Source organism: Carcharhinus amblyrhynchos, chromosome 30 (assembly GCF_965287045.1).
Source record: "Carcharhinus amblyrhynchos chromosome 30, sCarAmb.v2.hapA, whole genome shotgun sequence".
Taxonomy (NCBI): Eukaryota; Metazoa; Chordata; class Chondrichthyes; order Carcharhiniformes; family Carcharhinidae; genus Carcharhinus; species Carcharhinus amblyrhynchos.
Genome location: NC_137353.1, coordinates 21918510 through 22166006, shown reverse-complemented (window position 1 = coordinate 22166006; position 247497 = coordinate 21918510). Strand labels below are relative to the sequence as shown.

The 247497-nt window shown below is 41.4% G+C and overlaps 5 protein-coding genes and 1 long non-coding RNA gene across 16 annotated transcripts; 2 read left to right on the top strand and 4 right to left on the bottom strand.

Annotated features, from left to right (window-relative positions):
• Positions 1-5890: 5890 nt before the first annotated feature.
• On the bottom strand, positions 5891-96834 carry spen (spen family transcriptional repressor). The gene is made up of 15 exons (XM_080215380.1): positions 96530-96834; positions 75374-75694; positions 72019-72492; positions 37154-37314; positions 34736-34936; positions 33643-33794; positions 29590-29715; positions 27794-27907; positions 26291-26404; positions 25654-25758; positions 14511-23171; positions 9604-10029; positions 8802-8996; positions 8489-8647; positions 5891-7673 (listed from the first exon to the last, which is right to left on the bottom strand). Exons 1-15 carry the CDS (start codon positions 96610-96612, stop codon positions 7542-7544), a joined length of 11424 nt encoding a protein of 3807 aa, XP_080071506.1. The 5' UTR covers positions 96613-96834; the 3' UTR covers positions 5891-7541.
• Positions 82210-93758, top strand: LOC145360245 (uncharacterized). 2 transcript variants are annotated; one of them, XR_013889677.1, is made up of 3 exons: positions 82210-82979; positions 83576-83634; positions 93659-93758. It is a non-coding gene; the product is annotated as an uncharacterized LOC145360245 (long non-coding RNA). The 2 variants fall into 2 exon arrangements; XR_013889678.1 differs by lacking the exon at positions 93659-93758 and adding an exon at positions 87496-92786.
• A 315-nt stretch (positions 96835-97149) lies between the features above and the next one.
• On the top strand, positions 97150-140972 carry bcl2l16 (BCL2 like 16). 5 transcript variants are annotated; one of them, XM_080215457.1, is made up of 4 exons: positions 97159-98975; positions 121063-121133; positions 136807-137348; positions 139929-140972. In XM_080215457.1, exons 3-4 carry the CDS (start codon positions 136908-136910, stop codon positions 140058-140060), a joined length of 573 nt encoding a protein of 190 aa, XP_080071583.1. In that variant the 5' UTR covers positions 97159-98975; positions 121063-121133; positions 136807-136907; the 3' UTR covers positions 140061-140972. The 5 variants fall into 5 exon arrangements, 3 of the variants coding, with proteins under 3 accessions (XP_080071583.1, XP_080071584.1, XP_080071582.1); XR_013889682.1 differs by lacking the exons at positions 121063-121133; positions 136807-137348 and adding an exon at positions 139095-139248 and having other exon boundaries at positions 97150-98975; positions 139929-140043; XM_080215458.1 differs by lacking the exons at positions 97159-98975; positions 121063-121133 and adding an exon at positions 134467-136588.
• Positions 107131-161790, bottom strand: LOC145360300 (transmembrane protein 82-like). 4 transcript variants are annotated; one of them, XM_080215452.1, is made up of 8 exons: positions 144957-145065; positions 126375-126622; positions 124954-125132; positions 124262-124376; positions 122805-122974; positions 121506-121684; positions 119485-119605; positions 107131-110638 (listed from the first exon to the last, which is right to left on the bottom strand). In XM_080215452.1, exons 2-8 carry the CDS (start codon positions 126607-126609, stop codon positions 110528-110530), a joined length of 1110 nt encoding a protein of 369 aa, XP_080071578.1. In that variant the 5' UTR covers positions 126610-126622; positions 144957-145065; the 3' UTR covers positions 107131-110527. The 4 variants fall into 4 exon arrangements, with proteins under 4 accessions (XP_080071578.1, XP_080071576.1, XP_080071580.1 ...); XM_080215450.1 differs by lacking the exon at positions 144957-145065 and adding an exon at positions 129767-131568; XM_080215454.1 differs by lacking the exons at positions 107131-110638; positions 119485-119605; positions 121506-121684; ... (1 more) ...; positions 124262-124376; positions 124954-125132 and adding exons at positions 147984-148392; positions 149775-149952; positions 155134-155206; positions 155291-155459; positions 161709-161790 and having other exon boundaries at positions 126409-126622; positions 144957-145144.
• On the bottom strand, positions 159880-187603 carry LOC145360301 (solute carrier family 25 member 35-like). Its single transcript, XM_080215455.1, has 5 exons — positions 187082-187603; positions 172288-172353; positions 167636-167788; positions 164472-164606; positions 159880-162042 (listed from the first exon to the last, which is right to left on the bottom strand). Exons 1-5 carry the CDS (start codon positions 187484-187486, stop codon positions 161860-161862), a joined length of 942 nt encoding a protein of 313 aa, XP_080071581.1. The 5' UTR covers positions 187487-187603; the 3' UTR covers positions 159880-161859.
• A 1500-nt stretch (positions 187604-189103) lies between these two features.
• plekhm2 (pleckstrin homology domain containing, family M (with RUN domain) member 2) lies at positions 189104-245187 on the bottom strand. Of its 3 annotated transcripts, XM_080215492.1 has the most exons (21): positions 244983-245179; positions 232344-232450; positions 229482-229591; positions 228794-228893; positions 227436-227523; positions 226083-226269; positions 221436-221474; positions 219873-219932; positions 216981-217215; positions 215176-216027; positions 212012-212081; positions 210164-210254; positions 208927-208991; positions 208030-208118; positions 206958-207090; positions 203939-204129; positions 202642-202707; positions 200961-201120; positions 199203-199382; positions 196791-196901; positions 189104-196192 (listed from the first exon to the last, which is right to left on the bottom strand). In XM_080215492.1, the coding sequence occupies exons 1-21, from the start codon at positions 245040-245042 to the stop codon at positions 196055-196057; spliced, it is 3132 nt and encodes a 1043-aa protein (XP_080071618.1). In that variant the 5' UTR covers positions 245043-245179; the 3' UTR covers positions 189104-196054. The 3 variants fall into 3 exon arrangements, with proteins under 3 accessions (XP_080071618.1, XP_080071619.1, XP_080071620.1); XM_080215493.1 differs by lacking the exon at positions 221436-221474 and having other exon boundaries at positions 244983-245187; XM_080215494.1 differs by lacking the exons at positions 219873-219932; positions 221436-221474 and having other exon boundaries at positions 244983-245187.
• Between the last annotated feature and the right edge of the window lie 2310 nt (positions 245188-247497).

Sequence of the window (247497 nt, the reverse complement as noted above, 5' to 3'; positions counted from 1 at the left end):
GGGGTTAAACTATCACAGCCTCAAGAAAATAATGATGAGTTTTGCTGCCAATATCATGTAAGAATATGGGTAAAACAGCTAATGTTTATAATGGAGTCTTTTACAGTTTATCAATTTTTAAAATATCAGGTCTAATCATAAATATATTGCAGTTACAAAAACAGTGGTAAGTTGTAGGAGGTTTAGATGGAAAAATATAGTGACAACATCCTGATATATAGCAGTAGAGTAAACCAGCAACTGTTTATCAGATCTGCTTACAATTTATCTGATTTCAATTATTTCCCTATTATTTACCCCCAGATGTTCTCTCTTCCTTATGGAAGTGTTAATATGATTGGGTGCAGTTCCAGATACAGACAGTCCTCCAGCTTATTGCTCCAGTGGCCAATCTTCATCAAGTCTAATGAGTCTAGTGAGTGTTGAGAGGCTAGTTAACAATAGTGGGCATCAGTTGAACAGCAATAAGCTAGCACAGCACTATTCATGGATCGGCTCATCAGGGGGAGAGAGGGTGCCATTGTCAATGGGGTGCAAGAGACATCCACCCCCTCTAGACTGGCTAACTCTGAGGGTCAGGAACAAGAGGGGGCTGCTGAGAGGAGGAAGGAGGGTGGGGACCGGATGCCTCAGCCTCTCAATCTGCATAACAGGTTTGAGGTTCTTGCTTCCAGTCTGGACGAGAACGAGGGAGGTGAGCAAACTGCACACAGTACAGTGATGCAGATGCAGGATATAGGCAAAGAGAAGGTGATAAGGAATGTAGTCGTAATTGGGGATAGTGGGGTTAAGGGTATTGACACTGTCCTGTGTCACAATGACAAAGTGCACAGAAGGGTGTGTTGTCTGCCTGGTGCTCGGGTCCAGGATGTCACATCCGGGCTGCAGAGGAACCTGGAGTGGGAGGGTGAGAATCCGATCGTTGTAGTACATGTGGGTGCCAACGATGTAGGCAAAATGCAAACTGAGGATCTGGGGAGGGAGTATGAAAAGCTGGGAATGGAATTAAAAAGTAGAACCGACAAGATGGTTATCTCTGGATTACTTCTTGAACCGTGTGCAGATGGGCATAGGGTTGATAAGATTAAGGAAGTGAATGGGTGGCTCAGGGATTGGTGTGGGAGGAATGAATTTGAATTTATGGGGCATTGGCATCAGTATTGGGGTAGGTGGGACCTGTTCGGGTGGGATGGGGTTGGTCTGAACCGTGCTGGGACCAGAGTCCTGGCGAATCGTGTAAATAGGACTGTAGGTAGGGCTTTAAACTAATTGGGAGGGGGGGGGGGGGGGGGGGGGGTGGGGAGGGTGCGAGGGTAGGTGGCATTACGGGGTCTAAAGTTAAGGAGAGGGTACAGGTAAGGGAAGAGGCCGAGGATGTCCCAATAATAAAAGGGAGTAGGGGGCATGAGTATGGTTGGTGGCGGTCTGGCAAATAGGGTCCAGGTGAAGGCTGGGATGAAGGCACTTTATCTAAATGCACGAAGCATTCGGAATAAAGTGGATGAGCTGGTGGTGCAGATCAGCACAAATGGATATGATCTGGTGGCCATTACAGAGACATGGCTGCAAGGTGACAGGGAGCTGAATGTCCAGGGGTATCAAGTGTTTAGGAAGGATAGGCGAGAGGAAAGGGGGGGGGGGGGGCGTAGCTCTGCTGATTAAGGATAGCATCAGGGTCGTAGCAAGGGATGATATAGGAACCAAAGAGCAGAAAGTGGAATCGTTGTGGGTGGAGATTAGGAACAGCAAAGGGAGAAAGACGCTGGTGGGTGTCGTCTATAGGCCCCCAAATAATGATCTGGAGGTGGGGCGGGCTGTTAACACGCAAATAAGTGCAGCGTGCAGGAATGGAATGGTGATAATTATGGGGGATTTCAATCTACATATTGATTGGTCGACCCATGTTGGACGCGGTGGGCTCGAGGAGGAGTTCTTGGAATGCTGCCGGGATAGTTTCCTTGAACAGTGTGTGTTGGAGCCGACAAGGGAGCGAGCTATCTTGGATCTGGTGTTATGTAACGAGGCGGGTAGAATTAGGGACCTTGTGAAGGATCCTCTTGGCGAGAGTGATCATTGTATGGTGGAGTTTCTGGTGCAGATGGAGGAGGACAAAGTGGGTTCCCGGACACGCGTCCTTTGTTTGAACAGAGGGGAGTACGGTAGGATGAGAGAAGAATTGGCAAATGTTGACTGGGGGAGCGCGTTGGAAGGTAGGTCTGCTGAGGAGCAGTGGAGGATCTTTAAGGAGATCTTTCTTGGTGCTCAGCAGAAATTTATTCCGATGGTTAAAAAGGACCATAGGAGGAGAGGTAATAAGCCGTGGATAACAAAGGAGGTGAAGGAAAGTGTTAAATTAAAAGCGGAGGCGTTTAGAGTAGCTAATAGTGGGCGAGACGAGGATTGGGAGAGGTTTAAATGTCAACAAAGATTGACAAAGAAGTTGATAAAGAAGGGTAGGATAAACTATGAAGCTGGGCTAGCGCTTAATATAAAAAAGGATAGCAAGAGTTTTTATAAATATATAAAAAGAGGCTGGCTAGGGTGAACGTTGGACCCTTAGAGGATGAGAGGGGGGACTTAGTGGTAGGGGATGGGGAAATGGCTGAGGCCTTGAATAACTTTTTTGTTTCGGTCTTCACGGAGGAGGACGTGAATAATTTGCCGGGTGTTAGCGATGGAAAGATGGTAGGAGTGGAGGGTCTCAATGACATTATTGTTACTAGAGAGGTGCTCAACAGACTGGAGGGGCTGATTGTGGACAAGTCCCCAGGACCGGATGGAATGCATCCAACGGTTCTGAAAGAAATGGCAGAGGTGATAGTGGATGCCTTGGTGGTTATTTTCCAAACGTCGCTGGATTCCAGGGAAGTGCCGGAAGATTGAAAAACAGCTAATGTTATGCCGTTGTTTAAGAAGGGTGGCAGGCAAAAGGCAGGGAATTATAGGCCGGTTAGTTTAACGTCTGTTGTAGGAAAAATGTTAGAATCCGTCATCAAGGAGGAAATAGCAAGGCATCTTGAGGGGAATTGCTTGATAGAGCAGACGCAGCACGGTTTCGTTAAGGGGAAGTCGTGTCTGACGAATTTATTGGCGTTCTATGAGGATGTGTCTAGGGCGGTGGATAGAGGAGAGCCGGTGGATGTGGTCTTTCTTGATTTTCAGAAGGCGTTTGACAAGGTACCTCACAAGAGGTTATTGCAGAAGGGGACATGGAGTTGGGGGTAGGGTGTTAGCGTGGATAGAGGATTGGCTGTCTAATAGGAGGCAGAGACTGGGGGTCAATGGGTGCTATTCGGATTGGCAGTTGGTGACTAGTGGAGTGCCCCAGGGGTCAGTGCTGGGGCCTCAGCTATTTACCATTTATATAGATGATCTGGAGGAGGGAACCGAGTGTAGGGTGTCGAAATTTGCTGATGACACCAAGATTGGTGGAACAGCAAATTGCGCGGAAGGTGTGGAGAGTCTGCAGAAGGATCTAGATAGGCTGGGCGAATGGGCCAGGAACTGGCAAATGGAATTTAATGTTGGCAAGTGCGAGGTGGTCCACTTTGGTAGGAATAATAGTAGGAAGGACTATTACTTATGTGGCGAAAAACTGCAGCAGGCGATGGTGCAGAGGGACCTTGGGGTCCTTGTGCATGAGTTGCAAAAACCCAGCCTGCAGGTGGTCAGGAAGGCTAATGGGATGCTGGCCTTCATAGCGAGGGGGATTGAATATAAAAGTAGGGAGGTCTTGCTGCAGCTGTATAGGGCACTGGTGAGGCCGCAGCTGGAGTACTGTGTGCAGTTTTGGTTGCCGCACTTACGCAAGGATATTTTGGCCTTGGAGGGAGTGCAGAGGAGGTTTACTAGGCTGATGCCGGAGTTGAGGGGGTTGAGCTATGAGGAGAGGCTGAATAAACTAGGCTTGTACTCGTTAGAGTTTAGAAGAATGAGGGGAGATCTCATTGAGACATATAAGATGATGAATGAGATGGATAGGATAGAGGTGGAGAGACTCTTCCCGCTCAGAAAGGACAGTAGGACTAGGGAGCATAGCCTCAAGATAAAGGGGGGGCGGTTTAGAATGGAGTTGAGGAGGAACTTCTTCACTCAAAGGGTGGTGAATCTCTGGAATTCTCTGCCCGTTGAAGTGGTGGAGGCTGCCTCGCTAAATATTTTTAAGACGCGGGTTGATGAGTTTTTGATAAGCGAGGGGATTAAGGGTTATGGGGAGAGGGCGGGAATGTGGAACTGAGCCACAACAGATCAGCCATGATCTTATTGAATGGCAGGGCAGGCTCGAAGGGCTAGATGGCCTACTCCTGCTCCTATTTCTTATGTTCTCTCTGCTACCTTTTCCAAAGACGTGTGAGCTCTGATAATGAATGGCATTGGTCTGTAAGGGCTGGCATAGCTAAGTCTTACACAACATCTCCACATTGGCACACATGCTTCCAGCAGGAGTAACTGAATAATAATGTCGCAGGAACCCTGGATGATTACCTTCTTCCAAACACAAAGCAACTGAAGTCCTTACAATCGTCTTTCTTGAGGTCAACTCAGCACAGACCAGAAACTGAACATGGATCTCTTCCTGGACTCAAGAAATAAATCCACTGAACTATGAGGGAGGAAACTCTCCAACTTGTGTCTTGCTTTAAAAGTATCCCGATCTGATCCTCAATTGTATGATACCCATCAAAACTTTAACGGAATCTGCTGACGGTCATGGCTCCAGAACATGCTTTTATCTTGCAGAGACCACATGATCTGATCTTGACATTCATTTATAAATTTAAAACACTCTTGTTTATGGCTGTTCCTGGTATTTGCCTGATAAAAATATAATGCAGTACAAAATGTCCTGATGTTACTGGAGTGTAACATAAGATCTGCTGTACCAGGTTTGCAAAGATGCATCTCCAAACACCAAGTGTAAATTATTCAAGCACAACAGGTTTTTTTCCCGACAATTTGTTTTCTGAACAAAGGTAACCAAGTATTTCTGAAGCAGCTGTGATGACTCATCCCAGTAATATTACTAGAAATACCGAATTCTTTTGATTAGAAAGGTAAACAGAGACTTGATCTTTCTTGACAGCTGAACCCTTTCAAGTTTGAACAATGATTTTTATGACAATTATAAAAATAATAAAGCAGAATTAGAAAAATGCATAAAGCACCTTAATTTGCATAATTATCTAAATTAGATTTTAACATTCTGATTATATTCCATTTTAGGTTTTGGTGACTTCAAAACTTCTAATTAATCATTAGTTTTGTAAAACTAGTAAACTCAAATTCCTGGTTTAGGATAATTACATTCATAGAATCATAGAATTACTACTGTGCAAAAGGAGGCCATTTTGCCCATCAAGTCTGCACCAACTCTCTGACAGAGTATCTAACCAAGGACATACCTCCCCCCACCCCACACATTCACTACAGCTAAACTATTCAGCCTACACATCTTGGGACACTGAGGGGCAATTTAGCATGGCCAATTCACCTAAACTACACATCTTTGGACTATGGGAGGAAACTGGAGCACCCGGAGGAAACCCACACAGGCACAGGGAGAACGCGCAAACTCCACACAGACCCAAGGTGGGAACTGAACCTAGTGCTAACCACTGTGCATTTGACTAATACACACATGCACCAAATTTTGAATTAGTAAAATAAATTAAAGGATTAGTGTCCTCCTAGCATGTGCACAATATAAATTACTCAAACTTTTCAACAATTAACTGAAGCTCCACTATTTTCTATTTCTATCAATTAAAAAAAACCCTGTTGAATTGCAAAATCATGTTAAAGATGTAATTGTGCAGTTACTGATAACTTTATATAATAAAGATAGCACACTGCCAGGACAGTTCAAATGAGATGTCTCCACCCCGTCGCCTGATATAAAAACGAACATGAATTATCGGTTTCCTTCCTTACGCATCCAATTAGACGGAAAGGGAAGGTTTAAAACACACATTGAGCAAGTTGGTATTACTTTCTCCTCTAGCTGCTCCCAGTGCATTAACAGTATAATTATATAAGCACATCATAACATACAGCCAGTGTCAGAATTAACACATTCATTATTACAGTTACTCCCTGAAATCACTTTAGAGGAATCTATGGTCATAAGATAATTCCAGAAGGTGCAGTTACCACAGTTGTGTGGAGTATGCAGGCTAACGCAAGTGATGTTAGGGAGACAAGTCTGCTAGACACCTTAACCTGGGTGCTCTACTCATCAAAAAGGTAGTTATATCTTTATAGGTCACCTGAAAAAGTTGGCTGTCCAGGCTCTAGACTTTGCCAGCTGGCAGGCTATTTACATACTCAGTACAGAGAGAATGCTGCCATAAATTCTATAATGTGCTAAGATTTTTATTCTGTGTATCAAAATTATAAGTGCCTTCAACATTACCATGAAAGAATTGTTTTGAGTTTTACAAATATTTACAGCACTGTGTAACACGGTTCAAGTCTGGGGGTTTGGGGTTTCCTTTCTTTTTTACACAAGTTAATCAGATCAGACCAAAGCACAGAATTCCAAAAGTACTATGTACAAACGCCATTAAAAAGTACAAGGAGACTGCTTGCTGCCGGTAGGTAGTTACAGCATTCATGGCTGGCTCAGATGGCGCAGCCCCTGTTTTCTTGGGAGTACCAGTCCCCTTGCATCCCCGTCCTATTAGGAGTAGGGGGGCTTGTTTACTGAGTACCAGTTTTTGCTGCGTATTGGAGACCATTTTTCACCACATTGGCTTAAATCAGACTCGGATCGCTCCAAACAACAAAGGATTAAAAAAACAAAGGAAGGACTGTGGAAAGAATTTATAAATTAATCAGACCGAACAGATGTCCTGACAAGCATAAAATACTCTCACATCTTGAAGGGCAGCGTTAGGGAGTAGTGAAGCGCACTTAAGAATGAATGAAAGTACAAAGTCCGCATATGAAAATAAGATTTCTCTGAAAATGCATTTTGGCACAGGTAAAATTGTATGTTTTTTTCATCTCAGTAAAGTTTGAATTCATGGTTCCAAGGATTCAGCATTTCCCACCAGCTTTATTTCCCTTTTCAGCTTAAACTGTTCATCCCTCTTCTCTCAGCAATCAGCCCATTTGATTCCTTCTCGAAGGAGATTTACAAAAGGAAAGAGTTGATCATTACAACTGATGGTGGGGTTGAAAAGCATCCCAACTCTGGCCCTGCTGATACAGGTAGGGATTCTGAGGTCCTGCCTTCAAGTCCATCAGAGGGGATCCAGGATGCTACCATGATAAGATCCATAGCAATCTACTGCCATACAGTCACCAAGTCACTAATATAGTGCAATGGTAATCCCAATTCACATAAACAGGAATCGCCGAGAGTGCAGGATTACATAGAGGGGTTTCCATTCTGCCACTGGAACACACCAGTTCGCCCAGGGCTGGAAACATTGTAAACACGTAGCTGCCCATTGTCCAAATCGGGCCCTGCTTGGAAGAAGATTGGCAGTTGGCAGTGTAACGGAGTCCAAGATTAAAAAGGAGAGCAAACCAAATGCTCACACTGAAGCAATGACAATCATTAGATGAGGGGAGATGTTGGAGATGCTGGCGAGCAAATCTGGGGCTAGACGGGACAGATGACTTTCAGAGAATTCACAGGGTGGGAATATCTGAAGAACATAAGCAGGCTGCAAAGAGATAAAACACAAGATCAGTGGGTGCAGCCTTCAAAACATAAAAATATTGACAGGTTTTCTGTAGAATACTAACACAAAAGATTTCACTTTCAACGTAGCAAAATAATTCCCAACAAATTTAAAACTATGTTTAATTTTGAAGATCACAAAACTGGCTTACTAACAAACATTTCATTTTAATTTCTTGAGGGGGTGCAAACAACAGCCTTATTCAAGCACTCATATGCTGGAAATATCAAAAAAATGAAACCCTTTCCTTTGATCCAACAACATGTACAATTTCTACAATAACCAGAGATTCCTCGTCTGAAATTCAGTTAACTGGAAAAATCATACTATGAGCAGAGGGGCTTACAGTTGAAACTGGTTAAGAGAAGGTGGCAGATGTTAAAAGAAAAAATACAAAACTGCTTAATTTTGGTGAGGGAAGGAAGAGACTAGAGTGACCTTTCTTTTGCTATGGAATGCCTCTGCCTGAAGCACACATTATTGTTTACAACATCTCCATGCAAAATGGAAATATCTGGTTCCTACAGTCCACTGAAATGGTTTACATTCCTGTGCTGCTGCTTGGCTGCATTCCATATTTCTCTTCACTTGCTGGGGACATCAGGGTTTTTCCAGTTGCTGCAGTAAAGCTAATTCAAATTGATAACATTGATACAGTATATAAATCGAGGTCAGAGGCGAATAATCAGTCACTCCCGTATGGATAATAAGACCTACACCCCAACCTGCATTAATCCCTTGTTTTAACCTCATGGTGAGCAAAAATCATGCATCCAAATTTCTGATTAATCATATACCTGATTTGAGCCAGGATTTGGAACGTTGATGATTCCAGCAGCTTGTTTGAGTTGTAGATAGCTAATAAAACCAGCCTTCAACGACTCTGTCTGACTTACTACATCTTCCTGATCACGTCCACATGGTAATGCCAACAATAAGCAGTAATCAGTTTCCACCTAGAAAACAAAAAGAAATGTCAGGTAGCCTTTACAATAGTTACTTTCTATCCTGCTTCTGCCCAAATTAAAGTCACAATGTTTAAGACAGTGTTTTAAAAAGATAAATCGTTCACTGCCCTTCAGCAGCTCTAACCCTTGCAAAGTCACTTACCGTCATTCTGCGTGCCACACCTTCCAGCTGTGTTGCCTCCAGCCGCATGCGCTGAGCAATTCTGAGTGGAGGCCCGCCCTCAGGTGCTGGAAGTGACCGATGGGCAAGCACGTTGTTGCCAGACACAAAATGTAGTTGTACTGCAGCTGTGTCATTCTTCAGAGCTAGCAGCCCCTGCCACACAATCGGGTACTTCTAAAGGGATAAACAGTTTAAAAGTAAATCACACTTAATATCCTTTAATCCTGTAGCATTTCTGTGCTATCCATACAGATCCTCCAAAGTTGTGATGTATTTCCAGAATTGATGTGAAAGCCCATGAATATGAAGGGCACTTGGTAAACTGTTCTATGCAGATAGCGCAAGCGAGGAAAAGCAGTAAAACGAGAGCAAATAGTTAAGGGGATTCCCTTCAGCTACATACAACAGATTCACCTGGTAAGAACCTACCTCAATGTTTCATAGAAATATTATGTTAAAACCAGCTTATTTCTTTAATTCAGTTACAAGTTAGAGGAGTAAAAAAGTTTAAGAAAACATAGAAAGTAAAAAAAAACTAGCTGAAATCAAGTGGAGCAAATGAGAAGTGAAGGGATCATAAAAATAAAGCCTGATGATAAAAGTGGATAGGGGAATAGTTACGACCAACTTGAAACAGAGACACTTTTCACTTTTAAGCAACTCTAAATTTAACATTCTACAAATTTTTTGAAAACCTTGAGTTGATATAATTTAAACTTCTCTTTTATGTTGATGAATTTGAGCTAGTCTTTTTAACTAATGCAATGAAGTTGACGCTTACTGTTAGAAGCTGCACCATGTCCACAGGTCTCTGTGAACCTGACTGTGGCTGTGGTTCCTGCTTTCCAGTGGTTTGAGGATCTGCCCTGGACATCACAGGTGGTGGGGCCGCTCCTGGTGTTGAGGATTGTGTGGAGATAAAAGATGTTTGTTTTGGAGTTGGGGGTTGGTGTGGTGAGGATAGTTCATGTTTGATTGGCATAGACACTCCAGTTGGAGAAGGATAAGAAGTTGGATTAGCTTCCGGTTGTACCCTCTCTCTTTGGAGATGCTGCAGGTGAGGTGAGTGCAGTTCCATCTGCCCTGGTAGTCTGGTGATAGATACATGATGAGGATGCTCAGGAGCTGCAGGTCCCTTAGTATCCTGGGATATTTGTGGAGTTTTACTTCTCTGGCTGGGGTGCACATGTTCCCCTTCTGAAATACCCTATTAAATAAAAGACAATTTACAAATATAGCATTGAAAATATTCTTACACCCACCCCCACGAGTTTTATAGAATATATATATGTTAAGTTTATGATTAGGACCTTCAAATCAATCAGAAAGACGTTCTTAACAAAACTAGTCGGAATTTCCCTAATTCATCAACAATCTATGATTTGTCTTTTCAGATTTAATTGTTTTTAATGCACTATGTTAAGAGGTAGCTTTGATCCCACAGATTTTGGAGCATTTGAGTCAGAGCATTTGACAGGAATAATGTAATAATTCCACACAGTGTGTTGAAAAACTAGAATCAGATCCTTAATTGATAATTTCACAAACAAAATTCCTTCAGAATAGACTGACATAAATAGACGGTTCTCCAGTCTGCTCTGATGGAGGAAAACATTTCCACTGCTTCACGTGATGACATGGTTTAATGGGATAGAGATACAGCAGGGAAAATTTTGGAAGAACAAAATGCAGATTGCAAGATCATCAAGGCTTTGAAAAGCCATTGCAGGTTCAGGCTACCTTCCTGCATAATCATTCTTACATATCTATTAGGTGGAATATAAAACATAAAAGCTCCATTCCAAGAGAATGTGTCTCAGCCTTTGCAGGAGTCATAAGAGACTAGTAATTTTAACTATTTTAAGTATTTTTGTTTGAAGGCAAATTTTGTTTGTGTTGAGGATAAAGCTTCAATGAAAGTAGGTTGACAATGCTTCCATCAGTTTTAAATGTAAATCAGCATAGATAAAATAACAAATATCTAGTTCCTCCCCACAAGAATCATATGGTTGCAACTTGGCACGTATGAAGAGAGATAGGGCAATGAGCTACATTCAGTGACAAAAGTTAATGATGAGGAACAGCATAAAAAGTAGAAAGAACATGCGGGTGATGAGGGAAGTTCTAACTTTCTCAGTTATTAGCAGGGATATATATGTAATAGGATTTGTCCCATTTAGCCTAAGAGCCAATGTTTGTGAAAGTTCTCCAGCTGGGAATGTCTTACTTCAAGTCAAATTTGGAGTGCGGACACAATTCCAAATCTGTGCAAGGCACCCTCCAATGAAAAAAATTTCTGCAGTGAAGACAAAAATAGAGGCTCGGACTTCGAACTGGAGCAAAAGTAATAAAGCACTCCAGTAAGCAAATGTGCCAATAAACATGCTGAAAGTGATGATAACATTCAACCATTCAAAAACTCAAAAAATCAGTTAATTCTAGAATCATAAAACACCGACACTGCAGAAGGAGGCCATTTGGTCCATCAAGCCTGAACTGACAACAATCACACTCTGGCCCTATCTCTGTAACCCCATTTTTACCATGTTAATCCCCCTCACGTTAAGGGGCAATTTAGCATGACCAATCAACCCAACATCTTTGGACTGTGGGAGGAAACCAGAGCACCTGGAGGAAATCCATGCAGACACAGAGAGGACATGCAAACTTCAGAGCCAACTGAAGCCGGAATTGAACCCAGCTCCCTGCAGCTGTGCCACAACTGTTCAGTTGTCTCACTTCAACACAATGATAGAATGTGACAAATTGCAACTTTTTTTTCTTTGGGTTCAGGGACAGAATTCAAAAACAGGATCTTCACAGTATCAGCCAAAAATGCCTGGCAGTGGCAGAAATTTTAAAGATAAGAGAGAAACATAAATGGAAACAAATTAGTCATCAAAACTACCTTCGAATCAATAACTTACATCAACACAACTCCTCTGGTGGTGAGTAACCACAAAATGCTTAATTTCCCTACAATGCGACATTACGCAACATGGATTTTCAGTGCTGCCAGCACTTAAGTGCTAGCTTTGGCTTACTGGCAGCTCGTGACTCAGTCAAAAGGTCATGAGTTCAAGATCCATCCCCTGAGATTTGAGCACCTACTCCAGGCTCACAATTTGGAAAGCTACTGACTGCCGCATAGGCCATCTTTTTGATGAGGTATTAAACTGAAGCCCTGTACACCGTCTCAAGCGAATGCAAATTTTGCCAAGATTCAGTTCAAGGAACAGCAAGGATCATCTCCCTGGTGTCTTGGTCAATATTTATTCCTCAATCAACATCACTAAAACAGATTGTCCAATCATTATCTCATTGCTGTTTGACAAAGCTACTGAGCAAAAATTAGCCTCTACATGTCCAACAATTGTGGCTGCACTTGAAGAGTGCATCATTGGCTGCAAAGCACTTTGAGACCTCTGGTGCTTGTGAAAAGTGCTATATAAGTGAAAATCTGTTTTTCTGAATGGATAAGACAATATGAAAGGGCAGAAGGTGGGGAGGGCAGGTGGGGGGAAGAGAGAAAGAGAGACATTTGCCAAAATACATTCAGGAGAATGTTCTACCAGTACATTTCTAACTAACAAGAAAGGACGCATCATTACGCCTGTCTGGGGAATGTGCAGGGTAAAGTGGATAATGTGTTGGTTGGGGAACATTTAGGGAACAGTGATCATCGAATAAAGGTAACTATGAAAAAGGCACTGAACCTTAGGATGGAGATGAGGGCATTAGAAAGTATGCGGAAAAAATATAAGAGAGCGGTTTCAGAAATGAGGGGAGTTTAGCTATATAAATAGATTGGAGAAGCTGGGGTTGTTCTCCTTAGAGAACAGGCCATGAAGAGACAATTTGATAGAGGTGCTCAAAACTAGCAGCCAGACAGAACCTCTGTTAGCTGAAGAGTCGAGAACCAGTGATAGTGGTTTAGGATGCAAAAGCACCAACAGTGAAAAGAGGACAAACTTTTTCATGCAGTGCCTGGAATGCGTTTAGAACCACTGAATCCTACAGTGCAAAAGAGGCCATTCAGCCCATCGAGTCTGCACCAACTCTGAAAGAGCATCTTACCCAGGCCCTCACAGCCTGGCGTATCCTCATAACCTCTGAAATTTAGCATGGCCAATCTACCTAACTGCACATCTTTGGAGACTGGTGGAGACAGAATCAATTCTGGTTTTCAAAAGGTAATTAAATAATTATTTGAAACACCTAATTGTCCATGAAGAAGTGAGAAGGGAATGGACTAGCTGAGTTGCTCAAGAAAACCAGTATGGATACGCAGGCCAAAGAGCCTCCCCCTGTGCTGTATCCATTCTATGCTTCTACATAATTAGGGTTGCAGTAACGGATGAGGGGAGGAAGATGCAGAGAGACAGACATGATGAGTATGTACAGTCTTGGTGATAGATCATCTATGTAAGCTCAACACAGGGTCAAATAGATTGCTAATAATCTGATTCAATCTCAAACAGTAGCTTGGGAATTGGGTGGAATCAGTAGCAGGGGCTGAAGACAATAGTTTCGGTGTTCCCATTATTAATTGGAGGAATTTCTCCTCATCCAGTTCTAGATATCAGACAAATAGCATGATAAATCAGAGGCAATTGTGGAGTCAAAAGAGATAGTGTTCAGGTAGAACTGCATGTCATAATATATGTAAAACATTGTGTTTTGAAAAGATTTTGCCAAGGGGCAGATGAGAAATAAGATGGCCAAGCAGAGATTCTGACTGGGGGCAAAGAGGTACAACTGGGAAGTGAAGAATGGAATAAAAAGTAATGAAATCATGTTAAATTATTTTAAATTTCTGGCAGATCCTAGCTGGGGTACCATGTCCAATACTAGACATCAAACTTTAGAGAGGATATCAAGGCTTACTGAGCGAGCGCAGAGGATTTACTAGAATGGTATAATAGGTGAGGGATTTCAGTTATGTGGAAGACTAAAGTAGCTGGAATTGTATTCCTTTGGGCAGAAAAGGTTATGAGAATATTTAATAAAGACATTCAAAGTCATGAAGGGGCTTGATATGGTAAACAAACTTTCAGGAAGGCTGGTAACTGTAAACAGTTTCAGAAGGGTTGGTAACAAGGGAGGCAAGATGTAATATAATTGGTAAAAGAACCAGAGGTGAAATGAGGAAAAGTTATTTGAAGTAGCAAGTTAACAATGATTTAGAATGTAATGTATGAAAGGGGCAATGGAAGCATATTCAGTCTTTCCAATACCCTTTTCAGACATTAGTTTGGATCATCTTAACTATTCAAAGAGGGGAAATTGCAGTACCGTGTATCCAAAGCAGAGGACTGGGACTAATTCGTTCAGAGAACTGACATAGGCAAAATGAGCCAAATGGCCCCATTTGTGTTTGACAATTCTAAAATTCTGTTGAAGTAAACTAGGCACAGGAACTTGCTTCCTAAAAACTCAAAAATTGCAGTGGCAAAGTCCCAAAAGTTGGCTGATTTTATGACTTGTCAACATGAAATAAGGACCACCAGGAAAACTGATGAATGTAGACATTTTAAGCATAATTGTTACTCTTTATGGACTTATTTCAGAAGCTGTATTGTATTCTGTCACTCACTTCCCTCTCTAAATAAAAATAACTTCAAAATAATAATGTTTCATGAAGAAAGATTGGGCGGATAGGGAGGGTAAAAAAATTGCTCCAATTACCTGAGGAGTCATGCTGCGTGATGGTAGGTTAATTCCTCCAAACTGTGGATGACCAAGGTGAGTAGGGTGGAAGTTCCGCAGTTCTTGATACACACGTGGATAGTCATGGAAGGAGCTAGGGACTTGGTGCATAAGTTGAACACCATGGGAGACCATTACAGACTGAGACATAGGCATTCCAGGGGGAACATTGATCAGTCGGGCTTCATTGTGAGGTGATTTTGCCATTTTCACTTCTGATGTTTTAGGGGCTTCTTTTGCTGGCTGAGGGGTTTTACTAGCAGGAGGAGTTTTAACAGATCCATCAGGAGTCCTGGCTTGCCTGGCCTCATTATGGACATCACCTACAGCTGTCATAGGTGGGTACATCATTCGAACGTCACGTAGCAGCATCTCCTGGGGCACGTTGTATTGGTCCAGTCGCAAACCTCCAGGGTGGATTCGGTAGTCTGGCTGCATTACAAGGACATCAGGCTGTAAGGGACCTGATCCTCTTCTAAGTCCATGATAATGGAGTAATTCTTCATCAGGTTGATGCTGATTGGACATCTGAGGCATACACAAATCCCTGATAACCGTTGACTGTGGTGTGCTCGATCGCTGCGAACGAAGTTCCATCTGAGGTTGCAACACAGCTCTAGGGGAGGGATGGTGAGTATCAGGCCTTATGCCATATGGAATACCTGGTACTGAAGGAGCATTCATTCTTACTTCACCCTGAGAAAGATGCCCTAAGGAGACCACCTGAGTCTGTGTCACGCTGTGAGGAGGCATAATGACTGACTGCTCTGGTAAATGGACACTGGGAACGAACTGTGTCATAGTGAGACCAGCATTCAGAACCATGTTAGCATTCATTGGCTGGGAAGCAGTTGAGGTGCTACTCGGCTGGCATACTTTGGGAAAGGGAGAAGGAGAGTGAACAGATGTGCGTGGAGAATGGGGCTCCTGTTTAATGGAAACTGGCAGACTTCGCTCTGTTGGGGTGCCACGTCCAGAACTGATGTGGTTAGTGTCTGATTGCATTTTACTTGGCATAGCAGCATGGTGAGAGCTGATTCCAGGGCTCAGGGTTGACTGCTGTGTTACTTTAACAGCTTCAATTTTGGGAACAACTGGCTCGCCACCTTTTTTGTTAGTAGACACGATGTTCGGCAGAAGATTGTAGACAATCTTAACTGCTCCTGGCTGAGAGGCAGTTAGTGTACCAGAATGAATAGCAGATTCAGATTTTTCAAGGATTTGATGCTCCTGTTTAACACTTGAAATCACAGGTGACGTGTTATAAGTCTGAGAACCACCATGTCCTGCAAGTATGCTTGAGGAATGAGTTCCAATCACATTGCTGTAACCTGATGGAGTTTGTGAACCCTTTGTCACAGGTTGTGATTGTGAAACTGGCTCTGGTTTGGCTTGTGACTTCGACACAGACTGTTGAAATTCTATATCCACTGCACTAGCTGGTGGAATCTGGCTGATTGGAGCAGTTATTCTTTGAGGGCCTTCTGTTTTCTGGCCCGAGTAACTCAATACCACAACCCCTTCAGAGGTATTTACTCTCAGACGTGGACTTGATCCCTGGTTTAATGCGATATTATCCACCGGCCGAGACTCATCCCCAATAAATGCCACTGTCCCAAGCTTGTACCTGCTATTTTCAGTCAAGTTTGATCTATATTTCTGTTTGGTCAGTGACACAGTTGGGAGATTAGGTGACTGAGATGGAAGGTTGGCAGGGCCTCGGCTGTTTGCTGTTACTTTTGTAATTTCCTCTTGGTCTGAGCTTGGTGGCATTCTGCTTATGACAGAAGTGACTTTGGGTGAGATCAAAGAACTTGCAGGTTTATCTTTCTCATTAAACGTGCACATTTCTGCCATTTGTTGCCCTCCAGTATTGCTAGGTGGAACTGCAGGCTTCTCATCCAAGACCAACTTGTTAACTTCACCTGAAGGGAAGGCTTCTTCTGTCCGAACTGAAGTCAGTGGCTCATTTATAGCTGTAGTAACAAATGTGGTAGGAACACCTGTGGCTGACACATATTTTGGCTCCATGAGAATTTTTCTCAATGTACTGGAGTTGGTGTCAAGGTCAGAAGCTTTGGTATCTGGGGGAGGAGCAGCAGGAGGGGGTGTGGAACAAGCACGAGATGCCTCATGCCTTGGCATCCAGTCTGGCATAGCCCCAGAACTGATATGTGTAGTTCCCAACACAGGTGCAGGTGTTACTGAAATCTTTGCAGTAGTAGTGGTGGGGAAAGCATTACTAGCTATTCGCGACATGCTTTGTTTTGGTTGAGCTTCAGGTGCATACTCACCCGAGTGTTGCTTTAGTTTAAAATATGGAGGACTTTTGTTATCTTCGTTACATGCTGAAGAATGCAGTGAATCCTGTGGTGAGATAGCTTCAGTTGTTGGATCCTTTTCTGATTCAGGGGCTTTCATACCACCTGGTTTACCCTCTTCTAATCTAGTCAAGTTGTCTGTATCACTCTTGGAAACACAAACAGGTTCCACCGCTGATTTTTTTGTACATTTTTCTAAAACAGTTTCTGCTGTAACACTGTTTTGTTTTATGTCAGTAGAAACAGGCACCAGTTCAGGCTCAGAGCTGTTGCCATCTGCTAGTTCCATCCTTCTGCTAGTGCTCCCTCGCCTATTACGCCTTGTTATTCTTAGTTTTGAACGGCCTCTACGACTTGAAGCCCTTGGGACTTCAGCGGGTTCTGGCAATGGAGGGCTCTCAGTTTTCTGGGAGGTATTTCCAGACTGCTGAAGACACACATCAGCATCCTTTGCCTCAACCACTGTAGTCAATAAAGTAGATCTGGAAACCGAACTAACTGAAACTGCTGACTGACTGTCCACAGCTAGAGTTTTAGAAGCCAAACTGTTAGAGGACAGAGCTGGAGAAACAATGTCTGTTGAGATGAGATTTTCAGAAACCATGCTTTCTGTTGATATTGGAACTTTAGAAATCACACTCTCAGCTGAGACAGGAGCTTTAGATATCACACTCTCCACTGAGACAGGGGCTTTAGATATCACGCTCTCCACTGAGACAGGAGCTTTAGATATTACACTTTCAATAGAGATAGGGGCTTTAGATATTACACTTTCCATTGTGACAGAAGCTTTAGAAATCATGCTCTCCAATGGGACTGGAACTTTAGATATCACGCTATCTGTTGAGGCAGAGTTTACTGGTGCAGAGATTTCAGAAACTATGTTGTTTGTTGAGGTAGAAACTTTAGAAATCATGTTGTCTGTTGAGGTGACTGCTTCAGAAACCACGGTTTCCACTGAAGAGGGAACTTCTGTAACCATACTCTCTGCTGAAACAGGAGATTTAGAAATTGAGCGCCCTGAAGCAGGGGCTTTAGAAACCAAACGACCTGAAGCTGAGATCTTTGCTACCAAGCGGTTCGAAGGTGGAGCCTTTGGCAACAAGCGGCCTGAGGCACCAACATCTGGGGTGGTCTCCAAAATATTAACAATTGCCTGATCAGTTTCAGGCTGCAAAGGGTCAGGGGGTGTAGGAAGGACTATTTGATCTTCAGGAAGACCAGCCACAGTTTGTTCAGGAGGGTATCGTGGAGCTGATGGGAAGCTATCTGGTTCTGCTGATTCATCTGCAATGATGGAATCAATAGCTGCTGCAAGCTCAGTTTCACTAGCCTGATGGGCAGGCTTTTCGACTTCCTCCTCTGGTCGAACGTCTGGCTCATCTGTAGTCTCTTTGTAAGGATGTACAGTTGGGATTTCTGTTAATTTAGCAATGTTCTCCACTGCTCTTTCAAGTTCTATCTGTTTAGCACGTTGTACAGCTTCCGGTGAACACTCAGGTTTTGCTATTTCTTTTTCTGGTGATTTGGGAGGTTCTGAAAATGGATCACCTGCTTCTTCTTTAATGAGCTTGGGCGACTGACTGTCATTTTTCAGAGAGTCTTTCTTTGTTGCCCCAGTCGCCTCTCCATCACCAGACTGAAGAACACCTTTTACTTCTTCAGAACTAAGCCTTATTTCCAAATTCCGTAGACACATTTTGTCATCACTTGCCTTTGCATTCCTCCCTCTGCCACATTTTGACTTTGGTCCTTTCTCTGAAGATTTTTTCTCTATTATCTCACCTGGACTGTTAGTTGGAGGACACTTCTCTGATGTACCATCATTTCGGTCAGGCTTTTGGTCACTTGCTATTTCATTTCCCTCGGGCAAGGTTTTGATGACATTCTCACTTGTTGAACTTTGCTCAACTGAGGGTTCTGCAATATCATCCGCATGTTCAGCACAAACTTCAGCAGTTCTTGGTTCTGTTTTTACTCCTTTCTTTCCTATATGGCTTTGAGCAGTTGATGAATGACTCAGTGCAGCCTTCTGTGATCGAGGTGACTTCCAGCCTTCAACAGGCTTTGTGCTTTCAGTGCTGTCTTTAGTTTCTGTTTCCTCCATGTCTTGTTTCACCTGGTCGGTTTTAAAGCATGGCACCTCTTCGCCAGGTCTACGACGGGCCTTTGGAGGTCTTCCTCGTCGTGGTGGGGTTTGTACATTAGGTGATTCCTGGATTTCTTTTTCGGCCCTTTTCCTCGTTGAACGCAATGTATCTGTTGAGTCTTTCATTAGGGATGGGCCATCATCAACAGTAGCATAAACTGAACGCACATTTCTGCGTCTTGTTCTACCTAAAGGAAGACTTGGCTCTGAGGTTTCTGACTCAGGAGCAGAACTTGGAGACTTTGCTGTGTTTTTCGAGACCTTTTCTACATCTAATTTCTGTTCCTGAAGTTTCTGAGTGTCACCACGAGGTGAAGATGACCGTTTAAGCTTTTCACGGTCTATCCTCTCACTTTTTCTTGTGACCGGCTTTTCTATAATGGTTGTGACTGCTTGAAGGGGAGTTTTTGTTCTTTTACTTTTGGAAGTCTTTTTCTCTTTTAAAACTACAGAAGGTTCAGTATCTATTTCATTGTCAGAAATCTGTGGGTGGATTTCTGAATGCTCTTCTTTCTGGTTGATATCCAGTTCAGCACTGACAGGAGGATTCTTGTCATCTTTGTGCTCCTCTGATACCACCTCTTTTGGGACAGTTTTGGAGGAGACTGCATTGATTTCTAGTACTTCTGGTTCTGCATGTGTGCGGATTTCTTGGGGATCAGCTCCCCCTGGAGTTGGTGGCTTGGTGTCCAGGTAAGAAGGATGCTCTCTAACCTTTGATTCCTGCTCAGTAGCCACTAGATCCAAAATAACATTTGCATCTAACTGCTTGTTTACAGCAGGTTCCATTTCTTCACAGGGGCTCACATTAACAATGACAGGTTTTGGTGCGACAGCCACAGGGGCAGATTCTGTACGATTCTCCCCCGAGCTGGAAATGCCACTTTCTACTACCAACGCATCATTTGCTGCTTTATTCTGAACGGTTTCTTGCTGTTCAGGAGGTACTGCCTGGAAATTTGTGGTCGGTGGTGGCGGCGGCGGGACTATAGTCCTCAAAAGAGGCAACGTACTCTTCAAATCTGGTTCTTTCAATTCAGATACAGGCTCTGGTGTTTTAGGTTGAACTTCTTTTTCAACTTCCCGTCGCTCAAGTTCCTTTGGTTTCTGATCCTTTTCTTTTTCCTTCTGTTGCATACGTGTCAATTCAATGAACCGACTGTGAAACAAGACCACAGGTTCCTGTATGAAATCTAGGGTGTTACTGGAACCATCTAGAGATCCCTGCCTTCCAAACAGTCTACCAGAAATAACATCCAGATCATCTTCCTTCCTTTCAAGGTGCTGTAGGCGTTTTGAATCCTGCTCAAAAATTGAGCTATGCAGAAAGCGAGAAGCAAATAGTTCCTGTCTCTCCTGTTCATCTTCCTTATGGTCTTCTTTCTTTTCATCTATCTTGCCTTCAGAATCTGTTCTAATTTTTTTCTTTTTCATATACCAAGAAGGGATTGGCCGTGGTGCTGATTCAACTTTTTCCTTATCTTTGTCTTTCCTAAAACTGGCAAACCTAGAATCCCGATCTAGGAATGACCAATTTTCTTCTCGGGATGAAGAGAGAGACTTTGCCCTTTCAAGCAAAGCCTTGGTGTCAGGGGTAATTGTCTTGTCAAGTGCAAATGAATAGAATTTATTCCTTTCTAGCGAGCTGGAAAGCTTTAAATCTGATAACCTATCTTCCCTATTTCGCAGACATAAAGGTAATCTAGAACTGTCAAAAGATGTTGAAGCTTTAGGCGAATGAGATTTGTGTTCGTTATCTTCATCAGAATCAGACGGCACCTCACCCGGTTCTAACTCACGCACAGAACGCTTCCGAATGCCATCTCGTTTTATAATGCTACTGGGAAAACTAACATCAGCCTTACTAGCATCTAGTTTTAGACGAGTTTCCCAACGTGGTGTCTCTTGGTCAGAACTCTGAGACGTTATTTTAAATCTAGCCAAGTCCAATATTTGTTCTCGTCTACTTGACTCATAAGAATTGCATTTTAAAGGCTCTTCTCTGACCGGAACTTGAAAGGTGGAGTCTAGTTTTGGAGAATCTTTAGGTTCTTTGGGTATCAATGTCTGATGTGGGGAGTCATTGTTATCATCCTCATCCTGATATGACAGAATATGCCGAAATCCAGGGGAAAGGACAGTTTTCTCAGAATCTTCACTCAGTTGTCGAGAACTTCTGTAATTTCTTTCTCGTTTCATGCTAATTTCAAAATCAAACTGATCAGTTTTTCTCCGTTTAACTGGAGGGGAATCATCCGTGACATCCTGAGGTGGCTTCCCTACTTCATGGACCAAACTTCTTCTCTCAAATTCATCTGCATTTTCTTTCCTGGGGCTGTTATATTTTTCTGATTTTGCCATTTCCATTTCCTGTTGCTGTTTAAGCCTACGGTTCTGTTCCATCTGTTTCCTATAACTTTGAGTGTAATCAATATCAATCCCAACTTTCTCATCTGAATCAGTGGTTTGTAATTTTTCATGGGCAGACTTGTGATCATTTGTGTCCTCAGAGGTACCACTGTACTTTCGCTTCCGTTCCTCTCTTTTAATCTCTCCTTCCCCTGGCATCTCATCGAGGTGCGGGGGCAATGGCTGCACAACTCCCTTATTCGGAGGCTTTGCTGTAATCAGCTTTTTCAATCCAGTTTCTTGCATTTCCACTGGTTCTTCAGAAGGCTCGCTTAATCTGCACTGTGCTTCTATGCTGGGCCGCAAGCCAATCCCTACAGAAATACTGGCAGACTCCTGTCCTTCTCTGGGGCTGAATGCTGAAGTTAGTTTTTCTTGCTTGACTTTTCTGTGCTCCTTTTTGAGTAATTCTTTCCGTGCAGGCCTTCGGTCCAAATCTCCTTCTTTACCCACCATAGGCAATTCTCTCCAAGCAGCCTGCTCAGGTTGCTTTCTTAACCCAAGACGCAGTTCCTCTTCCTCCTGACTGCCTCGTTTAACCTCTAACTTCTGCCTGTCTGTTCTTAAAGTTGGATCTGCGAAACGTCTCTTCCTAGCTTCCAGTTTGTCGATATCCAATGCATTGGGTATTTCAGGACACGGTTCTGGTTTGAGATTCTTTTTATGCTTGATTTTCACTTCCTTATCTACAACCTCTATTTGGCTGGCAAGCGGTTTCTCTTTTGGCACCTTTGGCCTGGTAGGTTCCAATTTTGACAGCTCCATTTTTGTCTGGTCGAGTCTAGTTAACTGTACTTTATTCTGTTCTGTAGGCGGAGATTTGACAGCGTCATTCTCTGGCTTTCCCCTTGCTTTCTCTACAACCAAGGGCTCAATCATTTTTGCCTCTCTTTCCTTTACACGAGTTAACACCACACAAGGAATTAAATCCAAACGATTCTTTGAAGCTCCTTCTTTCTCTGCTTTTTCTTTCCCTTGTTTTATTTTATTCTTTAGTCCATCAGGGTTTAGATCCCTGTCTACTTCATGGTCTGTTTCAGAAGACAAGGAACTTGGAGATGGAGGTTTTACCTTCCGTATTTTCAGCTTCTCAATTTTCTCTTTCTTGTCAAGTTTCTCCACTTCAGATTTTTCAAATTTTTTTGTTCTTTCCAGTTTCTCTACTTTATCTTTTCTTTGGGTCCGTTTGTCAGCTCTTTCAGGTTCGAACAGCCGCTCTTTCTCCTTTTCATTTTTGTCATAACGGTCTGCTCGTATTTTGTCAGGTTTATCTGCTTTATCATATCGTGGTGGTGACAGTGAACTGCAGCTACCACTACGGTCTGAGGATCGACTGTATATCCTGCGTTCAGAGTCCATGCTGTCACTCTGATGCCTCTCAGACTGTGCTGGTGATGCACTGCAACTCTGAGCTCTTCTTGAGTGTGTTGGACTTTGGCTTCGTTCACAAGTTCGCCTTTCATGATCTCGTTCTCTATCAGATTCGTAACGTTCTCTTTCTCGTTCCCTTTCTCGCTGTCTGTAACTGTACTCCCTTATGTCCTGTTCATACGGATCTCTATAGTCTCTATATTCCCGTGGATCTTCATAATAGCGAGGATCATAATAATCACCTTGGTAAGGATCCCACTCAGCATAAAAATCTCTACTTCTTGCCCGGTAGTCCCTACGAGGGTCTTCAGGAAATACAGCAGCTGGTCCTCTAACTGCATCAAAGTAAGCACGATCTGCAGTGTACTCATGATATGATCCTCTCCGATCCTCCCTGTTAATGAAAGAAATACACATTAATTGAAATGTAATTGTTGCCCCTAACAAATCAATGGCTGTACAAAATTAACTGAATGTGGGAAGGGGATTCATTCAACTTTCTGAAATAGCTCAAGGAGAATTCCACTGCCTGGGCTTTCTGTGATCCTTGGTCTGTTAGCTAACCGCAACTAAAGTATAGCAGATGTTGAATCCATTTAGTAGTTTATGAGAGGGGAATGTGTCAGTTTTCCTACTCCTGGATCCCAAACATAAAATGCTTGGGTGCAGATGATGACTAAGGCAAGACTCTGGCTCATAACGTGATGTCTCATTTTCTACCAGATTGATAAATCTTGCAGCACTATAAATAGCTGACCACTTATTGAATGCCACTTGCCGGTAAACTACTTGCAGGGAAATTTGTGTCTAGTCAGGATTCCAGGGTGGGCTGCGGAGTCAAGAAGACTTGTGTGACTACGTAAATAAAAGTTTGTCAAGTTAAGAGGCTTTCTTCTGCAGGGCTGGATATAACAAATTTAAAATGGCATTGGAACTCCGAAGATAATTTGCTGAGATGTTGTTAATCCTTGCTTTAATCACTATTCTGTTCCGAAATTAGAACATTTAACATAATGTTGTTTGTATGCTTGTAAATTTTTACTGCAAAAACGTATAGAGGATGCACTTTAGATTCCTCAAGTGGAAAACAAATCAATTTTATTAAAAATGAACCGGCTTCCTTTAGTCTTTGAATGGTATATATTCTTCAGCCATGACAGGGATCAAAAGTAGCTTGACTGGTTCTGGTGACTGACATCTTTCCGAGTGTCATCACTTAGTGCTTTGCATAGGTGAATCACGGGCAATGTTTACTGAGATCAATGGCTCAATGTACAAACTGCTTGTAACCTGTCTTTCTTTTGCTTTTCCTGATTCTTAATTTTGCCTTGAAAAACATGAGATACACAGTCAAGTTGCCAATTTAGGGGCTTGGTTTGGGAACTCAAGACAAATATGGCAGGCAGAAGTGATATGTTCCACAATAGGCATTTTATATCCAAATTATGCTAGTCAACAATGTTGAATGAACAGTGCATCTCACGATTTATTTAAACTTTGACAGAGGTTGGTGTTGATATACTGTCCCAATGTGTGCTTTTAATGATGTAGGCAATACGTATTATGAGTTGCTGCTGATAGACATACCAAATAATAGCCCAGTTAGAAGATGACCAGGGCTGACAGTTAAAATTACAATTTTCTACCTCAATCCCCTGAAGTTTGTTTTGTTTGTGCTCATTTGCTTTGCTGACTCCTATAGCCCCCTGGAGAGCTGGTAGTTGTTACCATATAATTTGAAAAGACTACTGCTTGTAGCTAAATCTGTAAACTGGCATCAATTTGATTTTTTTTCTGTTTGGAAAGGACAGCAGTGCTTCACTGATATTTATGCTCGAGGACCAGTAAGTTCCCCATTCCAGGGTAAACATCTGAAATGGAAGAAAACAAGAACTCATTGGCTCTGAAAATAGAATATACTTGCAAACTATATTTTAAAAACTAGAAGTACTAATCTAAGCTTAAGAATAAATTGCTTTAGTTGAGAAAATGTGAAGTGTTTTAAAGCTGGCCTATTGGGGTTTTATAATGACAAGGAGACAACGTGGAACAACTACCTGGCCACATCAAAATATCTTGCATGCATGACAAGTACGAGATTTTCCTAGAACCAACTAAGAAAGCCGTGGCTTAATGACAAACACCTAAATCAGTACAACCATAACAGCCTATGCCACACTGACCATCTTGTAGTCAGTCAACATCTAACCTTGGAAATCAAGTAACACTCCAAAGACCCTCACTCAGACTTGCTGACTGAGGAAAGGAATGATTCATCTACAAAGCAAACTGATCACCTTGCCACGTATTGCTTTAACTTATAAAGTGTGTAATTTTTGAGACTGAACTATTTTTACACTGCTCTGGCTTAAAATTTGAGTCCTGTAAGTTTCTTCACAGTTTCTGTCCTGACAGAAGACGACTCTTGGATTGACAAATACATTAGGATATTCATCAGGTCACTGGAGTCACAGTTTGTCTTAAAAACTAATCTGACCGTAACTGCATATGTCAAGTATGGCTGTAGAAGTTTAAAATGATATTGGTGTATGAGTGAGCGCAGTCAGAAATCCAGCTGAAAAAGGCTTAGTTTTACATAATGCTATTAGGCAAAAGAAATAATTTAGTATGCAGAAAACATTTCCTTTCCTCACAGTATTGTACTTAACTTAAAAATCACAATTGCTTATATATTTGCCAAAGTTAATTGGCATTGCTGGATTAAATGGTTGTGACAAGTTGTCTAAACATTGTTGAAGTAAAAACCTTAAGCATAATAGATGCATTAAATGCACGGTCTATGAAAAACTGACACTTTGGCACTATAGTTATCATTTGAGAAGCCTTTGTCTTTAAAAAAAAACCTTTTCACTTGCCTTCTCTCAGCAAAGATTTCATATAAATCTCTGATATCCTGCCCAGAGACTTCCATAGAACGATAAAATGCCAACTGACTCTCGCGATTTGCAAAATCCACCTAAAAGGGAGAAGTCTCATTGTTAGATATTTAAAGCTGAGGCAATGCTTATTAAATAAGGGAAAGTCATACAATAACAACTGGATATTTGATTGCAAAGTTGAACTGGCAGCAAATGGTGATTTTTTTAAACATGCTTCTGATCCTTGTAAGGCATTAAACTGTTTTTCCAGTTTGTGTGCCAACCACAATACCACTTTGAACTGCAGAAGGCCAACAAATACCGCTTTTTAACATTGCAAAATATTAATTTTAACTTCCTGGGTTTTTTCTCCAGATTTTAACCTTCCAATCCCCTCCAATACTTGGTACTATTTCATGCTCTGGTTTTACACAGAATGTATCTTGTCTTTTATCACGTGTAATGCCATGAGATTGGGGAAGGGTGGGAGGGGACTATGCCTGAGAAGATAGGGAACACTGCTATGTTTATGTACCTGCGCAGAAAGAGAGTGAAAAAAGAAAGGATATAGAAGAGTGAAGAGAACAAGAAGTGCACTGTTAGTATCCCCATGAACTCTCTCATACTAACCTTTATTCTATTTCCTCCAATCTTCCTGCCCTTGGTCTCCTGCACCGCTGTTTGTGCGCATTCAATTTCATCGTACAACACCAGAGCCATTCCTTTCTGACGATCCAACACAATCTGTCCCAGGAGGTAAAGAAAGAAGTCAGCTAGTTCCCTGAATAGGAATGGCAAGTAACTGATAGATATACAGCAGAACCCCTCCAGAGCATTGTCTTGGGGATCCATACAAATGTGTTATCAGGAGAAGGGACAAGTTACTGAAATGGAGTTTGATATAATTTGTCTGTAAGCAAGAGAGACATAAATAGAGTGTTCTATCAGAGGTATCATCAATAGAGATGACAGTGAAGGATGTACAATAAAAACGCATGCTTTACACAGCTTGGTGCATCAGTGAGGACCCTGTAACAAAATCTGTCATTAGAGAGGAAACGTATCAGAGAGTGATATAGTAAATGGCAGGTCGATAGAAGAGTCATAGATATAGAGAATGCTATGTTGTGCAATTGGTCTTTTCGGACCGTTGAGCAGTTGAAGTGAAAAATAAATTTCTGAATCATGTGCTAGTTATTCACTTCTATATCATTTTTATGAACTATTTAGAATCATTAGGTGATTATTGTTGTTTCAACAGTCAATTTTAAAACTTGCAATGCTGATAGCCAAGACCATGGCCCTCTGGCATCACCCAACACAAATTACAGCGTGAACAGTGGCTCTTTATTGCCAACATTAAAGTTCAGCATTCAGTTCCACATACCCACTTCAAACTATGAAAGGGATGGATGACAAGCAGCTCCACGCTGCACAAGTTCATTTTCCTAGGAGGACCTAGATTACTTTTTGGTAAAACCAACAGAATTGTTGGAAATAGATAATCAGTCAGTCAGCATCTGAAAGAGAAAAGACAGCTCAATGCTTCATTGGGAGCCTTCATAAAAATTGAGCTCAGAGAAAGGATCTGCACTGAACTGCTGCATTTCCAATGTCTTCTGTTTTCATTTCAGATTCTGAGTATTTGTACTGTTCTTTTTTGAAATGCGGAGGGTAAAAACACTATGAAATATACTGTTCTGATGGTGACATCACCGAGGCTGACAGATGAATCCATTTTCAGCAATCTAATGTTTAAACTGCCTTAGGAAACAAATATAATCTGATAATGGAATTGACGTATTTCGAAGAAGAACTGTAAACTCATTCAAAGAGATCATATTCAAGTCCTACGATTAAAATGCCATTTTTCATGGTAGGTTCCTCGTATGTAAAGTTGAAAACTAATCAAATCAGTATATTCACAACTATGTATTAGATGCCATTTTGTCTCATCAGAACATGAAATGTATTGGAGTATTTTGGAGAGGAAAATTGAAATCATAATTTTCTCAAAACCCTATTAATTATTGGATTTGCAAAGGTAAATTGGAAAAATTATGAAAAATTATTTTGCTGCCAGCTGTTAATAAGTTGTGAAATGTAAGTGAATGTGTGCAACAAGACACTTACTTTGAGCACAGGTCCATAACGACAGAAATGTCTGGATAAGTATTGTTCAGTAATGTTTGAAGACAGACCATCCAGCCATACACAGTTAGTTGGCATGCTCTTTCCAAAGCCCAGCTGAAGAAAGAGAGAGAGAGAGAGAGAGAATAGGTGTATTTTAACTGTAATAAAACTCACTGACCTGAATACAATAGGGCTAAGTAGTATTAAAGATTTTCACAAATGTTAAAAATCTAATTAACTGACATCCCCAAAATTTACAACTACTACTACTAGTCTTCACTGTAATATAGAATTATATGAATTTTTTCAAAGGAGATAATTGGTATAGAAACATGATGCAGCTCTATAAATAATTTAAATTGTTCTGTGAACATCTTATTCATTTCACTTCATTTCAGGTATCTTTGGATCATTCATTATTTAAGAGCTGAAACAGAGCCCAGCCTTTCAACGTTCTTCTGGAACTGGTCTTTAGGAAGTGCACAAGTTGATTGGGAAAACATTCCAAATTTCACTCATTCCATTTGGAAGTGCCTTTTTCCTATCCATCAGAGCTGGATTAATTGCTCACAAAACATTGACACAAACCCATATTCAATAACTCCAGGACAAAATGTCCTGAAACACTAACATACAACAGTCTGATCTGAAAACATTTTTACATTTGTATAAATGACCAATACAGTTCCAACAGGATAAGCAGCAGACATTTATACAAATACAACAATGCTAAGGGGATCACTCAAACTGTTTTTGTAATCAATTCTACTTCAAAAATTACATGGTTACTGTTGTTAATTAAATAGTAATTGAAAAATCAATGATTTTTGGTCTATGCCTATCATATGCATTTGGTCAGACTGAAAGTTTGATGACGTTTTTATTAAGCAGGTCCTCTGTATAGATTCCATACTAGCAGAATTACAGACTGACTTATAGTCTGTATAAGATAATTCCTTACATTTTCTTGCAATTTTCTCCATACCCAGATTCACTAGTTAAATAATTGCAAAATGTACAATTGATGAAATTTTAGTTTTCAATTCTAGCTACAAAAATGCAAGAAAGGTCACTGAATCATGTTGCAGAACGTGGATTCTTACTCTATGATTCTCCACATAGTGAGTTTCCAATTTCAGTCAATTAAGTACCAGTTAAGGAAAAAAGCAATTTTCCAAATGGAAGTGAGGAACTGAAGCATGAATTTAGTGGGATCACTCTAGCACATTACAAATTATGTAGGTGTTAAAATCGGTGATGTCCAGAAGAAATTCATTTGTCAAGGTTGTTACATTAGCTGCAGGATGACATGTGGGTGAAAAATAATTTGCAGGGAAGGGGAAAGTAGAACAGACCAATACTACAATCTACATCAATGAATTTTCCATCGGGGAGACCAGTTTCAGGTAACAATTGCACTTGGGCTTCTCCCAGAGCTCAGTTCAACTTTGCATGTCTCAACCCCATCTGAGAGAAGAACAGTGATGCTTGCCTTCACACACTGCTCAATCACAGCCCAGGTTGGACGACCAAAAGTGGCACTGATTACATCCACAGAAACATCTCTGCAGGTTGGACATTCTACCTAACATGCCAAGGAGAACAATATTAAACTTGGAGGGAGGAAAGAGAGAAGTAACTCAAGAAAACAGAGGGGAATATTACAAAAGTAAAGTTACAACAAAAAACAGTATACAAGAAATTGTTCAACAGAAAATTCTTACTAATATTTCACTGTGAATTCCTGATAAGTGAATATTCCTGATAAGCAAATGACTGTATTTCTCCTTCCTGACCTTGAGCCGATTATTTCCTAAGTACTCTCCGTCCATTTTCTTGATGGCTTTGCAGACACTTGCAATGTCACAGTACTGTAGGAAGGCGTATTGAGGAACCCCATTTACCTTCTTGATGTCAATATCCTGTCATTTCAAATAAAAAAAATAGCATGGACTTTTTGACTGTGCCTCATCACAAAAAACACATTCTTGCCGAATTTCAAAGACTTCTGTTGTAATTGTTTTCTTCTTTTTGCTTTCCCCATTAAAATAGGGGAGTGAATGTAACATTTAAATTTTAGTTCAAAGTTTTTTTTAAATATGTGAACGTGAAATCCACTGTCATTTGCATTTGGGTCTGAGGCAGCACAGAGAAGAAAATGAGACTGTTACTTGAGGAAATGCAGTACTACATCTGAATCACAAGCAGGAATCATGTCCACAATTTTCGAGACTTCTGCCTGGACAGTATAGTTACTATTGCCAAAATCTTGCTACCATTTATGCCAGAAGGATCTTACAATCCCGCTGATGGTGCACCCCGCTGCGGATTTCCCAGCGGCAAGGGTTGCATTTAACAGGAAATCCTGTCAACGACAGCAGGTGCACAAGGTCCTGCCACGAGGGGGAGTAAAATCCCATCCTCTGTTTTGTTCATTTGAGCAAGAATCAGCCTCATTACTCCTCATGGATGGTGGTGCATTAACTTACGTCAAAAACATAGCACCAATTAGGCATCCGTTTCAAACTACTTTACTTTGATAAAATACTGAGGATGCTGGAATCTGAAAGAAAAACAGAAAATGCTGGAAAATCTCAGGAGGCCTGGCAGCATCTGTGGGGAGAGAATAGAGCAAGAGCTCTGACGAATGGTCATTTAGACTTGAAACGTTGGCTCTATTCTCTCCCCACAAATGCTGTCAGACCTGCTGAGATTTTCCAGCATTTTCTGTTTTTACTTCAACTCTTTGACGCATTTGGCACTTTATGCTATCATTTCGAAATAGAACATTTTACATACTGTGCAATTATGCTTCAAGTTTTAATGCAGCAAACTGTACCAAGTCGGCTGTCATTAGTAATAAAAATAGAAACTTCTGGGAAAACGAGACAGGTCTGGAAGCACCTGAGAGTTAATGTTTCCAGTCCAATATGATTTCTTCAGAACTAGAGAGGTAGAAATGTGATAGGTTTTATGCTGTTGAAAAAGGGAGAGAATCAGATGCAACCAAAGGGAAGGTCAGAGATGGGTTAGAAGGTGAGAGAGATTAACTTCCAAAGATGTCATGGAACAAAAAGTAAAGGGAGTTGTTGTGCTTCATTAAAGAAATAAAGCATAGTTCTGGAATAGACATTAATAGCAGAATAAAGGTCAACTCAGTCTGAAAGCAAAAACAAGATACAAAGTGGGACTTGGCAAAAACAAAATTCAAAATAGAGGATAGGGATCATGGTCTGAAGTTGTCTAGCTCAATGTTGCATCCAGAAGGTTGTAAAGTGCCCTATGGAAGATGAGGTGCTGTTCCTCCAGCTTGTGTTGAGCTTCACTGGACACTCTAGTAGGCTGAAGCAGGAGCATGAGAGCAAGATGAATTGAAATAGCAGGTAACTGGAAGATTGGAGTCATGCTTGCCGACTTGAGTGGAGGCATTCAAAGAATAGTCATCCAGTCTGCATTTGGTCTCCCTAATGTAAATGAGACCACACTGTGAGCAGCAAACAGCACAGACTAAATTAAAAGAAGTACAAGTAAATTGCTGCTTCAGCTGAAAGTGTGTCTGGGGCTTTAGACAATGAGGAGTGAGGAGGTAGAGGGGCAGACATTACACCTCCTGCATGGAACGTGGTGCCTTGGGAAGGTTTGAGGTGTTGCTGGTAGCAGAATATGAACCATGGAGGGAGCAGTCCCTTTGAGGAAGGGAAGATGTATTTGATGGTAGCATCATACTGGAGATAGCAGGAAAAGCAAAAGCTAATCCTTTGAATACAAGGATTGTTGGGGGGAGGTTGGGTGTGGGTTAATGAGGACAAAAGGAACACAGTGTGGTTCTGGGACAGAGGGGATGTGGTGAGGACAGAAGTATGGGAAATGGGTCAGACACAGTTGAGGGCGCTATCAACCATAGTTGGGGAGAAAGGCATGTTGGAAGTGCCATTATGAACTGTAGCATCATCAAAACGGATGCAACAGAGATGGAGAAACTAGGAGAATGGATGAAGTCCTTACAGGAAGCAGGGTGTGAGTAAGTGTAGTCCAGCTAGTTGTGGGCGTTGGTGAGTTTGTAATGAATCTCAAAGGTTGTCTATCTCCAGAAATGAAAAGTGAGAAGTCAAGGAAGGGAATAGAAGTGTTGGCAATATACCATTTGAACATGAAAGAAGGGTGAAAAGAAATAAAACTGATTACTTTTCTAGTTCCAAGGCAGGCAGCACCATGATTCCAGAAAAAGAGTTGTAGGACTGAAATGAGCAATGTTTCACATACACCACAAAAAGACAAGACATAAATAGGGCTTAATCAGGTTTCCAAAGCCACATCTTTTATTCAAAGGAAATGAGATAAGTTAAACGAGAAATTGTTCAGTGAGAGAACAATGCAAGGCAGGTGGAGTAGAGTGGTGGTAGATGGGGACTGTTCGGGCCTCTGCTCAAGGAAGAAGCAGACAGCCCTCAGCCCATCCTGCTGGGAGATGGCGATGTAGAGAAATTGGACATTCATAGGGAAGAGGTGGCAGTTAGGGCCAGGAAACTGTAAATAATGTTGAAACGATATCCGGTATCAGAAGAATCACAAATGGAGATAAAAAGAGAATTGACAAGGGGAGAAAAAATAGTTTATTCTATTAGTGTCACAAGTTGGCTTATATTAACACTTAATGAAGTTACTGTGAAAATCTCCTAGTCACCCCACTCTGGCACCTGATCGGGTACACTGTAGGAGAATTTAGCATGGCCAATGCACCTAACCATCACATCTTTCAGACTGTGGAAGGAAACCAGAGCACCCAGTGGAAACCCATGCAAACACAGGGAGAACGTGCAGACTCTGCACAGACAGCGACCCAAGCAAGAAATCGAACCCAGGTCCGTGGTGCTGTGAGGCAGTAGTGTTAACCACTGTGCCACCCTAGAATCAAGAGTAGAATCAAGAAGAGAACAACAGGATCAAGATGGGAAGAAATTGATTCACTAGAGTAGATATAGTCTAAAACAATGGACCTGTCTGGACAGTCCTGTTTGTTGATTTTGGAAAAGAGGTAGAAGTGCGCTATTCAAGATTGGGAGACTATAAGGTACAAAGTTGTGGATGGAAGATCTCCAGAGGAGATGAGGTCTATGACAGCCCTGGTGGCTTGATGTGCAGTAGTGGAGTCATGGTCCAGGGCAAGGACAAGTTAGGAAGGTGGTCATTAGTATTTGACAGAATCCATTTTGTGTGAAAAGATAAAACAAAATTAACACAGTCTCTTCAAAACCTCTGCTGCCCATATGCTTTCCTTTACCAAATCCTATTCCATCCATCTGCCTGCTCCTCACTCACCTGTATTGATTCCTGGACCCTTGGTGGCTAAATCCCTTCACTGTCCCAACTGTTTGTTTTACCCTCCAGATCCTATTAACAAAATCAGGCTGCTTGAGGAATCCTCAAGAATGCCCTGGAATATTGCTGACCTGCTTAGCTCAGGTATCTGGAGTCTGCCAGAGTTGACTGAGTTTCATTCTCCCATTGTCAAGCACATCATCTTGACCTGGTGATCACTTTTACCCACCCCCAGGATGATCATTAGGTAATTGGAATGAAGACGAATACAAAATAAACAACAAACGTAGGTTATTCACCCAAGAGACAAAGATATGAAATACAGGTCAGATGTACAATGGCATATTTTACACAAGGCCTCATGCTGCAAAAATTCTGAAAGATAATCAAGTTGAAGGATAACTAAAATGTGGATAATGGATGCCTTAAAAAACATACAGCTTTAAATAAATTACACTTCTAGTTGAATGGTTTCAAAAATGATGAAATCCTGTCACCTCAATAATTACCAATCCAAGCAGCGTACATACCACAATTTCTCCAAAGCGTTCAAAGATGTTTCGAAGATCTCCATAGGTTGTGGTTTTCTCTAGATTCCCAATAAATAATGTTCTTGTAGCCTTGGGATGAAACTCATCTATTCGGTCATCCAGTGGTCGAAATTCATTCTCGCTTTCCGTTTCTGCAAGGGGTCCCAAACAAAAAAAATTCGAAAACATATTATGTCACCAGAACACTACTCTGCTTATTTTTCAAATTATCTTCAATTTGACTATATGTTAAATACATACTTAAAAGATTACTTCAGTGTGGTCATGCAGTCTGCTGCTAACTTTCTCCAGTCCTCAATCATTTCAGCAACAAAGGTGTCATTCACTAGATAATACTTTGCCGTACATTTATTGAATAGACTAACCAACTCGAATTTTATAGTAGATTTTACAAAGTAAAATAAAGTTAAGATTCACAGAAGTCATCCAAATCACTGGTGCTTGTAATATAAACTGTGGGTCACTTGTAGGCTTGTCACCTTCGTCTGTGATTCATGGCAGATCACAGTTGTTTTGCATGTATCTGAAGCACCATTAACATCCTCCCATGCCATGAAATGTTGCTGAAGCATAGACTCAAGAGCTACTTCCTATACTTTTTATGTGAAGTATGAGCAAGTAAGGAAATGCATAAGGGAAATGAAAATCTTTCAGAAATATGGATACGACAGTTTAATAGAACATTATTTCTATATTTCTTCAACCCATCCAGTTTAAATAATAATTTTCTTATTAAGCCAGGATTGAAACCAAGAGCACAATATGTAGGGAAACATGAACACACATCCATATCCCATCATCCTGAGGTGCTTCAGAGAATGATCCTTCTGCAAGATGCTCCCATGGGCTGCAACAATGGCAATCTTGAGTAACAATAACCTTAAGTCAATGTACTTCTCATCTCTTCAGCAAGATAGTAGACAATGTACAAATGTTTTGTAAATCCAAAAACATTTTGAGGATATAATTAATTTAAAACAGATATTCCTTATTTTCACCAAGCCTTTGCAATGATTTGGACTGCAGTACCACATCTTTACACAAACTGTGCCGCTGCTCAGTAAACACATACCTGGGCCTGTCCACGCAGTAACTTCAATCTGCATACCAAAAAATAACTTCCCCTTTGATGCATTCATAGCCTTCTCTTGGTCTTCCTGTTGTCGAAAGAATACAAGACCATAGCGTTCTTCAGATGCTCCATGGATTTGCACAGATGTTACTTTCCCATACTTCTTAAATTCATGGAAAAGACCATCTTTAAGGCTTGTGTCTAAAAGAAAAATTGAAAGGTTTCAGTGAAAAGTATTCATGTGATGCAAGATATTTGTTTTCAATTTCATGAATAATCAACAAACGATTTCCAATTTCAAGCACACTCTTCTGAAATGGGATAGAAGACTCTTCGCTTTCAGGGATTGTCAGCCGAGAACTACCAAAATCTGAGAGAAGGGTGAGCATTGTCTGCTGCCTGCAACAATGTCCAATGACCATCTATGTGAAAATAATTGGAAGGGAAGCTGGACGGAATGTCCAAGAGAGAATTTAATTTGTACATGTGACCAATAATTATAACTGCTTAGCTTTCCTTAATTTCAAGCCAGATCTCTTCTATTCTCTTCAATAAGTGTTATTAAAAGTTGGAAGAGTTAATACAAATACAAAGCGTTTAAGTGTAGTGAGGATCCAGACCTCCAAAAAGAATTATGGCTAACTGTGAGATTGTAAAAGGTGTTGTTCCTGGATTAAACAAACCAGACAGCCCCGATTAGAGCTCCTGTTGAAAAGTAGTAAAGATCAACTTTGAGCTCTCATCCTAACTTCTATACATAGCTATTAACCCAAATATTTACAATTTAAATTCATTCAGAAAATATTTATATCGCTGATGAATGCATGTCTTAGGTTTCTCACTGCGTGACATTTTTCTTAAATTAATTGTGAATTAAAAGTGTTCAGCTAAACAGTCACTGTCTTAGGGATAAAATTCTGAGCTTTCAGCATTTACAGAAAAATCAAGTCTAACCATTATATAAAGTTTGAGCAATTTTTGAGTTTAAATTTGCAAGCTTCACACTTTTCAGATTTGTAAAATTGATAGTGCTATTGAAATGCATGTAAACAGGAAACAAAAAGTAAACAAATAACAATTATTGTTTTAAGTGTACTATATCTGAAACATTTCCTGCTAATTTTTTCCTCTCCATGCCTCAAGGTATTTATTCCTCACTGGGGTACAAGGCTATGGGTGATCTCTAGCACTTCTGCGAATAGCCATTTCCTAAGTGCACCTCAGAAAGCAAGTGCTGGCAAGCCTATCAATAATGGGGTCATCACCTGTTTCCACACTCACCCAATATTCATACACGTATTTCCAATAAAGGTATTAGACAAGAATCAGGACCAGGAAATACTGTCCTTTTCCCCTTGCCTAACATAGTGATTCTGGGATGGACTGTAGATCACCTGTGGCCACCAGGATAAGATCAGCTAACCATACACAGAGAGGAATTAAAATTGTGACTGTGACCTCTGTAATTCGTCTATTCGTTGATTGCCAGACCATTATAGGCAGTGTGTTCCTGCCTAATGTATTCATAATGCCACATCCCAACATACTGTTCTGGTGTCGCTTCTAATTTTCCATTGTTATGCCTGTAACAATCAAGAGAAAAAATTGATGTATGGATTGGGAAATTTCTTTTAACCAATCACTACACATCTTGGGACACTAAGGGGCCAATCCATGTAATTTGCACCTCTTTGGACTGTGGGAGTAAACTGAATCACCTGGAGGAAACCGATACAAACACAGGGAGAACATACAAACGCCACACGGTCACCCCAGACTGGAATTGAACCCAGGTCCCTGGCACTGTGAGGCAGCAGTGCTAACCACTGTGCTCACTAACCTTTGATTTTTTTTTCCATTCGTGTTTGTCACCAGGCACATTAGATAAGTTGAATATGCTTTTATTCACAGTGGTTTCCACATATAAATTGCAAAAATCTCTTTTTCTTCTTCCCCTTACCATTTCAATCAAATGTAGGTAGCTTTACTTTTTTCTCAAGAAATGATATCCAAATCAGTAGATTTTTCAATTTTCACATAAAGGATTGAAGAAGTCACACTGAATATAAATAGCAGAGAAGCTGCCATTTGGTAATTTAAATGGGATTAAAACGACAGGTTTAAAAACTGAAATCAATTTCTGTCCTGAAATTAAAATGCCGTTAATATCATGCAATGAACATTATATATATGCTAAACACTGCATAAATGATTTCTAAATTTAACTTTCCAGCATTCCCTAAAATCGAACTTCTATTATTGAAAAGAGAAATATTTGATGTTACACGCCAAGCAATCTTATTATTTTTTCAAATTTGTTGGATGTGTTCCAGAAACTGAGTGCCACGTCTATTTGAACATATCTGAAAGAAACCAATTTCCAACAGATCAGATCTCTTAAATTGTGCATTTACTCACCAGTAGAGCGGACTGGCAAATTTTGGACTTTGATTCCATAGCTCTTACGTGGTTCATCCTTTTCTACAGGTGTTGGGAGTTGGACTGGTGGTGCAGGGACTGCAGCGGACTGCACGGATCTTGCTGGAGATTCATCACTGGAACTGCTGCTAGAATCACTACTGCAAAAAAACAAAGGCCACTGGTTAGAAGATTGAATCAACTAACTGTACCCCTTGATATAGAGTCATAAATACAAATCATGGAACTCCTTTTTAGTACAATGAGGATAACGAAGCCATGTGCTGTACGAAAACAGTATACGTGAGAATATTTCTACCATGGGTCTGAAATAAAGAATATTAAACTCTTAGTTTTCTTACAATCCCAAACTTGGTGCTATGACGAGGCCTAACACTTTCCTGGAGGCAATTAAAAACTAATTTATAGCCTCTTATAGTCACATTTTGAGTAGCGTCAACAATGTTCTACAAGTAGGTTGCCTACCAACTCAAATACAAATTATGTCTAATGCAAGGAGACAACAGATGGGGTAAAATACACTATGTAACATTATCACATACATATATGCATATTACACATGTATATGTGTATTACTATCTTGAAACATAAGTCCCATACTCAAAGGTTCACCTTTAAAATAGGGGTTGCAATAATTTTTCAAACTATAATACTTGACTACAACAGACCAATAAATTTACCTGTAAAACAAAGCTTGTTGGTTTCCACATCAATATTATTCAACCACTGGAATGGCTTTTCACATTTAATACTCTCATAGTATGTCTTCAAAAGCATGCAACCTTTGTGTTTAAGGAGCGCAAAAATATACTGTGGCATCCTTATGAATTCCCTTTGTGCAAATCATCTTTGCACTTAAGCACAACACACTGATTATACGAATCAATTGCAACATGATGATTCCAGCATTGGGACTTCATAATTTATTCAGATTAATAATTCTTATAACCTCGGTGACCAGCTAACATTCTTTTCTTTAAACTGCACTTGGAATGGATGATAAGAAATGCTAACCAACATAGTCAAAAATAGTTTAGAAGCTATAAGCCAGTAAATTTAACTTTCCAAGTGTGGGAAATCCACCAAATGTTGAGAAGCACAGGAATGTAAATATGCAACTTTCGACTTACACTGTCCGTGTACAGCTTGAGGGCACAGGATAAAAATAAACAAACTACAAACATATTGAAGTATCTGACAGCTGAAACTGACTAACACAATATCAACAGCTTTTGTAAGTAGTCAGTTTCTTCAAAAAGATGGACAAATATCTGATTGTTGCAAAGGTTGGAGACAGAGACAAGTAGGCTGAGATAATATTCTACAATCACAACTGTTAAAATGACAATTTGTAGGAAGATAGGGGTTGAATCATACATGTTAAGGATAGCAGAGCAGGGTTGAATAGCAAAGATGTGTGATTGGATGTATATTATGGGGATTTCGTTATCTTTCAGGTTCAGGCGATACACATCTTTCACTCAGAATACTATCAATGAAGTAGAATTTACTTTGATTATGAAAAGGACAAGCCCATAGGTGCCAAAGAGCTTTTTGCTTAATTTTCTTGTTTTTCATATACTACATTTAGCATTGTTTTAAAACTGTAACATTAATTAGGGATGGAGAAGAACTAATTAATTAGGCTAGAGGAAAAATAAAGTCCAACAGGCAGCTGAATATACTCAACTAAAATAAGGTCATTGAAGGACTGCATCAATGACGCTGTGTTGATGTTATTTCTCCTTCCAGGGTGCTTCCCAATGTCAAAAATACTACTCTTCAAACAAAAAATATCAGAATCACGCACACCAAATGAAAACTACTGTAGACATGTTGGGCACAATTTTACCAGCTTGCTGCACCTGTCGATTGGCATGACGAGCTGGAAAATGGTGCAAGAGGCCAAAATTCCTATTTGCATCATTGGCAAGAACCATTTTGTGGCCAGAAGAGGTGCAAAGCTCAGTAGCATCAGATTGCCTGGATTTCCATCTCATCATGGAGTTCGGCACAGCTGCTTCCCCACTCTCCAGTGTATTATGTAGTGCAAATCACTACTGGTCTCAGGCAACACAGCCACACCAGGGGGATTGGAAGACACTGAAGTCCCTGGATGGTCGAGGCATGGATGAGCAATGCCCAAAGGGCACAGTGGCAGCATCCATTTGGAAAACTAACAGTGCCAGTTGGACACTAGATGTGCCAGGGGCAGTGCTAAATTTCTGGGGCCTCCACGAAGGCAGACTGGAGGGTTACAATGGGGGAGGTCTCCTAGTTCACGGGCTGATCAGACCACCCTAGCGCAGTGGTGCCTCAGCGCTCTGAAGCCCGTTTCACCAGTGTGTTTATGTCTCCCCTCCCCCAATACCAGCGCAAACCTCCCAGCTGCCAAATGACTGAATGCCAGAAGACTGTGATCTGGAGCGTGCCACGAAGACCGGCATAAAGGACTCCTGTTTTATTACTGTAATGTCACTTTAGAATTTTTGGGGAAAATTCCACCTATCATCTTTGAGTCTCAAACATTTTAACATTCATTTTAGCCCTCACTTTATGTATATTAATTTTCATCCCAAAAGAATTTTTGGGAGATAATTTTGGGATTAAGTTATATTAAGCAAAAGTTGATTCAGTGCTTTTCTCAAGTAATTACTACAGCCATATGGAGTAATACTTAATCCTAGAATTTCCTCCCTAAAATGCTGTGGATGTACATATGCCACATGGCCTGCATCAGTTCAATTAGAGATGGGCAATGAAAATGAAGGCATAAATAGAAAAGCCTTGGTCCTGTGAAAGGATAGAACAAATTATCTAGCATGATAAATAACATTTTTTTCAAATGTTAATTATTGACTGGAATCTGCACAAATGGGCCAGAATTCTCCAATCTTGCTTGCAGCTGGGACGTGCTGGTCCCGCGGCAGTGAATGAAGATTTGGCTGAGCACCAAATTCTCCACTCTTACTAGCAGTGGTAGCAGGGTGTCCAACATTGGAGAATTCTGGCTATGATGTTTAACGAGTCAACTACTGGAAAGCTATGAAGGTTACTGGAGACAAAAATATGCTGCTTAAAAATAGCTTTGGAGAGATTAGAAGATTTTCAATGTACTAGCAAGCAAGAAACAGAAACTAAAAGTCAACCACATTGCTGCCTGTGGAACATAAGCAAGGAAATCATGAAGTACATTCCTTGTAAACATGGGTCTGGCAATATTTACAACAGAATAACACACAGTCTTAACAGTTGAACTTATCAAACGGAAATCATATTCTTGTTCAGTGGAAGCAAAATTATGTTTTTTTGTTTTACTTCCACTTCAATTCCATTCACAAAAGTCCTTCCTGGTGTGGTCATGTATTGTAATGCCATATTATACATGCAATACAAAACATCAGATATTGGCAGAACAAATAAAATTTCTAAATTCTGGAAATCTGAAACAAAAATAAAAATACTGGAAATACAGTAGTCAGTCAGCATTTGTAACAAGATGACAGGTTGGTTCAGTTTCAATTCTGATGCTTAATATTTAATATAAAATTATTAAGTATGTTCTTTTTATGAATGCCGGCAGACCTATGCATTTCCAGCACTGTGTTTCAGACATAGACAATCTTATGTCTTTTATTATCGATTGTGTAGTACTAATTTTGGAAAATTTTGACTCAAGTAATATGGCTGTTTTAACCTATATTTAATGTAAATACAGACAACTTTTCCTTTGATGAAATTTTGACTGAATTATTGGTCAGAATTTTCTAGAATCGTGATGTCCTCAATAGTGCTACTTGGCCAGTATCAATTACATTAAATTTATTCCAAAGGAACAAGTTTCTCACGTATCCAAAATTAAAAAAATCAAGCCACTCTACTATGAATTCTTAATGATCTATCTACTATCCATGCATGAACTTTGACAAAAACAAAATCAAAAATAATGTGCTCCATTCAGTTCCACTGTGCCTTCCCCGGTCTCGCTGAGTGACATCCTAGAGTCTAGCTTCCAGCAATGCTGTCATATTATACCCACTGCAGCAGCAAGGTCCAGTTATATCAGGTTGCTGATACCTTAAACCAGCTGGAAGATTAATTCCCAATAAGAGCCATTAATGTCAACGGGCAACTGTTTTTGTTGCCGAGAACACAGTGTAGTCAGAAATTTTGGGAGATTTCTACCAAGCAGCTATTCCATAATGCGCTTGAATGCCAATAGCTAGAAATCATTCTGGCACACCTTGCTTTAAGAGTATTTATTGCAGTACTCATTTGTTTACAAGCTTTCAGAATCCATTTTCTTCATCCCCCAGGTTGATCAGACCAATATTATGCTAATTTGCTAAGAAAATGAATGACCTACATTATTCTAATAAAATATCATGTAACCTCCAAAAATTCACAATATTCATTCCCGTTGAAAGAAAAACATTATAATATGTAGCGTGTCCATTTACAACACTTATTAACTGCAGCTGCTGATATAAGCCCATATTTCACAGTATGTGTTCACAACAGAACAATGTAAAAACTCACCCTGCCAAGCAGAAACTCTCACTTTAGTAGTTATGAAATATATAGCACAAACCCCTTATTAAAAATAATCCATATATCAAACCCCATCAAAAGCATAAATATACCTCCATGATGATCATAAAGCACTTCTGCACTAAGTATTTAAATTTAACTGGCTGCACAAAACCCAAACATGATATATTTTCTGTTTTTACTTTAGGATAGCTTCAAAACCAGACAGGGGAATGGAACACAAGGTTGCTTTCACATTTCATATACATGAAGCTGCAAAACCTGTATATATGATGAAGCTAAAGAGGCAAAAACTCATTTCAAAACACGTCTAAAGTGGTTTTCCAACAATAAATATAGGCTGGAGAAAGGCTCCCTCTCATTTTAACCAAAGCAATTTCATGAGTAACCCAATTAGATATGCACAATCTGTTTTTAGACTGAAATAGATGTAAAATCAAATTAGGAGTACTCAGCAGGAAGTGAGGCATTCTCTGCGCCCTAATGACAACCAAAAGGTTCAAAGCAAATGGCCGTAGTAAGAGAAGTCAGTTGGTGGCCGCATGTTGAACTCTGCTGATTCAGGAATCTGGCATATCAGATCTGCAGTCTGGGATCAAGCTGCCCTTTTGAAAACCTCACACTTTAGAGTATCTCTGTAGCTGAATCAGGGAATTGATTTAGTTCTTGAATCAGCACTAAATGGAATGACAAATTACTTCTGCAGTGCAACCAACCACAGCTACACTGAATTCAGATAAACACACACCTCACACAAAACACTGAACTTCCCATTCATTTCCAATAAACAAAAAGCAGAACGCTGATACAAGTAGAAATGTTCTTGGCAAATTAGTTATATATTTATCAGTGCTGTAGCATCACACTGAATGTTCAACCTCTTTTGTGACTCACAACAGCTCACCACTTAGCACTTGCGATGAGAATGTTCTCTTAAAATCATAATGAGAACGAGAATAAATTACTCTAAAACATATTTGGCTACGGACAAATACCAACATTTCATTTTTCATTCTTTCCAAAAATACATTTATAAAAATAATTGAAGCTCCGAGTTTTCTACAAGACAGCTATCTAAATGTGGCAAGCAAACAGCCAGGTCAATGTATCCATCGAGACATCAACTTTTAAAATTAGTGGTGACTGAAACTAGATATATATATAGGCAGAGATAAATTTATTAATTCAATTTTAAAATAAAGCACTGACAAGTCTTGAATAACTTCTGCTCCTTATAGGACCAGTATTGCTCACCTTTATTAAATCCAGCTACTTCATTTTGGTATTTACTAAGAAATATGACAACAAGTTACCCTTCACAACAAGGCAGGTTAAGCCTTCACAGAAATCAATTTCCCTACTGTTAATTACATTTACAATCCGTCCCCCCAACAGGAACCCACATTTTTCTGCAAACACACAAATGCCAAAATGTGAGAGTGGGAGATGAGATTAAAGAAAAAATGGAAAGTGTGACAACAGGGTTATTTTGCTTCAGTATTCACCAAAGAAATGCACTGACTGGCCATACATTGGAAGATTAGATTAGAATTATATAACTGCATTTAAAACAAAATGGAGAATTATTAAATAAATTAATTGATCTCATGAACTAAAGGGTTACTTTAGTAAAGGGAAGTAAAGGGTTACATGCTACTACAAGGACCAATTGAGATGAATAGTTCAGACGCATTTAAGGAGAAGGAAATAAAGAGTTATAGAGATGCACAAGCAAGGATAAGTGGAGGCTTGAGTGGAACGTAAATGCCAACATGGACTGGTTGGGTTGAATGGTCCATTTCTGTGCTGAATGTTCTTTCTAATAATTCATTCCTCCCACGTTCCCACAGCATTATAAACGTTACATTCTTATAAGCTTGGATTTTTGTCTGAATAAAGGATTTCAACTTTGCCGTCATTTTTGAATAAGCATTAGATCCTGAAGAATAATCCCTCTGCTTTTACTGTATGCAAACAGGAAAAATCTGTAGCTCTCACCGGGAAAGTCAATTACATCCCGGTAGTGAGCACAAACTCTCTTAGGAAATCAGAGATTGACATTTGACCTAATCTAACGTTACTGTGGTCACAAAGTACACATTCTAATGTACGTGAACAGAATATAGAACGTTTTACTGCAACTTGTTTACACAGTGACCAGGGAAGATAAGATGCCAAGTCAGAGGATTCCACAACAGGAGCAAAACTGGGCTTTTTTTTAAATTGCCCACTGATTTATTTAAAACTTGGTTTAAGCATAAGGTTCATATACATCACGCCTTCAGGAATTCCAGTTTCAAGGCGACACAAGAGATAGTGACACAGATCTAGTGCAGCTCAATAATAGCTATTTATGGGCAAAATGTATCATTCCACAATGTGTTGCAATGGTTTAGTTTCAATAGTTTGACCTGATCCCCTCAAATAACTCACTGATACGGTCTGAAAATAGCTGAGGTCGAAACATTGATTTTTTTGGTGCTCCACTAGCACACCTCATCTTCTTTAATCCATGCTAATACATTACTTCTATTCAGTGAGTTCTAATCTTGGCAACAGCCTATTGGGAGGTGCCTTATTAAATGCCTGAAAATTAAAATATGCATCCAGTGATTCCAACTTAGCTATTCAGCAAGCTACTCCCTGAAAAAGTTCTAATAGATTTGCCAAGCATGACTTTCTTAGAAGTCTTATTGACTCTGCCTAATCATGACCTGATATTCAAAGTGCTGAAAGATTCCAATATTTCTCCTCCAACTGTTGTCCTGATAAGTGACCTATAAGTTCTCTGTTTGCTCTCTTTCTCCCTCCTTTCCTGAATAGCAGGGTTACATTGGTTACCTTCTGAACAATGGGGGTAGTTTTCGAATCCAAGGAATTGTGGAAGATTAAAACTAATGCATCCACTATCTAAAGCCACTTCTTTCAAAACCTTAGGAGACAGAGCAGAGGTTCCAAGGGGTTTGTTGGATTTTAGTCCCATTAATTTCTCCAGCACTTTTTCTTTATTGTATTAATGACTAAGTTCTTCATTCACATTGGACCCTTGGTTCCTCACAGTTTCTGGTATGTTCTACTGTGAAGATAAATTTAAAATGCTTGTTTAACATCTGTCATTTGCCTATTCTCATTATATAATTTCTCCTATCTCTGCTTCTTTTGCTAAACTTGTCATTTTTATAAACTTCTAAGTAAAAGTTCTTACAATGTGTTTTGATACTTCCTGCTAGTTTGCTCTCACACTCTTTTCTACTTTTTAATCACCTTCTCAATCATCTTTTGCTTTTTTTAAAATCCTCTCAATCCTCATAGTAAACTTTTTGACATCATAAGCCTCTATTTTTAATCTTGCACTATCCTTAACATCTCTAGTTAACCACTGATGTGACATTTTTACAATGCAATTTTTATTCCTCAAATAAACAAATATTCACAATGAATTATTTCTTTAAATGTATGTTATTGCCTTCTACCATCAACCCAGTCTTTCATCTAATTGCTGTAGAGAGTGTGCAGGGAAGATTTACCAGGCTGATTCCTGGGCTGGCAGATCTGTCGTATAAAGGAGAGAGTAAGTCAGTTAGGATTGTATTCATTGGAATTAAGAGTGAGGGGAGATCTCATAGAAACTTACAAAATTCTAACAGGATTAGACATGGTAGATTCAGAAAGAACACTGCCAATAATGGGGGTGTCCAGAATTATCGATCATAGTTTTGAGGATAAGGGGCAAACCTTTTAGGACTCAGGTGAGAACTCTCTTCATCCAAAGAGTGGTGAATTTATGGAATTCACTACCACAAAAAGTGGCAGAGGCTAAAATGTTGTGTGATTTCAAGAAATTGGATATAGCTCTTGGAGCTAAAGGGATCAAAGAATATCGGGGGAGGCGGAATCAGGATACTGACTATGATCAGCTGTGATCATAACGAATGGCAGAGTGGGTTCAAAGGGTCGAATGTCCTGTTCCTGCTTCTCTTTTGTATGTTTCAATGTTAATCATATCACTCTCAAACTTGATATGAAATTTTAACATATGATCAGATTTCCCCAACAGAAAGTTTACTATAAGACTACAAATTAACAGTATTTCATTACATAATACTAAATATAAAATAAACCACTCCCTAATTGGTTCCTCAGCATTTGTTCAAAGATCTCAAATGCATTCCGTCAACTGACCCTCCAAGTAACTTTTGCCAATTTGGTTTGCCTGAGTCTACATGAAGATGAAAGTCCCTAGTTGATGATTCAAAGGGCAGCTTTTCCCATTTTGCAAATTCTATGAGGTTCCACCACTTTGCATTTGTCCCAGAGTAATTCAGATATATTAACATGCAAATTTGGTAAAGCAGGGGATCAAGAATAACGAACTTCAAAACCAACTGCCTGTAAACATGGTCAAAACAAATATTTTATATTTATTGCATATATATTTCTATGAAATATATGAATTGAAAATTAATTTTAAAGGTACGCTGTTCCAGGATACAAAAAATACACTAGGCAGAATTTTGCTGTCACCAGCTGGCGTGATTGCAAGAGGGGCAGCCACAATATTCTCTGGGCGACCTTCCCACCGGTCCCTGACCTGACTGCAATTTTACAGGGGACAGACAAAGTCTAAGGTGGTCCACCCACGTGCACTACAATTGAGGCCCTTAATTAACCAATAAAATAAACCAGCAGCTCCCTGAGGCAGGGCAAAAGGGCATGAGGCAAAGACTGAGGTGCTTCCTGATTGAAGTGTACAAGATTACGAGGGACATGGACAGAGTGGAAAAGCAGCAGCTGTTCCCCTTAGTTGAAGGGTCAGACACAAGGGGGCATAGATTCTAAGTGAGGGGGCAGAAGGTTTAAGGGGAATGTGAGAGAAAACTTTTTTATCCAGAGGATGATGACAGTCTGGAATGCACTGTCTGGAAGGGTGGTAGAATTGGGTTGCCTCACATCCTTTAGAAAGCTTTTGGATGAGCACTTGGCACATCATAACATTCAAGTTATGGGCCAAGTGCTGACTGATGGGATTTCAGGTGTTTCTAATGTGCTGGTGCCAACTCGATGGGCTGAAGGGCCTCTTCTGCACTGTATGGTTCTATGATTACGAATAAAGGGCATGTAAACAACAAGCACTGATTGGGGAGGGAGGATGCAAAGGTGTCCTATGAATCCTCTTCAACACTTGTGGTAGAGCAGCCCTTATAATTATTGAGAGATACACAAAAGGGAGAGCAAGAGAAAGAGTGAGCGAGAGAGACAAGTCAAAGAGAGAAGGAGCCTGAATATTAACCCTCCCTTCCCCAGAAACAAAGTTGGCACGAAGCTGACCACTCAGCCCACCCTACAGGCGGCCTAAAAAAATGACCGAGCGAGACTTCTGCCCAATCCGATTGCAAGAATGTCTTTAGATTAGGAAGGCAAAGTCAAGATGACATTTTTCAGGGTATTACCATCACAACTGACATATACTAAGTTGTGCCTTGAAGTTCGCAGCCTTGTGAAGGCTGCCTGAAGTATCATTTTTTTTTTGAAAAATCAGACTCATAATATCACACATGAATATCACTCCATAATTTTTCTAATGTTCATCATTTTAATTCTCAACACTTTCCCTTCCTAGAACCATGGTACGGTGTCCCTTGCCTTCACCTGCCACTCCACCAGCCCACTGCATTCGAAGGTCCATCCTTTGTTATCTCCAATAGTGCAACAAGCCCATGCTTCCATTTTCAGCATTCCAAAATAACCATTCCTTACCTGATACCCTGTTCCGCCAGTCCTCATTTATGACGAATATACCCTTCCTTCCCACAACACCTTCCCAGTATAATTGCAGAAGATACAACAGCTGTCCTTTCACCTCTCCTTTCCCACTGTCCAGGGTCTCAAACGACTCCTTCCAGGTTAAACAGCAATTTATTTGGATTTTTTTCCATTTATTGTACTGTATTCCATTTCTCATGAAGTAGTCTCTTTGCTAGACAAGTTGAGTGATCATTTTGTAGGACAATCCTGTTCTGTTCACAAGCATGACCATGACCATGACCATGGGCCTGTCATTTTAGTTTTTTGCTCCAATCTGACCTCAATGGAAAAATCAAGAAACAGTGAATCATCTTTCAGTTAGGCTGTTTACAGCCGTCCGGGCTCAACAACCAGTTCAACAATTTCAGACAATTCAACTGTTGTCCCCATTTTCTCAGACAGCAATTTCTGGCAATGTTTCCAGTATTCCCATTCACATCTCCTTTATGGCCATCTTCTGTTTCTATCTTTGTCCCTTTTGCCTTGCACCATCATTTCTGTTGTTATTTAATCACTCCTACTCCAAAGATGTGTGGGTTAGGTTGATTGACCATGCTAAATTGTCCCTTGGTGTTGGGGGAACCAGCAGAGTAAATACATTAAGTCACAGGGATAGGGCCTGGATGGGATTGATGGGTCAAGTAGCCTCCTTCTGCACTGTAGGCTTTCTACTGATTTCTACAATTCTACCTTCCACCATTTCACAGGCCTTCCCTCTTGTTTGATCTACCCTTCCCTCCCTTTTCTTGCTTTTATATTTGGTTCAAACCTATGTCATTTTGTCAGTTCTGGTGATAAGTCAGTGAACTGAAATGTTAGCTTTATTTCCCTTCCCACAGATGCAGCTTGACTTGAATAATTCCAGGATTTTGTTTTTTTTCCCAGAAGTCAAGAAATTTCACCAGACAGTGAATTATGCACATATAATCAATCTTCCAATAAAGTTTGATTTCAGTGAATACCAATTTCAGTCCAATAAGTACAAATTTACATTTATAAAGTGCTTTTCACAAGCTCAAGATGTTCCAAAGCACGTGATAACCAATTAACCACATTTGAAATATAGTCACATGCACACATATATTTTATATAGTCACACTACACATATATATAAAATATTGTGTTTGATGCCTGTACAATCAAGCAAGTTGGAGAAACAGGGAAGAGTCCAATAACAAATTTTAGACATTCCACTTTGAAACTGAGATGGTTTTGATAATTTCACAACCAATCCCCTCAATAAGTACAGATCTACTTCTGTAAAAATGTTAGGGCTGGTTTTATTCTGTGGATCTTTAAGTGACTGTTTATGGGACCACAAATATTTAATAAAATTTCTCAAGTGTGCTTACAGGCTAGAAACTTATCTTCTGAGCAGAATATTTTTGTGTTTTTGCATATTGAGTGTTTGGCTGCATTGTTTTACAATATGCTATAGAAATATTCACTTATTTGCTTTTTGAAATGACAATAATGGCTCAAAACCTCAGTCACAATCAGACCTACCATACAAAACATTAGACATCACAATTATATTAATTCCTCTGCCAGTCTGTCAATTAAAGACTACCAATTCATCAACAGAACAGCTTCTCTGTTTTGTGAATTAAATTTTTAGTTCACTTCATTTTCCCAAGCATTTATCTAAACAATTAACATATACATTCCCGTATTCTACATGATTTTGGGGTCTACACAAATCCACTTTTTGTTGATACAATGCCAACTTTTAATTCTGTACTCTCAATTGACCCTCCAACTGGCAGCCATGCGTGGTTTGTGTAAAATCTAATTTGGATGATTATACATTAAGATTTTGATCTGTATTCCATAGCCTCTATTCACAAACAAAGCACTATCTTCACAGGAGGAAGAGGTACATTATGCATACAGACCTGAAAATAGTACTGAGTCATGAAATAATGAACACAGGGTCAGTGTTACAAAGACTGTACTCAGAAACCTCAGTGGGAATTGAACTCGGTATAACAAGGGCAAACAGCTGATGCAACACTGGGCAGGATTCTCAAAAATAAACTACAAGTTATTAGATTTCATTCTTTATTAATTGGTGTATTTAATACTTTTAAAAGAACTATGGAATTGACATTTCTACCAAACTAATATTAGCAACATAGTCACCCTTACAGATATGCAAAATGCCACAAAGGATTAACCCAAAAAATGTTTTAATTGGAAAAGGCATAAGCTGATAAGCACCTGATATTAGTTGTGCCTATTGAGTCAGTTACGTAAGTCAACCACGTCCCACACTAACTGAGGACAGCTACAAAAACACTGCAAATCGGATTTACTCCCTTAACCGGAGAAACACTGAAAGGAACTCCCGTATACTAGCTATTATTAGCACAGTTTAACACAACTGTTCATGCAGCTGAACATGTTTGGAAAGACACTGACCTGTATTATAAGCTGCACTCATTTTCTGCACCACAATATTTAAACAGAATCTAAGTGGTGGCATGTCTATAATGCTCAGCAAAAAGCATTGTTTAATCTAGTGTATTTAGAAAGAAAAAGCTATTTTGTAAAATTAACTTCCAATTGAATTAACGATTCTCAGTTTATTCTCATATGTATTATGCACACATTGTAAAACATTTTACAAATACACTAAAATCAGTCTTCCTCCATTCAACACTATAATTGAGAGATCAAGCCTCTAAAAAAATTAATTAACATAGGGTAGGTGAAATCCAAGGGGCTGAATGGCCTCCTTTTGCACTCTATGAATTTATTTGTTCTTTTCCATATAGATTTGTAAGTCCAGGGGTACAACTATCTTTAGTGTCATACATATAACATTAATAATTTGTGGATCTTTCAAAAGACAGTTCCGGCAGATTATTTTCATTAAGTAACAGTCCATAAAACTGAATTTGCTCAAAATTCTACTTGTCCAAAATAAAAGAAAGAAATGGTGGGGTTGACCCTGAAGACGCCCATTAAACATCAAAGCAATGAACGGTAAGATTTTGTGCACTAAAATTTAGTATTTCTACATTCTGTAGTGCCTTTCATGACCTCGGGATGTCTCAAGACTGTTTTAGAAGCAATGAAGTACTTTCGAAGTATAGTCATCATTGCAACAATATAGTCAGGTGTAACATTCACAGAACAAACATTTATCAGAAGTAACTTCAGAAAGCTTTGCATCAAATTATATTCGAGCTGAAGAGTGCAAATAAAAGACCAGGTAATGGTGCATGCTGTAAGATGTGCAGTTCCAGCAAAGTTTGGCCTATTGCATTCAAATTTTAATCTATGACCTCCTGGATGACGCATTTTGCCCAAACAGTGCAAGCCTAAAAATTGACTGTGCAATTTGTTCAAAGAAGTTTGTCTAGATTGCCCAAACTGATAGTTCTTCACATCCTCACAGTGAGCACAAATTGTGCTTTGGAATGTACCTAAAAATAACTGACCCTGAGTACAGACAGATACAAACAAATGCATTTATTTGTCAAACTGTCCCTTAAATGAGAGAAAGAAATAGAAAGCTAATTGGGTTGACCAACAGCTTCTGTGTATATTCAGTACAATAATTTGATATTGTCTGAAATGACTTCTGACACTATACTTATTTGAGAAAAATTCTTGGAAGTCATTATATCTACTTTTGAATAAAAATCCTGTGACTCATAAGTACAGTAAACATTCCTAAACTATGTCAAGAACAGATTTACTACACCAACGCACATAGCTGCAGGTGTCCCTGAAGGAAGGTTTGAATATAGCATTACATAACCAGCACCAAAAGCAAATCCCAAGCTAGATGGCGCACCTAGATTAGGGACTACTACTACCTCTTTTACTAGGGAAGATGTAGTTGATCTAATTTATTTGAAAAATGTTGACAGTAATAACTTTAGACCTCAACAACAAAACTTGCATTTATATAGCACCTTTAACAACGTTCCAAGGTGCATCCACTAATGTGTTTATCAAAATTTTTACACAGAGCCATAGGAGGAGATAATAGGATAAATGTCCAAAACCTTGGTCAAAATGAGACATTTCTACAACTGCAATAAATGATGCAAATTAGCTGGAAGATTTTAGTCCTGAGGTACATTAGAACATAAGAAATAGGAGCAGGAGTAGGCCATCTAGCCCTTTGAGCCTGCCCCGCCTTTCAATAAGGTCATGGCTGATCTGAAGTGGATCATTCCACTTTCCTGCTCTCTCCCCATAACCCTTAATTCCCTTGTCTGTCAAAAACCTATCTACCCGTGACTTAATTATATTTAGCGAGGTAGCCTCCACTACTTCAACGGGCAGAGGATTCCAGAGATTCACCACCCTTTGAGTGAAGAAGTTCCTCCTCAACTCCCCCCTCTCCTCCCCACCCTGCTTATCTTGAGGCTGTGCCCTCTAGTCCTGCTATCCTTTTCAAGCGGGAAGAATCTCTCTACTTCTACCCTATCCATCCCCTTCATTATCTTACACGTCTCTATAAGATCCCCCCTCATCCTTCTAAACTCCGAGTAAAGGCCCAGTCTATTTAGTCTCTCTTCATAGTCCAATCCCCTCATCTCCGGTATCAGCCTAGTGAACCTCCTCTGCACTCCCTCCAAGGCCAAAATATCCTTGCGCAAGTGCGGCGACCAAAACTGCACAGAGTACTCCAGCTGCGGCCTCACCAGTGCCCTGTACAGTTGCAGCAAGACCTCCCTGCTTTTATATTCTATCCCCCTCGCTATAAAGGCCAGCATCCCATTCGCCTTCCTGATCACCTGCTGCACCTGCAGACTGGGTTTTTGCGACTCATGCACAAGGACCCCCAGGTCCCTCTGCACTGTAGCATGCTGCAGCTTTTCGCCCTTTAAATAGTAATCCCTCCTACTATTATTTCTGCCAAAGTGGATAACCTCACACTTGCTAACATTGTACTCCATCTGCCAGGTCCACGACCACTCGCTCAGCCTATCCAGATCCCTCTGCAGACTTTCCACACCCTCCACACAATTTGCTTTTCCATTCATCTTCGTGTCATCAGCAAATTTCGTCACCCTACACTCAGCCCCCTCCTCCAGATCATCTACATAAATGGTCAATAGCTGAGGCCCCAACACCGATCCCTGCAGCACTCCACTAGTCACCAACCGCCAAACAGAATAGCACCCACTGATACCAACTCTCTGCCTCCTATTAGACAACCAATCCTCTATCCACGCTAACATCTTACCCCCAACTCCATGCACCCTAACCTTCTGAAGCAACCTTTTGTGAGGCACCTTATCAAACGCCTTTTGAAAATCTAGAAACACCACATCCACGGGCTCCCCTCTGTCCACCGCACTCGTCACATCCTCAGGAATCCAATAAATTTGTCAAACACGACTTCCCCTTAACGAATCCATGCTGCGTCTACTCTATCAAACCATTCCTCTCCAGGTGCCTCGCTATTTCTTCTTTGATGACAGATTCAAGCATTTTTCCAACTACAGATGTTAAACTATAATTACAGATGTTGGCCTATAATTCCCTGCCTTTTGTCTGCTACCTTTTTTAAACAGCAGAGTAACATTAGCCGTTTTCCAATCTTCCAGCACTTCCCTGGAATCCAGCGAATTTTGGTAAATAATCACTAAGGCATCCACTATCACTTCTGCCATTTCCTTCAGAACCCTGGGATGCATTCCATCCGGTCCTGGGGACTTGTCCACCATCAGTCCTATTAGTCTATCTAGGTACCCAGACAATTATAATTTTGAAACAAAACAAAAATGCAATTTTATTAGCTGGATTGTTTGGGGTGTGGTTATGTCTGGAGAAATCCCCCGTCAAACACTATGTAAGTCAGGGCTTACGTAAAACGGAGAACTTCACATTTGAGATGATGTGCACTTATCTCGTAGAAATTAATTTCTCAACTGAAGTGAAAATTCTGAATCACTATAAAATTACACCAAAAACACAGCATCAGATCATGTACCTGAATAAGCTGCAAATTTGCAAAATGAGCTCTCTATTCTTCCTATTTTCCTTTGTTCCATCTTCTTGGAGTTTAGACTTCAGCACATTCAAAAACTTCTCTACAACTTCTCTGAGGCCTCTTTGTTCCATATCTTTACCCGATGTTCCTGTTAACATGACTAAAATTGTGGTTCTTACTACCCTTAACTTAACCTTGACACTATTTATCATTTTATCTTTGTCTACATCTCTCCTCTGCAGCAGCCTCATTGACACTGTTTTCTACTGGTCTCACTCAGACCAGTGCTACAACACATCATTCATTAGTTTCTCTCATCCGTACATATATGATCGCTGCTGGTGTACTATCAGACTCCACTGTTTACCCTTTTCATTATTTACATGCATGCCTTCATGACATCATTCAAAATATTGGGATTGAGTTCTATTTATAGATGGATGGCACCCATTTTACCCTCTTATCTCCCTTGATTTCATGGCTGCTGCTGAAATTTCCAACTGAATGTCTGACATTACTATTTCTTATGTTCTTATGTTCTTATTAAGGACGTTTCTTGAATAAAAGTTGTGATTCTAGTCACCCTAGAAATGGTGCAAAAATGAAAGTATTGTGTTTTTTTTGTAGAGACCCACCACAAATCTTGATCAATTATTGAACAAGCATGAAAATAGAGCAGCAAATGAATTTTAGAGCAGCAAATGAATTAAACTTTAGTATTTTGGTTCTTAAAATTGGCGGTCTTTTCTCCTCTTATGGCATGTGTGGTGTCAGCAGGAGGCAGTGCGCTGCTCGTGGGTGGCAGGATCTTGTGGTTAATGGGGTTTCCAACTGAATGCACCCCTTGCTGCCAGACAACTCACAGTGGGGTATGCCATTGGCAGGACCGCAAGATCCCACCAATGTAAATGGCAGCAAGATTTTGGCGAATGTTTAAGTAAAGATCTTTCTTAGTAATCCACTTGTACACAATATACTTTCTGCAGCGAATCTAGTAAGCAACAACTCTATAAAATAGACACCTTCACACGTATAATTGGATTCATAAGAGCCTGTGATTCCCATATTTCATGTGTCTGATTTGAGAATGAGGCAGTTCCAAAAGTGTTTGCGGCAGCTTCAGATTCAAGTTATGTGATTATGTCCATATTTTGGTGAAAATTGGAAATATTGATTGAAGGCTTATTTAACTATTAAATGTTGCCTTTTCAGGATCCATAGAAAAATGATAGTTAAAACGTATTAAGCTGGTAACAAAAAGGAGATGAACAGAAATAAAGTGGAGTGATATGATTTGGAAAAGTGGGATACAGCCCTGGAGTAGAGATGCAAAAGGTGAGGGGTATGGCTGTATTAAAAAGTGAGGTTCTTGGGTGTCATAGGAAGCAAAATTTTGGGGTTTCTGGAAGTAATAGGACTTGTGTAATGGTGATGGCTTACCGGCATTGCCAAGGAGCGGTTGGTGGCCGTCTTTTTGACAAACAAGATGACGTCAGAGGCTCAGCTCAAATAATAAGAGGTTGTGAGCAGTCTTTGTTCAGCCTGAAATAATGGTTGAGCAGAAAGACATTGGTGACATGACCACAGAATTTTCCCAGTGTTCAGGGTACTTAGGCTCAACAAGACTGGCTACCAGACTCAGTTTGACAGGATAAAGTGTAAGCATTGAGGAAGTTGGTGGAAATGCAGTGTTTGATGAGGTCAGGTTATAAGTGTATGTTAACCCTCAAGGCTTTGGACGATGTCAACAAGGAGGAGGATACATAGAAAATAGAAACAGGATTAAGCCAGTCAGCTCTTCGGAGCCTGCTCCACCATTCATTTTGGTCATCAAATTCAATATCCTGATCCCACTTTCCCCTCATACCTCTTGATCCCTTTAGCCCCAATAGCTTTATCTAATTCCTTCTTGAAATCATACAATGTTTTGGCCTCAACTATTTTCTGTGGTAGTGAATTCAACAGTTCACCACTCTCTTGGTGAAGAAATTGCTCCTCAGCTCAGCCCTAAAAGGTTTACCCCCATCCTCAAATTATGACCCCAGATAAAGAAGGGTCAAGAATTAATTTTTGGGAGATTCATGAGTTAATGGCCTAAATTGGAAAGAGAAACCATTGCTGCAAATATCCTGGCTACAAATGAATAGACAAGGGTGGCAACAATCAAGGGAGATGCCATGGAGCTGGGCGAGGTAAGTGAGACGTTGGTAGCACAATTCATATATCTTACCAACTTTCAAAAACACTCTATTACAACATTTTTGAATTGAACAATTCTATAGTCGCCCTCAGATAATGTCATTCTTCATATGCAATTATAGTCAAGTATTGGGATAAAACAAGCCTAGATATAATAATGGTACAAGTGAGGGTTTGAATGGATGAATGGATTGATGTGGGCAATAACAAATTTGAAAGTAGGCAGTCTTGGCGATAGCCTCCTTCACTCTCCACTCCCATCTATTTCCTATAATCATGCTCTAAGCTTTCAAAATTCAATATGCTTTCTTTAAATAAAACTAAAATGATATAAATTCATATTTATAGATTTCTCTCTCCTGTCTCATCTCAAATTTGTCACAGGTGGAAACCATTAATATAAGAAAACACAGGAGAAGTAATTAGCAGGCTTCAAAATTCTTCATTTTACATTAAATTAGCATTACTTGAGGAGAAACTGACTTTCTTCTCATCTTTTTTCCGGTCTCTGATCATTTCCTTCACTCTGCCCTTTGCCATGACCAAAAGGCATACAATGAATTTTATCCCAGTACCACTTTTGGAATTGGTCCATGAGTTAATCTTCAAGTAATTATGAAAAACGTGTGAGCGAAAACAATTAAAAACTCTAAAGACAAAAAAAAATCCACTAGTACAGCTGGCTAACAATGGAGATACACTGCACATGCTGAAGGCTTCAAAATTATACTTCAGCTCACAGCTCTGAGGCTGAATCCTTAAGGCAAAGTCTTCATTGAAGTCCTTAGAGGGCACAAAGGACAACTGAATGGAGAAAGTTTGTTGTGTTATTGTGAAATTAGTATTTTTTACTGTTTTAAAAAATTGGATGTCAAAAATTTAAATTACAGAGGGGAAGAAATGGCTGTTGAAAAGATATTCTACAAATCATCATCAAGTCATGGCCAGACTGTGCGGCACAGTAGTCAAACTGAGCAATCAAGATGATGAGTTTACATAGGCAATTTCCATTACACATGAGCATGGGAATTTATAATGGAAAAATTAGTGACAACAGAACTGACCCACATAAATAGTGCATGCAGACAAAATATTTTAATATACTGTAAAAATGAGTAAATGTTTATGAACAAAAGAAAATGGCAGAGTTTTCTTGTTATTGTACAAATTTACTTCAAGTTGCCACAAAGTATTTTTCTTAAGCTAACTAAAGAAAGCAAGCGAGGTAATTTTCACAAACGTGTAGAAATTTTCAGTTATTATTTCTTTCTGAACTTTTTCAGTTCTAATACTTGTACAACTGAACACAGCTTCTAAACATACTGACAACTTGTTGTCAACAAAACGAAAGAGATTGTCATCGACTTCAGGAAGCCTAGAGGAGGACATGCCACTGTCTATATCAATGGGAATGAAGTAGAAAGGGTCGAGAGCTTCAGGTTTTTAGATGTCCAGATCATCAACAACTTGTCCTGGTCCCCCATGCTGACACTATAGTTACAAAAGCCCGCCAACCCTGCTACCTTCTCAGGAGATTAAGGAAATTTAGCTGGAAATCACGACTCTCACCAACTTTTACAGATGCACCAGAGAAAGCACAGCTTGGTATGATTCCTGCTCTGCCCAAGACTGCAAGGAACTACAAAAGGTCCTGAATGTAGCCCAATCCATCATACAAACCAGCCTCCCATCCATTGACTCTGTCTACACTTCTTGTTGCCTCAGCAAAGCAGCCAACATAACTAAGGGCCTCATGCACTCCAGGCATTCTCTCTTTCACCTTCTTCCATCGGGAAAAAGATACAAAGTCTGAGGTCACGTACCAACCGACTCAAGAACCGCTTCTTCTCTGCTGCTGTCAGACTTTTGAATGGACCTACCTTGCATTAAGTTGATTTTTCTCTACCCCCTAGCTATGACTGTGTCACTACATTCTGCACTCTCTCTTTTCCTTCTCTATGAATGGTATGTTTTTTGTGTATAGTGCGCAAGAAACAATACTTTTCACTGTATGCTAATACATGTAATAATAATAATAAATCAAATCAAAAACTTTTCATTATATCTAACGTGGACTGTTTTTCCTTACTGGTGTAGAAGAAAGAATATTCAAAGTGTTCTGGAAGATCATGATGGGGAGTGGGATAATGTGGTCAGAAGATGAAAGGATAGCAGCTGAAGGCGGCATGGGAGTTGGGTTTTCTATGTTGCAAGAGCAAGTTCAAATAATAACAAAAAATACATACGATAAAGGAAAAAGACAACTTGTATTTGCAAAGCACATACAACATAATGAGATATCACAAGGCACTTCACAGCAGTGTTATGAAACAAGATTTGATATCGAGCCACAAAGAAATTTAAGGGCATTTGGCCAAAAGCTTGGTCAAAGAAGTGGCGCTTAAGGTGTGTCTTTAAAAAAGGCAAGATTGGAAGGGTACTGGAGAGTTTGAGGGAAGTAATTCCAGAGCTTAGGAACAAGGCAGCTGAAAGCATGAACATCAGTGGAGTGATTAAAGTCAAGGACACTCAAGTGAGCAGAACTAGATGTGCAAAGATATTTTGGAGAGTTGTGGGGCTGGAGGAGATTATATAGATAGGGAGGAGCAGGCAATGGTAGGATGTGAAGACAAGAATGAAAAATTTAAAATTGGGACATTGCTTAACCGAGTGCCAGTGTTGATCAACTAGTACAGAAGCAATTGTAAATGGGATTTTGTGTGATTAAGGATATGGGCAGCAGATTTTGGACGATGTCAAGCTTATGGAGGGCAGAACGTGGGAGGCAAACTAGAAATGCAAGACAAAGAAAACAAAATGAAGAGAAACGTGACAATGCTATACAGACGTTATGAAAGCAAAACCTATGAAAATGAATGAATGGGGTATATATATTATTAATGGCTAAATCATTGACTTTGTAGTTGACTTTAAAATTGCTAACACACTGAACACTTCCAGCCTTGTTGAATGCAAGGTTAATATGATCCTGGAAGGTAGGTAGTAGGGAGTTAACAGAGCCCTTCTGCAAGTTATGCAATTACTTTAAATGGCTCTGTAAAGCATTTTTCAGGGAATCAAATTAATGCCATACCAAAACACTGCATCTTCGCAATATGCATGTCTGTGTATGGAGGCTGAGAACAAGAACAGGCAGGAGACTTTTCACAGCATTGTAAAAGTTCCTGTAGATCTAACGGTTTAACTATCAAGGCTAAATGACTTATTTTGCAAAAGTGCAGTAGTGGGTTAAAAATGCAGCAACTTGCACAAAGGAAAAAATAATTCAATTCGATTGTACAATAGGGACTCACAGTTGACCTTTTCAGGTGCTTATCTATGGAAGAGGGTAACAAAGGAAGCTCCCTAATAAAAATACAATTTAATTAATGGATTTAAACATAATTAATTCTACAGAAATGTATCAGTAAATACTGGTACATTTATAGGGGTGGCACGGTAGCACATGGGCAGCATGGTAGCACAGTGGTTAGCACTGCTGCTTCACAGCTCCAGGGTCCTGGGTTCGATTCCCGGCTCGGGTCACTGTCTGTGTGGAGTTTGCACGTTCTCCTCACGTCTGCGTGGATTTCGTCCGGGTGCTCCGGTTTCCTCCCACAATCCAAAGATGTGCGGGTTAGGTTGACTGGCCATGCTAAAATTGCCCCTTAGTGTCCTGGGTGGGATTGTGGTCAGTGCAGACTTGATGGGCCGAAGGGCCTCTTTCTGCACTGTAGTGTTCTATGATATTCCATATTGTTTGATACATCACCAAAAGCCACAAACTCTGATCTTAAAACTGTATAAATTATACTCAGTAAGTACCTAACATGGTATACGTGAAACCCTTTTGAACCAAACATAAAGAAAATGCAAAAATAATTCAAAATTCAAAAATAACAAGCAAGGTTTTTCCAAGTTGCAACATGCACAGCTGTTGGAAATCCCTCATAAAAGGTATTTAATCTCTGAAGTCATTTCCAGAGCACTCAGCCACTCTTCCGCACGTCTGCTCGACTTCTTTGGGGCGGCAGTAACATCTGCAAGTTAATTGACAGGCACTTCGCAGTCCACTGGCTGAGAATGTAACCCCTCCTCCTTCTTGGTTAACCACAGACTCATGCCAGTCACATGCCTCCCCCCCCCCAGTCCCCGCACCACAAGGACTCCACCAGAGAAGGAAGTGAAGCTCATATTACCACTGTAACATGGCCAGTTGCCAAGTCAAACTGGATATTTCCAGTTCAAACTAGCCCTGAGAAGCCAAACAAGCAGTTCTAGCCGTTGCTATATTCAGATGCAAGCTTTTCAACCCATACACATGGAACAGTTTGCCAAAATAAGCCTTCTTATGGTGGTATCCAGTTACACAACGTTACTATTATGTTTCTTAATTGGTGGAAATCCACTTTCACGCACATAAACTTAAGAATAATAATTAAAAATATTACAGCATTCTGGTTTACAGTCCACTTCCCCGAAGTACAGCTCTTCGCTGACAGACTAATCGCAGAAATCAATCATTTCCATTTGTCTGTAGTTCACCAGTCAACTCTGTATTTCTTGCCTTTTGTTTCAGAATTTCCATTCATAAACATTAAATCAAAACTACACTTTCAGCATGTCGATGAACCTGGAGAAACAATAAAACTATGCTGAAGCTATTTCCTGTGATCTGCAACAAACAGCCTTATTTTGCACAAAATTCATGTGACACAACAGCATTCTGACAATGATCCACATGGGCTTTTATGTGCAATGTTTACCATGTTTAACTAAATCTCCAGGCATTTAAGCATATTTAATCTGACAACCAGCTGGGCTCTCTTTATCATGCAGTATTCACTTACCAACATAGGATAACAAGTATGGATTCAGGTAAATTATTCCAAAAGGGGCAAAGCACTTAAGATGCTGTGATTGTGTTTTCCACATTTGTGTGCTTGAATTCAGAGGCACCTTTATCAGACATATCAATCCACCAGCCACATGAGCTGGCTGACCAACCAGCCGGTGAATAAAATGACACCGAGCTGACCAACCTACACCATACAATCTCTAGGGTTCTCCTAAAACATTTTCAGTCAAAAAGCTTTCCAATGATAAAATTCTCTTTAAATTGGATATATCTTCCATCTTGATTTTTACGGGTCAAAAACTACTAAACCCTCTCCATGTGCTTAGTTATCTTGGTAATTGCTGTAATTTTGTGTCATTTCCAACTGGAATGCTTTAGTTTTAAAATATGGAAATTAATTTAGAACAACACAAAAACTGCATCTCAGCCTCTTGGTGAACTCCAGAACTGATACGTGCATGATATCATCTGATTTAATTTCTGTAGACAATTTTGGAATATTGAATATTTTCAAATTCTTAAATCTGATTCAAATTCATCAAGAAAATAACTTATTCGCGATTCTCTATGGTGTCCTTTTATAGTGGTTAAAAAAAAACACTCATTAATATAACATTAAGGAAATCAATCACTACTTTTTTCATCCTACAGCTTTTTCGTCAACTGGCCAGATTAGCCACACAACTACGTTCATATACAATGGAAACATAACACTGTACTTTTTTCCTGTTTCCTGCTTTATGTCCACGTTATGCAACCTCTTCCCAGTATTCTTGAGAAGGTGAGAGGGCATGGGATCCGAGGGCCTTTGGCCTTGTGGATCAAGAACTGGCTTGCCTGCAGAAGGCAGAGAGTGGTTGTGGATGGGTCTTTTTCTGAATGGAGGTCAGTCACCAGTGGAGTGTCCCAGGGATCTGTTCTAGGACCCTTGCTGTTTGTCATTTTCATAAATGACCTGGATGAGGAAGTGGAAGGATGGGTAAGTAAGTTCGCTGATGACACGAAGGTCGGTGGTGTTGTGGATGGTCTGGAAGGATGGCAAAAGTTGCAGCAGGACATAAATAGGATGCAGGACTGGGCGGAGAAGTGGCAGATGGACTTCAACGCAGATAAATGCGTAGTCGTCCATTTTGGCAGAACCAACGGGATGAACAAGTACACTATCAAGGGCAGGAGTCTTGGTAGTGTTGAGGAGCAGAAGGATCTTGGGGTCCGGGTCCACAGGACTCTTAAATCGGCCTCGCAGATGGAAGAGGTGGTCAAGAAGGCGTATGGTGTACTGGCCTTCATAAATCGAGGGATTGAGTTTAGGAGTCGGGAGGTAATGCTGCAACTTTATAAGACCCTTGTCAGGCCTCATTTGGAGTACTGTGCGCAGTTCTGGTCGCCTCACTATAGGAAAGACGTAGAAGCTATTGAAAGGGTACAGAGGAGATTTACAAGGATGTTGCCTGGACTGGGAGGCATGCCTTATGAAGTTAGGTTGAGGGAACTGGGTCTCTTTTCCCTGGAGAGACGTAGGTTGAGAGGCGACCTGATAGAGGTTTATAAAATGTTGAGAGGAATAGATAGGGTGGATTCTCAGAGGCTATTTCCCCGGGTTGAAATGGTCGCTACTAGAGGACACAGGTTTAAGGTGCGGGGAGGAAAGTACAGAAGTGATGTTAGGGGTAAGTTTTTCACTCAGAGGGTGGTGAGTGAATGGAATCGGCTGCCGTCAGTGGTGGTAGAGGCGAACTCGCTGGGGTCTTTTAAAAGACTTCTGGATGAGTATATGGGGTTTTATGGGATTGGGGGTTATAGATAGGTGTTGATGTGATCAGCGCAACTCGTGGGCCGAAGGGCCTGTTTGTGCTGTAGTGTTCTATGTTCTATTAATCACAGGATAATTTTCATTGGTTGAAAATTGAAGCAAACAGAAAGTATGCATTATCAATGCAAGTTTGTCTTTAAAAAACAAAAGGAATTTTACTGAGGGGGTGGTGGTGGCATTGGGGTGGTGCACACTGAAAAATATTCCAGATTTCTTGCATCATGAGAACAGTTTTGCTCAGACATAAAGGTCAACTTATGTCTATTCAACTGTATATTTTAAAGAATGTTTTTTTAAACTAAGTTGAAAGCAGACATCTATAAATCTATAATTAGTTACATACAGTACAACTTCATCAACCAACTCTTTCTTCAGCACGAGGTATCATCACCCAAGGACTAAAACTCATCTTTTAACATTTAATTGAGATGGTGTCAAATGAAAAAAGGGGGAAGGACTATATTAATTGCTGAAATGTATTATCATTGGCTCAGGTCAAGACCATTTAAAGGACAAGTACAAAATATTTCCATGTAGAAAATCTGTACTATCATAGAAACTTTGCTATAGAATGAAGTTCTTCAGCACATGTGCTAGCTCCAATGTTACAGCCATCTACAATTCTCCCATTTCCTTTCTTTATCCTCATGTTCTGTAACAGTTTTCTTCTACAGCTTGCTTCTATAAGTGCAAATTACTTATTAAAGGGGGTAACGAAGAAGAACGGTCTTAATCAAGGTGCTATTTCACAGATGAGGCATTAGATTGAGGCCCAATTTCCTGTGTTCAGATGGATTCGTAGCATTATTGCAAAATATCTTCAAATATTCTGGCCAATGTTCACCACTTAAACACCAGCTAAAGAGATGAATTGGATTTTGACCTCAACTGTTGTGTGCAAACTGACTGTTACAATATCCTGCAGGAATTAGAAAAGGACTGCTAATTGATTGTACAGGAAGCTCTACAAGTGATCTTTTATTAGCCTCATTTTTCCATGGTGCCAATATCTTTTAAAGATGCATAAATCTAAATTAAATAAACCATAAATTCAAATTACAAATAGAAGATGGCTACTCAAACACACTACACTAGGAACTTTCTCAAATGTTTCACACTTTAGCTGTATCAATATTATACTTGTGATTAAGTTCCTGGGAGGGTGGTATCCAGCAGCTGGCTCCCATTATGTTTGCTATGAAATTATTTTCCATAGTCAGTGGCAGATCCAGAATTTGTACTACAATAGAAATAGACAGGCAAACTTAGTTAACAAATAAAGATGAAACCTTGTTCTCTCATCTTTAAAAAAGTAAAGATATACTTTCCCTATCAGTTATTAAGAAAACTGCTCTAATCTTTTTTAAAATTTTAATAATTTTTTAAAAATTGTTTTACGGCATACAGGTATTATTGGCAAGGTCAGTACCCCCCTATTTGCCCTCGAACTGAGGGGCTTGCTAATCCATTTCAGAAGGACAGGAGTCAACCCATTGCTGTAGGCCAGACCAGGTTAAGGATGTCAGATTTCCTTCCCAAAAGGGTATTAGTGAACCAGCTTGGTTTTTACAATCAATGACAGTTATGGTCATCATTACTAATGACTAACATATTAATTCCAGATTTATTAACTGAATTTAAATTCTACCAGTTGCCATGGTGGGGTTTGAACGAGATCTCCACAGCATTAGCCTGGACATATGGATTACCAGTCCAATGACTTTATCAGTGCATCACCATCTTCCCACTTTCCTGTCAATTAACCCAAACTTTCAATTAGTCTTTTCAATCATTAATTGTTGAACATGTTACACTCAGTCAAAGTCATGGCAGTTCTGACTCAGACATGCTTTTTTTTTAAAAAAGGGAATAAATTCAGACTTGAAGACTGGTAGAAGCACCTTCTGCATACCTACCATTTCTAATATTCAACAATACACAATGATCAAAGGATATTTTGGCCTTGGAGGGAGTGCAGAGGAGGTTTACTAGGCTGATACCAGAGTTGAGGGGGTTGAGCTATGAGGAGAGGCTGAATAAACTAGGCTTGTACTCGTTAGAGTTTAGAAGAATGAGGGGAGATCTCATTGAGACATATAAGATGATGAATGGGATGGACAGGATAGAGGTGGAGAGAGGGGAGGGGGAGAGAGGGGAGGGGGAGGGGGAGGGGAGGGGAGGGGAGGGGAGGGGAGGGGAGGGGAGGGGGAGGGGGAGGGGAGGGGAGGGGGAGGGGAGGGGAGGGGGAGAGGAGGGGAGGGGAGGGGGAGGGGAGGGGAGGGGAGGGGAGGGGGAGGGGGAGGGGAGGGGAGGGGAGGGGGAGGGGAGGGGAGGGGAGGGGGTTTAGAACGGAGTTGAGGAGGAACTTCTTCACTCAAAGGGTGGTGAATCTCTGGAATTCTCTGCCCGTTGAAGTGGTGGAGGCTGCCTCACTAAATATTTTTAAGACGCGGGTTGATGGGTTTTTGATAAGCGAGGGGATTAAGGGTTATGGGGAGAGGGCGGGAAAGTGGAACTGAGCCACGACAGATCAGCCATGATCTTATTGAATAGCGGGGCAGGCTCGAAGGGCTGGATGGCCTGCTCCTGCTCCTATTTCTTATGTTCTTATGTTCTTATAACCATTATAGAAAACTACTGCAATAAAACAAAGATCTAGGAACTTACAACATCAATAATAACATTTTTGTCAACAAAAAAACATGTTCAAGAAAGGTGACGGATAAATGGAATAAGTACAATTACTCTCAGCTGTAGACTCAGCTTTAGAATCCATGACAGGATAAAATTATCTAAAACTCAAGATTAGTTTAGAAATGCATAGCTTAAATCAAGCAAGCTGACACAGATTTGTTAAAGGCATATTGTATTTGACAGATTTTATTGTTGTCGGAAGAGGTGCTGGGCGAGAATGCAGAATTTGTAGTGTGCATGCATGTTCAGAAAACACTTGATATATGTCCCAGGTTTGTTTTAAAAAAAAATCGAGGTAACAAGAAAATTAGTGTAGAGAGAATTTGCTAATGGTCAGGAAACAAAGGGCAAGGACTATAGGGGTACAGTCTAGATTAGAGATGAGTTTGGACATGACACTGAAATTTGCAGATGATACTGAAGAATGGAACTTGACAAACAGCAAGGACTGAACTATAGTTCAAGAAGCATCAAAATCTTAGAACACCCTCTCTAATAGCACTATAGTATACCTTATATCACGTGGACCAAAGCAGCTTGCCATCACCTTCTCAAGAGCAATTAGGCATGGACAATAAACCCTGGCCTAGGGAGCAATGCCCACATCCCACGAATCAATAGAAAAAATACCAGCATAGATGGATGCAATTTCAGGAAGTAGAGAAGTAAGAGGTAATATATTTTGAGAGAGAAAGCATGCAGTCACTATGAGAACTGAATGGAACAGGCGCACTTCAAGATTCAAATGCACCATGAAAATACAAGGTAAGCAAAACCATCTAAAAAGCCAAATAATTTTGGATTTTATGAACATTGGCAGGGCATAAGAGTTGTACAGTGATGATAAATTTACACTTGGAATGTTTAGATCACAAGTCAAAAACACGAAAGCTTTGGTCATTCCATTACAGAAGAAAGAACATTAAAGTCATTGTGAGTATAAAGCATGCATTCATCAGAATTATGAGGTAATGAGAAACTATAGTTCTGAGAAGAGATTCAAGATAGTGCAACTATTTCCGCTGGAGTAGAGAATGCAAAGAGGCAGTTCAATAGAAGGTTTTAAAAGTATGGATAGTTTTGGTAGGATCAATTCCTTCCTCTGGTTGGGAAGTCAGTGACGAGGGTTTATCAGTTTTACATTGTCACTAGTTTGTTGCCAATCACTACCAGTGGTTTTCAGGCTATAAAGAAAAGTACAATCCCAAGGCACTGCAATGGGAAGAACTAGTATAATGTAATCGAAACATGAAGCTACTTCAATTAAAAGACAGTATCTATGGGAAAGGACTGGACTATTCGCACAGAAGGTATCCAAACTTCAGTGAATCGTCAGGGACTTGAGGAGACCCAATTTCCTCTTACCACAAATTCACAAGTCTAAATCTTTCACACAACAAATGCAAGCAATTTCTATCAAGCACCTATAAATCTCCAAAGGCTATTTTTAATGCAAAGAAAATGGAGCTAGAAATCCAAAGTGCCACTGTTTAACTCAATTATTGTTCACCGATGACTCAAAATAAGAAATAGGCAAAAAAACGTAAATTAGACAAGCAAAAACAGAAAACAAATGCATTCAAACCTGAACTACACCTGAGTGGTATTGGAAGTACTGTCAATAAGTTTGCAGATGTCACCAAGATTATGCAGTAGTCAGGACAGTAGAGGCATGCAATCAAATAAAGATTTAACTGCACCAGCAGAGCAGACCTGACAGTGGCAAACTACAGTTAATCAAGATAAACATAGTGGCGTGTTGGTAGGGCCAAAACTGATTACATGCATCATTTGCCGAGACCAATAATGAAAGAGATTGAGATGGAGTGTTTAGTCATGATGTCATTACTGAATCTTGGACAGCTTTAATGGATTAACTGTTTTTTTTCCCCACCCTGTCAACTTTGCATGTTCAAAAGACTGGATTTTATGGGAAAGCAGTGGTCCCGTTCACCTGCTGAAAGGGTTGCTTGGGGTGCCAGTCAACTGGTGACATGGGGTATAAAATTCTATCTATAAGTTCTACCATCCTCTCACAGTTATACTATAGGAATCAGAGTGTTATATTTTCCGCTGTCCCAATTTCAGATTCAATAATTTAAAATCTTATGAAGGATTCTGATATATTGCTGCAGCACATATCAAATGCTTCTTTGAAGTTTAATAATCAGCTTCAATTTTTGCTTCCCAAGCCACTTTTCAGTTGCAGAAGAATTTCAGTTTGAAACTGAAAACGTAGAATATAAAAAATAAGTTTATTATTTCTCCAGTTTTATTTAAAAGTTTGGCAGTTAACTGTATGCACGCAATTCTTACTTCCTATTATTTTGTACCTAAACCATAAACTCTGCACAATTCTGGAATTTCTATAAATTTAACATTTGGATTGTTGGGCTAAGTAATGAGTTGTAGAGTGTCATATCTTAGACTGAAATAAGGTAACCTGCTCATTTTGTAGTTCAATTATGCCCAATCTATCTTGCTTCATATATTTAACATCAACCAACAATTTCCCTTATTTCAAATCAGAATTGAATGGTTAAAGTGCATGAAGTATTTAGACTACTTACTTACTTGCAGATCACTATTTTTTGAAAGACTTTCACAACATGTGTAAAAACACAATCCAGAAGAACTTGAAGGTTGCTTGATCCTGAATCTCCAAAGTTACTAATCTTTATATTTTTACAGCCTCAAAAGATGATTTTTTGGTAATTATATTAGATAACAGATTTACAGTGTATTTTTCTAAATTTAATTAGTTTCTAATTTCTAATCTTCTTTGGGTGCAACTCTGCATATACCAGTTGGTCTCCAGTACCTTACCCAAGTAGGCCAGTCTTTACATGCCAGTTTTAACAAGTGTTAAGAATATATTATCTTACTTATTTACTTATTTATTTATTTTATTGAGCACAACAGCTAATGTTCAGCGACAATCCACACCCACACTTACAGCAGAAGTCATAAGGAATATGTAAACTATTCTGGCAAGGATTAGCTAATTCCTCACAGACCAGAAATCAAACCTGGGACTTCCTGATCTGGATGGCTTGTCAATTTGCCATTTTAACCAGCTACATTATTGGAAGAATACCAAAATTCATTGTTCTGCCCTAAAATATTAAAGTATAATTACTTTAACAATGGGATCTACCATCAGCAAAACACTGAAATACAAAAATAGCTGTTCAATCATTAGATTTGGGTATTAAGTCCAAGTCATTAAATAATTTAGGACTATTTGTATCCTTGAATGATTTATTGATCTCTTGGGCAGGTATATATGACTTAATTAACAACACCATATAACTGTTTTTCATATTGGCCAACTTAAAAGCAGGTACTATGACTCACACCCTAGCAATAACCAAGAAGAAACAAAGCACACAGGCAGCTTTGGGCCTCACTCACATTTCCTGCCAATTCCTCAGTGTGGGTGCTCAGTAATCAGCTTTGCCAATCTTTCAAATACAAAAGACAGAAACTTCTGAACATCAGATCCTGCTTTCCACTGATGTTGAACAGGGGCTACATCCATCAATAGTACTGATTCAAATTAAATGTACACTAATAACATAAATTTATCTTATAATATTAATAATGCTAAATGGGCCTTGTTCTTTGGCACTGACATGACAATTAAAACTATGGGAATTACAGTTGTAATTTTGCACAGGGCTTTAGCTCAGAATTGTTTTTAACCTCTATTTAGAAAAAGGTCAGGATAAAGGAAACTCCCACTGTTAACTGGTTTCTGAAACTGAAAACTGACAGGAGGCCAAATACAGACTGCAGTGTAATAAAGGCCATAAGTGGTTACCTCATTAAAGTAGTTCACTTTGTTTGAAAGGGAACATTTATTTGTTCTGCTTTCTATAGTTTGGTTATGTATTTACAAGGACTTTTGGCCTCTGTACTTCACAGTACAAGAACGTTCTCCTTGAATGTAGCAATCTATTTGTGATCCAATCAAAAGCCACTTAAAATCGAGTCAGGTCCTTGTAACAATTAAGAATATTTCATTTTACAAAAACAATAAAATATCTAGAGTTGTTGACAAAAACAAGTGTCAAAACAGCAACTTGTTATGAATATTACGCATGGGCAGGGGAGGAAGGCTGGGCTTTGAAAGTAATAACACATCACAATTTTGACAGAGGAAATGAGGCAAGATGTCTGGTTTTTAACCGAATACCTGGTTGACAAATGATTCCACATTGGTGTGCTTTTAGACACTTGGGTATTCCCCACCTAAACCCGGCTGCCCATGTATCTTTAAGACCTCTCTTGAAATCCTTCTGTTTGACCAAACTTTACTTCTACCTCCTTCTTTGGCTCAACACTGATTTATTCCTTCTGCATCTGTGCATAAGGAATAAATATATATTTTTTCTTCATTAACAGTAGCCATTTAAATAATACTTATTGTTCAATAAAATTCCACTGTGCTAATAAAAACTGCATCTGCCTCCTCAAGGGAGGTGGTGGTCTAGTGGTATAATCATTGGACTAGTAATCCAAAATCTGAGGGTAATGTTTTGGAAATCTAGGCTTGAATCCCACCATGGCAGATGGTGAAACCTAAATTCAATAAAAATATGGAATTAAAATGTCCATTGTCAATTGTCATCAAAAACTCATCTGGTTTACTAATGTTCTTTAGGAGTTGAAATCGGCCATCCTTGCCTGATCTGACCTATATGATACTCCAAATCCACAGCTATGTGGTTGACTCTTAACCACCTCCTCAAGGGCCATTAGGGATGAGCAATAAATGCTGGCCCACCCAGCGATACCCACATCCTATAAGAATTTAAAAATCCAGAGTTATGGGTTGCTAAAGACAAATGGCAGTACACCAATAGACATATTAAAAATGAGTACAAGTACATAACAATTTAATCCTTTTTACCCTGCAAAACCAGAAAATCAACACTGCCCCACTTATGCCTCTATTCAGTATAAATGTTACCAGCTCATAGAAAGAACTGTGGCTTCATTCACATAAATTATATATGCTAGAGACTCACACCTGTTTTTTCCTGCTGTGAAACTCTTGCTTTGCAATTTGAGGATCAAGAAGGGCAGGAGGAATTAACTGCACTCATCCACCTCTGAATCAATCAACGGTAGTATGGTAAACAGTGTTATCCAAAAATGTATTACACCCAGAGTATCTTTTAGTAAACTCACACATCATTAACAGCAATACACCTAATTAGGATACAAATTTAGATGATGTTGTATATTTTAAGAATATTGTGCAATGCCTTAACAATGATAGGGATTTACTCAGGAAATATTATCGCATATTCCAATTCTGTTTATGAAAGGTAACAGCCTTTGTCAGATCTTTCCAGATAAACAGCCCTGGCATTGTAATTTACACTGCAGCAATGTTTCACGAGCGGAGGTGGTTTTGAATCCTGAACCTCTAGTGAACTTACTTAGATATGAAGTTGATTAAAGAGTTAGCCAATAACAGTAACTCAGCATATTCAAATCCAATTCCAGGACTGATGATAGTTATCATGCACACAATGGCATCACCAACAAAATCTATAGGTTATACATTATAACTTACTTTTGGGCATTTGAAGATCAGTCAAAAACATGCACTATAAAGTTCAATGCTTGCATAATAAAGTAAGATTTTTCTATTTCACAACTCAAAGGAATCAGGGCCATTTTGTGTTTCTATTTTTAGGTTTACAAAAGGAATGACAAATTGACGACTACCATAAAATTCCTGTGAATTCAGAGCAGAGAAAGTATATTTGCACAAAACGTATCAACCCAGCTACTGACCTACATAAAACACTGAAACACAGGCTACTTATTCAGATCATATATCATATAGCTACATTTCCTTAAAAAATCACTTGGAAGGCAGTGTCAAGTGGTAAAAATACGTGCAAACGGTCACTGACAAAATATGTACACTTTGCAAACAATATTACAAATATGAAAATTTAATTGGAATAGAATACAGAACTATTTTAAAAACAGTATCTTTTCATTGAAAATTTTATTATAAACTTTGAAAGTATTGTTTACTTTGTGCTCTTAGGACCTCCCACAAACAGGCTGTTTCTGTATAGTTTACTTCTTATTGTGAATCAACAAGTTGCTGCCATGTATGCACTGATGATAGTTTGTTGAAAGTGGCTTTACACCTCAATGGTAATGTATGAGAATGCAACGTTGCTGTCCTGTCACTATCTGTATATCTTGCATAGTTTAAGTAAGTAATTTCACAAGATTACACGCACAAGACATGGAATGCCACACATTACCTTCATTCCTGAAGCAAATGGGAACACTAACCTTTGTAAATTAAATAATGCCCAAGTTATTTTTCTAAACTGATCACCACCTTAGTCGAGCGCTCAACCCGAACTGAATATCATTCATCTGTCGTAAGGGCCCACATTCAAGTGTTGCCAAACTCATTGGTATCAAAATGTCACGGAAGAGGAAAAGCTTATGTAATAATCTTACCACCTCAAATTGCTCTTCGCCAGTAATTCACCCTAGTCTTGTATATAAAATGATCCTCCAGATGCAATCCACTTTCAGAAGAGCAACTGTACTGCTAGGTGTTTTCCACAGTTCAGTTGTCAGTGCATGAAAATGTTCCTTATTATTGCACTTTACTGAAATCCCATTGAGAGCAATACATTCATTACTTTTGTATCACACAGGAACATCATAAGTTTTGTTAAAGCAGGCTTTGATGCTTTTTTCCCCCATTATTTAATTACACAATTTTCAGAATCTCAGGAAAAAAAGACTAAAACAAAAATTTGACAGCATAAAGAACAGGCAATAACAATCAGTGTTGATTTACTGACTTGTACAGTTCACCTTTTCCGATGACTGGTAAAAACAATATCCACATGATTCCCTTTGCTCTGATGTCATATGGTGGGAACTACTTGGTTATGCTCCTCTCCACCTACCTGTCACTGCTGGTACTACTGCTGCTGCTGACTGAATCACTGCTTGATGACCTACTCCGAGACCCACTGCCACTGGGAGAACGGCGTGACCTTGATGCTTGACTAGATCGCTGCGGTGACTGGTTTCCTGACCGTGAGGAATGTGGGGATCGACTCCTGCTGTGCTGATAATTTTTTTCCTGTCGTCTCCCTCTTACTTCCCGAGTAATATCTTCCCTGTAGAGGTCTCGGTGCACTACACTTGATATTGCAAACTGTTCCCTCCCTCTTTGTTCATAACGTGGATCATGAGCTTCAAATCGAGTTGGACTTCGACTTCTTGACCCATAATAAACTCCATGTTGTATAGTTCGATCTCGGGGATCTCTATAGTAATCCTGTTCATAATGTCTGGGGCGATCAAACCCTGTTGCTGTACGATCGTGGTGTCCATAGGCACTGTGATCATAAGTACGCTCCCTGTTATCAGAAGCCCTGTGTTTTGTTTGGGGATGGGGAGGAGGAGGAAAAAATAAGAATCTGTCAAGCATCAGCAAGATAGCAAAAAATTCCCCAACTTGCCCCTAGTAAGCTCTGGGAAAATAAGCATTTGAATTTTAACTAGAGAGCATATAGAAACAATAGAGAAATTAGCAATAGCAATGTATTCAGTATCGATCTAAAATAGTTGAATCAGGTTTCCCTTTAACTTTAATTTTTTAAATTAATCATCTGTAGAGTTTGTGTTTTCCAATTCCCAGGCACTGATACACAAGTAATACATATATTACACATAAAGAGGTTTTGATATTTTCACATTAAGAATTCTCCCACTGTCTGTTCCCTCTGCTCAATCAATTACTTTAAATCACTCTGTTGATCATTTTAAAACTATACAGGAAGTCCTTACATTTTCAAATATTGTGCCATACACCAAATCAATCCATAGGGGCGCTGACCATCAAATCTCAAATGACAAAGATAGACATTTTGTAGCCAGTGTTTAACCAGAAAACTCACGTTTGGAAGAAAGCAGGAATTAAGCAGCAGCAGTGCTGATTATCTACAGATGATGGTGATTCCATTTTTGAATATTCAAACTGGCTGAACCTCAGTCATCACTTTAACTACTAGACAGCAATTGCTGAAAGGTGAACCCCCATGCCCAAATTTCCCAGGTCACCAATGCAGAACACAAAGCTGTAGCAAAAATATGCAACACTGCTGGTTTCTTGCCATGGGCTTAAGTCCAAAAGACAACAAAAAGCTAGCTTGATTCACTTTTCACATTTGTTCAAGAAGGTACTTTTCAAAAAATCAACTGCTTTCTTCCAATGTCCATCCTTTACAATTAAACATTTACTTCCTCACTTTCAAATGGAGTGATACTTTTTAATTTTTTTAGCTAGTTATACTTCCCAATTTTCAGGCACTAAAGATATAGAAAAGATCATTAAAAGATTTCCTGATTCATTAATTTGCTAAATATTTTGCTTCAGTAACAATGTATTAAAGAAATGTGGTTACTTTAATTTCTGAATTCTGCACTGTGTTCTTATTAAATTACTTCATTTTCATTCTGGCCATTTTTGTCCCTATTCATTCTACATGTCTCCCACATAAGTTATTAAAATGTTAATTTTTTAAACATTCTACAGATTCAGGAAACACTGAGCAGCAAAGCACTAAACTATGCAAGTCAACTTGATTTAATTTTATAAGCTACAGTTACAGAACTGAGCTTACAACATACTGTGGAATCATTTTACACTGACCTTTCAGCAATCAGAAGAAGCAAGCTGATTCCAAAGCGTTACTGCATCAGCTGACATACAAAATATACAAACTTCTAATTCAAGAAAGACACAGAGACAGGCAGAGGAGCTAATAGAGCTGTAAGTCAGTGAGATTCTACTGGCTAAGGTGCTGTTTGAGTTTCTAGCAGTGCTAATGACTACTGGAGTTAGTGGAAAGGAAGGGTTGACTGGGTTAGGAGAGGGGCTAAGATATACATGGCAGGACATACCAACCTTTTTAGACTGCAGTAAACACGACCTAAATCCCAATTAAATCTAGGGAGAGAAAAGTGTACAAACATTCCCAATTTGGTCCCCTCTTAAAGGGGTAATCCAACTTCGGATAGTGCTAGTGCCGCAATGATTTGGGGATTGTATCAAGAAAACTGAACGCCCAAGAAAGATAAACTTCCATTGCCAGTGTTAAGTGCATTCGCCTGTAAACAGATAGCTCCCAAAGTTAAAAGTGACTCCCAAACCCCAAGACCTTTCTGAGATGGCGAAGTTCAATTTGATGTGTGTCAGTAGAGAGATGTATCCCAATTCTTGAGACGATATTAAGCAACTATACCCGTCACTCCCAGGGCACAGCGCTTTCTTTCTTCTAGTAGAAGGCATTTATTATCCATTTTCTAGCAGTCAGTAGCCATTCAGTTCTCATGAAATCTTTTCACATTTGGTCTGAAAATTAAAACGTGACGCATCCACTAAGTTTTCCCTTGTTTGATAGTCCATTGGTACAATAAGGTAGAATCAAGAAGTGTGTCAAACACAAACCAGGTAATCCATTCTGCCATACAACTACTTAAAGGTGCATATAATCCCATGTTGAAGAGATAATGACCTCTATTCCATTATACGGGGAAAATGGCATTCCAACTGTTTTAAAAGTTTCTAATATTTTATCTTTAGCCCATAAATATCCAAAAGATCCAATCAGGGAGAAACAAAATAAACAGTACAGATTTGTAGACCCATGATAACTGTATGTGTTACGTCCTCATTCTTCAGCTTTCCTTGCATGTATTCCTGTTGAAAATCATTGGCTGTAAGATCCTTCCAGGAAATGGTAAATCACAAGAGTACTCTATCTTCATAGAAATATTTCATATCCAAAGAATGTGCATCGATACTTTATGTTTAAACCAAAGCCAAATATAATATTGCAGAAAGTCTTCAATGCACTTCAGTATTGCCTCAAAATGTAGGTATTCCTCAGGTTAGTTGCATCAGACAGTAATATTATAGCCACTCGATCGAAGGGATACATCCAGAGGGAACTGCTTGCAATCCAGGGAGAAAAGGGAAGCTTATTACGAGGGTTAACTCCATATTAACTGACAGAAACCTTCCATCAAACTAACCAAAATTTATCCCAGGAGTAGTCATCCAGCCAGCTGCAGGATAGATCCACTGCGAATCGGCCAGAGCTGCTACTGGTTTCAATTTTCTTCCATATCCAACAACGGCACGAATGAACAGATTTCCTCAATAAATCCATCTGGGGAACCTATACATGAGTTGCTGCTTTTCACCACACTATTTATCAAAACCCTGCCTAGAGAAACCTTGGAACTTACCCATCAAGTCTCCGTTCATAACGTCCTTCCCGTCCATGTAGTGATGGTGGTGGTCCATATGTTGGCCCCCCACCACCTCCCCTGAACCCTGAAACCTCTCTAGTACGAGTTCCTATAGGAACGGTATCATCTAATCCCCGAGCAGCACTGGGAATAGTGCCAGGCTCATTGTAATCCGTTCGCAGATCCCTGTCTCCCATTTTGTTGACAGAATTGTGCGCTTTCTGCGCACTTTTGATGTCCACAAAATCCACAAAGGCTGCCACTCCACCTTCTGAGCCCCTTTTGGGAAGAATTTTGACACTTTCCACACGGCCATATCTGAAAGCAAAAGAAAAGAAAATTAGCATAACCAGCTTAAATTTAAATAAGTTGCATTTAACTGTTCAAGGATACAACCATATATAAATATGCACTGCATAAACTTGCCAGCACATGATACAATTGAGGGCTTGTAAAGTAATCTGCAACTTCATACTGTATCATTTTTATCATTTTGTTTTTCTGCACTTGAAAGAAATGTGTTTGCAGTTTTATAGTGCATTCTATACTGTCAAGCTTTCAAATGAAAATACATAGTGCATTTCACTCACGACAAGTCCCAATAAAGCAAACATCATTTTTGTAGTTTTGAGTGTACTGGAGGAGATGGGGCAGTTGAAGCTGGTCTTAACATCAAGTTCTTGAATACACAACAAAACTGTATGTCTGATAACCAGAATCTAGGCCATTGTACTGAAGTGTAATAGAGTTGCATTTAAAAACATCCACCATTTCCGATCAAGCCACTATAAACTTTTGATTAACCCTTGTTAAATTAAATTAATCTAGTATGGATTCTTCAGCAGCCAAAAGTAGGCCTGAGGCAGAAAATAGATCTCTCAGAGTACACAAGCAATGGTCAGATATGATAACCAACATTCGCTGAAGTGCATTACAGATTCTATTCATCACTTTACTTACTTTTCCTGTTCTAGTTTTGTTAAACTAATTTGTCAATTCACTTACTGAATTTATGCTAAAAATAAATGATTCTAAACAAAGTGATCAAAAACCAGAAAACCTCAATCTACATTACTAAGTCATAAATGTAATTGTCCATCATATCTCTATATCTACAGACATTTCGAATTCTCTTCCTTTTCCTGCCAGCTTTCAATACTCATATTTCTTGCAAATGTCAGCCATGGGTCAGTGATAGCATACTCACTTGGGGGAGAAGGATTAGGGTTAGACGAATACAAAATTGAGGCTGATGCTCCAGTGCAGTACTGAAGGAGCATTGCCAAAGCTGCCATCTTTTAGATGAGACCTAAACCAAAGGCCCACCTGTCTTCTCAGGTGATATAACAGCAGGTAAGTTCCCCTGGTGTCCTGTTCAACATGTATCCCTCAACCAATACCATTAGATTATCTGGTCCTTGCTGAGCGCAACCTGACTGCCATGTTTCTTATATTACAACAGTGGCTATACAGTCAACAAACTACTTTTGAAGTAAAGTGTGGCATGTCCTGTGGTTGTGAAAGGTGCAAGTCTTTTACTGTTTGGATCCTGATTTCTCTGATGCTTAATTCACAGCACAGCAGAGCTTGATCCTACTCTCATCTGATAACAGATTATTTTCACTCTGTATGCCAGTGCCGCTGATTCTCTAAATATAGGGTCTTATATAACCCGTAACTGCCCAAAGTAAATTTGCTGGGATTGGCTCTGCAGTATCTGGCAAGTTAATTTTAAAATTGGGGTTGGCTGCACTGCATCTGCATGCTTAGAGTCAAGGGCAATGCCATATACCAATAAACTAAGGACAGCTATACATACTTTTAGTAGGAAACATAGAATCCATTACAGTGCAGGAGGCAGTAATTCAGCCCATTAAGCCTGCACCAACGCTCTGACAGGAGTATTTTACCTAGGTCCTCTCCCCTGCCCTATTCCCATAACCCCACACATTTACCACTGCTAATCCAACTAGCTTACACATCTTGGGACAGTAAGGGGCAATGTTATCATGGCCAATCCACATAACAAGCACACCTTTGGACTGTGGGAGGAAACTGGAGCACCTGGAAGAAACCCATGCAGTCACGTGGAGAATGTGTAAACTCCACACTGTCACCCAATGCCAGAATTGAACCTGGGTCCCCGATGCTGTGAGGCAGCATTGCTAACCACTGTGCCACTATTATACAATTAACAGAAACAAAAACAAAAGCAAATTTTGCCATCCAAAACCAGATAATTATACCCTAACCGCTCCCTATTGGCTGAGTTTCTTTTTAATTATTTTCTGAAATTTGAACCTCGTTGGCAAGGCCAGAATTTGTGTTACAACCTCAATTGCCCCTGAGAAGATGGTGATAAGATACCTTAAATCGCTGCAGTCCATGCAATGTAGATACACCTACAGAGCTGTTAGGATTCTGACTCAGCAACAGTGAGAAAGAGTTCTAAGTCAGGATGGTGTGTGGCTTGAAGGGGAACTTACAAGTGGTGGTGCTCCCATTCTTCTTGCCCTTCTAAGTGGTTAAAATCACGGTTTGGAAGGTGCTGTTAAAAGAGCATTGTTGAGTTGCTGCAGTGCACCTGGTTGATATTACACATTGCTGCAACTGTGTTGGTGGGAGGGAGTGAATGCTAAGGTGGTAGGGCAGTTTTGGTAAAATAAACTGTCTTTTCCTGGATGAAGTTGAGCTTCTTGAGTACTGTTGAAGCCAAACTCATTCAGGCAAGTGGTGAATATTGTATCATATTCATGATTCGTGCCTTGCTGGTGATGGGCAGGCTTTAGGGAGTCAAGAGATTTGTTACTCACTGTTGAATTTCAAGCCTCTGGCCTGCTCTTGTAGTCACAGTACTTATATGGTTACAAGAGCAAATCAAAAGTTTCTGATAAATGATAACAACCATAGAAAGCTGATGGTTGGAGATCCAGTGATAGCAGTGCCAGCAAATGTTGTGGGGAGATGATCATTGCCTGGCAGTCGTGTGAGGCAAATCTTGTATTACTGCTGCAGGAACATTCTACTTTCTACTGGGAGTTGGGCAATAAATTCCCTCCCCTTAAAATTGACGTATACATTTGCCACACCTCTGTTCCCAGTTAACATGTTGCAAAAAGAGCAGAAATGGTAAGGTTTTAAAGGTGCCAGGTTTAGTACAGAAATTGCCATGCTGTAAATGTTAGCCTTATTTTGTACATTTACATTTAGCTTCTGGTTGATAGCAGTTAGGAGATTAAATTAGTGATATGGAATATCACAGAATACTACAGTGCAGAAGAGGCCCTTCAGCCTATTGAGTCTGCACCGGCACAGGCCCTAACCTGCCCACCTAATCCCACCTGCCAGCACTTGCCCATAGCCTTGAATGTAATGACATGTACTCATCCAGGTACGTTTTTAAGGATGTGAGACATCCCACCTTCACCAAACTTCCAGGCTGTGCATTCCAGACCATCATCACTCTCTGGGTAAAAGTTTTTCCTCAAAATCCTCCTAAACCTCGCACCCTTCACTTTTAACTGACCCTTCAACTAAGGGGAACAGCTGCTCCCTAACCACGCTGTCTCAATCTTGAGCACCTCAATCAGTCATCCCCTCAGTCTTCTCTGCTCCAGAGAAAACAACCCAAGTCTATCCCAACCTGTCCACCCCAATGTACTGGTGAATTTCCTCTGCACCTCTCAGTGCGATCACATCATTCCTATAATGTGGCGACCACAACTACACACAGTACATAAGAACATAAGAAATAGGAGCAGGAGTAGGCCATCTAGCCCTTCGAGCCTGCCCCGCCATTCAATAAGATCATGGCTGATCTGTCGTGGCTCAGTTCCACATTCCCGCCCTCTCCCCATAACCCTTAATCCCCTTGCCTATCAAAAACCCATCAACCCGCGTCTTAAAAATATTTAGCGAGGCAGCCTCCACCACTTCAACGGGCAGAGAATTCCAGAGATTCACCACCCTTTGAGTGAAGTTCCTCCTCAACTCTGTTCTAAACCGCCCCCCCTTTATCTTGAGGCTGTGCCCCCTAGTCCTACTATCCTTCCTGAGCAGGAAGAGTCTCTCCACCTCTATCCTATCCATCCCATCCATCATCTTGTACGTCTCAATGAGATCTCCCCTCATTCTTCTAAACTCTAACGAGTACAAGCCTAGTTTATTCAGCCTCTCCTCATAGCTCAACCCCCTCAACTCCGGCATCAGCCTAGTACTCCAGCTGTGGCCTCATCAAAGTTCTATACAACTCCATTGTGACCTTTTTTCTTTTGTAATCTATACCCCGATTGATAAAGGCGAGTATGCCACATGCCTTTTTCACCACCCTTTTTAACTGCCTTTCCGCCTTCAGAGATCTATGGACAAACACGTCAAGGTCTCTTGTTCTTCAGGACTTCCCAGTATCAAATCGTTCATAGTATACTTCCTTGCCAAATTACTCCTTCCAAAGTGTATCACCTCACTTTTCAGAGTTATGTTCCATCTGCCACTTATCCATCCATTTGACCATCTCGTCTATATCTTCCTGTAACCCAAGACACTCAACCTCACTGTTAACAACCTGGCCAATCTTTGTGTCATTGGCAAACTCAATGATTTTACCCTCCTCCCCAAACATAGATGACTGTCATTTATATAAATGACGAACAATAGGGGGCCTAGCATGGAGCCTTCTGGTATGCCGCTGGTCACTGTCCCTCAGTCACTAAAGCAGCCATCTGTCTTCACCCTCTGTCTCTTACCACTAAGCCAATTATGAATCCACCTTATGAGATTACTCTGTATCCCAATTGCATTTGCCTTCTTACTAAGTCTCCCATGTGGGACTTTGCTGAGATCCACATAAACTACATCCATTGCACTATCCTCATCTACATACTTGGTTGCATGCTCAAAATATTCAGTCAAATATGTTAGGCATGACCTCCCTTTGACAATGCCATGCTGACTGTCCCTGATCAACTCTTGCTCTCCAAATGGAGATAGATTCTCTCCTTCAGAATCTTCTCCAGTAGTTTCCCAATCACTGACACAAGACTCACTGGTCTGTAGTTCTCTGGCTTGTCTCTACATCTCCCCGATGGCCAGAAAGGAATTAAAAATTTGGGTCTGAACCCCTGCAATTTCCTCCCTCACCTCCCACAACAGCCTGGGACACAATTCATCCAGGCCTGGGGATATATCCACTTTTAAGCCTGCCAATAGCTCCAATATCTTGTCACACTGTAAGGCAATTTGCTCTAGAACCCCACAGTTTCAATGTTTTTGCATCAACTACTTCCTGTGGTAATTAATTCCACAGGCTCATCACTCTTTGGGTGAAGAAATGTATCCTCACTTCCATTCTAAATGGTCTACCCTGAATCCTCAGACTGTGACCCCTGGTTCTGGACTCCCCCACCACCGGGAACATCATCCCTGCATCTACCCTGTCTAGTCCTGTTAGAATTTTATGCGTCTCTATGAGATTATATGTCTCATTCGTCTGAACTCCAGCAAAAACAATCCTAACCTAGACAATTTCTCATACATCAGTCGCACCATCCCCTGAATCAGCCCAGTAAACCTTCGCTGCGCTCCCTCGAGAGCAAGAACATCCTTCCTCAGAAAGGGGGACCAAAACTGCTCGCAATACTCTAGGTGTGGCCTCACCAAAGCTCTGTTTAATTGCAACAACGTATCCCTGCTCCTGTACTCGAGACCTCTCACAGTGAGGCCAACATACCATTTGCCTTCTTTACTGCCTGCTGCACCTGCAAACTTACCTTCAGTGTCTAAGGCACAAGAACACCCAGGAGGAAACAGAGGCAGACATGGGGAGAACGTGCAAACTCTACAGTCACCCGAGGCCAGAACTGAACCCAGGTCACTAGTGCTGTGAGGCAGCAGTGCTAACCACTGTGCTGCCCCCTGACTTATCTTAGGATTTTCCCTATTTTTACCAGCTAGAGTTTTCTCATATCCCCTCTTTGTACTCCGAATTGACTTCTTAAACTCCATCTTGCACTTTCTGTACTCTACTAATGCCTTTGTAGACTTACTCCTCTTATACTTGTTAAAAGCGTCTCTTTTCCTTCTCATTGTATCCTGAATGTCTCTGGTCACCCATGATTCTCTCAGTTTGTTACGCTTTCCTATTACCCTATAGGGAACATGTTGGATCTGTACCCTCCCCATTACATCTTGAACACCCCCCCCCTTGTAGATTTCCCCCACAAGTAACTCGTTCCTGTCTACGTTGGCCAGATCCTGCCTTATTTTGTTAAGATCTACTCTTTCCCTAATCCAATACCTTTTCCTGCAACTTGTCTATTTCTTTGTCTGTAACAAATTTGAATTGAATCATGTTGCGGTCATCATCACCAAAATGCTCCTCACCAACACATCAATTATCTGTCCAGCTTCATTCCCCAGAATTAGGTCCAGCACTGCACTTGTTGGATCCTCTACATATTAACTGAAAAATTTTTCCTGTATATATTTTACTCCATCTAAGCCCTTTACATGACAAGAAACTAAAGGTTAATTGTTGCAAAAGATTGTAACATCACCATGAAGCAATCCAGAATCTTACTGCAATTGGAAATTGTAGTTTGGTGTTGTGGCTTTAAATTTTCAAAATATGTATTTAAAACACCTCAATTTATAAACAGTAGGTATTTTACTGGACACCAAATTCCAGAAATGTGTTTGAAGTTTCCCTACTCCCCAAAGCAAAACTGCCACATACTGTACACTAGAGTTTAGCACACACTTCCTTTAAACGTCAGTTATTTCCTGTCTCCCCCAGAAATACTCTCGATCCTCCCACTTCGGGTGAGCAACGCCATGGAAGAACAGAAAGACATATGCATGTTTTATTAGGGACGCTTTTGCAATTACGTTGTGAAATATTATTTCAAATTTCATCTATAATGCATGGTTGCAACGTGGCAGTATAACGAAGAGGGGACAACATTTATCAGCTTCATTAATGTCGCTGACCGTGAAAACCGCAAGGAATGTTATCCTTTCACAAACATTTCAGCGAACGCTGCTATCTGATTTATTTCTTATTTGAATCTACATTAAACACAAACGTTTACAGGGCCGTGTACACTTTGGAAGATCAAGGCCTTTTTAAGGACTTTTGCGCAAATGCCGAAGGGATCAACTTAACGTGTTCTCCCTTAATGACGAGCTGAAATGGCCACATGGACACACCTTGTGGCTGCCTTCCAAGCTCTCTAGTTGCTGCAATCTCGCAGCCGACTGGCGGTGCAATGCTGTAAAATGGCGGGACACATCACAGGGATCGAATAGACCCATGTAATGGCGGGAGACACAGAAAAAACAGGCTTCAAATAATGTTAACCGAGTAAATCAATAATAACAAAAATACGATCTGCGGAATTTATAATTATTGCACAATTCCGTGTTAACGTGTAATTTCCCGAAATTTTTTTTTGTTAATGCTGCACGATTTTCATTATTTCAAGGACATTAGCCCTGGTAAGGTTTTCATTGGACGCAGTCATCAATTAATTTACCTTTGAGAAATCGGGCAGCTTGAGCAGCAATATCATGTGATCTACTGGGAGTGTAGCAGGATTTCAATGCGGTATGTCCTAATTTGTAGATTTTTGTCTACGTAAATATCAATCAAAATGGTTCTTCCCATTTCTGAAAATAGACAAGTATCTAGGTTTCCTACCGCTAACCGATACGAATGTTTTGCACAACTCAGTCTTCAAATGCGATTCTACTTAATTAATTTGCAGTGTAATTAGCATGGCGTTCGCACGTCGATGGAGCCGCCTTATTTCTTCTGGGCAAGTCTCTTGAGAGAACTGAATGTCATATTTTTACACAATATACGTACACCGCAGAGCTAAAACAATTCTGGACAGCTTTTCATTTCTAAAAACACTAACCCAAAACCTTTTTTAACCAATCTAGTAGCCCAAACAGTTGACGGTTTGTTTTTTTTGCAACAGTAAAAGATCGAAAGGAACCCCTGCCCGACGTATGAGAGAATTTTATTGTACTCGGGCTGGCATCAGCTACTGACACCACCAATCAATTGGGGGGGGGGGGTGCTCTCAATGGCCTAAACGTTGCAATTTAATGTGAAATATGTGTGTATATATCAAATATATACATGGAGGATTCTACTTCAAAACAGTAAACACAATATTTCTTTTAAATACAATACAGAATGGAGACTACTGCGATTATCCACCGCAATTTACGAGCACAGCCAGTGAAGCGACTAGGTACGGCTCCACTATGGTCATATCTGTAACTCAATCACTGCTCAATACAGCGTATTATTTTCACGACCCCAATGTTTTCTTCCTTAAAACAGGAAAGCCTGATAATATTTTACTTCAAAACAGAAACCAGAATAATCTAATCTAGTTTCAAAAAAATACAATTATAATTTGTGCATTCAGAAAATGTTTCGAAGGTCTGTGAACACATTCTTTGTTCAAATTATCGGTTTTGACAGCGAGATTGGGTCAAAAAATGTAGTGTTAAACAGTTTCAGTACTAAACGGTTTAAATGAAAAACATGTTCATTAAACAATCGGCAAACAGCGATACTCACATGAATAAACACATACATTTCTACTAACATATAGTAATAGCACCAGAGGTCTGCAGACTTTGCATAGATTGCTGCAAAAAGAATGACAGCAGCACATTCAGTCACGGTTAAGTACTATGAACTGAATATTATCTGTGAAACATGTCTCAAAGTTAGTCCCTGAAAACATAATGGCAAACATTTGAAGTCACTAAAATGTGCCTAAAGTTCATCCCACGGCCAAAAAAAAATACAACAATTCCAATGAACTATCAGACAACTTAGCTTGTCAGGTGATAGAAGCATAATGCAACCATCACTCAAAGATGGAACAGGAAAAAATCCAGGAGACAAAAGTATAATAGCACAGGTTCCAAAAGGGGAAGGCATGCTTGATTAATCTTACTGATTTATTTGAAGGAATAACAGAAAAAGTAGACAAGGGTAATGCGGGGATTTAATATACATGGACATTGAAGTGCCTTTGGCAAGCGATAGGATGCGAATCAAGGAACAAGTGACAGAATGGATAGCAAACTGTCTACAAAACAGAAACTAGAGAACAAAAATTTACAGTAGTTACTGAGACTGGTGAGAAATGGGAAGTGATGATCCAAAAAAAAGAACAATCCTCATGGTCATCAATAATTTAGCGCATAGCATTTACAAAGCTACATCAACTACCATCTTTCAAAAGTGGGATGGGTGAGTCACATGCATTGCAGTCATCTTAATTACATCTTATACTGCTCAACATTGCAAGGCTAATCAAAAGATAGATCAATGAAACTTGCATCAAGATCCCAACTTCAATGTCAAGACGTAGTTTGTTTCAATGTCAAGTTTGTTTCAACTTCAATGTCAAGACAGATTTCCAATGTTTGTTTTGTTCTTTACAAACCAATTTCTTGTAATGATTTGTTACCTACATATTTATAATACATTAAATAACATTTCCGGTCAACTTTTCCTAACATGATATTCATAAATACTTCATTTGGCTGTGAAGGGCTTCAAGAACACTGAAGTGATGAAAGGAACCATATAAATATATTATATTTTTCCTTATTAATATGTGCATAATAATATGTAATGAAAACTGTCCATAAAATTATTACTTCCCAATTAGACCCTCACACCAGTGGTGGCACTATATATATTAAAATAATTAGTGATCTCAAGATTCTAAAAATACTGCACCAGTAGGTGGGGCTGTCAACATAACATAATTGAACATATCAATATCAATGTGAACTGGCCTAAGATTACATAATAGCCCAAATGTGCATAAGACGCAAATATTCTCTGCTCAATCATCAAAGGATTTGGCTCCACATGGAATATAAGAAGCATCTTCTACGTTCCCAAGATTATCTGGTCAGAAGCAAAAAGCAGAACTTTAAAAGAAGAACAAAAAGAAATGACAAAGTCTGCAGCCACAGAGAAAATGTCAAACTGGAATCAAGTGTCTTTCTTTTTGTCCTTTAGGGACAAGTTGACTGTTGAGGCGGGAATCAGAATGGAAATTAAAAATGGAAAGATTTCAAAGTAAAGTAAACTCTTGAGTATGAAAGACACCTCAGCAAAAGATATACAGAAACTGCAGGGAAAAAGCTGAACAGCCATGGTCATGTGATGTGTGCTGAGCACTAGAGACTGATTCTCCCCCCCACCTTACTAAGCAAGACAATTGACCTTCTGCATTCCCCCACGCCCAGCTAATTATTGGACTGCCCGCTTACACTGATAGTGAACTCACTCCTCACCCACTTGAGATTTTTTTTTGTCTGGCCTTATTTATTTTGCCTGACTTGCTATTCACCAATATCCCTGTTCATCTGACTGATGCCTTTTAACTTTCAAATTATATTTTGTCTTTTCTCCCTTTTGAACATTACCACTTTCCTAAAGTGGTTCAATGCCAAGTTAAACTCAAACTTGTTCAAATTACTAACATCCCTGAAACAGCACCAAAATGAAGAAAAAATACAGCACAAACAACATTATTACTCCAAATACTTTTAACTAAAAAATTCTCTTCCCCTTTCTACCAAAAATATTTGCAGCTTTCCTTACTCATCTTAAAACAGAGACAGCCAGGGCATTTTAAGCGTCATTCAAAAATGAACACTCTCCTGGTTCACTTCCGCCCCAAGTGCCGCTAGCAACCAAATCTCTCCCCTAAAGAGATGATAAACTACAGTGGTGTTGTCATGCAGAACATTTTACCAGTTCCATTAAATTTACAGAAACTATTCTATTTTCTTCCATTACTGAAAATGCTGACAATGTCAATTATATATTTCTGGAACCCTTTATTACCTTCCCCATAGTGGATATTCTTTCTGTACAAACTCAAGACATTTGAGTGTTAGCTTCATATTCATTCAGTAACTATAATGTACAATCCTGTTTAACAGCATTCACGTACAAGTACCAGGAGCTAGTTAATGGTTAGAAATCAAACAGGAACTGATCTTGCCAATCTGAGTCAGGCCACAGAGACCAATTGTAGCACCAGAAATAAAATCTGTTGAGTTCCCTCAGTTGTCAACGGAACCATCAGGAACAATTTCGCATTTTTAAGTGGCCTAAGGGTAGTGAAAACTTACATAATCAGTGTGTCAGAGCAAATAAATATAACAAAATGAGTAGGACAAGGGGTTACTTGCATTATTTTTAATAAGTTTATCAATACTATCTAGAAACACAGATTCCTTTGGTATTATGGTAAATGTATCAGAGTATATACTGACTGTTTGGTTGTTTTAGAATGTGAATCCAATGTTATAATGCCATAAGTGGTCAGTTGAATAAATTTCAGAATCTTAGAATGTTTCATATAATACATCTATTTCACTCCCTTCATCAACCCTCTGTTAGATCAAATAAATCAAATTAGGTCACTTAGATATAACTTCACAGTAACAAATCCACTGCCTTTATTAACCCTTGCTTTTTGTTAATTTTGTGGAAGCTACTGAATTGTAAAATTAATCAGAGAAATTCAGATTGAGAACAAACAAATAACTGAGATTTCAGCTTTTTTCTGGTTGTGATTTAACATAATTTGTAATGCATTTATTCATGGCAAAGTGAGTTGATCTAAATATACTGAAACATACTCTAAATGCCCAGTTAGAGTTATGTTCACACGATACATTATATTCAGATGGTTACATTCAGAGGCATCTTTATTGCTTTTTAATGTAATACAGGCATGCTGATAAGTGAAAGAATGCAAATCTACTAAAGTTATCTAGTTAAGATATCAGCAAGATAAAGTTACCCAATACTAACCAAGAACACCATGAACATTGGTCAATCTACAAAATACTGTTTTTAAAAGTTGCAGGTTGAGTTTTCCCAGAAACTGTGTTTTATATAATCTTCTCAAAGTTGAATGGTCCAAAAAGGCTAAATACCATTTGTACGGTAATCTGCTTGCTAGATTTTGAGATTTAATATTGCAATGTCAAAAGCATCTCAGAATAATAGATTCCAACCTGAAACAAATTTTTATAGTTTGTTTACTGTTTCTCCACAGATACCATCAGACCCGTTGAGACCTTGTAGCATTATCTGTTTAAATTTCAAATTTCCAGCAAAGTATTCTGCCTCAACTGCAGAAAACTGCCAATTTATCAACAACACAAGATCAACATGAATGCAATGGGAAAAGGTGGCAATGGACGAATACTGTTCATGAGGGAGGGAGGGATGTCTTCTGATGCAGTGGGTAGCATCCTTCCTCTGAGCCAGAGGGTTTTGCATCCCACTTCAGGACTTGATTGTTGATGAAGGTGTATTCACAATTCAGCCAAACAGGTTGACTACCAACCTATAAATCTTTCCAACGCAGGCCTACGACAGATATAAGTGCAGGAGATATTCCTGGTCAGCCAAGTGATGTAAAGACATTTGGAGCCGCTACCATCAAGATCCATGTAAAAGTGCATGTTTCCACAACAACGCTAAACTCCATTAGTAATTTATAACACAGCACCATAATACAGACAATTGCGATGACAAGTGGCAAGTAATGTTAAATGCCACCTAATGACCATTTTCCAATGAGATTTCTACCCCGTCTTGAGATTCAGTGGCATTATGATCCCCAAATCTACCACCAGCCAAGGGTCACCATTAACCATGAACTTAACTAGACAACCATGTAATCCTACAACTACAAGAGCTGCTCAGAGGATAGGTAAAATGTATGGAGCACACGCCAAGAGTGTTATTTTCCAGTATCTGAACCAGTGCAGCTGCAACAGCGGTCAAGATACTCAACATTATCCTGGACAAAGTAGCCTACTTAATTGACAGGCCATCCATCCACTACCTTCAATATTTAGAAGATATGACAAACTGTATTCCCCACAGATGATCAAATATATTAATAACTTGAATGAAAGCATGGACGATTGTATATCACATTTTGAAAATGACCAAAATAAGAGCCACAGTAAGTTATATAGATGGCAGCAGGAAATGACAATATCAGAACCAAACTGAGTGAGCAAAACTATAGCAGATGGAATTTAATATGGAGAACTCCTTCACTTTGGATCTGAGAAAGACAAGTTAGAGTATTTTTTTAATTATGACTGACCAGCCGTGGAAGGACAATGGGGCTTGGAAATCCCAGTACATGAATCATGAAAAGCTAGTACACACGTACAAAAGGCTATCAAAAGGCCAACAGAATGTCGGCCTTTTATTTCCTAGGAGGTGGAATTCAAAAGTGAGGACATGATGCTTCACTTGTACAGACTACAAGTCCATTTGAAGTACTTAGTTTTGGCCTACACACCTCAGGAAAAATATTTGCCGTTTGAGAGATATGACACAACATCTTATATTAATATAATGCCACAAAATAAAACATCCCATGGCATTTCACAGGAGCATTACCTAACAAAACTTGACACTGACCCCACAAGATTATTACAGAAGACGACCGAAAGCTTGCTGAAAGAGGTTAGGGTTCAAGTAACATTGTAAAGAAAGGAAGAGTGGTAAAATGACAGAGAGCTTTAGGATCTCGATTGCGGAAGGCAAGGTCCTCAACAGTACGCAATTAATGCACAAGTGACCAGACTAGAGGGCAAGAGATTTGAGGATGATAGGCACAGAGTCACCAAAATGATTCCAGTGATCTAAGGATTAAATTATTGCAACAGGTTCCTAAAGCTGCAGCATATTCTTCTGAATTTAGAATCAGGCAGAACAATCGAGTTGAGATGTTTAAGCGATAAAGTAATTTGACAGGGCAGACACAGAGAAATCATCTGAACATTAGTTGAATGAATCAGAATTGTTACAGCACAGAAAGAGATCATTTGGCTCATCCTGGCCATGGCAGCCCTGTGCGAGAGTAACCCAGCCAATCCCCCTTCCCCTGCATTCTCCCCATACATTTTCTCCTCAGGTGGTTATTCAGTTCCCCTTTGAAAGCCTTACTGAATTTGCCTCTCAGGCAGTACATTCCAGATCCTAACTACACAGTGCATAAAATATGTTTCTTTATATTTTTTATATAATCCATTTAAAAATGCAACATTATCTGCATTATGCTGAGTATTTGATTAGGTAGTTAAACAGACAAATCAGAAGATAAATAATCACCATTAGGCTAAACATAGGGGGCTCTCAATTACCTGAGAGACTGGAAGAGAAAAAAAACCTTTTTACTCATGTCCTGCTGTTGTGCCAAATGCTTTTGAATCAAGTTCCCAGACAATTTAGTAACCACAGGAACCATAATAATTCAAACATATACATAGACAAGTAGAGCACAACCAGTTTACCACAATAAAATCAGCAGAAAACTAAACTTTTGTCAGCTGGGAATTGCGCAGTAGTTAAAATACCAAACATTTGCTGGAGATATACGATTATCTTTTTTAAGAACATGTGAAATTCTGTTATTTACACTGTGCAGCCATTAGCAACTTAGATCCAATATCCATAAGACTCATGCTATTTAAAACAATAGCTGCCATCTGAGTTAATCTTCATGAAACAAATTAAATCCATAAATTCAAAACAAATGCACTACTATTCCATAACTACACTTCTGTCAACTTTCAACATTGTAAAATGTTACTTTTCGTATCTGCATGACAGTGAAAATACTTAGCAAGTACAAACTAGATGCATTTATTCAATAGGCAGACCCAACATCAAAACACATTCATGACTACATTGTTCAGTCTGTCATCGGATAACTATTGTATCCAACATCACGATTATTTATATGCTCTATAAAAGGGCCCAAGAAAAACAATGTTTTAGAAAAACAATGGTGTTTCAGTTACAAAGAGCAAGGTTTCATTTGTTCAGGTAAAATTCATAACAATTCTTGTTCTTGCCCTATTTATAATCTAACTATATGCCTAATAGAAGAAAACATCAGACTTGTAACGTTCAAAGGACACATGAAAAATTATTAATAATTTTCCATTGTACAAAGCAGTCAATTGTCTATTTTAAGTGTAGGTTTAAAACCAGCAGTTTCTCATCATTGTTGATAGTTATTCAACAACAATATACTAATTATAAATAAGCTGAAAGCTTGCAAGAACCATCTGTGAGGAGGAATATGATTTGTATCAAATTGCACTCTGACCTCTTGCAGGTCTCCAATTTTAATTGCTCCATCGCTAACAGCCGAGCTTTTATCTGCCTGGGCCCCAGATGTTAGATATCTTTTAACTCTCCTTCCCCCTTTAAAACACTTAAAACATTTCTATTTACCCAGTTGTTTGGTCACATGTCCTAATATCTTGTTATGCGGCCTGGTATTAAATTTTGTTTGATAATGCTCATGTGAAACATTTCTTGACTTTAAAGTACTCAGTCCAACTTGTTGCATTTCACCCTGCACCTCATTGCACTGGGATACTGGATGTGTCAATGATAACCAGGCTCTTTGCCATTAATGTAACTGAATGTGTCTTCATATTCTGAGATGCCTAACATGTTGACAGATGTGTCCAAAATTTGTCCTAAAAGTCAGAGCACAAGAAAATGATCATTCAATCTACAAAATCTTCAATTAGTAAATATGCTGCCCAACATGAAGCTTGGCCAAAAATTCCATGGTTGCCACTGATCTTAATACATCTGAACTGGGTGGACAGCGTGCAGGAAAGAAGGTGAAACTGGCAGGATTCCCTATTCTGATTGGGGTGGCATGGTGACTCAGTGGCTAGCACTGCTGCCTCACAGTACCAGGGACCTGGGTTTGATTCCCAGCTTGGGTCACTGTCTGTGTGGAGTTTGCATGTTCTCCCCGTGTGCTCCCGTTTCCTCCCACAGTCTGAAAGACATGCTGGTAAGGCGCATTGACCCAAACAGGTGCCAGAATATGGTGACTAGGGGAATTTCACAGTAACCTCATTGCAGTGTTAATGTAAGCCTTACTTGTGACTTTTACTACATATTCCACCCTTGAAAATAAAATACACATGGACATCACATAAGGAAGGGTAGAATTTGACTAAGTTACAATGTCTTCCAAGGTAATATAGCCTGCCAAAGTTTAAAGTCCAGACTCAAAAATGAAGAATGACCAATTACGCTGAGATAACTAAATCCATCTCTGTAAAGAGAGGAATATATAAATTAAAGAGGTAAACTTTCTAATCAATATTTTGAGCATTAAATCCTCAATTGTACAATATAAATCAAAAATGGAATTTTGTCTAATCCGTTGTGGATTAGGGAGAACCGTTTTAGTCATAAAAATTATAATGTACATAAAATTATCAGAATCCTGCTCTTTGACGATTAGAACACAATAAATGCTTGCAACATCCCTTTCATTCTTACTATTTAGGAAAGATACTACAGAACCAACTTTATTAAAAAATCCTTAAACACTTTCACCTAATAATGTAGATAGTTCCCTCTGTGCCTTTGGTGTCTCCGGGATGCAGGGAAATGCTTCACAGCCAATGAATTACAACTTAAATATACCTGTCATTGTAAAGTAGGCCAGCAAATCTGAGCACAGCAATGACAGAGGCAACTCCATAAACGACCAGTTAATCTATTTGATAATACTGATCAGGACATTGAGTGAGAATGTTGTGCTTTTCTTTTCCAAAAATTAGAAAACTTATATCAATCTAAGTAGGCAGGCCAGCCTTCAAATTAATATATCAAAATGTATCAGCAATCTTCCCTCTAACACACCTGAGGTGACAACCCAAGTTTCAAATTTCCAGCGATATTTTGCTTTAATTATATTACCCAAGTTACTGTCTCAGGGTTTTCCATTGGGGGTTGAATCCATTGACCTTCTGACTCAAGCATCAGCACTAAACACTGATACAGGTGTTTCAACACCAAAAATTCCTTACAATGTAAATAATTAAAGTTTTTAAATGTCTGCATTTTTTTAATGACAGAATAGATTATTTGAATACAAGTACAGTGGTACTCTTGCATTCTGCTGGGAGATATTTCCCATGTATGTGAAACCAGCAACTCTGAGCAGCTGGCACCTTTATTGTCTGTTATGCCAATAAACCTCAACTGGTTGGTTGGAGCCAGCACATTTGGACAAAAGGGTCAGCGTTCATTATTCATTTTTTTTCACTGTTAGCCGTGCAATACCAAAGCCAAATTTATCATTTCACTACCCTATGAATAGTTGCCTTGATTGTAGCATTATTGAAATATGCAAAGGATTTGAAATACATATAAATCGACAGCGGATGCCAAATTAATTTTTATTGGCTCACATCTGGTGACCAAATGTTGCTAACAATCACTCTGAAGAAGTTAATGGCTGCTATCACCGAGATGGAAAATGTCCAATTTGAATCTGGCTTCAACTTCAGTTGGGGTGTTGCTGTGTAGATGATGCAATTTAAAAGACAAAAATGCAATTACATTATTATGAAACTACTTCCACAATCTCTGTGTGAGTCTATTACTAGGTGCAATTGTTCCACTTATACAACTGGATCTCAGAAAGGCTGTCCCAATTGTAATTTCCTTTTACCAGAATATGCAACTACCTTGTGGCAGTGGCAAGGGGAAAGGAAGATGAAGATTTAAATGCTTTTGCAGCAGAGGGTATAAGAAAAATATGACAGCTGCATTCCCAATATAGTTTGCATCTATCTGCTGCTGATTGGATCTCATGAAGCTAAGACCTGGTCTTCTTTTCTGGTCCAATTTAATTTTCCCATGTCAGTACAAAGCTGGGAAAACAATTTAATTTTCCCATATCAATATTAACAGTCAGAATGGACAGGCAGTTTATGTATTAAGAGTAAGTTTCTTTCTTAGATGGGGAAAAAAACAATTGTATCAAAAATCGAAAATAGTAGTTTTGTATGTGAAAAAAGGTGGGCTATCCAGTATCACCTATTTATTACACAATATATTTTGCCGTGAAAATAACCAAAATTCAAACGCTGACCATGAAGTGATTTCTTCTACAGTCAATTAGCACCATTTTACTGTATAGTTTGAAATTCCTCTCCTTAGACTGATAGTGCAATTGAGTCATGTTTAACTATTTTCATTTAAACGGGCTTACTTCAATAAAATACAGACCACAAGGAAGGCACGCCCTACCCACAGCCTCTGACTACTGTTGTTTTCATGCACAAAAATGACAGTACATGGGCAAGAAAAGTTAAGTAATTTTAAATGTCTATGTCATACTTCTTCCTTTTTCCTTACAGAAGGAACCCGACTCTTGCTACTGAAACATCTAGTTACAATGTCCTAATTCTGGACAATGTATAAAGTGCACTCAACAAAAGAATAAGGCATTGACTGGGTTCAAGGTATACCAATGACTTCCTCTCAACCCTCCCTCAATGTTACAAAATAAAACACAATGAAAAACATAAATAATCTGAATATTGTCGCACCAGATGAATTAGCCACGAGGTTTGTTTCACAATCTATTAAATTTATTTGGACTTTTAAAACAATGTTCCAGATCATTTCTATCTGAAACCTAATGCACCCTCCCCTTTGCGTTTCTGTCTCATTCTCTGGTGGGGGAGGGGTGGGAACTGGCTTATTTGCATTTCAAACTGGTATAACAGAAATACAGTCCTCCTCTATGATTAAATATAGCAATAGACACTAGGTTCTGCCAACCACAAATCACTCTCGATAATTCTTGCAAACCACCGTGGCAATTATAATAGATTAAAATATTTTAATAATGCAGTTTTTTACTAAATAGTCACAACCCAGTTTAAGAAAATGGTGCAACGTATTTTCCTTCCTCAGAGTTGTAACTAAATCTTTCCATTAATTTCTGGCTGAATTACAAAAAATAATCGTACAGTATTTCCAGACATGCTCTTGTTTTCCTTTGTAAATTGGATAAATTTACCAAAGTATTGCTAAATTTATTATACATGTGTTTAAATATTAGCATATTGATACCATGTAAATTACTGGGCAATACAAATAGAAGCAATTTAGAAAATATTGTCATAAAGGGTGCATATTGATCATCAGAAAAGGATGCTTGCAAGTGGATCACAACACAAGTTTTTCCTTCTGAACTAGCACAGCATTGGTATAAATGCATGATTTATACAGGACTTTCACCAAAAATAAACGAGATCTTACTTCAGACGCTGACAACTTAAAAGCTTTTTTTTTACAAATCACCAAGCAACAGTAACTAGGCAACTCCAGCACTCAACCTAAAAGATAGGAGACTTTCACTAAAAGCCTTTATCTAAACATGGAAGACTGCCCAAAATATACTCACTCAATCTCCACATTACCACTTGTATTAAATTGGACAAAATAGTACGACTTAAATCAATTGCAAAAGTTTTGAAGGGGTGTTACAAATACATTTGTTCCTTTTACAATGCTTTATTAAATTCTTTACAGCATAAAATATCCAAAATGTAAGGATTTTGACATGGTGGCATAATTTTAGACACAAGACAGAAACTTTACTGTAATCCCTCGATTAAGTCAATTGTGTTTAGGTCTTCTGGTCTCTTCCTTTGATTTTTAACTAACGTATAACATTCAAAACCAGATATATTTAATATTGCGAAAGAAATCAAAGTCAAATTCTAATACGTCTGGGAATTCAAAGATCTGCTTGTGCTTGCCCTAAGGAATAAGTCATGAGTTCTCCCCAGTATTTAAAAGTATCTCAAAGATCGGGCTTCAAGAATTACGATAAATCTTTCGTCAGTTGTGGTTGCCTTTATATTTAAAAATGCAAGATGAAACATAAAATATAAAATATTTAAGTCTATTTCAAAATAACATTGAGCAGTATTTTGCAATCACAGGAATCTGCAGGACACAATACTCGTTTAAGCTTTGAGAATTACGAGAAATGGTAAATCAGGTTTTGTTACACATCCTTTGACGGGTAGGTACAAGTGCATGCTTCAAATGCCAAACGTGAGGCTTGATGCTGAGAACGAGTCCGCCATTTTACTCACGCTGAGCACCACACGCTACGCTCAGTATCCCGATTTTATCATTTCCTTTTTGCATCAATACCTCGTTTAAAAAAAACTTTCACCTTCCATTATAGACATTTTGCAAACTCGGTAACTTCCTTTCACCGTTTAATTTATGCTTTATACAGTAAACTGGTTACATTTTTTCAAATATTACCCGCTGACTACACGATGCTTTTAATTGCACCTCGGATCGCTGCTTCCTGTCTGGGATATAAATAAACTTGAGCAAAATTCAGCAGCAATATCTGAAAATCAGAATCTCTCCGAGAAACTGAAGTATTGTAAAGCTATGATATATCAAGTTGTTTCCTTCCATTAATTGGTTCAAATGATACGTTGCATAAATTGCCTTGCTAATTTTAAGTATTTCTTGTGCCTGTCTTTTTTTCCTCTGCTGTACAAGGCCAAGCAGTGTCTGATCGCAGAGGAGCGCCAGTTTGGACCTTTGCTATCAGTGAATGTGTTGTGTTCCCCTCCCCCAGCTCTGTTTCCCACAGACAGCCCCTGTCCTCCATTACAGCTCCCATGTGTCTTAAAACAGTCAGATCTTCACATCTTTCTCTCTCCTGGGGCTGCAGCCACCAATATTTACAACATTAGCACGAAACAGTTGTGAACTTTACGTTTTTATTGGGAGGGGGGAAGAATGTAAAATATGATAGGTTTAAAAACAGAGAGGATTCCCACAATCAAATTTAGCTAAGTCACGGGCAAGAACAAAAATTGGAAATAATATGTTGTTTCATTTCCTTTTTGTTTTTATAAAGTCAACGATCTTCCTGAACGATTGGAAAACTGTCGAGTGGCATGAGAAAGGACATTTGAGCAGATCGACCCGAGATGGTAGCAATGCCACATAACAATAGGAATACTGTAAAGGCAGCTAGTGACCCCTTTTACGGAGTGAGGGATGTGAACTCCACCAGCAGCTTATGTGTGTGTATGTATGCGATCTCACTCACAGCTGCAGCAAGAAGCCAACACTTTCTCCGGTTTCAGTTTACCCTGAAGGGCCTCGAGGCCGGGCCCACAATAATACGCTCACCGAGAGAGTGTTTACCACACACACACACGGCGCGGTCCACAACTTACCGTTTAAAATGCTCGATAATCTTGTCTTCGCGCACATTTTCCGGCAAATTCCCCACCCAGAGGTGCCTGGTTTCTCGTACCATCCTTAGCGAGTCATAGGGCTCCCTTTTCGGTGTGAGTAAAAGTCCGGTTTTTATTCTGCGGTGACGGCGGTGGCTCCTGTCGGCCCCGGGGTTAATCCTTGAGGTAAAATCCCACCATTAGGCTAACGCACACTCTCTCTCTCTCTCTCGCGCCGCCCGACCTGACGCGGTTTTTTTTTCCTCGAGACGCTAACAGTTCGTCCCCCAGACCCGAAATTGAATGGCACCGCGCACGCGCGGGATCCGTCGCCGCGGGCGCGCAAGCGCCACGAAAACCCCCGGGTCGCCTGGGCTCGCCGCCACAACACGCACGCGCGGAGGAATCCTCGCCCTCTTCCCCTCCCCCTCGCTTCTCAGCCGAAAGGAAGAATACCAAACTGCGCCTGCGTGACACCCGATGAGCCTTTTTTTCCCATCCCCGGGCGCATCGTGTGATCTACGCATGCGCGGAAAATGCGGCACGCACAAAGGTCCGGGAGCCGCGGGTGGGAGGAGAAACCACGCGTGCGCAGAAAGTGGCCGGGAGTGTTTTCTGCGCAATCGCGCGGAGTTGGTATTTAGCTTACTACAGTGACTGGAAGGAAAGTTCTGGAAAAGCTGCTGTCGGTGCAGGAGCACGATGAATAGAAAGGAATCTGAGAAAGCGCAATTCCAGGGATTTCCACTCTTTATTTAAAGAATAGCTCTGTTTAACTTGTCTATAAGTGCCTCCTTCGACTAATACTAAATTTTGGATATTATGAACGATATGGGAAGATTTTAGATGGCTTGAGCGCCGAAATGACCGATATGAGGAAATACAACTTTCAAAAAACTTGTTGCCAATAACTTTTTCTTGTCAGAAAGCGGCTGTGTGTTCGTTCAGAATGGGGTTTTCTTGCAGGAATATCGTCACTCCACCATTCTCAGTCCTCTTTGTCCCTGTCTCTGCTCCCCTCCCCCTCTCCTTTTCCACTCGGGCGCCATTTTAAGGTGATGGAAAGTTCTGGAGAGTCCGCCATTTTGTGGCAAGCAGCAATCTGCCCAAACAGGGAGTGCTGCGCACATACACTGCTGGAATACCAGAGATCTAGACTACCTTGTGGCTTAAAATAGTGGAATAACAAGCAATTAATAGCCCATCGGGTCTTAAAAATCTGGTTTCTCTTGGAAGATGCTATTTCGTGTAATAATAGCGTTAAATAAAAACTGGCTTTACGTGCAACCTATACAGATCAACTGATACAAGTTCGCTTTAAAATAGTAGGATATTATAAATTTATAACAGATTGGAGAGAAGGAAAGAATTCTCTGGGGAAAGAGCAACAGTTTGGTTAGTGCTGCCACCACACAGTAAGTGTTTCAGAAAGGAGAGAAATATAATTTTATTAAATCTTGCATTAAAGTATCTACGTCACCTTTCAAACATAACATCTGCAATCAAAAGTACCCACTTAGCCTGGTGGATCACATGTTTCTCACGTTCTTGTTGTAAATTTAAGTCCTTAATACACAAAGGATTCCAGAAATTTATGTAAAAATCGTATGGCTCGGTGTTTCTGGTGAGCAGCTCTGTACTTGGACGGGGGCCATGTTTTTCTTAAGTGTTGACTGAAACTGCAAATTATGGTTTAATCCAGTTGATATATCCGTCGAAAGTGGTGAATGTGATGCAATAACCAAATTTTGGTAATTGCAGAAAGAGTAGTATTTCAACAGACCCATTTTTAGAATTTTGTATTCAGTATAAAATGTACTTTGGTATGCTGACAATTATCAACAAACCTCAAAAAAAAACCCTTGATCAAATAGGTAATCTTTAACAAGGTTTACTATTCATCTATTAATGGTTTATAACAGGAGGGTATCAAGCTCCGTTTTTGAGGTTGTGAAATCTAGGGGCCAACACCCATGGTGCAGAACGATTGCGAAGACATGCAAAAAGTGGATGACTTTTTAGCTTGGCTTTTTAAATGCCTGTAATTACGCTATGAGTTATGAAAGCAACACACTCGTGATATGGATATGTTCTCAAGGTTGTTCTTTGTTTTTTTGGTATCCACCCAGTATGTTTATTCACTGATTACATAAAGACTGCACTGGTAACTAGGGTAATTCTGCATCCTGATTAGTGCGGAAGTGTGCATATAAAATCCCGATTCTTAGAATTTCTAATTTTTCAGCTTAACGGATAATGAATTATTCTTGACCTGCTATAAATGGAGGATCGTGATCTAATTGTTCAACATCGTACCCCATGGCCACAAAAATAATCATGCGTATTTTCAGACAACATGAAGAACACTGCTGAGAAACAGGGTTGACATGATCCCTTTTAAACTGCTTTTGCTCCTCAGCATTATCCATAGTAGCGCTGTTTGGAGGTGAGAAGGGGGAAATGTTTTCATTTGCCGTGGTGCATATCTTGAGAGCTGAGGCAATAATTGCTTTTGTTAAGCCTATTTTCTTAAACTGTTTGCCTTATAAGGCCTTTCAGTGAACAAAATGGCAATGCAAAATTGAGAATGACATTCTGGAATTTCCTGTTATGTGGCCTAGCTCTTTGCATTTTGAAGTATTTATGTCTGTAGTGATAGCTTGTAAAACCTATGAAGCACACATCGTCAATTTTGCACTTGTTTAGACGATATTTCTGTTGTACCTTATCCACCCTTTGTGTATGTATTTTACTTTGCACACTTCTGGCAGAATATTCTGCTGGAGTATCTTTCACAAGCCCCCAAAACAAATAGTTTATAGAATCTTTCAAAGAAAAGTGTATACGTATAATCTCTTAGATTGTAGGTTTGCGATTACTCCATTCGTACACAAATGCAGTTTAGCCTCGTAGTGCACTCCGCTGTACACTAGGTAATGCCATTGATCCAGTTAAGTGTTTCCCAGCAACTTGTGTTGTGGAAACTGCGTAGTCATCACTGGCTTTCAGTTTGCACTTCGCTACAGTTATTTGCAATACATAAACATTTGGTTACTATACAAAGCTCAGTGCATATGGGTGCATTAGCTTGACCAGCATTCATTGCCAATTTCCAGTTGCCCTTGAATTGAGCAGTTAGGCTATTTCAACAGGTATTTCAGATTGGGTGCAGAGTTCAGTTAAAAGCAACACTACTCATATACAAACAAATACACACCCATTTTTGAAAGTACTTTGCACTTGGTTCAAGTGGAAAATGCAAGACGAAGCAAAAATGGTATCAAGTAGCCTACTGAAAATTATTCATTCCTTATTCTGAGATTCACTTGATAATTGTGACACCCTGAAGTTGTCTCATTACCTTGAACCACTGTCCAGGGCTCCTGAGATCATGCTGTTTTCTGCGTGAAATTATTAAAATCATTGCTACAGGAACCTATTACAAAGTGAGACAATATCATTCTTCAGAAATGGGAATAATGTCAAAGATAAATATATATTTTGTCCTAAGTAGCATTATGCTGATTAAATAACTTAAGGTTTTCAGCCAAATGTCATTCTTGAAAATGCCAGTTGAGAGCAGAAACAAGGAGTGGTAAGACTGACTCTCAGAATCCCAAATGGAGAGAATTATGTTCAAACTTAGTTTATGATTCAAAAGAGTTGAGGAGAGTCCAATTTGAAAAACATGCTTGATACTTGGAACCAGGTGCAAGAGACATTGAAACAAGACTGGGTGCAGTCAACTGTCCCATTGTCTTGGCAGGCTAACTTGGCTTGGTGGATTATCGGTTGAGAATGATTTTAAAGAAACATGCTACTTTTAGGTTCATTTTGCAACAGTACTAAAAATGTTATGGAAATATTGTGTGCTGCTGTTGTAAAAGCAGTTAACCTATCAGAAACAACATGTAGCACTGCGCAGACTCTAACTGGGTTTCTGCCTATCAATCATTTTGCATATTTGTATATTGATCTGGTATTCTGCTTAGGTTTCAGCCAACTTCTACAGGATTTTAAGTTTATTCAATAGGAAGGCTAAATACAGTAGGATGGATTCCCTGGTTAAATGGATTTTTTTATCCCTCCTAGGTCTGTTTTATTATGCTAGGGTGGGAATTATTTTGATTTTTACCACATTCGGAGGGCATATGCAATTGCTGTTACTCATTTGTGAAAATGAACATCTTAGGAAATTATACTGCTTCTGAATTTTGTACTATTTGTTTCTTTCCTTAAAGCAGTGACTTGCTACAGTGCTGATGAACTGCTAACACTTTTTCCAATTGCGAATCTGGCCTTTTTTTTGATTGTCCATGTTGTTCAGGCTTGGAGTGCATTTATTTGAATTTGATGCGTTGAATTTCTTATGGGTAGTTGGTTAGCAAACAGTTACTTAGGCTATTTTTTCCATGACACTCGACTGCTGAGGCTAATTATAATAGCTCAGCTGCCCAACTTTCTGAACCATTTTTACTTTGTCTTGCATTTTCTACTTGAACCAAGTGCCAAAGTACTTTCAAAAATGGGTGTGTTTGTATATGAGTAGTATTGCTTTTAACTGAACTCTGCACCCAATCTGAAATACCTGCTGAAATGGCCTAATTGCTCAATTAAAAGGCAATTGGGGGGTGATAGAGGGGGCCGTCCATCCTGACTGCCCCTCTACTGCAGCTACGTTTGCGGCCAGGTGTCCCTGGAGAAGGAGCATGCGGTGTCCACGGGCACAGTTGATGCCTTCTGTGCCTGTTGGGCACCGTAGGAACTGGGGTGCATTATTGACCCTAATGATCACATTTTAATTCGATGTTTTTAAGTTTCCTTTGTACTTTGTTTTTGTTCGGGCTGTTCCCCTTCCTTTTGGGAAGCTGCCCCTTATACTTTGTCCTAATTTAGTTTGAGTTTGTTTATTTGGTTTGATCTTGAAAGAGGTCAAGGTTAATTGGGGGTGGGCGATGAATGCTGGCCAACTAATGCCACCCACATCCCCTGAACGAAATTTTAAAAAAAACTTTGGAAGGTTCTTTTGGTCAAAAAGACAAGATAGAAATTAAGCTAAACGCAGAATTCCTGTAAGGTTATCCTGTGTACTCTTGGGATCCTCTTCAAAACATGAACAGTTTTTGGAACCATCTATACTTTGGAGTGTTTGTTCATGTGAATATGTCATGCTTAAAGACTTGAAAGTGGTAACTTCATTGGGAATTCCATCAGATTGTTTTGATGGACAATAACTCGAAGAGAATTTCACAACTGTTGGACATGTCAACCCGTAACAGCCAATACTTCTGAAGTGTAGTTACTGTTGTAGGAAACACAGCAGGTAGTGTGTGCAGCAAACTTCCACAAACAGTAATGCAATTTTTTTTAAAAAATCTGTTTTTCTGATGTTGAATGCATGGATTAAAGCTGGCTAGGGATAATTCCCCTGCTCTTCAAAATAGATATGATGTGGCGATGATGGCGTTGGACTGGGGTAAGCACAGTAAGAAGTCTTTCAACACCAGGTTAAAGTCCAACAGGTTTATTTGGTAGTACTAACTTTCGGAGCTAAGTCACCTGATGAAGGAGCAGCACTCCAAAGTTAGTGCTACCAATTTAACCTGGTGTTGTGAGCCACCTTACTTCAAAATAGTGCCATGGGATCTCTCTAACCCCACTTGAGGGGGCAGATAGATGGCTTCTGTCCCCTTGCACAGAAGAAGGCACCTCTGACAGTGCTAGCCTTCGTGCCCAAAACCTGGAGTGAAACTTGAACCATGAACCTTTTAAAGATTGTTTATTAGTATCACAAATAGGTAGGCTTACGTTAATATTGCAATAAAGTTACTGTGAAAATCTGCTAGTCACCATCTTCCAGTACCTTTTTGGGTACACTGAGGGAGAGTTTAGCACAGCCAATGCACCTAACCAGCATGTCTGTTGGACTGTGGGAGGTTACCAAGCACCCAGAGGAAACCCACGCAGATGGGCAGAGCATGCTAATGCTGCACATACAGTGACCCAAGCTGAGAATTGAACCTGGGTCCCTGGCACTGTAGAACAGCAGCGCTAACCACTGTGCTGCTTTTGATAAGAGTTGAGTGTTTTCCAGTTGACAATGCTGAGTTGTTTACGGTTTTGTTTGCTTTAAAATTTCAAAGCACAGAATTGTTACAGTGCAGGAGGCCATTTGGTGCACTATGTCTGCACTGGCTTTCCGAATGAGCAATTCACCTAGTATGGTTCACTGCCTCCACTGTAACCAAGCACTGTATAAAAATGTTTTATTATTTTTTATTAATTACTTTAAACTTGTACCCTCTTGTTCTTGATCCTTTAGATTGGGAAACTATTCCCACTCATTTTGTCCAAACCCTCGTGATTTTGAATATCTCTAACAAATGTCCTGAACCTTCTCCAATCTGTCACTCCTCTAATCTGTCTTCATAATAAAGTTCTTCATATTTGGAACTGTTCTCATGAATCATTTCTGCACTATCTAATACCTTCACATTCCATCCTAAAGTGTAGAGCCCAGAACTGGATGCAGTACTTGAAGTCAAACTAGTGACTTATGCAAATTCATGCAGCCTAGCATGCGTTGCCACATTTAAGGCCCTGAGTGGGGAAGAATTTTGGGTATTTCATAATTGTTCAATAGTACACTGAATTTTTTCTGTATTTGGTGGAATCATTACCATCAATCAGTGTTACACAGATGATGAATGCGATACCGTCTGAGGTTGTTGGTTTGCTTTGCTGATGTGTTGTAGTGAAGCTTTGTATGAAGAAACTTCAAAGTATGTAAAAGATCTGTGATTTGTTTGAAACTAATGAGTAACATTTGCATTATTGTGCCATTACTTCCATTTAAGATGCATCACTTTGGCTGTGTGATTCATATGGTGTCATGATACAAATGTGCATATGAATTAGGCGTGTGCCACTCGGCCCCTCAAGCCTGCTTCACCATTAAATAGGGTTATGGCTGATCTGTTTGTAATCTCAACTCCACATTCTCACTCACCTCTAACTTTTCACTCCCTTGTTTGTCAAAAATCTCTAGCTTTGAAAATATTCTGCTTCCATTGAATTTTGAGAATGTGTTCTAAAGACTCATGACCCTCAGAGAAAACATTCAACTCTTGAATGGGAGATAAATTTTAGTTTTAAACAGTGAGCCCTAGTAGATTCGCCCACAGGAGGAAACATTCTTTCCACGTACTGATCTTTAACCAGTTGCTGATATTGCATGTGGTTTGATTGAGTTTCTTAGTGTATATTGTGCAGATTTGATTTTTTTTAGTGTGCTTTAGTCAGTGGACCATGTCTGTGTCTCGTGTCTTAGGTTGCACTCCCTGTTTGTTTTCCTGAAGAACCTTTTATTAATGTTTTGTTTGCACTTTGGTCCCACACTCCCGATCTACGGACACCCGGTGTAGAGAGGGATGGTCAGGATGGCAACTTCCTCGTGAACTTGCTCCTGGGCCTGGTGAAGCGTGCCATTTACGGGTCTAGGCAGGTGATCAAGGGGGGCTGTCCATCCTGACTGTCTGCCCTTCTACTGTGGCAACGTTCGCGGCCAGGTGTCCCTGGAGAGGCAGCATGCGGTGTCCACAAGCGCAGTTGATGCCTTCTGCATCCGTTGGTCACCGCAGCGGCTGGGGTGCATTATTGACCCTAGTAATCACATTTTAACTTGATGTTTTCAAGTTTCCTTTGCACTTTGATTTTGTTCGGGCTGTTCCCCTTCCTTTTGGGGAGCTGCCCCCTTTTACTTTGTCCTGATTTAACTTGAGTTTGTTTATTTGGTTTGACCTTTTAAAAGAGGCTAATCATCCATTTAACTGTGGAAATAATCTTTATCAAGTATAATTCTGTTGCTAACATCCACACACCTTTGCCTTCCAGCAAGTCGTGTAGATTTTTTAACTACCTCCCAGGAGCCCCAAAACCAATTGAAGCAAAATCCAGTCTAACCAAATTTAAAAACAGCTGACTCACGTAAACTTTGAGAATTGGACTTGATGCCTTCTATCTCACAATACTTGAAGAATAAACTTAGATATGGCTTGTGTGTGTAATCATTTGCTGTATTTTGTTTGTATATACATGTAAGTTGTTACAGAACTTCATGTAAGAAATCAGTAATTTCAGCATTGTGCAGCATGCAGCTTGTTTAACAAGCATGCCTTTCTATTTTGGTGACTAGAATGGTGGATGTTGAATGAAAGAAAATGGGGAACACAGCAACTTGTTTGCACAGATTAGTGAAAACTGGCATTACAAATCTCTCTTCCCCCCCCCCCCCCCCTCTTATTTGGTCTCAATGTTGTGATGTAGTTTGACAGCTTTCACAATATTGTGAATGTCGGAGCATTTGGCAGTTAGGATTTCTGGGAAATATTCAGGACAGCTGACTAATGTTTTTTCTTTGTCCCAAGTAAACCATTGCCTTCCGTGCCCGTTGGGCACTGCAGAAGCTGGGTGCATTATCGACCCTAATAATCACATTATAATTGGATGTTTCAAGTTTCCTTTGTACTTTGATTTTGTTTGGGCTATTCCCTCTCCTTTTGGGGAGCTGCCCCTTTTTACTTTGTCCTGATTTAACTTGTTTGTTTATTTGGTTTGACCTTGAGGCCACCCCTTAACTTCTTTGACATAGACCAGGAATTGAAGTTTGATAATTCTGGGCTGTACGATTTATTGTTGTGCTGTTTTTGACTATTTCACTGAGTTACACAGTATATATCCTAAATGGAAATGAGACAACCAGTGTTTTCAAAAACACTTGTAGTATCAAATAACATGATTGACTTTGTAATCTAACACATTATGTTGGGTTTCTGTTTCTAATCCAAATTTCTGCCAGCTCTTAAAACATATGTCATAAGTGTATAGTTCGAGGAGGGTCTGTAGCATCAGATATACTCATTCATTGGGAAATTGAGATGACAGTTGTGCAGATGCATAACTTTAAATTGATATGTAACATCAAAAACCTTAGAATACTGTATAGTTAAAGGAATAGTGTGGCTCTTTGAATTTGTAACCACAGGCTTGGGGGAGTGGAGAAAGAGAAAACAAAATGTAAGATATACAGACTGCTGAATATATTTTCCTACTGTTTGAAAGAGCTATCCAATTAGTTACACTCATGTTCTTTCTCCATAGTCCTGAAAGTGGTTCTCCCTCAAGTATTTAAGTTGCTTCATACCTTGTAGCTGCATTCCTCATCTTTCCTCTTGTCCCTTTGGCCAATTACTTTAAATTTGTATCGTTCTTCCCAACCCCTTTGTCATTGGGAATGGTGTTCTTGCTGTATTGGTTTCCTTCATGATTTTGGATACTTATTTATATTTTCCCTTAATCATGTTTGCTCTTAAGGAAGCCAATCCCAGTTTATTCAGTACCTCTTTGTACCATTTTAATAAATATCTGGACTTTCTCCAGACCTTGACATCCTTTTTAAACTGTGGTGCCCATAATTGACCATAATACTCTAGATGCTTACTCTAGCTGTAATCCGCAATGATGCTGCTGGTTCATGTTACTTCTGTTTACTCTCGAATGATCACTTAATATTTTGTGGTGGTACAAGACAAGGAACAAATATTAAGTTGCACACACTCCTTAACAATAGAGCAGTACAATTCGCAATGGGTGGAAATTCATACAACTGTTAGGAACAGATGGGCGTCAATTTTGAACAGATCTGCTTTCACCTCTCACCGTCCATCCACAAAACAAGATATTTTTGATTTTCGTTTTAAGTGGAAGTGTGTTGTCCTTAACCCTTAAGTTTTGGCCTTAAGTGATCTTAACCCTTAAGTGATCCAGTCTTCAGTTATCCCCGCAGCAAATTCGAGACAAGAAGGCTGGTTTAGACCCATAGTAGGAAGGGGTTTCGCAATACCTGCATTCATGAAATAAAAAAGGGACGAGGGAAAGTTCAGGGCAACGACTACAACAAAAAATATAATTTCACGTAATCTCAGTAATGAAGAATCATGCAGTGGTTTTGGCAGAATTCCTGGTTTTGGTCCTACGAACTTGGTTGCAGGTTGAGTCGGTTGAAGATGCAGCAAGTATATCATGGAAATTGATATACTCCATATGTTATGAGATGCCGGTCAAAAGGCAGGAGGCTAGCCTGGTATCTAGTTCTGCTTAGAGGTTAAACTGCAACTGAAGCTAAAGTTCAAAAGCTGTATAATGAAAGGAATTCAAACAATTCAAGTCTTGGTCATGTGCCAAGGTGATTTTGATTTGAACCCTTATTGAAACCTGTTGTGTTTTAAGCAGGTAACTGTCCAACCATTATTGCGATATTGGAGGGGAGTCACCACTGCTTTTGTGCTTAACTGGTGGACGCAGACGTCTCACCTGCTAATCCATTGTGTTGGCTGGAATGTTTATACAATGCGAGGAGTGTTACATTCCAGAGGTTTGATGTGTTCTCCTTTGTCCATATTTAAACTGCTCAGGAACACACATATATGTCCAGAATTACTATTGTTTGTGGTGACCATTTGCCATTTTGTCAGTCCAGCTATTGGTGCATAAAAGGAACAATTTTATTAAGTAGCCAAACTGATAGAGATATATGTATTCATCCCAGTCTCGTGGATGGCACACAGCGTTTATGAGCTGTGCAGCTCAGGTTGACTAGCAGCAATTTAACCAGTAGCAAAACTGGGAAGAAGGGACCTACGCTGCTAAAGTGATAAACTCCATGCTGTAAACCACTATGACATCTGCTACGGGTATTTCGTCCACAGTCGGAACGGGAGGCGGTGGAAGTTGCAACACTAGGTCAAAAAAGTAGACTCTATGGACAGTAAATTGAGTTTTTTTTCCCCCTCTCGTTGTAAGGATTCGAGTTCTCCAGGTCCCACGTGGAAATCTTTGATTTCTGCTGTACCCTTCTTCCCTTCCTGCCACATACACACACGCACACACAAAAGAACAGCATCACCGTCTGCCTGCTGGGGACTTGTCACGAACCATTCAGCTCCAAATGCCCTCACTTAGTTTTTATGTAACCCAAATTCTTTGGTTCTAATAGAATCCCTATAGTGCAGAAGGAGGCCATTCGACCCATTGAGGCTGCACCGAGAACAATCCCAACCCAGGGCTACACACTTAGCCCGCTAATCCCTCTAACCTACACATTCCGGGACACACGAAGGGGCAAGTTAGCATGACTAGTCCACCTAACCCACACATTTTTGAACTGTGGGAGGAAACCAGAGCACCCAGAGGAAACCCACACAGACACGAGGAGAATATGCAAACTCCACACAGACAGTGACCCAAGCTGGGAACCGAACCTGAGTCCCTAGTGCTGTGTAGCAGTAGTGCTAACTACTGTGCCAATGTTCTGCCCAAATGTATTTATTGCCCATTCCTAGTTTCATGAGGACAGTAGAGAGTCAACCACATTGTGGTGGCTCTGGAATCACATGTAGGTAACGACCAAGTAAGGATGACAGATTTCCTTCCCTAAAGGGCATTAATGAATGAGATGGATTTTTCTGACAATTGACAATGATTTCATGGTCATCAGAAGATTCTTAATTCCATTTTTAAAAATTTAAATTCCACCATCTGCTGTGGCGGGATTTGAACCCAGGCCCCTAGAACATTGGCTCAGTTTCTGGATCAATAGTCTAGCAATAATACTACTATGCCAGTGCCTGCTTGCAAGGAATTTTCTGTCCTTCATGTTGCTGTTTCTTGAATTCTCATTGTACAATATTGATTTTTTTTTAAAAAAAACTATTTCTAATTATGTGTAGTGCATTCCCTTGTCTTACTTTTGCATATACCAATCAGCGTATGATGCTTCCATAGTGCATCAGCTTTTCTATCATACTTCTAGTTTTCCACCACTTTTTGCGTTGAAGTAACTTGAAGTGACTCTCAATGAAGAACAGAGCGAGATGGAAGTCAGTAAAGAAAAAAGTTGATTATTTAAGAGTTTGATGATTTAATGGAAAAAATAAATTGCTCCATATAGCTAATATAATTGGCCACAACACTGCTTGATTAGGGGGAATGTAAATTTAATCAAGATATTTGCTACTGATAGCTGTCAAGCCAGCTGTGGTACACTATGGCTCAATGTAGTGTCAATATTCCATAATGTGGGCTGAGAGGCAGAAGTTTCTTCAGTTTTGAACAGTGAAAATGTGAGCATTCATAAATCTGGTTGTGATGTCAGTGTTTCAAAATTATACATTCCAAGAGACTTGGTTTCTGGAAGAGTAGGAAAGTTTTAGATTTGATTACCAGTCTGAGAGTTAACAGAATTTTGTTATAGTGATGCCTGTGTCACAGCTTTGCTGAAATTCAAATATTTACAGTGTATACCATTGATTCCCAGTTTTGAGTGGGTGTTCTATTCTGAAAAAATACAGTGGGAAATTAAAACACATTTGCATCAAAAGTGGCATCTGCTAATGAAATAAACTGCAGATCATGGAACAGAGTAAAAGTGAAAGTAGACAGGAAGATCATAGTCTTCTTTCATTTTAACCAGAAACCTGGGTAAAATGTCTTTGCAAAGAAAACTTCAAAGTAGGCCTTGTTACCCTTGATCCTCTGGAAAATAATTTTTAAGTGCTGCTTTAATAGTTAAAATGACCTCAAACTGTAAAGGGACCATTTAAACCCCAAAAAGGTTCATTTTGAAGGTTGTGTCATTTGTAGAAGTCTGCAAATAATAGAGAAGGAATTATGTTCTTGAGTGTTGCTGATGGTGTAAATTCATCACTGGCATGTAAAACAAATGGGGATGGGTGGGGGGAAGAAACTTAGGAGTCTGTTGTACAACCTAAAACATTTGTGCCATGATCCCATAAAAGGAAATAGCTTTTGCAGAAAGTAACTGGAATAGACAAGGCAAGGGCCATAATAGAGATTTGAAGCTTAGTAGAATCACTAGATCGTTCCCTAAATGCTTTCATTATTACAATTTGGGACTTGAGTGAAAATATTTTCCTACTCATCCATATTTATAATAGGCACTAAACCAATGACATTGTGCTGGTCTATTCAATTTCACTGCATGCATAGGATGCAATTGTATTGGTTAACGCACAACCATGGAAAACTTAGCAGCACAATATCACTACAGAAAGAATGCAGTTCTAGTGACGGCATTACTACAACTCTGAGAAGTGTGTTTAACTGATGCCAAGGTGACACATTGCACTGGTTTTTTTGGCCACTGCTGCTGCTTCCAAGGTGACCACTGTCTCCACAAAACCAATACCATGAAAGCGAACACCAAAGATCAACATTTAAAGCAGCTTTAAATAGACCATCCTTTGCATTGGAGCAAGGTGAGGTGATGTCATAGAAACAATGAATCACACACAGTCTGGTCTACCGCAGATTCTCCATTTTGTTTCTCTTGCTAAGGATTCATTTTATTTTTAAAGAAAGGCTTTTTTCCAACAAAAACATGAGAACTGGTAACAATTCTCCAATGGTTATAGAAGGAACAGAATAGACACTAAGCTAAATCTGAACTAAGTCGTTTTGGCAGTTAATTTCTTAACACTTCATCTTCTGACGTGATATGGTCGCACAGGCAGTAGTTGCTTTCGGTATCCTACCAAGTAACCACTCTTCATATGTAAGCCAAGACAGTGAGTGGAAGTCAGCTTGACATTACAAATCAAACATGCTAATGGTCTCACTGATGTCAAAATGTCTGCATTTCAGTAGAAATCAAAGTTCAGGAAACCCTGGTTAATTTTAACACTAATTTCATTAGATGTGAGATCATTGTTCAGCAGGAATAAAGCCTGTAACCTTCTGATTTGCACTGAGGGAAGTTTCTACTGTAAACCCTTGAGGAATAATCTTTCAGAGGTTCAGGATTTGTATGTAGTCTGTTAGAAATCTTCATAACTGGGCCAGGATAAATTTGCAACATTAGAGAGAAATTACACAGTGGTTCACAAACTGAAATAATATCAGCTGTGTTCAGATCTAGAAATTTCAAGTAGTGGAGCTGGTACTCTGCATGTGGCAAGCCTTACAAAGGATCTGCTTGTTCAGAGGGAAGCACCCTTCTTCGGTTGGGTCAGGAGATAAAAGAATTCCACATTTCTGTAAGATAAGACAATGCAGAACACTTAATTCAGAAGATGAGCATACAAGACATTTCAGAATATTAATTTGATCATAATGTCAACTTCAGCAACCAGCCTCCTAATCTGATACATCCTAACACTAGTGATAGGGAGAATTAGGTAGATAGGACATTGGCCTTTTGCCTCCTGGGACCTTGGGTGGGAGGTCTTTCGGGTCCTCCGGGGACCTCGGTTCACATCCAAGCCAGACTACTACGACAGAAGTCTCAGTTTTTGGTTATAAAGACCTTATGTGAAATAAACGAGTAATTTCAGTCCCGTTCCTACAGCACAATTGTCCCTAAATTAGCATTAATTGACTATCAATCATGCTAGGGACAGACTAGAACATAAGAACATAAGAAATAGGAGCAGGAGTAGGCCATCTAGCCCTTCGAGCCTGCTCCGCCATTCAATAAGATCATGGCAATATTATACCTGACCTGGGAATGCTTAATGCTAGCATTAGATGCCTGAACCATATCATTTCTCAGAACTAAGATCCTTCACTTTGAGTGCAAAGCAAAGTGGACAATACCCATTCCATCCAATTTGAAACATACCTTCTCTAACATTGCCCTTTAACCTCTAATCTAATCATGCTGCTTCAATAAAACACCTCCATATTTTAATGGTATTGTGTATCACCTTGCAATGCACCTTATTGCTAATGATAGGATATTAATTTTATTAATTTCACAAAGACAAGATACATATCAGTTATTGTATAATAGTTCACACACAAAATAGTGCAGACAACACTCCAAATATTACAGCTTGTGCACACTTCACACCTTATATCCTCCTGATAGTAGTTTGCTGTCAGTCATGCAGTTTCCACACTTCATATCCATCTGCTATTATAATAGCATTATATTTGGAATAATGGATTTAAATATAGCATTGCCTTTGAGTGGCAAAACCCAGAATAAAGAAAAAGCAGTATGTACCAATTTTTGTTACTTGGAAGATGTACAATCAGCAAGCTGTCCAGGAAGCAAGCAGCAAAGAACCTGTAGTTTGCAAAGCCACATGCATGATAACCTGGATTAAGTAATTGGTAGTGCTTGATATGCATTATAGTATTTTACTAATGACAAAATGATTAGCATATTTGAAGTTATTCCGCTTGGATCTTTCTCCATTCTTAAGGTAGATGGCCATCATTGCTGACGAGAAAGCTATGTGGCTGAGACCGCAGTTTCTAGTATTTGGAGGTTAGGTCCATAAGCATATACTTGCAAATCAAAGATTTAGTATCTGTTATGATTGGGCTTCAGAGAAGGAAGCAGATGCTCCTGTTGCTCTAAACTTCCAAACCATTTTTCAGTTAGTATGTGTGTATCCTTACTACTGTTGGGAATATGGTGGCTCTACATTTTTATTTTAATGCTGTTCAGGAAGAATTCTTAGCACTTGCTGTCTGTCAAGCAGGGGCCAAACTTGTTGATTGTCCAATGAATAATTAATGACTTCTTGGAGGTACAGTTAAAGGAAAGTGCTAACATATCTGATAGAGCTGTGAACATTTGGAACCTAGAGGCCATTTGGCCCAGTCCTTTACTTGAGCTAAAACTAACTTCACCATCTCACTTTCTTCCAAAGCTATGCATTTTCATCTGCCTCAGATCTTACCCAAATTTTCTTTAAAAGTCTCTACCTTAACTATTTCTTGTGCTAGAGCCTTCTGTGCTTTAGTATCGTGCTATGTAAACAAATTTTTAACTTCTGTCCTTGCTCCCTTAGCGACAATTTTAAATTGATGACTCTCAGTGTGAACTCCTCAACCAGCAATATGGTCTTTCAGTAATCTCATAAAGAGCACATTAATTTGCTTTTTCGCCTTCTCTACTCCAGTGTAAGTAATTCTAATATCTTGAGTTTCTCACCCGTGATGTCAACCTGTTGAATCTAAACTGCACACTCACCGCTTTAATGTCCTTTCTCCAATAGGGCAGCTGAAGACACACAAAGTAGCCTCACAGGCCTAACCAATATAGCGTGCAAATTTATCATGACTTCTTTACTCTTGCACTCTGTGCCTAATTATAAAACTCAAATGCTGTTTCTAGTTGCATTTGTACTTTCAGGGAATTATGTATTTGAACTGGTAGATCGCTTTGCTCATCAATGTAAGTATTTTTCCATTGTGTGTACAATCCCATCACAAAATTTATTACTTCATGCATAATTAAATTATATCTTCCATGAAATGTCAATTCTCTAGCCTATCAATGTCCTCCTCAGCAACTGCTAATCCACCTATATTTGTAGTATAAATAAATTTAAATTACGGCCATGATTCTCCCATCGCGACCTGCAACTTTTCTGTCAGGTCAGGGTGGGAGGCGCGCGTCTCCGGCCTCGAACAGGGATTTGCGCATGCACCAGCAATGACGGTCAGACCATGCTGGAAATTGGTAAGAAGGCAGGTAAGTCACTTACATTTTTTAACATCTTTAAATGTTATTAGATCATTATCGGGACCTGAACCTCCCACGCCACCTGGAGTACTTCATTCTAGAAATTAACTGAGTCAGGCAGGGTTCAGACTAGCTCCCCACATTCGGGCAACTAGTGGGAGACCCTGCCGGAATGAGGGGGACCCTGAGGGGTTTGGGTGGTATAGGGATGGTGCCTGGCAGTGCCCTGGCATTACCCAAGAGGCACCTTGGCATTGCCCACTGGGCATTGGGTAGGGCCTATTATGGACGGGACCTAAGGGCGATTGGTGGGGGTCCTGCTGCCACTCTGCAGACAGGATTGGTCTGGTATGGAAGAAGGTATCTGATCTTGGGTGGGGGGGGAGGGAAATTGCCACTGCTGGGGGGGTTGGGCTGTGCATCGGGTCGCTTTGGGACGGGGAGGGTCAGGGCTGGCCCAGGAATTGCTGTGGGGGCCACGATCAGGCCGTGGTGGGAGCTGGAGAGGTAGCACTGCTGTGGTCCCAGGCTGGCCAGCAATTGAGCGCACAGTTTCAGAATTGTCAAACTTCAGTGCAAGTAGGCCCTACACCCCCTGGGATTTTAATGAGCTTCACTACTGGGACCTCTGCAGTGCACAGGGTGTGGAGATTCAGGTAAGAAGCTGAACAGAGAAAACAGTCAGGATTTAGAATGGTTTTCCTGCCAGTTTAGCATTTTTGGGAGTATTGCCCCATATTTCCAATATCCAAATTCAAATAATCTCTTTATATCAATATAAATCAAATATTAAAAAAAAATCTATATACCAAAAACAAAAATAGATCAATCATTGGCCTTAAGCTATGTTATTTCCGATCGATGTCATTTGCTTTATCTCTGAACCAATTTTATCCATCCTACTCTGATTCTCTTTGTACCATATGCTTGATCTTTTTTCCATCAAGCCTCCAGGTGACATTTTAGCAAACATCCTCTACAGATACTGTATTGCTCTTATCTATCCAGTTACCTAATCAAAATGTTAATAGTCATTTGGTAGTCCAGCACTTTCTGAAATATTAATGCATTTGAAAAACGCAACTACTACTGGAGGACTTGAACCAAGGCATTCATCTGGCAGCTCTAGAAATTAACTGAGTCAGATAGACATGCAGCATCCTAGATATTGTTTATGGTTGAACAACCAGCCTTGCCTAACCTAACTCATTGTTGGAACATGGAATGGCATGGTAGGGCTGCATCCTTGCTACTCAAATCCAAATAATCCTATGAAAGAATAGCTTAATGGATAAAATGGCTCCAAGAAAATGAGCAACATATTGTTAATGTGCCTGGCAGCTGGTTAAACTCCAACGCCATTCCTTCACACATTTGGAGATTCCTAAATCATGACTTTTAAAAAAAATTCACATTTAGGTTTCATAGATTAAGAGGTAGCTGATGTTTCTCTACATACAGTGTGTTTGTGTTCAACATGAAAAACTAAACTGTGTATGGATTTCTCGGTAGTTTTATTTGGAGAATCTTACGATAATAAATCAGAAATTCCTGTCAAAATAAAAAGCTGGGTATTGGTCATGGTGACTGGATTGTTGCAGAAACTTAGCTGGTCCATGAATCTCCTTTAGAAAATGAATCTGCTCTTCTTATCTGGTCTGGCCCATGTGTCTAAACACCCAGAGCAACATCGTTAACTCTCAACTGCCCTCTGAAATGGGCTAGCAAGCCATTCAGTTGTACCAAAAAGCTACACCTTATCTAGGGGAATTAGGGGCAGTAAATGCCAGTCTGGTTGGCAAAGCCCACATCCCTTGAGCGAATTTAAAAACTTGAGGATGATGGCACAATATTGTTTATGCAGAAATTGTACAGCAACTTAAGATGGGAGCATATGCTCTGTTCAGTGCTGTGTAGCTCTGTCAAAAGCTTTGCAAAGACATTGTTTTGCCTCACCAATTAGCTGTATTGAATGTTGTGAAATTGCATGATTGCTGTATTTGCATGGTCAATGCAAACTAGAATTACCACAAAGTTGTCTCATTATAAACACAAGTACCTTACTGACAACACAATAGTGGTTAATAACTACCAGTTAATCTCTGGCATTGAAAATTAATCATTCTTCAGACATTAATGGCTGAACATTTTCACATTTTGAAAATGTTTACACTTTGGTCTTGCTTACTCTTTCCAATATTTCCCCCTCTTCTTTTGCACAAGACTTGATGTTGAATTTACACACTCATTTCTTTTTCTGTTCCTTCTCTGTTTCTTTCTTAGTCCTTCAACCTATTTAGGGTATACATGGTTTGTTGTCCTGTTCCTCTTTCTGTGCTGTTAGCATGCACTTTCAATCATTCACAATACAAAGATTAAAAATCCTAAATGTGCATAAACATGTCGAACAGTGGACACCTTTTAGATGCACTGGATAGCAAAATCTGAGTGAATGGCCAAATGGAACTTGCTATCATGCAGCATATCGGTCAAAGTTAGAGCAAAAAACAGCAATTTACAAATTAATGTTATATTAATTCTGTTACATTAATGGAATGAAATGTGGTTGGCTATTTGTGTTTCCCTTCTAAGAAATGCCTTCCTGCTTTCACTTGAAATGCTAGTTCTTGAAAGATGGTTAATTCATAAGCAGAGTCATCCAAAAAAAGTATACAGTGTTAGAACTATCTAAAGTTTTACCTCCAACTGTGACAATCGTATACCCGTGTTGTTTACTAATACAAAGAGTTTAAATGGATTGGTTGGATATAAAAGTCGGCTCTCCCGTTACATGGTTGCATGAACACTACTCTCATTTCATGAATGCTCATTAAAACTGCTGATTGCCAAAATCTCGTCAGGCCTTCCAATCTTGTATCCCGCAAATGGGCGAAATCATGTCAGCATCAAATTTTTTTGAAGAAGGGTGACATGCACAAGGTGGATCTTAAGTCACTTGAGACCTTGAGGTGAGTGCAAGGTACATATCCTACTTGCTGTAGCATATTGCCACTTCTATAATGCTGAATGCCACTCTGCTGGGGCAGACTAATTTGTGCCCTCCATCAGCACCAGCTCAGCATGGAACTGGGACAGCATTGTGCTGCCGGACTCATAGACTCTGCATTCCCAACAGTCCAAAAGTTTGATGGGATGAGTGCACTGATGAAGACAAGGGGCCAATGTGGAAGGAGGCCTGAGCAATGTCAGGGGGTGGGGTTGGTGAGAAGCAGGTAGATGTGCAAGGAGATGGATGTAGATGACTAACAATGGAAGACAAAAATGAAGACCAAGGGGAGGGAAGCTGGATCCTGACAAGGCTGTGTGTAATGCTCACAAACAAGGGGGTCAAATGGATGTTACAGAAAGAGTTTGCACAATAACTCCAGATGGGGTGGATGTAGGTCCATGTGAAGCATAGGCATCTCACAGGTGATGGGATGATCTCCGGGGGAAGGATGGTTGAATCAAGGTGCAGATTTCTTCTTGAGACTGCTAGCCTTTTGTCTCTGGATTCTGGACATCCTGCATGGTCCTGTGAGGACCGGTGGGCTGGAGAGGATGATACGAATGTGCTGGACTGGCATTTACTTATGATACGCAGACCTCCAAACCTGCTAGCTGACAGCTAGGTGATTTGGAGGGGAACAGGCAGAAGTAATGACCTTCCAAGCACAGAATCTGGTTTGGGATCCTGCCATCCTGATCAGTGGGAAAAACACCACCAGAACCACCCACCACCGTACTTAGTCTCTTTGATTCTGCCCAACTTTCTGTCTCAGATGAAAAAAAAGCAATGACGATTGGCACCCAAATGAAATATGAGGTATTCAAGTTGGTATTACAAATAGCTAAGTCAGATCCTGCCTTCAACTGACATCCATCTTCCAACAGGACGTTCTAGAATATGATTGGGAACAGAAATGTGTTTTTTCCCTTCCAAAACTCCTGAGGCCTGATGTATAGCCCTAACAGTGTATTATCCAATTCTGCAGACTGGTGATGGAACCTGGGACTTTCCTGGTCTGTATGACTCATTGCCATGTGTGCTGTGTTTATTCTCTGAGCTCTTGCAATTTTTGCACTTTGAGCCCTACATGTTTAGCTGATACTGCACCTCCTCATGTGATACTGACTTCAATCCAAGGGTGGCTGTGCACTCATTTGAATTGATTAATCACTGCAGATTGAGCAAAGACTACTAATGCATAACAATTACACAAGCAAGGTTTAGCAGTGCATAAATACTGCAAGTGAGTTGGCAACCACCAGTTTTTTTTAAATAAACCTGTATTTATGTGGAACTTTCTCACAGTTAATTGTGAAAATGAGATTTTTCAATAGTTTGAAATGCATTTACTATTGTTTTATAGGCAAATGCAACAGCCAAAGTTCCTGACACGAGTTGATTGACCAACAGCAAATTTGTTTTTGGCGGTGTTGTTGAGAGAGGAATTTTAGTCAGGACTTTGTGTCCCTCTTCAAATCGTATTAGTGATAAAGTCCCTTTGAACAGGCAGTTACAAGCATACTAAGTAGAAGTAGGCCACTTGTGCCCTCGAGTTTGCAATGCCATTCAATAAGATCATTACTAATCTGACTGTAACTGCAACCCCTGTTCTCACTACCCCTGCTAACCTTTCATCCTTATTAATCAAGAATCTCCCAGCTCTGCCTTTGAATTATTCAAAGACTCTGCTTCCACTGACTTTGGAGGAAGAGATTTCTAGAGTGACAACACAGAGAGAAAAGAAATCCTCGTCTTAAATGAGCAACTGCTTATTTTTAAACAGTGACCCCTAGTTCTAGATTCTCCAACAAGAGGAAACATCATCTCCACATCCGCCATATCAATACTCCTCAGGATCATAAAGGTTTTGGTCAAGTCACCGCTTTTAAACTCTCGGGGGATGCAAATTTAACCCCCCCAACGTTTCCTCATAAGACAACCTGCCCATTCCTGCTATTGGTCTAGTAAACCTTTTCTGAACTGCTTCTAATGCATTTACCTCTTTGCTTAAGTAAGAAAACCATGTACACGTGGAATGGTTCATCTGAAAAATATCATTTCCACCAAGACAGCATCCACATGGACATCAGCCTAGATTACAATAATGAATTTGCTGCATGAGTTCTGCAGAATGTCTGCTGAAAATTTGTAACAAGAGCCTACAAATGGTATAAGTACAGTTTGCATTATTTTTGCAAGGCTTCTGAAGCTCCTGTACCAAAGTTGTAGTGGATGAACAGGAGAATCCCTACAAAATGAATCCTGTACTTGCCTAAATTCTAATATGGCTCAAACACACAACTTCCTGATTTGAAGGTGACAGCCAAGCTAACATTTTTAATTTTTATGTCCTCCTCTTCTAACAGCAAGTCTTTACTTGGCCCTTCCTGTTAGCCAACCCCTGTCCCATACTCTGCACGTTTATTTCTATATTGCAGTTGAGGCAGTTTTACTCTGTGACGTTGACACAAAGATTGCACCACCCCAACATTGGGGAGATAAAATTGTACTAAATCCTCTTCTTTAACAGCACATAAATATGAATTATGAACAACATGGATTTAAAAAAAATCCAGTGTGTCTCACAATACAGACAGCCAGAAAATTTGACCAGTCAGAATTATTGCTGTCCTTGGCTAGTAAATTTGAAGAGACAAAAGACAGCATCATAAAGATCATTTCCTCCAGGGTTGTACCAGTGACTGTGAAACTATAGAGAGGGCTTTAAGCTATTCAGCTTGGCCTGATCCAGTCTTCGTTTAATCATGTTGCAAGTATCACTGGAGAGTGACCAGAGTGGGGACTGATGTTTTCCTTTCTAAGTGTTATAGTGCTTCCAACCACAGCTTCAGCTGAGACTAACTGAGAAGATGATGAATGGGATGGAGGTGGAGAGGCTCTTCCCGCTCAGAAAGGACAGTAGGACTAGAGGGCACAGCCTCAAGATAAGGGGGAGGGCAGTTTAGAACAGAGTTGAGGGGGAACTTCTTCACTCAAAGGGTGGTGAACCTCTGGAATTCTCTGCCCGTTGAAGTGGTGGAGGCTGCCTTGCTAAATATATTTGAGACGCTGGTAGATAGGTTTTTGATAGGCAAGGGGATTAAGGGTTATGGGGAGAAGGCGGGAAAGTGGAACTGAGCCACGACAGATTAGCCATGATCTTACTGAATGGCAGGGCAGGCTCGAGGGGCTAGATGGCCTACTCCTGCTCATATTTCTTATGTTCTTATAACTATCAACACAGAGAGGAAATCAAAGCTAGTGCCTTCAAGGTCTGTTCAGCTCAATTACTCAGCCACATAACCAACATATCCAGTTCTAGAAGTGCCGTGAAATAATGAAAATGAGCATTCAAATGCAGAATCCCTTTCTTTGAATACAGATTCTCACCTCACATCTATAGCAGTTGACATGAAAATGGAGTCCAAACAATTCAATGTTGAGGCATTCCTCTTTTGCAGCTTCTGGTATAATTGGCGTTTTACAGACAGAACATTGTGGAGCATATCGCCTGTGGATACAAGAAACAAACATCAGAAAGTGCACAGGTTTTAATAACAATGATTTGTTTCAGGAAACAGCTAGCAATATTTGGAGAAGGCAGTTTATTTCACGCCACAAATTTTCTCCCAAACTCAACCAAAAGTGCTGGCTTGGGAAATAGTTCTACGTGCACGGAAAGTTGTTTGGGATCTTGACACAAACATCTAGACCTAGATAGTGTGCGCCAGCAAATTATTTTGCTCGAGAGACAAACCTGATGCTGCCTTTGCTCAATATCAACAAACATAAACTTTCCAACTGATCAGGATCCACTGGTTATTCTTTCCCTTCCTAGCCAGAGAGCTGAGTCCATTTGTAACACCTCACTTCCACCCCTGAGAACCTTGTCATCTGCACTGCTCAGCTGTACACATGATTGTTAATTTATCATCTGAACCATCAGTAAGATTGTTGTATTCAATCGCAGGACATGGGTGTCGCTGGTTGGCCAGCATTTATCGCACAACCCTAGTTCCCAGAGGGCAGTTGAGAGTCAACCATGTTGCTGTGGCTTTGGAATCACATGTAGGCAAGACCAGATAAGGACGTCTGATTTCCTTCCCTAAAGGAAGTTAGTGAACCAGATGGCTTTTCCATCAATCGACAATGGTTTCATGGTCATCAGTGGATTTTTTTATATTGAATTCAAATTCCACCATCTGCTGTGGCAGGATTCGAACCTACATTCCCAGAACATCAGCTGAGTTTCTGGATTAATAGTCCAGTGATAATACCACTGGGCCATCGCCTCCCTGAGAAATAATTTTTAATAACTTTCCTATTTTAGTTCCAAGCATGAAGGACTGAGGGAACCCGCATACAAGTTATCCACATGAGAACTGGGTCAAACATGTACGTGGAAGTACAAGTTGTTGTCAAGCCAGTCACCAACATATTAGGTGACTCCTACATAGAATGAAAAAAACCAGTAAAAACTGAAAAATAATTACGCTTGTCCAAACTGTTTCCTCCTATCGGGTGGTGGAAATCTCTTCACAGTGTCATCTGTTTACTTTTGAACGTTATCTGGGTTTTGAAAAGCACATGGACCACTTGGTGCTAATCCATTCCAGTTATTTCGAATGACATTCAACAAGTATTGGTCATAAAATTCTATTATAATTTGCAGCCGGTCAACATGGAGAACCCAATTTGTGATTGGTCTGAGCAGCAGTTCCAAAATACAACAGTGCCACATGCTGATTGAAGATAGTATTGCAGCCTAGTGTAAGATTCCCAATGAAAGCTGAGTCACCTTGAATATCAAAAGGCAACACAGCCATTATTTACTGCTCTGACCTTTCCTGAATGCCTTCAATAAGACCACATTGGTTTTGTGAAAATGGCAAGTAAAGGAGCAATTTTTTTTAAATCACGTTTTCTGTTTGACTGCAAGTCTGATACCAGTAAATTCTTCATACCTAGGGCAGTTAGCACCTGGAATGGACTTTTGGGCAGGGATGAAGGCAGAAACCCTGGATGTCATTACAAAACAGGTAGGTACAGTAATGGCCTGACTGAAGGAAGGGTTCTTCAGAATTAATATGCAACGCAGAGCCTGATTCAGCCATCACTAAATGTACATTGTCATATACTTTAAAGCAGGGATTACTGAATATTTCTCTTAATGGGTTTGTTGAGGCTAACTAACTATAGCATCTGATTCCTTTCCTGACAAACTCTGCTCAGAGCAGGGATTGAGATCAGCACCACATTGTATATTTATTCACCTAACCAGGGAATGTACAAGATATTTTAATTAATTTTGCAGCACCTCGATTAGGCATGAGTGTATCTGTGATTGACTCAGGAGCTGAGAATCTACACAAAGCCCTACAAAACATTGTAAAGGAATGCTAGAACCATACCTCTGGAAGTCTTCAAGACAATGCATCTCATTGTCCTGGTTCACTCCAAAACGCTCACTTCCAATGAGCCGGTTACAGACAACACATGTGAAACATTCAGGATGGAAAGCTTTGTCCATGGCTCTTATAATCTGGTCCAGTATTGGTTTTCTGCATTTGCTGCATTTCTCCAAGGTATCCTGCAATTTAAAGAGGCGCAAAAGACTCAGTAAGCACACTACAAGATAGAAGAATGAAATTGATGCATGATGTTGTGCACATTGTAACAGATTAGGCAACTTTGCTGAGATTTTTTATTAAACTTTTTTTTCCCTTTCTTGAAGGATGACACTTGGTGGGAAGACATAGAAAGAAAGACCTTATAAGAACTTAAGAATAGGAGCAGGAATAGGCCATCTAGCCCCTCAAGCCTGCTCTGCCATTCAATAAGGTCATGGCTGATCTTTTCGAGGATTCAGGTCCACTTACCCGCCCACTCACTATAACTTTAATTTCTTTACTGTTCAAAAATGTATCTATCCTTGCCTTAAACACATTCAATGAGATAGCCTCAACTGCTTCACTGGGCAGGGAATTCCACAGATTCACAAATCTTTGGATGAAGAAGTTCCTCCTCAACTCAGTCCTAAATCTGCTCTCCCTTATTTTGAGGCCATGCCCCCTAGTTCTAGTTTTACCTGCCAGTGGAAACAACTTTCCTGCTGCTATCTTATCTATTCCCTTCATAATTTTATATGTTTCTATAAGATCTCCGCTCTGCATATCCTAATTTTACCTCTGCATGTTCATATTGGAACTAACTTGATACTTCACCTTGCTGAGGTGATTGAACAGGAGATATTTTGAGAAAAAATAAAATTTCTGTTCTCCATAGTTATGAGGGAGGAAAGATTTGGTTGCTGGGGAACCAAGAGTTGAGGATAAGTTGAAAATCTGGGATCTGTCACCACCAGTCTATCTTCAAGTGGATTTCTACTACGGAAGAATGGCACAGTCAATTATAGTGTCACACTGAGAGACTGGCCACCATTTTTGAAGGCCAGGGTAATTCTCTTATTCACATCCAGTATGCGCTAAACTGTCCATTGAATAAGAACAGAGTCAGGCACAGCAATAATGTGGCCATGGTTGAACAACATTCCAACACTATCATAAATGAGATAATCTGTGCTGTACTAGTCTGTGATTCTGCAAACTGTATCACAACAAGAATCACGCCTTCCAGAAAGAAAGGGAGAAAAACAGGAACTTTATAGAAAGAAAATAAGCTATTCCATGTGAAAGAAATAGCAGCCATACCAGATAGCAGGAGTCACAGTGAGGGTGGTCATTTATATTGTAATAAGTTTTTCCCACCAGTCTGCACTGACATTTTCTACACTTCAAGCAATCCTCATGGAATATTTTATTCATGGCCACAACAGCAGGCATATTCGGTGGAACCAGCTGGTTGCAAAATGCACAGACATCTGAAAGAGGGAGAAAGTCATGAACACAGAGATTAGCACATCCCAACAAGACCATGATTCAGAAATTTAGTTTCAGTGCATCCCAGCCTGACCAGAACTCAGGGATTAGAATATCAAAGGCAGGTCTGGACTCCCACTGACTAGCCGGATCCTAATCAGACCAAAATTCACAGAGAGCATCACATTCCAGATAATTCAGGATTCTTAGGAATTTACAGGTCCCAATCTGGCCAAGACTCTCAGACAGTAGCTGACCCCAGTCTCATCAGGAATTACACGGGCTCAGTAGGACAGTCTCTAAGAAGGCAGTTGAAGTAAAGTACCCAGTGTATCAGAAACCAAAGCTGAAAAATCCCAAGTTGCATACATTCTGTGGTTTTACATTTGCCTTTAGTTATCCAGGTCCCCCATGGTCTCACACTTCTCCCTCTATCTTTCAATTTCCTACTACTCTTCTAAAGCTCTCTTAACATCTGTCGCTTTGGTCAAGTTTTTGTTTATGCTACCCAACATCTTAACTTGACATGATTTATTCCCTTGCACCTCTATGAAATATTCCAACATGTTTTTCAATACTTTAATATGGCATATTAATGTTGCATATTAATATGGCATATTAAATTGTTGCACCTGCTACCAAAGATCAGTGACTTTTCACCACAAATTGTGGACATTCACATGCGAACATTCAATTAATACAAGTATTGAGATCATACACCCAATGACTGGGTCTATTAGCCTTATCTCAAGTCTCAGTTGGTTATACTTGGCCAGTGACTAATGTATTGGTCACATTTGTCTAATGCTCTACATCATTGTGATTTCAAGAAAAAATTAGATATAGTTCTTGTGACTAAAGAGATCAAGGGATGGGATCAGGATTTGAATTTGATGATCAGCCATGATCCCCCAAATGAATGGTGGAGCAGACTCGGAGGTCTGAATGGCATACTCTTGCTTCTGTTTTCTATGTTTCTATGTTCAGTATCCCCATTCAAAGTATAATTTACAAATTCACTGCAGCAATGTTATGAGATGCCTTCTGAGGATATTTGTTAAAGTTTTACAAAGTCCAGCCATCAAATTGGTAATTAATTCTGAGGTGTTGGCTTAAAGGTTTTCTAACCATGAAACAAAATACATGACATTAAGTGACAAATAAGATACAAAGGCAAGATATAAACTTATGGACTGGCTGCACTCTGAACTTACCATGCTGTATTCCCAGTAATGTCTTAGAACCTGAAGGTGAATGCATTAATCATCTATATCAGGTAGGCCACCTACCTGGCCCTGAATCTGGTAATTGATTCTGCTTGTCCTTCACCCTTTGAGTCAAGGAATTGTCCTGTTTGAATCCCACAAATGGATGCCTGTCAGATTTGGAGGATGCAGAGAATTCCTAGTAGAAAGAAGGAATACATCAAAAACAGTGCAAGTTAAATCACTTAAGGGTGGCATGGTGGCAAGCACTGCTGCCTCACAGTGCCAGGAACCCAGATTCAATTCCCGGCTTGGGTCATTGTCTGTGAGGAGTCTGCACATTCTCTCCGTGTCTGTGTGGGTTTCCTCCATGTGCTCCGGTTTCCTCCCACAGTCCGAAATACGTGATGGTCAGGTGCATTGGTCATGCTAAATTCTCCCTCAGTGTATTCGAACAGGCACCAGAGTGTGGTGACTAGGGGATTTTCACAGTGACTTCATTGCAGTGTTAATGTTAAGCCAACTTGTGAATAAACTTTACTTTATAAACTTTATTTATTTGAATCTGTTTCCTTTCAAGTTTTTCTATCAGCACCCGAAGATTGGAAGTCAAGATTGTGCATGACTGTGAAGCCACTGGAGAGCACTCTGTGCTCACTGTCTGGGTTCACATATCAAAGGCTTGGAGGTCTCCAAGGATCTATGTCCTATTGAGACTCAGGAATTTCAAGATGGGAGGATGAAATGGAATACTGAAGTGTGTTTGCATCACCTACCTGCTGTTTTGGACCTGTTCCAACATATGGTTTCTGTAGCCTGCTTTGGTTGGAATGAGCTAAGGATGGGACTGGTTCCTCACAGGTTTGCAGAGGTGGAGGTGGAGGAAGTGGTAACTCATTGGAGTAAAAAGCATCTCTTGTGTCCTCTGAAGCAGGGGGAGGTGGTGGGGGCAAATCTGAAAAAAATGAAATCAAAATATGGGCTGAGAAGGGCAAGTAGGACACAGGACACACCCATGCCAAGCTGCTGTGACACACTGACTCTTCTCTCCCTCTCTTATACGCAGAGCTTCCAAACCGGGTCAGATGATAGATTTCACAACAGTGGTTCGATTTGACAAAGAATGTGCGTTTGTTTGTGGAAATGAAAGAAACTTAAAATATCAACAATTTCTTTTAGTTAATTTCTGAGATATCAAGTTTGGTATTTGTCCTTACTCAGCAAACATGATTTTAATTGCTTGGAAAAACTGGATCGGCTCTTTTTCCATTTTCTCCCCTCCTCTTTGGAAACTGAGTAGGTTACCTATTTGGATGCCAGCTTACCTTTTGATTCTTCATCATAGGACTAATTTTTCACATGAACAGGCAGCTTTGGCAGGATGCATGACCATGAAGCTATCCCAGACAAGCCCACTCCAGCTAATGTCTTACATATAAGCAATTTACAGCAAGAACTGAATAATGATCAGGAAGGACCATAAATCCTGGTCAATTTTTCCTCTGCCCAATATAGAGCTGCTGAGTGTTATGTACCAATCCTCCAAGCATCACTTTGAGAGATTGACTAATTCAGCATTGCAAAGGAACTGCACTGGGACTTTCGTTGTCTCTATGGTTCAGCAACACAACAAGTAATGCACTTCCCTTCATGTTATTTGGCAGCCTTACAATCAAATTCTGTCGTGTCCTGTCCATTGTTTGCTTATTTTTGCCTGCTTCTCCACCACATTGCATCTCAAACAACCCCATTATACATAGTTGCAATGGCATCATTATTTCCAGCTACATGTCAGGGGCGACACAGTGGTTAGCACTGCTGCCTCAGAGCTTCAGGGACCTGAGTTCGATTCCTGACTTGGGTCACTGCCTGTGTGCACGTTCTACCTGTGTCTGCGTGGGTTTCCTCTGGGTGCTCTGATTTCCTCCCACAGTCCAAACATGTGTGGGTTAGCAGCATTTGCCATGCTAAATTGCCCCTTAGTGCCCTGGGATGCATAGGTTAGAGGGAGTAGCAGGGCAAAGATGTGTGATTACGGAGATAGGTGGAAATGTTGTTGGTGCAGACTCGATGGACCAAACGGCCTCATTCTGCACTGTATGGTTTCTATGTCCAGAGAGCCCACGGTAGTTTATAGCATTTAAGTCTGTCACTGTTGAGAAGTTCGTAACTGAACCGGACAAAGTTTCCTTCTTACCTTCATCAGCAGAACTAAAGGTTGATGGAATAGTCCCTACCATTCCTTTTACCCCCTTGTTTCCATATCCATTTGGATGGTTCCCATGCTTGAGTGTTGATGGCACTGGTTTCTGATGTACACGATTGCCTGCCCTTGAGTGTTCAACAGAGTTGTATATCTTTGGAGTGTTGACTTTCCCAGGAATAGCAAGTTGAATGTAAACTGAAGAGACTTTCTTTGCCTGAGACATCATTCACTTGTCGTATCTGAAGGCACAAACAACACAGTGTGATGCTAGATTGTTAATGTGCATTCACCTGTCTGCAGTATCCAAGGTAAAGTTTATTTATTAGTGTCACAAGTAGGCTTAGAACACTTCAATGAAGTTACTGTGAAAATCATTGTAAAAGTATTATGAAGAAATGGTGGTGTCAGCTGTAACTGGGTGAGAAATGTTGATGCTACTGGAATATAAGTGTCAAGTGAGGAACTCAGAGAGGTTAGCTTCTTTTAAGAATTTCAGAACAAACTCATGTGTGATAGTGCATGGTGTAGTGAATGAGCACTAGTACCATGCCCCAGCATAAAGGAATACAGGCAGGTAATTATAGGCCAGTCTGTTGTGGGAAAAATGCTTGAATCCGTCATCAAAGAAGAAATAGCGAGGCACCTTGAGAAGAATTGTTTGATAGAGCAGACGCAGCATGGATTCGTTAAGGGGAAGTCGTGTCTGACAAACTTATTGGAATTCTATGAGGATGTGACCAGTGCGGTAGACACTGGGGAACCGGTGGATGTGGTGTTTCTCGATTTTCAGAAGGCGTTTGAAAAGGTGCCGCACAAAATGTTGCTTCAGAAGGTTAGGGGGCATGGAGTTGGGGGTAAGGTGTTAGCATGGATAGAGGATTGGCTGTCTAATAGGAGGCAGAGAGTTGGTATCAATGGGTGTTATTCTGATTGGCGGTTGGTGACTAGTGGAGTGCCGCAGGGATCGGTGCTGGGGCCACAACTATTTACCATTTATATAGATGGAGGAGAGGGCTGAGTGTAGGGTATCGAAATTTGCTGATGACACGAAGATAAGTGGAAAAGCAAATTGTGCGGAGTGTGTGGAAAGTCTGCAGAGGGATCTAGATAGGCTGTGAGTGGTCGAGGACCTGGCAGATGGAGTACAATGTTAGCAAGTGTGAGGTTATCCACTTTGGCAGGAACAATAGTAGGAGGGATTACTATTTAAAGGGCGAAAAGCTGCAGCATGCTACGGTGCAGAGGGACCTGGGGGTCCTTGTGCATGAGTCGCAAAAACCCAGTCTGGAGGTGCAGCAGGTGATCAGGAAGGCAAATGGGATGCTGGCCTTTATAGCAAAGGGGATAGAATATAAATGCAGGGAGGTCTTGCTGCAACTGTACAGGGCACTGGTGAGGCCGCAGCTGGAGTACTGTATGCAGTTTTGGTCGCCGCATATGCACAAGGATATTTTGACCTTGGAGGGAGTGCAGAGGAGGTTCACTAGGTTGACACCGGAGATGAGGGGGTTGGACTATGAAGAGAGGCTGAATAGACTGGGTCTGTACTCGTTGGAGTTTAGAAGGACGATGGGGGGATCTTATAGAGACTTACAAGATAATGAAGGGGATGGATAGGATAGAGGTAGAGAGATTCTTCCCGCTCAGAAAGGATAGCAGGACTAGAGGGCACAGCCTCAAGATAAGGCGGGGGCAGTTTAGAACTGAGTTGAGGAGGAACTTCTTCACTCAAAGGGTGGTGAATCTCTGGAATTCTCTGCCCGTTGAAGTGGTGGAGGCTACCTCGCTAAATATATTTAAGACATGGGTAGATAGGTTTTTGGTAGGCAAGGGAATTAAGGGTTATGGGGAGAAAGTGGGAAAGTGGAACTGAGCGACTTCAGATCAGCCATGATCTTATTGAATGGCGGGGCAGGCTCGAAGGGCTAGATGGCCTACTCCTGCTCCTATTTCTTATGTTCAGGACCCTTTCCCCCATTCATTCAGGCATCTGTCAGGAACCCTTCAGCGAAGCCAGTCTCTGCCCTTCCCAAGTCATACCCGCACTTTATGGTGGTTAATTTCATAGTGATATCAATAGAAACCTGGGAGTAAGTCCCCAACCTTTGATCTTTGATAAGCAATACTGACACTAATGTTTCCCCTGGCAACTTAAGAAAGGAAAAATAATGGCATATCCTTGAGTGAATTGCAAACAATAATTCCACTCAGAGTTCAAACAGAACCTTTAAACACAGTGGCTGCTGTAATTTACCTCACTGTGTTGAATTTAGGTTTACAATTTTGCTGCAAATACCAGAAAAATTCCTTGTAATGCATTTACTATGTTTGTAAACATAGCAACCAGATCTGTGCCCCCCACAACTCCACCCCACACCATGATATTTTTGTTTTAACAGAGTTATGATTCCAAATCAATAGGAGTGTTTTAGTGGCAGTTGCTTAATCCAGGAACTAAAGGCAAAGTTTGCTGGGATTGGGTGTGTCCTTATCTCAACTGTTACTTAGGAGAGAACTGTATCAAGGAAACTCTCACCTCCAGCAAGACTCGTTGGTCAAATTTAAAGTGATTGTACACCAGATTCTTGTGTCACCATAAACTGCACTAACCTTTGTGGCATCAGTTCAGATATATTTTGGTTTAAAGTGTCACATGGTAGATACTGCAATTAAACACCATACTTGTGACGGTGAAGAACCAAACTGCCCTGTTCTCTCTACAAGATGTGATCAATTTGAAGGTCACAAGCTGCAGCCCTTGATACACAAACACAAATGCAACATTTTGTACCTTATGGTCCTTATTTCTTGACAACAAATGGGACTCAGGGTCAGTAGAAGTGGATCAAGGGATATGTGAATTATATGATCATATTAGAAAATGTTACAGTGTAATTAATCACTGACGTCAAACACCTACTAAATCTAAGGCCCCACCTAAATCCGAATATGTGCCATGTTAGCTAATTGTAGTTGGAGTGCTGGTGAAAGGTTGTAACTGGATTGGTGCTAGTTACAGGAAATAAATTGGCTAGGATTCTCACTTCTGATCAAAGTCCAGTAACTACTGCTGCAAGACGCATGTTTGTGGATATCAGGTCAGGGGAAGGCCCTAGCAACATTCACTGTTTCGGCTCATGTATGAAGAATAGCCATATGAATGAGATGCCAGAGGATCGTTGGGGCTTGTGAAGCTATATCTCAGTAAGCGTCAGCACATTCAGCAAAGGGAGGTATAAAACATACACATTTGCTCCCCATAATCATATCATCGATGTCCAAATCTGCCTGAAAGTACCCCAGCATATAACATCCAAGATAACTATTCTACTGACTAAAAGACATTGACAAATCCATTTCATTCAGTTCACTGAAGCACTTACCAAAGAGCTTTGTTGTGTAAGAGTACAGCCTTGTTGGTTTTCTTTCACTAGCACACCTCCTTCAGAGCCTAAAGACTAAACTGCAGTGAGTCTGTACTGCTTCTGATCATCTCACTCCCTTATTCAAGGAAGTCTGACCGCCTACCTCTGCTTCACTTTACCATAAAAGGAAAATGAATTCCTGGGGCATTAGTACAACAAACAGGAAGTTGCTCCCTAATCATCCCACTCCACACAGACTGATTTCCATGCAGTCACACACTGTCATCATAAATACGTTATATAGTGGTTTTAAGATGATTAATTTATTTCAAAGTTGGTTGGCAGATGACATGTCTCTGACAAGAAATAGCCTGTTCTGCTGTTAGTTTTGCAAACTGTTCCAACATTTATTTGGTTACCAACTGAGAATGACTTCTATCCCAATTTAACTTTATGGCTAATTTTACTTAAAGGGGAGGAAGAATCTGAACTGAACTATTTGCACAGAAAATTAACCTTCCATCCTCCCTAGGATTCTCTTTCCTTTAAATTGACTACCAGCTGGCGATGAGAAACAGCAATTTGCTTAACCCTTTGAGTGCTGGAATCCATTGCCACCTGTTTCTTTCAAGAGACATTTTCCTATTGAGGTAAAGTCTTCAATTAGTTTCTTCAGAGGGACTTAGGAAATAGGAACCACAACAGGCCTTTTCTTAACTTTGTTTATGGGCTGTGGGCAACACCAATATTTATTGCCTATCCCTAATGGCCCTTAAGAAGGTAGTGGTGAGCTGTTTTCTTGAACCACTCCAGTCCATACTGTTAGGGAGGGGATTCCAGGATTTTGACCCAGTGAATGAAGGATTGGCAATGCATTTCCAAGTCAGGATGTGAGTGAGTTGGAGAGCAACTTCCAGATGGTGGTGTCCTTTTAGATGATAGCTGTCGTGGATTTGGGAGGTGCTGCCTAAGGAACTTTGGTGAGTTCCTGCAATGCAATTCCTTATAGATGGTACACACGGCTGCCATTGTTCATCAGAGGTGAAGGAAGTGAATGTTTGTGGAAGAGATGCCAAACAAGCAGGCTGTTTTGACTTGGATGGTGTTGAACTTTGAGTGTTGCATTCATCTAAGCAAACCTGCTCCACCATTCAATTAGATCATGGCTAATCTTCTCAATGCATTTTCCTCACACTATGTCCTTTGATTTCTTCACTACCTTTACTATAAATCTATCAATCACAATGAACATACTCAATGACTAAACCTCCATAGTCTCCCAGGATAGAGAATTCCAAAGATTCACCATCCTCTGAGTGAAGGAATTCCTCCTTGTCTCAGGATAAAAGATAGGCCATTTAGGACATAGGTCTCCAGACAGGGGAAACATCCTTCCTGCATCTACTTTGTCCTGTAAGAATTATGTATATTTCAATGAGATTGCTTCTTATTCTTCTAAACTTCAGGGAATACAGGCCGAGTTTCCTGAATCTCTCCTCGTAGAACAATCCCACTATCCTAATGCAAATACTCAGGAAGCTCAACTGGAAAAGAGCAACATATATTGTTAAGCACAAATTAAAGCCTTACTTCATGTTGTACATACACAAGTCCCAACAGGACATTAATTCTTCAGACCTGTCTCAGTGTCAGCCTTATAAAGAGCTCAGGCGTTGAGTACCACTTGGGTAGGCCATTGCCTGTTACCAAGGGATCCTTCATAGCGAGGGGGATTGAATATAAAAGTAGGGAGGTCTTGCTGCAGCTGTATAGGGCATTGGTGAGGCCGCAGCTGGAGTACTGTGTGCAGTTTTGGTCGTCGCACTTACGCAAGGATATTTTGGCCTTGGAGGGAGTGCAGAGGAGGTTTACTAGGCTGATACCGGAGTTGAGGGGGTTGAGCTATGAGGAGAGGCTGAATAAACTAGGCTTGTACTCGTTAGAGTTTAGAAGAATGAGGGGAGATCTCATTGAGACATATAAGATGATGAATGGGATGGATAGGATAGAGATGGAGAGGCTCTTCCCGCTCAGAAAGGCCAGTAGGACTAGGGGGCACAGCCTCAAGATAAAGGGGGGGCGGTTTAGAGCAGAGTTGAGGAGGAACTTCTTCACTCAAAGGGTGGTGAATCTCTGGAATTCTCTGCCCGTTGAAGTGGTGGAGGCTGCCTCGCTAAATATTTTTAAGACGCGGGTTGATGGGTTTTTGATAAGCGAGGGGATTAAGGGTTATGGGGAGAGGGCGGGAATGTGGAACTGAGCCACGACAGATCAGCCATGATCTTATTGAATGGCGGGGCAGGCTCGAAGGGCTAGATGGCCTACTCCTGCTCCTATTTCTTATGTTCTTATGTTCTTATATTCAATGAATTAGAGATTTCCCCATGGAACTCATGGGGGTTATCACACCCAGGAATCAGTCTGGTGAACCTTTGTTGCACTCAGTCCTTAGCAAGCATAACCTTCCTTAGGTGTGAAGACAAAAACTGTACACAGTACTCCAGGTGCAGTCTCACCAAGACTCTATACAATTGCAGCAAGATCTTTACCCTTGTACTCAAATCCTCTTGCAATAAGGCCCAAGGCCAATAGATCATTTGCCTTCCTAATTACTTGTTGCACCTGCACGCTGGCTTTCAGTAAGTGACTCATGAACAAGAACACCCAGGTCGCTTTAAACATCAACACTTACCAATCTCTCATCATTTAAAGCATACTCTGCGTTTCCTACCAAAGTGAAATTTCACATTGTGCTCCATCTTCCTTGTTCTTTCTCACTCACCTATCCTGTCTAAATACCCCTGAAGCTTTCTAAGTCAAAACGTCTGAGGGGCAAAGCAAGAAAGTGGGATTTAAGTACCATTCAATACCAGGAAAAGATTTTTCAACCAATGTTTGTGAACTTTTCACCCATTAATTTGGTGGTGGTAGGCTGCGGAAATGAAATATTTCATGGGGGGGTGGGTCAAAAATTCCACCTCCCTCGCCCTGAGAGCTGCTGAGCTGTGTATTGTTTGGTAACAACATTGGTGGGAGATTTCTGTTACCAGTAATGTATGGACCTGAGGTCCAGGCTCACCAAGGGACCCAGGCCATAGATAAATGATGTGGGAGTGAGGTCGTGGGATTGCAGTGGAGAGGAAGGTGGGGAAGAGATCGGCAGCATAGATGGGGGAGAGCCTCTCAATGGGTCAACACCCCCCTTCTGAATGCCTGGTGCGTGATCAGTCATTGTGCCTCTGAATGAGGCTCCCCCCCACCAGAAGACATGGCTCACCTTTAAGGCTTCCTGCATTGTGAGTCTCTTGCCCGCATGCTGCTGGATCACTAGTAGCAGCAGTGGGATGGATTGAAAGTGGGCTGGCATTAATCAGGGCAGATGTAGAAAGGCAGTAGGTCCCCAAGTGTTCCCCTCTCATTCGATGAAATCTTCCTGTCACCAAACTATTGATGTAGGGCATTACATTCTACCCTCAGTGGTCCAAGAGGAATTTGCAAGTCAGCTGCAGCATATGTTGTGCAGCATAAAGTTCCCTCAACACCAATTCTCCACACCATTAAATACTACTCTACCAGCTAAAGCATAGATTACATCCAAAGGTTGACCTCCTTCTACATTGTCCCATGAAGTACTTATGAGTCAGATATACAGAGGAAAAGATACATGATGAAGATCACTCACACTATCTCAAGAATCAACCTCAACCTCAGAGGCTAGCATCGGTGTCCCATTTCCTATACCAGCCTTCTTTTGGGCCCTGCACCCAAAGTATGTTAGCTTTAGCTCAGCACTATCTCTCTCACTTCTGAGTCAGATAATTATAGTTCAAGCCTCACCACAGAGACTTAAGTAAATACTCTTGCTGACACCAGTGCAGTGCTGAGGAAGTGCCGTATTGTCTTTTGGATGAGATGTTAAGTGTAGGACTAGTCTTTCTTTTAAGGTAAATGCAAAAGACTATTCTTAGTCCTGGAGACCAAACCCTCATTTTGTTGCCCTACTTTAGTATCAAACTGAAATCCCAAGGTAGTATGAAAAAGTAGTGAGTTGTTCTCCCGGTATCCTTGCTAACACTTATCCCTCAACCAACGTTGACCAAAATTTGGTCACTTATCTCAATGTTTTTTGTAAGACCTTGCAGTGTGCAAATTGGTTGCTGTGATTTCCTATTATTGTTGCAATGCAATGACTACACTTCTGAAATACTTAATTGTCTGTAAGGATCTATGGGCTGTGAAAGTTGCAATGTAATTGCAAGATTTATTTTGCTTTAATGAGATTCCAAATTTACTGTTGAATTTAGAATAATTTTGTGCTCTGTCCTAGGAATTGGAGTCTTGAGTGCCTCCAAACCCATGCCAACACAAGGGAGCCATTTTGGCGGCTGGCTTGGTTAGAAAAATTAGATAGATGTATAATCACCCACCTAGTTTGATAATTACATTCAGAAATTATCAGATTGGAAGGTCAGGCAATATCTGTGGAGAGATATGACGTGGAGATGCCGGCGTTGGACTGGGGTAAACACAGTAAGAAGTCTGACAACACCAGGTTTAAGTCCAACTGATTTATTTGATAGTACCTCACAAGCTTTCGAGGTTTACCTCTTCGTCAGGTGAATGAAGAGTTCTGACCTCAGAACTCTTATATGCTCTGTCTGAGGCCAGAACTCCTCATTCACCTGACAAAGAAGTTGTGAGGTACTATCAAATAAATCGGTTGGACTTAAACCTGGTGTTGTCAGACTTCTTACTGTGGAGAGATAGAGTTATCATTTCAGGTTAACGAGTTTGCATCAGACCCCTGTCAGCTCGATAGGCCAAACCCTTGTCCATGCCTCATTTCAATATCAAACCCAGGTATCCTTTTTTGCAGAAAAGAGTAATAGGTGAATTTTTGATTTGCCACGGTATTGCTCTGGATGTACATTTTGATTCAAAGGATCGATACTTTTGATCTCATAGAAACATATCCTGAGTGTTATCACAATAATAATATTTTCCTTCAGCAAAATTCTGGTGGTTGAGTATCTCTGATAGTTCCCAGAAAGTGACAGGTATTAACATTCAATGGCAGTATCCTTACTTGCTTTCTTTAAATTCAGCAGAATGGCAGGTTTGAAACTGGCTGTCTCAGTGATATCCACACAGTTCTCTGTCTTCCTTTAGTTCTCATCCATCTCAGTCTTGTGCCTCTCAGTGATTCAGTTTTCAATAACAGCATCTCCTGGCATTGTCTGTTCCACTGTGTTTATATTAGAAAGATATATTCTTTTCTGCTTCTGATCTGGTTGTGTTCACTGCCAGTGGTATCATAATTGTTCCGGTCACCATCTGCCCCTCATTGCTCTCTCTTTCTCTGGGCTATGTTGGTTCACTGATTTGCAGTGATGTGTGAGACATCCTATATCAACAGCTTATCCAAAAATCTATCATCTCAGCAATTAACTGTATCTCTGAGCATCCAAATGAGCTGATCTCCACAATTCCAGTTGGTGTTCACTGGAGCAATGACTTGTTATTTCTAGTCTTTTTGTTACAGTGACAGTACATTCAAAAGGCCAAAATAAAAGCAAAATCTAAATCCAAAAGCAGGTTTAGACAACTTTTATACAGTCTTGTTTATACTTGTAGTGTTGTTGTATCAAAGCCACAGCTGCTAGGCTCTGTCTGTGGTTAATCAAAGCAATTTTTAAATTCTAATTAAATTTGAATGATAGCAGACATGCGCAGGCAATAGCAAAGAAATAGTGCATGATAATGAGAAATGAACAATGCCATTCAGCCCACTTTGATTTAACTCTGGAGTCTCCCAATTAGCATCCCATTGTTGTTTAAATCATTTTAATGCTCTTTGCTTTCGTTATTTTGTTTATTTTGGCTGTCGATAACAGCACTGTTTCCCCGAATCAGAATTTCAGGGTTTGAATCCAACTCATGTGATGTGAGTATTTAATCTAGGTTGACAGTTCACTGCAGTACTGAGGGAGTGTTGCATTATTATAGGTGCTGTGTTTTAGATGAGCTATTAACCCAAACCATCTATTTATTAAAATGGATCTAAAAGATCTCCAGTTTGAAGACAAACAGGGGAGTTGTCCCAGTTGATTATTATTCCTCAACCAACACTATGGATTAAATAGTCAGTTATCTTTTATGGGTAACACAGTGGCACTGAGGTTAGCACTGCAGCCTCACAGCGCCAGAGACCCAAGTTGGATGACTGGCTGTGTGGAGTTTGCATGTTCTCCCTGTGTTTGCATAGGTTTCCTCCCACAGTCCAAACATGTGTAGGTTAAATGGATTGGTCCTGCTAAATTGTCTCTTAGTGTGTAGATTAGGGGGATTAGTGGGGTTATGGGGATTGGGTCTGAATGGGATGCTCTGTTGGAGAGTTGGTGGAGACTCAATGGGCCAAATGGCCTGCTTCTGCACCGTAGGATTTTTATAACTTCTATAATTCGAAATGCACTTTGCTGATACTTGATACATGAAACTTGATATTGATCAATCTAATCCTGTCTAGCTGGATTCCATAACTGACTCTCCCATGTTCCCAACAGAATGAAAACATTCACTTTATAAGGCATTTCATTATCTTTATACCTTCCAACCTAAAGTTGCTGACTCAGGCTGAAATTGACTCCATGGCGAATGTGCACCTCCCAGTACTTCAAGCAGGCGACCTTCCTTTTCACGAGGGTCTACACCCGGAGTGTCAGCAAGGGCACTACAGCAAAGTCCAATCTTACCCTTGCTAAGCACATTCAAGCACATGCCAGCATAGGTAACAGAGGTGAACATTTGGGTGCGTGAGTTGGATATGTTCAACTATTTGAGGTAAATGAAGATCCCAGACTTTGTTTGTGTTCTGGAGCTTTGCATTCCTCATGTGTTATACCTCACAGTGAACTAAGTAAAAGTAATCAGTAGCTTGATTTTTTTTTTCCAAATCACTAATTACACTTTGCACACTGTATTTCTGAATATTAGCCCTGACATTTTGCCAGGATATTTCCCTGGCCTGGTCACCCTGATGCCGTCCTTGTTATTTTTAGATACTGCAAACTGTCTCTTGATATTTGAGCGTCCAATTCCATCATAACAGCACAGAGCAGCTCAGCAACCAAACATATTTCACAGATTGTGGCCATTTCAAATGACAACTGAACAAAGCAGTGATCATATGGTGAAGGAGGCCTATATAATGTCACAGGATTACATCAGGTATGTGACTGGTAGGACATCAAAACCTGCTCCCAGTGTGGCTACAGCAGCCCTGAGACATGCAGGAAGTGACCTCCTGGAGAAATACCCCATCTTCTTCAAGCGATGGCCCCGGATTTTCAAGGAGGTTTGTGCTGACAATGCCTGCGACTATTTATTCACGATGCTGGATGAGCATTTCCAACCAGAGAAACCCTGGCAGAAGAAAGAATTGACCTGGAGTGGGATCCTTTCCATTTATGTCTTGGCTGGGCAGCTAGCCATATACTGCCAGAAAAATGGCATGGAGTCTGTGGTAGAGGAGCTGGAATTCAGAGTGGGACAGTATGTGGAGAGAAATGTGTGTCCAAAAATTAGAGAAAGCGGAGGATGGGTGAGTATGACAGTTTTTACATAGTGACCCTGAGGCAATGCAACCAAAATAGTTTAAATGCACTAACTGGCATGTAACTTACTGCCTAGCAACAGTGATATTGTGGGAAACTGCACCAGTGTGTTAGTGGTTTGGTTAGTCTCCAGATGGGACTTTCCACCTTGATTTTGTCTGACTCCTAAAAATGTGACATCCCACACTCCACATGACCCCTCACAGCACCAGGGACTCAAGTTCAATTCCTGCCTTGGGTCACCGTCTGTGTGGACTTAGCACATTTTTCCCATGTCTGCATGGGTTTCCTCCGGGTGCTCCAGTTTCCTCAAAGATGTATGGATTGTCCTTGGTAAATTGCCCCTTACTGTCAGGGAGACAAGCTAGGGTAAATGCATGGGATTATGGGGATAGGGCCTGAGTGGGATTGTGGTCAGTGCAGATTTGATGGGCCAAATGACCTCCTTCTGCATTGTAGAATTCTATACTGTATGATTTACCAGCAGCAAAGCAAGCAAAATCACTATTTTCAAAAGATTTGATCGCTAGTTCTCAGTTTTTCAGTAATGGGACTAGATCATTGCTGTGACCTTCACAATAGTTCTTGTGTCTATCTTGACCATGAGGTCATGGGTCAATTTCCTTATTTTTCATTGGTAAAGTATTTTAGTCTTTGTATTTTTCTCCTTTCTAATTGGTTATTTTATACTTTTGTTGTTCACCAATTGTGTTATGCCAAAGATTTCTGTCCAATTGGATGGCACAGTGGTTAGCAGTGCTGCTTCACAGCACCAAGAACCCGCATTCAATTTTGGCCTTGGATGACTGCCCGTATGGAATTTGCATGTTCCTTCCGTGTCTGCATGTGTTTCCTCCAGGTGCTCCGGTTTCCTCCCACAGTCCAAAAATGTGCAGGTTAGGTTGTTTGGCCATGCTAAATTGTCCCTTATTGACAGTGGGATTAGCAGGGTAAATAAATAGCTTTAGGGGTTAGGGCCTGGGTGGGATTGTTGTTGGTGCAGCCTCGATGGGCTGAATGGCCTCTTTCTGCACAGTAAGGAGTCTCAGAACACCAGGTTAAAGTGGAGAGTGGACAGGATCTCCAAGAAGAGACACAGACATCAAGTTGCTATACTTTAACCTGGTGTTGTGAAACTTCTTACTGTGTTTACCCCAGTTCAATGCCGGCATCTCCTCTTTCTGCACTGCAGGGATGCTATGATCAATTATATGTTGTCAAAAATAGATTAATATAGACACATTGTGGGCAGATGGCAAACATGCTTAAAGGTAAAAATGATCACAAAACATATAAAAGATTCACAAAATAATCATAATCTGATTAATTGGGCCGATCTCCCCTCCACCCCACAGGGAGTTTGCAGCTCCTCCATTCGCTCCCAGCCACCACATCTAAATGAATCCCTCCAACACGCCCCCATAAGGCTCCCACTGGGGCCTGCCCCTTAGCACTGTTATGTTTACATGAACATGGTGCCAACCTGGCAGTTCCAACTTGCACTAAGGGGCTGTGTCACAGGGCAGTGCTAGGGGGTCTTTCTAGGCAACTTCCCAATCATGTCCCTCTCCCCTGGAGGCTTTGCTTACCTTTACAGCCCCTCCCCTTCCCCCACGTGAACCTGTTGTAAGTGGCACTATCGTGCCATCACGCTGGTGCCTGTTGAATATCTGCTAAGGGCTGAGGTCCTGGAGAGAGTGCTCGCTAATGACATGCTCATGTATTAAAATTAGCATTCTACCATCCCGCGGCATGTTTTGTACTTCTCCACTGGTGAGGGGCCAGTAAGATCAGAACTTGGACACTCGCTGATTTGAAATGCGCTCTCTGGATTTTGAGTGCATACTGCCATCCGCAAAGAGAGATAGAGAGATAGAGACAAGTTAGGTGAGTGTGCAAAATAAGTTGCCACCTTCTGTATTGCAACCATTCTATGATTCAATATCACAAAGACAATAGCTGGTCTCTCAGTCTCTGTGGAGTTAGACATTTACATGTGTGATCTGTTCACTGGGGAATTAATTCCCTCTTTCCTGCACTACTGGGTGGCTCAACTCTGCCAACTGCGAAGAGTTACATTCCCCCTTCTTGTGAAATGGGAGGGTAAAGTTCATATACAATTTATATATTCACACAACAGGTATATGCTACATCAATTGGATGATATGAAGGCTGTGCCAGGAGTTCAAAGAACTGAAGAGTCAAACACAAATGCAAACCCCCTCCTCAATCATCACAACCCAATCCTCCCTGGGTTGAGTGAAGTGGACTCAATACGAGATGGGCTATTGGATTTTAAACACAACCAGAACAAAGGCAGGATCAACTTTTAGTGCTAAAGGTCCCAGGCAAACATTAAAAATCTTATGACATTGTTTGAAAAAGAACATGGAAGTTCTCATGGTTAGCATTCTCCCTTGAACTAACAACATGAAGCACTGATTGACTCATTGCTGTATGTAACACCTTGGTGTGCACTGAATGCTTTTTTGCAATATGTGATAAGGCAGTATATAAAGCAAGTATTTCTCCTCATTTCAAACTGTGCTACCTTCTTTCTTTCTCAGTCTGGCTTTATACAGCGTTATGCTAAGAAAGAAGAACCTGAACATACCATTATCCGAGGATGTTGTGGCGTATTACTCCTGCTGGGTGTCATGTCATTGACTTACTATGTTTACAGGAGAAGGCTATACTGATGGAATTGGCTGCAGCCCTTCTGAGACATTCACCATTGTTCTGCATTCTCTGCACAGCATAGCAGATCAACCTCACTGGCCATCTATTACCAATCCAACTATTCCTGTCTGGCATGATCTATCCTAGCACAATGCACATGTTCTCCCAGACAACATTTTCACTTGATGGCTCACACCAAATACATATATGTGATTCATTAATTGGTTAAATTCTGTGCTTGACTCTTATATGTCTATTGAAACATTGGATAATTTAAATAAAAACAAATTATTGCAGATGCTGGAATCTGAAACCAAAACAGAAAATGCTGGAAAATCTCAGCAGGTTTGGCAGCATCTATAAGGAGAGAAAAGTGTTGATGTTTCGAGTCCAGATGACCCTTTGTCAAAGCTCATATTTAGATAATTTAACCTCTGCTTTCTATCAGCCTTTCCACTTAACTAAATTGTGGGATAAGGATGTTTCTTACATTAAACAATAACTACAATTCAAAAGTAATTTTTTTGACTGAAGGGTGCTCTGAGGTCACAAGAAGAATGATACAATTGCATGTTTTTCTATGGTAACTTGACTTGACAATAGAGAATTCACACCAACTCATTATCTCAGCCATTTCTTTGTGTAAGATTTTAGTGGTGTGAATTCCTATCTGTTCTTTTGTAGATAGCAATGCTGTTGGGTTTGTAACAGATAAAAATGAATAAATGAACCTTGAGAATCTGATACAAGAACAGAAAATGTTGGAAATAGAGAGCTTCTGATAAAAATAAGGACAGGGTAATGTTTCAATGATGGAGGATCCCAATAAAAACATGAAGCTGTTTGATTTTATTTCAGATGTGGATCTGTTGTTTCCATAGCATTCTCTGCTTTAGCAACAGTTTCTATGAATAAATAACATCATTTTTTCATTTGGTGTCAAGTCCTATCTTGTTCCAGCATTCCTATACTTTACCCCTTCAGGAGGAGAGGAGAAGTGAAGGAAATTGGATAAATGACAAATAATGTTCCGCAAAATAAAATCCAACTGAGTTAGTCCCGCCACCCAGTGGACATGAAGCATCATTACTAGTGATTCCTGCTAGGAAATCCACAAACCTCTGAACGTTAAGTTTTAAGTTTACTTATTATTGTCACAAAGAGGCTTACAATTAACACTGCAATGAAGTTACTGTGAAAATCCCCTAGTCACCACACTCTGGTGCCTGTCCAGGTACACTGAGGAAGAATTTAGTATGGCCAATGCACCTAACCAGCATGTCTTTCAGACTGCGGGAGGGAACTGGAGCACCCGGAGGAAACCCATGCAGACATGGGGAGAATGTACAAACTCCACACAGACAGTGATCCAAGCTGAGAATCAAACCAGATCCCTGCTGCTGTGAGGCAGCAAGGCTAACCACTGCACCACCCTTGTTATTAAAGAATACAAAACTTTTAACACATTTGCTCTGATACTGGTCCTGATTCTCTGAAGAATCTAGTTGGATTGCCCAACATCAATCTGCAGAAATCTGAGACATAAAGACACAGGATGAAGTCTTACCAAAAAAAAATGACAGTGTTAGTTTCAGTGCAAAAAAATGAAGTGTTTCCCACCAATGGCACTGGTGTGATTTCAGACTGATTCTTACATCTCATTAGCAATAATTTTACACTCACAAAATCACCCTACTCCTGTAGAGTGTTCCCTCTGATTTGCCAGCTAAACAACAACTTAACCACTGCAATCACTGGGAAGTTCTGTATAAATGGTTCCACAGCACTTGTTCCAGAATGTCTGCAGGGGATGGCCACCAAGAGGTCCTCACCATGCTCTTTGAAGGCAGCCCTGACCAGACTGCTGGATGGATGGAGCAGAGGTAGGGCACACTCTATCCCCATTCCACGAGAAGGAGTTCTGATATTAAAGAAATGGAGCTGGCTTACCTGTTTTCTACAAGCCTTTATCATTGTTCCTGCTTGAAGCAATGGGGTTCAAATGAGTTTCCTGGGATCCTGCAGCATGTTTCACACTACTGTACCAGCAAGGGAGCTAGAAAATTGGAACTTAGAAACTCACCAGCACAAATTGCGCTTTCCCGAATGTTGCTGGATTTTGAGCATGTGCCACCATTCCCGCAGGTGCTGAGAGCAGGCTCAAAACCGTCCCCCACATACTGAGTTCCCACAGAATGGAACAAAAATCAGCATTTACAAGGCTGCCAAATTCTTGAATGCGTTGAGTTGCATTCACCCGAGTCCCAAGGTCAATGCACTGGACAGCCTCTAGACTCAGATTAAGTGATCTCTCCTAATTTGTGGATTTTGATACTGAACATCCCCACAGCATCTGACCTGGCAGCATCACAACAAGTGATAGTAGGTGGATCAACAAGGCTGAATTGTCCCTTAGTATCCCAGGATATGTCAGTTAGGAGATTAGGGGTAAATGCGCAGGGTTATGGGCATATGACCTGCATAGGATGCTCTGTGGGTGAATTGGTGCAGCTTGAAGGGCTGAATAGCCTCCTTCTGCATTGCAGTGATTCTATGATTCTAATTCTGTCTGCATTTGATCCCCACACATAGACTTCCAACAGAGTCCACCATATAGTCCTCGGGTATGGGAATAATCAGGTTTTCTCTCTTAATTCAGACTCTGAGGTCAAATGTAGCACCAGTCCTGCCACCTCAGTTGAGACCAGAGAGCAGTTCCTTACCCAATGCTGGTAAAGAAACTCTTGGGATACACATCATATTCAACTCATCCCTTCACATGTCTGTTCCCGGAGTAATAACACTGACAATGCAGTTTTTTCTCTCTGACTATTTATTGACTGAAATACTTTCAATTAACTTTATATAGAATGTGACAGAAACAAACTGGAGATGATCACCAACAATTAATGGATCGGTTAACAGACAAAATCACTTTAAATCATGTACAAGTCTCAAGTAACTGAGTTCACAATTTTCCTAACCAATTTTCTCCCTATCCTGAATGTACCAATCCTTGCCCAGTTCAGTGATTCATAGATTCAAGCATCTTCCAGTGATCTCCCCATTTCCATTCTTCACATGGAGACCTAGACATTGAGTGCCAGCAGAGTATTTGACTCTGGGGAGAAATAAAACTCAGCCCAATCCCATCCCTCACCCAATGTCCACACAGGCTTTAAGCAGTGACCAAACTGCTTACTATGGATCTCTGGCGTATTTCTTTCATCCCTAGTTCAGGGATGCTTATGCTAATTGTAACTCCCTAGCAGCATCCCAACTGAGATCAGTAAATGCCACACAGGATCTGAGATCTTTTTGTCTCACAGAGCCTAATTTTCAGCTTTAAAAGTTTACCATAAGAAATAAATTGGAATGTGCAGCCAGTATGTATGTATGGCCCTTCCCCCACAGAAACATGTGCCCAGTTTACAAACCAGTGAGAGGGTTCCAGATGTTCGCTTGAGTAGAAAGGCTTCCTTAGCATACTTACCTTCCTCATGTGGTAATGAGGCGGTTGGAACCCCAATACATACACTTCCCACAATGTTTTCAGGTGTTTCTTTATATACCACCAAACCCTGGTATTGAAGAGAAAAGGTAGTTTCCCTATCTGGCTGCCTGCAACCTTTACCTCTCGCTCCAAGTTTCTAAAGTATACAATCAGCAAATTAAAAATTAATTGAAAGGCACTAAGGCTCAGAACTGTCCCAAACCGCAGCATGCTCTTGAATGGTCTGAGACTCTCCACTCAGCTGCTGTCTCTTTGGTGATCCAGGATTTGTGTGTCAGATACTCTCGATCGCTGCTGTACACTCTGCTGGGGTTGTCTTACTGTCCCACTGTAATTGACTTCTGAGGAATCCTGTAAATCATAATTTATTGTTTAAATTTAATGTGGCAACAATGGTTCAGTTGGCAGCATTCTTGCCTCTGAGTTACAAGGCTCTGGGTTCAAGTCCCACTCCATAGTAAGTTATAATTCAAAGAAGGACAGGGGAGTTATTGCTTGGTGTACCGGCCAATATTTATCCCTCAATCAACAGCACAAAAACAGATTAATCGATCATCCTCACATTGCTGTTGTGGGAGTTTGCTGTGGTACAAATAACCCATCACATTTCCCACATTACCAGCAGTCACTATACTCCAAACATACTTAATTGTGCTTTGAGACATCCAGTTGCTATGAAAAGCACCATACAAATGCTTTCTTTATTAAAATTTGCTCCACCTCCCATTCTCCACTAAAGGTGCTGACTTCTGTTGGCATTCAGTACCTTAGGAACCAGCTGCCCACCATTAACTTAGACTCACACTTAATGAGTGAGCTAGGATTCTACTGCCCAGGCTTCCTTTCACAGGATGAAATGTTTACAGATTAGGAAATTAAAAAAAAAACAAAATTATCTGTATCCAAACCTGGAAAAAGCATTCAACACCAGAAAAGAGTGCTAACACAAATAAATAAATGTTCTCAAGTGTGCAAGCATGAAAGGAAGTGCGCATATGTATAGATGAATGTGGACATAAGAGTTTGTGTGGAGGTATTTGTGAACATGCAAAGGGTGCATCCCCACATGGAGTTGAGTCTGCAAGCAGTGAATGTTCAGCTGGTAAGAGCATTGTCAACATTACTTTTTTTTTAGGAAGATATGCATGAATGTCATTATGAATTGAGATGCAAACAGAAATACATCAACTTTTAAAAATGATTAAACCAAGTGATGGAAGAATGCAGAAAACAAACAAGGAATTATCTAAGTGAAGAAGTTTGACCAAATGAATTCCTGGATGTTTTACACTTTGAACAGGAGGTTTCTAGCAATCAGCATCTGGAAGGGGTATTACCTCATGCTGAGGTATGGTCTGATCCAGTCATCTCTGATATTAAAGAAGGCAAGGAACTTGCTTACCTGTTGTCTACAGGCCTTTATCATTGATCCTGCTTGAAGCAGACATAACATCTCTCCAACCAGCGATAAGAGAACATGGAACACGTCTGCCCACGTCCCAACAGTCAGGGTCAAAATCAGCAGCCCACCCATCCTCACACCTACTGTCTGATAGATACTCTGCTCACTTGGATTCTGCTTCTGCTCCTCTGAAACATGACAAAAGAGATCAGTTGCAATGGCACCATCCAAACACTGAACATAAAAATGTCCCAAGCTGGTTCACATACCCAGGGTACAAATTCACAAATCATTAGAAGTAGTAATGCAGGCTGACAAAGTCACCTAACATCTTTGGATTGTGGGAGGAAACCAGAGCACCCGGAGGAAACCCACACAGACATGGAGAGAACATGCAAACTCCACAAACAGTCACCTAAGACTGGGATTGAATCTGGGTCCCTGATTCTGTGAAGCTGTAGTGCTAACTACAGTGCCACCCATAAGGGCAGCTAACCAAAAGCTTGATTAAAGATATGTTTTAAGTAGTGTCTTACAGGAGGAAAGTGGTCAAAAAGGCAGTGAGGTTTAGGGATGGAATTTTAGAGTTTAGGGCCTTGGCAACTTAAGGTTACCACCAGGAGTGATTAAGATCAACGATGCCCAAGAGGCCAGAATTAGAGGAGTGCTGATATCCGATAGTTTGTTAAGTGGAAATATAGGGAGAGGCCAGGCCATGCAGAGACTTGCAAACATTGATGAGAATTTTTAAATCGAAATGATTTAAAAAGATAATGCCAGAAGTGGGATGCTACAAATAACAGGAAAGACCGAACAGGCTGAGCTCTTTTTCTCTAAAAAAGAAAAGTCTGATCGAGGTTTTGACGTGGTAAACAGATGTTTCGACTTGGTGGGGAGGGGGAAAGAGGGAATGAGTTCAAAACTAAGGACCATAAGTAACAACATGTTGTTACATATCACACTCAGGGAATCTGAGTTGCTGCTGGAACATGCATCTTTACATACAAGTTGCAGCCTGGAATTATGGATAGTGAGGGTGGCAGCTCCAATTTGTTTCCATCATATGGCTGACCAGGAATTACTCCTGCTCTTACTGCTTGTTAATGGTACGTGTTGGACATAGGGGGGATGGTGGTGTAGTGGTATTGTTGCAGGATTGGTAACCCAGAGAACTAGGGTAATGCTCTGGGGACCCTGGTTCAAATCCCACTGCAGCAGATGGTGAAATCTGAATTCAATAAAAATCTGGGAATTAATGTTGACCATGAAACTATTGTTGTAAAAACCCAGTTGGTTCACTTATGGCCTTTAGGGAAGGAAATCTGCCGTCCCTGTCTGATCTGGCCCGCATGCGACTCCAAACCCACTGCAAGGGGTGACACAGTGGTTAGCACTGCTACATCACAGCGCCATGGACCTGGGTTCGATTCCCAGCTTGGGTTGCTGTCTGTGTGGAGTCTGCATGTTCTCCCCGTGTCTGCGTGGATTTCCTCCAGATTCCTCCCACAGACAAAAGATGTGCATGTTAGGTGGATTGGTCATGCTAAATTGCCCCTTAGTGTCAGGAGATCAGCAGGGTAAATATGTGAGGTTACAGAAATATCCTGGATAGGATTGTGGTCGGTGCAGACTCGATGGAAATGGCCTCCTTCTGCACTGTAGGGATTCTATGATAATAATGTGGTTGACTCTTAACCGCCCTCAGGGACAGGCAATAAATGCTGGCCCAGCGAGTGGCACCCACGTCCCATGAATGAATAAAAAAAGTCATGAACATAACTTCTTTGACCACTAAGCTCTTCTGACACAAAAGCAGCACAGTGCCACCAAAACCGCTAGATATAGCATTGTCACTAATCAATTCAGTAAGGAACTAAGGAAAAACTTATACATCTAAAACCTGGTGAGAATGTAGAACTTTCTACTACATTGGAGTGGTTGAGGCAAATAGCATTGGTGCATTTAAGGGGATGCTGGATAAAAACATGAAGGTATGTTAATAGGGTGAGAATAAGCAAGATGGGAGAAGGCTCATATGGAGCATAAACACCAGTTGAGCCAAATGACCTGTTGTAAAATTCTTTACAATAAAGATAAAGGAAAGAAACACTGAATCTGAGACTAATACATGAAGGCTGGCTTGAAGAGTTTGATATAGTGGAGGGATATGTATAGTTAGGACTCAGGCAGCTGAAGGCTCTGCTATGAATAGTGGGGTGAAGGAGGAGTGGGTACACAGAGAAGCTGGGCAGCCTGCAGCTGCTTAGGGCCTCACCATCACCTCTTATAACAAATTCCTATCATTACGAATAAATCGCAAATTCGTGTCATTTCTTTCCATAAATGCAAAGATCATAATGCATTCTGCACTTGCCGCTCCCATAAACTCCTGCATTTCCAAGTTTCCACAGATTAAAGATATTGCAGGGCATACAACCCTGTACACAGGAGGACTTGGGGTAGACGAGGGAACCTTGTGTAAAATGACCAGTTAATAAGAATAAAAACTGACAGGATTTCTCCAAAAGGGAGGTCAAACAGTGAAACTTGCAGTTTTCACATTTTGTCCCAATTTCGTCTCCTGAGAACACTAACTCCTTCCTGGAGTGCAGGTTCCACAGCTGCTGGCTCCCATTCAGTATTCTGTCCCTCCTTTGTGTGAGTTTCTTGACAATGAATCTTGGAAGGACATTTTTCCATGGGAGTTTCACAGCAGACTTGATCCAACCACACCCCTCATCTGCACAATTTCTGGAAAGAATCACTGGACAGCGATTAAGCTCGGAACCTTGGCTGACTTTTTTCCTTAATGTTGAGATATTGAAGTTCCAACAGCTGCCCTGGTTTAGGTCAGTTAAAATCAGCACAGACCACGTAAAGGAACTGGAATGAAGCTAGTCTGTACAGAAGTGTCACAGTTGGCCACTAGGGGTATGGCCATGGGTGACCTTGGATTTGCCCTTTCGCTTCACAGCTATTAGACATAGCAGACTATTCCATTCTGCGCACTATCCTAACAATTCTCACCTTGCATGTAAATCACCAGCAGAGTGTAGCAGATAGTCAGGGGTGTCCAGAATCTTATTGCCTCTGAGGTGGTGATGAAGTCTCTGTTAATGAGGAAGATGGCTGCCGCATCCGCCACGATGAACTCAACCGTCAAGGCATTGCACAGCAGTTTAGGAATCTGATGCCAGGTAGTCAGAAGGAATATGCACACTCCACAGTACCGCTCCTTACTGTGTAATTCATACATTGTGTTGACGTGCTTTACCAGTTTCCGCATATACCACACGAGGAGGCCAGCAAGGCTGGTGCTTAGCATCAAGCTTAAAGTTGAGTGAGGTGCCCCCTCATTCAGAAAGCTCAGGCTGGCCGTCATACCACATCCCACAGAAAACTGACATAGCAGGAAGAGTTGTTTCCTGGACGGTCCCTAAAAACCATTGGAAAGTTTAGTCTTACACTGTTCACATCTGCCAATCAAGTGTTCAAATAGCAAATCAACTTTACAATCAAAAATAATTATCTGTTAGTTGGTACTCCAATAACTTTTTTAAAATTTATTTGTGGGACATGGGTGTTGCTGGCTGGCCAGCATTTATTGTCCATTGTTAGTTGCCCTTGAGAAGGTAGTGGTGAGCTGCTTTCTTGAATTGCTGCAGTCCACGTGCTGTAGGTTGACCCACAGTGCTGTCAGGGAGAGAATTCCAGTATTTTGACCCAAATCAGGATGGTGAGTGGTTTAGAGGAAAACTTGTAGTTGGTGGTGTTCCCATGTGTCTGGATGGATGGAAGTGATCATGGGTTTAGCATTTCTTTGGTAAAATGCTGCAGTGCATCTTGTAGATAGTACACACTGCTGCTACTGAGCATCAGTGGTCGAGGGAGTGGATGCGGTGCCAATCAAGCGGACTATTTTGTCCTGGATGGTGTCAAACCTCTTGAGTGTTGTTGCAACCACACACATCCAGGCAAGTAAGGGATATTCCATCACACTCCTGACTTCTGATGGTGGATAGGCTTTGGGAAGTCAGGAGGTGAGTTACTCACTGCCGTATGCCTCTGACCTGCTCTTGTAGCTACTGTGTTTATGTAGCCAGTCCAGTTGAATATCTGGTCAAATGGTAACTCCAAGGATGTTGACAATGGAGGATTCAGTAAGGGCAACAATATCAACGGCTGTTCACTATGTGCACATTTACCTACTTGTGCTCCTGTACCTGCTTAGTTGCTTGCATTTAGCTGCCTGTAGTGATACAGCTTTACGGTTTCTACACCGATTATTATTTATGTCTGTGAAGGCTCCTCTCAGCTGCCTCCTTTCAAGGACTTAAAAGCCCATCTTCCTCAGCTCTTCCATAACTCAACTCTTAGATTGTTCTCCTACAGCTTTCAAATCTGCACGAATTCTCAGGTCTTGAATCTGACACTGCCCAAATGACTCAGCTGATAAGTGTACTAAGCCATACAGACCAGCAAGATCCCAGATCTGATGACTGCTCTGCATTACACAGCTTGGGCAACAACAGTTGTACAACTGGTCTAAACAAATCTGGAGCAGAGTCCAAAGGCTACACACAGAGTCACGCAAAAAAGGCAGAGTAACAATCAGTGTGCTCCTAATCCAGAATTCATCACATCCTCTTATCTCCCATTCCACTAAAGGAATCTCCTGCATTTATGGCAATAGCAATGTGCCTGATTTCCTAACATGACATTTAAACCCTGTAATTGGGATGGGCAGAGATCGTTCTGCATGTTACACTGACTCTGTGTGTCACCCCATCAAAAGTAATAAAGACCATAGAAACTTACATGATTGTTGGAAAGCAGCGTGGAAATGATTCGAAGGGAGAATTCCAGCACCACCAGAGAGGACACTCTGGATCCCACGATGGAGAATAGGATGGTCAGGACGCATAAATGCAGGAAATCCAGAATTTGTCGCCGGGAATGCAGCCTGGGAGCTTTGGCTCCAACTCGGGCAGGTTCACTGAAACAATAAAATGGCAGACCTTCCTCATGACTGATTCAAAATATGTGTTTTTCCCTTCAGAGTACAGCAGCCTGAAGAGATCCTGGTTTGTGTGCACTCCTAGTACCAGTTGCTGAGACCATCAGAGAATGCTTCTGGGATGACTCCCTCCAATTCTGCTTTCCTGTCAGGTGGGATCAAGTCTGAATCTCATTACTCCCCATTCCTTCCTCTCCAATTATTTCTCAGGATGAAAAGGGGTCAAATCCTAGTGTGTTTTATTGCTCTTTGACAATAAGCAGTGAACAATTACTGCAGGACACAACCATTGTGTGGATTTTCTCTCAGGAATGACTCAAAGCACTTTGCAAACAATGAATTATTTCACCAAGGTAAATGTGGCAGCTGTTTCGCACATAGCAAGATCCCACAAACATTAACGAGATGGATGATAAATTTGACTGTTTTTCTTGGCTTTGTGTGAGAAATAATAGTCACAGAATTCCTACAGTACCAAAGGAGACCATTTGGCCCATTGAGTCTGTGCCAACCACAATCCCACCCAGGCCCCATTCCTATAACCCTCATTAACCTGCTAATCTCCCTGACACTAGGGTCAATTTAGCTTGGGCAATCAATGTAACCCGCACACCTTTAGACTGTGGGAGGAAACTGGAGCACTCAGAGGAAACCCATGCAGACATGGGGAGAAATTGCAAACTCCACACAGACAGTGACCCATGGCTGGAATCGAACCTGGGATCTTGGCACTGTGAGGCAGCAGTGCTAACCACTGTGCCGCCCTCATTGTTGTTTGAACAGTGCCATGAGAGCCTGAACACACACCTGCGATATTAAGTCAAGTAGGCAAGTCTTTGGTTTAACATCTCATCATCTGAACATGGACAGCTTCACAGAAATTGATCAAGAAGGTGGTAAAGGGAAGGTGAGGGTTCAACAGCATGGGAGAAGGGATAGGGTGTAAAATATTGTACACTGATCTGTAGGAAGTTATGAATCACCTTGGACGTAATATCAGGCAGGCAACCAAACAATACAACTGCAGATCTGGAGCCAATGATAGAGGGAGAGAGGTAAAGCTGGAGGTATATATAGAAGAGGATTGTATGTTACTGAAAGGTAGCATGTAGACCATGATTAGGAAGACCCTTGCACATAACCTTGGAAGTGACTGAGCGATAGGGAGAAAACCTACTGAGGGAATATCGTGACTGCGTTGAGAAGGTAGAAGGAGTGCAGCCTTAAGTGCCATGGAGGATCATAAGATATAGGAGCAGGATTAGGCCAATCAGCCCATCGAGTCTGCTCCACCATTCAATCATGGCTGATAAGTTTCTCAACCTCATTCTCGCACCTTTTCCCAGTAACCTTTGATCCCCTTACCTATAAGTTCTTGATTGAATTAATTTGTGGATTGTCTAAAAGGTGTTTTTTTTGGAGCAGTTTGTGACGGAGCCTGCTAGGGAATAGGCAAATCTGGATTTGGTGATGTGCAAATGAGGCAGATTTGATTAGGGAACTTAAGGTGAAGGAACCCTGAGGGAGCAGTGACCATAATATGATAGAATTTACCCTGCAGTTTGAGAGGGAGAAGTTGGAATCAGATGTAACGGTATTACAATTAAATAAAGGTAACTACAAAGACATGAGAGAGCAGCTGGCTAGAGTTGATTGGAAAGGGAGCCCTAGCAGGGAAGACAGTGGAACAGCAATGGCAGGAGTTTTTGGGAGTTATTCGGGAGGCACAACAGAAATTCATCCCAAGGAGGAAGAAACATGCTAAGGGGAAGATGAGGCATCCATGGCTGACGAGGGAAGTCAAGGACAGCGTAAAAGCAAAAGGAAAAGCATACAAAGTGGTGAGGATTAGTGGGAAGCCTTTAAAAGGAAACAAAGAAATGGCAGATGAACTGAATAGTTACTTTGCATCAGTCTTCATGGTGGAAGACACCAGTGGGATGCCAGAGCTCCAAGGGAGTCAGGGGATACAGGTGAATGTAATGGTCATCCCTAAGAAGGTTCTGGGGAAGATGAAAGGTTTGAAGGTGGATAAATCACCTGGACTAGATGGACTACACCCAAGGGTTATAAAAGAGATAGCTGAGGAAATTGTGGAGGCATTGGTGGTGATCTTTCAGGAATCACTGGAGACAGAGAGGGTCCCAGAGGACTGGAAAGTAGCTAATGTAACACCACTGTTTAAGAAGAGAGGGAGGCAGCAGATGGGAAATTATAGGCTGGTTAGCCTGACCTCAGTCATTGGCAAGATTTTAGAGTCCATCGTTAAAGATGAGATTGCGGAGTACTTGGAAGTAATAGGACTGAGTCAGCACTGTTTCGTCAATGGGAAGTCATGTCTGACAAATCTGTTAGAGTTTTTGAGGATGTAACAAGGAAGTTAGATAAAGGAGAACCAGTGGACATGATTTACTTAGATTTCCAAAAGGCCTTTGATAAGATGTTGCATAGGAGACTGTTAAATAAGTTAAGAGACCACGGTGTTAAGGATAAGATCTTGGCACAGATAGTGGGTTGGCTGATTGGCAGCAGGCAGAGAGTGAGGATAAAGGGATCTTTTTCAGGATGGCAACCAGTGACTAGTGGTGTGCCTCAGGGGTCAGTGCTGGGACCACAACTTTTCACAGTACACATTAAAGATTTGGAGGAAGGAATTGAAGGTACTGTTATTAAGTTTGCAGGTGATACAAAGGTAGGTAGAGGGACAGGTAATATTGAGGAAGCAGGGGGCTGCAGAAGGACTTGGACAGGCTAGGAGAGTGGGCAAAGACGTGGCAGGTGGAATACAATGTGGAAAAGTGTGAGGTTATGTACTTTGGAAGGAGGAATGGAGGCACAGACTATTTTCTAAGTGGAAAAATGCTTAGAAAATCAGAAACACAAAGGGATTTGGGAGTCATTGTTCAAGATTCTCTTAAGGTTAACGTGCAGGTTCAGTCGGCAGTTAGGAAGGCAAATGCAATGGTAGCATTCATATCAAGAGGGCTAGCATACAAGGGCAAGGATGTACTTCTGAAGCTGTATAACGCTCCAGTCAGACCCCATTTGGAGCACTGTAAGCAGTTTTGGGCCTCGCATCTAAGAAAGGATCTGCTGGCTTTAGAAAGTTTCCACAGGAGGTTCACAAGAATGGTCCCTGGAATGAAGAGCTTGTCGTATGAGGAATGGTTGAGGACTCTGGGTCTGTACTTGGAGTTTAGAAGGATGGGGGGAGACCTTAATGAAACTTACAGGTTACTGCGAGGCCTGGATAGGGTGGACGTAGAGAGGATGTTTCCACTAGCAGGAAAAACTATAATCAGAGGGCACACTAAAGGGATGATCCTTTAAAACAGAGATTAGGAGGAATTTCTTCAGAGAGAGTGGTGAATCTGTGAAACTCTTTGCCGCAGAAGGCTGTGGAGGCCAGATCATTGAGTATCTTTAAGACGGAGACAGATTGGTTCTTGATTAATAACGGGAATCAGGGTTATGGGGAAAAGACAGGAGAATGAGAATGGGAAAAATATCAGCCATGATTGAATGGCAGAGCAGACACGATGGGCCGACTGGCCTAATTCTGCTCCTTCGCCTTTTGGATCAAAGGAGAGTAGCCAATACCGTCCAAAGCTGCAAAGAAACAGAAGAGGGCAAGGGGCTGGGGGGGGGGGGGGGGAGCAGGGGGGGAGAGTTGTAGTGAACTACTTTTTTTTGTTTTCAAAAATGAAGTTAAGGTGGGATTTTCCAGCCATGCTTGTCCTGAAACTGGAAAATCTCTCCCGAGGTCAACGAACCTTTCCCATTGTTTGCCCCTCGCCTGCTCCGATTCCCATAATGAGTGGGACAGTAAAATTCACTTCATCTCAGTGGCAATAATACCTCTTTTTCAAGTTAACAATTACATTACGTGTGACTGATTACCAAGAATTTAACAACAAAAACCTGCAGCCATAAAGTGCCCTTAATCTAGTAAAGTGTCCCATGTCACTTCACAGGGGTTTAGAACAGATCAAAGAGATAGGTTTGAAAGAGTGGCTTAGAATAGAAGAGAAAGGTGGAGAGATTTGTCACATTAAGGAATATGAGGTATTTCAGCAACTGTAACAATGCAGAATGTGCGGTATACTAGGCTACAATACAGTCTGGATGGCATATCTGGGAATATTACATTGAGGATGTGGTGTGCAGTAAAGTATGGTAGAGTATTCCATTTCAGAGTTACAAGAACAAAGTTGATGAGAAAAGCAGTCAGCCCACTTTACCTCTGACTCAGTGGTCAGTATTTGTCACATGCCTGATTGTAACAGCCTGATGCATCTCACTCTTGTCAAAGTGCATTATGTTGGAGGGTGTTATCAAACTTAATGAGTTGTATGGGATCTGTCAGTGTAGAGTGGTTATCAAGAATTGTTCCACAGAGGGGTGAGGTTATAGTATGAAGGGTTATAGTGAGGGTGAGTATAAACACTACAGTAAAAGAAATGAACAATTATTTGAATTACATTGCTATGGGTGACACAGTGGTTAGCACTGCTGCCTCACTGCGCCAGAGACCCGAGTTCAATTTCTGGCTTGGGTCACTGTCTTTGCGGAGTCTGCACATTCTCCCCGTGTCTGCATGGGTTTCTTCCAGGCGCTCCGGTTTCCACCACAGGAGGAAAGACGGGCTGTTCAGGTGGATTGACCTGAACAGGCACCTGACTGTGGCGACTAGGGGAACTTCACAGTAACTTCATTGCAGTGTTAACGTAAACTTACTTGTGACTAATAAATAAACATACGCGGATCCACAACAATACTTTTCACTGTATCTCGGTACATGTGACAATAATAAATCAAATAATAACGGCGAGTTTCGAGGCGGTCGCCGTTACTAATGTGTAAACTTAGTGACAACTAGTGGCGAGGGATACATTCTGCAACAGGGGTCATCAGGATCACTCACTCAGCTTCAGCTAGCCTCGAAAAAGCTGGATTTGTGTATTAAAGTCGAATTCAACTCGCTGCAGAAAGTCAAGAGCTGGTGTTTAACCAGTCTAAGTAGCCTTTTAACGATGTGATTATGGTTAATACCACGGAGCGAGTCTCAAATCACACTTGTCTGTGTCCCTCTATGAGAATACCACGAGATTTGGATTTCACTTTAAGAAAGTTTCCCCCCCCCCACCCCATTAAACTTACTTCAAATACTGGATATGGAGGTTAATCCGCAGCAAATGGTTGAGAACAGCGACAGCACAAGCCGCGATCACACCTATGAACAGAAAGCGGGCGATATTTTTAAAAAAAGGGGCTCAATTTTATAGACTGGCCTCTCGCACTCCGGCCACCAACTCACCCTGCAGCAGGCTGTCTATCGGGTTCGAAGGCAGAGAAATCCACCCAAAGTTGGGGATCCACCGTCGGAGAAAGCCCCACATTTCTAGCCTCCGCTCCCGCCTTTAGGGTCAAAGTCCAGCGGAGTCACACTCGCCTCCAGCGGTTGGTCCAACACCGCCTGGCGACGGCTGTAGAGAGATGCCGGAAGAAGAGATTCAACACCGCAAATACCCCTCAAATATATCACCCCCCCCCAAAAAAAAGCCTTAAATATCCTTTCACAATCTGCAAGCAATCCCCCAAATCTCAAATACCTGTAAAAAAACAAACTCACAAACAGTCTTATAAATATATCCATACATATTATAAATGACCCCATTAAAAGAGAGGCTTGAGACTGTTCTGAATTTGGTAGATAGCTCACTGAAACCAGCAGAACAATATGTAGCTAACTGGATAAGGACAGAAGGTGAAGAGTGGGCAATGTTGAGTCAGGAAGAGAGAGGGCTGATGAGATATTACTGAAGACTTTAAGGAAATAGATAAATTGTTCAGGATTGTCAAAATACTAAAATTGAAGACATAAGCTTTGAGGAGTCTAAGCAGGTTGATTACATCAAATTATTTTATGCAAAAGGTGATGAATGTATGGCACAAACTTGCTGTGGAAGCAGAGAAGTGGGTGGATATTTGAGAGAATAGGCATTAGAGGGAAAGAGATTTTTGGGAATTGCCAACTGGATGCCTGGTCCTACACTTTATATAATTAAATTTTAAATAAATTTGATTGAATATTTAGCTTGGTAATTTATAGGATTTTCTTCTACCATTCAAAGTCATAGAGGTTTACAGCATGGAAAAGGCCCTTCAGCCCAGCTTGTCCATGTCACCCAGCTTTTACCACTAAGCTAGTCCTAATTGCCTGCAGTTGGCCCATATTTCTCTATACCCATCTTACCCATGTAACTGTCTAAATGCTTTTTGAAAGATAACATTGTACACACCTCTACTATTGCACTCACCACCCTCTGACTGAAAGAAATGCCCCTCTGGGCCCTTTTGTATCTCTCACCTTAAACCTATGTCCTCTCGTTTTAGACCTTTGGGAAAAGATGTTGACCATCTACCTTCTCTAAGCCTCTCATTCTTTTATAGACCTCTATAAGATTAGCCTGAAGCCTCCTACGCTTCAGGGATAAAAGTCCTAGTCTATCCAGCCTCCCCTTATAACTCAAACCATCAAATCTCACTAGCACCCTAGTAAACCTTTTCTGCACTCTTTCTAGTTTAATAATATCATTCTTATAATAGGGTGACCAGGACTGTACACAGTATTCCAAGTATGGCCTTACTAATGTCTTGTACAACTTCAACAAGATGTCCCACTCCTGTATTCAATGTTCTGACCAATGAAACCAAGCATGCTGAATGCCTTCTTCACCACCCTGTCCACCTGTGACTCCACTTTCAAGGAGCTATGAACCTGAACTCCTAGATTTTCTTGTTCTATAACTCTCCCCATCGCACTACCATTAACTGACTAGGTCCTGCCACGATTTGATCTACCAAAATGCATCACCTTATATTTATCTAAATTAAATTTCATCTACCGTCCATCGGCCCACTGGCTCATCAAGGTCAAGGTTCCGTTGCAGTCCTAGATAACCTTCTTCACTGTCCAATATGCTACCAATCATCTGCAAACTTGCTCACCATGCCCCATAAATTCTTATCCAAATCATAGGCAACTGGGATCAAGTGGATCCTTTTAAGAGTGTAGAGGTTGTCGGAGTAGAGTTAAGGGAGAAATCAGGAGGGCAAAAAGGGGACATGAGATTGCTTTGCCAGATAAGGCAAATGAGAATCCTAAGAGCTTCTACAAATACATAAAGGTCAGAAGAGTAACTTGGGAGAGAGTAGGGCCTCTTAAGTATCAACAAGGTCATCCATGTCATTCACTTCCTTCTTCTTCTTGATCAGGGCCTCAATGTCCCAAGTCATCCAGGGTTCCCTTTTTCTACCAGCCTTGCCATTCACTCTAAAAGGAATGTGCTTACCCTGAACCCTGGTTAACACACTTTTGAAAACTTCCCACTGTCTGATGCCCCGTTGCTTACTAACAGACATCCCCAATCAACTTTTGAAAATTCCTGTTTACTACCATCAGAATTGGCCATACCCCAATTTCGAATTTTAACTTTTGAGCCAGATCTATCATTCTCCATAGCTATCTTAAGACTAATGGAATTATAATTGCTGGTCCCAAAGTGATCCCTCACTAACAGTTCTGAAACCTGCCCTTCCTTATTTCCCAAGAGGAGGTAAGGTTTTGCTCCCTCTCTAGTTGGGCCATCCACATACTGAATGAGAAAGTCTTCCTGAATACACTCAATAAATTCATGTAAGATGCACATGTTTCAATGTATTGTAAAGGTCTATCATTTGAACCACGAGCATACAATATTTGTCTTCCTCCTCTATTGCAAAATCTACTATGATGTATCTGTGCATGTGTGTAGCTGACACTGCTTTTCCTGCACTCCTGTTCTTTGTTTCTGTGTCTATAATCCACATTAACCAGCTAATATTATCCAATATTCTCTTGTGTATTAAAACCTGCAACACGTCTCCCCCCTAAGTTAATTGAATGGCTTTGTGTGCAGGGTGGTGAATGTGCGACATAAACTCTGCAGATAAATAAAATGAATTCAAAATAAAGGAAAAATATTGCTAATGCTGGAATTCTGAAAACAAAAAATGCTGGAGAATCTCAGCAAATCTGACAATGTCTGTGGAGATAGAATAGGGCTAACATTTTGAGTCAGGATGACCCTTTGTCAGAGCTGGTAAATGGAAAATGACTGCATGCAGTGCCCACTAATTTTGACTGTTGCCTTTCTTCTCTGGATTCTCTCCAACAGAGTCTTATTTGGAGGTTAAAATGTAAGTTTGTACACATGGTTATAAATATTGTTTCATCAATAGGGCACATATCACAATTTGTCTTGACTTATATTCAACATGATCCAGCCTAATATTTGATTAGCCTCATTGATAACAGATTCTCACCTTTCCATGGCCACTCAAATCCTTTACATCCTTTGCCAATTGACATCTTTTCGTGTTGTTATCAAAATTACCAGATGCTGTATTTGATCAGTTGGCACTGCATGCAGTCATTTTCCGTTTACCACGATTCTACTGTTTTAATCTGGTTTTGTAATTTTGCTTTGTTAAAACCCCAGTTTTCCAGCCTCCCCTGAAATTTCCTCTTTACAAAGTGGTTCTTAGAACAATACTGACTGTAGGAATATGGGGTTATGACTCTTACTCTTGGTGTACATCAGGCAAAAGTTTGTGAATTGAAAAAAGCGGAAATTTAAATGCTATTATAATTGCTGAATTGTATAACTGTTACTGGTCATTACAAAATATATTCTGTTCTATATACCCTATTGTGTTTGATGTTTGTTTCGAAGAGATCAAGAACACAGTTATCTAGTAGTACATGATGTCTACTTAGTGGTTTTGTGTATCCTGTTTCAATACTTTCAGTATTTCATTTTAAAGCTATCTACAGTTCCCTCGGCTCACCTTCCGAGTTAATGTAGATGACTTCATCATTTTTACACCATCACTATCTGTTTTTGCTTCCTGTTTCCTTGGGCTGGTTTACAAATCCTGTTTTTTTTATTCATTTGAGGGACATAGGCATCACTGGCTGGCCAGCGTTTGTTGCCCATCCCTTGTTGCCCTTGTTTAAAGGGCAGTTGAGAGTCAACCACATTGCTGTAGGTTTGGAGTCACACATAGGCCAGACCAGGTAAGAACAGCAGACTTCCTTCCCTAAAGGACGTTAACGAACCAGATGGGTCCCATTCCCCTGAAAGGCAGCAACGAGTCTTGAGTGGTCTCCTAAGGGAGTCAAAAGAAGAATCTTCCAGATGTTACCCCTCCAAATTGACCTGTGATTTTGTTTTGCTTCTCGCGGATCACATGGCTTTCAGGTTATGATGTTAAGTGTATTTATTGTGAGTAACAGAGTCTCACAATTATGTAGGAGACACTAGGAGATGTTTTCCTACCTGTCAGTTTATATATGTTTGAATTATTAGCCAGCTCCAAAGTTGTGTTGGGCTCTGCAGTGTAATATAGTTCAGATGCAGGAATAGGCTTTCTGGATTTACTTTACTGGAACATGTGGCCTTAACCTGACAGCAGATTCTTAAAAGACTTTTATATTCTGTTTGTTCCATGCTGGTATTTTGTCCCTTACTGTGTAGTTTCTGATATAACCAGCAGCAACTTAAAGCAAACCTGCCAACTTTGCTTAGGTCCGCAGTGGAGAAGATGTGATAAAATACATCCAACACCAGTATTCCTGCAATATAAATCTGCTATGAATATTATTAAATACCCCACAACCTCACTTTGTCCCTGAATAATTCAAACAAATAAAGCACTATACTGCCACTTCCTGTTTGAACAATGTGCATCATTAATTACAAGCAAGTCTCTAAGTTTGGTTGGACCAGTCCCTTTGATTCATTATTAACCTCACTGATTTGCAATTTCCCATTGCAATGATTTTAGAAATTAAAGTTCAACTCTTGTTCACACCTCCGATTTTATTTAATTTGATTTTTTTTTGTAGTTTTACAGAAACACAGTGGAAGGCACGAAAGGTCAGAGTTTATTCACTGGGGGCAAATCGACTGCCAGTATAGGCAGGGTTAGTGATCCACAGTGCAGGCAGTTATATACAGTGTTGGAAGGATTACATTGATTCTTTAGGCATTGTGATGGCAGTTCCAGCCTCACCAGATGTGATAAGATTCAGTGCTAGGACACAGCGATCACAATGAAAGGCACTTTTGTTGGAAATTAAACAACCCCAGGTGCTAGTACACAATTCAAATTAGCTATTTTTTCCCCCTTATGAACCCAATTGATACAAGGCTTGGAAGAGCAGGCTTGGTGGCATTGTACTTGTATTGGAGAATCCATTCCATTGGCTTAGTTCGATACAGTTTTGGTCCATTACAGGCAGGCACCCCATGCTCTAACGTCGCAGCTGTAAGTCTACTCACTCTCCCAACTTCAGCAAATGGCTGATGTTTAACTCAAAGATTGTTCATGGATAAGAGCTCAAAGCCATTGCTAGCCAAGGCTCTTTCTAATGGTACATTTGAGTCATGAACCAAGAAACAGAAGCTACCACAGCGTCTGATCCCAGAAGCTGTGTGGAGCTCATTAGACGTTGCCGGTTGTAAATTTTATGTATTTTCTTTGCTTGTTCGTAAATTAGGTGAAGTTCTTGTGTTTTAATCCTCAAAACCATTTCGTTACAGGTGGATGTTTTAAAAAAATGTTGTGTAAAGCTTGATTTAAGATTTTTTGTTATGCAACACGCATTGAGGTTATTGTATTGAGGCTATTGTTCACAACCAGTCTCAGATTGGCAGGTTACATGGGTTCTGCCATGAAATGAGATTGGAAGGAGAGGGTGGTGGAATCTCAATCAAATCCTTGGTGAGTTTGGGCCCCATGCTTAATTCAGCACCAATCTGGCAATCCCTTTAAAGAGCAGCGACAGATGGAGAGAGTAAGAAATGTGACACTAGTGTTCTTTCTGAAATTAGAACTGTGACAAATTGACTCTACATTTAACCTGTGACACTAATGATTTGCTCTGAGCCCAATCTGTGCCTTTGATCAGCTGGCCACGCTTGAGGGGGCAGGGGGAATCTGGCCCGGGAGTGCTCAATGCAAACATCAGGCGATTGTAATTGAAAGTGTTTCACCTCACCACACCAGCATCTCTCAAAATGATGAACACAAGCAAATGAAAACATTTTTTAAAGCCAGACAGCTAAGCAGTGACAGAGGGGCAGTGAAAAGCTGCAAGATGGGCCGTACAGTCAAAGGAAGCGAGGAGGTGATTCAGCAACACTTGCATTAATTTTACATTAGAATTATAAAATATGCAAACTGAGGCTGCGCAGTTAGAGAAAGATGGATCTGGACCAACCAGCACGTGGGGGAGGGAAGACAAGATACTCAGAACGATGCTTGGATCTGGGTGTTGGGACAGAAAGGTACCATTTGACGAATAAACACAAGGTGATATTTTACGAATTAGTCCCTAATTCATTTCTGATGTTGCTCCAAGATCAGTGTACGGACTATTCTACCAACTAAATAACGCTCTTGGCCCATCATTGCTGTTGGCATAGCTTCCTTATTACTGCAGGATGCATATGGTGTCTTGGGCAATGGGGGCCATAACTGAGTTTCATAACCATCTGTAGCAGTCATTCATTCCACCAAAATCTTGTTGAGGCAGTTGAAGTGTGAGGAAAATCAGTAGAATGGCGTGGAGTTGCTCTCAGACCGTTCCAGTAAAGTTTGAGGGAAAACGGACTCTCTCTACTAACCTTTGGACCCTCTCCTTGGTCACCATTGGAAACTCAGCTGACAGCTTTTGCCAAGTCCTTTGGCTCAAAGTCAATGGAGACCATTCACTCCCTCAGTTCTTCCTGGAGATTGCACCACATTACATAACACCCAGTATCTGGAGTGGGTGACTCAGATTTTCTGTCTGTACTCAGGGTAGGCCAGTTTCTTGAGTTCGTCCCAGAACAGCAGGCTGAAAACCGTGTGTGGACCCAAGCGGAAGTAGCCAGGTCCAATCCCCTTGTATAGACCCAGAATGCCCTCCTTACACGAGACCTTCAGCAAACAATCCCAGAATCCTTTGTAAAGCCTCCCCTGCGAGGAATAAAAGTATTTAAAATCAGGCAGATCCTTCTGAAAGGGAGACCACTCACCTCCTCAACACAAATAGCAAGTGCATTAACCTAACCTGCACATCTTTGGAGTGTAGGAAGAAACTGGAGCACCCGGAGGAAACCCATGCAGACACGAGAGAACATGCAAACTCCACACAGACAGTGACCCCCAAGGCTGGAATTCAACCCAGGTCCCTGGCACTGTGAGGCAGCAGTGCTAACCACTGTGCCACCATGCCATCCTGATGCTGTTCACTGGATTGAGGTCTCAGAATCGGGCCAGAGGTTTTGTTAGCGAGGTAGATTTGAGACTGACTTTTAGAGGATTGCTTCTCTTCCATCCCCTGCACCACAAGGCTGCTGGTTGAATCACAGCTTGGTATGGCTTCTGCTCTGCCCAAGACTGTAAAGAACTACAAAAGTTTGTGAATGTAGCCCAAACCACCACGCAAACCAGCCTCCCATCCATTGACTCTGTTTACACTTCCTGCTGCCTCAGCAAAGCAGCCAGCATAATTAAGGACCCCACACACCCCGGACATTCTCTCTTCCACCTTCTTCCTTTGGGAAAAAGATACAAAAGTCTGAGGTCATGTACCAACCAACTCAAGAACAGCTTATTTCCTGCTGCTCTCAGACTTTTGAATGGACTTACCTCGCATTAAGCTGATCTTTCTCTACACCCTAGCTATGATTGTAACACTACATTCTGCACTGTCTCGTTTCCTTCTCTATGAATGGTATGCTTTGTCTGTATAGTGCGCAAGAAACAATACTTTTCAATGTATGTTCATACAAGTGACAATAATAAATCAAATCAAAATCACACAGGCTCCAATCTTTTGAGTGAGAATAAATTAAACTAGATCAAATAAACTGAGGGATAATATAAAAAGAGCAGCCCCTGGCATAATGGCACTCCTGTAACTGCAGTGCTCACTGGGCATGGAAGGCCTTTCTGGTGCCAGTGGACACCGCTTGCTCCCTCTCTGGGGACACCCAGCCACGAACGTATCTGTGGTAGCGGAGCAGACAGTCAGCCCGGACAACCCGCTCGATTGCCCATGGCCTGGACCTATTAATGGCAAGTTTGGCTAGGCTCAGGAGCAGGTGCACGAGGAGGTCCTCCTCCTTCCCCGACACCCGGTCACACTGGGTGCCTGTAGATCAGGAATGTGGGGCTGAAATGCAAAACAGAACTGTAACAAAAAGTTTTTAAACGACTGAAAAGGGAGTGCAGCCTAAAACAACTGATATAAACATAATTCATGGACATCACAAGACTGCAACCACACAGGCTCCAAACTGTTATACCTAAATTGGTACTCAGGTTGCTATTTAGGCAATAGCAGTCCAATTTGTAAATTAAAAGGGGCCAACTACTTGAAACAGACAGGCAATTTGGAAACTGGCAATAGGCCCCTTTTAAAATGGAGCTGGCTGCTTAACCACTGCTAATGGGGTAGAATGACTACTATTGATGCCAGATTGAGGTCTTTCCTACCCGGTTAACATTAGCTAAGTGCACTGATGCACTCCACCATTGCAGTTGTAAAGCTTCCTTATTACCACAGGATAAACATGGTATCTTCGCTTTCCCTTACCTCCTATCCTCATAACCCCATGTAATCCCCTGACACCAAGGGGCAATTTATCATGGCCAATTAACCTAAACTGCACATCTTGGGAGTGTGGGTGGAAACTGGAGCACCCGGAGGAAACCCACACAGACACTGGGAGAATGTGCAAACTCCGCACAGACAGTGACCCAAGCCAGGAATCAAACCCGGGTTGCTGGCGTTGTGAGGCAGCAGCGCTAATCATTGTGCCAATCCTAAATCTCATCAAAGTGTCTCTAAGCTGTTTGTGATTTGTGGCATTATTTGGAGTTTTTCTGTTTTGCATCCACCTCAATTTCCACTGGGAGAGGCAGGACAGCTGCTCAATACTTTTTCTCTTTGTTTCACCTTGGTAACCTCTTCTCCGATTTCGAATTGGCTGTGAGAAGGTCGTTCACCCCATGGTTGGACGTGTGGGGTAAGTAATGGTGGGAGTGTAGAGGCAGGGTGGGCAGAGGTCATCTGATGACACCTGCAAAATAATGTCTGAGGACAGTTGGCAACCCAAATACCCAACATCAGAATGGCCAAACAAAGGGATTCAAACTCTCACTGTGTTGTATTTTTTTCACACACGCCAACTACTCAATGTTGCAATGATGATCATTATTATTGGTTTTGTGAGGTGTGGATTTAAAGCTACCACTGGTATTCTGGCTAGTCCAGCTATGTCTATAAGCAGATGTGATAGAAGGAGAGGGAAGAATTATAAATTCTTAATTATAATTAAGAATTATAAATGATCACATCATGGCTGACTGAGTGTATTGATTTTGAGAAGAAGACCTACCTTGCCAACCTCATCGACTGGCTGATTGTAGAGTCTTGTACTGATGACATCAAAAGGAGTCATGGTGATCACCACAGCAACACTGCTCATCATTCCTCCTGTCAAACCCACCAGCCAGCTGTCTTTGCTGAACCACTGAACGTATTGATAAAATGCACAAAAAAGCACACATTAAAGCTCATTAATTTTCTTTTACCTCATACCATTTTCAAATCTAACCCAGCAGCTCATTCACACTCGCTGTTCAATCAAGAGCGTGTTAAAGTAAAGAAGATCGGATTCAACATCATTGGAACTCACTTCAACCACAACAACTTGAATTTTAAGAACATAAGAACATAAGAAATAGGAGCAGGAGTAGGCCATCTAGCCCTTCGAGCCTGCCCCGCCATTCAATAAGATCATGGCTGATCTGTCGTGGCTCAGTTCCACTTTCCCGCCCTCTCCCCATAACCCTTAATCCCCTCTCTTATCAAGAACCCATCAACCTGCTTCTTAAAAATATTTAGCGAGGCAGCCTCCACCACTTCAACGGGCAGAGAATTCCAGAGATTCACCACCCTTTGAGTGAAGAAGTTCCTCCTCAACTCCGTTCTAAACCGCCTCCCCTTTATCTTGAGGCTGTGCCCCCTAGTCCTACTGTCTTTTTTGAGCGGGAAGAGTCTCTCCACCTCTATCCTATCCATCCCATTCATCATCTTATACGTCTCAATGAGATCTCCCCTCATTCTTCTAAACTCTAACGAGTACAAGCCTAGTTTATTCAGCCTCTCCTCATAGCTCAATCCCCTCAACTCCGGTATCAGCCTAGTAAACCTCCTCTGCACTCCCTCCAGGGCCAAAATATCCTTGCGCAGGTGCGGCGCCCAAAACTGCACACAGTACTCCAGCTGCGGCCTCACCAATGCCCTATACAGCTGCAGCAAGACCTCCCTACTTTTATTTTGTCACTATCTAACTTCTTTTGTTCCCTTTAACAGCTTGAAAGCTTTGCTAAATTACACCTTATCCTCCCAAATTTCAGGGAGTACGACCCTGATTTGTACCATCTCTGCTCATCATTTAATCCTTGGGAGTCCAGATGGTGAATGTTTGCTATGCTCGGTCTAATGCCAATTTATCCTCCTGCGGTGCCCGGAACTATTTACAATGCCCAGGTTTGGCCTAACCAGGACTTTGTTTAGCTGTGACAGAGCTACTGTACCTCTTCATGCTATTGTAACAATGTAAATGGACACCCCACTCACCCCTTCCACCAGCACCAGCATCCCGCAAACGTGAGGGGATTGATCCACCTTCGGCTAATAGCCCATAACAGGGCCTTTGCACATGTAAATTGGCTGTCCACCTGATTGCCAATCCACCTTGGGTAAGTAAAATTCCTTGTTGGGTGGAGCAATATGTTCAGGGAGCTGGTCCCCCTTGGCTCCCTGAGATTTTACCAGCTCACCCCTTCTTTTCCTGTCATAAAATTCTGTTCCTCCAGGACAAGAAGAAATGTAATAGCAGTTTTTGAAATTATGAGGTGAAACCAGACCGTCTGTGGCATCGCCATCCCTGCCCAAGCCTGAGCTGAATTTCCAACCACATACTCTCATAAAGAACATAAGAACACAAGGAGTAGGAGCAGGAATAGGCCATCTGGCCCCTCGAGCCTGCTCCGCCATTCCATAAGATCGTGGCTGATCTTTTTGTGGACTTAGTTCCACTTACCTGCCAGCTAACCATAACCCTCAATTCCTTTACTGTTCAAAAATTTATCTATCCTTGCCTTAAAAACATTCAATGAGGTAGCCTCAACTGCTTACGTCAACTCTCCTAACCTTGTCTGTCTCCATCTCATTTGGTACTGATACCCTCATATGTGCTACTACTCTCTCCAAACCCTAATGCTTAATGCTTTCCTGGGCCAGCCTCATATCTTCCACCCTTCATCAACTTCAGCAGATCCAAAGGATAGCTGGCATTGTAAGCAAAATCCAAAGAAGCTTGGGTGCGGAGGGGTTTGTGCAGGAATTGTCAGTCATGCAAGGAGCTGCGGCGGACAGGGAAGGCGAAAACCGCAATCTCAGTGATTTCTCTGCCTGGACTTCCCCTCCAGCTTCAGCCTCTCAAATTTTAAGTTGCTTTTCTTCCTACCTGCAGAAAACACTGAATCTTTAGCCCGTCTCAACATCGGCACCATTCCCGGTGTAAGATGATTGTATGTAATCTGATTTTGTTAAGGGGATTTTTTAAAAAAGATATAACTTTAATTCTCCTTTTCCTACCTGGATTACAAAAGAACAACAAACTGTAATCCTATTAAGACAATGGAAGACTGCTAGTCAGACAGAATATACAACTTGCATTCCAGCTAAGTGGTATCAAAAGGGAGCAGACCTACCAGCCTCTCCCCCCGCCTCACCGTCATACAGCACATCTCCTTTTGGTTTTCAAACTCTCTTAAAAATCTTCAAAGGTTTCTGAGCTGAGACATCAGAATACAATTACACGCTTTACAAAACAATGACTGCAGCAAACATGGCAATCAGATTCCTCTGTAATAAACAGCCAGCATGGCTTTTAAGAACTGTTTTACCAAGCCAGAAAAGTTACAAAGAGAGGGCAAACTGCTGTAATGAAAAGCTGTAAGGTAGCAGTTTCTCTCTCTCACAGATATTGCACCCAGATGTGCAAAGTAACCATCCTGAGAAATCTACAACAAACTGAGATCTTTTGGGAATAAAGCGTGGAAATCCCCTCCATCCAATCACATGTAGGAAGACAACCAAACAAAACAACCATCATGTGGAAACACCAGTCAAAGGATGATTAACTGTATATTCCTTTGATTGTTTATCATCTTCATAAACTGTAAAATGTCTTTAAGTCTATCCTCTTATTTTACCATCTGTACTTATGCACGTGAAGGCCCAGGAAATGTGTGTAATTTGCCTAGTTTTTTAAATTCAGAAAGTAGGGTCAATAAATCTATTCTGACAGCGTACACAGTGGGACTCCTGCAGTATTGGCAAGCACATCCTCAGCTACATTTATAAGACATGGTGTATTAGGGGAGTCATTTTTACCTCTCCACTTATGGCTGTAACGAATTAATGACTACTGTTATTAATTGTCCTTTTGAGAGATTTATAACACTCCCCGCTTTGAATTACACTCACCTGCTGGTCCTTAACTAATTGCTTGGCAGAGTCAAATGTGGCAAGCTGTGCTGCAGATCCAACCATCACCCTAGGAACAGCACCTGTGACCCCTCGCCACAGGCCCAGAATCCCTTGTTCTCTGTAGATGGTCAAGAAGGCAGTCGTGACTCCCTGGGATCAAAGATACAACAAGGTCATGATTATCACAAAGGGAGAACGTCACTGAATCTCTACAGTGGACAAAGAGGCCATCTGGCCCAATGATTCTGCACCAATTTGCCAATAGAGCCCTCCCTCCGCCCTATTCATTTACCTAACCATCCTTGGATACTAAGGAGCCAATCCACCTAACCTGTACATATTTGGACTGTGGGAGGTAACTGGAGCACCCGGAGAAAATCCATCCAGATATGGGGAGAATGTGCAAACTTCACACAGTCACCCAAGGCCAGAATCGAACCTGGGTCCCTGGTGCTGTGAGGCAGCAGTGCTAACCACTGTGCCGCCCATAAACTCAACTGCATATTACCAACACTTTGTAATCACATGGCACTCAATGTTGGAAGACCTCCAGCAATATGCCAGCAAAGTTTATATAGGAGAGGGAACGTAGGAGAGTTGACAAAAAGCTTTTAAGAGTGGTGGAGTGGGTAACAAGCCAGTGTATTTTAAGGAGAGAGCTTCAAAAAGCTAAAGCACATTGACTAGAAGATCTGTCCTGATAGTGGATCAGAGGAGGCAGGAAACAGTTATGTGGGTGATAATCTTGAGGAAGGCTTTAGGTGTTAACACTAGCCAATCAACAGTTGAAAGTTTTAGTTTAGACTGACTCAAACATGCAGCAATCTGGGATCGATTTATAAGTGATGTTCCACAATTCAGAGAATGACCGACAGGAAAAAGAAATCTTTTTTTTCTTAATATAAAACCATAGAATCCCTACAGTGCAGATAGAGGCCATTTAGCCCATCGAATCTGCACTGATCACAATCCCACCCAGACCCTATCCCCCTAGCCCTACGTATTTACCCTGCTAATCCCCCTGACACGAAGGGGCAATTTACCATGGCCAATCAACCTAACCTGCACATGTTTGGACTGTGGGAGGAAACCGGAGCACCCAGAGGAAACCCATGCAGACAAGGGGAGGATGTGGAGACAAGGCAAATGTTACAAGGAGTCATAGGTTCAAGGTGAGAGGCGGAAAGTTTAAGGGAGACGTGTGGGGGATGTTTTTCATGCAGAGAGTGGTGGTGGGTGCCTGGAACGCGCTGCCAGAGGAATTGGCACATTAACAGCATTTAAGAGGCATCTGGATGGGTATGTGAATAGGAAGGGAATAGAGGGATACGGACTGAGTAAAGCAGAAGGTTTTTGTTTCGTGTAGTTAGGGCATCATGATCAGCTCAGATAGCCGAAAGGTCTATTCCTGTGCTGTACTTCTCTTTGTTCTTTATTAAATAGTGAGCCGGGGTATTAGGGTTCAACTTTAGAACAGGAATGTAAATACTATTCTCCTGGGAGTCAGCCTGATGCTGGCAGTGGCTCCTCCCTCTCTCCCTCCCTCCATCACTAAAGCTTTACAGTTACAGAGACACTGACAGCTTCAGCTGTAGTTAATAACTGACTGCTTCAGAATTGCAACATCCTTAATGACCTTTACTGCAGAAAAACACAGGTCAGCTGAACAACAAGCTATCAGTGACAGCAGGAGTGTGGAGTCAGCACATTAACTTCACTTAGCACCAATCACTGAATTAACATCGTGAACTTTCACCACACTCAGAGATCCAGGCAGTCAGACTGTGTCCAAATCTGTTCAGTCGGCATCGTTCCAATCCTTTCAGATTCTCTCATTTCCTGTAGCAGCTGGATCACAAGGCCTGGACAAGTGTTGATCCCTCCTATTTGGATAGGCTAGGATGTGACCATGATCTCAGTGACCCCCCGGAATAGAAGGATAAACCTTTCCCTCCTCCAGGTTTCTTGAACCTGACTGTTAACCAGTGTCTCCTGATGATGTGCTAATGTAGATATTCAGGTGAGGAGAACAAAGAACAAAGAACAAAAACAGCCCGGGAAACAGGCCCTTCGGCCCAACGAGCCCGCGCCACCGTCTTAACACCACCAGTACCCCCCCCCACCCATGACCCTTGTCTAATGTTTTATGGCCATCCAGATTGAAGGAAACTAATTTAGGGACAATTTATTCCTGCCAATCAGCCTAACAGCACATCTTTGGGGCGTGGGAGGAAACTGGAGCACCCGGAGAAAACCCACGCAAGCGCGGGGAGAATGTGCAAACTCCCACAGACACTGGCCCAAATCCATGTGTCTGCACAGCAATCAGTGATAGTCACTGCGCTGTCGTCTTGCCCAGTATCTGGTATGGGGGGGGGGAGGGGTCTTGTTGATGGTGCCTCATGTGATTTGATTTGATTTATTATTGTTACATCAATTGGGATTCAGTGAGAAGTATTCCTTCTTGCGCACTATATAGACAAAGCATACTGTTCATAGAGTATATAGGGGAGAAGGAAAAGAGAGAGAGTGCAGAATATAGTGTTACAGTCATAGCTAGGGTGTAGAGAAAGATCAACTTAATATAGTTCCATTCAAAAGTCTGATGGCAACAGGGAAGAAGCCGTTCTTGAGTCAGTCGGTAAGTGATCTTAGACTTTTGTATCCTTTTCCCCAACAGAAAAGGTGGAAGAAAGAATGTCTGGGGTGTGTGGGGTCCTTAATTATGCTGGCTGTTTTTCCGTGGCAGTGGGAAGTGTAGACAGAATCAATGGATGGGAGGCTGGTTTGCATGATGGACTACGCTATGCACATAGGGGAGAAGGGAAGGACAGGATGCAGATATAATGGAATAGCCAGTTAATATCTATTGCCTGGGGGGCAACAAGGACTTACTGACTTCAGTGAGAAAGGGATTGGTGAGAGAAATCTCCCCTAGATTCAGATTTGATCTTAATGCTTAACAATCTCTGTTGGCAGATCTGCATTTTAAACCCTTGCCATGTACATTGTCCCTGTCAACACAACCGCAATTGTGTTTGTGGCTCTCCTCTGAAAAAACAGACTGCAGAAAGGCACAGTGGTTAGCACTGCTGCCTCACAGCGCCAGGGACCCGGGTTCCATTCCCAGCTTGGGTCACTGTCTGTGTGAGGTTTGCACTTTCTCCCCGTGTCTCAGTGGGTTTCCTCTGGGTGCTCTGGCTTCCTCCCACAGTCCAAAGACGAGCAGGTTAGGTTGGTTGGCCATGGTAAATTGCCCCTTGGTGTCGGGGGTTCATAGGGTAAATAAGGGCTATGGACATATGGTCTAGGTGGGATTGTGTTTGGTGCAGACTCGATGTGCCAAATGGCCTCCTTCTGCACTGTAGGTATTCGATGGATAAAGACCAAAGCATTGGAAAGGGGAGGAAGAAACAATGAAATTCCCAGATGACCTGTGGAATTGGAGAACCAGTGCCAATAACCCTCTATCCTGTTATATTGAATGGGGTAACATACAAGGGAGATGGTGGTATAGTGGAATTGTCATTGGACTGGTAATCCAGAGATCCAGGAAAATGGGTTCAAATCCCACCAATTTGAATTCCATTATTAAATTAATGGTGACCTCGACTGTTGCAAAAAAAAAGCTCATCTAGTTCAGTAATGCCCTTTAAGGAGGGAACTCTTAACTGCCCTCTGAAATGGCCTAAGAAGCCAGCCAGTTCAAGGGCAATTAGGAATGGGCAACAAATGCTGGCCTTGTGATCCAGGAAGGAATAAAGAGGGAAAAAAAGAGCGAGATGTCTTTTTACTGGACCAGCGATTGGCTATGTTCTGAGATGATTTGGTTAGTGGATCGAATGGAATAAAAGTGATCTACAGGCTATTGATAAAACCTGAGCAAGGTCAAACATCCTACCCACGGGACCCATCTTGATCCATCACTCTTCCTCTGTGTAGATCCAACCCTCTCTCTTCCTGCTCTGATTTCTAACACAGACATTGATGGGAAAAAGATACAGAAGTCTGAGATCACGTACTAACCAACTCACAAACTGCTTCTTCCCTGCTGCCATCAGACCTCGCACTAAGTTGATCTTTCTCTACAGCCTAACTATGACTGTAGCACTACATTCTGCACTCTTTCCTTTCCTTCTCTATGAAGGGTATGCTCTGTCTGTATAGCATGCAAGAAACCATACTTTTTACTGTGTGTTAATACATGTGACAATAATAAATCAAATCGTATCAAATCAAATCTAACCGTTGTTTTCACTTTGGCCCAGTCAGTGGTAACTCTGGGTCAAAGCATTTGAATTAAAACACATTCCAGGGATTTAAGACCCACCCTCAGAAACTAAAATTGTGATCTATGCTGACACTCGGTACAGTGCACTACATAAAGTGTAATGAGGTTCGAGAGAGCCTGTCCCAGATGTTTAGGGGACTATATGAAGTATAGCTTTTAGTTCACCCACTGTACTGACCTTCTACCTGCCCTCCTTAACAAGGCAATAAAAAAAATGACTGGTCATTCATCTGCTTTCGAGGTTTCCTAGTACGTCGCAGTTGCTGCAATGTTTGTCTACATGATAGTGACTGCTACACATTCACAGTATGTAAACAAGTTTGTAAATATAAGCCTTTCTTCCCAAATAGCTTGTTACCTGGTGGTTATGCTGGTGTCCCACAGCAATGACAGCTGCTGACTGGGCCTGCAGGTGAGTCTTTACCTGTGAGTAAACAGAACACAAACAGTCACAGGCAGGTTAGAGACTGCGGAAAAGGATTTAAAAACTAGCTGTGAATTTAGAAAATCCGGAAACAAACCTTCGACGAAATAATCACTGAAATGTAGATATTCCGGGATGGATAATAAATGCTGGCCTAGCCAGCAACACCCACATTCAGCAAATTAATTAAAAATGGGATTTATCAAAACCAAGGGTTGTAAGCCGATTGGTGAATGACTATTGGCACTATTCATTCAGAATGCTTTATGACATTCTATTAATGATTTTGCAACTAACAATCAGAAAATTTATTTCAGTACTGGTTAGAACATTTGGCACCATAGAACCAGACTAATAAACACAGGCTAAAAAATATAATCCCTCAGGTGGGATTTTCCAGCCACATTCACCCCAAGGCCAATGGAACTTTGCATTGTCTAGGTCCCCCTTGCTACAGTTCCCTTGGCGAACAGGACGCGTAAAATTCAGCTAAGTGAGTGTCTTACTGAGATTTCAGTGTTGACAATGAATTCAAAGGTGGTCCAGGCTGCATGCTCTCCCTCTATTCACAAGAACCCCCTTCATTACTGAAACTATTTACCCTGGGGGGATTCAAACCAGTGACGCCACAGCATTATCCAAGGTTTGTGGTTTACAAGTTCAGTGACCGATACCACTTGGCCACAGGAGGTTTATTTCAGAATTCAAATTTAACTATCTACCGTGGTGAGATTCAAACCTGGACCCCCAGAGCATTGCTCTAGGTTTGTGGTTTACCAGTTCTTCAGCCTATACCATTAGACCGCAGGAGGAACCCAGCACAATGAGCCCTTAAGTGGCTACTAATTGGCCACTTCGGAGCCTCAATAGGCCCAAGAACAACCTGGCTATCTGCACCTCCTCCTCAGTAGAATTTCAGACAGGGAGGGAACAGGAAGACCACCCACTGGATTTTCCTTATCCCTGTTCCCCTGTCTTCCAACCCACCCATGGGAAAATTCAGCTCATTAAATTGAGGCAAAGTCCACAGGACTCAATTGGATTAGCAAACAAATGAGTCAGATAAATAGAAAAATGTAGATGTCCTACAAGAAGAATGTGTTTGTCCGCATTAAATGCAGAAACCCATGGAAGATAGGGTCAGACAGACAACGAGACACCAGGGAAAAGCCTAGCAGTCAAAGTGAAGGATAACAGTGAAGTATTATTTCATTACCACAGCACCCCAAGGACAGTCAGGCACAAGCTGAAGGTCATAAAATTTGCAAATGGGATTGAAATGGACAATGAGCACTATTTAGTAAATATTTCAATTATTACTTCCTCCAAGCGTTTCCAGGGAAAGAGAAGATAAACAATATGCATGCCCTCTCTAATCAAAGATACTCCAAATGTTCTCAAATACATTAGCTGGAAATCCTGGACAGGCTAAATTGGCTCAAAAATTAATAAGTTCCTTGGGACGGATGGCATTTATCCCAAGGTTCTGAGAGAATAAGAGTGGAGATTTGTGATGCACTAACAATCATTAAAAGACTGTCAGTGGACATGGGGAGGTGCCAGTAGAGGTTCAGGGTTTACTGGAATGGAAAAGAAACAGATCAGAGAACAGGAAACAATCTGCACCTATTAGAGGGGGTGGAAATTACAGAGTGTGTTACTTCAGTACTCAGTGTCTGTAATCCAACTGCTTCTAATTTTTTCAAATTACCATTCTTTAACTCAATGGAAAGCAGTCAAATTGTAGATGATTCTAAAACTAGGTGGGGGGAGGGAATCAGCAAGAGCTGGTTCTAAAATCAGAGAACAAATGGGTCAAATATGTAAATAGGTGGAACAACAGAAGAAATCTAATACAGACAATTGTAAAGTGCTACACTTAGAAAGTACCATCTACAAGAGACATTGCAGGAATTCATCGAGGCTTTTCTGCAGCATCTCCCAAAACCACCACCGCTACCATCTAGCAGGACAAGGGCAGCAGGTACCTGGGAACACCACCACAGGGAAGTTCCCCTCCAAGACACTTACCAACCTGACTTGGAAAATAATACCATTCGTTCGCTGTCGCTGGATCCTGGAAATCCCTCCCGAACAGCTGTGTTGGTGTACCTACACTTCAGGGGCTGCAGCGGTTCAAGGAGGTGGCTCACCACCACCTTACTATGGGCAATTAGGGATGGGCAAAAAAATGTTGGCCTTGCTAATGATGCCCACATCCTATAAATGAATTTTAAAAAGGCATTATAGGTCAGATGCACAGTCAACGAATCGTGTTGAGAGAAGTAAATGTGAGACTGAAAAGTTCCCACAAGCTACACATTGCCACATTTCCCTCCCAAAGCATCACTGAGAGAGTCAGTCACAGGTCATGAAGAGAAGCAGCTGTTGTTTTCCTTTGCTTTGCGAATGTGTAAATCCACTGGAACAGGTCCTGCTGTCCATGTGACCTAATACTATTTCAATCTCAGCCTCATCTGAATTTTCCTTTAAATAGGATGGTAAGAACTTGTTTAAAGGAGCCACAGGAACAACTGGCATGTCTTGCAGTGAATGCAAACCAGGTCACTGAACCCTTCCTGTCTAGTTAACACCCGTGACCAGTGGACAGGACTTGAAGGAAGAGGTTTACAAGTATAAGTTACTCTGAACTGAAGCAGGGTCCCTTAGACTAATGAGCAAAACCATTATGAGCTCAATGTCAACAACTCTGAGAAGATTGGCAGTTGTCAGTGTACCTCCCACACCAGGTTTGACAACATCACAACCCTTTGGATGACATTGAAGTAACAGCCAAAAGCTCAACTGTGCATATAGCCCGAGGTTAGACTGAGGCACTGAATTCCATGGATATTAAGGGAGTTGTTCAAAGGTACTCACGGGATGAAACCTGTACCATTGGAGAAAACTGAGCAGAAACCTGTGTGCACAGGAGTTCCTTCAACAAAGCAGCTCCCCTCCCCACCACCTCCACACACCCAACTTCGTTTCAGCCTTTTAAAAACATGTTGTTATTGGGATACGGCCGATGCTGACCAGGCCAACATTTGTTGCCCATCCATAATCGCCCTTGAGAAGATGGGGCGTTGACATTGTACCCCTCACTCTTATGATCAAGTGAGGAGGTCGAGGACTGCTCTCCTCCTGTCCCCCTCACTCTTATGATCAAGTGAGGAGGTCGAGGACTGCTCTCCTCCTGTCCCCCTCACTCTTATGATCAAGTGAGGAGGTCGAGGACTGCTCTCCTCCTGTCCCCCTCCTGGTTTGATCCCAACAGGCCTTTTAAAAAAAGGAAATGCTTTCCAATTCAGTAACTGTTTTACTATTTAGGTGCTGTGAATATAAAAGATACACAGCCAGGGTTCAAGGTTTTTATAAAAAAAGAAAAAAGCGCAATGTTAATTCTACATAACCTGGTCTAAATAAAATAAAAACATTCTGAATTTCATGTCCATCAGCACTAACACACACACACACACACACACACACTTACAGAATGCAGAACTTGGAGATTGATGTCTTGGATGGCTGTAAGCCATCAGCGTCTCTACTACTTCAGTTTCACACTAAAGAGGGCTAGTTGGCTTGTCATATGATCCTTGCCCGCCAACTGACCAGTTACCAAAATATGGTCACTGTCAGTGGATTCCATGTCTATGGTTTACAGGACTAGATTATGACTGGATGAATTCCTCTCTCAACCAGAGCACATTGTCTCAGGTAATTACATCTGGTGCTTGGACCCACCCAATGGAGTATCCAGATGATTATCTGGATGCTTTGTAAACAGTTGGGAGATGGTCCCTTCATACTCTTTTAAAGTGATCGCTTCTGCCTTTTCCAGAAGGGGTGACTCCATTGTAATGACTTTGGAATTTGTGAGACAGTCATTCAAACGTCCAGCCATCTTAGAAGCTGTTGTTTCAAATCATCGAAATATTGGCCGTGATTCTTCTATTGCGATCTACAACTTTGTCAGGTTGCGGTGAGAGACGCGCGTGCCTGGCCTTGAACAGGGATTTGCACATGCGCTGGGAACACATGCATCTCCCACAGCCGGTGAACAGTTACTGGTCAGACCATGCTGGAAACTGGCGGGAAGGCAGGTAAGTCATTTACATCTTTTTTGCATGTATTTGAAATATATTTATTAGCTCATTATTGGTCCCGATTGAATCTCCCACCCACTTCATTCCGGCGGGGTTCAGACTAGCTCCCCACATTTGGGAAACTAGTGGAAGATCCCGCCGGAATGAAATGGGGGCAAAAGGCGTCCCCAGAGGGTTGAGCAGTAAGGGGGGGGGTGGTGCCCCCTGGGCATGGCCACCCTGGCAGTGCCAGTCTGTGCCCCTGGCACTGCCCAAGGGCCAAAGTGCCCATGCCCAGGGGGCACCTTGGCACTGCCCATCGAGCATTGGGCAGTGCCGGGGTGGGACCTATTGTGGGTGGAGCCTAGGGGCAATCAGTGGGGTGGGGGTCCTGCTGCCACTCTGCAGATAGGATTGGTCTGGAATAGAGGGAGGGCAATGATTGGGATGGGTTCGAGGGGAGTGATCTGCTATACTACGGCTCTGTCTGTCTTTTTAGGCGGGTGTGAAAGATTCAATGGCACTAATTTGAACAAGAAGGAGTGGAGTTCTCTTCTATGTCTTGTCCAATATTTAACCCTCAACCAATATGGCAAACAGATCACTTGGTCGTAATCACATTGTTCCTTGTGATATTGCTGTGCACAATTTGGCTACAAGATTTCCTACATTACAACGGTGATTATACTTCATCAAGTACTTTGTTGATTGTGGAACGGATTGAAACACCCCAAGGTTGGAATAGGGGCTGCTCAGATGCAAATTTCTTCTGACTTGTTTGGAAAAACAGGTTTCTAACACATCATAAGCTGTATTTTTCCAGTGCATGTGTTCAGTGGTATTTAAAGAAATTGTAAAACTGACATATCCCACAGTAATACTTATTACTTATAATATAGTTTCTTGTACCTTTGCATTGACATTTAACTTGGAGGCCTCAGGTTTTCTTAAAAGCCTAGGGCGGAACTGATATTCTCTTAGAACTATCACTGTTAATGGAAGAGATGCTGGAGCTACAGAAGAACATTATCCAGCAATTAAGATTGTCTTGATTCTATATTAACAAGCGACGTCAAGCGTTAGGTGGTTGTGTCTGCTGGCATGCCCATTTTGTAACATATTAGCAGCATGGCTCCCATGATGTTATTCAGAGGGAGTCAAAGGTCATGCGATTGCAAGGGGGATGCTGCCACATGAATGTGGAGAGAATGTTGGGGAGATACTGGCCGTGCAAATCAAATAAGAGAATTTCAAATGAAATTTGCCGAGTCAGTGAAGCAAGTGTTTTGTACTGGTTCTTGTCAGATTATTTATAGTTTGGACGCTCTCCCGTTATTGAAGAAACAAATCAGACCGTGTCTTTTCTCAGGCGATAATAGTATTTAAGAGGTTGCTTTTCTAATTGAGCAGAACAAGATAGATGGGGAAGATGAAAACAGCATCTTTGTTGTTCGCACTGAGAATTTGAAAAGGTCGTTCACCAAAATTTAATTACGAAACTGTAAAATCCAATTAATCATTTAGCTGCAATGAGTAAAGGAAATATAAATTATTTACTTTCCAAGAATCAATCAAAAAGCATTTGCTTCATTGACTTTGGGCAAAATTCCCAGAAAATTAATTTCAAATACTCGGATTTGAGATGCGCATCCCTTCCCCCAACCCACCAACAGGCCACATCCACAACCCAGTGTCCTTTTGCAATGGCACATCCCACAACTATCAATGGTAACATCGTGGGTGCCTTGTTACTGACACAATAAAACTGGTGTGGAGTGAACACAAGCATCTTATTCTTGATCTCACACCCTGTTACAGAATCCAAACAATCTTCAAATGCTGAGAGTCATAGAGATATAGACTCATAGAGGTTTACAGCATGGAAACAGGCCCTTCGGCCCAACTTGTCCACGCCGCCCTTTTTTCAAACCCCTAAGCTAATCCCAATTCCCTGCATTTGGCCAGTATCCCTCTATACCCATCTTGTCCATGTAACTATCTAAATGCTTTTTAAAAGACAAAATTGTATCCGCCTCTACTACTACCTCTTGAAGCTTGTTCCAGACACTCACCACCCTCTGTGTGAAAAAATTGCTCCTCTGGACACTTTTGTATCTCTCCCGTTTCACCTTAAATCTATGCCCTCTAGTTTTATACTTCCCTACCTTTGGGAAAAGATACTGACTATCTAGCTGATCTGTGCCCCTCATTATTTTATCGACCTCTATAAGATCACCCCTCAGACTCCTACGCACCAGAGAAAAAAGTCCCAGTCTATCCAGCCTCTCCTTATAACCCAAACCATCAAGTCCCAGTAGCATCCTAGTAAATCTTCTCTGCACTCTTTCTAGCTTAATAATATCCTTTCTGTAATAGGGTGACCAGAACTGTACACAGTATTCCAAGTGTGGTCTTACCAATGTATTGTACAACTTCAACAAGATGTCCCAACTCCCGTATTCAATGTTCTGACCGATGAAACCAAGCATGCCAACTGCCTTCTTCACCAATCTGTCCAACTGTGATTCCACTTTCAAGGAGCTATGAACGTGTACCCCAGATCTCTTTATTCTGTAACTCTCCCCAACACCCTACCATACAATCTCCCAAAATGCATTACCTCGCATTTGTCTAAATTAAACTTCATCTGCCATTTGTCAGCCCACTGGCCCAATTGATCAAGATCCCATTGCAATTGGAGATAACTTTCTTCAATGTCCACGATGCCACCAATCTTGGTGTCATCTGCAAATGTACTAACCATGCCTCCTACATTCTCATCCAAATCATTAATGTTAATGAGTGCTTCTGAGTTACAGCTCAAAATTGTCAAACACATTGCACTTAGCAAAGATTTCTCACCCAAACAAAATTTAACTCTGAATGTCCTGAGACTGAGCTAATTTAGCATTGTAGTCTTAAACAGGCAATACCACACCATGGAAGAATGAGACTTTGAATATTCAATGGTCTACAGCAATATATCAGTTATATTATATCAATATATCAGTTATATATACTAATAGTGCACCTATCATTCAAACTAACATGAACAAAATAATGACAGGTCAACATATACCAATCTATTAAAAAGTCACATGTATGATGTGCATTTGGCATAACTAACTCCAAGAAGGAAAAGCAATCACTTTAAGTTTACAGAGAAATTGTTGCATACACAAATACCTTTCACTTACTCCAGGAGACACACTTTTAACCTTTCCTGTATTAACCCTGAAAGCTACAACAATTGCATTTAAAAAAAAAATGAATGGAGTGGGTGGGTTGCTTGCTAAATCAGCATTTATTGCCCATACCTAATTGTCCCTGAGAAGGTAGTGGTGAGCTGTCTTCTTAAACCGCTGCAATCCATGTGGTGTAGGGACATCTACTTAGAGACTGCATGAATTTGCACACAGCAAGACTTTACCCCAAAAAATAGTTTGTGCAAACACATTATTGTGTTTCACTAAAGATCTGTCATATTTTACCTACTTTTCTCTTCTCGTGGAAGCACTGTTTCCTTGTGGAATCCATGTCCAAGAGCACCGGTCACTCGCCAGCATCTCAATCCAGCCATTGTTCATGTGTAAACTCAAACAGTGATCACCATCTTGCCAGTCAGCCAGCCGATGGCATTACAGCTCAGCTTGAAGCCTGCCCTGACTACATATCAACACACGTGACTTTCTAGCAGGAGAACTTGCTCAGTGATCAGCAGCAGGAACCCTGGTTGATTTTCTGTCCCTTATCCCAGGGCAGTGAACACAATTGTAAAGGCATTTGTCACTTCCAAGGACAGAGACGGTGTATCTCAGTACAGGCTGTTTGCTAGTCTGTGTGACCACACAGTACCACACAGGTGCAGTGCCTGGCTGTTTTCTTTGGTACAAAGTGACCATTAAGAGAGGTCTGAGTATTTAAATCTATGGCATTTTTATCTTTCTGCTGGTTGACGCTCTCGAAAATCTATTTGATTCCACAGTCGCAATGTGTTATGAACAGGATAATGATTAACAGCTTGTAATTACTTTTACCACACCACAAAATTCTTCTTTGTTACCTGACCAATCACTCCTGCCATTCATCACCCTGTCTCCATTCATGTCCCAATTGACATTTTGTGGAGATTAAACAAATATTCTGATTATTTTACAGATGGGTTTCTTCTTAAAGGTTTTAAAGTAAACATTTACTCAGTTAGGGTTGGGGGGGGTGCGCAGGGGGACCATCGGATGAATTCGGTAGCTACGTTTATATAAATTGATACAGAATTAAGTGTTCAGCTTTTTGTTTCAGTCAGCTGGGTTCATTGGCAGCTCAATCAGCCCATCCCCACATTCAAGTTGCAAAACTGAGAAACCCAAGCTTATAACTGACTGATGCAAATTTCACCCAATTCTCCTATTGAAAGGCTTCCCATTTATCCAAGCCCAGCGTGCTCAGGGATTGATTGACTAAAGTCAGCATTTAGGGATGTCCAAATGTCTAAACACAAGCTGGGCTGAACCCAGAGAAAACCAGTCAGCCTTTCAATGCTGGCCACTGGCAAGATTCAAGGAATGGCAAAAAATGGTGACACAGATGCCTAAGCTGGCTCTAAGAGTCATGCTTAATCCCACATCCTTGCTTGTTGTACACAACCTTGCAAGTTCCTCAACTTCTAGTGGTTGTCATACTCCTTTACAAAATGATGTTTGGAATCAGCTTCCACCGTGTTTTCAGATGGAGTGAACCAGAACCCAACAATTTCCGAATGAAAAGCATTCTCTTCATCTCTCTCCTCTGGCTTATTTGCTAATGATTTCATATCTGTGACCTTTAGTCATTGATCCAGTTGCCAGAGGGGATCATTTTTCTCGGTCCACTCTCGCCAAACCTTTAACTAACCTGAAAATCGCTACTCGGTGCCTTCTGTTTCAGGAAGAACCATTGTAACATTCCCAACCTCTCTTCACAACTTAATTTTCTCACTTCTGGTAAATCTTCTCTGTGCCCTTTCTAATACCTTTACCTCTTTCATTATGTGTGGCACCCAGATTTGTCCACCACTCTCCACTGAAAGAATGATGGGGAGGCGATGGCCTAGTGATATTATCACTAGTCGATTAATCCAGAAACTCAGCTAATGTTCTGGGGACCCAGATTTGAATCCCACCGTGGCAGATGGCGGAATTTGAACTCAATAAAAAAATCTGGAATTAAGAATCTACTGATGACCATGAAACCATTGTCGTAAAAACCCAACTGGTTCAATAATGCCCTTTAGAGAAAGAAATCTGCCATCCCTTACCCAATCTGGCCTACATGAGATTCCAGAGTCACAGCAATGTGGTTGACTCTCAATTCCCCTCAGGCAACTAGGGATGGGCAATAAAGACTGAGCAGCCAGAAATGCCCATGTCCCACAAATGAATTAAAAAAAAGTTCAGGCCTAATCAGTGATTCATAAACCTCCAGCATGACTTCTCTGCATTTAAATTTCATTCTTTTGTAGGTTCAAGTAACACACATACCTTGTCTCACCTTACCAACTCTCTCCACCTGTTTTAAGGACTTGTGTAGTTTCCATTGTGTGCCTATCTGATAACTATTATATCAGGAACTGGGTTGGAAGAATCCCAAAGCCCAGAGAATCACCCTGTGATAGGAGTCACATGCACTTGCCTAATTTGCACAGTAACTTTGAGCAACAGACTGGCGTGCCAATATCCTTGTTATCATTCCTCGCTTGTCTAACATCCAATAGCAGATAAACTAACTTTGTGCAGACTCTTACTTTGCACTTTGGCTGTTATGTAACCTGTATAGTAACTGTAATTGCACATGAAATGTTTCAAAGTGCTTTAGAATATGTAACATAGCACAATGTCCATTAAATACTTAGTCTGTTAAATACGGAATTATTGGTGAATATTTAAAATTCATTTATTAGCGTCACAAGTAGGCTTACATTAACATTGCAATAAAGTCCCTGTGAAATCCCTTAGGTGCCACACTCCGGCGCCTGTTCAGGTACACTGAAAGAGAATTTAGCATGGCCAATGCACCTAATCAGCATGTCATTCGGACTGTGGAAGGAAACCGGAGCACCCGGAGGACATGGGGAGACTCCGCACAGCATTGATCCAAGCCGGGAATCGAACCTGGGTACCTCGCACTGTGCTAACCACTGTGCACCACATATTGTAAATAGCAGAGATAAAACCAGTCCCATTCTCATTGCTGACTTAAATACCACAAGGGGAAACGTCTTCAAAAAGATTTCACTTCGGATTTTTGTTGTGAATTCTGTGACACCAGTTACATTTGTTTTTCAAATCCACCTTTTCTTTTCCCAAAGGGAGGGGAGTCTAAAACTAGAGGGCATAGATTTAAGGTGAAAGGGGAGAGATACAAAAGTGTCCAGAGGAGCAATTTTTTCACACAGAGGGTGGTGAGTGTCTGGAACAAGCTTCCAGAGGTAGTACTGGAGGCGGATACAATGTTGTCTTTTAAAAAGCATTTAGATAGTTACTAAAAAAGCATTTAGATGTGTACAAAGGGATATGGGCAAAATGTGGGCAATTGGGATTGGTTTAAATAAAAGGGTGGCATGGACAAGTTGGGTTGAAGGCCCTGTTTCCATGCTGTAAACCTCTATGACTCTACGACACCAGTATTAGCACCAGTTCAACTTCATCAAAAACACAGAGAGGATAAAAACAATCCTGGAAAGTAACAGCAGCATCCACAGAGATTCGAGGCCTTGTGATTTCTTCAGATTTCTGAAGAGTCATCCTGATTCGAAACGCTAACTCTGTTTCTCTCTCCACTGACACTGCCAGACCCGCTGAGTTCTTGCAGCGTTTTCTGTTTTAATTCAGATTCCCAGCACCCGCAGTGTTTATCACTCAGTTAGTTAGATGGAGGCAGCTTGACTGTTCTACTATGTGAGGCCATTGTAGCGTTTTGTAAATATTTTCATGAAGATTCTTCATGACTCCACACACAGCTCCCCCACTCCATTCCAAAAGGAAAACTAACCCCCTGCGACTGTGGTTCTTCATGCCAGCTGCTGCTAGGGACTCCTTATACTCACCATGCTATTTGGGTCTTACACTGGTCTCTGCTACAATAGCTCCCCTCAACCCCCCCCCCCACACACACACACAGAGCTACTAACGATGCTTCTTATACTGACTACAGTTTACAAGTGTTGCTGCTACTGGGCTCCTTGCACTAATAACTGCTTCACACTCACAGCTACAATAACCATGTCTGTTATGACTCTTACCAATTTTTACAGATGCACCCATGGAAAGCATCCTTTCTGGATGTATCACAGCCTGGTACGGCTCCTGCTCTGCCCAAGACTGCAGGAAATTACAAAGGGTCATGAACAAAGCCCGGTCCATCATGCAAACCGGCGTCGCATCTATTGACAAAGCAGCCAGCATAATCAAGGGCCCCACACATCCCGGACATTCTCTCTTCCGCCTTCTCCCATAGGGAAAAAGATACAGAAGTCTGAGGTCACGTACCAACCGACTCAAGAACAGCTTCTTCCCTGCTGCTATCAGACTTTTGAATGGACCTACCTTATATTAAGCTGATCTCTCTCTACACCCTCGCTATGACTAACACTGCAGTCTCTCCTTTCATGCTCCCCTATGAATGGTATGTTTTGTCTATATAGCACGTAATAATACTTTTCACTGTGTCCCAATACATGTGACAATAATAAATCAAATCAAACATTGCACCAGCCACCGCTACTGGGGATGTCATTTTTTATTTAATTGAACAAAGAGCTACACTGATACAAATGAAGGAGGTAATTAATGATACAATATCCTCTCATTTCTTAAGTATAACAGTCCTCCTCAGCCTAGTCCGAATAAACAAAACCTTCCTTGGGCTTCCCATTTTCCGCCAATCGTCAGATGTAAAGCCCAGCCTTGAAACCAAAATCTTTTGCTTAATGTCATCTCTCCCACTCAACAGTATCTATTCCTGCAGCTCTCAAACACAGACCAAGACAGAGAGACTGAGCAAGATCAGCAAGAATATAAAGAGGGCAAAACAGGAAACAGAAAATGAGAAGAGAGATGTTTTTTGGAGTTGCTGAAACAAGGCAAATAAACTTAGCCAGCCCTGTAGTACAAGGGCACTGTATATGATGATGAATTAAGGCAACTGAACCTTCTCCTGGGATCCTCAAAGCAGGGGAACAGTGTGAAGGTGGCACAGTGTCACAGTGGTTAGCACTGCTGCCTTGCAGCGTCAGGGAACCAGGCTCGATTCCCGGCTTGGGTCAGTGTCTGTGCAGAGGTTGCATGTTCTCTCCATGTCTGCATGGGTTTCCTGCGGGTGCTCTGGTTTCCTCTCACAATCTGAAAGACGTGCTGGTTAGGTGCTAAATTCTCCCTCAGTGTACCTGAACAGATGCCAGAGTGTGGCAACTGGGGGATTTTCACAGTAACTTCATTGCAGTGAAATGTAAGTCTACTTGTGACTAATAAATAAACTTTACTGTATTTGAACAATTTCAAGGGAATAGTCACTTCAAAAACTTAGTGCATCATAAAGCAGATTACGTTTACCCAAAATAGAACAAAGCTACACAGGGCAGTGTATCTTCTCTGTCCCCTTCGGGTCTATGATCGAACCAGCGCCCTTCAAATGAACTGAATTGTTCATCGGTGCTTGGCATGTGACCACAGGAGTCAAATATTTTCCACTGGTCCAACTAACACAGAACGACAAAGCAAAGTGCCCCAAGGTATTTATTTAGCAAAACAGCAGATTAGAATGGGAATTGGGACCTCACTGAGTGAAGTGTGGTGCTAAATTGCAGGCTTTTTAAAGTGGGAATGGTGCTGACAGAGATGGTCCAGACAGCTGGTGGCTCAGAATGGAAGAGTAAGGGATTGGGGAATGCGGGAGAGATGACAGAGTATTGGTAAATTGGAAAGGATGATATGGGGTTTGACATCAGTGTGTTGGAGGATTTGGGGTGGAACTTTGGGAGGTCAGTTTGGAGTTATGAGGTTCACAAACATTTTGGTATTTTCGTTTTCCGAGATCATAAGACAATGGTGTGAAATTGCTCGCCATCCTTGACACCCCCCTTCCACGCCCCACGATCTCCCCACTACATTAATAAAATAATTACAGATTAAACAGCAGGACACGCTGTCATTTCAAAGGTTCCTTTACCGGTGGAAGTCTAGGTTAAATGATATGGGAGGGCATGTTTCTAGAGTATCCCAACTCAGGTAATATCACAGTTCACAACAGCCAACTGCACAAAATTATCACCCAGCAGGTCAACTGCAATGAAATGTATTAATAAAGCAAAGTTCAAATAACTGATAAGAGTTGTTTAAACAGCGGAACAGGGCTGCAGTGTGAAGATCACCGCAGACTGTGATATGGATTCTGCTTACATCAACAATGCAGTTTTGATTCATTTCTGTTCAGTTTCTTTACCAGGCAACATCCCCAGATGCTAAGAGAATATCAATTCGATTTAACCCCAAAAATCGCCATCCAATCCCTCTCTGGCCAAAGCTGGTTTTAAAACAAGACCTTTTATTTTACATCTCACCGTATGTGGGGAGAATAAATCTGTGGAGAGAGATTATTCCCAACATTTGGAGTCAAGATGACCCAATCCTGACTCGAAACATTCTCTCTCTACAAATGCTGTCAGGCCTGCTGAGATTTTCCAGCATTTTCTGTTCTTGTTTCATAGAAATATAGAAAACAGAAGCAGGAGTAGGCCATTCGGCCCTGCAAGCCTGCTCTGCCATTCATTTTGATCACGGCTGATCATCAAATTCAATATCCTGATCCATCCTCTCTTTAATCCCTTTAGTCCCAAGTACTATCTCTAATTTCTTCTTAAAATCACACAACGTTTTGGCCTCAACTATTTTCTGTGGGAATGAATTCCACACATTTACCATCCCCTGGGTGAAGAAATTAGTCCTCACCTCAGTTTAACCCTTATCCTCAAGCTATGACCCTTTTGTTTTTACCCCATTCTTAATGTTACAAAGCCAGTGCTCAGATTGGACCAGGCAAACCTAAATCCAACTTCCCTCTGACAAAAGGTCATCCAGACTCGAAACACTGGCTCTACTCGCTCTCCACATATGCTGTCAGACCTGTTGAGATTTTCCAGCATTTTTTGTTTCTGTAATCCCAAATCCATTCCTTGCTCCAAAAACCAAAATTCAATTGAATCCAATTCAGGGTCTCCATGCATGGAAGACAATCCTACTTCTGGACTAGATTCCAGCATCCACATGATTTTGCTTTTAACAATCCTGGGAGCTCAGGCCAACACAAAAAAAGGGGGATTTGACCAACTGGCTATTGACTCAGATTAGGGGGTGGTGTTGCTGCATAACAAGCAGTGTTGGCATCTCTGCCACTCTGTCCAAGAAAAATTCGGCAGATTGCCCAGTTTACAGAAAGAGACAGCAGACTCTGGAGGTTTGAAACAAAAACAGAAAGTGCTGGAAGGTCTCCACCAGTGGAGTTTAGGGTTTCAGGTCAGTGATCTTGTCTCCAACACACACACACACACAGGGGAAGGGAAACAGGAGCAGGTGTCACAACACAAACCACCGGATCTGACACTAACTCACCAGATAGGCAGGGCTGCCCACCACAGCGCCCAGAGCCCCCGCTGCTGCCCCGGCCGCGATGCTGCAGCTGGGGCTGACCCTGCCGCCCTGCTCCCGGGTGAAACCCAGCGCCTCCAGCCGCGAGTAGGCACCGAGCCGGACTCCGTTCATCAGCGCCTGGTACAGGATGGCCGCCCCCAGCCCCTTCTGCAGCCCGAGCAGCCCGTCCTCCCGGCCGATCAGCACCAGGGCGTGGAAGGCGTTGCGGTAGAGCCGCGGGTAGGAGCCCCGGGCTCGGAGCTCGCCCTGCAGCTGCATCCGAGTCTTCACCACCTCCAGCGGGTTGGTCAGCACACAGGCTCCGGCCGCCGCCGCGCCGCCCAGAGCGAAGTCCAGCGCCCGGCCGCACCGCGGCTGCTGCTGCATCGCCCGCTGCCAAAGCCCGGGAGGCCCCAGCGGCTTCAGCCCGGGATAGTGCGCCCAGTGTCGGGGGGGGGGGCTGGAGCCCGGCACACCGCTCCCAGCACCGGGAGCAGGGGACACATCAATCACCAGCCAGCAACGCCCAGAGCATCACACCCCCAGCACTGTCACCAATGGAAAAGCGGAGTGGCACCGTGCCCACTCACTCTATCCACTCCCAAATCCACCCACTCTCTACCCTATCCACTCTCAATATCTATTCACTCTCCCATTCCTATACCCTTCTCTCAATCCCTACCCACTCTCTCATTTCCTGTTCTATCCACTGCCAATTCTATCCACTCCATCTCTTCATTCTCGCATTCCTTATGCACTCCCAATTTCACCGACTGTCATTCCTTACCACTTTCTCAACGCCTATCCACTGCTAACTCTACTCTCTCTCATTTCCTACCCACTCTCTCATTCCCTATCCTATCCACTGGCAGTTCTACCCACTCTCAATCTCTATTCACTCTCTCAATCCTTTCCTTCACCTATTTAAAGTGTGTGTTCACAAATAGGCTTACATTAACTTTGCAATGAAGTTACTGCGATGAAGAAAATCCCCTCCTCGCCACACCCTGGCAACTGTTCAGGTACACTGAGGGAGAATTTAGCATGGCCAATGCACCTAACCAGCACACTTTGAGTGTGGGAGGAAACCTGATCACCTGGAAGAAACCCACATAGAGATGAGGAGAGGAGGCAAACTCCACACAGACAGTGACCCAACCTGGGAATCGAACTCAGGTCCCTGGTGCTGAGGCAGTAGTGGCAACCACCATGAGCCTTCCCTATTCACTTCTTCATTACTATCCTTCACATCCGAATTTTCAAACAGATCCTTGAAAATCGTGCCCCATATTTTCAAATGTTCTTTCTGGTATTATTCCTGTGAATTTTCAGTCTCCTTTATACTGGTACAGAATTCCTTAAACTCACCCCATCTTCTCAAGGTAGTAACTTCTAACCCACTGGACCATCCAGTTTCAGGACTTGCACATTGGTATTTTCACAGTCTCCACAACTTCAAAGATTGGGGATGGGCATGGGCAGCAGTTCATAGTTCCAAGAGTGAATATAGATATCATAGCTGGGACATGTGGTTGGTGTGGAGTGACATTCTGTGACAAAAGCTATGTGCCTAGACCATATGTAGCCTAACTCTGGTTTTGGAAAGGTGCCCAGAATATTCCCAAAGATTTGATTTGTTGGTACACCATGTCTAACACATGGAAATAAGGTCTTTTTAAAAAGATTTATTAGTCACAAGTAAGGCTACATTAACACTGCAATGAAGTTACTGTGAAATTCCTCTAGTTGCCACAGTCCAGCATCTGTTCAGGTCAATGCTCCTAACCAGCACATCTTTCAGGATGTGGGCGGAAACCGGAAAACCTGGAGGAAACCCACACAGACACGGGGAGAATGTGCAAACTCCATGCAGACAGTGATCCAGGCCAGGAATTGAACCCGGATGTGAAGCAGTAGTGCTAATCACTGTGCTACTGTGCCGCCCAAAATAGTTAGCCTTCTTTTTACAAAAAGAGAACAATTAAAATACTTTTGACAATATAGCCAAGGAAAAGGAGACCAATACCTTTATTAATTCCATTCTATTTACAACAAATTATATACAATAACCACTGCATTTACACTGTATAAACACAAAACATGCATTGATAAGCATCATTAGTACTGGGATTCCTAAAGGCTGCAACATTAAAATACACACCATTAGGTTAGAGTACATTGTACAAGTAGTGAAGTGTCTCCTTAAAGACTTGTCGTATTATAAATGCCTCAAATAAGAATGGAAAGTTGTAACATTCAATATTAGTGATATAATAAATGATCAGCATCAGTCTCTTCCAGTCCATTTCTGTTTTATCATTGAGTAATATAGTAAGGACCAGGAACTTATTTATTAGTGTCACAAGTAGGCTTACATTAACACTGCAATGAAGTTACTGTGAAAAGGTGTAAACATCTGCAGATTGGCAGCAGGAAGATTGAGCCAAGTGAGTTTTATCTGGCCAGTGCTGAAGACAACACTTTACACCCAGAGGTAAAATACACATAGATTTTGTTCAATTGTGTATGTTGGGGCAGAACCAATTTTCATGCATCTACCTGCACCAGTCAGTTAGATTCAGCTGATATTTTCTCAGTGAAATTGAAACTAATTTATCATGACCAGGGCAACTGAGTTATGGTGAAGGAACGTGTGTTTTTTAAATTTATAATAATGAAATTTAAGATGTTTGATTGGTCCTTAGGGGCTTTTAAAACTAGAAAGTTGGAGAGAAAAAAAGAATTAGTCTTGACCACAACTTTAATCAATCTTTCTCTGCCTTTCCTTGTCTGGCTGCTGCATTGGAGCAACATTTTCACACTAGAACTACATGACATTTCTAAATCACACTGAGATTGAGGGCTCAAACTTAGGGGCAATCATAGTTACAACTCTTTACAAACTAAACTAGTAAGGATCTCAATATTGAAAGATGCAGCCAATCTAGGATCATTTGGTACTTAGAAGTGATTTAAATTAAAAGTACAAGTGTAGGTAAGAGATTGGATCCAAGACAGATTTATAGTTGTTTTTGATTAAATACAATGAGTAACTTTTCTATAATGTAACTTTTTTTTGCTGTAAACAGATTATGTAGCAGTCACTTGAATGTTTTGCAATATATCTTTCTTTTAAAGATTGCACACGTGTATTACCAGGTGGTGTACAGGTTTTAACTTCAGCACATCAAGCCACACAACAATTGGATAGTGGGCTATTATGGGCAAAATATTTTCCCACAGAAGTACAAGGCCGGTCTGGATCCAACTCTGCAAGACTGTAAACAGCCCCTCCTGATCCAAGGCAGAGAATAAAAGATCCTCACACCGAGCAATTAGCCACGGATCTTACTGCAGAGTTAGGATTACCAAGAACAACAATAATTATCCTGCTAATGGATCGCAGGAATTAATTACACAATGTGATCACAACTAGAAATGGTCGAATATGACAACATCACATCCTACAACAGGAAAACAACCGGTCTTTTTGTTTACAAAGAACTTGGAAATATTTTAAAATTACTAGCCAACCATTTTCGCACACTTTTATGAAAACCTCACTCTAATGCACTGATAATTCACCTGCTTAACAACTTAGTCCACACTAATTCAACATATACTGTAGCATTTTCTATCTCTAGCATCAGTTAATCTTTGTCCTCCAGACCGTAGTTACAATAAATTCTATAATGTAAATAAAATTAGAATCTCATTAAAAAGATCAGGAGATAATTGGATTGCACATTTCACTCAATGAGTGCGTTCAGTAACAAATGAGTAAGGACCAAATATCCTTCATATACACACTGTAAATTATAACCAACGTTACAACGGACACCCCACCGAGTCCTTGCTTCAAGGCAAAGACTCGGCCACCCTGTAGTACACGTATTTCTTTGAAGATGATGAGTCTTGTCAAACAAAATACACTACAAACTCAAACACTGTAATTGCATGGGTGGCGGTTGGTTATACATGGACAGATGACAAACTATACCCTTCATACCCAACTGACCCAGTCCCAACCTCCTGGAGACTGTCTCCACCCTGTCACACTCTCAGCCTTGTTCACCAACATCCTAACCACATTTCAGTTCTGTGGGATTGCAAACCGGCCCCAGATCTGATGAACCCATGATCCAAAATCCCTTTTAAAAACTAAAATTGTAGGCTTTTATTATGAGGTCCAATATATGAATAATGAGTATAATAGGGTATTAGTGTTTCTTATTTAGGAATCTTCACATTATAACCTTTCTCCCTTCCATTTATATCTTATAATCTTTCACCTTCCTATGAAAGGAGGGAAGTTCTTGTATGCATGTCTTTAAATTTAGGATATTCTTAAGTGCTTCATGGCCAAAGAAGAACTTTTTGAAGTATAGTCACTGCTGTTATGTAGGCAAAAACAGCAGCCAATGTGCGCACAGCAAGCTCACACAAACAGCAACAGAATACATCACTAGCTAAATTGGTCTTGATAGTGTTGTTTAACAACAAGCACTGCTCATTAAAAAAAACTGTTTTCCTTTAAAAAAAATCAGGGATATGCAGTGGTGATTCAACATCTCACCTGAAAGACCGTAAATGCAGTAACCCCCTGTACTGAGTGCCACATCAGAGGAAGGTTCTTCTCTCAGGTTCTGGGATAAGGCTTGAACTCACAAGCTAACTTGAGTTAGAATGCTACCACTGGATCAAGCTTATTGAAGGCTATTGCACATTTCCAAAGGAAGCCGGCGTGCGGTCCACTGGGTACAGTGTCATGATGCTACATTGACTTAGTGTTGGGTATAGTTCCCCGAGGGCCAACATAATGTGTTGCTAGGCACAGTTCTGAGGGCCAGCATTGATCAGTTACTGATTCTGATTCTATGGGCAATGTTAAGAGTTTATTTATTAGTGTCACTAGTAGGCTTACATTTATACTGCAAAGAAGTTACTGTGAAATTGCCTTAGTCGCCACATTCCAGCACCTGTTTGGGTACACCGAGGGAGAATTTAGCACGGCCAATGCATCTAACCAGCACGTCTTTTGGACTGTGGGAGGAAACCCATACAGTTACGGGGAGAACTTGCAAGCTCCGCACAGACTACCCATTTCTGGTCCAATTACATCAGTGCACTGTTTATCGCTGGCAGACAAGACAGTGATCATTACTGGATTATAGCCAAGCCAGATTCTCTAAGATCCGCACATGTTATTTTCCCGTGCTAGGCAGGTGCTTAGACTTCAGTGGATTTACCCTTTAATTCTAATGACACTGAAGCAAACTCTAGCAGCCCTACTGCTATCCCAGACATCAGCCATCTGAGCCAGGGATTGAATCTGGGATCCTTCCCATTTGAAAGTCACAGATAGGTGAAGTCTGGCATTCACCTCTGAACAATATCCCACTGCCAGAAGAAAAATCAAAAATTTAAAAACAAATCCCTGCACAGATACCCCGGAGGGAGTCTTGTTACAAGAAAACCCAAAAACATTAGGAAGTTAGAGTTTGCTAAAATGATCACAAATTCTGTATCAGAATCCCATTCACAAAAAAAAAGCACCAATGCCCTTCATTTTGATAAGTACAAAATGAACTGAAAGTATTTAAATTCCCATTTGTTTATGAAATGCAGCTTCAGAGAGATTATTGTTGCTGCCGGTGTCAGAGGTAGCATTTACAGCTGCAGACTAACATTAGGGTTTTACAAAGTGATGGTGCCATCCAGGGCTTCGTAAAACAGGGCAACACATTAAACTGCCTAAGTGAAGCACACATTTACTACCCAGATCAGGCACTCACAGGAATGTTGCAATACTTCTGTAAAAAAGTGCTGGAATCCAAAACAATAAGAGAAAATGCTGGAAAATCTCAGCAGATCTGTCATTTTCCAGCATTTTCTGTTTTTGTTGCAATATTTCTGCACCCGTAGTCTTCTGGAAACTGACAGTCCAATGTTAACTCAGTTCCTTTGCGGAGCAATTATTAAAGTCTTAATGCTTTTACTACTCAGATTCATTAGGTCTGTTGCTCTTCTCACTCATTTGCTGTAACTGTACGATACTATTTGGCTGTTATAAATGGAAACATAGCATCAAAAGGTAAGGAGTACACTCCACAGTTCAAGAGCCTGTCCAGATAGGGGACAGCTTTGTTCCTCATGTACCATCAACTGTTTCCTTTGACCGTGGACAAATCCAGTTCACCCCAATTTGCAGCAGCACATCAGTAAAGTGTTAAGATTGGTGATGTAGTTTGTGCTGTGAAACTTACAGCAGTACAAATTTACATTCTGCCGTTCCAGATCTGGGGAGAGCCTTGAGAAAGTGCTCTGAGCTAACACAAGGCTGGGGTGAAGTACCAGCAGCCAAATAAATGAAGGTGATGAATTAAAAGGCTTCACCCGTAAACAAATGGGTATCGAGGAAGGTCAACCTAACTTACTTGTCCGCCTAGAAAAGACTCTCCATCACACAATCTGGAACATTCTCCTCTAACAACCATTCCATATGTTCATGCATATTGATTGAAATGCTTGTATTTTAAATAACTGATTATATATGTATATATAAAACCTAGCACTATGCACCGCTTAGGAGTTTTGCTGTTATAAATGTTCTTTTTGCATCTTGCTCCCTTATCTCACTCTCCCATAACTGAATCCAACTCTTTCTGCCCATTAACGTACAGAAATCAACGGGATTACAGGTTCTGCAATTTGATATTGGCTAATCAGACTTTAATCAGGTGACCTTTCAATACACTAATCAAGTTGGAACAGTTCTACAAAAATGATTATAAGAATTAACTATTTCTCAATTATCTTCAGAAGGGTTGCCACGAATGCTTTCTTTAAACATGGAGGGAAGGAGAAGGTGAGATAGAGTTTAGTTAGAGGAATTAATGACTTTAACTAGTTTACTCCCCACCTTTCTATCCTGAAGCTGCTTATATGAAGATACAAAGTCTGAGAACATGAACCTTGCTGGGATACACAGCAATGATTATTGCTGTGATAAAGACCATGAAAGATGCTGGCTCCATAGGTGATCCATTTTATGAGTTTAAGCTTGGTCAACTTCTGTCACCAGCGGGGAGTGAAACATAATCCTGAATTACAGAGCAGGTATATAACTCAGGCAGAAGACTGTGCATGATTAGCAAGCTAACAGAAGGAGATGACTTTCTATTACACTGCAAAAATATTAACTGTCCAAACCGCAAACTTCCCTGACAGACAGAACATTCACCATATTTCTCCAGAATTCAGGAACTGCGAATTGCAAGAGGGAAAATGAAGACAGCGCTCACGGTGACTGCTCCATTCACCCAAGCTGACAAACAGAGGTAGACTACAAAAAGCTAATGTAACATTGAGATATTGTGTACGAATGTATTCATAGCACCTGCTATGAATATGCAAAAGAATGAAAGCTTTATATGGTTATACTACATCGATAACAGAACAAATTTGCTAGGTCAGAACAGGCCTGGGTCTTTTGGCCCATGTGGGTTCATGGCACAGCAGCTGGTGCCTTTGCCTATGAGGCCTCCAGACACGCTGCTGTAAAGATTACTGTCCTGCAAGAGTTCTTGTAAATGGTATTGCACGTTGTTGTCATTTGCACACTATTACAATACTACAATCTCAGCAATGGAATTGCTTCCAGATTAGAAGCTGCCACTTCAGCTTACTGAACTGTTTAGGAAAATATTCAAGAGCTTGCTGGAGAAAACTTGGCATTTATGAGAGGACCAACAAACAGCAGCATCTACTTTTGAGTCGGGGTCAACAATCCTTTCCTTCCCGACATTTCTTATATACAACTCTTCAGATTACTGGGAAATTTCAACTCCGTTCAATTGACTGTGGAGTAAAAAGGCTGTCGGTCTGAAGCTGATGTATCGCAATCCAATTTGCCGTGGTAGACTTTCATTTAAACAGCATCAATTACAGCTTAGAGTTAAAGGAGAGATGCAGTGGTTCCCCCCGCCCCCCCCATCAGATCTGGGCAGGACTGGAATTCCCATTAACGTGAAAACTGCCTTGTGCAAGGTTCGCCATTTACTAGCAAGGAGAACATAGTCTGAGCTGTTATAGACACTAACCTCAGGGAGCACTTCATCCAAACTTATTTACAGATTTAACATTAAGGGGTGCCATTGAAAAGTGACTGGTGTGCAGTCAGATCTAAATAGTATAACTATTATTAAAAGCATTCGGTCTATAAAAATGACTTCCTAAAGTTCTGGAAAGGCCTGATGCAGATGGCCTTTATCAATTGATGAGACCCATTCTTTTTAGTCACTGACATCAGGACCACAAGGATGTTAAGGAAAAAAATCCCCAATTCGTTCAGATGCAGATGTGACAATGGAAGCTCAAGGCAGCTGTTCAGAGGCTGGGATGTGATGACGTTGAAAAAGTCACTTTGCTCCATATTAGAAGCACAGGGTGGCTCACCCAGCAACTAAAGGCAGTGAATCGGACAGAAGTGTTTCTCACGCTCCCTTGTAGACTAGTACGTGTACCTCACTCAAGAAGGTAATTAATTTTGTCCAATAGGCTCTTTATAAAAACTCATATTGCAGGAGACTCATGCAGTTAGACCACAAGCTTTCAGAGATGGGATAGTCACTGAATACTTCTTAGGGAAGCCAGACAGATTCGTTGAGAATGAAGGTGTTACACAGTCTGAAGTGTGGAAGCACATTTGCTACAGTTTTTCATTCAAGATCTCTTCTGTTTCTCTCCTCTCCACCACTTCCAGAACTGACATTGTTGAGGCATTTCCAAAGACTTGTGGGTTTGCATGTTTGAATTGGTACCACTTTCTTCACGTCTCCTGCATTCCTCTCCATATCGCCAGTATCATTGTTGTATCTGACCGAATGCACATCGGGAATCTTAGAAGTGAGCGAGAGATGCCTGTAGTATTTTCGCACCAGGGTTCCAAGGCGTTCAACACCATGGATCACGCTCGGCACGTCCTCGGGATAAACTATCGCTTCGCTGCCACGCGGTCCGAATAAGCAGGACCGCATCATCACATTTCTTCAGAATGGAGGGATCCTGAAGTGCTTTCCGAGGCAGATCCACCTGAAAAGGTCAGCACAAGTCAGAACGCAGAAACATTGAGGATAAAAGCAAGCAGCATATCAAGTCTAAACTTCATCTGATGGCCATACAAATGCACCTTTACAGTTGGAGACATTGGAAGAACAATCAGGAACCAGGCCAACTATTTCTCAGCTCAAACCCAGTCAGTTGTGCTGGGTGGGGGTTGGTGGCATTTGAGGCTAAACAAAGTGCCACATTCTTTCTCCACACCATATCTATGACCATAATACTACATTCTGCACCCTACGTACTCTATGAGTGGTATGTTTTGTATAGAGCACAGGAAACAATAATTTTCACTGTACATGTGACAGTGATAAATCAAATCAAATAATTACAGTTGAGATCAGCCACCAACTCCACGGAGGACCGAATTGGAGACTTTCCCTGTTTTTAAAGCTCACGACCAGACTGCTGTCATCAGGGGAGATCCTCCTGGTGGATCGTTTAAAACTTGGTGACCCCATAAAGGACAAGGAGTGATTCTCTCTGTAAGAGAGAGAGTGTTCTGTAGCAGGTGGAATGTTGCTCACTACTGTTGCAGGTAGGTTAAATATTCTGCACACTTTCAGCTCACCTGGTAGACCTTCCTCCAAGCACCATTCAATGCAGCAAGAAACCGTTGCAGCTCCTCAGCACAACTGAAATACAGGAACCAAGGAGGAGACTTCTGATCGTCGGACAGCTCCTAGAATATAATTTGAGAAACACTGCTTACACCAGGGATGAATTCACAAATATGTGCCCCGGAGACAAAGAAATTGAAATCGCGTATGTAGATGTAGCAAAACGCCTCAGCGAGTGATGGTGGACAAGGCCAGCACAAGCATTCACTAACAGACTACGCTTTACTTTTATTGCATGGTTTTTGCAAAGTTGTCAGATATTTTATATTTTCCATTGGATTATAACTTCAGGTATTTCAGACCTTACTTTTTAAAATATATTTTATAATATATATATAAAAAAATGAGGGTAGGGTACAAGAAAGCTGTGCATAGGAAATGATTAACTAGCCTTTTATGAGATATTAGATTATTAGTGAACGGTGGGTGTATTCAAACAGTTACAGAATACTTTTTTGTTGAACAGAGCTTTATGGTGGTCAGGAAGGCGAATGGGATGCTGGCCTTCATAGCGAGGGGGATTGAATATAAAAGTAGGGAGGTCTTGCTGCAGCTGTATAGGGCATTGGTGAGGCCGCAGCTGGAGTAGTGTGTGCAGTTTTGGGCGCCGCACCTGCGCAAGGATATTTTGGCCTTGGAGGGAGTGCAGAGGCGGTTTACTAGGCTGATACTGGAGTTGAGGGGGTTGAGCTATGAGGAGAGGCTGAATAAACTAGGCTTGTACTCGTTAGAGTTTAGAAGAATGAGGGGAGATCTCATTGAGACGTATAAGATGATGAATGGGATGGATAGGATAGAGGTGGAGAGACTCTTCCCGCTCAAAAAAGACAGTAGGACTAGGGGGCACAGCCTCAAGATAAAGGGGAGGCGGTTTAGAACGGAGTTGAGGAGGAACTTCTTCACTCAAAGGGTGGTGAATCTCTGGAATTCTCTGCCCGTTGAAGTGGTGGAGGCTGCCTCGCTAAATATTTTTAAGAAGCGGGTTGATGGGTTCTTGATAAGAGAGGGGATTAAGGGTTATGGGGAGAGGGCGGGAAGGTGGAACTGAGCCACGACAGATCAGCCATGATCTTATTGAATGGCGGGGCAGGCTCGAAGGGCTAGATGGCCTACTCCTGCTCCTATTTCTTATGTTCTTATCCAAATTACAATATAGCTGTTCTTTCACATTTTTCCTGCAAGCAAGTAAATGGTATTGAGATATAGGCCACCTCTGATCTAATGGAAACACAGAACAGACAAGGAGTTGAATGTCCTACTTCTGTTCTTTCCAGTGCTCCTGACTGTGGTGGAAATCTGTTAGAAGCTATTTATTACGTGGTTGCCAATTGCTGGGGTTGCCACTTGGTTCTGATTGCAAGCTGACCCAAGTTTTCAACTGACTTGTAAAAACTAATGACAAAGTTTATTGCTGGACTGTATATTCCTTCTTTTGCTAATTTCAAAATAAAGTTATTATTGCGAATTCAGCACAATAATAATTGTGTTATTCAGCTGAAGCAATCACAATGGCAGGGCTTCATCAATGCACTGACTATTAAAAAACACAGTAAAAAGTCTGACAACACCAGGTTTTAGTCCAACCTATTTATTTGATAATATACTCACTAGCTTTCGGGGTTACCCCCTTCGTCAGGTTCACCTGACGAAGGGGGTAACCCCGAAAGCTAGTGAGTATATTATCAAATAAATAGGTTGGACTAAAACCTGGTGTTGTCAGACTTTTTACTGTGTTTACGCCAGTCCAATGCCGGCATACCCACATCATTATTAAAAAACAAACACACGTGAGCCTAATACCACAGCATTCAAGTCCCACAGGATCGTACCATGGAGGAGGGTTGCCTGTAATTTCTTATATGCTGCATTCTGATCATAACCAGAGAAGACACTTCACACCTGGGACGAAGGGCAAGTTATCTTTCACTATGCTCCCAGTGAATGGTTCAGACAGGTATGAGAAAGTTACATGGCAGCTCTCGTGGCTCAGAGAATCTGAACTAAGAGGTCAAAATCTATTAATGTCTGATCTGAACAAGTAGAAAGGGAAATTTTCAAAGCTGTAATGATTAGGACTGTCCCTTCATTCTGTACCAACTGACCCAACACAGGCTACAACAAAGTGTAGATACAGCACTGAACTGCAGGACTGGAGCCATAATCTTAAAATTTCAAATTCTGGATAGTTTTTCCACTGAGTTGTAAAGAAAGGATTAGTTCCCACTCCACCACCATACTGTAAACTAGGAACACCACAGCAACAATGAGCACCTTAGGAACAGAGGCAGGGACAAAAATTTACAAATAACAAAACATTTTCTAACAGGGAAGTTCAAAGTATAGGATGTTACACTGTTACTCACCATTAGACAGTACTCTCTGCTGGGGTCGATGGAGACACTGCTGACATTAGTTAGCTCAGTGCTTCCCAGTAATCGGAAGAAGCTGGTCTGAGAGTCTTCATGACATGTAAACACCATCCTGTCAGTCACAACAAGGCAGCATGGGATGCATGGAGAGGGTGCAACACCCTGAGGAATGATCTGACAACACAATTAATATACTGAAACAGCTACATAATAAGAGGGAACTTGTGGCTATTTTTAACTCGATTGCAAACAAAAAAAATCAGAGTGCAGGCACAAAAATCTCTATCAGTTTCTCCTCTCTAGTCAAGGATCAAGTTCACCATGCATTCTGTCATGGCAGTTGGTGCATAGTCAAATAACATGAATGACACCATCAATTTTTTGTTATTTAACACAAGTCATTGTCACACACCATTGTCTCCAGTTCACAGATGAATTTGTGGGTACTTAGAAGTATTGAAAGCCAATGGCAGATAATGCCAAGTTACCCGATAGAGAGAATTGAGCCTGTGGGCAGAGCAGGAGGGACTAAGCAAATTATTTTGCGAGATCGCAATTAAATCATGTCTATTGTTGCCCAGGCAATCAGCGCAGTGGTTATCCAACAGCAGTTGCATTTGTTCCCCTGAAAGTCTTGGGGAGGGGGTTTTCCTTCCCACCCACCATGGGAATCGAAGCGGGCGAGGGGCAGTCCATGAAAAGGTTCTTTGACCTCAGGCGGGATTTTCCAGTTTTGGGATGAGCACAGCCGGAAAAACCCGCTCCCAATGTAAAATAGAGCAAAATCGTACATGATCTATAAGCCCAGCAGAGTAGGCAGTATCAGTGCATTAACTCCACCCTGACTATTGCCAAGTCAGGAAAAGCAAATCTCTACATTTTCTGTTTGTGTCACCATTTACTACAGATCAAAGGATGATACAGACTACACATTCTTTAAAAAAAAGAATCTCCAACTGCCCCACTTCCCTCAAAAGTCTCCCTCAGGGTAATACCGACTGACCTCAGGGTGGAGTTAGTTGATCTCTGCTAGAACAGCAGACCCATGGATCTTTACAAACTTTGGTGACCCTAACTCCTGATCAGTATCCAGTGATTCCTGATAAAGCGCGAGTGTGTACATTGGGCAAGGACAGGATTAGGGTTGGTTTTGATATCTTACTCTAATATACCACCAGTTTTACAACGAAGAATGGCCATGTGTGTGAGAAACTAGTGTGTCCAGTGCCTGTGGACTATATACTAGACTTGGAGAGCAAGAATAAAGGATTTCCATTAGTGGAAAGCACATTCTTTTGCAAGTAGAAATACAGTATCAAATGCTCTCAGTTACAAGACAGCACTTGGGGTGGTATGATGGCAGTGGTTAACACTGCTGCCTCACAGTATCAAGGATGCGGGTTTGATTCTCAGCTAGGGTGACTGTCTACGCGGAGTCTGCACATTCTCTATGTGTCTGTATGGGTTTCCTCACACAGTCTGAAAGATGCACTGGTTAGGTGAATTGGCCATGCTGAAATTTCCCCTCAGTGTACCCGAACAAGCACTGGAATGACTAGGGGATTTTTCACAGTAATTTCACTGCATTGTTAATGTAAGCCTACTTGTGACATTAATAAATAAACTTTAAACACTACAGAGCGAAGCCCAAAGTCAGTGGAACACAATAAATAAAGAACATTACAGCCTATCCTATTCAATCGCCCAATCCTTTTTGTGACTGGAGTCTCACTGCAATTCAAGCTCACTCACCCCTTTTGAGACTGCCTGGCAAAGATGCTGCATCCAGTCTGCCATCTCCTCCTCATTCTCAGCACTTAGTTCCAAAGCCAGTCGCTCTGTCAGAATCACCTGGAATGTGTGGGGTCGCTCTGTTGTGCTGGACCTTCGACAGCCTCCACATTGTTCTCCACTACAATATAAACAGCAAGGGAGATCCATCAGAATCAGCATGACTGTGCTAAAACAGCCTAACAATAGGGACGGATAGAACATCTGGACTTGCAGGAAATCGGTACAGTTTTTGTCACAGAGATGTGGAGTCCTTCCAATTATCAAGATACAAAATACACAAATTCATTTTTGTTTCTACAAGTCCAATAAACTCAAATTGGTGCTGAAGTGGCTGTTCTTAACTCATGGGATCACAAGATGGATGCAGCCAATCATGGTTAATTCACCAAGATCCATTGTGCCAATAACTGGAATTCCAAAAATTCCAGTTTTCCATGATTTCAGGGTTTTTGTCCCCACTACATTACCTGGAAGTCTAGAAAATATCTTGAACACTCTGTGTAAGGAACTTTGTGGCATCAGTGATAAATCAGCCTTTTGCAAGTTTGAACCAAAGCTGCCTTGTCCTGTCATCAGGAATTTAGTATATACCAATATTCTAGTTTCTTTTCTAATTCATACACTCAATAAAGGTCCCCTATTCAGCTGTCTTCCAATAAGCTCATGCTTTCCAAATCTTTCCTCTTGAGTGCCATTGACAAAAGGGGGTCAGCCTTGAAGCACTTCCCTGTGTAGTCTCCACAACCTGAATGTCTCATGTCTCAGGTGACTAGTACTCAAAATAGTGTGGTCTGGTTAGGGCACTACAGCTCGAGCGGGGCATCGGGAAGCTTTGGTTACGTAATTCAGGTTTTTGCGGTTACTTTTCTCCAAGGATTGGTGTATCGGATTAACCGACAATCCCAGAATGCTCAACTTCATTCTTATTTCAAAACCATTCGTGAAGTGTTATGTCCCCTGTGTTTTATTTGCTGTATTTTACAAATTACCCATATTAAATTTCCTCTGCCATTGTTCCATCCTTCTGCAATTTGTGTTCCAATTACTTTTATGACTCCCAAACTGTTTGTTCAGGTTCAGCTGCCCCCTTCTGGTTTCATACTTCATGAAAAAGTAGCAAAGCTGCTGAGGCCACTGCACTGAATCCAGAACCTCCCTGATCTGTCAGCTCTGCTACTCATCATCTTAAATTAGTTAGCCCCTCTTCTCTCGCTAACTCAGCTACATTTTACATCGTGTTGACCTACAAATTATCCAGTTCACAAGCTCAAGTCTGAAGCAATCTTGATCCTAATTGCAGCAACTTAGTAATGTTGGGGATTAGACTTGCTTACTAGGAACTGAGTAGGTGATTCAGTCCCTCAATTCTGGTGTCCCATTCAAGTAGATCATGTCTGATCCATATCTTAATTGATTCCACAACCGTACGACATTGCCTAACAAATCTACTTCAATCTTGCTGTTGAAATTTTCAATTAGTCGCCAAGTTCAACAGCTTGTCTGGGGGCATAATTCCGATTTGTACTTTCCTGTGTGCATCCCAGCAGCACCGTGAATGGGCACCCCCCCACCCCCACAGGATCAAGAGATGAGAATGAAAACAGAACTAAGTGCACAACCTCACCATGGGAATACTTACGCCAAGTTTACTGACATAAGCGGTGTCACATCTATCCTGTCGGGGTACTGATAGAGGATCCCGTTGCTGCAGGAATAAAATAATTTCATCAACACAATGGCACAGACCACTAATTTCCTCAACACAATGACAGAAGAAATATTGACTAGAGAAAATACGAAGTAGAAGCCATATGGTCCTTTGGGTCTGCTCCACTATTGAATACGGTCATGGTTAGCCTTCTGCCTCAATTCCATTTTCTTGCCTGCTCCCCATATCCCTCAATGTCTAATTCAGTGTTAAAGATACTCAATGATGAAGCATTTACCACTCTCATAAAATGTCACAGATCCATTACCCTCTGTATAAAGGTATTTCTCATCTCAGTCCTAAATGATCAATTCTTACCTTAACATCTGTGGAGAGAGAACAGAGCCAACTTTCTATTTCAGATGACTCTTCATCAGAGCCTTATTTTGGGGCCATGCGATGTTCTTGGTTTCCCAACCAGGGGAAAACAACCTCAGTGTCTGCTCTGTCAAGCTCCTTCAGGAACCTGCACGTTTCAATTAGATCATCTCTCATTGTTCAAAATTCCAAAACTTAATTTGCTCAGCCTCTCGGCAGAGGACAACTCTCTTGCCCCAGGAACCAATCCGTTGAATCTTTGCTGGATTACCTTCAACACATCCATCTCCTTCCTTTGACATGGAGAGATGGGTCACGTACAATCTTTTGACCCCAAACAGATCTCTTTCTAGTGAAAACAATTTCCATTTCCCAGCAAAATCCACGTAATCACATGCATCATTTTGTTTCATAACATACAAACTTTCCTGTAATGTTAGGGAAACCAAACAGTGGTGCTTTGCAACAGGTCACCTGAACTCAATAGTAACAGCTTAACATGAAAGTGAATGGGAGGGGGGAAGCAAGACAACTACGGCTCAGGCAAATATCATTACTTGGATGGAAGTACAATGCTGGCTCAATATCTTTTGAATTTATATCACAAGTAATTGGATAGCATTTAACATAGTCCTCAACGTTCTACATAACTAGCAAACTTCCCTACTTATATATCCCATTCCTCTTGCAATAAACATTACAAATGGCTTTCAACTCATTTCCAGTACCTGCATGCTAACTTTTTGTGATTCATGTACTAAGACATCCTGATCCCTTTGTTCCGTAGTGTTCTGCATACAAGGCATTTAAAAAAATGTCGTTAACTATATCTAACAGGTTAACAGATCCCAACCATGACATGAATTGGATGTAGTCTGCAAACTTAAATGCAGAGATGAGAGAACCTCACCTGAGGACTACATAGGAGGCCTTCCAGATTGGTGAGCCCAAATAACTGGTGCCAGCCTTGTAATGCAGAATTCCTTCCTTTGTAATTGCATTTGCATGCGCCATGTAGAGGTTCTTCTGAGGTCCTGCTGTTACATCCATGGGATCCTCCCAGTGAATCAAACTGTAGAGATGGATGGTCACTTCAGACACCTGTAAACACATCCATGAGAGTCAGGCACAGCAACAGATGCAACAATACCGGTAGAAAGCAGGCAAGTGCACAGAAAACAACTTCTTCCCTCTAGTTTCCATGTCGCTTCATTGCCACCTTCCGTTTTCAAATACGTTCCAATGCATGATCATCTTCTCTGCATTCTGATACATCGCTGTCTTGTCCAATACAAGATCATAAAGCTGCAACATTCCCCTTCTCCCTCGTTCTCATTTCCTCCCAGTTCTTTTTTAAATACCAAGCTTTTGTTATTTCATTGATGCTAATTTGCCGTAACTTTGGTGGTGTCTGCACCAGAGGCCTTGGTTTCTCAGTGACAACCCCTCCTGCCCCAACTTTTTTCTTTTTCCCACCTCCACTGTGCCGGAAGATTGGAAAACGGCTAATGTTACGCCGTTGTTTAAGAAGGGTGCCAGACAAAAGGCGGGGAATTATAGGCCGGTTAGTTTAACGTCTGTGGTAGGTAAAATGTTAGAATCCGTCATTAAGGAGGAAATTGCGAGGCATCTTGAAGGGAATTGCTTGATAGAGCGGACGCAGCATAGTTTCATTAAAGGGAAGTCGTGTCTGACAAATTTACTGGAGTTCTATGAGGATGTGTCTAGGGCGGTGGATAGAGGAGAGCCGGTGGATGTGGTCTTTCAGGATTTTCAGAAGGCGTTTGACAAAGTACCTCACAAGAGGTTATTGCAGAAGGTCGAGGGACATGGAGTTGGGGGTAGGGTGTTAGCGTTGGATTGGTTGTCAAATAGGAGGCAGAGAGTGGGGGTCAACGGGTGCTATTCGGATTGGCGGATGGTGACTAGTGGAGTGCCCCAGGGGTCGGTGCTGGGGCCTCAGCTTTTTACCATTTATATAGATGATCTGGAGGAGGGAACCGAGTGTAGGGTGTCGAAATTTGCTGATGACACCAAGATTGGGGGAACGGCAAATTGTGCGGAGGGTGTGGAGAGTCTGCAGAAGGATCTAGATAGGCTGGGCGAATGGGCCAGGAAATGGCAAATGGAGTTTAATGTTGGCAAGTGTGAGGTGGTCCACTTTGGTAGGAAGAATGGTAGGAAGGACTATTACTTACGTGGCGAAAAACTGCAGCAGGCGACGGTGCAGAGGGACCTCGGGGTCCTTGTGCATGAGTCGCAAAAACCCAGCTTGCAGGTGCAGCAGGTGGTCAGGAAGGCGAATGGGATGCTGGCCTTTATAGCGAGGGGGATTGAATATAAAAGTAGGGAGGTCTGGCTGCAGCTGTATAGGGCATTGGTGAGGCCGCAGCTGGAGTACTGTGTGCAGTTTTGGGCGCCGCACCTGTGCAAAGATATTTTGGCCTTGGAGGGAGTGCAGAGGAGGTTTACTAGGCTGATACCGGAGTTGAGGGGGTTGAGCTATGAGAGGCTGAATAAACTAGGCTTGTACTCGTTGGAGTTTAGAAGAATGAGGGGAGATCTCATTGAGACGTATAAGATGATGAATGGGATGGATAGGATAGAGGTGGAGAGACTCTTCCCGCTCAAAAAAGACAGTAGGACTAGGGGGCACAGCCTCAAGATAAAGGGGGGGCGGTTTAGAACGGAGTTGAGGAGGAACTTCTTCACTCAAAGGGTGGTGAATCTCTGGAATTCTCTGCCCGTTGAAGTGGTGGAGGCTGCCTCGCTAAATATTTTTAAGACGCGGGTTGATGGGTTTTTGATAAGAGAGGGGATTAAGGGTTATGGGGAGAGGGCGGGAAGGTGGAACTGAGCCACAACAGATCAGCCATGATCTTATTGAATGGCGGGGCAGGCTCGAAGGGCTAGATGGCCTACTCCTGCTCCTATTTCTTATGTTCTAAGGTCAGATTTTTGGCATTTCATCTTCAATGAAAAGGGAAGACCTGAAGGAGCCATAGCCCTTGTGCTCAATCTTGTGTTGTTTGACTTTTTAAAAATTCTTTCATGGATGTGGGTGTTGTTGGCTTGGCCATTATTTATTGCCCATGCTTAATTGCCCCTGGTGAGCCACCTTCTTGAATTGCTACAGTCCGTGCTGTTAGGAAGGGATTTCCTGGAGTTTGACGCAACAACAGTGAAGGAATGGTATTATAGTTCCAAATCAGGATGGAGCGTGGCTTGAAGGGGAACCTGCAGATGGTGGTATTCCTCTGCATTTGTTGCTCTTGTCCTTCTATGTGGTAGAGATCATGGACTTGTTATGTGCTGTGGAAGGAGCCTTGGTAAGTTCCTGCAATGCATCTTGTGGATGGTACACACTGCTGCTACTGCATGCTGGTGGTGCAGGGAGTGGATGTTGGAAGTGGTGGATTGGTTGCCAATTAAGCTGGTTGCTTTGCCTTTGGTGGTGTCATGCTTCATGACTGTTGGAGCTTTACTCTTCCAGGCAAGAGGCGAGTATTCCATTATATGCCTGACGTGTACCTTGTGGACAATGCACAGGCTTTGACAAATGAGGTGAATTACTTTCTGCAGAATTCCCAGCCTCTGACCTGTTCTTGTAGCCACAGTATTTACATGGGTGGTAAAAGCTAACCTCCAGGATGTTGACAGTGTGGGGATTGAGTCATGGTAATGTCACTGAACATGAGCAGATGGTTAGATTCTCTCTTGTTAAAGATGGTCATTGCCTGGCACTTACGTGGTGCAAAAGTTACTTGCCCACTATAGCCCAAGCCTGAAATGTTATCCAGGTCTTACTGCACACGGACATAAACTTCTTCAATACTGAACAGCAAACACCAATATTGCTAGTTTACCAGCAGAGAAATCCAAAATCACACCATCAGGCAGAATATAATCCAGTGAGGTTACCACATTACCTCACATCTTGATTCTTGGGCCACAAATTTGGTTAATGCCAGTTTCTGCATGGTTGCATCTGTAAGGATGCTGGGATATGGAGGCTCTCTGCAGCCCTTAATCATGGCAGATCTCAAAGCAGTGAGGAAAAACCTAAACATCAGGGAAATAAAAATATACACTGTATAACTGGTGCAGAAATAAAACTTGTGACTAAATAAGCCACAGTAACTAGTTACAGGCTTTAGTATTACAGGTACATTAGTTACAGGCCTTTACTAGTTACAGGCCTTTAGTATTACAGGTACATTATTCACACCACTATAGCCAGTTGCTACTGATGAAGCACATGGTATAAATCAGCAGGCCCCTTTGCCCATCCAATCTTCTTCCCTCCAGTCCTAAAGGCTTTGACTTACACAGATAGAGTTCCTTAGGTGCCAACCACCCTGTGATGCCTCATCCAAGTAGCATATGCAAGCTTAGATTTTGAGGGCCAATGTGTTATTTGTGGAGGTGGGCATCAGTACAGTTGAGTCTGATCTTCTTCTATCCTATTCAAGCAATGTTTGGAACTCTTGATCTGGCATTGCTGTAGAACAATGTTAATTTTAACATTAAGGCATGATTAGTTTTTGTTAATCAAAGATGTCAAATGAATAAGGGATAAAGACATATATGGAGTTAGAGCACTAATTAGCCATGATTTCAATAAAGGGTTGAACAGACCCATGGATCTAAATGGTGTACTACTGCTGTTAATCTATACCCTCCAAACTCTTGAGAAAAGCATTAAAAGCTAGTGACATGGCAGCTGGGAGAGTAGCCATTGACAGCATCATTACAAGTTATGTTTGAGGCTTAAGATAATGCAATTAAACACACAAAGTTTGATTGAAAGCAGCAGGCAACTCCAATATGTATTTCAAACCCAAATACATGCAGGTACCTTGTACGAACACAAGAGTCAATTGGGGCACACAACATCTAAATGCAACTGCTGCATGATTGTAGATGATTTATGATTGGGGTAGGTTAACAAAGGAATATGGAGGTAACATACTGTTTACAATAACCACGATTTGCACTTACTCTGTAAGAGATTCGTCCGCTGTGTCAAGCAGGAACTGCCTCCGCCGATTGGTGCAGACAAGCTGAATGGTTTGCTGACCGAGCCCCACCTTTAATTGAGAAGAATGAGTGAAACACAGGAGATCATGAATGAGGCTGGAATATCCAGCACCACAACTTGCCTGAGCATGGGAATGTAGGGGAAAATCACATTGGGAATTACAAGAGAACACTTGTTACATTATAATGCTCTACAATAAAGCTTTTCCTGCTTATTGTTTTCACAAAAAAGAAACAAAAGCGGCTTTGCAAAATTAGACTAAAGTGAACAGAATGAAACCTGCTCTCTCACTCTGCATGAAAGCTTTCTAGATATGAGAAACCAGTAAAGCTGTGTTCATTCCAAGTATCATTATCACCAACTTGGAACTACATGGCAGGTGAAATGTGGTACATTCAGCTTGTGTGTCATTTCTCCCTGCCCACCAAAAAATAAGCAGATATACTCCACCTTTTGGACCACCTGCAAAACAGCAATCCTTCTCTCCAACACAGCTGAAGGAATTATTTGCTTCAGCTTCACAATAACATTTGTGCATTACAGACAGGTTTGCCACTGATCTGCAATTGGATCCTGCACGGTACACACAACAGCTGAATTTTATGGCCATTTCCCCCATCCAATTTTATCCTGAAGGCACAGTCTTGTTGGTATTCAATCCTGCATGTGCCAGCAGGCCTTGAGCACCCAGCACGAGCGGTTACAGCTCACACAAAAGACATCAGAGAGGCTTGGCAGAACACTGGGGTGGAGGGGGCTGGCAGAACACAGAAATAAAAAGGATGAGGTTATCCTAACTAAGCTTAGTACAATCCTGGGCTGACAACCAATATCTGTACATTTTTCAGCAAACTCACCGAAACGTAATCGAGTTCATTGTAAGACACTGCTTCTTCCATGGCATAGGGCTTGTCTGCAGCTCCTGTACAGACCAACAGATAGCGTTAGACAATGAATCCAATCCACAGCACTGTTTATACTGTAATAACCCAACAAGCTTCTTCATTACACAATTCCATCCATGTATAACATTAAGCTTTATGTTGGAGACAATCTGAACAACGCAGGAACTTTTACTCTTCACATTTACACACAACTCATCCAACCAACAGGATTATGAGGCATTTTTTGTAAGCTGCACTTTTTTTTGCAAACCCCATGTTCTCCCACCAGAATTGAAAATTCTTAGCGTGTACAGCTCCATGGGTGCCAACCACTTTTTTTTCATCGTCTCTCTCAAGTGGTTTCAATATGACAATGGCAGGGTATTCATTCATGAAGGGTAACAGACATTTCCCCATTTGCAAGGCAGCTTATTCCGATTCACCAACATTTTTGGGGTGGCACGGAGACACAGTGGTTAGCATTAATGCCTCACAGCGCCAGGGACCCACGTTCAATTCTGACCTCAGGTGATTGTCTATGTGGAGTTTGCAAGTTGTCCCTGTGTCTGCATGGGTTTTCTCCGGGTGCTCTGGTTTCCTCCCACATTCCAAAGATGTGCAGGTTAGATGGGTTGGCCATGCTAAATTGCCCTTTAGTGTTAGGGGGATTAGCAGGGTAAATATGTGGGGTTACAGCCTTAGGGCCTGGGTGGAATTGTTATTGGTGTTGGCATCTTGGGCCAAATGGCCTCCTTCTGCACTTTATGGATTCTATTTTTCATCTTTGATAAAATAACAAATCTTGGACTGAGAAATAGTATGTGATCGATATGGAAAACAGGGCTGCCATTATTTGTGCCACTACACAATTAACACAAAGCCTGGAATTTCACCATCTTGTCCACCCCAGAATCAGGGTGGGTGAGGCTCATAGAACGACATTCTCCATTGGCCTTGGATGGGTGAGGTGGTAAAATTCCAGCAGAAGTGTTTGTGGCCAAAGCCATAGGCAGCAGATTGTGGAATTTGTTCTGTAAGAGACTGTGATGAAGTAAACAGTAAAAAAATAAGCTGACTTATATGGTCATCTTAAAGATTTTTGTGAAGCTTACATGTTAACGAAGGGGTGGGGATTTGGTCTTCAAGATTATACTGTTTCACTCAGACATGACACCCAATTCCTGCCCACCACACTAACAGATAGGGTTACCTTTCCTCAATAGGTAGATGTAACAGTCAGTCAATAGCACATAGAGCAACTGTAGATTCCCCTCCATGTGACCCGTCCACATTCGCATCATCTAGGAAGAAACACCAGAGGAGCAGAGGTAGAAAACGAGAAAGAGAAAAAATAATCACTCTGAAAACTGCTGAAGTATGAAGTCCTTTGCCAAATCAGAACAACTATCATAAATAACCAACAATTCAGCTTAATAGCCTAGTTAGTGAAGTTGAGATTTTTATGTTTAATTATTAGTATCACAAGTAGGCTCACATTAACACTGCAATGAAGTCACTGTGAAAATTCCATACTCCGGGCCTGTTTGGGTACACTGAGGAAGAATTTAGCATGGTCAATGCATCTAACTCGCATATTTTTGAACAGTCGGAGGAAACTGGAGCACCCGGCTTTGGAGTGGGTACAGAAAAGATTTAGCAGGATATTTCCTAGTATGGAGGGCATTAGCCATGAGGACAGGCTAGAGGAATTTGGTTTGTTCTTACTGGAACGACAGAGGTTGAGGGGTGACCTGAAAGAAGTCTACAAGATTGTGAGGCGCATGGACAGAGTGGATAGTCAGAAGCTTTTTCCCAGGGTGAAAGAATCAATTACTAGGGGATATAGGTTTAAGATGCGGGGAGCAAGGTTTAAAGGAGATGTACGAGGCAAGTTGTTTTTTTTTTTACACAGAGGATGGTGGGTTCTGGAACTCGCTGCTGGGGGAAGTCGTGGAAGCAGATGTGGTACTGACTTTTAAAGGGCTTCTGGACAAATACATGAATAGGATGGGAATGGAGGGATATAGTTCCCAGAAGAGTAGGGGGTTTTAGTTCAGTTGGGCAGCATGGTCAGTGCAGGCTTGGAGGGCCGAAGGGCCCATTCCTGTGCTGTAATTTTCTTCCTGCACCTGGAGGAAACCCATGCAGTCACGGAGAGAATGTGCAAACTCTGCACAGATTGTGACCTAGGCTGGGAATCAAATGTGGGTTCCTGGTGCAGTGAGGCAGCAGTGCTAACCATTGTGCCACCATGCTGCCCACGACAGAAGCTAAGATGTTTACATGAACAATATATCGGCTCACCAGGTCTGGCTTGACACCCGATTCAGTGGAGCTCCCCAAACTCTTCAGCAACTTTAAAAATCTTTGCACAGCGATAGGACTGCCTGTAGCAAATAGCTAGGATCTAAAATAAAGGCCCCCTTTTACTTTCCACCCAAACAGCATTAGGCCTTCTTTGCCCTGAGGTGTTTCCTTCTAAATCATGCAGGTTTATTCTTCTGTTGTCAGGTTCCCTTGCTCAGTTTCTATTTACTTTCCCACTCTCATGTTTTGGGTTTTAGCAGTTGCTTATTTTTCTCTCATTTCTCTCTGGGCTTTCCTATGTTGTTTCCCGAAAGTAGAATCTAAGATTCTATAATAGGAAAATCGGAGATATTAAAGGGGGAAATCCCTCTTCCCTACGTAGAGAGCAGTCAATCTCCTTAGAGGACTCAACATGGTTGAAATATTACCCACCTGTGCACTACTCCTTGGCGCCAGCAGTTTCCCACTGGCATTGTGCAAGTGCCAGCAAGATATTTGATCTGGTCCTCATGCTGTATCCACAGCTTGCTGTTTGGGTTACTGAATAGCAATCATAAGCTGTAATGCTGGACAAATGACCTCTCTAACACAGGCTGTTGAAATCAAGTGCAGTGCTCCCACTGCTACTCCCACTGCAAAGACTGGGGATTGAATATGGTACCTTCCATAAGTATTAATCAGGATCCTTACAATTTAATCAGGATCCTTACAATTAAATCAGATTGATTTTCTACTGCAGTCCTGCCGTTACCTTGTAGAGTTGCTCTTCATTCTCCTTGAAAACGTGAATCATCAGCAGAAGCAGCAGATTATTGTCAACCCTGAGGGGAAAGGACAGAAACATGAATCACAAGGCTGATGCCTCAACTGTAACACACTGGAGCAACTTATTAAAAAGCTTCTTATTCAATTCAAATCAAATGGGTTAAAAGAAAATGAGAGAGAGTTTTCACACACTAGTATTGTTAAGAACCTGGAACAAACAGCACAGTCGCTGAAGCAATTGAGGTATTAAGGGATAGAGTGAAATGGTACAGAAATCAGGAGCAACTCCTGTACCATCCACTAACTTCACATCTTTAATTCACAATTGAAGATATTATCCGGGAAGACCGGGGAGGCAAAATTGTGAACATGAAACATGCAAGCTAACAGCAAAGCGCAGACTGAACTTTTATGGCAGTTAGAAATGAACGGCTGGGCCGGAGTCTGACAACAAACAGCATGTCACATCAATTCACCTTTGAATTTAACTCTAAACAATTAAGACGGGAACAGTCTCAAGTGAAGCCCAACAGATTTCTCTTGATATTGAACTGATTATTTTAAAGTTAATTTATTAGTTGCAAGAAGGCTTACATTAACACAGCAATGAAGTTACTGTAAAATTCGCCATACTCCAGTGCCTGTTCAGGTCAGTGCATCTAACCAGCATGTCTTTCACACTGTGGGAGGCAACTGGAGTACCTGCAGGACATGGGGAGAACGTGCAAACTCCACACAGGTAGTGATCTAAGCCGGAAATTGAACCCAAGTCCCTGATGTTGTGAAGCAGCAGTGCTAACCACTGTGCCACCGTGCAGCCTATTTTCACTGTTTCCCAATACATGTGACAAGTATCATTTCTTGCATGCTTTGCAGTCAAAACATACCATTCACACAGTATATAGGGGAGAAGGATAGGGTGCAGCATGTAGTGTTACAGCTACCGATAGGGCGAAGGGAATGAGCAGCTTAATATGTGATAGGACCATTCAAGAATCTGATGGCAGCAGGGAAGAAGTTGTTCTTGAGTACATCAGACATTATACATGAAACGATATTTCTACCAGAGAAAACATCTCACGAAGAACATGAATTCAAATTTGATCTCCCTCGATTCTGTTGCATGTTTATATGGTGCTGTTTTCAGAATGAAAAAAGCTCCAAGAGTTTACAGTCTACTTTCACTTGCTATCTGACAACAGAGATCAATAGGTCACTCGCAAACTGCCTGACCGTTAGAACTTGGGGTCCAGAGGTGGTAATTCAGAAATTACATTGAGGCAGACACAAGGTACAGATGGAGGTGGGGAAATAAAAAGAGGGAATTGGGCAAAACGTAGCTGCAAATCTTACAAACCCTAGTATAGCACGGAACCTGTGGAAGAAGATACAAAAGTCCGAGATCACGTGCCAACCAACTCAAGAACAGCTTCTTCCCTGCTGCCATCAGAGTTTAGAACTGATTTAACTTGTAATAAGTTGATCTTTCTCTACACCCTAGCAATGACTAACAATACACTCTGCACTCTCTCGTTTTCTTCTATGAATGGTATGATTTATCTGTATAGCACACAAGAAACAGTACTTTTCACTGTATACTAATACATGTGAGAATAATAAATCAAATCAAAAGCTGCATCCAACATCTCATTAGGCAGTAGATTTAAAATACTTGTTACACAAAAAAAATTTTTCCTCATGCTACTTTGGGCTGTTTCGCTAATCACTTTGAGATTGTGCCCTCTGGTTATTGACAATTCAGCTACAAAGCTTAACATGCCGACCAAACCTCTGTTTAGACTTCTCTATCTGGTCGTAAATCAGCCCCATCACTCCTTTGATGATCATTTTACTGTTAATATGCCATAAAATTACATTTGGGTTCCCTTTCATGCTCACCACTAATCTATTCTCGTATTATCTTTTTTGGTCCTTTTATTTCCTTTTTCATTTGCCTTTAATATTTAGTGCAGGGAAAATCAGACAAAAAAGTTGTCAGCTGTCACAGCTCATTCCTTCTCCTACTCTCTAATTGCTTAGTCAGAGCGCTCTGGCTTTGGTTGCTCTCCCTTTCCTCAAATGTTCCTAAAACAGTACCTGAACCATGATCTCATTAAAGGCCTCTAATTGCTACAATACATTTCTGGCTGCTAGTCTTTGACTCCAATTTACCAGGGTCAGGCTCCTCCTCAAATTTGATAAAATTAGCCCTCTTCCAGTTAGTTTTTTTTAAATTCTGAATTTCTCCTTTTATTCTGAATTTCTCCTCACTATTATGATCATTATTCTCGAGATGTCCCCCAACATCCTCCATTTACACTAAGCACAGCTAAATGCAGAGTTAAAAATTTTGTCCACTCTGCAGTATTATAACATCTTTTCACAACAATAATCTTGTCCTCTCTCCAAGAAAGATTGTCAATTTGGGACAATTTTTTTTAATACTACCCGAATGTTTTCCACGTAGGATTTTTATAGCCAGACACAAAAATACACTTTCACTCCGTCAGTTTGAGCTGCACTCAAACCAAGGTTCCAGAGGTGAAAAGCCAAGGTTTAATCCAATGCACTAAGCTCTTAAATCTTTAGAGATTTAGTTTATTCCTCTTAACTGATTGAAATCAGATGGAACTGAGAAATTCAACAGACACACAAACTACAGTACAGATTAGAATGTGTGGGGCAGACTGATAACACAGAAAATGGAGACAAACAACATCAGCAACTTCAAGAGGGAGGCGAATAGGTTTTTGATGAAAGAAGGTGCATCGTGTGGGATTTTGAGGAACATTATTAACAGCCAGGTGGACTGCAATTACCTTTTCCAGTCCTGTCATTCTGGTGGACTTATTTTGGTATTTTCAGGATTTTAGCATATACATTTTATGAAAAAATCAACTGATTGAAAATTGGAACGAAGGGCATCATAAAATTTCCTGTGAACTGAATATTTCAATGTCAAATACAGAGATGAGGGACATAAATATAAGCCTAAAGAGTTTCCATGGAGTGTTTGTAGCAGTTAGAGTTATGGCGAGTTACAGCTTCCATTAGGCAAATACTAAACTTAATTTCCTTTGCACTTTAGAAAATTATATTTCCAATTATGACTAAATACACTTAGAATATTTAATGATCACACTACTTTACCTGAAGTCAGCAGAATGAGTTAGTTCTGAGGGGCTACTTTGAGCTTTCTCTTCTTTCTCTGAACCCTCAGAGGTTGAAGTCTGAATTTCCAACTGCTCCACATTTGTCTCTGATACCTTGCCGGTTTCAACGTCAGCCAGGTTATCTTGTTCTGGAAGAATGTCTGTGTTTTCTGTTCTGTGGCAATCTGGGACAGCAGCTTCCTCTGTCGTCCGTGGTTCCTCTACAGTGTCAGGGATTTTTTCTCCTTTGCACGCTTCTGTGCCAGCAACCTCATGGCCACTAAAAACATGCGCTGGTTCGCCATCCCCTGCAAGGTCATAGTTGCAGCTACCTGTTGCACCAGCGCCTGGACTCTCGAGGGCAAACCTGTAGAAATCCACGGCAGGTGACATCCGCTCACTATACTGGCTATATGAAGATTCATCCGGGGCTTCCCCCGGGGCAGAAGTCCGAAAGGGCTGCTCAGGATGATCACCATCTGACGTCCACGTGTTGGCATCCAATGTCCCATTGAGCTGCTCCATCACCTTGCTTAAAGGATTCCCTACGCTGTTCATAGACGTATCCTTCATCTGTGGTATTAGCAAACCTGGCTGGGGGGCATCCACATCAGATTCTCTACGCGTCAGCTGTAACATCTTGTCCTGGGAGCTGCAGCCCTCGTCGCCAGCAGCAATCCCTTGGGACTTCTGTAAACCCATTTCATCACTCTGCTCTTCGGAATCACTGCCCTGCTTGGACTTGGCACCTTCCCCTGTTGACAGCTGTACATCTGCATTTTTCGCATCAAGAATCTGATCCTCAGACTTTGCTCTTTTCTTCTTGGGCGTTCTCCTCTTCTTTGCTAATCTGTGGAGTTGAAATCACAAACAATGAGAATCAGCAACAAGTATCGAAGGGCAGTCAGAATCAACTGATCTGCATCACAGCAAGAGAAAGAAGGAAGACAATCAAGTGGCGTGTGCCTGCTGAACTCTTCCTAAATCACAGATCAAAATGAAAATACTTAAATTTAAAATTAATTTTTCTATCTTAAAGTCAAAGATTAGTCTTATTCCCAATGTGTTTTGCCACCCGACACTCAGTGGAACACTGGTACTGTCCAATCAAGATTGGCAGAACACTCCTAGTTCATAGACAGAACCCTTTGACTATACATTTTATTGTGGAAAGATGACAATTCAGAAAGCAAATATAAATCTAGCAGATATCAAAGACTGTACAGCAACATAGTACATGGTTATACGTGCTCAGTGCACAATAAATGGTGGGCTTACATTCATTTCCAAACATATTGGGTTCTGCCTTTCAGTAGTGGCCAGGCAGTTTTGCAATATTTATGATGTACAATAAACAAATATTTGAGGATCACAGCTCTTCACAAACTAGTCCACACAGATCCAGGGGAGTTACAACTGATAGGTGTGGCACAAGGGTTAAAAAACCCTACATTTATGCAGCACCATTCACAACCTCAGAGCATCCCAAAGCACCCTATAGCAAATTAAGTACTTTTTGAAGTATAGTCACTGGTACAATATGGGCAACTTGCAAAAAGTCAGCTCACATAAGTAGCAATGTGATCAGACTTCTTAAAAAATGTGATGTTGGTTGGGAGGTAAATATTAGCAAGGACACCTGGGAAGAACAATACTCTGTCACATACCTAAAGTCAAACAAAGCAACATGAAAGTTAATGCCACCTCTTTAGGAGACAGGGATCAAAATGAGATTGTACATTTTCCAGTGAAAGTTAAATCACATGCCACCTCCTCAGTCAAGTCCTAATCATAATGGCTGACCTAATTACTTCAAGCTCTGTGCTGCTCTCCTGCAGATCTGGTGTGCTCGCCTCTCTGTCAGGCTCAGGACGTGGCACAACAGTGCCATTTGGCGTTTGCGGAGATTCCTCTTTCTCATTATTGAAGGGGTTGTAGCGTAGGGTTGGGCTCCTGGTGTTGGGCTTGCTGTTTGATGGCAGACTCTCAGAGGTTCCAGATCGAGGGCAGCTGCTGACTGTGTCTGTCAATTCACCCTCTATAGGAAATAAGTACAAAAAAAGGTGTAGAAACCAATGTTTATTTCTGGGGTATTTTCATTTAAATGAAAGTATATATTTTGTTACATTATCAAATTGGCAAAGAGAATGGGGTTATCAGAAGCAGCATTTTAAGCAAGACTGAAAATTAGTGTATAGTCCAGCTCATTGCACACAATCATTTAGAACTGTCTCTGTAACCCTACACTGAGGACCACACATCCTTTCACTTAACACCAGCATCAACAGTAGGTGGTTATCTCCAATTATGTGTATAGACATTCTGCTGTTCCAGGAGTCTAGCTGTTTTAATATTTCTTCTGCGGAAGTAGAGGGCTCCCATCCAAACGGGACACTTTTTCAGTGTTCAGTAATGTCTCAGATCTAATGAGGGAACCATGATGTACAATAAACAAAGCAACATAGATCCAATAAAAAGCTCCATTGTAGATAGCACAGGCAATTTGGCTGGATGAAGAATAAAGCAAAAAAAAAGCCAACAGTAATAGCAACCAAAGGTTCTGAAGATTCCACTCACCAACTTCTCTTATTCATGCTCTGGAGGGCTAAATTTTTCAAAAGGAGCTGGAAGTTTTGATGCCAGGAGTGAAAGCAGGAACTGATTCTGCTCCAGTAGCCAGTGTGACAGTGGGTTGGCATTTTGCTGGCAGTGGACAACCAACAGGCCTTTGCCAGGGTTACCATCCAGTTGAGAACAGCAGCCCATTGCCAGAACTGCAAGCCTGATCAATCTGAGCGCCAGTAACTCAGCAGCGCCACCACAAGTGGTTGCCAGTGCTGATGCTACAGCTCCAGGTTAAGGATACCTCAATGGTGATGAGCACTGGAAGACATTTTCTTCAATGGATAGGTTGCAGGTTCTTTTGGCATTCAGGCATAGCCACAATACAAATTATTTTCTGCTTGCTGCTGAATCAAAACACTCACCAAGGAAAATGCCACAACATAAAATGCCTGCCCCGTTATTTGGCAGAGGAAAGTCAGGTGGTTCTAGACTATTTAACCTTTTGGAAGCCAAAGGAAAAGGACAAGGTGAGGAGTGAGCTGGGGTGGGGGGTTGTTGGGACGGTGGTGGTTGGTTGGAGATTATCAGCATTGGTATTTATAAAGGCCAAGAGTTGACTGATGACCACAAATCTCAATTCTCACACCTAGAATCAACCAGCTCCAAGCTGGTGTTGCATGTGGCAGAGTTTCCAAACATACATGAAGCAGAACTGAAGCAAAGTGAATGAAAATCTCATGGTATTGTATATTTCTAGAAGTGTGAGACTTTAGTTTGATGATACATCTCATGGTGATATTCTCTCACTCCCTCTGAGAAGGACACTGGTCCTGAAAAACCATAAACAATATAGCCAGGTGGCTCCATCTTTCCAAGAGTTTGAGCATAATAACTTGCGCTTTGATGGGAGTCCCTCAGGGCATTGTGAAGATCCAGTTACTCTTCACAAGTCCCAATGACATGAAATGCGGATCAATTTGGCACAAAGGAAACAGCACAGGGTGAGATTGCAAAAGGGTGACATTATGGAACGCCTTGGGCCAGTCCAGGTTGGTTACTTTGCCACATTTCATCAAGGACCCTCACATCAAAAACATCCTAAAAAGAACTACGTCCACGTTGATTCTCAGCATCGGTGAGCTGGGCTTATTTCAACATAAGAAAAAAGGAGGTGAAACAGGAACTGCATTATGTTAAGCAATATACAGGTTTCTAAACTTTTGGGCAACAGTTCTATATTAAAAATACAACTAAAATGAAAATGGAGTAAATCCAAAGTGAAAAAAATTATTCCTGAGTATTACGTCGCTGTCTGTATGGAGTTGGCATGTTCTCTCTGTGTCTGCGTGGGTTTTCCTCCAGGTTCTCTGGTTTCCTCCCACAGTCAAAGATGAGTGGGTTAGGTGGATTGTCCATGCTAAATTGCCCCTTAATATCAGGGGGCCTAGCTAGGGAAGTGCATAGGGTTATGGGAATAGGCCTTGACTGATGAGCACAAATTGTGCTCAGTGCAGACTCGATGGGCTGAATGACTCCTTCTGCACTGTAAGATTATACGATTACACTTGGTGAGCCAAAGTCAAAGCACATAGCAATCAAAATCACAGAATAATCTGTCGGTCTCTAGTAGTTGGGCAAAATGAGTTGACTCTTACAGGCAAGATAGATTTCCTTTAACAAACCTATGCCAAGTCAGAGGGATTCTGTACGGTCAAGATCTGGCTTCATTCTCTCCAATGGCTCTCAGGTTCTAGTTGTCTGTTGGAGATGTTAGTCACAGTTGTGCTACACAATAGAATTAAAAAATATATATTCTTCAAATACAAAATAAACTACTAAGGTTACATTTATTATCCAAAAAGGCATGTGTTGCAATTAAGATGTCTGCAAAACAGCCAGATTATACTAGCTCTGATTACAATGTGAAAGCCATCACCACAGGATTATGAAGTATAATTATGTTAAAGACTTCAGTTCATGATTTCAGCCATTTCTTTTCCTCTGTCCAACACCAAATGCACATGAACACAACCACTGGAAGCAGCCCTGGCTGGCATGCAGTGAGTGAGACAGACAGCGTTAGGGACAGGGCATGCAACAGGCAGCAACACAAGCCTAAGAGAGTCCCACCTTCCCAGTCTGTGCTGGGTATGGACTGTGCTGCAGGAAAGACATCTCCAAAATCATAATCTATAATGAAAGGAAGAGAAAAACACACAAAAACAAAAAATCTGTAACAATGAAAGTCATGGAGTCACATTCAATCAGCATGAGATGTAATCAGTGTCATATATAGATGAAAGGTATTGACGGTTGTTCCAGCAATACCACATTCCAACTGCCTGCCAATCACCTTTTTACAGGTGTTGGATGAGGCTGTTAACCCTCGAGATGGGGCTGTTAACCCTCTCATGAAGTGGATGATGTTTTTCCACTCTGGGACCGTTGGGCTTAAAACCAGAACCAGAAAGTTGGAATGAAAGTTCTGTTTGTTAGGCGGGCACAAGACTCCATGTGAACCAAGCTTGGGGCAAGATGATAAAATACAAAAACACTATCCCCAGTTGGCAAACTCACTTAAGAGGCCATGGAATGGCTGGGAAAGGGGAGGGAAAAGGCTGCTCTGGTTCAGGCGGAAAAGATTTACGGTGTCTAACCTGACACAGAGCATTGAAATGTGTAACATATTCAATATCACTTCCTTCACCATGGACAACAGAAAGCACTGCTGTTTCTTAACAGCTGAGTGTTTTTAAGTACACAATTGAGTATCAATTTCCTTGTACGTATTAAGTACCATGCCCCACCATAATACAAGTCCAATGAGCCCCCACATTTCTTAATTTGTAGATTATTGCTCAATTAAACTACATCCTTAGCTGATGTGGTTCCTGACAGTCACCAATTTTCTATTACTGCTATTGGTCTGCCAATACATTGTAATGTCAAAACATCACTATTCCCCAGGCCAATGCTCTATATCCCACAGTGCAGCCATGGTTTGGGCTGCAAAATACATACAGTACTTGAAATTGGAGTGCTGCAATTAGCCCACGTAAATCCAGCATACTTCGTATTGATGTGCGAGAGCTCATAGCAATCAGTGTTCAATGGGTGTGGTGCAAATCCCAATCTAATAATTAAGTAATTACTCTACAGTATCTTGCAGTCTGCTAGAGCAAAATCCTGGGAACTTCCCAAAGGAACAGTGAGTGTACCTACACCAGACTGGCTGCAGCAGGTCAAGACACTGACTCAACACCACCTTCTTTTAGCCTTGCTAGCTGTGTCCATTTCCAGGAACGAATTAAAATAAACCTCAAATTGCAAAGTCGAATGACAATCCATCCAAATGAATTCAACCCACAACTTTGAGATCCCGATCCTTAAAATGCTAACTCATATTGCTCCGAATGCACTGGATGGACATCCTTGTGTTCCACACCAAGGCCTTTTTTTTTGTTTCAATGACAGGTAGCCAGGCTTTGTGCTGACCTGAAATTCAACAAGCCAAAACCTTTATTTGTCCGAGCCTCAACATTTTGACCAAAACCAACCTCTCCCACTTCAAATCATGTTTTCTCCATCAGCAACAAGTTCAGCACTGCAAGCCTTACTTTATAAATTATCCACAGCACAGAAAATGTTTCAGTTACTTGGCAAGCTGCCTCCCAATCAAAGAGCAAGACATACCTATGAGAGGCCTTGTCAGATTGCTGTCCCTCCAATTCACTGCAGGAACAAATGTAAAGATGTTCACACTATGCAGAGACTGTCTCCTGGGTTATGCTGTCTTATCACTTCCTAACAAAAATATCTAATGTTTGTAGAAAAGTTCAAGCTTAACAAGTTTGAAGAATTACCTAGTTGTCTTGTGCCAGCTACAAGAGTCAATAAGTTCAATTGTAAGAAAAAGGACAATCCAGGCCAAAATGTTGGCATACCTTTTGAGTGTTTGGGTTCACCCTGCTTTCTCTATCAATGAACATTAAGCAACAGCACCAAGCGTCATCCAGTTTTTAACAATTTTGGGTGTGTTAGTGTAGGGTGGGGGATCAATGAATGACTCCTAATTCCAGCCATCTGTCCTCTTATGTCCCAGAGTAACAGCTCCAGTTATAAACAAGTGTATGTTTTTATAATAAAAAAATGAATGTATTTAGTCCTCCAGTAACCTGCACCATCTTCTGATTATGGTTTGTTTTCCTTGTTTGTTATGTTTTATAACTCTCTCTTCCTGCTATGCTAGCCTTTTTCCTGTTAGCAGATTAGAAACAGCTGATATTTAACATACAAAAAAAATCTTGCTGACTAATGCTGCAGAGTTGTTTATTGGCAGTACAGTAACACCAGCTGTAGCTGTTGGCACAGTAGAAACTTCCCAGTTACACTGCAGGATTAATGAGGTATGCTGCCTTTCATAACTTTTTGTTAAGAACGACACAGTACAGGAGCCTTGGGACTTCCCTGGTAATGTATAAGGATGTGGATGATACTGATGTTTTTCTCTGTTACTTCACAGGTGCTTCGGTCCACCTTGTTGTCCAACGAGGGACATACACGCGATGGGTCATACGAGGGCTACTCTTGGTTGTTTCGAGAACAGTCTAGTACTTCATGTCGTTAGTGTAAGTTTAAACTGGACTAGATGCTGGGCGACACGACAGCTCAGTGACTATCACTGTTTGCTGTGCAGACACATGGATTTGGGCCAGTGTCTGTGGGAGTTTGCGCATTCTGCCCGTGCTTGCATGGGTTTTCTCCGGGTGCTCCGGTTTCCTCCCACACCCCAAAGATGTGCTATTAGGCTGATTGGTGTAATAAATTGTCCCTAAATTAGTCTTCCCTCAATGTGGAATGCCATAAGCATAGAGAAGGGTCATGGGTGGAGAGGGGACTCGTAATGTTAAAATGGCGGCACAGGCTCGTTGGGCCGAAGGGCCTGTTTCCTGGGCTGTTTTGTTCTTTGTTGGCAGGGGGAGCAAAACTACTTGCCCAGGCTGTGCATGGTGCTCACACTTAGGTTGTTACTTGGAGCAACATGGCAAGAAGTATTGGTTGACACAATCCTTGGTGTACAATGCGTAATGTAAACCTCATTTACCCTGATATTTGCTGTTAATTGAAGGTAAATATGATCCATGTAGTGAACACTGGAAACTTGTGTGCTTCGGGAGGCAAAATGAGTGTGCACCAAAAGCTAGAACAAATACTGATGTCCCACAAAGATCTGACTGCTGAAACCTTTTTAAAAGGAATCCCGGAGAAACTGCATTGTTGCAAAAATCAAACTTTTTTTTTTATGTTGGCTCTATCACCCTGTTTGATTAAGTTTCTTCCTCATTCTGCATTCAAAGGTCAATGGCCTAAGTGATGAAACTATTTGAGTTCCACAGGCTAGAGTGATGTGTCAATGCTTGCCACTGGCGTACTTGGTAGATTAACGTATTTGATATGGCTGAAGCAGTAACAATTCTTGTGGTGCTGCTTCCTACATTTTTTTTAAAAATCAACTTTGGATTGAAGCTCAAACTCGTCTAGTTCCACTGGTTTGCTTGGCTTCGACTGTATTGAGCCCAAAGCAAAAGGTGTATTCCATGATTGGGCAGATACAGACTTGTAGTCTCCACTGGTGACAATAGTTATTTGCAATTAGGAACGTGGTGGTTCATGGCTCACAACAGATACTGACTAAAGAGTTGACATAAATGGGTCTTTTTCTGATTAGCAGTTGAATAGTGGGGTCCCACAGGGATCTGTGCTAAGCCACACCTGGAATATTGTGTGCAGTTTTGGCATCCTTATTGGAGGAAGGATGTCCTTGCTACGGAGGGAATGCAGCGAAAGCTTCCTAAACTGACTTCTGGAATGGCAGGTCTGTCAAAAGAGGACAGACTAAGGCGGTTAGGATTATATTCACTGGAGTTTAGAACAGTGGGAGGGAATCTCATAGAAACTTACAAAATTCTAACAGGGTTAGACAGGGTAGATTCAGAAAGAATGTTCCCAATGGTAGAGGAGCAGTTATAGTTTGAGGATAAGGGGTAAAACTTTTAGAAGTGACGTGAGGAGAAATGTTTTCACCCAGAAGGTGATGAATATGAGGAATTCACTACCACGGAATGTAGTTGACGCCAAACGTTGGCTGATTTCAAGAAGAAATTAGATTGGGGATAAAGGGATCAAGGGATATGGGGAAAAAAAAAATCAGGATATTGAATTTGATGAATAGCCATGACCAAAATGAATGGCGAGGGATGCTTGAAGGGCCGAATGGCCTACTCTTGCTTCTAGTTTCTATGACTTGGTCTTCTTCAGGCTGAAGGTTGCATACCATGTGTGAACCTCCTACAAAGTATGTTCTACAGTGATTATTACATGGCAGTTATACTGCACAGTGCAGAATAAGCATAAGCAATGCCAAGCATGCTTCTCTCAGGTTCTGCTGCACAAATTCTGCGACACAGCAAATGGTCATCTATGATAGGAAAGAGAGCAAGTTATTGGCACCTCAAGCCTGGTCCACCATTCAAACAGATCATTACTAATCTGCAAACTAGCCTCATTTACTTGTCTTTGCTCTGTTTACCTTAATACCTTTGGCTAACAAAAACCTATCAATCTCAGTTTTAAAATTAATTGATCTTGTGTCAATTGCCATTTGCGGAAGAGAGATCCAAACTTCTATCAGTATGTGCATGAAGAAGTGTTTTTTAATTTCATCTCAGAAAGGATTGGCTCAAATCTTTACACTGTGTCTCCTGGTCCTACGCTCTACAATGAATAGAAATCTTTCTCCCAAAACTACGCTACAGGTTTCCTTTAATATTTCGAGTTTCAACTAAATCAATGCATAACCTTTGAAATTATAGGGAATGCAACCCTCACCTTTATGTTCTCTCCTCGTAGCTCAACCCTTGGATCTATGACCTATTACTTGCAATGAAATCATGTCTGCAGAAGCTTTAAGCTTCTAACAAGTCATAATTTATCAGAGTCAATTTATCAGAGTCAATATCGGAGTGATTTGTAAAAGCAAGTGAAGGACTCCAGAATATGGATGTTTGCTGCATTACAGCAGATGTTGCATTACATGCTTGTGGTGGACTATCCATTAGCTTTTGAAGCATTTCAACTACAAAACCACAACTTCCTTGCAATCTGTACTTGCGCTCCATCATGCAGAATGCATTCGTATTATTAACTATTGAACCATCTGCACGATATGCATTTCAAGGTCAGATTGAGGATAAATAAATTTTCACTTCTCTAACTGCATGTCGCATCAGTTCATTATGACTGGTGCTGATTAACACAGTCATTGAGATACATACAGCATGAAATGGTTATGATGTCTTCTCTGTAAAATATCTATGTGTTTTTTTAAATTGTTCAGTGATTTTCATTGATTTGTTCAGAGTTATTCATGCTGTACATGCATGTCCTCCTCATTCATCACTGGAATGAAAGGGAGAGCTTGTGAGCTCTTCCAATAGGTAATTTTGGGGCACAGTGACACAGTGGTTAGCACTGCTGCCTCACAACGCCAGGGACCTGGATTCAATTTCAGCCTCGGGTTACTGTGCAGAGTTTACATGTTCTCCCTGTGTTTCCTCCTAACTCCAAAGGTGTGCAGGTTAGGTTGATTGGCCATGCTAAATTGTCCATTGGTGTCAAGGGGATCAGCAGGTTAAATGAGTGGGATTGCGGAGGTTGGTCCTGGTTCGGATTGCTGTTGGTGCAGGCTCGATGGGCCAAACGGCCTCCTTTTGCACTGAAGGGATTCTACGAAGTAATTTTCAAGCTCTGTGGTTGAGACAGTTTCTTTGGGAGCCCTGTTGCAATAAGAGTTAATAGAGAGAATTTCCATTATTCTACCTTGGACGCCCGACCTGTCCCTTCGAAAGTTATGCAAAGCATGCCAGAGAGAAAAGGAAATCAATAGCCCTCCATTTATCTTCAGAAAATTTTGATTCTTACGGCGCAATGATTTTAAAATGCCACTCAAGGATCTTGGCCAATTGACTGTGTCACTTGGCTGCTTAGATGCCAGATATCAATAGTCTATAGTACACAGACGGCATCACAAGCAAGTTCATCCCACACTTGCCCAACATCCATTTTCAAGCATGGTCATTGAACCATGACTTGGATGAGGAAATGCTGGCTTTAATCCGCAAATGGCAGGGTTGACTCTTCATACACCACAAAACGTTGTAACCTACTCAGCCAGAACACCCAACATGATCAATGCAGTCTTTTAGCTTAAATCCATGAATACATGTCAAGGGAAGTTTATAATGAGGATTCTTTGGATACTGCAAAAAGCTTGGAACTTACCCTCACTGGAAGGTGCGATGGCACTATCATCCCATTCCAAATTAGTGGAAGTAACAGAGTTAAACGAATTGAGTGAGAGGCTGTCAGAGCCGTGCAAAGAGTTGGGCAGGCGCTCTTCAAAGTCCAGCAGGTGCTGTGGTTTGTAATATTCTGGCATATATGGAGCCAGGTCCAGATAGGGAACATCCTGGAATTTGAGGAACAAATAACAGTGCAATGTGAATGGGCAGCAGCTAAGAACTAAAAACACAAAACCTTAGTGATGTTATTGTGAAGATTCAATATAAAAACAACTGCCTTAATAGTAAAACTTGCACTATCATTTGTACAGATCACAGATTGTCTTTTAAAAAAGGCAAACGGGTTTGCCTAATTTTAAGTAGTTCAGAAGCACTAACATCTCCAGATTTAATGCAAAATGATAGAGTTTTTCAGAATATGGACTAAAACACCTTTCACTTCCATCAGCCCTCAACCATTCACAAACTCTGTCAAGTCTCACTAATATTGTCAATCAAGTGAAAGAAGGTATTGTGAGCTTGCTCCTTTCTGCCACTCAAGACAAAATACACCAGGTCAAATTACAAAATAAATATCATTCTTGCATCTTATAGATTTACCTCGTTTTCTGGGTCTTATGTTCCCTTGGTTCAGTAACTCAGGACTTTGGCCACTTTTACAAGGTGTAAGACCCACGCGGCTGGTGTTACTTATTGATGCTTGGGTCTTGAAGTCAGCCTCAGTGCAAAAGTAAGTTTTTTTTTAAATCCAACTGCCAAGAAAACAAAATCTTACAACTGATCTCAGTAAATCTTGGCAAAGTTCTTTTGGTTTGCAGCCAGCTGTGTGCAGCTCAACTTTGGGGGCCAGCATCACTAGCAAATAAATGTTGGAAGATCTTTACATGCACATGGGGCAGAATTTTCCCGCCCTGCTCGCCATGGGAATTCTAGTGGGCAGGGAAAGGGTCCATTGATCTTGACGGCGGGATTTTCTGGTCCTGGGGCGAATGCAGTTGGAAAATCCCACCCATGGTGTCTGTACACATGATGCCTATTCCACACTGACATATAATCATGCAGCAAAGAAGGGGGCCAGTGAGCCCATTGTGGTAGTACAGGCTCTTTGAAAGAGCTGGCACTTAGTGAAACACCCCTGGTCTTTCCCTCCTGCCCTGCAAACTTCACACTGAGAAAATCAATTATTCCAATCTCTTGCTTAAAGCTCACTAATTCTATACACTTGACTTTCAGTACTGCACAATCAGGCCAGGTTAAATGACCTATTTACATTTGTTCCTTTCAGCATTTTAAAAGCCTGCACCACATCATTTAAAGAAGGTGTGTTCCTTACCAGTTCCAACTCAAATCGAATGAATTCTAGGCCAGACACTAATGTGAGGAAGAGGGTCAGGTGATCATGACTGCAGACCAGAGCGTTCCTTAGGGTTTTAGAGAAACGAGACAATAAGATATCTCATGTTTACCAGACCACTGTCCTCTATTTATAAGAATTTGCTTTGTCATGTTACAAGTATTGTGTCGTATCTTAGGTACTCTATCAGGCACAATCAAGTGCATCACTTAGTAAAGAAACTGTGCAATTTACATTGAAACATTATTCATTTAACTGCAGATAATTTTAAAAAACTATTTTTACAAGTGTATTTTTTATACAAATCACAAAGCATGGTAATGGGGAGATATTAATTTTGGGGTGGCATGGCAGCACAGTGATTAGCACTACTGCCTCACAGCACCAGGACTGGGCCACTGTCTGTGTGGAGTTTGCACATTCTCCCCGTATTAGTGTGGGTTTCCTCCCACACCCCAAAGATGTGCAGGTTTGGTTGACTGGTTATGCTAAATTGCCCCTTAGTGTCAGGAGGTTACTAGGGTCAATAGATAGGGTTATGGGGATAGAGGTTGGGTGTGATTGTGGTCAGTGCAGACTTAATGGGTTGAATGGCCTCCTTCTGCACTGTAGGGATTCTATGATGAATTTTCCAGATTGTAGGAGTTAAGGAGGCAGTAACATCTTTCAGACCATCTCATTTCTTCATTTTCCTTTGATATTTTTCTTTTGAAACCGCTGTTTAAGATATTAATCCAACTGGAAAATGTATATTTTTTTCACATTCTCATCAGGATAATTGCTCCAGATGTGAGTACTGTTCTAAGAATACAGTGAACCACCTAGTCCTGCCAGACTTAAACACAATGAGGGACAGCGTAGACCAGGAGCTAATAACGATTTAGAACAATGGAGAGCTCACCTTCATAGATTCTCACTATCCTGTGAAATTATTTGGTGATCCCTCCGACAACCCCCTTACTGTCCTTAATGGTCAGCCTGAATTTTGTACCCCACAGATGGATTTTATTTACTTACTGGTGCCTTTTAACTGGCTGCAAGGAATCAAGCCAGGTGATATGGGCTACATTGTAAAGATGTGCAGAAGGGTTTCAAGATGGTGATCACCAACACCCATGCCCGACGTTCATTTTTAAACTTTGCGAATAATTGAAACCCCATTTTTGGAGGGATTTTGAGGCTTCACAGATGGCTTTAGACACTGTCATCTGCGGTACATATATCAGAACATCCTGCAATTCTAATAGTTGACTCCCACAAGTGGATGTCAATCATCCACTCAATCCCCATGCTGCGAGTTTTGATAATTCCACGCGCTCACCTGCAGTTGGACTTACTTGAAGTAGTACTTATGAAGCAGGTTCTGATTTTCCCAGAATAACCTTAGATAGCTCTCCAGAGAATTCTCATTTAACGCAAGGTACAGCCAAGCTCGACCTAAGGGAAGAAAAAGGACCAAGTGAAATAGGACAAAAAGGAAACAGCTGGGTCAATACTAAGGCCACTGCAACAGAACACAAGAATCAGGAGCAGAAGCAGGTCAATCGGCCCCTGGAGCCTGCTTCACCATTCAATAAGATTATGGCAGATCTAATTGTGGCCTCTAAGCCACTTCCCTCTCTGCCCTTCAATAACCCCGGACTCCCTATCTAACTCAGCATTGAATATATGTAATGACCCAGCCTACATTGCTTTCTGGGGAAGGAATTCCACAAACTAATGACCCTCAGAGAGCAAGATGCAAAGTCATCCATGGTTCCTGCTCATCAGTATCCAGAGGTCAGTGCTATAAAAGGTGCTGTGTGAGTACTGCATGACAACAGGATCAGACCTTGCAGTAATGGTCTGATGATGGAATAGTCTGATGTTCAGACGAGATGAGGGTTCAAAGAAAGTTGGAGGGGATGAAAAGAGAGCTGCAAAGAAAACAAAGTAAATAATTTCAATTCCTTTTTTTTTAAACCAAATGGTACAAACTCAAATTGATTACATAAATTAGAAGCACATCTGGAGTGTGATACTTACTGCGACCAAGGTTAGTGGCAACATGTTGCAGCACATCAATCTGCTTCACCGCTTCACTGCGAGTAAAATGTACAACCAACACCCAGTATCCAGAGGAAATATCCTGCAAACTAAACAGAGAAAAAAAAAATCAGCACAGACACTCAGAGACATCAGCCAGAATATCCAACTGTCAGCCCTCAGTTCCAAGTGCAAGTCAAAAACGCAAGCACTCAAAATAACTAAACAACCACGAATACTGAAAAACACAAGAAAATCTGAAAAGGAACAATTTGTATTGGAAGGCACATCAGTGAAATAACTGACAGCTACTGTAACCTCAAAAACAATTTTTGTTAGAAGGATAAAAGGGAATCACTGCTGGGTAAAGTTAACTAACCCGAATAGTGCACTGGATATGCAGACCTGTTTTTTTTCCCCCCACTTAATTCATGTAAAATTCATTTTTTTTTGCATGTAATTATAATTCATACACTTCAATTCAATAATAATTCACACACTTGTTTTAATGGTTGCGTGGGTGATATTAATTCAGGTTGCAGCACCTTTGGGACTATGTTTAGCTTCTGCTTTGATACATGAGAATTGAAGATTCTTGCACTTTTAGTCACTGCACCCTAACACAAGCTGCTGATTCAAGACTCTCTGAAACAGGTCAGTTTCACGTTAGGTGCCATAATTTACTTTTAGGGACTTGAAGCTGCTGTCCGTTATGCTTTCATTCCTGCGAAACTGACTTTGGAATAATGCTGTCAACATTCCTCCCCATTTCAATCCTTTAACCTGGGCCTAGAATTTCACACGACAGACACAAGCCCTTTTGGAGTTCAGAGTTCTTCTGGAAATTGCATTTACTGGAGAGGTGTTTCATGTGTTTAAAATTTAAACTAAGAATGGGACTGACATGATCACACAGGACCTTAATTTGGCATCCAAACATTTCACCCAATGTTGAAACTTCTTAAACATGAACAGGCAAGGTCACACAATGCCCCCTACAGCACTGCTAGTGGTGGCAGCCTTCCATCTCATACATTTGCAGCATAGTGGTCAAGTGTCACCTGGTGTGGTTCAGGAAGCCCTGTCTACTGCATGTCATAGAATCTCTACAGTGCAGAAGGAGGCCATTCAGCCCATCGGATCTGCACCAACAACAGTCCCACCCAGGTCCTATCTCTGTAACCCCACACATTTACCTCGCTAATTCTTTTAATCTATGCATCCGGGACACTAAGGGTCAATTTAACATGGCCAATCAACTTAACCCACACATCTTTGGACTGTGGGAAGAAACCGGAGCACCTGGAGGAAACCCATGTATTCACCCACAGGGAGAATGTGCAGACTCCACACAAGCCGGGAATCGAACACAGGTCCCTGGAGCTGTGAGGCAGCCGTGCTAACCACTTGCCGCCCACGTTGTTGCAGAGGAAGACAATGGGCAGAGAAGGTGCACGCTTTGTTAGTCTCTATTTTTTCTAGGCTCTCTCTTCAGCCAGCTGAGCTTCTCGCTTCTGCTTGCCTTTTCCAATATCCTTCTGAACAGTCAGCTATTAGAGGTCACAGCTATCAGCGAGTGTCTCCCAACCGTTAGTGTCAATGTCAGTGACTTTTGTATCCCGCTTGCAGGTGCCCTCGTAGCAGGAATACTGGAGACCAGAAGTTCGCTAATTGGCTAATTCACTATGCAGAAGGTATTTGGGAATAAGGCTGCCATCCATTTGCTGAACGTGGCTGAGCCAGTGCGTGTGTTGCTGGCTTAGCAATGAGGAAATACTGCTGAATTAAACATTTCCAGGACATCTGATTAGGTGACCTTGTCCTGCCAAAATATGCTGAGAATATATCAGAGATAGCAAACTATTCAGCCTTTTCCTCTGCCTAATGCAGGTTGTCCAGGTTTCACCACTCTGGAGTGCAGCAAGGACATGGGCCTGGTAGATTCTCAGTTTGGTGCTCAATCAGGTTGCTGTTGTCCCACACACTTACTCAGTTTGGACGCAACAGCTGCAACTTTTGCAAAATTGACTTCAGCACCAAGGGACACTTTTGCTGGTGATTGTTGAGCCTAGATGTGAGATATCAACAACCTTCGAGATTGTTTGGCTGTGTACAGTAAAATCCCAAGAGGCCAAGCTAAGTTTTGGGATGTGGAGGACTAAAAGTTGTAAATATGCAGGAAACTAAGCAATTTGGTTTTATCCAATCGCACATTTTTTTTCTTAAAATTCATTTTCCATTGCTGAATTTCTGAGGTTAAAACAGAAACTCCCAATATTAATTACATTTAAAAAGGTCTGGACATTTCATTCAGCCAGTTCCTGGAGCCAAATCAGGCATAGTGATTTCAGTGCCTTTAAGTAGGCTAATGATTTCAACGTAACATTGACTTGTTTTGTTCTGAAAGTAATTAAGCAAAATAGTCATTCAATAAGTGAGAAGATGTCCAATAATCTGCAAAGTCCAGGCTGAACTTCAAAGGGAAAGGAAAACAGAGGATAATCTTGCTGCAGCTTTTGTTTGAATAATTGTACTAAAGCCTATGTGGAAGCAGCACATGAAGGTTGCCTGGCCTGTAGGCAAAACTTCACATACAAGTTTTACAATATACACACTTTCCCAGGTTTAGTATTTAAAGGTTAGCAAAATACTGCCATTATTGTTTAGGAATGATAATGTGTATAAATGTGACTCAACATGTACTACGGGATTGGTTTTGGGAAGAGTCTCCCATTTTTCGTGTTCAAAGTTAAAAACACAATACAAACCACACCCAACATTGCAACAGTGACAGCAAATCAAAATTAGTTCACTGGATGTCAGGCACTAACACGATTGAGAGATTCAAGCTTTTGCTCTTACCCATAGAGCAGGGCGTGGTCCAGATGCTCACACAGCCTCTGCAGTACTTTGTCATGGTTTCGAATTGCTGGTGTCTCCTCCTCACAGGCGGCAAAGTAACCCTGAATCTTGGATGGGAAGAAAGAAAGGAAACATCCATTCTTTATACGATGCTGGAATACGAGAGAGTCAGCATTTCCATAATTACTCAAAGCAAGACAATTATCAATTCCTGACAGTGAATAGTGTTTGAAAATGGGTGTTGAATGCAGGACCTTTTATATTTAGGGGCATACTCCCAAAGTTGATTTTTTAAAAAGAATCGCACTTTTGGCCTCGCCAGTGAGCCAGCAGTGAAGGGGAAGAACTCATTAGGCATTACAAACTACTCAGTCAATATAACTAAAGGGAGCACGGCACAACAAACCTATCCGGGATATATGCGAATGTGATCATGACTCAAAGGGATATGTCTTTCAAAAGCAACATCTGTACTCCCATAGATACAATACCACAGTGACCTATGACCACATAAGATCTAAGCAGCAGATCTTTGACAGAGTCATGCAGATGAAAACAGGCCTTTCGGCCCAACTTCTCCATGTCACCCTTTTTTTTTTTAAAACCCCTAAACTAGTCCCAATTGTCTGCATTTGGCACATATCCCTCTGTACCCATGTAACTATCTAATGCTTTTTAAAAGATAAAATTGTACCCACCTCTACTACCACCTCTGGCAGCTTATTCCAGACATTCACTACCTTCTGTGTGAAAAAATTGCTCCTCTGGACACTTTTATATTTCTCCCCTCTCACCTTAAACTTATGCCTTCTGGTTTTAGATTCCCTTACCTTTGGGAAAAGATATTGACTATCTACCTTGTCTATGCTCCTCATTATTTAATAGACTTCTATAAAAGGTCACCCCTCATCCTCCTACGGTCCAGACGAAAAAAGTCCCAGTCTATTCAGCCTCTCCTTATAACTCAATCCATCAAGTCCTGGTAGCATCCTAGTAAATCTTTTCTGCACTCTTTCTAATTTAATAATATCCTTTCTATAATAGGGGGACCAGAATTGTACACAGTATTCCAAGTGTGGCCTTACCAATGTCTTGTATAACTTCAACAAGACATCCCAACTCCTGTATTCAATGTTTTGACCAATGAAACCAAGCATGCCGAATGCCAACTTCGGGCAGTCTTACTTTTGCGTAGAGAAGTCTGACTTCTCAGAACAATATTGTAGTAAAACTCAAACTCATTTCAGCATTAGTGAACTAGATTTTTTTAAAATTGAACTAGGTGTTTGTTTTTAAAACAACAATCTGGATGTTTCATGATCATCGTTACTGATTGTAAGCCGACAATGTAAAATGTAAAAGAAAATGTTTCTGGAGTGCAGTGTCCATAGGAAGACATGTCTAATTCCAGATCCAGAGAAATTGAATGATCTCGTATACGCTCTGGGATCTTCTTTTGCACCGTAGGGACTCTCAAACAAAATCTATCATCCTTCTTTAGGTTCTAATTGCTTAAGTTTCCTTATTTCCTTTCTTCTAACCAAACTGTTACGTAAAATCAAGATTGTGCACACATTCTGCAGATAGCTACGCGCTTGGCAACTTCCTCCAACCGCCAAGATCGTATCAGATATAACTCTGCTTGAGTTTAAAAATACTAAAGACTGCCAGAATTTCTTAGCTCAAAGATGAGATGTTCAGGCCTTACACCATCACAATTTGGCACCCAGTCCAGTACGTAACTACCAGAAGAGACAATGAATTCCACTACAAATTTAACAAGCAATTAATTGTCATGTTTTACACAATTACCATGTGACTAAAGTCTAGGATATTGGGGAAATCCCCTAGTACATCGAACATTAAACCCAAATTATACTCAGTGTGGTATGTGGCATTCCGCTCATGTATACATTAATCACAGCCTCCTCGTTATCAGACAGTACACTAATACCAAAACAGCTGAGGCTAACACATGATAATTAGTATGCACATGATAACTAGCATGCAACTGAATACCAGTGCCATGCAAAGGGCTAAATCGCATTTTTTGACCAAGCCTGGCAGTGAAGAAGGTTCTTCAGGGAGTTTTGGTGCAGGAGATTCTCAGAAATAACCATTGAGGAGGAGGAGGAGGAGGAGGAGCTGAACAGATCTGTGAACTGGAAACTCACCAGCTATAGGAGACTCTACCAGAATGAAATTCCATCTTGGACCACTCTGAGCTTCTCCCACAGGGAGAGAACCTTCCTTGTTATCCAGCTGAAGCATCTAAATAATGAGGAATGGAACTAACTGCAGCCACATCAGAGAAACCTGCAGGTTAGATAACCCTGTGAAGAATAGCGTGAACCCAGGATTATTGGATTAGAGTGGTTTAAAAATACAGAGTTTCCTCCCCAGGTACACATCACTGAATTTACTTGGGAATTAAGCAGACAGGTGAAATTTAATATGGAGAAATGCAAAATGCTTCTTATTTAAATGATAACACTATAACATGCCTAGAAAGGGATCTGAACCTGAATGACAAGATCGATCTGTCGCAACAATGCATGGTGGTAGTGAATAAAGGTCAGTATTGAGCTGAAATACTGCGATAACCCTGTTATCTTATAAATGATTAATGCAATTGCACTCAGAACTGTGTCTACAGTTCTGGTCACTGCAGTATAAGGAGAACCCTGTAGTTACTGAAATACAGAAAAGAGCAACCAGAACGGTTAAAAAGGATGGAGAGATCGGATTATACTGAATGTAAATTGCTCATGTTTTCACTGGTAAAGAAGGTTGAAAGGTGATCTGATTGCTGTTCTTGTGAATCCAAAGAAGAAAGGAATCAGTAATGTTGATCCCAAAGAGCAGTTTCACCTTGCCAGAGCAGTGGAGCCAGAGGATATAGCTTGTTCTTGAAATGGAGTTGGCAGATTCAGAACAAGTCTACAGAAACATTATTTCATTGAGCAAATAGTCAATAGATAAAAACCCTGGGATTTGGTGAAAGCAGTATTGATTCACTCAAACTAAACAGGATTTCTTTCAGAAAATAATGTGGAAGTACATTACACGAGAAATTTGTGACATGACATGGACTTGCTTGAAAAAAAAACAGGTGACTTTTGACATGCGGTTTCCAAAGTTTTCCATTACTCTCAATTATCCTCATGTTACGTTTACTACAGACTAGTTTACTAAAACTAAGTTTACTACAGACTAACTCAATGATTCTCAAACTTTGTTTGGCCAAGGACCTTTTTTCAAAGCAATTAGTAACCACAAACTGCCCCCCCACCCCCCAGCTAAATTATATTACAGAATATTTGTACAAACAACACTTTGATGGTACACAGTGTTTTAGTAATGCTTTGAAGAAAACAGGTTTCTTACTGCAAAGTCTGTCTGTTCTTGGCAGGAACAGGAACCCACTGTAGTGGTGGAGATGGGCAGAGTGGTGTGGTAAGAGATCCTCTGGCCACCACTCAATTATAGCATGATAGGTGTTCACCCACTGTGTCACTGACATTCTGAGAACCCAAATGAGTCTTCAGTGGTCTGTGGACCTTAGTTTCCAAAGCATCAGGCTAACTGCTAGAAATTGATGGTTTAAATTAGTCAATAACTCCATCATTTATTAGGTTGATAGAAAATAAATTAGATAGGCCTTGATCATGCAGCTGTTTTTAACGCATACCCCATTTACTTTGATCATTGTCTGTGTAAAGTTGCTATGGATTCCAGTCAACTTTATTTGCCACTTTAATCTCACCTACAGTATTTAACACACAAATATTTCTGCGCTGAGGACAAAGATATGTAAATCACATTATTCTGCCAAGTATAGAAAGAGGTACATTACTCACTACCCCTTCCAAAACACTGGCAATTACATGACAATTACTCAACAACAACCACCAATTCACTAAAGTCAGTGATTGCTCCTCATTATCTCCCGGGTTTCTCCATGAATCTAACGCAGGCAGGCCCAAACCACAGATCAGCCCTGTGGCAAGTCTGGATCCAAATTATTTTATTTAAGTTGGCATTCTTCAATTCTCCATTTGAAAATAACAGATTAAACACACAATCAAAGTCAGGGAAGGTGGGAATCAGAATTCCCATCTAGACATCTTTCCCAAAGTGGTGCACCAATGTGATAAAAAACGATGTGCCATGTCTGTTACTGCACTGACCATTGTAGAGGTCTATTCGATTCAAGTGTGCATAACCCTATCCATGTTAAAATAGAGGGTTTTTGTTTTATTTGAATTGACATTTAGATAGATCACAGCCAGTGACATAAGGCTTTGGAGTAATATCAGATGTTTCAAATTGTAATGATTTCATCAGTATTTAAGATAGAACTGGTTAGTGACTAAGATCCCCATGAGTGTCACAATGCTGTCTGCAAACAGAGACATCTGCAGCGGTCCTCAGGACCAGATCACTGCAGGAACAGTTAGGGTGACTGCCACTTTCAGAGAGCTGTAAAACCCAGCCAAGGAACCTCCAAAGGAGTGGGGGAATACAATTTGAAGTGTTGAGAACTGGAATCAGATTTGTTCTTTGAAGTTGCAGACAAGCTTAGTTTCCAGCCAGAGTCTTACACTTGTTATTCCCAATGCTCTACTGGTGATCTAACATCAAATAAAACTATTTTACTCTAAGCAGTCATAAAAGAGTAACACTGAACACCCTCTAACCTGCCTATATTGTAAAAGGCATACTGTCTATATTGAACAAGGGCATGTGATAGTGCTCCTGGATATAAATCCGCCATACCAGAGGAACCAGTGACATTGCGAAGGACACGCCACTCTCCCCCAGTTAGAGAGCTGCTGATCTCAGCTCTGAGCTGAGGTTGGGTAGTTAACCAACATGGGGAAAGGCTGACACCAGCAAAAAATTCCTAACATGCTCAATCACATGCCATCGTTCAACCACAACCCCACACAGTGCTCAAGGGGAACAAAATTACAGTATGTGAACAGAATTTGAAACATTTACACAGCTTTGCACAATAACTGCAAACAGCTCTCCCATCGTGCAGCATGTTGGGAAAGAACAAACCCTAAGTGGTTATGAGGATAGGACAGCTAAATATGGTGACAAAATGTTCTATTCTCTTCCTTTTTGCCCTGAAATGGGCCATGTACATGCTGCTTCAGAGGAGCTGGGGATGAAAGATAAAAATCCAGTCTATGCTTCCTGCTGATTACTTACAAGGAATAACAGAAAGGAACTGGCAAGCAAAAGTCATACCACGTGCCTTTCACAACCTCAATGAAAGTAATTTTGAAATATAAAATGTAAAAATGTTGTGAGGGCCATTAATCAGACAGACAATTCAGAAATAATCAAAACAGATGATACAGAGGCGGACTTATTCTTATTAATGAGCTACACTGGAAACGTTAGAAGTCTTTTTTGTAAAAATTCTGACACATTTCCAACTTATTTTGATCTTGTTTCAGATTCCAAGAACCTGCAGCTCTTTCCAGCATAAAATGAGTGGGAGTTTCCAAGAAATTATTCATTCATTTTTTTACAAAATGAAAAGCACTGTTGCACCTTGCAGAGATTTTGGGGGCGATTCTCCCATCCTGCTGCACTAATTTGTAAACACAGCAGTCTGGGAGATTCCAGCAACGCACAATCCCCAGGATCTGTACTGGGTATCCCACCCTGATAGCATCTCCCAGCACTACATATCTGGTGGCGTCACATCTGTGCAGAAAACTGGTGGGTGACACATGAATTATTCAAAACCTAATTTAAATATATCTTAAATATAATTAGCAGGTCCAGGACTTAAGTGTCTAGGCCCACTAGCATCCCTCCTGCGCCAGGGTGGTTCACTCCAGCTGGGATTACTATAGCTCCCCACTTTCAGGAAGCCTGGAGGAGGAAGGGTGGGGGCTGGGTCCAGGCATGCTTGAGGGTGTGGGGGGCCAACGATCAGGCCGTGGGAGGGTGTATGAAAGGCTGGCATTGCGGGGATCACAGGGCTGGTCAGCAATCGGGGGACTGGCAGTGTGGGGCCACTGTGCATGCTCCGATTTCGGTGCTGATAGATCGGCGCATGCATAGTGGGCGACACGGTAGCACAGTGGTTAGCACTGCTGCTTCACAGCTCCAGGGACCTGGGTTTGATTCCCAGCTTGGGTCACTGTCTGTGTGGAGTTTGCACATTCTCCTCGTGTCTGCGTGGGTTTCCTCCGCTTTCCTCCCACAGTCCAAAGATGAGCAGGTTAGGTTGATTGACCATGCTAAAAATTGCCCCTTAGTGTACTAGGATGCTTAGGTTAGAGGGATTAGTGGGTAAAATACGTAGGGATATGGGGGGAGGGCTTGGGTGGGATTGTGGTCGATGCAAACTCAATGGGCCGAAGAGCCTCTTTCTGCACAGTAGGGTTCTATAGATATAGTTTTCAGACTGATTCGGCACTTAGACTTTTATGGGAAGAATTCCACCCTTTGTCTGATTAGATTTCACATGGCCAAAAACATCTTGATTCAGGCATTAAAAAAAACAGAATTTCTTAGTTCCATTAAAACTAACAGAGTTTGGGAATCTGGAAAAAAAAACAGAAAATGCTGGAAGTACTCAGCAAGTCAAGTAGCATCTGTGCAGAACGAACCCTGATTCACTCTTCAATTATCCAATACCCCTTCACCTTCTGATGCAAGAGATAGAGCACCTATCCTATGCACTGTCCAGGACCCCAAACACCGTCTGCTGGATGAAACAGTGATTGACTTATACATTTTTCCATTTAGAAGACCATGCACGATGCACATAAAGCAGTGTCCTTTATTTTGGGTAAACCACAAAGCACAGTGATCAGTTTGCAGAGTAATTCTGATCCATTTGCTGCAGACATGGCCCTCAACTTCTGCCTGTTGGTCATTTTAATCCTCTCTCCACTCTGAACTCCACTTTTCACACAATTCTAAATGATGTTCAACGCAAGGAAGGGCACTTCATCTTTCAATTAGACACTTTACGGCCTTCGATACTCAACATTGGTGACGTTATTGTCAGATCATAACCATGGCAGATGCTGGTGAATGATTTTACTGTTGCCATTTACAACTACTCTCTCGAGTCATCTTTTGTACGGTACTTGTCCCATTACCAGTTCCTATTTCTGAAAAGCCCTGCATTGCTACACACTACTTTTTGCAGAAGATACCAAATGTAATTTCCCCCAAATTTTGCACATGTAAATGGGAGAGAGATAGAAGCCACAGAAACTACTGGGGATAAAGTAGATTCCAGGTATTGCTCTTCCTACACCTCCTCCTCCTCTCTCTTCCCCTTCGCGCCCCTCCGACAATGTCAGTTTTCCATCAATTCACTAAATAGAAAGGAAGAAAAGATCTGTAATCAAAGAAATAAACCAGTTTAAAATACTGAACCAAAGTTCAAACAATGCCAAACAGTAGCAGAGGCTGCTAGTGATCCTGTCATCATTAATAACTAATGCAATTACTGTCCAATTCAATACAAAACTAGCAGGGGTAGAAAGACAGTTTTTCCTCTAATACTTCCCACTCTCTTGTCTATAAAGTTATCAACCCAAGACTAAAAACAAACAACTGCTAGAAATTCCAAATTAAAAACAGAGAATGCTGGAAATCCAGGGCAGGTCTGTCAGGAACTAAACAGAACAGATCTGTTGACGTGACTTTTTTTTCCCTGTTCAAATACTACCAGACGGGTTGTGTACTTCCAGCATTTTCTATTTTTATTTCACGATTAATGAGCTAGGATCATGCTCCAGAACTATTCTAGTGTTTCAGTGCTGCCAGGAAAGGTTCACAAACACCATCGCACATCTCTGACAGGATATCTCCAGATGTTCCGCTTCTTAAAGATACTAGTTTAGATTCACCAGCACTCGAGAGCCTGAGCTAAGTAAACATAGGGAAAATCAGGCAAAAATAACCTACAATCTCAATTACTTGAAAAAATGGAAAGAAAGTTTAAACTGGATCTTATGCAGTTGCTATGCCCAGGGAATCTAATTCCCCTAGGTGTTGGGAGCAGGAAAATCTATTCTAATGTACAATGTTGGAAGGAGATGCGAAGATGATGATATTCCTATGATATTGTCTTTTGTAGTGTTAGAGGCTACAAGATAGAGAGTTACAGCTGGAATAACTTTTAATGAGATGTTACATCCTGCAGGCAGACAGTGTACCAGTGGTGGAGATAATGTAAACCAATCCAAGGGCACCAATCAAGTGACTATCCACATCCAGGATAGTGTCAAGTTTCTTGAATATTGTTGCTGTGTACTTTAGATACCGTATATCTAGACAAATGAGTATTTCATCACCCTGTGGACTCAAGCTTGACAAGGTCAGATAGGCCTGGGGGTGTTAGGACGTGAGCCACCTGCCAGATTATCCAGCTTGTACCCTGCTCTGGTAACCAAGGTCGATACAGTTGGTCCAGCTAAGCTACTAGTAGCCAACGGTGACCACCGAGATGTTGATGGCGAGCACTCAGTGATGATGGTGCCTTTTAAACAGAAGTTTAGCCTTTGGCAGGTGCAGTTCAGTGCAGGAAAAATAAATTGCTTTGACAGTGAAAAGAAAATAAGATAAAATACATCTTAAATAATAAATCTTTAAATGGAATAGAGGAGACAAGAGGCTTTGGAGTGCAGATACCTAGACCATTAAAAGGGGATCAGTGCAAGTACTTAAGATTATAAAAACCCATCAGCGTTATTGGGTTTGGACCAAAGTAAAATGATATAAGGTTGAACTTGTTTGAAACTTGAGTACAGTTGGAAATATTGGATCATTTTGGTACCCTATTAAAATAGATCCAATTGAACATTATAATGGATAAAGGTGTGCAGTTATGAGACAGTCAAGAAATTTGGATCTCTATCTACACTGGTGAGAGCACTGACATTAAGCGGTGACTCAATAGGGGTCTTGAAGGTTATGACAACACAAATTGTGACAGGAATCTTGCTACTAATTTGGGACAGTAATGAGTGCATGCTATTTTAAGATGGTCACAAAAAGGATTGATGAGGGTGTTAAAATAAGTTTGTTGCACACAGCATGGCTGGAAGATGAAATTCATGGAAACCATCGCAGTAGAGTCCATAAATTCCTTCAAACAGAAACCTGATAGATGTTGCCAAAGAAGAAAACAGAAGAGAATAGAGAGTGAAGAAAAAAAGTGGAATTGAATCAGATTCGATGGCACAGATGAGGAAGAACAGCAGCATGGATTTTATGAGCCAAACGGCCAGTTTCTTGTGATTTGCCCCATTACTTATTATTCCCCAGTTAGAGATATTCAAGAACACACCTTTCAACTGTATAGAACAATTGCTGAATGTGCAGTCGCCAGTTAAATAAGTGGATCTGTGTCCACTTTCTTAAGTGTTATTGAAGCCTACATTCATCTTTCCAATACAAACCAATCTTCAATGAATTCCAAATTCCTTTCTTCCACTATACTCCTAAATTTATCCTTGTTATCAATAAGTTACACTTAAAAATTGTGTACACACAAGTTGGAACACATATATTTTACTCCAATGTCATTCTATTCATACTTGCTAGTTTTAAAATTAGTTCTGATCTCCTGTAGTGTTGCGCATGTACAGCCAATGGCTACACTTTAAGAATGAGTATTACAATAGACTATTCACACTCCGGATTACAATGTGTACAGACGTTATTTGGCAAAGGAGTTCACTTCGATATGTGGATACACAGACCCAGCTTCACACAGCTAGTTCCCAGCAAGATCTGGGAGGTGGAAATTGGCAAGTGTCACCCCAGCAACAACAGCTTTTCTCAATACAAAACGAGGTCAGGTTATAGCACCAATGGTCAATGGAGAAAACTTCACTGACGCCACGTCCCGAATTCAAGGAGGCCATTCACCTGTTGTGTACATCTGCAGATTGACAAGTGACCTTTAAAACTGGTAAAGCTCAGGAACCTTCCCCTCTCAGAATGCTTTTCTATACAACACTGATGCAGGAACTAAACTAACTCATGACTGACTCTACTTGAGGACATGTGCATTCAGCCTCCAGCAGCTGTTCCAGATATTTATTTGTTCTGTCTGCAAAGTTGATTGCTCTGTTTGAACATTTCTGAGACTGCCTGATTTCAATCTAGGAACTGTATTTCTGTGAAATTGCACAGGGGTGTTCCACAGGATTGTTACTGGAAAAATATATGGTAACTATGTTTCAAAATGTGGACATCGCTGCCTATTAAAGGCATGAACCAGCTAAGCATAGCACAAATCAGAAAATGAACCCAGGGCTTTACTGGTTGGTACAGATCATAATGCAACACATTCATCCTTGGGCAGTGGTAGAGGGTGGGTAGTGAACAGCAATGTTGTTTTAAATAGGACGACAAATCATAAACAAAAAAATCACCAGCAGGGGTAGAAAAACCACATCTCCAGATCCAATACCCATGGGGCTAGTGTTTCTCTTCTTCGTGTGGGGGTTTAGATTATCGGCGGCTCGGGGTGGGGGGAGGGGGAAGCAATGGCATTCAGATTACAAGACCTAGGTCGTTTGCCCCCAAATGAAGTTAAGCGGCAGAGATTTTTTAACATACAAAAATTAAATCCCTGCTGAAGGGGAAGCATTCAACAATGGAAAACCAAACCTAATTTAGGAATTTTTAACATCATACAATCCCTACAGTGTAGAAGGAGACCATTCAGCACATCAAGTCTGCACTGACCACAATCCCCACCCAAGCCCTGTCCCCGTAACCCAACATATTCATCCTGCTAATCTCCTGACATTAGAGTCAGCTTATCATGGCCAATCAACCTAACCTGCACATCTTTGGAGTGTGGGAGGAAACCCATGCAAACATGGGGAGAATGTGCAAACTCCACACAGACAGTGACCTGAGGCCAGAATTGAACCTGGGTCCCTGGTGCTGAGAGGCAGCAGTGCTCACCATTGTTGCACCAATGCCACCTTTCATCTCTGGGACCATCCCATACAGGGACAGTGTAAAGAAAGCTTCATGAACTAATCCATACTGTAGTTGACAGTTTTGGATCTAACAATGCAATAACTGATTTGACAGCATTTGATGCTAAAGTGCAAATGGAACTTTGTTCTCAAACTAGCCCACACTGAGCTATACAGACTGCGCAATGAGCAGTGTCAGAGAACCTTTACTCTGTATCTAACCTGTTCTGTACCTGACCCGAGCCTGCTTGATGCTGACAATGGGTGCTTAAAATAGAAAGTCTCCAATCTAAAGCATTAACATTCCTCACAAAAGAATTCCAAACCAACTGTGGAACCAAGATGACTGATGGCACCCTATTGTCCAGCACCCAACCTTCACTTCAAAAGATATCAATATGATGTACAATACGTGAAGGAGCTACACAGAAAGTTTACAATGATCTGGAAAGAGTACAGTTCCCACTTCTAGTCAGTAGGTTGTTCACACAATTTGCCTGCTCTAAATCATGGGTGGCAAACCATAAGCCTGCAGGGCGGTTTCTACTAATCAATTCAAGAGCACTTCCTATTCACCCTGTCCATATCTTAGAATATCTACAGTGCAGAATGAAGCCATTTAGCCCATCGAGACTGCACCAACTCAGAAAGAGTATCCCACCCAAGGCCCACACCCCCACCCAACCCCGTAACCCTGTGCATTTCCAATGGTGTGGAGATGCCTCGTGTTGTCAGACTTCTTACTGCATTTCCAATGGCACATTCATCTAACCTACTCATCTTTGGACACTAAACGGCAAGTTAGCACGACCAGTCCGCCTAACTCACACATCTTGGGGCTTAAAAGGGCAAATTAAACAGCATTGTTAAAACCAATATTGTACCATTAAGTAGTGTGCAGAAATGTTTGTTGGCACACAAGTTAACAGCATCATTGTGATGTGTGATGCCAACATTAACATGACAAAGGCTGCACCTCCCATCCCTTATCTTTGACCACACACTCCAAAGCCATTACTGCGAAAAACCACCACCAGAGCAACACATCTTTAACGCTTAATGTATCTTAAACCAGCTTTGTTGCAATTTATTTGAATGGCAATGATTAACACCATTTAATCATTGCCATTTAACCATTTAATGCCTAAATAAAGGCTCATGGCCATGACAAACCTGGGCAGTGTAAGTGAGGCAAATTAAAATTTAGGGTCGGATGAAGGGATTTTTAAATTAAGATTTAGAGTTGGATCTTTTTTCTAATCACCCCTGGTAGGTTTGCCAACCTCTGACAATGCACCAGAACAGAGGTAGCCCTTTTTAAGACTACTGTAACCATTGAATTAAGCCGGGAACATGTAAAGGCCATTCAGCCCATCAATCCACATCATGGATCCTGTTTCCACCGGTGGATGGAAGATGGAGCTCCCAGTTATTTACTGGCGACTAGTTTGCAGTTTATGTGGAGAAGGGTGTGACAGGAGGCAGAAATCCAGCAGAGTGAAACAGAAGGGGATTGGTGCCCAGCTCTCTCTGTACACAACGCCCTGCCAGGCCAGGAGCACCAACACTCAGCGCAGGTTCACGGATCCGCCCGGCTCTGCCAGACCCGGGGCTGGGCTGGGGAAGGTGCTGCCCGGCTCCGGCCTCTCACCTGCTTCACCGACAGCGAGATGTTCTCCAGGATCCTGTCCTTCACTTTCAGGGTCTCCATGCTCGCGGCCTCCGCATCCTCACCCTCGGTGACAGGCCCCTGCCGTTGGCGCCTCCTCGCTCTCTCTCTCCCCGCACCGGCCAGACCTCCCGCGCTCCCGCTGGTCCTCCCGCGCTCGCGCCTGCGCACGCTCCCGGGAGCAGCACCGCGCGCCGGACAGGGGCAACAGCGCATCCGCATTGACTTATGATTCGCCGTTTGGGTTCGGCTCGTTATTGACGCGCGTGCATCCGGCCCTCAAGGGGCGGAGTTACAGCTGCCGCTCGGCCCTCAAGGGGCGGTATTAAGACGCCACCTCTTCCCTCAAGGGGCGGGGTTACAGCGTTTTCCCCCCCCCCCCGCCCGCCCGCCCGCCCTCAAGGGGCGGGGTTCACATCGCCACCTTGCTCAGCTCAGTTCAGTCCCGCAGCGTGAACGCGAGTTCCCGGGTAAAATCAACCCCGAGACGAGGACAGCCTGTAATATGGTTTCAACACCAGGTGGTATCATCGAGTTGTTTCAATATCAGATCCCACCGAGTGGTGTATTAATAAAAAAATCACTGCTGTTTCCAACATTTCTTGTTTTTCTCAATGGGGAAAGAGCAGGAGAGTGGGATGAATTGGAACAGCTCTTTCAAAGTGCCAGCAGGGGCACGATGGGCCGAATGACCTCCTTTCTGTGTTGTGGAACTGGTTGTTGGTTCTGTGTCCCCACCCCCAGTGGCCATGCACCATGTGAGAGTTTCAGATTGATATGGAACGTTCTCCCTGTGCCTGCGTGGGTTTCCTCCGGCTGCTCAGTTTCTGCTCAGTAACTCTGCGCTGTTGTATGTCGTGAAGGCCATCTTGGGGAATGTTTACCCGAAAATCAGAGGCCAAATGCCCGTGACCGCTGAAGTGTTCGCCAACAGGAAGGGAACAATCTTGCCTGGTGATTGTCGAGCGGTGCTCATTCATCCGTTGTCATAGCGTCTGCATGGTCTCACCAGTGTACCATGCCTTGGGACATCCTTTCCTGCAGCTTATCAGGTAGGCAATGCTGGGACGTTGGGACAATGTGGGACCTGAACCCAGAGCTTCAGCTAGAAGACTTCCTTATATAAACAGATAGAGTGGAACAAATCTGCACCTTCTTTGTTTTCATAGTATCTGGATAAAGCTACTGACCCTCAAGAGAATAACATTTTTTTATTGTTCAGTCTACACATTGTTGCCTGTCACCTACTAATAGGAGCAAACACTTTGTAACAAGACCTTCAGAGGGGAAGTATAGGATCACTGGCACACCATTTCTGTCAAAGTGCCCCCAACCTGAACTTCACCCTGTGCTTCATGACAGGAAACTTGGTCCTGCAGTCAGCTGTAACAACCTACACCTGGAATCATTGAAGAACACATGGTCCAAAAGCTTGTTCATGGCCATCACTTCACTTCTGACAGTCTCAGAGGCTGAATTCCAGCAGAATGGCAGTGAGAATTTGTCACAGGATCAGAGCAGCCAGGGGAGGGTCCATGGTTCAAAACAAGATAATGCCTAAACTTTCTGTAAGATGCTCCAGCGATTGATGTTCTTTTATATACCTCCAGTTGTGGGTTAGGGGGTCTAAGGAGCAGGGGAAAGTGCGAGGGAGTAGCAAGGTGGTGAAGGTGAAACCTATTTAGTGGCAAAGATGCCAGAGTTGAGGTGGCGGTGCTCAAAAGGTATTCAGACACTGCATTTGCGATTGATGTAACCTTTATTGCCTTCTTATCGGTAAGGAGCAGAGAACTGGAGCATTTCTAAGACTTCTCCAGCCCTCTCTGCTCAATTGTGTGCAGTTAGTTTTTTTTTATAGTGTGTTGCTTACATCTTCTATTAAAGATAATTGCATATGATACAAAGAGATAAACACGAGACAATAGCTGTTTAATCACATTCCATCGGTAATGTCATAAACTTTAGCAGTAGACAGAGGGAATGTCTGTTCAGACAATGGTTATTTAATCATGTCTTTATTACAGTTTTGATGCTGTTAGCAAGTACATTCAGCTGTGCCCTATTGATAGATATAGTGACATATCCACCTTTGTTTGCGCTGTCCATTTCATGTGTATGCAGAGATAGCCAGTCTATGATGCAAGGTACTGCTGCTGATGTGCTAATTTCCTTGGTTCCCTGTCCTACCCCTGGTGAGCTTAGGCTCCTTTCCCATAGAGGGTCCTGCTATATAATAGCACCTGGGATGTGGTTCATTGGGGTGAGGGAGTTGGCATTCTGCAAAATCTGAAATGTTTCTCATTGGGTGAGTGGTACCAAAATGCTTCTGGGTATGGGCGGGACTGGAGGGCCCCACACTTCATTTATCGTCTGTTTAAGTCATTTGGTATCCTAACTGGGGAATAAGCACCTGGTATGTGGATAAACAGGAGCAAAGCGATCCACAGCGAGGGTGTGTGGAAGACTAATGAGGTGATTGATGAGGGAAGTGATGCTA

Coding starts and splice junctions, on each gene's coding strand:
- spen (XM_080215380.1), bottom strand. CDS start 96,612: ATGGTACGAGAAACCAGGCACCTCTGGGTGGGGAATTTGCCGGAAAAT. Junction 72,493..75,373: donor TATGAACGGAGACTTGATGG/GTAAGTTCCAAG, acceptor AACAAAACACAG/GGCTTCTGATAACAGGGAGC. Junction 33,795..34,735: donor TACTGCGTGGACAGGCCCAG/GTATGTGTTTAC, acceptor GACCCCTTGCAG/AAACGGAAAGCGAGAATGAA.
- LOC145360300 (XM_080215452.1), bottom strand. CDS start 126,609: ATGATGTCTCAGGCAAAGAAAGTCTCTTCAGTTTACATTCAACTTGCT. Junction 124,377..124,953: donor GAACAGGTCCAAAACAGCAG/GTAGGTGATGCA, acceptor TCTTTCTACTAG/GAATTCTCTGCATCCTCCAA. Junction 122,975..124,261: donor ATTACCAGATTCAGGGCCAG/GTAGGTGGCCTA, acceptor TCCCTCTTTCAG/ATGTCTGTGCATTTTGCAAC.
- LOC145360301 (XM_080215455.1), bottom strand. CDS start 187,486: ATGCAGCAGCAGCCGCGGTGCGGCCGGGCGCTGGACTTCGCTCTGGGC. Junction 164,607..167,635: donor AATTAGTTAAGGACCAGCAG/GTGAGTGTAATT, acceptor CAATACGTTCAG/TGGTTCAGCAAAGACAGCTG. Junction 162,043..164,471: donor CAGTCGATGAGGTTGGCAAG/GTAGGTCTTCTT, acceptor TATTCCTCGCAG/GGGAGGCTTTACAAAGGATT.
- plekhm2 (XM_080215492.1), bottom strand. CDS start 245,042: ATGGAGACCCTGAAAGTGAAGGACAGGATCCTGGAGAACATCTCGCTG. Junction 226,270..227,435: donor TTCGATTTGAGTTGGAACTG/GTAAGGAACACA, acceptor CTCAAATTCCAG/GATGTTCCCTATCTGGACCT. Junction 219,933..221,435: donor TCTGACAAGGCCTCTCATAG/GTATGTCTTGCT, acceptor CTTTCATTATAG/ATTATGATTTTGGAGATGTC.
- bcl2l16 (XM_080215457.1), top strand. CDS start 136,908: ATGACAACTGAACAAAGCAGTGATCATATGGTGAAGGAGGCCTATATA. Junction 137,349..139,928: donor TTAGAGAAAGCGGAGGATGG/GTGAGTATGACA, acceptor TTTCTTTCTCAG/TCTGGCTTTATACAGCGTTA.